Source organism: Podarcis muralis, chromosome Z (assembly GCF_964188315.1).
Source record: "Podarcis muralis chromosome Z, rPodMur119.hap1.1, whole genome shotgun sequence".
NCBI classification, from domain to species: Eukaryota; Metazoa; Chordata; class Lepidosauria; order Squamata; family Lacertidae; genus Podarcis; species Podarcis muralis.
In genome coordinates this window covers 38,805,489-39,093,846 of record NC_135673.1, presented here as the reverse complement: position 1 = coordinate 39,093,846, position 288,358 = coordinate 38,805,489, and the positions used below count along the sequence as shown (strand labels likewise).

The following is a 288,358-nucleotide window of genomic DNA, read 5'->3' as shown; positions in this document are numbered from 1 at the left end:
TTTATCAGCCACCTAGAGAATAGGTTGATGACCCTCCTTTCCCTAAGCAATACAAGATCCCCCTGCAAATCCTTCCCTGCTTTAGAAGATGCTCAGGCATTGTTATGCCTTCCTTCCTCCCCAGTCCCTGTTCCATGGAGCTGAGCTGGATTTGCAATAATACACGGAGAGCATCAAAGGAAAAATCAAACTCATTTGTCAATTGGTAGTTACCCCAGAGAGAAAGAAGCTAGCCACCTTATCTGTGTGGGTGTTCTTGGTTTTTCCGTAATGCCTTCAAAAAAGGAAAAGGAAAAGAAAAGAAAAAGATTTCCCACACAATAGGACTCAAGCATCAGCCTGCCAAAATCAGCACCCTGAGTTGTCTTGGCAGAGAGATACAGTGGAAAATTTCAACCTGACATTTAGAAGACAGCAGAAACAATTTAGATTACATTTACAAATTAGTGAAGCCTCCCCTCCCTCTCTTCATAGATCTTTCCCTCATTCTAACAGAATCTGCTGAGATTCTATGAGGCATGTGCTATGCCTCTCTGTGGAGTGGCACAGCACCTAAGCAAATCAGTAATGTATATATGCTATACAGATGTACTCAGATCATTCAGTTTGTTGAGGTAAGATATTTGCTAAGGAGGAGGTAGAGGAACATCCATTTAACCTTTGCAAATTGTTAAGGTCTAGTCAGAAATGGCATAATCTGCAGCCCAAGGCAAGAAATATAAGCAGCCAACAGCTATCTTCTTCTTTTGTTTGCAAAACAGAACTATGAGGAGGCAATTTGCAAGCCAGAAGCGACTGAGCAGGTGTTTAACCCTTCTCTGCATGTAATTATTCTGTTGCGTCTACTCCCCAAACTACTCCCCGTTCTGTTTTCCTGGAGCATTTCAGTTGCTGACACAGGGGTAAAACCTCAGAAAAGGAAAGAGTGGAAGGAGAAAGAGACACAGTTGCTGTAGTATAGCAGCAAGCAGGGAAGAATTAAAACTCATTCCTCCAACCTGCTGCTTCTCTGCTGCAGACCTCCCATGCCTAATGCAGCATTGCAGCATCAGAGTCCAAGCCTAACAAGACTCCAGGAGGATCTCATGAGTGGAATTCTGAGACCTTCAGTGCACCCAGGGATCCTGAAGATCTTGCTGTCATAGTCAATCAGCCTGGGTTAACCAGCCCCAAAGACACCTTGCCTGGGCTCCCAAGTACCCCACAAACCATACCTGGATTCCCAACCTCGACTCCAGCACCTGCCCTTGAAGCAGATGCAAGGGATTGAGAAGAAATTCAGTTTCTACTCAATTCTACATTTCCTTAAGCAATACATAGGCAAAAACACAGCACTCTGCCCAAATTCACAGTTCTTCAAATTTTGTAATGCAATCCTCCAACCAATAATTTGTAGAAAAATGCACCTATTCGTGGACAGAGAGTGTGTCAAGTCAAGAGCTGGTGGAGGAGGACGGCTTGCCTGGTGACTAGAGGGCTTCATTACAAGGGAACTGGTTCGGAAGATGGAAAAGCCAGAGAAGTACGGTTAATTTAAAGCAATTTTTACTCTGCTCCAATTTTTATTTTTTTAAAAAAGGGCCTTATGTATGATTAAGAAAAACAAGACTGTCACTGCTCACAGGCTTACACAAAACAGACATGGCACATGAAAAAGAGCAAGGAGGAGGGAAGAGGAAAAACAAGTATGCTCAGACATTTTAGTGGCATGAACCATAAAATAAACTTGCATACCCTGAATAATCTCAATAGGCTGGTTTCTGTGATGAGTTCAGCACCTCCCAATTCATACAGTAGTTTTGCAGCAATTTTTTTTTAAAGTTTTGATTTTTCTCTCTCTTTAAAACGAGATATGGAACAATTAAAAAAATACAGGATGGATAACTGAAGCAAAGCGATAGTGAGAAAGGCAAAACTGACTGCTGAACCAGTATGTGCTTTGCTTGCATGTGCGTACACCAATGTTTCATGAAATAAAGAGAGGAGGGAGGCAGTACATAAAACCGAGAGACTTGCTGTGGTTAATCAAGGGTGTTTGTGGGGTGTGGGGGAGAGAAATAATGTTTCTTGATAGAGTAGTTAGTTTGATGACAAAAGATTATAAATCTGGAGGAGATGACTGAAGGAGAGGACTAGACTGAGAGAGAAGGGAAACACCTGAGAGACTTCAGCCTGTATCCCTGCAGGTATTTATGGGAGCCACTGCCCAGAAGCATGAGCTGAAGGGCAAGAGGCTATCAGCTATGGCTCTCAGTCATTGTTAAGATATCAGTCGGGCAATCCCTGTTGGCCCTAAACTGTGATGTGTTCTGAATCTGGTTGTCTGTTTTAGCATACTTGGTGAAATAGATTGTGAACTGTACATTTTAAGGTTTTTGGGTTTTACTGTATTGTTTATATTTGTTGTTCCCCACCTCTTATATAGGTGGAATAAAATTTTCTGATAACCTGCTGGCGGAACACACTCCTTAAAACCCACATCCCTCATTTAGAAGTGCCCCTCTTTCGATGGGGGAAGGCAGTTGCTAAAGTGGGAAGCACATGTCAGATCTGGATTTATGATGGGCTTTTCTTCCTAACTTCAAGTATATGTGCTTTTATCTCTAATCAGATAAAATAAGATATTACAACAGCCTCATGCACAGCCTGCTCTGTGTCCTCTTTTAACAGTAGATCTATCTTCACCCCAAGACTAATGCAACAGCGGCACATTCACCCACATTCTTGTCAGCTTGATCTGCTAAGGTGCTCACAGCCAGTTAGCCGAGCAAATTCTGCCGAACTGTGTAAATAAGCAAACACTGTTAAGCACAATATAAAGCAAATTGTTTTGCTGAAGGATACAGTGTAGGGGCACACGAGGAGTAAATTACATGTGGTCCTAATCCTTCAGAGAAAGTGGCCTGCCTGAGCTCAGTCCACAGCTGCCTTTCCCCTGCTTTCTTTTCTTCCTTCAACTTTGATTGATGCTGCCCAGAAATCATGCCATGAAACAAGATGTTTTCATTAGCTGATCTTTGGCTCAAAGAGGACAGGAATCTATTCTCAATTCTAATGTCTCTGGGCTCTTGTCTGGACTAGTGCTCATAAAAGCAAAAGGAAAAGAAAAACCCTGAATGAAGCATCCGGGGCAAAGTAAGAAACAATAAACAGATTTGTTGGCTGGTTGAACCTAACGCTGAAATAGACCTACAAGGGGGATTGCTGGGTAAATTAGATTTGAGGTTGTAATGGATAGGGCAGTGTGAAGACAAATGCAATTTGTGGCAGAGCATCACAGAAGCCCTGTGACACAGTGAGAAGGTGCTGGTCCTCTAGGTAGAGACCCTTTAATCCTAGGTGCTCTGTAACCCAAAGGCAGAGTGATTAATTTTCAGGGATGCAGACATCTAGTGTTTGGAAACTCTTAGGTAAGCTCTTAGGCTTTGAATCAGCCACCATTTATTCCAGGACCTTTGAATGTCTATAGCAGCAGCTTTTAGAAACAAGATTGCAGGCACCAACCAAGAGCCCAGTTCCAATTTTCTCCATCCCTCATCTTCCGTTCGAACAACACCCAGCTTCTCACAACACAGAGCAGGGAATGTGCCGCCCCACCTGGGAAGCTGAAGAAGTGATGCCCCCACAAGTGCCCTGCCCACCCTGCCAGCATTGGAGAAGCAGCACTGGCAGCAGCACCAGTATCTGACAAGATTTCACTGGACACTGGCACCGCTGTTGGCACTGCTTCTCTGGTAGAGGAAAAGGTGGCAGGGTACCTGCCTCTTTGGTTTCACCACCTGAGGCAGCTGCTTTGCCTCACCTTGTGGGGCAATTACAAGAAAGTAATTGCAACTTCCTTTCACTGGAACTACATTATTTTCATTTTGCAAATCGCACAGGGGTCAGAAGAGTACCAGCCCCACTCTACCTGTTGTGTCAGCTCCCATAGCGGAGCCTTCACTGAGCTTTGTTAGCTTGGGATGTTGGGAGGAGACTGAGAGGAGGTACGATAGCCATCTTCAAATATCTCAAGGGCTGCCACATGGAAGAGAGAACAAGCTTGTTTTCTCCTGCTTTGGAGGGTAGGATTTGAACCAATGACTTCAAGTTACAAGAAAGGAGATTCCGCCTAAACATCATGAAAAACTTTCTGACTTTAAGAGCTGTTTGACAGCGGAATGGTGTCCCTTGGAAGATTGTGGAGGTTTTTCATTGGAGGTTTTTAACCAGAGGTTGGATGGCCATCTGTCATGGATACTTTAGCTGAGATTCCTGCATTGCAAAGGGTTGGACTACATGACTTTTGGGGTCCCTTCCACCTCTACAATTCTATGAGTTGCATCCAACAAAGTCTGGAGACCACAATGTCATTGAACACTACTCTGATGTGAAGCAAACTTTGAAGAAAAGATATCTAGCTTCCTCTAGAGAAGAATCCATGGTTAGTCAATCAATCTTTATTTACAGTTTTCAGCAATTAAGTCTAATTGTCATGCTCCGGGGGATGCCCTCAGGGACTGGGGTGCCAGTTACAGAAGACATAAGCCTTCACCATCAACGAGGGAATGGTTTCAAATACAGCACAGAGCATCAGCCTACAGTTGCAATTGAAATTATTCAAACCCCACTGCAAATCAGGTTGCATTTTCAGCTGAATTTGGGGGAGCCACTTGAAGCATCTGTTGTGTTATTTCAATTGCTTTTGTTTTATTTGCTCATTGCAAACAGCTGAAAGTTTGTAAATTTTGATAATAAACTTGATTTGCAATAGGGGTTGAATAATTGCAACTGTAGGTCAAAACATAACCCAGATGCAAGGTCAGGAAACAATCCAAGGTCACAATCACAGGAAGTTCAAGAAAAGTATAGGGAGACAAGAACTAAAAGTCATAAAAATGCATTTCCCCCCAGCAACTGAGCTTCCCCTACATATCACCAAGCACACTAAAGTGTTAAGAAATAGAGTTCAGTCAGAGAACCTTTTTCTGTGGAGGGGGGTATTTGGAGCTTTTTCTGTATCTAACAGCCCTTTTTTTAAAAAGGCCAAATATTATCCAACATTATTTTTTCATGGCTGAAATTTTCCCCACCCACCTATTCTCCAAAATGGGACATTGTGGAAGATGCAAAATGACAATAAATCTGTTTTCCTTGGGGAGGAGAAAATGCCACTGCCATTCATAATGGTGAGCCCCATCCCTGAAAAACTCTTGGAGAATTTCTCCTCCCCTGGAGAAATTCATTGAAATGGCCCTGTTAAGAAGCAGGCAATGAAAAATGATTATAGAGCCAAAGTTTTACCTTATCCAAGAAATAATTCTCTGGATACTTCATAATTTAACATTCTGAAAATGAGAAAACAGAGTAGCCTTCTCACCCTAAATCACCTTTATGATAATGGAAGTTTTGGTTGTTGATTTTTTTTATTAAATTTCTTCACAAGATAAATTCTCAGCTCTACAGAGGTCAATGATTCCATTCTTTGCACCATTTCTATGATTTAGGTGCCCTGCACAATTCTTCATCTATATATGTATATATTTTACAGTTAGAAAAAAAAACTTGGTTCATCATCACATCTGTAGAGATATCCGTCTCTTTTTTTTCTTTGCAAAATATTCCCATTTCCAACCAAGCTCTTGAGATACAATTGGAGGAGAATGTATTAATCTCTCAGTCCCTGTGGGAAAGGATTTGGAACACAGAAGAAAACTAGCAACCCATGAAAGGAATAATTTGGATTGTTTGTTTTTTACTATGGCAAAGAGAGAGGGATGAACTGAGATGTAAAGAATAAATTATGTATTTGGAGAAGTACCCTTGCTTATTGATGAGCAACTTTAAGATTTACGCTTTCCAACTAGAGATTCATAAAATACCTGTTAAAACAGAAAAGCTGTAATCCGTGATAGCATTATCTTTCTGTCAGCACTGTGTTAAGAATAAAGAAGCCCCCATCTATATATATATTTATATGAGTGATTTAAGATTAGTGTCAGCAGAAGGGTTCTCAATACTGTTCTCAGTAAGGTAGTGGTGGGCGGTGATTTTTTTCATAGGGGAACAGTTAGGGCCAGAGGTGCTAGCTTACAAGGGCAATTGTGTGGGGGGGGGGTGACACCACATGCATGATGTCTTGACATCATGCATGTGTGCATCACACGTCCCCTCCAAGCTGGGCAGAAGCTTCTCAGGCTTTGGGAAGGAGATGCCAGGGGAACATTTAGGGGACTAGCCTAGTCCCTCTAGTCCACTGACTGCACACCACTGCAGTAAGAGGTGTTTCAGTAATGGTGGTCTGGAGCCAAAAAGGGGCAGTCAGGTGAGGCTAGGCAGTCCAACACTAACTCAGCAATGCCTTGGAGAAAAAGAATAGTGCTGTTGTGCTCATGTTTTGCTTATGTGCTTCCCACAGGCATCTGGTTGGCCACTGTGGGAGCAGGAAGTTAAGAGTGACCACCACCATGATCCAGTAGGCTCTTCTTAAGCCAGGAATTTTATAGGAAGAGGTAGATCCTTACTTGCCCCCTGTGTCACATGACCCTTGCATGTACAAGGACATAAGAAGAGCCCTGCTGAATCAAGCCATTGGCAGGCGGATTTAGGGCAGCATGACTGATTCCCTCCCCCTCCCCCCAGGGTGCCGAGCTGAGGGGTCAACTTCCCGTCTCCTTCTCAAAGCCTAGTTAGCACTTGCCCAGCTTTGAGGAGGTGGGAGGTCTCTAGGGCCCTGTCACAGCCTTGTACCTCCTTCCCAAATCCGACACCTCACTTAACCAGCTTTGGGAAGACAATGCAAGAGCTGGGGAGGGGCATCAAATTTTTATCTCACACAGGGCACCATATTACCAAGGCCTGTCCCTGCCATTGGTCCCCCCAGTCCAATACAACTAGTTCCAGATTTCTGGGGGCCCTTGGGCACAGGACATCAATGGGTCCTTGTCTGTTTGCTTTCCTTCTCAAACCACACTCCTCCTCCTCCCTCTTGGCCTGGTCAAACAAATCTTGATCAATATGGCAATCCTCTATCATCAAATAACAAAAATATTAAATGTTGAGCTTATTTCCTCATCGTTGAATGGATACACCACTTCTACACATCAACAATTACCCCTTAAGTCTCTCTACTATAATCTCACCCTTTTCTGGAGATAAAATCATAACCTTTTCAAAGGCAAAGCAAATAAATAAACAACATTTGGTATTATAGCAACTCCCATATGAACATCAAAAGAACCCTGGGGGATAGATGAATGAATGGCCAAAGGCTGGCCACTTACTGTTCTCATAGTGGTCAACCAGATAAGTGAGCCTTGACGGGTCTCCCACCCCTAATTTAGGCCTCCGAAGTTTAAAACTAGTACTTTGAATTGGGATGGACTCTGATGGACTGGCCCATGAGAAAAGCCATTGCCCAACCATACATGGAGGGCTACAAATTCCTATCTCTGATTTAGGGCCTTAAAGGTCAACGCCAGCACTTTAAACTGGGCCCTGCAGCAATATGGGTAATTCTCCTGCACATGGCACTGAGCCGAGGGAGCACAAAACAATGACACAGTAGCTCTGAGAGCATGCACAGAGTGGAAGGACACCAAAGTTTGTCCTTGCCCAGGGTGCCATATTACCCCCCCCCCTAACTTTCACCAGATGCTTTTCTCTCAATCAGACTCCCTCTCAGTATTGAAACCCAGCTGGCAGGAATGTGATATCAGAAAAGAAGCTGCAAGGAAGTAAGCCAAAATTGAAGGAAAGGGTTTAGCCACCTCCAGTCATGCTTCTACTTCCATATACCTGTCTGGGGCAGACCTTGACTGAATAATAATTTTTTAAAAGCCCTGCTAGTTCAACCCTAAATTCTACTGAGGCCAGTATCCTGTTTACCACAGTGCCCAGCGAGATGCTTCTAGGAAGCTGACAAGCAGTGCCCTTGCTCGGCAGGAACTAATATTCAGAAGCATTTTGTTTCTGGAGCTGTCTACATTGTCTTCATGACTCACATGTTTTCAGTCCTACCATCTGCCAGCTGAGGCTCTGAGTGAAACATCACAATCCTGCTACCACGGACTGGGACATAGCACAGGAAGCTTACCTTATACCAAATCAGACCACTGGCCCATCTTGCTCAGTACTGTCCACACTGACAGGCAGAAACTCAAGTTGGAGATGTTGAGGATTGGACCTGGGCTCTTTCACATGCATGTACTACTTAGCAACTGACCCATCTGCACAAACCAGACTTTTGAATAAGGAAAAGCCACTTCAATCTCCTACAACAATCTCCTGTGGGTGTATCAGTGTAATCAAAGCATTAAAAAATTCTCTTTTCATACATTGATCTTCCTTCCTGGCTCAGGGTCTTGTTTGTTTGTTTGTTTGTTTGTTTGTTTGTTTGTTTGTTTCTAAAATGTATTTTATTAAAGATTTCTTGGTTTACAAAAGTATATGCAGTGTCTCTTTTTTCAAGTTACATTTTCTACAGATCAGTTTCATTTGTTGAGACATTAGTGTTACATTAAGAAAAAAAAGGGGGGAAGAGGTGAAGGGGGAATGGTGAATGGTGAATGGTGAATGGAGGTGGGGTCAGGTGGCCATGTTTCTATTTTATTTAATGTATGTGCAGGGTTTTGTGTCTGCATCGCTTGTGCAGGTTCTCTTTGCTATTCGCTTGTGTTCCTTTGGTGTTGAGAGAGGTTGGGGGTTGGCCTAGGTTGTGGCTGTTCGTTTGTGATTGACTGTGGTGAACTTTGTTTTCATGTGTGAGTGGGGTGGGTGGGTGTTTTTGAATCAGGTTAGCCATATTGATTTGTATGCTGTTGGTGGGTTCTTGTCGTTGTCTTGTTGGGCTATGTATGTGATAAAGGGGAGCCATACCGGGGTGAAGGCATCTTCTTCTATTTGTCCCCATGTCAGTTTCAGTTTATTGGTTAATTTTTCTAATAAGGCTGTTTTGGGGCCTCTGTCTTGTTGATAGTCTTAGGGTTTATGACCGGGGTCAGCAAGCTTTTTAAGTCCCCAGGCACACTTAGACTTTTGAGTGAGTGCCATGAGTGCAACCCCCTCTAGGCACTTCTCTCCCTGTCCCCCAGATCACCCCCTCCAACAAAAGAGGAGGGAGAGGGAGGGAGAGAGAATTTACACATGTTGTTTTTCCAAGAGATCTGGGAGGAGGTTGCACATAGAAGAATTGGTATGAGCTTCAAAAAGCACACAGAGCTGGAAGGGGTCGCAGGAAACAGCACTGCTGTTGAAACTTTCACCTTGAGTTCTATGCACTTTTCAAGGAGAACAGGCTAACCACCCTCACAACCTCACAGCTATGGAGGCAGCGAGTTAAGGGAAGCTCAGAGGTTTCATAGGTGCTAGGGTAAGACCTTGAGGGTGCCTTCGGGCCCCAGGCACCATGTTAGCAACCTCTGCCTTATGGAGAAGCCCGTATTACATATCAGTCATGATAAGCTTTCACATTTGCATAATCAGACCACTGATGAAGCACAGTGCCAAGTGTGATATGCAGCTAACAGCAGAGATGACTAGCAAACCAGGCACAGCGAAGATTAGGACTTCATGTTCAGAGACATCATCTGGTACAGCCTTTCCTGGAACAGACTACTTTAAACCACAAGTAGGCTTCGGCATGTTTGAATGCTTCTTCACTCCCTAGATGTAGAAAATCAGCCTCCAAAGAATGCTACTGAAGTGCTCGCTTTCCACTGACATCTCTCCCTGAATATATATGAGCCCATATACAGAACTATGTAGCATAACTCAGTATATATCTCTCTGTGTGTATGTATCAATTAGTGTCTTTAAAATATGCATGTATCTTGCTTGAAGGGAGTTACTGAAAAGAAAGTGTACTTATATGAGTGCAGCTGGGAAGCTGATGAATTTGGTAGCTAGCCAACACAAAGGAAGTGGGGGATTTCAAGCATAATGGGTGATTTGGAAGAAGGGACTAAGATTTGAGTTGGAGGAGGATTTCAGATGGTGTTTTAAGAGGCGTTCATAAAAGAGAAACAGACAGGCAATCAGAAAGGAAGCAACAGGAAATGAGGATTTAAATGTTAAATATTTTAAGCATAATCTCTGTGGGCAGCACTGCCTAAGCTCCCTGCATAACAGACATAAAATGAAAGACGGCTAACAGGCCCCCAAGAAAGAAAACTTTTACTGAATAAAAATAAACTGGAGCGGTATACACTGTAGCTAATGTTTTTATCTGAGCTTCTGGCATTTGTAACTTGAATATTTTATTTTTAAAAAACTGTATTTCTTGAAAGAGTAGATACTTCAACCGATGACGAAAGCTGTGGCACTTGGATAGAGCAGATGCTGTTTGCACACAGAGAGTCCCAGGTTCAGTCCCTCAAATTTCTGAAGACTCAGCCTGGAGAGCTGCTGGCAGTCAGTGTAGACAGGTGCAGAGAACCTTTGACCTTCCAGATGCTGCTGAACTACAACTCCCATCATCCCTCGGTCATCAGCCATGCTTAGTGGGGCTGATGGGAGTTGTAGTTCAGCAACAACTGGAGGGCCACAGGCTTGCCATGCCTGAGGAAGTGGGAAGAAACTGTGGTTCTCCAGATGTTATTGGGCTTTGGTTCCCATCTGCCTCAGCAGCAAGGCCAATATTTAGAGAGGGTGGTAGTCTAATGAAATGTGGAAGGCTAGTTTCCCCCATCCTAGTGGAGGCAGTATTGCAGCTGACTTGTAATGCAGTACAGTGGTACCTCAGGTTACATACGCTTCAGGTTACATACGCTTCAGGTTACAGACTCCGCTAACCCAGAAATATTACCTCGGGTTAAGAACTTTGCTTCAGGATGAGAACAGAAATCATGCTCCAGTGGCGCGGCAGTAGCAGGAGGCCTCATTACCTAAAGTGGTGCTTCAGGTTAAGAACAGTTTCAGATTAAGAACGGACCTCCGGAACGAATTAAGTACTTAACCTGAGGTACCACTGTATAATATCCTGCCTACTCATCAATCTGCGTCTTGATCAGCAAAAATGTGCTAGACACCTAAGCTTTTCACTGCGTGGCAAGAAGCATTTTCAGCTAGTAATGTCTGCACATTGACCAACTGTTAAAGAAATAGGACCAGAGCCCAGTTTTAAAAGTTGATAACCATGGAAAGGATAGATAGTAGAGCACACTGGTTTCATTATTTGGGTAGGTTGTAAGGAATGCCTACTGTTACTCTCAGACCCATTACTCATTATTCTTTTTTAGAATGCTAACTAATATGAATATATTTACCATCAGTACATCATCATATAAAACCTCCATTTCTGTAGTAATATACTAGTAATATGTTTGAAATAAATAAAATTAACAGTTCATGTATATGTGGCTGGAGGAGAGAGTACAGTAAATGATTATAGATAATATATATCTGACTGAATTCTCCCCCACACCAGCCACACACATATTCAGTTATTAAAAAAAAATATTAAACATATTGCTGGTATGTAGTGCACACCTTGTGTAAAACACAAACAATATCCAATGTAACAATAACAATCAGAATAAATGTTCCATAAGTATCATAAGCCCTGCACACTGGCTGCTCAGAATGTAGAAGGCTGAATGCCCTGTTCTAGGCTGCATGTACACCATACATCTAAGTACCATTTAAAGCACACTGCTACCACCAAAGAAGCTTAGGAGCAGTTGTGTACACTTCATAGCACTACAATTCCCAGCACCCTAAACTACAGCTCCCCAGGATTCTTGGGGAGGGGCATGCATGCAGCAGGAAAAATAGAAGTAGAAGAGCACAACCCTCAGAAGGCCTTGGAAGTACTTCGCTTTAAAAGTATGTTCCCTTCAAGGCTAAGGTCCTGCCCTGGCAATCATAGCTCTTGAAACAGTCTTTCTTTATTTTTATTTGCTTATTTTTTGCTAAGGTAGGTTTCTGTCAAGGGGCCAGATAGCACATAGTTTATTCCCTTATGTTTCCTGCCTGATCCTCTGAGATTCTTCCTTGAGGGGGGTCTAATAAACACATTGCCGAACAGGTGGCAATATATATGAATGTTGTAATATCTCTTAGAACCATTTTGATTGTGTTAGCTCCTAGCTTGTTACCAGTTGGGGACGGGAGTAGTAATTTTCCATGCAGAAGGTCCTAGGTCCAATCTGCACCATTTCCAGGTAGGGCTGGAAAAATCCCCCATCTGAAACCTTGGAGAGGTGCCGCCAGTCAGTATCAGCATAAAAAAACCTGTCTTATAGTGAGCCAGACCACTGGTCCATCTGACTCAGGATTGTCTACACTGACCTACAGCAGCTCTCCAGGGTTTCAGGCAGAGTTCTCTCCCAGTCCTACCTGTAGATGCTGAGGGTATGTAAAGTGCATGTAAAGTGCATCTTCTGCATGTAAAGTGAATGCTCTATCTCTGAGCTACAGCCCTTCCAGCACTAGACGAGCTTGGATTAAGCAGCCCCTTGTGTTCCTATGGAAAGATGCTCCATGAACAATGTGTGGACCCTGGAGTCTTCCTCTCTGATCCCCTCTGCGCATTGACTACCTCATTTCCCCTCCATCTGCACAGCATTGGAATCTTGTAACAGAAGGGTCTTCATTGACAGACAAATTCCATATCACAGGGCCTCAAACCTGCTCTATGGGAGAATTCAAGGCTGGCAGACTCAGCACATTTCCTGTGCAGCGTTTGTCCCTTCCACTCTTTTTCACATCACGAGGCAGCTTCACCCCTCCCCCTACTCTCTAAACAGAATTCTAAAATATCTCCCTGGGCATTTTTTGTTTACAAAGAGGATATATTCTATTATATTGCTGCACCCCCACCACCACTTTTTCTCCGAAGGGAGTGACCTCCGAACGTGACATCTTTTTGTACAGACAGAGCTGCGAGGAGGGTGGTTCCTCCCCCCCCCCCCGTGTCTATTGCTGCTCGAAATAATGGAATGGCTTTAAATAGAGAGGTTAAAGGTCTGTTCTGCGAGGGCAGCTTCATACATATTTATTTGTATTTGATGGCAGGGAAAGAGAAACCAAGACACACAACAGGATTGCTGAATGATAAAACAATGTGCTTACTTTATTTGTGTGCTAATCTAACAGAGATTGATCCACACACTCCACACACAACACACACACACCCCACCCCACCAAGGGCTATATCTGATTGTCTTAAATGCACAACATCTTGTTCTGCAGCCCCTAGCCCTTTCTAGGGCAAAGGTATGGCAACATTCTCCACCCAAGGGCCATATTCCTTTCTGGGCAACTTACTGGAGGCCGCATTCCAGTGGTGGGTGGAGCCAGAAAAAGTGGGAGGAACGGGTGTGTGTGATGAATTTTACTTTTGTACAGTAGGCTGATTTATACTCACACTCATCCAGGCAATCAAGATACATTGATCACAGTTCCAAGACTTCCAGTCAGGCAAAAGCACTCAGGGTAATTCTCAAGGGGTGTGGCTTAGGGAGGGAGAGGGTGCCTCTGGGTAGAGTTCTGAGGACCATATAGAAAGGCCTGGGGGCCTCATTTAGGTACCTAGGCCTGAAGTTCCCCACTGCTGTTCTTTGGAGTGAATTCATTGCAATCCTGCATTGCAGGGGTTGAACTAAATGACCTTCAACTTGACAGTTGCTGACCTGGTTAGAGACTATAATTCAGAACCTTTCTGCTCACTGGGGAAATCCAAGGTTCATTCCCCAGTATAGGTGGACAACAGTATTTTTATTTTATTTTTTATTATTCATTAAATTTGTATAGCACCCTTCATCCAAGATCACAGGGTGGTTTACAATATAAAAACACAGAAAAGCAAGCTAAACCAATAACCCCTCAACAGTTTAAAAGGTCATATATTAGCCAAAGGCCTGGGAGAAGAAGAATGCTTTTGCCTGGTACCTATAAACATGGAACAAAGGTACCAGGCGAGTCTCCCTGGGGAGAGCATTCTAAAAATGGGGAGCCACCACAGAAAAGGCCCATTTTTTCTGTTGCCACCCTCTAGACCTCTCATGCAGGAGGCACATGAAGAAGGGCTTCAGAAGATGAGTTCAGGGTCTGATATTGAGAAAGGCAGTTATTGAGTTTTTAGAATGATGCAAAGTGGAGGATCATATTCAGAAAAGGCTGGGAATGTGTCTTATCTGAAGTTGCTGTATAACTTTCATTGTTCTTGGTCCATACACCTGCCAGGAAGCTCCTTGCATCAGAGGACCAGCCTATCATAATGTCCCTTACTTACACATGCATCAATGAATTAGACAAAATCAAAAAGGACTAAGACTATCAATGGCAACTAGCCATAATGGCTACAAGAACATAAGAGGAGCTTGCTGGATCAGACCAATGACCCTTCAAATCTCACATTAGACAATCAGATGCCTGTAGGAAACCAGGGAGCAGAACATGAGCACAAGAGCACTCCATGAATTTGTCCAGTCCTCCTTTAAAGCCATCCAAGTTGGTGACCATCACTGCCTCCTGGGGGAGTGAGTTTCATAGTTTGACTACATCCTGCTGTGTTCTGTCTCCAGTGTCAGAGGAAGTATGCCTCTGAATACCAGTTGCTGGGATCTACAAGTGAAGAGATCACTGTTGTACTCAGGTTCTGCTTGTGAGCTTCCCATGGGCATCTGGTTGGCCACTGAGAGAACAGAATGCTAAACAAAATGGGTCTTTGGCCTGATCCAGCAGGGCTCTTCTTAAACCTGTCAAAAGTGTATATACAACACTCCATGCTGCACCCACCATACATTTAAAAAATAATAATTCTAGCCAATTGGAGCAATCCTTTACGAGTACTCCCTTCATATATTTTTCCAGTTGCCCCCTAGAGCTGTCTTACATAGTTGTTGATGTGTGTGCTGGATCCAACCGCATGGGTGGAGAGAACCCTATGAGCCTTTTGCATTAAATGGCCTCCTCACTATGAAGGAGAATCCTGATTTGGGTTGAATAATGTTCCACACTTGGAACTTGTGGAACACTAAGACCAGCCAGCCAGTAATTCCAGCAACATCTGCAGGGCCAATCCTTAATCTACACTAGGGATACCAAACCACATCCAGACAACTTTAGCTAGCCCTCAGGACACTTCTCAGGTCATATGCTCTTCCTAGCTGCAACTGCTCGGGCTCATCACTCATGGACCCTTCATTTGACTGTTTTTGCTTGACCATAATATGTCACAACTCTGATAAGGACTCATGTTTGCCTGGATGTTATATAGATCCTGGTGTGTGATAAGAACATAAGATGAACCCTTTGAATCAGGCCAATGGCTCATCTTATCCAACATGCCATTCCCACAATGGCCAACCAGATGACTGTGAGAAGCCTGCCAAGCTGGACATAAGATGGTGGAGACAGAACATAACCATCATGGCTAGTACCCACTGATAGCTTTGTCCTCCATGAATTGTCTAACCCTTTTTTAAAAAAAGCCATCCATGTTGCTGGGTATCACTGCCTCCTGTGTGGGTGAGCTCCATATTGAACTATGGACAACATGAAGAATTACCGGTACTTTATTTTATCTCTAAGACCCTAAACATGTTGGTGTGCTTAGAAACCAGCCTAATGTACAGAGGTAAAATTGACACTCATTGCTCCACCCACTTTTACTTATGGCCTTACTCAGCACTAGCATGTGGCTCCTGGAAAGTTGCTTGGAAGGGAATGTGGTCCTCAGACTGAAAAAGGCTCCCCACCCATGAACAGCCCTTCACATGTGGTTGCATTATTCATGCACATAAACCACAGCCGTGTGAGAAGGTGCTATAGGGGAACAGCTGCCACATGAGCAAATGAATGCAAGAAAGAGGCCTCAAGAGAATGCTGAAGGAACTTAAATACAATAGGAGGAAATGAAAAGGCGCTGCAACGGAGGCCCTTGCTAAATTATCTTAAATCTCTTTTGTAATCTCATCAGCATTACAAGTCTGGTCAGGTGCAGTTCAATCATGTTGCCTCTGTATTTGAGCTAGATATATATACTGTACATGGTATTTTTTTAATTAGTTGCCTGCGATTTATGGATTAAACTAAGAGAGACACAGAGCATCTTAAATCAATTCAGAGCTTTGTGTTAAATTACCTGGTGCTGAAGTATATTCTGGATGGCAGAATTCTTAATTGCACTGGTTAAAATGTATTTTAGTAGTACGTGCTGGGGGGGGTGGCTTTGTGCAGGACTTAACTCCTAGACATGTATAATGCATTCAAAAGACACCTAGCCAGCCCAGATCCTATGGTACAAGAATGTACCAGACTGATCCATCCTAGTCATATGTTTTCAAATATTCTGTCAGAAAGTTATAGCTATCCAGCACTGACACTACACCTGAGGAGAGTGGGTCTGGCAAAGGGACCTCTGCTGACCCCTCCAATATCGTTGCACCCCAAAAATAGTTTACCTGGTGGTGGTAGCAGCAACACTTTAATCTGTGTCAAGTGATTGCAAACAGTGAATTGACAAACATCTGGTGGAAGGCCAGGAGAGACTCTGAAGCATTTTTTTTTTTTAAGAATATAGAGGCCAAGCCAAAGAATCCATTTGCATCTGTTCAAAGGGTTGGGCTTGTACTAGTTGCTGGCACAAGTCAGTTTTAACTAAGGTTCAGCAGCAGCTCTCCTTCTTCGCTGCAGGAGTCCTTTATTAAGAATTGACCACTTTGGGTGTACACAGTGCAATCCTATACTTGCCTACTACCCAGAAGTGAGCCGCTTTGAGTTCAGTGGGTCTTAAATGTGCAAAGGGCTCCAGTCTTCCTAAGTGCCAAGGGTCAGAAAATCAGAATTGGTAGAATCTACATGCAGTCTACATGTGGGAGTGGATTTCAGTGCAAGCTTTCAAATGAAAATCGTAGGATACCTTAGCTAAAATGTATAAAATAAGTAATAAATGCTGGAAATGTAAAGAAAAAGAAGGATCTTTTTATCACATGTGGTGGGAATGTAAGAAAGTGAAAAGCTTCTGGGAAATGATATATAATGAGATGGAAAAAAATGTTGAAATATACATTTATAAAAAAATCCAGAAGCATTTTTACTTGGCATTGTAGGGGAGAATATTAACAGACAGGATAGCAAATTGTTTTTATATGCAACAATGGCAGCAAGAGTATTATTGACACAGAAATGGAAACAAGAAGAACTACCGACGAAAGAAGAATGGCAGACAAAATTAACTGACTATGCAGAATTAGACAAGATGACAGGAAGCATTCGAAACCTGCAGGACCAGAGCTTCTCAGAGGACTGGAGTAAATATTTGAAATATTTGAAAAGCAATTATAATAAACAGATTACACTAGTAGGATTGCAAGAAGTTTTGAAAGGAGGACTATGCGAAATATTGCAGAGAAAATTATGAAGAGAATTATTAGTGAAGGATTATTAAAAGTAATAATGAAATTAATGAAATGTAGACTAAGTGATAAAGACTGAAAAATCCTCAGATGTGGCTGATGGAAGTCCAAAACATTGTATAAGACAAGAAAATAAGTTATATGATTTTTGGAAATTATATGTAAAAATCAATAAAAATATATAATAAAAAAAGAAAGAAAATCGTAAGATACCTACAAAATTTATGTTATCCAATGCCATGTAGCAGGAATTGGGGAACCTGTTGCCCTCCAGCTCCTATAAGCCCAAACCAACAGGTGTTTTTTGCAGCTGCTTCTGTCCATGCCTATTTAATCACTTTAAATCAGCTAACAGCTTTTGACATTTTAAACAGGGGCTTAAATATTTTTGACAAATAAATTGGGGAGTAGTTTCGATGAGAACAAATTTGGAAGCATTTCTGCAAAAAATAAAATAAAAAAGAATAAAATCCAAACATTCGATGAAGCTGCAACTGCCATGTTCATTATCTCAACCAACCTGTAACAGCCTTTGTAGATTTGCAGCTGCTGTCCAGAGCTCTGCCCATTTTAACCTCCATCAGACGGAATAGGCTAAAATAAAAAATGAAATAAAATGCCCCCTTTTCATTTACTGAACTAGTAAACACAGAGTCAGCTCTACTCCAGTTTCTATTAGACTTGGTGAAATGCATTTTGTGTTGTGTTTGGCAGCCTGAGCCGATTTTTTGAAAAGTAATGAATTTTTTAGTGTTATTCAGTGTTTTATATTTTCAAAGACAGTAAAAACATGAGAAGAGCCTGCTAAATCAGGCCAAGGGTTCCTCTAGTCCAGCATCCTGTTCTCACAGAGGCGGGCCAGATGTGCGCAGGAAACCTTCAAGCAGGACCCAAGCACAAGACCATCATCCCCACTCCATGGTTTCCAGCATCAATTATCCAGAAGCATTACTGCCTCTGACTATGGAGCCAGAGCACAGCCATCATGGCTAGTAGACATTTGATAGCCTTTGCCTCCATGATATATAAATGCTTTACCACTTAATAAGAAGAACTCTAGTAGATTTGAATAAAAAGAGCAATAAAAAGACTTTTAAAAACACAGGCATGATATAAATATCCAAATATAGACAAAATCATCAGATTTTAGAAATATGCACATCCCTAATAAAATGGCACAGCTGGGTAGGTTTATCTAACCAAAAAGGTTTTTTAGCAGGCATCAAAAACAGCACAATGAAGCTGCTAGCCTAATATCAGTAACACTGCATATTAGGCAGGGCATTCCAGAAAATTGGTGCTTCCATATTAAAAGATTATTTTATTGCAAGTGAAGAATGGACATTTATGTGCCACTAGCTAACGTGCCAGTTCCAAATACTGAAGTGGTCAAGTGGACACATATGGGATAAGTCTAGTCTCAAGCTACTGAGGGCTTTACATGCTAATAAGAGCACCTTGAATTTGGTCATTGGTAGCAATGTGGGACGCGGGTGGCGCTGTGGGTTAAACCACAGAGCCTAGGACTTGCCGATCAGAAGGTTGGCGGTTTGAATCCCCGTGACGGGGTGAGCTTCCATTGCTCAGTCCCTGCTCCTGCCAACCTAGCAGTTCGAAAGCACGTCAAAGTGCGAGTAGATAAATAGGTACCACTTCGGCGGGAAGGTAAATGGCATTTCCGTGCGCTGCTCTGGTTCACCAGAAGTGGCTTGGTCATGCTGGCCACATGACCTGGAAGCTGTATGCCAGCTCCCTCGGCCAATAAAGCGAGATGAGCGCCGCAACCCCAGAGTCGGCCACGACTGGACCTAATGGTCAGGGGTCCCTTTACCTAGCAATGTGGCAGCCAGCCAGTTAAGATCTTTGAGGCTGGAGTTAAACAAAGGTGTCCAGTCATGTCAGCATGCAACAGCAGCCACACCCCAATAACTAGGGTTGCCATATTTCAAAAGGGGGGGGGGAGACAGGACACCACCTCATGATTTTCTGATTGATCCAGGACAAAGTGCCCCCTGGACACCAATTCTGCCTATGAAATCTTGCCCTACAAGAACAGCTTTGACTGGCCAACTAAACCAGATAGCCAATAGGTCTCAAACCATTGGTGAGTTAGGGACTTCCCCTGCATGAAAAGACAGTCTCCAAACATACCTAAACTCAATCCCACAGATAATTCCTTTTCCTTTGAACATTTTTAAGGATTGTATGAAATGTTTGTTTGTATGTTTGTATATTCGCAATATGTGTGTATTAATGCTGAATTATTTTAACAATAAAAACTTTTTTAAAAAAAGAAAAGAAAAAAGAAAAGACAGTCTCCAGTGGACTGAGTGGATGAAGCCTATAGTTGGTCCAACAGTCAAGAAGATGGTTTCTGCACGTGCTGTAGAGAGTGGCAGAGAGGGGCTTGTCAACCTGCGAAGGTAGTCCATCTAGGAGAAGCAAAACTCTGATCCTAAACTTCTGCTGCCTTGTGGAATATCATCATCATCATCATCATCATCATTTTTATTTGTATGCCGCCTTTCCACAGTTAAAAACAATGCTCAAGGCGGCTCACAACATGACAAAATTTACATAACTACAAAAGTTATAAACAGTAAATAAACCACATCAAAAAAATACACAACCAAATGGAAAACAATTTCCACATAAATCAAAATCTAAAACTAAGAATACAGCATTAATATCACAGTTTAAAATGACATAGGTAAAAAATAACAGCAATTTAAACAAAAACCAAAAAGAAAAGAAAGCAGAGCCCTCTCTACCCAGCAGAGGCAGTGGCAGCAGCAGCAGTCCTTTACAGAGCCCATCAGGTCCGCCCTGGGCCAGGTGGCAGGACTGGGGCCCTCAGGCACTGAGCAGGGGAGTCCTCCTATCTTTGGGAGAAGAAAAAGCTAAGGAGTAAACCCTACACAAATCCAAAAATCATTATTTTCCCCAATATTCCTAAACGGAGCAGCACTGCTGGCCTCACCTCTGGCACCGAGCATCTCACTGAGCACCCCTAGGTGTCAATCTGCATGTCAACCAAGACATCTGCAGCAAGGAAGCCTGCAGACAACCAGCTGCTCAAATGCAGTCACATTATTGATAACCCTGTGTATCCTTATTTTAGAACTTACTATGATTGTGGAAATTGTTCAGATTGGTTGTGTACTTTTTGATGTGTTTTGTTTATTGATTATTATTATTATTGTTATATTATATATATATATATATTTATATTATAATTTTTTTATGCTGTAAGCCGCCTTGAGCATGGGTTTAACTATGGAAAGGCGGCATACAAATAAAATGATGAATGAATGAATGAATGACCCGGATCATGCTGGTGCCTACATGCAAGCAGGTGCTCATGCATAATGATCCCCAAAAGCAGGTGTCTGAACCAATATTCAGAAGCCCAGGGTCAGCAATACAGTCTTAGGAATGTAGGAAGCTGCCTTATATTGAATCAAAGCATTTGTCCATCTAGCTCAGAGTTGTCTACACTGACTGGCAGAGACTCTCTGGGGTTTCAGACCATGGGCATTCCTACTGGGACCTTCTGTGTGCAAAGCAGATCCTCTACCACGAAACTACAGCCATTCGACTTGTTTCCTGGTAACTGCATGGAGCTTTGAAGGGGAAATATGTATCAGGCCCTTCCACTTCCCAGACTCATGGAGATCTATCAGATGTTTATTGCATAGAAGGATGAGGTGAAACATTAAACTTCTTGCCTATATCTCCCCCCCACCTTTTCTTTTCCTTCTTCCAGTTGACAAAATCCTTCTACTCACAAAAATATCTAGGAAGGTTTCACTCAGCTGAAAACCTATGCATAAATATTATATGAGCTCTACTGACCAAAATAAATATATACAGCTTCTCTTCTAATGGGCATTTTGAAGAGTCAGGAAGAGTTTTGATGACATGGGACATTATCCCAGCACTTGGCTCTCTCTCAGCGCTGACACAAGGTTCTGGGGGAGGAGAAAACAGCAAACCTGGATGCAGTCGTGTCCCCCCAGCACACCAGTTCTCTGAACTTTTCTTTAGGTTACAGCATTGTGGAGAGAGCATTCATCCTATAGTTTCAGGGCATGGCACAGGAATTGTCCACATGGTTCTGGCTGGCACTGATCCTGTTCAATTTTTCCACAGCTTCCAATATTGTTTGTCATGGTGGGCCCATTATCAAGATTCTTCTGGAGTCATTCTTGCACTTGTTCTTAGCAGTGAGTCAACTAAAGCTGCTGTAAGGCAAATATTTCTCATCGCTGTTCCACAAGAAAGCCCTGCAGGACAGGACCAAAGGTCAATGTAACACAGCATCCTCTTTCCCACAGTGGCCAATCAGATGCCAGCCAGAGCAGCTGTGCTCAGGTTCTGCTTACAGACTTCCCATTGGGGGATCTAGATAGCCACTGTGAGAAGAGAACGCTGCACTAGATGGACCTTTGGCCTGATCCAACAAGCCTCCCATCGGGTTCTTATGCCTCTCTTCCTCTTATGCCCCAAAGTATGGAACAAAGTAAGTTAAATCAACCTCCAAGAATGTGTGTTATCAATCTAAACCAATAGCCATCAGCACATTTCCTGGCAGTGAATTTCATCAATTCTGATGGTTGCAAGAAAAAAAAAATAGGTGTATAGAAGAAAGAAAAATTCCTTGGACGCAAAGATGCAGGTTTGGGGCAATTACTCTTTGGTGAGAGAGCCCAGCAGAGATTTAAAATTACAAAATATGCAGCAGAGTAAAGCATGGAAATATATGTTGTTAGGCCTTTAAAACACGCCCTTGTGAGTTCCAAAACTTCCCTCTTCCCCCAGCATAGGAAAAGACCACACATTTGGTAAGTTAAAAAATGATTTACATACAAACTGTTAGAAGTTCAGATTTGTATGCTTTTCCATACATCAGAAAAGTTGTACAGGCAGTTAAACTTGGCTTAGTTACAGTGCTGAAAGTTCCTAAATTATTGGTATAGGAACTCAAGAGTGTCTTGTGAGAGCCATGCAATCTGAGCTGCAGCAACCAGCTTACACCTCCTCACACACTGAGCTTCTCTGGTAGACTGAAAGGAAACAAAGGCTTGATTATCAAGTCCCTCCAAATGTGAGTTAAGCCTAGCAGGACAGCTTACTCTATGGTCTTAACCACTTCATGCATTAATTAGACTTATGCATGTTGGTTATATGAGGCTGGTTATTCCCACAAATTACTCATCCATTGCATGATCCATTGCCACCCCTGTCTGCAATCAGCTGCCAACCCATTTTACTGGGTGACTCAAAGTTCTACTGTCAGAAAAAACTTTCTGAGAATAAGAGCTATTCACCAGTGGAATTCACCACTAGTTCAGGAGGTTGTGGACTCTCCTTCAGTGGAGGTTTTTAAGCAGAGGTTGGATGACCAACTGTTATGGATGCTTTAGCTGAGATTCCTGCATTGCAGCGGGTTAGACTAGATGACCCTTGGGTCCTTTCCAACTCTATGATTCTATGAGAGGGGGAAAGTGAAAGAGATCTAACCATGTCATATATAATTTTATCAACCTATGTCATGTCCCTCGCTAGTTCTCCCCTACCACCACCAGCTCACAAGTGCCTATTCTAGTTGGGATTATGCAGAGCTCTGGAGTTCAATGAACCCGTTAAAGATGTGATGACTGGATGAAATGTAGCCACACATTGTAATTCATGATTAAAACCTTCATAACATGGATGAGTTAGAAGGTGAAAAACATAGGAAGCTGCATTAAACCAAGTCAGACAATTAGTCCATGTAGCTCAGTATGGTCTATGCAGAATAGAAGCAGCTCTCTATGATTTCAAATTGGGAACATTCCTGGAGATCCACAGATTGAACCTGGAATGTGTTACATCTAAAGAAAAATATAATTAGTGATTCTTTCTGGTGTATTACCTCAACTCACTTACTTAGGGGAATAGCTGCCCCACATGCTTGGCCAGGGTTGATGGAAGTTGGTTCAACAACATATGAAGGGTTACAGGTTCCCATTCCACAGCGTTTGTATGCCTTGGGTTTCTGGGATTCAGAAGATTTAGAAGCAGTGCCTTTTTAGTGGTGACCTCTTTACTGTGGAACTCCCTAAGTTCTTTCTCTCTCTTCCATACTCATGGCTTTTTGGAGACCAACTGGAACATTCATTTTGTGAAGTCTCGTGAAGGAGGAATGGTGTGAACCAGGCAACTTGCACCTAGTCCAGGCACCTAGGAATCTAAATACTTCTAGGTGGGTTAAGAATTATTAGAGTTATACAGTAACTGAAAATACTTCAACACTAGATCATCCTTGATTTTGTTGTTGCTTTTGTTTTGTTTCTTATCTCTTTTTGACTGCAATCTATTCAATATGGAACTACTTTAGCTGGTGATACAGATTCATCACTGCAATAATGCCTATTGAGCTTGTGAGCTTAGAGGCAAGTTAAAAGCAAGTGCCATAAAAACACAACGTGAAACATTTGCCAGGTCTCAGAGTGGTTGATTAGACTGTTGTAATGCACCTGTAATTTTCCCACAGCCATGTTGCAACGGGGAAATAGTCCCAAGGGGAGATATTATGGTTTCTAATTTTGTTTGTCTCTCACTCTGTCCATTTGTAGAGTGCTGAATCCTTACCAATGCAGCTCCTACACAGGAGCGGCCAGTGGGGAGCAGCAGTGCTGTGGGCCTGCCCTCCTAGAACTGGCATCACTGAACTTGCCTGTACAATATGGTGGAAAGGTTGTGGTGGTGCAGGTGCACTGGCAGGAGCACAATAGGAGACTTCACTGCCATTCCTGCACTGCCCTGGTCCTACCACTGCACTGTCCTAGCACATGGCAACACTGCTGTTACTGGGATGCAAGGTCTGCAGTTCTACCCCTCCCCTCTCCCCTCTTGGTTCTGCACCATTAACAATCTAGAACCTCCAGTCAATGCACACTTAGTCCTGGTGAGGTTGTCAGATAGGTGTCCATAAGAACATAAGAGCAGCCCTGGCTTACTAGTTCAGCATTCTGTTCCATACAGTTGCCAGCATTTAGGAAGCCCAGTAGGAGGAATTGGGAGTAATAGCCTTTTCCACTTGCAATTCCCAGTGATTGGTATTCAGAGGCACCTGGAATATATTTGGTCCTGGAGGTAGTATATTCATTCATAAAACCAGAAGAGCATTTCGTAACATGGGGCATGCTTTCAAAAGTATTGTTTAATGCAGAAGTAGCCAATGGGATATTCTTCGGGTATTTTGGGCTACAGTCCCCATCAGCCTCATTCGGCATGGCTGATGGTCAGGGAAGATGGGAGTTGTAGTCAACAACATCTAGAGGGCACTACATTGGCTACTCCTGGTTTGAAGAAGGGTATGCTACCAAAGTTCCTTTACCTTACCTTATGTGAAGGCCAGTGCAGCCAAATCACAGCTGAACTGAAGGGTGCTCATAAACATAATAGAGTTTGCAAAAGGAGAACAGAGATGGATTGAGTCAATTTTTTCCTTAGGTGAACTCTTAAAAAACTCAACAAACTAGTGACAGATACCCCCCCAAAAGCGACAAAATACTAAAAAAACAACAAAAAACAACAAAAAAGCTACAGTGTTTGTGAAGGATGGTAGTGTTCCCCCACACCACCACCAATGACATCCAGCATTGAAGATTTGAGTGTCTTTCTCTTCCATCAGTTTTCCTCCAAATGTGAAGAATCTGGATTACCAGTCTTTCTTCAAATGTACCGTATCTTAGTTCTTTATCCCTAAAAAAAAACCCTCGACTGCCACCATAGAATTTATAATAAAACCTCTTATCCACGGGTAGGCAAACTAATGCCTGGGGCCGGATCCGGTCCAATTGCCTTCTAAATCCAGCCTGCGGACGGTCCGGGAATCAGCATGTTTTTACATGAGTAGAATGTGTCCTTTTATTTAAAATGCATCTCTGGGTTATTTGTGGGGCATAGGAATTCGTTCATTTGTGTGTGGGGGGGGGTCACAATATAGTCCGCCGCCCCCCCAAGGTCTGAGGTGAGGTTACCAAACTTCCCCGTTTCCCGGGGACAGTCCCAGATTTACTAATCAGCCCCAATACAAAAATCCATTGAAGTTTAAAAGTGTCCCCGGATTCATTGAAAAAAATCTGGTGACCTTAGTCTGAGGGACAGTGGACCGGCCCCCTTCTGAAAAAGTTTGCTGACCCCTGCTCTTACCCCTTAATATGTCAGCAACATTACAGCAGCAGAATATTTTAAAATAGCTTCACAGTGTGAAACAGGAAATGACCTATCCAGACGATGTGATCATTTTCTTGCATCTTTTACTCTCTATGTGTCTTTTCCTTCCTTCCTTTTCCACTTCATTCCATTTCCTCCTCACACAGGTTTGTTGTTGAATCATCAACAGTCCAGGCCACTGCGTTTTTCTAAACCCTGTTTGTTCTTTTGTAAACCCGAAGGATCCTCCTGATTCTGCTGAATCCTTTCTCTTAAGCATAGATGCTGCTGTTTGGGCTACATAATGGCAGACACTTTCCCCCAGAAACAGAATATAAGAAGACATTGCTACTTGATTACTGACTGAGGAGCATAGCTATCCTGGCTGGACTTTTGGGTGCTCAAGCCAGTTCCTGCCCAAATAAGTAACTGGCTAAGCAATCCAATAGTCCCACTAACCCCCCCTCCTAAGACTGGTTACAGGAGAACTATAGGGTTGTGTTATAAACTGCAAAACATAACCAAAGTATGCCAGAGTGTTTTCACTGGTTTTATTGGCACTCGCAGAACAGGTGTGGGGTATCTGGCTCTCCAGATGTTGCTGAAATTCAACTTCTATCATCTCCAGCAAACTAGAGATGATGAACATTGTAGTTTGGCAACATCTGGAAGGCCAAAGGCTCTCCATTCCTGCCTTAGGAACTTGCTCTGCTCGTAGCCTAACAGCCCTTTCCATGTTTACTCAGAAGTAAATCCCATTATGTCTAATGGGGCTTATTCCCAGATGAGGGTGCATAGGATTGCATTGTTAGTCTACCTGAAAGTATTCCAGTAAAATGAAAAACACCTATCAGTGGAACGACCGCTAATGGAAATCTAACCTAGCCAGAACGTAATTAATTTCCTCTGAATCTCAACTACTCAAAATATAAGCATTTAATTGGCCTGGTTTGTACTTTAATAGAATGTGTTCACTTTATGTCCTTTAACAAGCTATGCCAAGTTATATAAAAATTGGGCATCCAATTGAAACCTCTTTCATTTACAGATACCTCCCAAATGAAAAGTTAATACACCAGTTGTAAAGAGAAATTACTACAAAATTATTTGAAAGCATGGAGAATTACTTATACCTAAAGGGCACAAACTCACAAAGGAAAGAGGAACAAAGTATACATTACTTATTAAAAAAAAAAAAAAAGTGCTGTGACCTGGCCTCAGCATTGCTCTTGAATGGAGAATTCTCTGGCAGAGATCTCATATTAGAATAACTTGCCAAGCACATGGATAGGGGAATCCAACATGATGATCTGTTTTCATACTTAGCCATACTTGGCTGGGGATGTGGTCCAACAACATCTGAAGAACCACAGGTTCTCCATCCTTGCTTTAAGGACCCTTTGTCCATCTACCCTCTGGAAGTCTCCACTCCCTGGTATCTGTGTCCTTCACCATATAGGACAAGAATGAGGAAAGTGTGGCCTTAGAGATGATGTTAGACTACAACTCCCATCATCCATGACCATCAACCAAGCTGGCTGGAGACAATGGGTGCTGAAGTTCAATAACTCAAAGGCTAAAATCTCCATGCCTGACCAAACAGGTTTTTCACAGATCCTGAATTTGCCCAAAATAAAAGTGACACTCTAAAAAAGTGTGGAAAATATAGGAATATAAGCAAAAACCCACTGGAGCTTCCTGTGGGAATATCTAGTCCAACGCTCTATTCCCTGAATAGTCAACCAGATGTCTATGGGAAGCCCATAGGCAGGACATGAGCACAGTAGCTCATGTTCCATTGCAATTGGTATTTAGAGACACAGTACTTCTGATACGAGAGGTAATATGTAGCAGTTACGACTAGTAGATAGCCTAAATTTGGAAGGTTCTTTATTGGCATAAGGGCTCTCAAAGCATAGGGCCCACTCTCAAAGGGCTGCCAGTGTGGTTGGGTGAGGCTAGTGAGGGGCTCAACCAGGGCCTTACCTGGCCCACCATTGGAGCTGGCCCTGCTTACCTTTCTACAGAAGGCTGAAAAAGTGTCTCTACCCTGCAGAAAGAATCCAGAAAAAACCTTGATAATACATTACTGGATAAATCGAACAAAAACAGAACATAATATAAAGAGAAATAAATACAGAGATCTGTCTTTCTTAATTTGGGCCTCACAGCAGGAAGACTTACAACTGCACATACAGGGAGAACTCCCACAGAGCCACACAGCCAATTAGAGGAGGAGTTACCTTGGCAAAGATCATGCGGCTCTGACGGGTTGCTAGGCAATACCTCCACTGTCACAATTCTTGGTTGGCTAATTAACTGTAAACTGTAAATGGAATTAACCCCTAGGTTACTAAGTGAATGATTCCAACAGGTCAGTGGCCTCTCCCTCACTGTTCTTCTTTAAGCAAAGTTTTGACAACCAACTCTTGGAGATGCTGTACCTCTGGATCTACTGCATTGTCCATACGATTGAACTCAATGCCCCTACAACATGGGTAGGCAAACTAAGGCCCAGGGGCCGGATCCAGCCCAATCGCCTTCTAAATCCGGCCCGCGGATGGTCCGGAAATCAGTGTGTTTTTACATAAGTAGTATGTGCCCTTTTATTTAAAATGCATCTCTGGGTTATTTGTGGGGCATAGGAATTTGTTCAATTTTCCCCCCAAAATATAGTCCGGCCCCCCACAAGGTCTGAGGGTCAGTGGACTGGCCCCCTGCTGAAAAGATTTGCTGACCCCTGCCCTACAAGGACCCTTCCAACTCTATGATTCTTCTTCACCTTTGAAAAAAGCCACTGTGGCCAAATACTAGTGGCACAGTATTTCAAAGCAGAAAACAAGTTTGGGACAGGTGCTATATAACCCACAGTTAATATTGTGAACATCTTTAGAAGGAATGACCTACGAGACGTTTCCGACATTCTGCTCTCAATAGTGATTATGATCATCATCATATTTCACTAGTAAACCAAAGAAGCCACAGTGAGCCTGTTGGTGATGCAATTTTCAGTGGTATGAGCGGTGAGCACTGGGGACGACAGCAGTGGGGAAAATTAGAGAAGATCTGCCAAGCTGGTTCAAGCATTTTAGAGATTCCAGCTGTGCACATTGTACTGGCTCCATGAAAGATTCAGCAGTGCTGCAAGAGAAAAATGCCTGGAGAAAAAAGTATCTATAATGAAGTTGTTTAAATCTGAGTTTATGGAGATTTGACGCATGAAGGATTTCCCAAGTTATTAAGCAGCAAGATTAATAGCTTCTTAAGTTTCAACAGTGGCAGACAAACAGAAAAGTCACACACTTCTTTTCTTCTTTCTCTTTCTTTCTGCAAACAGCAAACTTTATCTCTCTAGCTGCAAACAAAGTAAGTTGGTAGAACATGGGTCTCCTTGATGGTCTTACCAAACGTTAGTGACTTGTAACCCATCAACATCAACCGAATGGTGGAGACAAGCTCAGCAGCAGTAGAAAATTGAAGCTGATTAATTTTGCTGTAGCCTGATGATTATCAGCTTGTGGTAGCATGGAGGTAGGCTTTTTCACTGGTGTGGAATGCCCTCTCTGCTGAAACTTCCTGATTTAATTGTTTTAATTGCTCTTTTAAACTTTTTTTTAATTGTTACACTTTTTAATAGGCTTATTTTTTATTGTATATTTTAATTATGGAAGTTTCTCATGTTTTCATGAAATTGTTCCATGACATTCTGATCATGGGGACTGTTCAAGTTCCACAGTCCTTCATGTTCAGCCCCTTCCTCTGGCTGTTAAAGTCCTCCCCCTCCCTGATGATCCTTTGTGCTCTTTAATAATAATAATAATTTATTATTTGTACCCCGCCCATCTGGCTGGGTTTCCCCAACCATTCTGGGCATCTTCCAACAAAGATTAAAAATACATTAAAATGTCACACATTAAAAACTTCCCTGAACTTCTCCCTCTTTGTCATCTAGAGTCACAAGGGCACCTCTTCTCCATCTGTGGGTGCCAGCCTTACAGCCCCTGGCCTCTCCTCATCCTCTTCCCTTCTCCTCATAATCTGTCTAGGGCTGCCAAACCATCCCAAACCTGAATGGAGCTGAAGGGCACAGGACAACTTCATTGCATTTTGGAATGCAGTACCCATTTGAAGAGGTTCCACAAATGCCATCACCGGCTCACATTTCAAGTTTCCTCCTATAATGCCAAGAGTATAGGACAGGGGTCAACAACCTTTTTCAGCCGTGGGCTGGTCCACCGTCCCTCAGACCATGTGGTGGGCCATACTAGTTTTTTTTTTGGGGGGGGGGGAATGAATGAATTCCTATGCCACACAAATAACCCAGAGATGCATTTTAAATAAAAGCACACATTCTACTCATGTAAAAACATGCTGATTCCCGCACTGTCCGCGGGCTGGATTTAGAAGGCAATTGGGCTGCATTTGACCCCCAGGCCTTAGGTTGCCTGCACCTGGTATAGGAGCTCAACCTATGGACTGTAATGAAATGCATGAAATGAAAGAATCACATTTCAAATGCCACACACCACCAGCACAACAACTGTAGCTGCCATTAAGACAGCCAAGGTCTCTCAGAGATGCACCACTCCTTCACCTTACATGGCTTGGCAAAAGAAAGGGAAGGATAGAAGACATAAGAAAAACATCACATAGAGCAAAAAGCCCAACATTGCTATGAAAACAAGTATAGGGCTAAAGTAATAAATGGATTCCAGTTCAATATTTTTTTTTTTAGGAAAGAAAGAATCAAGGCACATTCCAGCAAAAGGTTAGGTTTCCTTAAGCCTAATTGCTTTCAGTGGGATTTAAGTGTATGTAAGGGTTGTGGCCATTCACCATGACTGTCACGTTCCCAATTTGCCAATAAAATCAAGCTCAAACAAACATGCCATGCATCGCTTCATGGAAGATGGAAATGATTGTTTGCCTTCCTCCTGGGAAAAGGTATCTCATATCACAAGAATTCCAAACCATCCAACAAAATAAATTGGCAATATGTCTGGGACAGTGATAAGGAGTCTCATTACAGGAGACACATTTATGGAATTAACTGTAAAATGTGGGGATGAGCACTGGCTTTCAAGTAGGATTTGCTAAATCCATTGTGGAGGATAGGTATGTCGGTATCATGACCCCATAGTCCAGCAGTATTCACAATACAGAATTGGAGGCTAGAAAGTTCCCAGTTGAGGAGCTGGACCAGGTTTGGGTTTGGGGAATGCTGCTGGAGATCAAGAGACCTCTGCAAGACAGGAGTTTATAGAATAACCTCCCATAGTACCAGAATCTGTACAGCTAGAGCCAAGACCATCACAGGAACCTTTCCCTCCCAGGGTACCATACCAATTCAGAGGCACAGGGAGTATACAGAGCTCTGGAACAGGGAAGGAGTACCCATCTTCAGCCATCGCATGGGCTCTTTCAAAATCTAATTTACTGAGAAGTGGTGAAACTTTAGAGAGGTAGTCTGGGGGCAAAGGCTTTAAAACAGAGGCAAGGAAATTTTGGCCATTCATATGTTACTAGACTTCAACTCCCACCAATCTCAGTCAATGGGGCCAATTGTCTGAGATAATGGGAGTTCAGCAACATCCTGGAGGAGGGCTCTAAGGTTCTCCTGGAGAAATCTGAATTTTCCTTTTAACCTTTTTGGAGAAAGTTGCTCAGTCAGAGCTCTCCATGGTCCTAAACACCTAACCTGTCTAGCATCACCCCACCAGCTCTGGCACAATACCTGGCCAGGACAATAGCAATAAATTGCTATTAGGCTTCATAGCTTAATGGAACCTCCACCTTCAATACATTATTGAATACCAGTTGCTTGGGTGACCAACAGCTTGTAGTTAACTAAGCTGCATAAACTCTACCTTCTTCATTGTACAGTAGAAAATGCAACATATTGATTTTTAGCAATATAAACATTGAGCAAGACATTGCATTATTTGATTATTGTATTATTTGGTTTTTAAAAAATAAATAAATGATATATAGATAATAAATAGATGGCTAGACAGACAGACAGACAGACATTGTCTTTATGTCCTGTCCATGGACTTCCCACAATAATGTGACTGGCAGCTATAGATAACAGCATGATGGACTATATTAGGGATATGGAACTTTTGGCCTTCCAGATATTGTTGGACTACAGTTCTGGTTGATCCCAATCAACATGGCCAATGGTCAAGGATGATGGGAGTTGTAGTTCAACAACATCTGGAGCTCTACATGGACCTCTGGTCTGACCCACTAGGGCTTTTGTTGTTCTATGAAGCATAAAATTCACCTGTTGACCATGGGTAAGTCTCTACCTCTAAACTAAATCTATTTCATTGGTTGTTGTGATGATAAAACAGGGGTGTCAGTGTACACAGAGCATGGTTATTTTTTTTTTAATTGGTGGTTAATAAATATTTTTATTAAATGAATAAAAAATAAACAGAGCTCTGTAGATGAAAACTTGGCAATAAAAGTGATAAGACCATGTCATTATATGCGGGCTGGTTTACACATCAATATCCATCACTTGATAGCTACAGCATCAAGCGATGTCCTGTGTGCATAATAAAGCCATCACAAATCCTACATCACAGACAGAACTTGCGTCAGATCACTGGAATCTCTAAGTCTGATGCCTTCTCAATAAGCATTTTGAAAGCATTTGCTGCCTGGAAGCATGTGTTGCATTTTGAAATACGAAAAAGAAAAAGCCTGTTTTCATGGGAAAGATTTGATTCCATTAAACACTCTGCAGAATAACAATTGCTGAGAGCTGAAGAAATATTACATAATGGTTTCTAGAGTCATAGCTTATGCAAGATGTCATTATGTCGTCATTTAGATGGTTAATGGCTTTTATTGGGAGATGACATTGTAAAACACAATTGCCTAGAGAGGAATGGATGTACTTTGGTCCAAAGCTATGTAATAACAATGGTTTAGCAAAGGTAAGATTATTTTTTCCCTTCCATGACTGAGAACAATTTGCTGTATACTGCATCTCCTCAAGTGCTTTCAGTTGCGTTTATTCAGGAATCAGGAACCTGTAACCTTCCAAATGTTGCTGGACCAGAATTCACATGCCCCCAACGCTTGGCTATGCTGGGGAGAACTGATGAGAGGTGGAGTCCAGCAACATCTAGAGGGCCACAGGTTAACCACCCCTTAGTTCAAGCATTCAGTAGTTGGTCCTCAATTGTTTAGTGACAGGAAACTGCATGATCTATATGGATGTGTCAAGTGTCTGTCATCTTCAAAGGTAAGCAGTCATTGATAAGAAACAAAGAAGGAATTCAGCTAAAGGTTTATCTATGGGTCCCAGTATATGGTCTGAAGATTATGAGGCTGCCACCTTGCTGGAGCATGGGTCTGGTCAGTGCCAAGATAGATGACTTCCTGGGCACTACATGTACACTGTCTTTCGTTCTATGATGTAAGAAAATGGACTATAAGATAAATAAATAAACAACACTGTGTTTCTCCCAGAGCAACTGAATTTTAGAAGCATACCTCTTATAAATATGTCTTTTCTACTTCACTCTCATGGTAGCCAAGAACTGTTGCCAGACCTATTCTTTTTCAATAATTTGTCTATTTTCCTTTTGGAAGTCACATTAGACCATCACTGCAACTTTTAGGTAGTAAATTCTATAAGGTAAAGGAATCCATACCCAGCAGAAACATACACAAATCATTTATGGCAGGAGATGCTTCACTAGCTCATTTTCTGTCTGAAACCTTTTACCCCAAATCATTTTCATTGGCTGACACACATGTAAAATTCAATCAATTTTCTTCCATTTTATTTTGGGGGTTTTGGTCCCAGGCACTTCTTAATGTACAGAAAGAAAACTGTATGAAGTAAGCAGATAATATGTAAGAACACTGTTACTTCTGTGCAGGTGCTAATGTCCTAGAAGGACTTCGATCTAATTCTGAAATGTAAAGTAGAGCAGGGGTATAACTGCAACCCTAAATGTCTGGGCTAGGGGGCTCCTAATTTCAAAAACAGAAACAGCAGTATCAACATAACTTAAGATTTGCATAACTTCAATAGAGCAAGGAAGAATGAGCACTCCTTTATTACCTAGCTGTGGACAAATATACACCAGAAAGTCCTTCCTACTGAGGCCAGTGTGATTTACAGTGTCAACCTGAATAACAGGCATTAGCAATCTAAACAATGACGTAATTACATATTTCATATGCTTTGGTGCTGGAAGACACTATGCCCTATCTCATCAGAAAGGTAGAATTCTATTTCAACAGAGTATTCTTTAATGGATTCAAACCTTTCAGATGAAACGTGCATTTCTGTAAAATACAGCACATACTTTTGTGCAGCAAATGCTTTCAACATGCTGATTGAGAAGTCATTAACCTCAGGGACATCAGTGATCCGACACTAAGTGACTATTTCATGCAAAATCTCAATGTCTTTCAAGTTCATCCTTCTCCCAGATCAGATTGCCTTCTTATCATGCTACTTTGTCGTCGTCCCTCTACCACCAACATAGTGCTGCTTTGGGCAGCTAACTGCTGCTGTCTAAATCTGCCAAAATGTCCTTATTTAACCTGGGATTAAATTCTATTGAAATCCACAGAATTTACTTCCAATAAGTAAGTGCACATAAGGCTAGGCTGCACCTCCTTTGTTTCCAACAATTATCTGCTATATATTTTGGAAAGTTGTTTCTCTGTTGATATCAAAATCAAATTTTCCCTTATGATTCCTGAGATCAGTGAGCAGGTTTTCATCTATGCATATGACTGGGTGTCGTTCTGAAGCAAGATGGCAGACAGAACCTTTCAAAACTGCAGATGATGATGATGATGATGATGATGATTTGCTTTCTTCGAATTCCTGAGCAATGGCAAATTCAAGACAGCTAATATTAAAGATAATTAACCATATACATATTCTTTGTTTGTTGGTTGTGAAGAATGAGGGACGTGGGTGGCGCTGTGGGTAAAACCTCAGCGCCTAGGGCTTGCCGATCGTATGGTCGGTGGTTCGAATCCCTGTGGCGGGGTGAGCTCCCATCTTTCGGTCCCAGCTCCTGCCCACCTAGCAGTTCGAAAGCACCCCTAAGTGCAAGTAGATAAATAGGGACCGCTTACTAGCGGGAAGGTAAACAGCGTTTCCGTGTGCTGCGCTGGTGCTGGCTCGCCAGAGCAGCTTCGTCACGCTGGCCACATGACCCGGAAGTGTCTCCGGACAGTGCTGGCCCTCGGCCTCTTAAGTGAGATGGGCGCACAACCCTAGAGTCGGACACGTCTGGCCCATACGGGCAGGGGTACCTTTACCTTTACCTTTATATTCTTTGTTGGTTGTGAAGAATGAGTCCTCAAGGTGGCTTATAACAGACTGTTATAATACACTGTTTGAAACAAAATAAATTCTCCTGTATGTAAATTCACATACAACCCCCTGACTCTTATGCCTCTGGCTAATGATGTAGCCAGAACATGCTTCTCCCCTTTTGCAGCCTGAGAGCAACTGGCATTTAAAGCAGACTGTCCTTTTAAGCACAGAAAAGGTCTAGGTTAGGTGTGGGCTGACGCTTCTTCCACTGTGGGGTTCTTCCTGGGAGGCAGAGAGTCCAGTCTAACAGTAACTCTTACTCCAGAGGAAGGAATATTTTTTCAGACTGAAAGCTACATTCTCGTTTGGACAATCTTCCAGGGTCTACATTCCGGAATAGGGTGAGGTCAAGTCAAAAGTGAGCAGAGCAATGAATGTAAACACACTTTCACACCTGTCCTCCATCCAGGGAGGCAAGAAGCACTGTCATAGTTCAAGGACACATTCCAATCATCTAAGAACACTCAAGGGCCAGTGGGGTTATGTGGGGCTAGTTTTAGCCTTTTGGTATAAGAAATCCAAGATGCTTAAACTGAATTTTGCCTTAAACTGGATTTTTTCTGGTATGACTTCCTGTTCCTCCACTTAAAATAAAACCCACCAACATCATCAAACACAAAAAAAATATTATAAAAGGTTTAAAAAAATAACATTTACTTACTCAGAATAGGTTTTGAAGAGTAACAGGTGCAGTAGAATGATGCAGGCAGGCTTAAATAGGTAATTAAGTCACTAAGGCATAGGAAGTCTAGTTTAAAAATGTAGCCAGAGATGCAGGTGCTGTCATGTTGCAGACATGGTGGAAAAGAATGGAAAGAGAGTATGTCCAGACAGGGAGCAGCATATATAGCTACACCTTCTTCCTGTCAGGACACAAAAGGGAAATGACGTGTGTCTGTATCTCACAGGGTTCTCTCTAGCAAGTTCACAGAAAAGCTCTGTGAGCCTCAGCCCCTTCACGAGCCTATCTGGCAAAACATGAATCATTGGTCTGACTGCATTAAATACCCCACAAATCCTACACACTGGAACTAGGATCCACTTTAATGAATGGGGCGGACTTCTGTGTAGAAAGGCACCGAACCACACTGTAAACCAATGTGCTTCTGCAACTGTTTTGCTGAGATAATAACTTATTTGTTCATCTCTTAACACAAGCGTGAGGAGTAGGAGACGAAAATGTTTTTACTCACATAGAAAACAAAAAATTATTAAGCGTGCTAATCCTTGCATGCCAGGCCTGATTAGGCTACAAACACCCTTGGAAGATTTTAGTTCTGCAGGTCTGTAACACCACATTATTTTGACTGAAGCCACGTTTGCCAGGATAGCAAGAAAACATTTGTCCTTAATAACAAGAAGTGTGTCTTCTTCATGCTGTGGACAATCAATTTTCAAACCAAGGGTTGAAATATGTATATGTATCTTACCTATTTTGAGTATATATTTCATTAACTCATTTGGTTGAACAGAGGGAAAAAGCAAGATTTTTTTGTTGTGGGGGAAAGCATCGCTTTCCTCTAAATGACCTTTCCCTCAACAAATATACCATTTAATTGAAACAAGAAACAAACGTTTCCCTGCTGTATATTTACTCAGAAACTTTTATAAAGGTCAAGCAGAAACAATTGTAAATGTGGCATTTAGCCTTTAGTATTTTGGAAAGTATTAATTGAATCTCCACATACACAAAGGGTACATTGCCTTTGTTTAGTCAGGAAACTTTGGAATAAAGAACAGTTCCCCCACCCAATAGAAATAATAATTCTGTTTCCCTGCTCTTTTTAAAATGTTTTTATTGCTTTCTGATCTAAACAAACTGCAGCAGATTTCTTTTAAAACAAGTAAATATATTTTAAAACCCGATCTTGGAGTGGTGTCTTCATGCTCACAATCACCTTATGTTACCCAGCAGTACGGAGTCACCTATTTCTTTGTGAAAGCATGATGCCAGATTGCTTGCTTTTATCCTTATAGTGTTTGAATAATTAGTCTTTGAAAGCAAGGTGCAGGCATTATCAAGCAAATGCTCAGGCCCGCACTCCTACAGTGGGGTTGCTTTTGCTCCCTGGAGCTTCCCCGTCCTGCTGCTTCTACCTCTTTACTGTCACTGTCTATTCACCTCCCTCTCTGGATAAAAAAGCTGTGCCCAAGCTTCAACATCATTCATTTGCCTTGGCCTCTCACTCTAGGGAACGGGTACCCTAAACAGCAATGAGGAGATGGTGGCAACTCTTAAGGAGGCAGAAACACAGAGGACACCTTTGCCCACAGGCCCCCTTGAACTTGAAACTGGCAAATGAATTTGGGAGGCATATATATGCTAAACATTTCTATAGGAAATAATAATAATAATAATATTTTGAAAATGCATCTTGTATAAAGGGTTGCTTTTTCTTTCACAGTAATTATGAGTGATGACAGCTAGGTATAGACTGCCATATCCTGACCACATTTGGATTCTTCTTAGGGGCATCATGCCACTTCCTGGTTGGTTGGTTGGTTGGTTGGTTGGTTGGTTGGCTGTTTGATGTATGTTGGCTCCCAATGTGTGTCCAGGTGCAATTCAAAGGACTACTCATTACCTTTTGTTGGTGGCACCACAAGGGCTGCCCTTAAAGCTGCAGTCAGAGGTCTTGCTTCATGATCCACTGCAATCAGAAATCTATTTGTAACAGTACGCATCTGTCTAAGCAGTAGCAGTTTCTGAAGTGGCATAATGGCACATCCATGACTTCTTTTGGAAGAGGAGGCAAACATTAGCAGGGCATTGGGAAACTGTTTACAGTGGGAGTTGCATTCTTTTCTGGACAACTTTCCAAGATTCATATGTCAGTGGTGGTATAAGGGCAAAATATAAATTTTACCTTGTACAGCTGCCTACTTTCTACAAATACATGCACCTCTCTATCCTTCAACCAAAATCACTTCAGGATGGTGTGAAGCAGGGCTGTGGATTGAAGAGACAGTGTGTGGATTGGAGAGAGTTCCAAGGACCAGGCAGAAATGCCTGGAGGACCACAATTGGCCCATCTGCCTGAGACTTTCTACCTCTCCACTTAGCATGGTTATATATTTAACAACATGCCTTTTCTGATTCAGACATACACTCTCTGGATATGGTCTGAAGTAAAATGAGGCTACAACTTTGTGGAAGCTAAGTAGGTCTGAGACTGCTCAGTGGCTGGGGACATGACCACCTGGGAACCACATGTGCACTGCTACCTTAGGTTTTATGGTGGAAAAAAGGCAGAGTATAATGTAAGGTTTTTTTTAAAAAAAGTATTTGGCAAGTGTGCACAGGGCTCAAAATTACTGTTTGTTATTTGTTCCTAAAAACTCATTTGCCAGTGCCGTAGAAACAATAATTCAGCAAATAGACCCCATTTCAAGAGCAGCCAGCAAAGAAAGGATTTACAAAAATCCAATAAAAAGCTTACGTTTTTGTCACCATGTGATAACATTTCAAAGTAGTATGAGGAAGGGGTGAGGGAAAGGGAGAGAGAGGGAGAATGTGCTTAATAGAATTAGCCAGGGAATTGGATGCTCGAATATTTCAGTCAGATTAATGTTAATCTTAGCATGATTTACAACATAAAGGGAGCTTAGAGAATAAACACAGCAGACTTAATTCATCCCTGGAGTAACTTCATTAACTCCAGTGATGCTACTCTAGGCATAAATCTGGCCTGAGCCTCTAGGAGCAAGTTGGTGAAGTTCCTATTCTAGCTAAACTCTTTTTGAAGGAACATGTTTTAGGAAGGACTATGTGCAAACATTGGTCAGAAGTCAAGAATTGCTAAAGAAAAAGGCAAAAGCATGCCCTCCAAAGGCATCAAAGTGAACATCTGCACCCAGAGGTTCCATTGCTATCATTACAATCAAGAGGAATTATGGGGAACAAACAAAGGTCTTCATCCTCTGGACTGTAGCTCAGTGGTAAGGCACCTGCTTTGCATGCAGACGGTCCCAGGCACTGCTGTCTGAAACCTGGAGAGCTACTGCCAGTCAGTGTACACTATACTGAGCTAGATGGACCAATGGTCTGACTTAGTATAAGGCAACTTCCTTTGCTCTCTGCCTCAATCAACTGACGGGCACTGAAAGTGAGCCCCCTTGAACTCTGATTGTACATGTGATTTGTATCCACACTGTGCCTGTAGCTGGACTTCAGAGGAGTTGCTCTCAGCAGTGATCAGCTGATTAGCACTGAGAGTAGTCAGTACCTGACATTATGATATCACAAGAGGCATTCCCTCCTCTAAGTATGAAAGAAGGGAGAATACTTCTTTCAAAATGGTTTTCCATAGCAGACATCATTCAGAAGATGCATTCCCTTCAACACAAGAGAAGGACCATAGCTCAGTTGTAGAGCATCTGCTTTGCTTGGAGAACATTCCAGGTTCAGTCCCTGACATCTGCAGGTAGGGCAGGGTACAGGTAGGGCTAAGAGTGTCCCCAGTCTGAAATCCTGGAGAGTTGTTGCCAGTCAGTTTAGACAGTACTGAGATAGGTGGACCAAGGGTCTGACTCAGTATAAGGCAGCATTCTTTGCATCTATGTTATTTTAGGAGCAGGATGATAGTTCAGTAGTAGAGCATCTGTTTCGTAGAAGGTCCCAGGTTCAATTCTCAGCATGTCCAGGTAGGACTAGCAGTGATCCTTACCTGAAATCCTGGAGAGCTGCTGTCAGACAGTGCAGACAATACTGAGCTAGAAGGACCAATGGAAAATTCTGATGTCCATTGAGACCAGTATTCGCTGACAATAATGCTTTACAGTCTCAGACATGTTTTTCCCTGTCTTACTACGTAGTATTTTTAACTGCATTCTGCTCCTGGGCATGACATGTGTTGGAGATAAGCAAACATGTTTCCTTCTCTTGAGTTTTTGGTTAATGCATGTGCTATTTTATTTATTGCTTATGACTACTTTTGTTATGTTTGTAAATTTGTGTTTTTTTCATGTTATATGCCACCTTGAGCATAGTTTTGGCTATTGAAAGACAGCATACAAATAAAACAATGTATGTATGTGTATATGTTACTTTAAACCACCAAAGGGTACTTTGTAGTTTTTCTAGGAATCCAGTCAGCACTTGCTTGTAGTCTTTGCTGTGTCCACCCCTAAAAGCCGAGTCATTTTGCTTGTTGTTCTATCCAGACAAGATGTGCCCTATTTTTATATCCTCTCCACTCATACTGTAAATAATTCCTGCATGAATAGAGTCTTTGAACTCCAGACTGCAAGTTATTATTCCAATCTAATTCACTCAAGCTGCAGGGTCTGTTAACAGGGTTACCCTCCCATGATGTAGACAACAGTGAAGAAGATGAACCAATGGTCTGACTAAATATGAGGCCGCTTCCCCTGTTTCTGGGTTATCTTCAGATGTTGGTCATTACTTTAATTCATATTGAAAACTGAGTACCTCAATGATAACAACATCATATTTGTCTCTGTCCCTGTGGGGCAATTAATTACTGCAGAAATCCATCCATTAGAATATTGGGTATATGAGTGTGAGTGATCTGAAAACAATAGCAAATGGCTTGGCAATTTAGGAAAATGAAACCCATCAATTCATGGGGCTAGATAAATTGAATCATGAATTTGAACAGCCACACATTCCATTGCTTTAGAGGAGGGGAGGGGGAGACTTGCCACTCAGAGTAGATACCTTTCCCGAGCCAATTATTCTGGATTAACCCTACTGCCTTCAGCATTTTGATGTACCTGTCTAGTTAACTCTTCACATAACTGTCTTGTTCCAGCTTTAATTCCAAGGAAATGGTCATGTGCTGCAATTAGTGGACTAGGATTGGGATACACACAGCATAATCTGTATCAAAAGATAAATTTGTTTGTTTGTTTGTTTGATTGATTGATTGATTGATTGATTGATTGATTTCTACCCCATCATTCATGCAACAGACTGCAGGTAGGTTTGGAATATCAATCCACCAATTGCAGCGCCTAATAAAATGCAGTTTAAAATTAACAACAATCTGCAAAAAGGTATGATGATTACCTTTGCTCATTCCAGCCACACAAAAGTCAAATGAATTGCTCAGCCTAAGGAAGTTCTCCTGGCCCCAGACAACTGGGGATTGTATCCAGTTTTAGAGCAGACCCCCCTGAAATTAATGGACACAACTATTTAAGGTCTAATAATCTTAACGGTTCTGCTCTGAATATGAGTAACTTTTTATACATGCAGTTGTTTTAAGTATATTTTTATTCTCTTGTGAAATTGCTTTCAGATCTTCTTAGGAAGCAATTCATAAATGGAAACTACAATGTACTGTAGTCAGACCCAACACTAAGAACTGCAATTCTATATCTAGTTTCCCTAAGCCCCACTGAGCAAGACTTGGTTTTAAGTGGACATTAATAGAATTGTGCTGTTAGGCTGAAGTCCTGTGCCCACTAACATGGGCATGAGTCCCATTGAACTGAGTGGGGCTTGTTTCTGAGTGCTGTTGTTTAGTCGTTTAGTCGTGTCCAACTCTTCGTGACCCCATGGACCAGAGCACACCAGGCACTCCTGTCTTCCACTGCCTCCTGCAGTTTGGTCAAATTGGAGGAATTTAGTTACAGCTTCATGGCGGCATAGCTGATGTCAGCAAATTCTGCCAGAAACAGAAGCAAGAGCAGAATTTGCTGCAATTCACATGTTTCTCCAAGGTTAGAAATGGAAGTCATGCAAGTGAACATGAGTGGCATTTGTTATTATTGGTTTTTTAGTTAGGAAATGTTATGTAAATAATTACATTATTTTCTGCAAGTTTTTGACAGTTCTCTTCCACTGAAATGAATTATGTAAATGAATTATGTAATTAATTAGGTTAGTTTCGGCCATAGCATATAGCAAGATGAACATAGGTTTTAGTAGATGATCTATAGTAGAACAAAACAGCGCTGATTGTGATGAACTTAGGATGGGATAGAAATCACTGCCTCTTTACATCCCTAGCCGAGAGATCTTAATTAGGGCAATGGAGCAGTTTGGAAAGCAGTAGATCCATAGCTTGTTCTGTCCCCATTCACATCTTGACCATGCACTTACTACCACTGGCAAGAACACCACTAGTGGTGCCTTTCTGCCTGCTCAGCTCTCCACACATAAAGCAGAGAGCCCCCTTACACACACACACACACACACACACACACACACACACACAGTGGCAAAGGGGCAAATGGAGGGCAAATGGAGACTGTTGCCCTTCATTTATTGTCTGACTACAATTCCATTCCTGCTCATTGGCTATGCTGTCTGAGGATGGTGGGAGTTTGTGTCCAAGAACATGTGGAGGACCAAAGGTCTCCATCTGTGTACCAATCCCCTTTAGCAAGCAACATCAGAGGGTTAGAGCTGCTTGCTTAATTTTGTTTTGTGTGATCTATCATCTATCTATCATCTATCTATCTGTCTGTCTATCTATCTATCTATCTATCTATCTATCATCTATCTATCTATCTATCTATCATCTATCTATCTATCATTTATCTATCTATCTATCTATCATCTATCTATCTATCATCTATCATCTATCTATGATCTATCATCTATCTATGAATATGAGAGAAAATAAATGAAGAAATAAAAAAAGGAATGTATGTAGCTGCATACCCGTGAGATATACCTTAGTATGCCATTTCTGGAAATATATAAAAGAAAATGAAATGTGAGCAGGATGGATGCAAGAGGTAGCAATCTTACCTCTTTTCACAGGCAAGTGAAAGATATTTGATCTTTCCCTCGCTTTGATTACCTGGCATAGTATTCCCTTAAGGTTATTTTTGCTAGTGAAGAACATGAGACCTCGTAGTTGCCACAATGTGAAATAGATATAAAGTTCCCTTGCAAATGTAGATGATTGTAGGAGCACAACACAATTATTCTCTCTTTAGATATGTCATTGGATTCACATACTTCACTTTCGAGTCCTCAAACTCATCTTTCCAATTATTATTTTTACAGTGTTGCCACTAAAAATGCAGTCTTGGATGTGATGTGAAGGGTGGGAGGGTTCAAGGAAGGGAAAAGCCAGCAATACAAAGAGGCACTTTTATAGTAATATGCTTTAAGCTGGGCTCTGTCTTATTAGGTGCTATTTGGGCAGAATTGCAGTGGTTAACATGAGGTGGGAAAGATCAGCCACCATGAGTCCACAGGGCAATTTGCCTGGCATAATTATACTTACATGAATCCAATTAGCTGACTGCACCAGCACATCAGAGTTATTCTGACTGTAACAGCAAACTCCAATTATGTTTAGCAGGTTAGGACTGTTTGTCCATTTCCCCCATTCACAGCTCTTTAAGGGAGCTGTTGCTTCAGCAGTGAAGCCACTCAGATCTGGAGCAGGAATGAGGAACCTTGTTTAGCTTGAGAGCTTAGTGGGCAACTTTTCAGGAATCACATGCTAGTGGTGGGTGAGGCATTGGACATGACTCTTGGCTTTGAAAAGGAGTCTACAGTCCAACCATGCAAAATCCAAGGTTTCTACATGCACATGTCTCCATCCAGGTGTAAGCAAGAGGCATCACTGTAGTTCAAGGACACATTCTGGAGGGTCATTGAAGGGTATGGTCTGAAGAGCAAACACCTTCCATCCAAAACATTCCCAGTTCAATGCTTGGCATCTTCAGGAAAATATGGGTAAAGAACACCTGTCTGAAACCTTGGAAAGCAACTACCAGTCAGTGTACACCTGGTGCCCTCCACATGTTTTGGATCAACTCACACCAGGCAGAGATGTTGGGGGTTGTAGTTCAAATGAGCTAGGTGGACTATTGATTTGACTTGCTGTAAGACAGCTTCCAGTATAAGGCAGCTGGTAAATATTGCCACATTTATGGCAATTCCCAAAATATACCTCTCTGCTCCAGCAGCAAAATATACCTATATATATTCAAGGTATGCAATCTGTGATCAGTTTTTACTGTAAACCCAAGGGATTTGAGGGTGAAATATAGCAATGCATGCGGATTCTGCAGAGGCTGATTTGCATATGAATAAATTGCCATGTACAAAAAAAGGCTAGGAGAGGCAAATCCATATACTAACCATACTAGAAAGTTCATGTCAATCCTGTATCATCATGGGTACTCAAAATGCATCCCTCACCCTTCAGAGGTGTACATTAATATTTGAACAAAAAGAATTCTGAAAGCACATGTGTGCGTGCGCGCACGCTTGTACGTGAAAAAGAGGGGGGAACTATCCCCACAATCCTATGAGTGTTCATTCAGAAGTTAGTGATACTGTGTGTGAGAGAGAGAGGGGGGGTCGGGGGGGATAGAGAGCAAGAACAGCTGTTATATCTTCAAAGGCAATGAACCAACGCCCCAATCAAGCTGTTGATGCAGTAGCCTCCCTCCAGAAAAGAACCTGTCCATGGTGCTGAAGCCTTTGTCTACTGAAAGCAGAACAGAGAGTGCAATGCAAAGGAATCAGAAGTTAGTGATACTGTCTGTGTGTGTGTGTGTGTGTGTGTGTGTGTGTGTGTGTGAGAGAGAGAGAGAGAGAGAGAGAGAGAGAGAGAGAGAGAGAAGAGAGAGATGGGGAGGGAGGAAGTTGTTAAAAATAACACTTCAGGCTGCTGGATGCTATTTAGTTGAATATTATTGGGTGGGGAGAAACAAGGACCCAGTTGAACCAGTCCTATAGATCTATACTATCTGCCCCTTCCTCCTCTCTGGTGGTCTCCACCACTCTTCTTCATCTGCCCAGACCCTGTCACTTAGGGCTGGCAGAAACCCTGGAAAGGCACAGTTAGAATAAACAATACTGACCCAGGTGAATCCAATGACATATCTAAAGCAGTGTCCTATGTTCAAGGCCTGAGTAGAAATCATAATTTTAAATGTTCTGAAATTCTGCCAGACTTAAGAAGAAGGGACACTAAGGGCCTTGATTATCATCACAAGTTTTATGTGAACTGTAGAACTCTCAAAAGACTGCCATGTGTACAGAGAAGTTTCGTCGGCCGAGGGGTTGGGGTGGATTTCTTACATGTGGAAGAGCTGTGTGGTTTTGTGGTTGTAAGAAAATGACATCTTTCAAACATGGCAGAAGCTCATTACCATAAACTTTGTAGATGATTAATGTAGCACAGACTTCTGCTCATTCTCTGTCCAAATCCTGACAGCCGGACAGGCTTAAACAAATGTGTGAAAACACACCAATGGTGGGCAGGAGATCTAGGATCATTTGTATGACATTCATCTGCCTTACTTTAAATATTTATTATTCCCCAGTGCTTTTGTAAAAATGAAAATGAAAATGAATGCAATCCAAAAGAGAAGAAAGTTTACAAGGCCCGGAGACAATAAGAACAGAATTATTATTTTAGTCACGTTGCACGGAAGTCATGCAGTATTTATACTCACCTGTTGCTTTGCTTCTTCAGCTGCTCCAGGCTCTCAACTTACTTTTGATTAAGGTGTTGGGTGACATCCTGATGATAGGCTGGCAGTGAATCCTCCAGGCAATTTCAACAAAAAACTGAAAGGGGTGTGTGAAATATAGTCATTGAACAGTAAGCAGAAGTATGTGATACAAAGCACACCTTTGGATGAATGGCACATCAGTTCTGGGATCTAACCCTATAGCAGGAGTGGGGAATCTCAGGCCCAGAAGTCTGCTGCCCTCCAGGCCACTCCATCTGGACTCTTTCCAGTCCACACCCCAACCTCAGCCACTTCCCACACTGGCCCTGTTTTACCTAAGTGTTTTTGGAAGGCCGGGACCGTTGAACTCTGATAATGATTTTTACTAGCCTGGATGGAGAATAGAGAGGGGTGTGTGGGTATAGAAAGTAGCGTACTGAAGAAAGATTAAATTTATATCCATAACTCCACCTATTTTGGCTCTGGCCCCACCCACCCACCCTGACATGTGGCCCTGGCAGGTTTCCCAGAAGGAAAGGCAACCCTAGGGGTGAAAGGTGTTCCCTACTCATGCAATATACCAAATGCATCTTTCTTTTCAAAATTCACACTTCTCTGAATTTTGTAGGGCAGTTCTCCAACCAAATTATGTGTACACAAATGTGTGTATTAGGGGAAAGTATGCATGGAAATGCATATATTAATCAAAATAACATTACATCAGAGGAAATTGCTTTGTAAACATGCAAGCAGAACTGCACACAAGAGATTTGTATACCAAAAATGCTGACAAATTGTCCAAAAATGATTGGACAAATTCATGGAGGATAAGGCGACCAGTGGCTACTAGCCACAATGGCTGCACCAACCTCCACAGCTGGAAACCACAGGAGGTTTACCTTAAAGTAAAGGTAAAGGGACCCCTGACCATTAGGTCCGGTTACGGCCGACTCTGGGGTTGCGGCACTCATCTCGCTTTACTGGCTGAGGGAGCCAACATTTATCCGCAAATAGTTTTTGTGGTTAATGTGGCCAGCATGACTAAGCCACTTCTGGCGAACCAGAGCAGCACACACAAGCACCGTTTACCTTCCTGCCAGAGCGGTATCTATTTATCTACTTGCACTTTGACGTGCTTTCAAACTGCTGGGTTGGCAGGAGCTGTGACCGAGCAACGGGAGCTCACCCCATCGCGGGGATTCAAACCGCCGACCTTCTGATCAGCAAGCCCTAGGCTCTGTGGTTTAACCCACAGTGCCACCCGTGTCCCTGCAGTACTCCTTAGGTTCTGCTTTAAGGCTTCCCACAGGGATCCTGTTGGCCACCATGAGAATAGAAAATAGAAAAGCTATTGGCCTGATCCAGCAGGTTTAGTGCTGTTCTGGCAATCTTCTCTCTTCTCTCACCCCTCTGTGGGATATCCTGTCTTCAGGATCTTTCAATCCAGTACTACCTTAGGCATCATAGTTGTTGCATTGGGATCCAGATGGCTCTTCTTCCTTCTTCCAAAAGGAAGCCATGGGGTCCTAATATTTATTTTATCTTGTGCATTTCCAGGACAGAGTCCTCTCTCCAAGATGCTGCTCTGAGCAGTATAGCTTCTAAGCAGGGGTAAGGCTGAATACTTTATAGCAGAGCTACCAGAACCACATGTTAAAGTTTCTAGACAATGAGGATATAGCCTAAATACTGCTAATGTTTCCTGTTACGCTGTAGGATAACATGGTTGGGATAGGAAGTAAGCATCTTTCAAGTTCTATTGACATCAGGAAATCCTCAAGGGGATATAGCTACTATGCTACATTGTCTGAGACTGATGCATCCCTTTTTCAACTTAAGGTCTATGATAAATTTAGTGCTGTCATCCTTCTTAAAAACTATGAAGATAATAGAATAGAGGGCCTGAAAGCACAGGAGGCCACCACCACGCTGACATGAAGCAGGTCTCAGTCTAGCCACTGCCTGAATGGGAGACCATCTGGGAACCCTTGCATATGCTGCCTCAAGTTCCATGATGAAATATATGAAATATAAATATTAGGTGAACTAGCCTTATCACTCTGAATTTATGAAGATATTGTTCATTCACCTGGACCATTAAGATGTGTTTTCATCAGCAGCAATGAGCAGCCAGTGTCACGCTGGATGATAGCATGTCTCCAACTCCCATCATCACTAATAAAAGAACATGGTGACTAGGGCTGATGGAAGTTGTATCCAACAACATCTGGAGATATACCCATAGGCCTAAAAGCATCCCACTGCCCATTTTTTGCAATGGAATATTGGTGGATCTTTGCCAGTCCAGCCAGTGTTCTTTAAATTACTAGTTCTCAGCAGGTGGGTTGTGAGCCACAATGGGTCACACCTTGAACTAAATTGGGGTCATATGTGTCATCCTTTACACTGGAGTCATCTGCATTTCCTTTCTTTGAGGGGCTTAGCTTACTATTTTTTTAAGAGGGAGAGATGAGGAATCTGTGGCCCTTCAGATGTTGTTGGACTACAACTCTCATCATTCTTGCCCATTGACCATGCTGGTTGAAGTCTAACAACATCTGTAGGGTCACAGGTTCCTCACCTCTGCTAAAGGCTGCTTCAGCATCAGAGGGCTTAGAAACAATTTCCTTGGAGTGCTCAAATTCCAGAGAAGAGTGCATGCAAATGGCTTAGTGGACGCACTTGGTCTGGTTCTGAAGCTCGCCAGACACTGCAGTAAACCTGCAGTCTCCCTCCCACTGCATCTGGCAATACAGAGAACTTTCTAATTCTGCATCTCTTTGGATTTTCAACACTTGGCAAGTACAAGAGCAGTATCAGAACAAGCATTATTTCTCCTTACTTTTACCTGAAACTGCATTCCAGGAATAGAGGAGTTAGGCCTTTTTAAGGACTGTAGAGTTTAATTCCATACTGTTCTTGACTTTATTCCTCCCATCTGCCAAAGAAACAGTGGACTCCCCACCTGCTCCAGAGAACAATGGAAATGTGCACTTGCTAATCGGGAAATTCTACAATAGTGCTTTTTTAATATTTTAAAACCTTACAACAGCACTCCTAAATTTACAGCACCAAAGAGTCCCATCTAGCGATGCCATTAGATTAATCTGCTCTCTCCTTCAGTCGCATGATTATGCTTGGAACAAAGATAGTGTTGGTGTATTCTTTGTTCAATTTAATAGGTCCAGGCACTTTCCTAAAGCACTGCAGTGGATCAATTGGAGTTAATTATTATACAAGATTAAACAGCAAATAACTACAGTACATCAAAGTAATGCAGGGAAGAATTGCCTGAACAACACAAAAGGAAAGAATTTCAAAGTTAAGCTGGGCAGTATCCTTAATTTACCCCATTGCACCTAAATGGCCAACACAGCATCAATGGCTGACTGTCCAATGCAGTTCTGGTACAGGTGAGATGGTGTTTAGTATCCAGAAAGAGTTGGTCTCTGATTTCAAAGTTAGGAAGGAAGCCTGGTGCAGTAGCCTTTGTAAGTGTCAAAATGTAACAGCTGAGCCTCTGTGGTCCTGTAAGGACAGTTCTGATGTGGCTGATTTCCGCCCCTTGCAATTCCCTACTTTGGCCAGAGCTAAGTAGAGGTGTAGGGGGGGGCAGGGGGAGGAACCAGCTAAGGGGACAAGATCCACCAGGATGAGAAGCTTAGGATGCAGAAGATGCCCAGCTGACTGATTTCCATATCTGCCAGGTTCAGCTAGTGTTAAGTCCCTAACTCCTTGTGGCGTTTGCCTCCTAGGTGGGTCATAAGGAAAGGGTTAAATGAGTGTGACGTGATTGGCCAGTGGAAACAGATGGGAGGAGTTAGGGTGAGAGTTGGAGTTGTGTGAAAGTCAGTTGAGAGTTGGGAGTTGGGAAGCTGGGAAGGAAGAAGGAGGATATAAGTCTGTGGGTTGGTCGAGTTGTGTGGTGAGAGAGTGAGAAGAACTGTTAGGTGGAGTCAGATAGATAGATAGTTGGGATAATCAGTTTGAAGTTGTTAGGAACGAATAGGACAGTTAAGAACTAAGATTAAGAAACTGCCAAGAAAAATTAACTGAAACCATAAGCCTGTTAATGCCTATAAAATAAACTTGATTATTAGTTAATGTTAACAACTGTCTGGACTCTGTGTGTACCTGTGGGAAAACGGGTTGGTGGCAGCGAAGAAAGCAATCACAGTGGTGGCACAGGGTCAATAGACCGTCAAATGTCCGGGGGCCCTGTGTGATCGCCACACTCCTGTTGAGCTGGGGAAAAAAATGCCCTGTATCACATTCCAGCTCATCCAGATGAGCTGAAGCCAGGTAAACCAAGGCTTGTGTGAATCCCCCAAAAGGGGCATTCTGGAGGCATGGTGTGCCTGAACCAGAGAAGAAGGGCTTAGGCTGGATCCTAACTCTGTTCAGCTTGGTCATGTGCAACCCGGCATAGAACGGTGTTTCAAAGCCTTGTTTTCTCTCTGCAGACTTAGGCAGAGCAGCAGCCGCCATGCTGCAGAATGAGCTTTGCATCTGGTATAACTTTATGGGGGCTTAACGTACACTGACTTGCTCTACACCAGCTTATTGTGTATAGGATTGCTTCCTAAATATCCCTCATGTCACCAGCTAGACTTCACTGTAAATGCATATATCTCCAGCATAGGTTTTCCATAATTTTTTGAACTGGGAAAATTTCCAGTATTTTTCTTGATTTTTTCCAGATTTGCTATTCCCACCTGCTCCAAAAAATTATCCAATCCCCTGATCTGATCAAAGCTTCTTTTTTCCCAGTAGCTAAAATTTTGAATGAAAATAGGTGATTTAGAGAAACATACAATGTAAGGTAGTTTAAATGTTGTATTCAGAGTCAAAGCTTTGCTTGGAATTTGTTTTTATTGAAATACTTGCCAATATTTTAAGATACAACAGTTCAATATCATGCATGTCCCTTAAGGTTTAAAGGCTGTATATCATAAGCGTGCGTGCTTCATAGGGGTTGTCAGCTGAAAGATGTTAATTATGACTTTGAAACTGTCCAGCCTGATTTTGTATGCATTGTGCTATTCATTAATTCTAATTTTAAGAATTTATTGGAAATGAACATATTTATGTGAAAAAGCCTGTTGCTGGTCTGAAAAAATCTAGCATAAATGAGCACAACTTATGGGGCTTCCACGGCACATCAAAAATATAATGCTTATGAAAAGTATCAGTTCATATAATAAACAGCAAGTCGTCAGCTAAAGCTTTCCTGGAGATAACCTGTTAAGTGATGTAGACATTTGTTCAAAGTCCCTCAGTGGAAATGAATTAAATAGCATTCCAGATTTTGCCTAAACAGATTGTTGGAATAAAGTAAAGATGTTTGAGGAATTCAATCTTTATAAATTTTGATATGAATTAATCCAATAAACACCTCCCCAACTATTAGGCTGATCAGAACATAGTTATCCACTGACTTTCCCAATTCCCAACATTTCCAAAAAAAATTAAAAAGTCAGTGTAGGACAGAGCTGGATGGACCAATGGTCTGTTGAAAGGGACCCCAAAGGTCATCTAGTTCAACCCCCTGTAATGCAAGAACGTCAGCTAAAGCATCCATGACAGGTGGCCATCCAACCTCTGCTTAAAAACCTCCCAACGAAGGAGAGTCCGCAACCTCCCAAGGGAGACCGTTCAACTGCGGAACAGCTCTTACTGTCAGAAAGTTCTCCCGATGTTTAGTTGGAATCTCCTTTCTTGTAACTTGAAGCCAATGGTTCGAGTCCTACCCTCCAGAGCTCTTACCGGCACTGCGTGGCTGCCCACTTCTGGGTCGGAGGAGCACCAATAATAGCTTGTGCACATGTGCAAGTGTTATTTGCGCATGTGCAAGCATTATTTGTGCATGCGCAAGCATTATTTCCGGTGCACATCTGGGTTGGAGGAGGCCCGTGCACATGCGCACAAGCTATTTCCGGTGCTCCTCCAACCTGAAGTGCACCAGAAATAGCGTGTGCGCACGAGTATGGGCACGCGCTCCCCTGCCTTCCGGCCCGCCGCGCGATCAGTGCTGGAGACACCGGCCCGAGATGTGGTAAGTTTGCTGACCCCTGGGTTAGATGGTTGATCATCTTTGTTGCCCTCCTCTGCACACATTCCAGCTTGTCAACATCCTTCTTAATTTGTGGTGCCCAGAATTGGTGTGGTCTGACCAAGACAGAATAGAGTAATACTATTATTTCTCTTGATCGGGACACTATACCTCTGTTGATGCAGCCTAGAATAGTGTTAGCTATTCTGTTTACTCATGTTAAGCTTGTGGTCCACCAAGACCCCTAGATCTTTTTCACATGTACTGCTAGTAAGCCAGTTTCAATCCTTGACATCTCCAGGTAGGTCTAGGAAAGCTCTCTCTCTGAAACCTTGTAGAGCTACTGTCAATTACTGTAAACAATAGTGGGCTAAGATGGACCATTGGTCTGACTCAGTATTAGACACCTTCTTATCCTCCTATGTTCATCTGAAGCACATTCTAAAAGTCAGGTCCTGGACATAAGATGGTAAAGTGTAAAATGTTCCTGGAGATGACCTGTTCTTACCTGCCCTTGTGCAAGAAGTTGAACATGCAGAACTACCTCTTGGGATTTAGTTTCACTTTCCTCATATAACACTCAGATGCAGAAATTAAAACAGCCCTTGTGTTGAAGGGGAAAGCACCTCTAAATTCAGTCCACATCTTTGTTTCCACAAAGCAACTGATGTATTCATTCAAAAGATTGCGTTTTCCTATTGACTTGCATGTTAAAAGTGATAGAAAGGGACACCATCTTCTTTTAGAAAAATAAATATAACAAGTTTTCAAATTAGTCTCCATAAAATGCCAATTACATGAGAGACAGGTTAAAATTAATACCACAGTTAATTAGATAATATATTTGACTATAGCAGCTCTAATTAAAATCCTAATTGGCTTTTCACCACTTATCCTATTGTTGGCACTTTAAAACAATTTAACTCAAACATTTCTAGTTAATTTAACTGGTGCACTTTTCATGCTTGGACTACCCCAAACCCCAAACCCCAAAACTTCCAACCCACCCACCTGCATTCAACCTACTCTATAAATGATGAACTATGTGGTAGTTTCCCAGATACAATGTCACACAGCTGTTAAGCCTGCAGCCAAATATAGATGTGTGAGTTTTCTGAGTTTTCTGATTCTACTGCTTAATTTCTCCTTCTCCTGGCCAATCAGGGACCGTATGAGGAAAAGGATAACATCATGATACAGTCAGATTAGGACATACAGACAGGATTTCAAGGGTGACAGTGGAACCTGTGTGTATGTGCAGTGGCGTAGCGTGGGGGGTGCAGGGGGTGCCAGCCGCACCGGGCGCAACATCTGGGGTTAGGGCAAATCCACGGATTAGGGGGCGCAAATCCACAGGTTAGGGGGCGCAAATTACTTGCCTTGCCCCGGGTGCTGACAACCCACGCCACGCCGCTGTGTATGTGTTAGAAGCTGACAGGGCTAAAATGAGGAACCTCCAAATTTATGTGCTTTGGACTTATTTAGTAAGCCACAAAGACTTAGGAATGGATGGATCAGTCCCTCATATTACACATCAGACAGGTACTGATTCTATTCTCTTTGTGGCTCCCACTGACAACTTTCCTCTTTCAACAATTGGAGATGTTCTTGTTCTATCTATTGATATGTATACTGGATTTTAAAATTGTGTTTATATATGTAATTGTTTTAACTGTCTTTGTATATGTAATTGTTTTTATGCCTGCAATCATTTTAATTGCTTTTATATTTTTCTTGTATGAAATCACTTCAAGAGGCTTCACAAGAAGTGATTAATTCATTAAATTATTATTATTATTATTATTATTATTATTATTATTATTATTATTATTATTTCCTGATGTGTCAATTTGGCATGTGTTCATACATAGGCTTCCTCTAATCCATTTCTGCATTGGTCTGCATTTCTAAAAGAAGTATGAGAGTTTTATTCAAATATGTATTTTATCACAAACTGTATTTTTAAATACATATTTTTTCACACTATGCATTTCTAAATGTGTGTACATTGAGCTAAAAGACACATTAATATACTTATTTTTACATGTCTAGCTACGTTTTCCCATCTGGGAACAGCATCACAACATTCAGTGAATGAAACAATGTGTCTACTTGTCCATCTCCCACAAAAGAGGAAGAGCACCACCACAAAGAGAGGGTACAGGTTAGCATAAAATTTGCATATGCTAATATATGTGCATGCATGCAAATTGGCAAGTTATCCCTAGAATTTAACAGAAACGCATTGCAACTCACCATAGTGTGTCTGACTGTGACCAGGTGACATGTGCATCTGCTCAGTCTGCTGTTCATGTGCTAACTCTTGAGGGGCAAATTTGAAATCCCTGCTCTCCCTTTTTTATGTTATTTATCTTTCAGCTGCACTTGAACCATGCAGCCCTTCTAACAGAGGATTTATTCAAATAGAGGACTGTCTTCTGTAAGGCAGGACACATAGCATCCTAGTACCGAGTGCTACAATTGCACCCGTAGATTAACACTCTCTTCTTCTTTGGACAATTTGCTCCCTCTTTAATTCCCTTTCATCTCTGTTATTATCAGTGCTACTATCACACAATCTGCAAAAATAACCTGGTCTCCTTTGGAATTAATCAGGTTGTAGCTAATCAAACCACAGGCATTAGCATAAAGTTCAGTTAATTGTCTCTCCTCTGCTTTATGGGGAAATAACCATAGAGAAGCGACATATTTCTGATTAGATGAAAGGCTCTTTGGTTAGTACTTTTAAAAAAGAAAAGAAAAAGAAAAAATAAGCTGGAAGATACAATAGAATCAGCCTTCCTTGCTAGCAATAGATAGTTTTAAGAGAATCAAAAGGAAAGGGATGGTCATTGTCTTACTCAGAAACCTCTCATACAATTAAAAAATAGAAATGGGAAAACTGTATGTGTCTGTATATATACCAGAATTTTCAGCCCCCTACTCCCCACTTTCTATGAGCCTTTGCCCCTACTGCTCATTGTCTCACACACAAAGCTTCATGTGTGTTACTCCATTTCATTCTTGAGGATCACAAAAGAATGTTTTAGCAGACTTGAAGCCACTTTGCCTTTCGAGGGAGAATGCATTCAACATTTCTTCACCTCCCCATAATTTCTGCAGTTGAAGGTAGTTGTTAAGGCAGTGTGAAGCTCCCTCCTTTCTCCATTCTCCTATATACACAGAGTATGGTACTGGACTGGTCCTATTCTGTTCTAATCCCAATGAGTAACCGCAACCCCAGAGTCATCCGCAACTGGACTTAACAGTCAGGGGTACCTTTACCTTTACCTTTTAATCGGGGACACGGGTGGCACTGTGGTCTAAACCACAGAGCCTAGGGCTTGCCGATCAGAAGGTCAGCGGTTTGAATCCCTGCAATGGAGTGAACTCCCATTGTTCAGTCCCAGCTCCTGCCCACCTAGCAGTTTGAAAAGCACATCAAGTGCAAGCAGATAAATAGGTACCACTCCAGCGGGAAGGTAAACAGTGTTTCTGTGCGCTGCTCTGGTTCGCCAGAAGGGGCTTAGTCATGCTGGCCACATGACCCAGAAGCTGTCTGCGGACAAACGCTGACTCCCTTGGCCTATAGAGCGAGATGAGTGCACAACCCCAGAGTCTTCCATGACTGGACCTAACAGACAGGGGTAACTTACCTTTGCCCACCAGGCATGGTGGAGCAAGTAAAGTCAGTTGCTGCAGCACCAAGGACAGCTCCCAGTGAGCACCTTGATCTGAAAGGGGTTGGAAGTGAACTGGAACCTTTTGAGCCTGTAGCTCCACTCCGCCTGTCATATGCCCTCCCAACACCCCCTTTGTTGGAAAACTGCAGCCTCTTGGTGTAGTGGTTAAGAGCGGTAGTCACGTAATCTGGGGAACCGGGTTCGTGTCTCCGCTCCTCCACATGCAGCTGCTGGGTGACCTTGGGCCAGTCACACTTCTTTGAAGTCTCTCAGCCCCACTCACCTCACAGAGTGTTTGTTGTGGGGGAGGAAGGGAAAGGAGATTGTTAGCCGCTTTGAGACTCCTGAAGGGGAGTGAAAGGAGGGATATCAAATCCAAACTCTTCTCTTCTTCTTCTCTTAAAGGACCATCCCTCTGGCCCAACAATATGCCTTTCTCCTTTGTTCATGGCCTCTCACCTATGCACTCCCTGCATTGTTGAAATGGCAAAGTAGTGTGGGAGGCACTCAGTTCATCAAGGCCTGTGAACATCCCAGCTCTGGTTCTACAAGCCAGAATCGTGCCTGTCTGTCTCAGGTTCAGTGTAGCCCTAATCACCAGCATTAGGCTAAGACTGCCAAGAACCTGGTCCAGCTCCTCTAACTCACTGCTGGGTTCCAACTAAAGAACAGCTCTGGGGCTGAAGGTGCTCTCAGCATAGTGCTTTCCTCTGGACAGTTCTGGCTTTCTCAAAAACAATAGCAGTACAGGCAGGAACCAGCAACATGCAGTTGGGTACAGATGCCCTGTGCCCTAGATGCCATGCTAAATTCTCATGGTCCTTCATCTTTACACCAAACTTGGGCCAGATAGCACTTCAAATAATGGACACCTTGAAACAGAGGATGGCCACCCTGGCAGCCCTTCAAACAGGGGGACTGTCTGCTGCAAAGCAGGACACATGGATAACCTATTTCCATCGGTGAAATTCTGGATGGTATGGAAATATGGTCATCAAAGGCAGAGTTTTCCTACAGGCAAGCAGTAGCTTTCAATTATAGTCAATGGCAACAGTAGCCATGTGTGGGAGGGAGACAAAACAAGGAAAGAGAGGGAGGCCATGTGCAAAAAATTCCTCCCTTTGAACATCTTCCCTGATACATAATTACATTTGCTGTGTGATGAAGCTCTGGGAAAGGTTCCCTGTGGCAGTCCAGAAACATACCCCATTTAGCTGTAGAAGCTGCCATATCACCTGCAGCAAAATAAAATAAATAAATAAATAAATAAATAAATAAAGTCTTCAACTTGTACCCAAATTCCACCTAACATGAAATTTCTAGGTGAATATGGGGGTTACTGTTCAGACAAACCTCTTAGGAAATGTTGAGAAAAGCTCAGTATTTCTAAAGCATTTCCTCAGGTTTAAGTGTTTGATTTGTCAGAAAACATGGGTTATGCTAGGAATGGGTAACTCATGGCCCTCCAGCCATTGTTGTACCACAAATATCATCCCTGACCTTGGTGGCTGGGGCTGATGGGTGTTTAAATCCAGCTACAGCAGGAGAGTTACAGGCGTACCATCCATGGCTTACATGACTCAAATTATTGTGTTGATTGGTTATCCCAAGGATCCCATGGTCCACTTTAATATTTTTTCACTTCCTATTAGCTTTCCTGTTTGTTTATGGACTGTAAGGCATCTGATGCCTCAAAGAACCTGCACACAACAGGCAAAAAAGAATAACTGAGATATGAGAGCATTGGAAAAAAGGAATTAAAGCAGATATTGGGGAAATGCATTAAACTAGATTATTGATATATATATGTTCAGTGAGTTTGTTTTTAATGGTACTTACTAGTCCAGGAGACCATCACCTCTTTTTTTGCTACCCACAATAGCTATCGTATGGCACTTTTATCAAGAGATGAGTACTAGCATCTCTCTCTCCCTTTTTAAACCAAAAAAAATCCCCCTCTGCCTACATTTGCCTATCCTTCTCTCCTAATTGCACTAAATAATGATCTCAGGGCCAGTTGCAAGAAATAGCAAGCAGGGAGTAGGAAGGAATGAGATAGGTTTTAGGTTATGTTATGCCTTTAATAGGTTATGTTATATTCTGGATTATGTTATGTTTTTATAGATTATATCTGAATAGGATGAGAGTGTTGGAGATACGTGCAAATGTGTATGTGAACCCGGTCTTTGGGTGGGTGTTTGATTTTCGTTGTTGTGTATACTGTGTATATACGGACAATGACAATAAAAAAAATTTATCTAATCTGGGGGCCAGGGACTTCTTGCATTACTTTCACCACCCTACAGGGTTCACTTTGAGAAGTTGTGATATTTAAATGGATATAAAACCATGTCATAGCATGATTCTTACTATGCCTGCCCTGAAGAAAATCCCATTGCTTTCGCTGAGGCTTACTATCATACAAGCATGTACAGGCTGGTGTACTAAATTTGCAATGTGCATCTGTCTACTGGTTAGAAGCAAACCAAATTCTACAAGCTAGCTCTGCACTGAAGAGTTGAAATGTAGCTCACCTGCCATGGTGACATGTCCCACCTGTAAAATCAAGAGATTGAGGAAAAAAGGATAGATCCCATAAGCAGGCTGAAAGAAAGGCCTGACACATAGGTGCTGCTTCTGCCTCTTCTCAGAGACTATTAGGTGCTGAAGAAGGTAACATGGATCATATAATTGGTGAAAAAAGACTGACATGCAACATAGATTAAAAGATGTTGGGAAAGAAAATTGGGAGTTAAAAGATGGATGGTTTACTTTGGGAATATTCTGAGCAAGCAAAGCTTGAGGCCCTATTGCTCTAACTCCTAGAGCCACACTTCTGTTGAATGAACTTGTAAACATGATTCTTTCACTTCTCAACAAAGAGAGAAAGGAAAAAGGAAAGCACCTCAAAAGCTAGGCATGGTCTGCATATATAGCAGAATGGGTTGGTAAAGTATAGAATTGTAGAGTTGGAAGGGACCGCTAAGATCCTCTAGTCCAACCCCCTGAATGTAGGAATCTTTTGCCCAATGTGGGGCTTGATCCCATGGCCCTAATATTAAGAGTCTCATGCTCTGTTAAGTTGTGGGTGAACATATCAGACGACACAGCGATTCTTCAAACAGCTCTTCTTTATTCAGAGGCCAGAACAGAACAGAACTGAAGAGCTCAGTCAGCCTGCTTATATAGAGCTCCAGAACAATGTAACTGTAGCGACTTTCTAAAACTATCCAATCACTGAACATCACTTTTGATCCTTCATTTGCATACAAACTATCCAATCACTGAACGTCACTTTCGATCCTTCATTTGCATAACTATCTACAGTATCCCCCTGCTGGCCCAGGGTGAGAACTTCAGTACATAACATGCTCTACCAACTCAGCTATCCCATATTTGATGCATGTTAAAAACACTTTTCTACAGCACCACCAAACTGTCTTTGGTTAGCCTCTCAGCCACATTTTATCTGTCACTGTTGTTTTAGTCTGTCTCAAACTTCAGTTTATGGATTGATTATCTTCTTTGGGTTAAGATTTTGTGAGACACCATTCTGAATCTTTATATGTTCAGCAGCCTAAAAGGACTATAAAATAAAAGGAATAGTATTATGGACTGAGTATGTAGCAGAGAATTTGAAAGTGGTATCTCCCACAGAGAGAGAGGGAGAGGGAGGGAGGGAGGGAGGGAGGGAAAGAGAAACTACAGACATACATTAAAGAGCCAGTGTGGTGTAGTGGTTAAGAGCAGTGGACTCGTAATCTGGTGAACAGGGTTCATGTCTCCACTTCTCCACATGCAGCTGCTGGGTGACCTTGGGCTAGTCACACTTCTTTGAAGTCTCTCAGCCCCACTCACCTCACAGAGTGTTTGTTGTGGGGGAGGAAGCGAAAGGAGAATGTTAGCCGCTTTGAGACTCATTCAGGTAGTGATAAAGTGGGATATCAAATCCAAACTACTCCTCCTCCTCCTCCTCTTCTTCTTAAAAGCACATCCTCTCCCCCCCCCATAAAAATAATCCTAGGTTCTGTAGTTCATTAAGCTGGCTGGGAATTGCAGCTCTGTGAAGGGTAAAATAGAGTTCTCTGAATTATTTTGGGAAAGTTGTGTGCTTTATATATGCTTTAACCACATACAGTGTCCAAAGCCAAAAATCTGGACTGGTATAATCTATTCTACTACATTTTTCACACTTTGTTTGGATGCATACATAGACCCAGCAGCAGAGAATGCTGGAAGGAATATTTGCTGCTAGTAATAGAACATACTTGCAGGGCACTAAAATGGGAACAGCTGCATTTAGGAAAGAGCAGTGGCAGAACACACACTTTGCAGAAGATCCCAGGTCCAGTCTTTGCATTTCCAAATAAAAAAATCAGGTAGTGGATGATGATAAGGACAGACCTGTTTGAGGCTCCGGAGAGCCATTGCCAGTCATAGTAGGCAATATTGTGCAAGATAACTGAATGACCTAACAGGGTATGAAAGGCAGCTTCCTACATTTCTATAAGAATTTATTTTTATTTTGCATTTGTTCAGGAACCAAAGAGATTACTTGAGAGGTCTGTTCGTCTGTCCCCCTTTTTTTTAAGGAATCTCATGCAGAGCTGAGAAAAGAAGAGAGCAGCAAAATCTATAGACAGATAAACATGAAACAAATGCAGCATCTTTAACCCAGCAGGACTGTGCTTGGCCGTAGTTATGGAGAAATAAGAAGTGATGGCTTTCAGGAAGGCCAGAATCCTGTATTATAATAGGGTTGCCTAGTCCTGCTTTTCTGCCTTGAGCTACAGTTCACTTTGCAGAAATCAGCAGGTGAAGCATTGCAACATGCATAAGGTAAGTCTGATTGCCTGCTAATACTTGATTTTATGGCTTTAACTCATTTTTAGTTTCATTGTATTAAGTCTTCTGCACAGTGTTTAGAGACAACTTTGGTTAAGTGAGAAACAAATTGGCAAAATACATAAATAAATGATGGTGGGTCAAACTCCTGTTAAAATGCATGCAAGCAGAACTCACTAAAAAAAAAGTTGGCAACCCTACTTTTCATTGGGAAATGTACCTGCACAGCTCATTCTCACTGGAGTCCAGAATGCTGCAGCGAATAGTCTTAGACCAGGGTGATCTGAGCCTGAAGTGCTGTTCTTCCACAAAGCCCATTGCATGGTGCTAGGTCAGTCTTCTCATTCCCTTTTCATTCCCAGATCCAGTTTGGCATCCTCCACATGCATTTGCGTACACACACAGGCTGGGAGCCTCAATGGCGTCCCTCTGGAGGCTTCACCCGGGGGAGGGGGACCCAGCTAGCTCCCCCCCCCTGTAGCTACAGTTCTGCCAGATCCTTCACTCCCTGATTGCCATTTTCAGCCATAGCTCTTCTTATTTTCTGATGCCTCCACTCTCATGCACCTTTATCTTCAGTTATCCCATCCTGCATTTCCAGAGTTAGCCCAAGTACACATTCTTGGGATGACACGATATTATTCAGGGCAATAACAACATGGCATGAAGCCTGGAAGATGGTACCCAGGAAGGAACTCTGTGGGTACCACTCTCAAACTGTACACAACTTAGATATGGAAGAGGTCATCAATTTGGATGGCTTTCAAATGGGATTAGACAAATTCATGGAGGCTAAGGTTTTCAAGGGGACGCAAGTAGCGCTGTGGGTTAAACCACAGAGCCTAGGACTTGCCAATCAGAAGGTCGGCAGTTCAAATCCCCGCAACGGGGTGAGTTCCCGATGCTCGGGCCCTGCTCCTGCTAACCTAGCAGTTCGAAAGCATGTCAAAGTGCAAGTAGATAAATAGGTACCACTCCGGCGGGAAGGTAAACGGCATTTCCGTGTGCTGCTCTGGTTCGCCAGAAGTGGCTTAGTCATGCTGGCCACATGACCCGGAAGCTGTACACCGGCTCCCTTGGCCAATAAAGTGAGATGAGCGCCGCAACCCCAGAGTTGGTCACGACTGGACCTAATGGTCAGGGGTCCCTTTACCTTTACGAAGGTTTTCAATGCCTGCTAGTCATGATATATACCGGGGTGGTTGGAAAGTATAGATAAGGATTTACTGATGGATCTTTTCAATGAGAAAGGTGGCAATCCCTGGCATCTCCAGGCAAGAAACTCTGGGGAGCTGCTGGCGGTCAGCATCATAGATAGCAATAGTAGGCAACTGGTCTGACTCAGCATCAGGCAGTTTCCTCTTGCAAACAAATGCTACTAGAGTATTCAACTAGGACCCGGGAGACCAAGCTTCACACCTCGATTCAGCCATGAAGCTCAGCTGGTGATCTTGGCCCAGTCAGCATCTTTCAGTCTAACCTACTGCACAGAGTTGTTTTGCGAATAAATAAAGGGATTAAGTATGTAAAGCCACCTTGGAGAACAAGTGGGATAGAAAGGTAGTGAATAACCTAAAATAAAATAACTTGCATCTTTCAGATAACATGATGCAGCACCACTGGTGGTTGCACAATGGTTTAAGCTGTAATGCTAAACAAACTTCACTGAGGAATAAACCCCATTAGAAGCAGTGCAGCTTACTTCTGAGTAAACATGCATAGGAGAACACTGTCAAGCCAGCTCTGCAAAGAGCTTTTATGCTTCATTTTCTTCAAAGCCTTTACATTCCTTGCCCTAAAGTCTCCCTTTTTTATTATTCTGTTTCCAGAAGCTCCATTGGATATGTCTCTAGCTGTTCCTGTGCGTATTTATGTCCTTTCACCATTTAGGCAGAGGGTGGGGGAGGGAGGAGAAGAAGAAGAAGAAGAAGAAGAAGAAGAAGAAGAAGAAGAAGAAGAAGAAGAAGAAGAATAGTAGTAGTAGTAGTAGTTTGGATTTGATATCCCGCTTTATCACTACATTCCCCTTTCCCTTCCTCCCCCACAACAAACACTCTGTGAGGTGAGTGGGGCTGAGAGACTTCAAAGAAGTGTGACTGGCCCAAGGTCACCCAGCAGCTGCATGTGGAGGAGCGGGGAAGCAAACCCTGTTCACCAGATCACGAGTCCACCGCTCTTAACCACTACACCACACTGATCCAGCTTTGTAGATCTTAACTCCTTCTTGTGCCTTTCTGAGATTGTGCAGAAGAAAGGTTAGCTGTCCAGCAGAGACATCAGTTTGTTTTGCAGGGCTGGGAAAATACTGACATCCCTATTGAAATCCTCTCTTTGGAAGAGCATTCCCTGCCCAAGCCTAGAAGTACATCTCACTACCTTCACTCAACTCTCTCCATGGCGGACTACAGCCTGAGAGCCCAGTTCCTATGCATGTCTACCAGAAAGAAGCTCCACTGTATCTAAGAGGAGCTTATTTTGATATAAGCATACTTGCAGAGTGGCGACCGGATCCTATGCAGCAGATGGGGGTGGGGACCTTTGGCCCTCCAGATGCTGCTGAACTACAACTCCCATCATCCCTGGCCATTGTCTATGCTTGCTGAGACTAATGTAATACCTAGAAGCCAAAGGTTCCCCACCCTTGCTATGCAGGATAAGAAGGGAGGAGTCAATTGTTGATTAATAGGGATTACTCCCAAGGAAACATGTGTATAGAGATTGCAGTTCATCCTATGCAGCTTCCATCAGAAAGATAAAAACCTAAGAAGAGCCTGTCTAGATCAGGCCAATGGCCCATATAGTCCAGCTTCCTATTATCACAGTGGCCAACCAGATACCTGTGGGAAGGTGACAGGGAAGATTCAAGCCTAAGAACACTCTTCCTCCCACTTGGTCGCAGGTACTAGACTCCATCTCCCATCTCCCTGGTCATTGGCTAGGCTGGCTGTAGGAGAGCTGGACTAGCTGGATGGCACCCTGTTGGCTGCCCTGGTGACTTTGGTGTTCCTTAGGCTGTACTCCTTAGTCCAGGTGTATGAACAGGGGAACAGCCTTGAGGCATAGGTGCCTTGCTCCTGGGGAGAGCAGGGAGAGCCTTAGCTTGGTGATAGAGCACCTGCTTTGCATGCTGAAGGCCCAGAGGTTCAATCCCTGGCATCTCCAGGGAGGGCAGGGGAAATGTCCTCTGCCTGAAACCTTGGAGAGCCACTGCCACTCAGTGCAGACAATGCTGAGCTAGATGGACTAAATGAATATGTTTCCTAACACCCCTCACCCCCACCTTTCCGTGTGCTTGCCTTCCTCTCCCGCAATCCCTCTCTTCCCCCCACCTTTCTCATCGCCCTGTCTCTTGGCTATACCTCCCTCTTTTCTTTCTCTCCCTCTCTTCCTTCCTTCCTTCCTTCCTTTCTCCCCCTCCTCCTCCCAGAGATGGAATGCGAGAAAGAGTCAATGCAGCTTTAAAGGGGCCAGCTTTAAAGGAAGGTCCACGTGAGCCTCGGTGTGTTGCCATTGATCGCATCTCCCGGCGTTGCAGCAGCAGCCCGCCTGCCTCTTTCTCTCTCAGTCACTCACTTGCCGGTGAAACTGACACACATCGAGACGCCGCGTTTTGCGGGGCTCTTGCGGCAGTTCGTGCCGGGAGCCTGAAAGGGGGACGACCCGCGCTCAAGCGGCAGCAGATGAAGTTTGAGCTGTGAGCCCCCGCGTGGCCCGATCGGGGGCGGCTCGCTCTTTGGGTGGGGGAAAGGCAGGCAGGCTAGCGAGGTGGGGGCGATCGTTTGCTTGGCTCGCCCCACCATCTTTGCGTAGGGGAAGAGGGGGAGAGGCAAGCGTAGTCCCAGCTCGGCTGCGCTGCAAGCTCCTCCAAGCCAATGAGCCTTTTCAGGCTGGAGTGAAGAAGGGAGGAACGAGGGAGAAAAGGAGGGCGAAGAACGGTAGGGAGTGAGGGAAGGAAGGAAGAAAGGAAGGGGGTCTTACTTCTGAGGCTCCCCACATTTGCGCCGATGCCCATCTGGTCAGTTTCGTCGTAGGGACTGAACTGCAGGGGCCGAAGAAGAACCGAGCGAAACGAAAACTAGACGAACAGAAGAAGAAAAAAAAAATCATATTAATATGGGTCAGCCGGTGCCTCCAACTATTTTCCTCATGCTGGTGGGGCTTCTGGGGGAGTCGCTCGGAGGTTTTCCAAACACCATCAGTATAGGTAAGAAGCTTGTATCACTTTCCAAAGCGCCTAATTTTTTATTATTATTATTATTATTATTATTATTATTATTATTATTATTATTATTATTATCGCTTCAAGGTTATACTGAAAGAAGATTGAAAGAAGTCGATGATAGTAGTGGCGATGTGTGTGGGGGGGGGTCGACCTTTTCATCTCAAACTCGTATACCCCACTGCCTTTCCTCTTTCCACTCCCCCACCCCACCGCCACTCCCGCAAGGATCCCCCAAGACAGGCACTCGCTAAAAGAAATTGTCATTTGCTTTAAAATTAAAATGCAGCGCTGCATACCTTTGGACAGATTAATAATGGGTCGAGGGTGGGCAGCGCTGGGACGGAAGCCTGGATTGCGGTACCATTATTAACAGTACTATGAGACTTGCAGTCTCATTTGAAATCGTGATTTATTTATGTTAAAGACCCCACCTCTTGATTTGATCGTCGATTGGGGTGCTATTCTCGTTAAAGAATTGTCTGTAAGCGCTCACCCAATGGAAAAGCAAAACTTTCACTCATCTCCCCCCTTCCCCCAAAAAGGGGGCTAGAGAGGCTCCGTGTCTTATCACTCTATTTCCCCCCGTAATCCACCTGAATCCAAAACTTCCTCTCCCCCTCTCTTTCCCTCCCCACTCAACAAGATTCACGAGGCACGTAACTCTGCCGTTTAATGGAGTACGCTTTTGTGACTCGCAGCTCTTCTAAAACCTCTAAACATTGTCTTGTTTGAAGACTCGGGGGACGTGGGGGAGGGGGAACGGGACGGTGTGTGAGTCTAGCTGATGGACCCAAATGTGCCAAGACTAATGGGACCAAGCTATCGGAAATGGCACAACCATCCATCGGGTGTCTCGTGTGTGTGTTGGGCTGGCATGGAGCGAGGTGGGGGGGGGGAGTGGGGGCGGTTGGAGCGGACAAACGGAGGGGAGCGTGCAGGCAGATGGCTAAAATAATCAATTCCTTGTCTGCCTGCATATGTCATCAAACGAGCGTTGCATCCAATGTATTTGGGGGGGGGGGGCTGTTCCGCGAGTGGGAGTGCAAAGTTCCCTCCCACTGGGGTTCTGGGGCATTGAGAAATGCCAAGCCGTGTTTAAAAATAGCGTTGTATTCATTTAGCGTAAAGGCGCCGTTTTACCTCGGTTAGGGTTCCTCCCGCCCCCCTTCCGTTTGCGGCTGTAGCCTTCCCTACACGGCTGCAGAAGGAACAGGCAAGGGTGGTAGCGAGACATAGGAAGCTCCTTTGGAATGCATCCCATGGATGCGCTGGAAGTCAGGCCATTGGTCCATCTGACTCACTGCCGTCTTCTACACTGGCTGGCAGTGGCTCTCGAGGGTCTTTATTCCAGCCCTACCCGGAGATGGGGCTGGGGGATTAAACCTTGGACCATCTTGCGGCTGAGGCAGGTGGTCTTTTTGTTTCTTCATCTCTGGGGGAAGGGGGATTGCCTCCCCCCCCCCGCACAATAAAAATAACAAAAATAAGTTCGGTTTGAAGGGTCCAGCCCAATGCCTTCTCCTTCACTGCTTCCAAGGCGAGATCTGTGCCAGTCTTTGTTGGGAAGACCTCTGTGCGCATTGCTGTTCAAAACTTTGTCCGTGCATAACGTGTGTCTGCAATGTGTTGCTCCGGGACCAAAGCAGAACGCTTTTGAACCCTTACCTGGAGCCAAGACATATCAAGCAGATTAACCCTAAAACCCTTGCAGAAGCCCGATAGCCCCCAAGGTCCACGGAGCCTTATGCAATGCATATCTGATCTTTATCTGTGTTTACTCAGAAGTAAGTCCCACTAAATTCGGTGCATGTGTGTGTGTTCTTGGGTATATCTACCCCATAGTTTAAGCCCGTAATCACACTGCAGTCCTGTGCCCTCTTATCTGGGAATAAGCTCCATTGAACTCAGGATGATTTACTTCTAAGTAGGCATGCACAGGATGGCAGGGTTAAAGGTCCTTTCCTATGCATGCCTGCTTGGAAGTAAGAACCAGTTGGAACTCCTTCCAAGTAAGGCTGCAGTCAGGTTTCTGCATCATTACCAGGGAACAAGCCCCACTGAATGTGCATTTAAGTAAGCATACGTAGGAATGGGCTGCGCATGTTTAGGATTGTTTTTTGGGGGGGAGGGAGCCATAGTGATATTGGTAGAATTTGTTTCAGCTTGCTTGTTTAAAGTATTTGTTTGCTCTGAACAAAAAGCCCTAAAATGATACCTTAAGGTTCTGTTGTGAGACACCAACATATATGAGGCATATAGACTGCAGGCAGCAATTGTATGCATACCTGTGGGTTAGGAATAAGCCCCACTACACTCAGTGAGATTTGCTCTGGAGTAAGCATAGATGGTATTGGGCTACAGAAGCCCAATCCTATCCCTGTTTTCTTGGAAGTCGGTGGGGCTTACTTCTAGGTAAACATGCACAAGATTCCAACCTTGCAAGTGAGATAGAGATTGTGTGTACATGTTTCACATAAACCCTAGTTGTAAGCTGCATTATATGTTTGAACACATTGCTGAAGATCTGGAATATAGTATTTTTGCTGTGTGGTGTTTGGTGATAAGCATCAGCTGCATAGCATATTCCCAACACAGTTGAAAATATGCAGGGTTTTTTACCTAAGCAAATAAACAAATGCTGTTTCTTCTGCCTTACAGGGGGACTTTTCATGAGAAACACAGTCCAGGAGCATAGCGCATTCCGATTTGCTGTACAGTTATACAACACAAACCAGAATTTTACAGAAAAACCTTTTCACTTGAACTACCATGTTGACCATCTGGATTCCTCCAACAGTTTTTCAGTAACAAATGCATGTAAGTAGCTAGCTGGGTTTTTCATATTATAGCCGCTGCCTGTTTATAGACCGATGCCCCAACTCCACCGTCCAAACACATTATCTCCCTCTTGACCTGAAAAGCTATCTAGAACTGCATTTCATGTTTGGTAAAAACTAGATTGCAGCAAGACATCATTAATTGCTCTTGCAGCATTTTTAATGCATGCTACTGTTGGGATCATGAATATGGTTCCCCCCCCCCTTCACAAGCACCCCCCCCAATAAATCTGATGGAAGCAATTCCAAGTAAGAGACATTTTCATGTGCCTCTGTTGCTTTGATGCGGAGATTATAAGCAGCATTTAGCAATAGCATGGATAGGAGTGTGAGCAAGTAGGTGGGGATTATTTCACAAATAATGTCTCTCAGGAACAAAATGTGGAGGAAGCTTTTTGAAGTGACCTTGAGGGTGGCAGAGGGAAATAGGCTTACTGGCCTGCTTCTGCCTTAAAAATAGCATTTCTTCTTGCTGAGAATGCCTTGATAAAAACCAGTGTGACTGTGCAAACTGATGGATGCCCTAGGAACCGAAGGGTGGGAGGAGAATTGGTGGAGAAAGCTTGACAGTCTGGAAAAATTAGCACTGCAAATGCATGTGTGTTTTTCATAGCTCTTGATGTTTCACAAGAGAAAAAGAGTGACTAGAGAGGGAGAGACTGAGGCAATCAGACAAGGAATGAATGTAGTGTGGTCAAGGAAAGCAAGTGAATTCTGCATTCTGCACTGCAGCCTGTTAGAAGGCCTATCTTAATATTTGGGCATCTGTTTTTGTTTGGAAGAGGGATGACGTTTACAGCAACAAGAGCATCTCTGGCTGTATGCCAGCCTCTAATCTTAAATCCAAGGAAGCTGTTTAGGGAGCAGACAAAAGGAGGGCTTTTTAGTTCCAGTGACCTTCCACACTGAAAGCTTAGTTGGTGTCTGATTTCAGACTTGGATTATTTGAACACCAGACAATTGGGTACACTTGGGCCAAGGGTACATTTCACAGACTGGATGGTGGACCGCACAATTCCAATTGTGGAGTGTTGGTTTTAAAATGTAAGGGATTCATATCCTGCCCCTTCCTCCCAGAGGTTCAGGGTGACACAAACCTGGGTCTCCCTGGTTCTAGTCTAGGGATCTTATAGCCCCGGGGTGAGCCAATGTAGTATCTTCCAGGTGTTTTTACACTGTCAGCTCCCAACAGTGCAAGACAGCATGGCCAATGGTTAGGGATGATAGGAGTCTGAGTTCAAGAACATCTGGAAGCCACCACTACACCATGACAGCTCTCATGCCCTGCTGCCAAAAACCACTCTGTATGATGGCGCTTCACCTCTTTTTATAAAAGCTTTGGTGGGCAGCAAGGAGGCTGGAAGAAAGAAAGAAAGAAAGAAAGAAAGAAAGAAAGAAAGAAAGGAAGGAAGGAAGGAAGGAAGGAAGGAAGGAAGGAAGGAAGGAAGGAAGGAAGGAAGGAATCCTTACTCTTCAGCAAATAATTCAATTTGTTATCATGGTAGCATTTGTGTAAAATGTTTCCCCTGGACCTTCCAGTTGAACTGGTGATGGTGGTGTGTGGGAGAATAACATGATCCAATTGCAAGATGTCCCAGAGACATGAAAATTATTGGGCAAGGAGCTTTGAGAATGTGTGAGCTTAGTTTTAAGAAAGCCTTTTTCTGCTGCACAGACCCTTGTAGGGAGGCTCCTAGTTGTGCAATTCCATCCTATTGGTTTATGTTTTGTTTTGTGTAGGATTTACAGTTCAAGCTCTTTGGAAGTTTAAATGAAAATTCCAATAGTCATGTTTATAATGAAGGTTCTCAGTTTTTTAAACCAGCCATTGAAACTGTGACAATAACAGCAACATATGTGTGAACCTTAGCAGGATTTTTTTTAATGCTATGAAAAGCTACATCTGCTGGTTTCTGCAATGTTAAAGGTACAAGAATGGGACACATTTGTTTCTCTGGTCAGTTGGCAAGTACCCCCACCCCCAGTAAAACCCTATGTCTAGATTTGGAGTTTTATTTTAATAATCCTGTCCTTCCCGAACAGCTCTCTTAACACATATCTGAGTAGTAATCCTTAATGAATGTAATCCCTTCAAGAGGCCCTATCTCAAACATAGTTTCCTTTAAAATATCAATTATATGGATTTAAACTAAAGGCACTGTACTTTTATGATAATTGGCTATTAACTACTTTCTTTTTTTAAAAAAAAACCATAAAACTGCTGCTTGGGTCCTATGAAGGGTGCCTCAAGGTGTCCTTTTAATGGCACAGATTATTATTATTTGTGTTCATGATGCTATTGGAACAGTCCTGAGTGATCCCACATCCAATACTGTTTGTACCTACAAACATTTTGGAGCAGTCTCACTGCTTCATTTACAACCAGCACATGTTCTGTAACTTCCTGCTGAAACCTGTAACATTCTATACACCAAATGTTTGTTTCTGTCCACTCTTGTTGCTCTATAAGCCCTCAGGTCAGCAATAATGTGGCAGCATTTGGGAAGCATCACAGAAAAACCAATAGAGCAGAATAAATACACCACTGGTGCATTTATATTGTGGCGAAAGCATGCCAGCCCAATGTATTTTGGCACCTGAATCAAACCACAAAATGGTGCCCACCCCTCTCGGGGAAGAAGGGGTGAGTGAAGATTGTCATCAGGAAAAAGGGGGAAATAAAGATCTACAAGAGGAACATGGGGGGGGGGTGGGCCAGCAGCACTTCCTATTAACCGAGACTGCTGTACAGGTGACTTGGGGTTGGGGCAGCTAAGGAGGAGCATACCACAGTCATTGCTGCTACCACAGCAGCGAGTGATGTATTCATTGGAGGCTGGATCTACTGCCCCTGTGTATCCTACCACCTGAAGCAGTCACCTCAGCTTGCCTTATGCAGCTTGCCTTTCAGCCAGCACTGAAAACAAGTTGCAGAATAAACCTTCAATAAAACTCCAGAATCACTTGCAATGCTGGTTTAAAACACTTGTCGATCTGAGATGGAAAATAAACACCATTCCTTCTTCTTTCAGTTAAACAAACACACACACCTAATGATGAAATAATTGGCCCCTTGCTGCTCTTCTGTGGCATCCAAAGTAATCATTCTGCCTTATAATTACCCTCATTTTAAGAATATAAGAGCCCTTTCAGCCAAACCCCAAAGTCATCCAGTGCAGCAGCATTATATAAACTAATAGTGATATCTGGTTACAATGGGTATGTAAGCAAAATGAGGTTACTGAAAAAAATAGGAAGAGGTACTGCCACGTTGGCATCTTTCTCAAGAGACAATAGAGTGTAGCTCTGGGAGTGAAGTCAAACTACTGCAGTAGAAGTACTGAAGTGACGTCCCTGGGGAGCAAGCCTGGGCAGTGCATATAGAGGTATTGCGCTGCCCAGACAACACGACACCCTCCCTCGACCTTGCTGATGTGGTCCAAAGGAAAGCAGAGCAATGCGCTTGGCACCAGCAGGGCTGTAAGAGCTGCTGGAAGGAGGCTACAAGGCACCATCCAAGGAGCATGGTACTGCCATGTTTAGGAGGGGAGACTTTAAGACAGTGCAGTGCCCTTTCTCATCAGCTCAGTAAGGGCTGAGAATGCTCCATGGCCACAGGATGTTAAGCATCAGTTGACAGAGGAATAGAAAACTGGGGAGAGATGGCAAATGGAATGGGCAATCTTGAGAGGCGGCATGGCTGGCTGGAACGGAGCAGACCACAAGTGCAGGAGCTCTCAACTTAGCAATATCTTATTGCAGATCCCACTTTAGAAGCTTCAGGAAAGAGGGTACCAGTCATGTGCTCCTGAGCATAAAAGCAATAGCCCACCCTCACTGCTATTCAGTGGCATGCTGCCTCTGAACCTGGAGGTTTTATATATCTATCTCAGTGCACAATCCTCATTTGTCTCACCCCCTTTAAAGCTATTCTCGATATTTGCCATGGAACTCCATGCATTAATTGTGCCTGGAGAGAAGCAGTTCTTTATCTTCACTCTTCTGAATGCTACCAATCAGACTGGAATTGAACAGTTTATTAAATGCTCAGGAGCATATATCATGCATTATATTACTTGTTGCAGCAGCACTTGATCTTCCTGAATGCATCCCTAATCCAATTAGAAAATAACATGGTAATGCCAAGGTGTATTTCTCCTCCACAACTGCACATTTTAACATCACTGGAGCTGCAATTCTTTTCACTAGGACTAAGTCCCACCAGGTGCATTTAATTTTGAGTAAACATAGAGTTGCACTGTTGGTTGCTTGTTGCTGCCCTTATTTGCCCATACATGTGGTTAGTGTGATTATAGGGTACATTTGATGCTTGCTTATGGCAATCTAGTCTGATTTAGCAATTAAGCATTTGGAAAGGAAACCAAAGCATGCTTATTTTTCCTCAAGTTGCACCCTATATTGGACCATGAGTTCCATCCAGGCCAGAGATGAGAAGCTACAGACTTCCAAATACAGCTGAATTCCAATTCCCATAACCCCAGCCAGCATAGTCAATGGTCAGGGCTGATGGGAGTTGTGGTCTAGCAAAAGCATGTGCCACAAATTCCCCATCACTAATCCTAGTCCAGGGATGTGGGTGGTGCTGTGGGTTAAACCACAGAGCCTAGGACTTGCCGATCAGAAGGTCAGCGGTTCAAATCCCCGCAACGGGGTGAGCTCCTGTTGTTCGGTCCCTGCTCCTGCCAACCTAGCAGTTCGAAAGCACGTCAGAGTGCAAGTAGATAAATAGGTACCACTCCGCGGGAAGGTAAACGGTGTTTCCGTGTGCTGCTCTGGTCCACCAGAAGCGGCTTAGTCATGCTGGCCACATGACCCGGAAGCTGTATGCTGACTCCCTCGGCCAATAAAGCGAGATGAGCGTCGCAACCCCAGAGTCGGTCACAACTGGACCTAATGCTCAGGGGTCCCTTTACCTTTACCTAATCCTAGTCCAATGTCCTGCTTTAAAGAGTGGCCAGCAGCATCCTTCTGGGAACTTAAGATCAAAACACAAAGTAGCCTGTCCCTGTTTGTTTCAAGCATCTGATATTCAGTGGCAAACTCCCTCAGATCATGGGTGTCTCCACAGCTTAAAGTTGCTGTTGGATGCTTTAACTTGTCTCTTGAATTCAGGAGGAATGACTGTGACTTGGTGGAAGAGCATGCACTTTGAATGCAGAAGATCCCAAGTATAATTCATGGCACCTTCAGATAGAGCTGGGGAAGATCACAAACCTTGGGAAATCACTGCTAAGCAGTGTAGGCCATGCTGAGCTAGATGGATCAATGGTTTGACATGGTATAAGGAAACTGTCTAAGCCATTGCCATATCTTCTGTCAATGGAATTCCATACATGCCTTTTGAAAAGAAGTTACATTTCTTTATTTGGCAGTAGACTTGCAACAGACTATTCAATGCAAGTGGCCCGGTAAATCTGTATCTGATATGATATGTGAAGGTAAACATTTTCTCCCTCCCCCCCCCCCCCCGCATCCTATTCTCCTGGAGCATCTGTGGCTAAGTACGCAGAAGAAAGGGTAGGGAAAAGTGACCTTGTCTGGAATAAAAAGCTCAGTTGACGATGTATTACAGTGGGTGGAAATACATTATTTGCAGTCCTGCCCACTGAACACTGAAGTCTTTGCAGCTACAAATAAATATCCAGAAAGGCCACTACTATTCTCAGATCTGAAAGTAATTTGTCTCTGTAAAGTCATAATGCTCATGCATACAAATATGCCCTAGTTCCCCAAAGTGTATACAAATTAGCCACTGCCAATCCCTTATCCTTATTAATGAGCTAATGCTTTTTTTATGTTTTGGATACATTTTCCTACAATTGTGTGGCTTCTCTTGGATAGTCACCTACCCTCAAGGGCTACCATGTGATATTTGCCTTTGATATTTGCAACTGAAAATGAAAAAGTTGCAGTGACTCTACCGTGATTTGGGGTTTATCTGCACTGCAGATTCAACAGACTGTTTAGTCCAGTGTTTCCCAACCGGTGTTCCGCGGCACACTAGTGTGCCGCGAGACGTTGCCTGGTGTGCCGTGGGAGGGAGGCGGGCGAGGCGGGCGGCGAGAGGCGGGGCGGCGACGGCGAGGATCCGCGTCGAGCCGGGGGCGGCTCCGCGGTGGTGGTGCCGAGGTTTCTCTCTCCATTCTCCCCTCACACACACACACAGGAAATAACACAGGATCAGCTGACAGGACCCGGCCAATGGAGCGGCGGTGGGGCAGCGTGCGCAAAAGGGAGGAGCGCGGGACAGCGGACGAGGAGGAGGCCGGCATGTCCGGGCAGTAGCAGCAACAACAGCAGCAGCAACTCCCGGCGACGGCTCCTCAAGCCCCGGGCAACCCTACTCCCTCACCGGCCTCGGCCGCCCTCCTGCTCCACCCGCCGCCGCCTCCCCCGCCGCCGCCGGCCACCTCGGCCCCGCCGCCCCCTCCTCCGCCCGCTATCGCCGCCACCACCACAACAGCCGCCGCCACCTCAGCTGGGCCCATGCCTGCCGGGAGCGGCGGCGGCAGTAGCAGCAGCAGCGCCCCGGCGCCCTTCCCTCACGGCGGCGACCCGGCCCTGAACGAGAAGGAGAAGGAGCTCGTGCGTCCCTCCCGGCGTGACGCTGCGCGCTGACGTCACGGGGCTGTAATGGTGGTGTGCCTCGATATTTTTTTCATCAAACAAGTGTGCCTTTGCCCAAAAAAGGTTGGGAAACACTGGTTTAGTCCATCCTTTCCCAACCTTGTGCCATTCAGGTGTTTCGGACAAATCCCATCAGCTTTAGCTAGTATAGCCATGTTCCCTTCAGCACCAGCTTCATGCACCCCATGCCCATGGGGGTTGTACTCTCAAAGATCTGGAGACCACCAGGTTAGGGAAAGTTGGTAGTTGCATTCCCTTCCTTCAGGGACTCTGGGAAATATAATTCTGCGAAGAGTGGTTGGGGGACAAAGTCAGTGCTTTACCAAATTACCTTCCTTGGGTGCAATTAGAGTGATAGGTATAAAACCAATATAAGTTTATACTATAAATAGAGCCCCATCATAATGAATACTGCAAGGGACAAGGTGGTCAGATTACTATTATTCTTTTATCGCTGAATTCTATAATATGTTTTAAATTGGGATGGTGCTAAATGTTCAGGTCCTTGGTTCCTATTTTGTTTTAACCACCCCTTTCTTTTTCAGCTGGGGCACTTGTAAAGGTATCAAGTGGTATATTGTTCTTCCTAAAGACATTTGAAGGTGTTTTCACCCTAATAGTTTCACTATTTGATCCTAGGGTAAAATCATCCCAGGTTGTTGTGTGTGTTGTGTTGTGTTGTGTTGTGTTGTGTTGTGTGTGTGTGTGTGTGTGTGTGTGTGTGTAAATTTGATTCCCACTGGGTTGTTAAAATGCCTATAAAAGTATTTTGCATTCCAAAGATAGCCGGATAATTATTGCTGTTTTTATTTGTTATTTTGCTTTTTAAAAATAATGCCACCTTGTTTTCAATGTTTGCTTCTATCAGTATTTTTAAATGGATATTTAAATGACATGTATTTTTCCCTATGGAGTGAGCAATATATAAATTAAGTAAATAAATTTATTATTATTATTATTATTATTAGCCACCCAGAAGTGGCTCTCCAGGGTGTCAAACCAGGAGTCATTCCTAGCAGTATCTGGAGATGCCAGGGATTGAACTGGGGATCTTCTTCATGCAAGGCAGATGCTCTGTCACTGAGCTATGGCCCTTCCTCCCCGAGGAATCCAGGTGCAGTGCTCTGCTCAGTGAAGGATCAGTCAGGGATGCAATGGTCATATGTTTCATCCACAGCAACCCTGGCAGATGTCTAGCCTCCTGCTTAAATACCTCCAGCAAATGATAGCGCCCCCCCCCCCACCCTGCCCCACAAGGCAGTCTGGTCTGCTATTGACCAGTTGTTAGTGTTAGAAAGTTTCTTGTTTGACTGAAATTTCCTTCCATACAACCTTCACTCTGCCTTCTGGTGTAACCAAGGGCACTTTCAGGGTGCCCAGAGCTCTGGCACTTAACAGGGCGTGTCTTAAGGGCTGGTCAGCTTGTAGTGTCATAAAACTATAAATGGAGATCTAATCTAGATTTGCGAGTGTGGAGGCAGAATGATAAGGAAACGTTGTCCTACGGTTTGAAATTATGATCTCTTGAAACCATTTTCTAATTTGATCAAGGAGGAAGAAAACTCGTTTCTTATGCCGTATCCAGTTTACTGCAACCTGGTCACATCTGAGGTAGCATAGACTTACCTGGGGAAACATGGAAGGGAAAATGGGCTATTCGCTAAAAGGTATCATCTATTTTCAGAGGCAGAACTACTCTGATCTCATGAGATTTTGTGTGTGTGTGTGTGTGTGTGTGTGTGTGTGTGTGTGTGTGTGTGTAAGCACTCCCCCCTTTTCCAGTTAACTTGCTACATAAACCTGTAGTATTTTGTCTTGGCATACCATGTTTCTTATCTTGGTGTTAACACCTATCTGGGGATACAGAGGAGAGATGCTGTACTGAGCTGTAGCTCAGTGGTGGAGCATCTGCTTTGCCCAGATCCAACCCCCAGAATCTCCAGGTAGGGCTGGGAAAGGCTCCTTATCTGAAACCTTGGAGAGCCACTGCCAGTCAGTGTAGGCAACAGCAATCAGATGGGCAAATGCTCCGTTAGCAATAGTGTGACCATTCTACAGCTTTGGGTTCTCTCTCTTCCTTGGGGGGCAGGAAATGCCAAATGAAGCTGCTAACTTGCTTTGCAAGTCTGATGAGTGCATAAGTCAATGTAAGCAGGTGGATACAGAGGCATTGCAGGGTTCAGCTCACATTTGAAGTGAGACATCTTTGTTGGAGTATATTGAGACAGAGCAGCTTAAATGCATAATTCCATCCCTAGCAATTACTACGTGTGTGTGTGTGTGTGTGTGTGTGTGTGTGTGTAAATAAATTCCCTCTCTCTGAGTTTAATTCAAAACCTCCAACGGTGTCTTTTACTGTTAGGTTTTCAATTATGTTTAACGTTCTGTTGCTCCTATTCCCTCAAAATAAAGCACTGCTGGTGTCTTTTTCTGTTCTGCTCTTGTAGTGCACTACACTACATTGCTCCAGCCACTGCAGTGTCAGCTCATTAGCACTCAGATCGCATATTCTCTCTCTCTCTCTCTCTCTGCACTGTCATCGCAAAAAAAAAAAAAAGAGGGCTGTTGTACACCTTTATGGTCAACAAATGTGGTCTTCGATTACGCACCATTTGTAGGGGATATTTAGAAACCCAAGCCTTGGGTTACTTCACCCACCCCGCTCTGGAATTTTCCAAGGGAAAAGGGTTAGCTTTAATACTTAAAACCCTGCAAGAAAATTGGTTGATCTTAGTGAAGGTGGGGCCTATTTTTAAAAGCTGTAGTTGTTCGATGCAGATGATCTCTCATCAACAGCTAGCCACCTTGACCAATCTGCAGGCCACCCTCTATTCTCATTCCTCTTATTAAATTTCCTTGTAGGTATCTGTTCAAAATCTTCAGTTAGCCCACAAAGAGAGATAACAAATGTTGATCTGTCTGCATCCTAGATGCAGATGCCATGGCATTTCCTCCTTTGCCAACCAAAGGGAAAAAGAGCATAATTACCTAATTATCCTTGTTTGCCGAGATCCATTTAGATGTTTGTTTGGGTGCTTCTCATCAAATGGGGGGTTTTGTAGCTTTTCTTCACTATTTCTCCTCAGTGGTGTGGTGTGTTTTCTCCCCTCTTCGATTCGTTTTCAAGCATTCAGAGGGATCGGGTTTTACAAAACAAAAACTTGGCATGTTTTGATGTGGTGAATAGTATTACAGGACATGATATGACCCACAATTTGGAGAGATCATTTAAATAAGAAAAAAAATGCCTTTACTCCCTGCTATGTGCAACACTTTTCTTGTCTGTTGCTGTTCCTCATTTTCTGTTTCCACTGGACAAACAACTTGCTTTCCTTGCCTCTGGGTGTGTTCTCTCTCTCTCTCTCTCTCTCTCTCTCTCTCTCTCTCTCTCTCTCTCTTTTAAGCCAGCTGGTAAAGCAATGATGATGCAAACTGGTCATTTCACTGCTGCCCAAGATGCCTCTGTTTTAAGGGAATTAACAGAGGAAGGGGAGTAGAGAGAGAGGACAGGGCTAGCAGTTGAACGTGCAAATCACTCTTAGGTACCTCAAAGGATGGCCCTCCCCACTGAGACACTCTAAATGTGGGTTATGTTTTGAGAAGCTCGGTTTATATAGGGCTCCTGTGTTGTTCCAGACATCCAGACACCGGCCAGATTGGGGGCTTCTGCTTAGCTTTAAGTGATAATGGCATCAATTAACCCAGCCTTTACGTTAGTGCAGGTGTGGTGAACATGTGGTCCTCCAGCTGTTGCTGAGCTATGCCTCCCAGCATCCCTGGCCATTGGCTATGCTTGCTGTAGCTGATGGAAATTGTCCATAAGCATCTGGAGGACCAAAGGTTCCCTGCACCTGTTTTAGTTAGTGCCCTTCTCCTCCCTTACCCTCCTGTACTGCTGCAGTTACAATTAGCATGATGCTCCATGATTACTTCTCCTCCTGCTATCTGGATCTCATTAAGTTTCTGACCAATCTCTGGCCTCGCTAAAGATGAATTCATAGCAACAAGAAGAAGTGGTGACAGGTGCAAAGGCTTTGATACAGAAGAAGCCACCCTTAAAGTCAGTGGTTCATAAATCTGTCTGTCCATGGACACACTTGACTGTAGCTACCCACCTGTAAAATACAAACAAGGACTGCTGGTGTGTTGATGACCTGTGAATGACTAGAGACATATTTTCAGCATTTATATACTGTACGTGGTCCCCAAGACTAAATTCTCCCAGGTTACACTCACATCATAAATTAAAGCAGTGCTATGCCACTTTAATGGGGATGCAGGTGGCGCTGTGGGTTAAACCACAGAGCCTAGGACTTGCTGGTTTGAATCCCCGCAACAGGATGAGCTTCCGTTGCTCGGTCCCTGCTCCTGCCAACCTAGCAGTTTGAAAGCACATCAAAGTGCAAGTAGATAAATAGGTACTGCTCTGGTGGGAAGGTAAATGGCGTTGCTGTGCGCTGCTCTGGTTCACCAGAAGCGGCTTAGTCATGCTGTTGCTGGCCACATGACCCGGAAGCTGTATGCCGGCTCCCTCGTCCGATAAAGCGAGATGAGCATCGCAACCCCAGAGTTGGTCACGACTGGACCTAATGGTCAGCGGTCCCTTTACCTTTACTAGGTAGAGGTGGGGGGGGCAGGGGGAGGAACCAGCTAAGGGGACAAGATCCACCAGGATGAGAAGCTTAGGATGCAGAAGATGCCCAGCTGACTGATGGTGAGCTGTACACTGGCTCCCTTGGCCAATAAAGTGAGATGAGCGCCGCAACCCCAGAGTCAGCCACGACTGGACCGAATGGTCAGCGGTCCCTTTACCTCTACCTTATGCCACTTTAACAGCCAGGGCATTCCCCACCCTAAAAAATTCCTGGGAGCTGTAGTCTGTTAAGAGTGCTGCAAATTGTTAGGACTTGTACAGCTTACACAGCTAAAATTACCAACACCCTTAACAAGCTACAGTTTCCATGATTCTTTTGGGGAAGCCATGACAGTTAAAGTGGTGTAAAAGTACATTAAATAAATTCTGAAGGTGTGCCCCCAGTGTTTTGCAGAGACCTGGGCATCTGCTTGTCTTATTATTGAACGTCTGCATCTGAGAACCTTTTCACTATGTTTGATGCAAAATGTGAACTGCATTTCTCTAAGATGAGGATGGCCAGTAGTGATTGTAGCTTTACTTCTTATGTTTGGAGTATTCTTCACTGGAGCAGAAAGAGCCTGACTTCTTACTTAAACAAGAAGCCAGGGGACTTTCATCCTCTGAGGTCTTTGAGAGTTTTATTTCCCATTGACTTCAGGAGGAACAAGACCCAAGCCCACTGGGAATATTCACATGAGAGGGCTGCAACAGCAAGCCAAATCTTTGACAAATTTGATACAGAAGACAGCAGTTCAGATCCAAGGGAGCATAGAGATGCATGGCAAGCAAGGGGAAAACAGAGCACTCAACATAAATGGTTATTTTAAACTGAAGGTTTAGAGTAGGGAGAGAGAATCTCCCATTTGAATAAATAGCAGGAACCTGCATTGTGACTTTCCTTTTGCAATGGTACGTAAAGCTGGTCTGGAGAACATTTGGCTTTCTTGATATTGCTAAAATATCCCAGCAGGTATGGCATGATGGGAGTTACTGCTTAGTAATACATGGAGAGACAACTGTTCCCCACAACTGTCGCAAAGTGTTTAATTTTTTTGTATTTTTTAATGCATGCACAATGACTGATCAAACTAAGCTTACAATTTGAAATTAAAGAGTTTTGAGGGACCTTGGAAGTCATCTAGTCTAACACATTTTGGCACATAATGGTATAATAAATAATATAAACAACGACCCCTACACAATGCAGGATCGAAACTGCACAGTGCAGCCACAGCATCCCAGAAAGATGACTGCCCAGACTTTACTTATATATCTCCAGCAAAGGACAGCCCACCATGTCCTGAGACTAATGTTCAACAAATCTTACTGCTATAAATTTCTCCTAAAGCTTATCTGAAATCTTTCCTTGCAAGCCTGCTCCATCTACCTTATGACAACCCTGTATGACAGCCCTATATTTAAACACAGCTGTAATATTTCCTCTTAATCGTCCCTTCTCCTGCCTAAACCTACCCAGCTCCACCAACCCAACACCATAGGACTTAGTTTCCAGACGTCCTCGCTATTCTGGTTGCCCTCTGCTGGACACGCTCCAATTAGGACAACGATAGGGAACTTGTTATCTAACAATATCTGGGATGCTAACATCTCCCATCATCCCTGACCACTGGCAGGGCTGCCTGGTGCTGAAATAGTTGGCATGAAACATGTTTATCTACCCTGAGTTAAGGGATGGGTCAAGATTCAATGGCAGAGCTTATGCTTTGCATGCAAAAGGCTGAAGGTTGAATCCCTAGCTTCTCCAGCTAGGGCTGGTAGAGATTCCTCTCTGAAACTCCGAAGAGCCTTTGCCAGTCTGTGCAGAAAATATTGAACTGGATGAACCAGTAATATAATTCAGCATCCTGTGTTTGTCAACAACTAACCTTTTGACTGTTACAAATCCCCCGCTTCGGTTGGGACCACACAGGAAAATAAGATTGCCCTAGGTAGGACCCACTAGTTACGACAAGTAGATGTATTGGCTTGATTTGGATCCAGTGAATATAGTACCAAATAATTACTAAACTTTTTGAAGATGACATTACCACTCATTTTTTTTCTTCTTAAAACACCAACACTAATGCACTTCACATGTTTTGCCTATTGGGTCACTGTGTAATATGACCTTCACCTGAATACTCCCAAATTGAGTGGCTGATTTGAAATAAACAAAAGGCCAGAAAACTGGAACAAAAGGGAATTGCAGTCACATGGGGAGAGGGACCAGGTAGGTGACCACAGCTTCTCCTCTGCTGCTTCTCAGTTTTGCTATATTGATTGCATTTGTTTTGAAGCTGCCAAACTTCTCGTTGTCTAATTAACTTTGCTTAATGTCAAAAGAGCAGCCCTGTCATCAACCTCTTTCACACATCTGAAATATCAGGCAATGCTAACTCTGGCTTCAAGGTTGACATTTTCATTGCAATTCAGATTAGGTCACCCTTGGAGAAACTTTAGATGAATATAATTAGCAGATTGAGGAAGTCTCCTGCATCGAGCCACCATGGGATATTTGCTTTTCTCAGCATGCATATAATTTAATGCTTACCAAAAGGGGAGAGGGAAAACGCCAAAAATGTCACATCACAAGTCAGCATCCTTCCATTCTTCCTGTTACTTCTGGGAATGTAGATACATTAGCTCTCCTTCTACCTGCTAAAATATAGGTCCTGAGCAGAAGATTTCCTTTTTAAACACTGTGCCAAATGCATGAAAAAAAATACAGTGGATGTCCTGTGCAGCTGGTCTCAGGGTTCACAGAGTAGCTGGACTGGAACACTGTTGCCATATATTGGCAGGGCAGCTTAGTCCCCATGCTGGGAACCTCATTTTGTTAAAGGTGCTGAGAATTATTGTTAGGAGACCCTGATTCTCCTCAGAGAGCTTATTGAAAAGAGGGATTGATTGTTCAACCACTCTGGAAACTGTAGCTCTCAGTGAGGGAAAGGGGTCTCCTGGCAACTCTCAGTACCCTTAACGAACTAGTCTTCATGATTTTTTGAGGGAAACCATGACTATTTAAAGTGATAGGATGCTGCTTTAAATGTGCAGTGCAGATAAGGCTTTAGCGATTTGGTAAATAAGGGCTGGCTTAGACAAGGCATGTGCAGTCAGAACCTTGGACAGATCACTGTGTGATAGCTGGCTGAAATGTTCTTATCCAAGGCGACGAGCTGCTGATTCAGCAAAATGGATGTACAGGCCTTCAGAGGAACTGTGTGTGTCCTTCAGGGGCTACTACCTTATTCTACATTCATTGGAATGTTGGAGGCTGCCTTGGGAGTGAGTTTTCTAAAACAATATCCACTGGCTTGGAAGGATGGAGAGTGTGATAGCAACCCGGCAAATGGCATGTCGTCCACAATTGGCATCCTCCTCTGTGCTGAGTACAGTTAGAGGGTGACAGTAATTCGTATTATGGATTTGTATATCTAGTACAAGATAAGGCAAGTTGAAGGGTCATTTTTGGAAGGTCATCATTAAACTATTTAAAGAAATCTGTCTCCTTTCCTCAAACATTAGTAGAAGTATCCATCTAGAATGGCATCCTGCAGGTGGTATGGAATGTGGCATGACATTGCCTTGGACAGCCCTGGCACCAGTTTTGGCGGAGACTGGCAAAGCAATATGCAGGCTTATCTACAGACAGCCACCAGCAGTAGTGCTGCATTCTACACTGGCGTGTGTAACCCACCTACCATTGTAAATACACACAATGCCCCCAATTCACTCCAGCAGTATGAATGAAATAGCCTACAGATGGCTCTCAGGATCAGCATTGCGTGGTGGCGGTCCCCACCACTTTTAATTTCATTGTTTGCAGATATAGCGAAAAGAAAGAAGGGATGTCAGCTGACATCAATAAGAATCAACCCTGATATATATATAAAGGTAAAGGTACCCCTGCCCGTATGGGCCAGTCTTGCCAGACTCTAGGGTTGTGCGCCCATCTCACTCAAGAGGCCGGGGGCCAGCGCTGTCCGGAGACACTTCCGGGTCACGTGGCCAGCGTGACAAAGCTGCATCTGGCGAGCCAGCGCAGCACACGGAACGCCGTTTACCTTCCCGCTGATAAGCGGTCCCTATTTATCTACTTGCACCCGGGGGTGCTTTCGAACTGCTAGGTTGGCAGGCGCTGGGACCGAGCGACGGGAGCGCACCCCGCCGTGGGGATTCGAACCGCCGACCTTTCGATCCGCAAGTCCTAGTTGCTGAGGCTTTAACCCACAGCGCCACCCGCGTCCCTGATATATACAGATGTTGTCTATATGTCCAAATAGATATACAAATGAGATAGATACCTCCAAATATTTTTTTTAAAAAAATGCAGTAAAATCTTCAGACCATTGAGTAAAGTATGGTGGGTGTTTAGCCTTCAAACCTTGAAGTAGAAGTCTATTTCTAACCGCAAGGACTCGCTTTTGTTAGTGAGTCCCCAGACCCACTATTGTATGATGAGCAACTTTTTAGCTATTTAAATCCAAGAATGAGGCTTCTTGTTGAAATATGCTGGTGTCTATGGCATCAGTAACAACTAAAATGAAGTCCAGAGCACACACCCCAAAATTTACTAAAGGGCAAAGCCAATTGGTGCAGGACAAGTGCTCCTTATGAAATTAGTTTTTAAGATCTACCAGATGTTAGCAAAGAGAAAAAGAGTGGAAGGAGCTGCTTTTATATCTGCTGTACCGTGGTCTCCTGAGAGACAATGCAGACATTTGAAACTTACCTGGAATTTGATACCTTAACTCTTTGTCTTGCATCAGGATGGCTCTGACCCTTTTTTGTTGCTTTTCCATGGGAGAAGTTGGCCCTTTGAGATGACTGTATCGTATAGCTGGAGTCCTAAATCAGAGGAAGTGAGCCAAGACCCCACAAATTATTTGCTTATTTATCAGGAACTCTTTATAATCTGCCCTTCACTCAAAGGTACTACTGTGGAACAATGAACTTAAACAAAAAGTATATGCAGTGCCACCTTGTTCCTCCCAAAGGTAGCTGAGGGTCAGCTGTGGACATCACTGGTGGACCAACATTAACTATGCTTCTTTCCAGGTGTCAAAAAGACTATGAACATCTGAATGCCATCCATCCAGATTCACTACAATGGCAGGATCCAACATGCCAACCCGCATTCAGAACCTACATTCTTAGATACTTTCTCCCAAATATTCTAGTTTTGTTTGGTTTTCTGATGTTTTCACAGGAGATTGGAACAGAGCTCAGTTTCCAGACCAAGGCTGCAGTCATAAAAGGCAGGTTTATACTGGCTGGTTGTATAGTTCCGGCTGATAGTGAAAGCTAGTTTGCATTCTTTTGTTGGTGAATTACTGGTGTTGATGGTGACAACAGATTTCCAGCTGCTGTGGCATTTTCTACAGAGATGCCTCTGCATCTTCTTTTATGTTTCTTAATTCTTCAACACACTGAGGACTTGCTTCTAGAACTTGTTGAGATTGACTGCTGAGAAAAGATGCATATAGTCGCAATACAAAATGTACTTTACTCTTTGCCGTACTGGTGAGGGTCTTGAAAATCGTAATTATGATGATGATCTCAATGCAAATCAGCTAGGTATCGTTTGCCAGTGAGATTCTTCCAGGCCCACTGCTTGACACAATAAATAAACAACAAATAAATTCCATTATCCTTGGTCAGTGGGCATTTTGGCTAGGGCTGTTGGGAGTTAGAATCCAATGACATATGGAGTCAATAATAATAATAATAATAATAATAATAATAATAATAATAATAATAATAATAATTTATTATTTATACCCTGCCCATCTGGCTGGGCCTCCCCAGCCACTCTGGGCGGCTTTCAACAAAATATTAAAATACAATAATGCATCAAACATTAAAAGATTCCCTAAACAGGGCTGCCTTCAGATGTCTTCTAAAAGTCTGGTAGTTGTTTTTCTCTTTGACATCTGGTGGGAGGGCATTCCACAGGGTGGGTGCCACTACCGAGAAGGCCCTCTGCCTAGTTCCATGTAACTTGGCTTCTCGCAGGGAGGGAACTGCCAGAAGGCCCTTGGCACTGGACCTCAGTGCCCGGGTAGAGTGGCGGGGGGACACATGCTCCTTCAGATATACTGGACCAAGGCCGTTTAGGTTTCCTATGAGAGAAGTTTATAAAATTATGCATGGCATGGAGACAGTGGATACAGAAATGGTTTTCTCCCCCTCTCATAATGCTAGAATTCATGGGCACTCAATGAAGCTGAATGCTGGAAGATTCAGGACAGACAAAAGAAAGTACTTCTTCATGCAACACATAATTAAACTATGGAACTCACTCCCACAAGAGGCAATGGTGGCCATCAACTAGCATGGTTTTAAAAGAGGATTAGACAAATTCATGAAGGCTATCAACAATTACAAGCTGGGATCGCTATGTTCTGCCTCCACTGTTGAGGCATAATGCCTCTGAATACCAATTGCTGGGAATCACAGTTGGGGTGTATGCCATTGCACTCGTGTCCAGTTTGCAGGCTTCCTACAGGCATCTGATCAGCCACTGTGAGACAAGAATGCTGGACTGGATGGGTCATTGGCCTGATTGAGCAGGCTCATATTATGTTCTTAATTTGTGGTTTGTGACTGGTTAACTTTTAATCAACCTCACAGTGATGGAACATCATGATAAGCAATGTGTGCCGTGTGGTGCATGAATTCATTTTGTATACACTGACTGTTGTGTATGCAAAGGGTATGCAAAAGTCTATGAGGGTTGGTACAGACTAGGAATGAAGCAAACCAAAGCAAGACCCTGATATGCTTGTGCCAGGAATCAAAGTCCGACAGCTCGGGAGATTCCCAAAGATTTAATGGTTTCCTGCAAATGTAGCTGCTTTACATATATATCTTTAAAAAGTAAAATAAAATAAAAAAAGCTTTCTTTTTAGAACAGATTCAGCCTTGTCAGCTGGTAAGAAAAGCTTTACAGTGCAAGCTGTGATCTATCTGTGTCCCTGGAGCCACAGGGGGCAGAACCACAAAGAAATGGGTGAGCCTCTAACATTCACACTGAAAAGAAGGGCCTATTTTATACTCCAAGGCCTAATTATGAACAGTTTAAGAGCTAACATTCTTTTTATCCCTTTCACTATTGATTAGCATTGGCACAGAATGCAAGCTGGCACGATTGGAAGCTGTGATCAAGGGCAGCAGTGCTCATGTGATGATTCTGCAGTGTGAGGGCACTGGTTGCCTGGAAATCATCTCGGGATTCTGGCTTGTGCTGATTTCGGACATCTGATTCTTATAGGGCATGCATAAGCCATGATGCCAGACAGGCAGAAATATATTGTGTAAGCTGCTTCAGTTATTCTACAGACCGCTCCTGAAGAAGGAACCTTGTGTTCCAAAGCACACTGAACTGTAATAAATCTTCTGAGAACAAATTTCTCCTTCCTGCACACTTTCTTTCCTTTTTTGCTGCGTAGAAATGCTTCTCAAGTTGTCACCAGCCCTCCTTGCCTGAGGAACATGTCATTTCCAAGGAAGCTGAATGCTGGAAAATTCAGGTGAACTAAAGAAACTACTTCTTCAAACAGTGCATATTTAAACTATTCCCATAAGAGATACCAACCTCAGATGAATTCATGGAAAAGGCTATCAGTGGGCACAAGTCATGAAGCAGTGTGTCTTTGCATACCAGTCATTGGGAATCACAAATAGAGAGAGTGGTGTTGCATTCAGGTCTTGCTTGTGAGTTTCTCATGGCCATCTGGTTGGCCACTGTGAGGACAAGATGCTGGACTAGATGGTCCATTGGCCTGATCTAGCAGAGCTTTACTTATGTTCTTATGGTATGCTTCTTAAGACTTCCAACCATGTTCTTGTTAACCCTGAGCCTATTTTCCATCCTAGCTGTTCCTTGCCTCCTTGCAACCTCAACCTACCTTAGTCCCTTTGGCTGTGTCCTGCTCCTTACTACCCTTGCCCTAGGGCAGATCTTCAGCCAACCCTTTCCGCTCTCCCTTGCCACCATTTCTTGCCAGCTTCAGGCAAATCCCAGTGACTGAATCTCCGTTCATCGGGGATTCAACACATATGGCATAGGCTCGTTTATTGAACTTTCCCCATGCTAGCTATCTCTCTATCTTGAGTTGGTGATTTATTAATTATCTGAAGTCTTGATCCTGTGGCCACATCTATCTAGGGCTATGGACCGGGTCTCCTATGACCCAGTGAGTGTTGGATGTGTGCACTATTATGAAGAAAAAACTGCCAAAAATGGGTGTTGAAAACTTAATGGTGCCTGAGTACCACCCATTAAGTATTCTTGATGCACACTTGTACTTGTGCAGTGTTTCCAGCACTGCTTGGATGATCTTTAAGATTTGCCAGTTGTTGAGTCAGTGCTTAGTCTGTTTGGTTTCATCCAGCGGAAGCTCCAGTGATCAAGATACACCCCTTGTACTCATTGTACATTCAGAATATGCTGATCTTTTAGTTCCGATCTCCAGCTCACATGAAGCTTAGTAAATTCACATTTACACATATATATACCATCACCTGTGTTCCCCTGCTTTCAACAATCTAGATCATAAAGCTCCTTGGGGCAGCAATCCCCCCTCCCGGCTTATTGGCTTATTTTGACCTCCAAAGCAACATTGATGACAACAATGGATAATAATATAAATATACAAAAATGATGACTACGGTGCACTCATCTTGCAATTAAGCTCAGCCATTCGGGTTTTGAGTTTTGGACAGGCCAACAAAATGCAGCGAAACTGCTGATTGTTTTGACAACTTTGCCACTTCTTTGAAAGAACTTTGCACTGATTTATATTTACAGAGCTATTCATTTTGCCCTGGCAGTTACACAATGCAGCTATTATGAGGATATGAAATGATGCCCTGAGTTATACCTTCCTTGCATGCCGAAAATAACAAGCTTTCTTCTTATGACTCTTTTTAGTGGCGGATGAATTTGAGAGCCATTCATCACTCGAGAGTACTTTAGGATGCTTAAAAGGAAAGGATAATAGGGTATTTCTGCTTTAAGAATCAAAAGATTACTATTATGCTTTCAAAAACAGGCAGAGTTAAGAAAAGGAGTAATTTTGCACTGATAAAGAACAAACTCAAAAAGCAGTGGCTTGCTGGCATGGACAAACGTCTGCTGCATAGACCAAGAGGCAAAAAAAAAAAAAAATCCACTTTATTAAAAATTAAATACCCATAGTCTTTCTCCAGGGGTGGCTAAAAACTAACACAACTGGTGGGACCGTAGGCAGAGCAGCTAATGGGGGGCAGAGCCAGTCATCTGACTCTGATTACCCACCCACCCCCATCCTTTTCCCTTGCAAAAATGCAATGGACAGCTAAGTTATTCTCAGACACAAGCATCAGATATTTGAGACACAGCTACTGAAGAGAAACGTTGGACACTCTAGAATTTTTACAGCTCCAGGAGTTGTCATCAGATACCTAGATATGCTTGTGTTTCCCACACCCACCCCAAGTTCTTGTTATAATAAGAGAGATGAAAAGAAAAGACACCAGGACCATGGGGAATTTATAAATATGGTTCTATGAGTTACAGGGCTGCTGTGCTCTTTCTTTGGAACTTAGGGTTCAGGAAAAACAGCAGCAGCAGCAGCAGCAGCAGCAACAACAACAACAACAACAACAACAACAACAACAACAACAACAACAACAGGGCTCTATAGATCAGTTTCTGCTGTGCTTTCCTTCTATGTCTTAGACATCATTTATTAGGTTCCAGCAGTATTCAATGGTCTTCTGTTATAGCCTGCCAATCTTAGGGCCACCCTTAACCCTAAACTACAACACAGTGCTACTTCCTCCCCCCCCCATCATATGTTACCATCTTGTTCATTGTTTTCTCTGTCTTTTTTATTATCAATATTTTATTAAAAGAATTTCAGTTATGGTGATGAAAGAGAAGGAAAGGGGGGAAGTGAAAAAACCTACATTAATAAAGAAAGATATAGTAAAGGATCCTTGGACGGTTAAGTCCAACTGAATTTGAATATGGGGTACAGCACTCATCTCCGCACTCATCTCAGGATGAGGGAGCCGGCGTTTGTCCACAGACAGTTTTCCGGCCAACATGACTAAACCACTTCTGGTGCAATGGGACACCGTAACGATTTACCTTCCCACTGCAGCGGTACCTATTTATCTACTTGCACTGCTGTGCTTCCGAACTGCTAGGTTGGCAGGAGCTGGGACAGATGGCAGATGGCAGGTTTAGATTAGCAGCTATTGCAGAAGTTGAGACAGAAGATTGTGTAAGTAATGCATTATGGATTTTTTTTCTTTTTTTTCATTTCCTCCAAACCTCTTCAGCTATATTAGGCGACTCTGGTTCTAGTACACTTGAGTTTTATGAAATCCCTCTAATAATCTTTGTAAGTCTCTGTTGTGTTTTCCCCCACCACCTTTTTCATATATGAAAAAGCCAACAAATGCTTTGGCCTTTTCTAATGGATCAAGGGCCCCAACAGCAAAAGTAAAGAATATAGGGAGCTGCCTTACATGGAGTCAGGCCAACATTCCATTAAACTCAGTTTGGCCAATACATTGGCAGTGGCTCTCCAGAGAACACTCACAGTCCTGCCTGGAGTTGCCAGGGGATGCACATTCTGCATGCAGAGCAAATGTCTTACCACTGAGTTATGGCCTTTGCCTTAGACTTAGGGCTTCAAAAGTGCTCCAAACGTGGCATAATCCCGGTTTCCCTTTCTGGTTCTAAGATAAGAAGTGAAAAAGACAGTGATGCCTTTCCTTGAGAATCTGCTATACTTCAGCATCCTCAGTAACCATTATTGTTGCCTTTCTGAAATCTGATGGGGAAGAGGGGGGGGGGGGGACAACTCTGGCAATCTTTTTATTTTTTATTTTGTTAAAGCTAACCCTAAAAAGGTTGCTATTCCTCATGCTGTCACTTAGCTAATGGTGTGTATATTCGCTTCCAATGCTCTTCAGTCACCTACTTCTCTTAGTGTTGAATTCTCCAGAGAGATGCTCAGCAGATGGCTGTTGGGCTGCTGTTTCTCTGTTCTTATCATCTGCAATCTGTTGCTCTCAATCAGAATCTTCAAGCAAAATATATGTGTCACTCCCCCTAATAGCAAACCAGGGTGGTGAGTGCCAATAGAAGTTGAGGGGAAATGGGGCCACGGAATAAAAAGAGGGAAGTAAAGGCATGCTTGAGGGAACCCTGAAATATGAAAAAAGTGCAAACTTTATTTTTAAAAAATGCCTAAGGAGTCACCCCAAAAACCCCACAGCATAATTAGGAATGTGCATGATTAGCAATCATAAAATGCTGGGTGTCATTTGGGGGAAATGAAAAACTGAATGAGGGGGAGGTATCTTCTGCTTCAGCTCCCTGTTGTATCTTGAAGCATGTCACAGCTAGCTTTCAGAACTTACTCATGATAGGCAGGGCCAGCCCAAGACATCTTAGCACCTGAAGCGAACCACAAAATGGCACCCTTGCATCAGGGAGGAAGGGGTGAGTGAATATCTTCATCAGGAACAAAGGAGAAATAAAGAGGAATGGGGTGGGGTGGGAGAAGGAAACCAGCAGCATTTCCTATTCACCAAGAGGTAGCTTGGGGTCAGGGCCGGATTTAGGTTTGATGAGGCCCTAAGCTACTGAAGGTAATGGGGCCCTTTATATGTCCAGCTGACCTTTGTTAACAACAAATTGTCGCTGTTTTTTGTGTATGGTAATTTATCGACTTAATACGCCATTTTATTTGTTTTTTATCTTCTATTTTGGAAATGTACATCCACTTTTTTTGTCCTTTAAGAAGAAGAAGAAGAAGAGTTTGGATTTGATATCCCGCTTTATCACAGAGAAGTGTGACTAGCCCAAGGTCACCAAGCAGCTGCATGTGGAGAAGCGGGGAAGCGAACCCGGTTCACCAGATTACGAGTCCACTCCTCTTAACCACTACACAACACTCTCTCTCTTTAAATTTTTTGGAGGCCCCCAAGAGAGTGGGGCCCTAAGCTATAGCTTGTTTAGCTTATATGTAAATCTGGCACTGCTTGGGGTGCAGGCAGCAGATTCAACCTCCAAGGAGCACACCACAGCCATTGCTGTTATTGCAGCAGCAGTATCAGTGGGCAATGCATTCCTTGGAAGCCAGATCTGCTGCCCCTGTGAATTCTGCCACCAGAGACAATCACCTCACAGGTGGGCTAACCCTCCTGATAGCAGGTGAGGACATGGGAGCCAGCTCCTAGGGGCCGAGGGATCTTCGCCCCCCAATAAAATATTTGAGGGGATGCCACCCCCAAGTTGATGGGCATTGCCATTCAAATGGTGTCCATGTGCCACATCATGTGATTAATTATTCAGGGCAGGGCAGGGCTTACTTGGCCACCCCCAAGTTTGCACCCCAGGGTGAGGATAAGCTGCAGCATTTTCTCATTTGTTCCTTTCCTGCCATGTTAGAAGTAACTTGAGGAAGTGGCCGAAAATGGGTTCTCGTGTTCCAGTTCTTAATTTCCCTGGCTAAAGCTGAATCCAGAATTATGAAATAGATCACAGCAAGGCAGGGACCAGACTTGGACCTCCACCCCGCACAGAGAGGCTTTGAAAGATATGGAATTGTTAGTCAAAAACACAATTGTAGGAGTGATTGGATAATTATAGAACTGCTTGATCTAAACAAGATTCAAATATTCTCGCCTGCAGTCTTGTACATTAGGTAATGATTGCAGAGCAATCTATGGATGAAAGGTCCATTCGTATGCCTCTGCTCCTGGAGGCCCGGTCATCCTTTTCTTTCTGATGAGAAATGGGGGAATTAATTTGAGCATTGGCCATGTCTGTGCATTCTTCTTCCTAATGTTCTATTAATATTTTTCTAAGCACTGCTTAATGCCAGGATTGGCTTCTAAATGGTTTACAAGTATCACAATGGATGGCATACACATTAAAATAAGCATCTATAATTAAAGTACACAATAAAATAATCCCATTAAAATATAAACATCCATAATTAAAATATGCAATGGAGTGATCCCATCAAAACAATGATGTAATTAAAACTGCATACTTGGGTCAAGAGATCAAGGGAATGCCTGTGTACATAGATGCATCTTCTAAAACAAGTGGAATACCAATGAAAAATAGGGGGCTGTCTTAATTAAGCAGGGAATGAATTCCATAATTCTGGCACCACCAGTGAAAAAGCCTAATGGGTCCATGCACCTCTCTACTGTGGGTGTTATTGCCAACATCACTACTTTTTGTTGTTGTTGTTTAGTCATTTAGTCGTGTCCGACTCTTCGTGACCCCATGGACCAGAGCACGCCAGGCACCTCTGTCCTCCACTACCTCCCGCAGTTTGGTCAAACTCATGCTGGTAACCTCGAAAACACTATCCAACCATCTCGTCCTCTGTCGCCCCCTTCTCCTTGTGCCCTCCATCTTTCCCAGCATCAGTGTCTTCTCCAGGGAGTCTTCTCTTCTCATGAGGTGGCCAAAGTACTGGAGCCTCAGCTTCATGATCTGTCCTTCCAGTGAGCAACATCACTACTACTACTATTATATATGGTATTGGAGGATACCTCCAATACCATGTTGCTCCTTTAGTCTTCATAAAGTTCTGTCAACTGGTTCAGAAATAGAGCTGGGGATGGGGAATTCAGTTCAGTTTGTCTGATAGGCAAACTTACATTTTCTGCAACAATATGCTAACTGAATTCACACTTCTTCAGATTTTACATCTCAGTACTCCAGCCAAGTAATCTGTACAAAAATGCAATTATTAGTGAAAGCAGCAAACAAAATGTGCTATATTAGAGGAAATTGCTTTACAAAAATATGTATATTAGGCAAAAGTGCATGCTAAGGGGGGGGGGGAATCACACTAAAATGCTGATTGATTTCCATGAGAACTTTTTGTAAAAAAAAAAAAATCCAAACTAATGTGGGAATGTGGAGAACATTAAACCAGAAAAGTCAGAAACTAAAATCAGCAGATTTGCCCATCCCTACCCAAAGGTTTACTTTAGTAAATACAACTGGGATTTATGTGTTTGTGTCTATTGGTAACTGTACCTTCCAAATACAATAATGAGAGGAAGAGAGAAAACTGAAATAAATAAAACCGATACATTGGTCAATTCCACACATTTTGCAGGAAGGAGCTGTTTTATGCCAGTGCTTTTTCCATGTACCTGATCAGGCTATGATTTCTAAATGCATGCACATGAAACACTACCAGTATAAAACACCTGTATTTACTGCAGCAATCATAATTTTCAGAGCTACACTAATCTCTTATCATTTCTGCAGGAGACCAAGGCTTCCATTGCATTAACAACAACCACCCTTGCCTATGAATCCTGCAGGAAAGAAAATGTGTTCTTATACACAGCAGGATGGGAAAGATCGACCGGGCGCTATAATAATTGCCAAATGTCAGTGAATCTTGTGATTGTCTCTGCTTAATCATTGCCAGGGTTTTATCTGACCAGACTTACGCAGTATTAATACACAATTAGAATATCTACACACATTAATACACAAACATTAACATACACATTAATACACAAACAAAATACGTATCTGTGAGAAATATGAACTCCTACTGTTCATGAAATGGATGGCTTTAGAACGCAAAACAGTAGGTGTTCAGCCTCTCTTGAATTAAAACAACATGCAATTTTTCCTGTTCCACTATACTGTCATATTATTCCAGAAGCTAACCTACACTATAAAGCAACAGATATTATTTTGTCATAGTAAATACCAATGACTCATTTCATTGTTATTATTTATGTTTGCTGCAAAGGAAGCTAGAAAGGCAGATCACATCAAGGGACTACAAACTTTAAAAAGCGTGGCTACTGGAATTGTTTGTTTGTTTGTTTAATTAGAAAATGAATTTTTAGGAATTTCCTGGCAACCTAGGAAGTGAAATTACTCTTTCAGAGTTTGTGCCTTTATGGCAAATTTTCCACCCGGGAAATGAATGCTGAGTAGGGATATAAGGAGGCAGCAATTTCCAACCCATCCTGTCTTTGCTGCAATAGGCTCTATTTCCATTCTTCCATTCCAGTTCTATACAGTTCCATACAGTCTGACATGCTAAAGTCTCTTTTTATTAACTGCTATGGCCAAAACTAACATAATTAATTGTGTGATCAATTTTAATGGAAGGGAAGCATTTACAATTATGCAGATAATAATGTCATTATTTACATAACATTTGCAGGCTAAAATAATGATAGCTAATACTGCTCCTATTCACTTCCATGATTTCTGTTTCTGTATGACGAGCTTGCAAATTGAAGCAATTTCCACTCCTATTCCTGTTTCTGAAAGAATTCCCCGACACCCCTAATTTCTAGTAAACATGTTTAGAGGCTGGGTTACAGAAACCAAGAATGGTTTTCTACATGTTCACCACTACAGTCTATTTGATTTCTTCTCCTGCCTTTTGATCCAGAAAGATCTTCAAGGTGGCTTACATAAAAAAAAACACGATTTGATGCAATAACATGAGAGATCCTTGTATCCTCCGCAGCAAATGTCAGCTAGAAAGGTTATGTAAACTGACTCCACTCAAAATATTCTATGCAAGGTTAGAGTGAAGTTCTGTGCCTGGTGCTCGCATCCATGGAAGTTTATTTACACATGCCAAGGCATCACTTGTTGGTGCTATCATCTTGTGCACCACTTGTGTCTCTGAACCAGTCCTTGCTGGGAGGAAGCTGAATCTGTTAACTGACTCTGTTGAAAAGCATTGTCTTTTATATGGCAAAATGAAAAGTCTGATTGTGGCATTAGATCTGCAGGGTACCATTCACATCATGATAACTTGATTGATGCTGTCACCATAAATATGCATTGTTCCTTGGCTCTGGTTGAGTTGCTTCTGATGTTAACTATACTTGGAGTTTAATTATTGAAATTGAAAGACATGACTAACTTAAGCATATTAATTCCAATGAGTCTACTCTGACTAGGATTTAGTTGACTACAACCAAACCTATTTTTCCTCCATGAATGGGATTAACTATGGTGGGGGTGAAGTAACAATTAATTTCTCTGTAGCTTCTTGGAGTTATCTGGAACTGTATTTTCTCTATAAATTACCCCTTTGTTACTCCTTTATCTCTCTTTTTGAGCCTCACGAGACTTTGAGCCTCACGAGAGCCAGTGTGGTGTAGCGGTTAAGAGCAGTAGACTCCTAATCTGGGGAACCGGGTTCGCGTCTCCACTCCTCCACATGCAGCTGCTGGGTGACCTTGGGCCAGTCACACTTCTCTGAAGTCTCTCAGCCCCACTCACCTCACAGAGTGTTTGTTGTGGGGGAGGAAGGGAAAGGAGGATGTTAGCCGCTTTGAGACTCCTTAAAGGGAGTGAAAGGCGGGATATCAAATCCAAACTCTTCTTCTTCTTCTTCTTTCACAGCCCAAAGATAGCGACAGCTGCCAGCTACTGCTTAGCAGTCATATTTCCGTGACTTGATCACAGGAAAAAGACAGGGCAAAGATGGATAGTGAGATAGATTTGCCCTCTTATTTGAACTTACAAAAACATTAGGCACTGTTCTTATTTACCTTTTTCACAGGATTCCCTATTGTGCAAGAAAATGTCAGGTTCGCCCCCCCTTTCCCCCCCTTAAACGCTTTTGATCCATCCTTAATGGTAACTTTTCCTGATGCAATTTCATTTCTGCTAGTCAAAACTACGCAGAGTGGCAGATTGACTTCATTCTCAATTTTCCTAAGCCATAGACATAGAAAAAAAACTTCAGAAAAGATTTATAACTTTCCTCCTCCATCAAGCTCATTTTGATGCAATAACAAGAAAAGAAGCTGAGAGATGAGAAACATGGCGCTACAGTATAATAAAAAGGGATGGAGAAAGTATAAGGAGAGCCGCCCTGCTGGATCAGGCCTTGGGCCTATTTGGGTGCATTCAGATGTACAGACCAATGCACTAGTTTTCCTGGTTATATTGCTGGCACTGCTGCCCTGGCTTATAACATACATTTCACTCTGCATTAGCTGCCATGTTATGGAACCATGGCTTTTTGATTAATATGCCAACATGTCAAGCTACATTTCGTTCAAACCAATGGGTGCGGTGTGATAAAACAGCAGACATCGCAAAACATGTCACCCCCCAGCCAACACATTACGTATGCTCATATATGCTTCTCTCCCCTCCCCCCCCACCTTGATAAAGGTGCTGGGAAATAATTATATATGATTATCTGGGATAATGGGATTGCAAATGATTTTTTTTTCCTGGGAGCAATTAACATGGAAATGAGTGCTAAATTCCACTACATTCTCCTAGATTTTCAGAAGGTGTTTTGTTTTGTCTTTTTACATCGTAGGAAAGATTACATGACTATTCAGGTAAGAAAATATCAGGAAGATGGAATGCAGCCCTATCAGCAGTCCGTGCTCACTGTAGCCAACCAGATGCTAGTCACAACAAGCCCCAAAGCAGGACAGAATGCAAGAGCAGTCTCCCTATTTGTGATTTCCAGCAGCTGGTCTTAAGAGGTGTACAACCTTGGACAGTGGAGGACCAGCATAGGCATTGTGGCTACTGGACACCGATAGCCTTCTGCTCCATGAGTTTGTCTAACTCTCTTTAAAATCTGCTCAGGTTGGTGGTGGCCATGCTCAAACATGAAGCTGGGATGCAGTCAAAGGCTGCTTCCAGACCATCAAACTTTGGTGCAGATATTTTTCACATTTGGGTACAGGCCAGGGTAGGTTCTTTCGCACCAATTAGTTGCTGATTAGTGAATTTGCTCCAAAGAAGTGCCACCTTTAGGCTGAGGTAGGAGGACATTGGGCAGCGTACTATATTTGGGTCCCATCACCCACTTGCTGAGCCCAATTTCTATTGCCACTTAGAGGAGACAAGGCAAGAGAATGGAACAGGCTGAAACTGCTGCTTCCCCTTTGCACAGGTGCTCTCCCTCTACCAATAGGTGAGGTAGCAGCAGGACCAGAGGTCCATTCTGGTCAGCTGTGGGCACCCTGCTGATGCTTTGGCATTGGCAGCTGCCCAACAACAATGGGATCATGTGCTGTGCCTGGTCCAAAGGCTATTTTTAACCCCCCACCAAACACAGCCTCATTGCAGATTCTTTTTAAAAGGCTTCCATTCCTCTAGAAGCAACATGAAGCTGATATGAAGCTAGCTAAAATTGCTACTCAGGAGTTCCACCATGGTAGAAATATGAGTTTCATAGGCACCCTTTAGGAGACAGGTGTAGCAGTGATTGTGAATATTTCTATTGGTGAATCTATTCCTAGTGAACTCTCAATAGTTTTATATGGTTTGCAGTTGATGCTAGTCCTACTCAGAGTAGGGCATGGCAGGGGTGTACCAAGTGGGGGGCGGAGGGGGTGGTCTGCCCCGTGTGCCACTTAGGGGGTGACAAGATGGCACCTGCCTCCCCCCAGCTGTAGAGCAACTGAGGGCATGTGCAGTCCATATAGGTGCCACTCACGTGGCGTCCGTATGGGCTGCCTCTCGCACAGCAACCATACGGGCTGCAGCGCATGCGCACTTCGTACGGGATGTCGCACATGCGCACTCTGTACGGACTGCCCCGCCCCGGGTGCTGGAGAGGGTTCCTCTGCCACTGGGGCATGGCTAACTCTGATTCTTTAATCTCAGTGGGTCTTCTGTGAGTATGACTCAGTTGTATACAGCCTTTGCATATCACTTTGTCAGGTGCGACTCTACCTTCGATGTCCATACCCGTGTAGGACATAATGATGTTAGTGTTTCATTCCATGTGTGCGTGCGTGTGCATGCGCGCGCACACACACACACACACACACACACACACTGCATTACTGGCCCTGTGGGCTTTTGAAATAGCTTGGAGTTTAGACCCAATGGAAGATGAGCACCACATATAAAAGATGTGAGCAGAACCTTCAGTAAAGCAGAATAATCTGAGCAAAGGGGGTGCTCAGGTATCTCTGGTTGGCCTAGAACCTCAAATATTGGCCTAGAACATCTCATTATTTTAGTCTGTAACATGTTGAAGGTGCAGTGGTGCCATCAGACCAACACTTTGGGACAGAGATCCAAGGTTTCACCCTCTAGAATGGGTAGGAGGGCTGTCAAATACAGCCATGCTGGCTTCCGGCAATTTGAAACAAGTGAAGTAATATGCATTGCCATCTAAAGCATTTTAAGGAGAGAGTCATTGAAAGAATGCACCCACCCCAGGGATGAAGCACAACTTTGGGACAGTTGACAGCAGTAGAGTTGAAAAAGTGAAAGTTCATGGGGCAGAGACGGTGACCTAATTTGTTTTTCCTAAAAAATTTTTTTTAAAAAAATCACATTTCCAGACACGTGCAAAGTGCTAGTGGGGGGGGGGGGAATCTAGGATGAGGCAGATGTCGTGAAGGTGGGCGAGAGACAGAATTTGGCCTAAATAAATAATACGCTGCTGTGCATGTGAGCACATTCAGTACCTTTTAGCATTTCTAAGTAAAGAGACAGATGTCACTAGGAATGCAAGGGAGGAAGAACAGATGTTTGCCATGGACCCATAAAAGCATTTTTCTCTTTGGTCTCTTTCTCTTTGAGTTTTGCGCAAATTTTGCTAATCTTATCATGTCGTATGGGTGGAAGTGTCCTCCATGCTATACTACCACACCCACAATATATTATTTAAGATAACAGAAATCTAATATGTGGGAGAAATTCAAGTCATGGCACATTTTAAGGCAAATCTGTCTGACCTGCACTTTCTGAAACAGTACAGAAGCCAACACGCAACCACCCTCTGAAATTTGCTGTCCTCTCAATTTTGCAATGCTGTTCTTCAGGCAAGTAATGTGTACAGGAATCAGCATACTACAGTAAAATGTGGATGAAAATGCATATATTAGTGAGAAAAGCATGCAAAAGTCCATTACATTAGGGTACACTGCTTTGCAGAAATGTGTGTATCGAGCAAAATTACGTACAAAATGGGTACATTAGAAGAAATTTCTGTTGAAATGCGGATGAATTGCCGTGTGGACATACTTGTGTGGAAATGTTGAGAACGGGATTTAAGGCTGGAAAAACAGCAAACTCCAGTGAACTTTCAAACATTTTAAATAATGTTAATGTGCCCTTCATTGTCAAGGAGACAATCCCAGGGCAGGGTACATTTAAAGTGAAACAACAGCTTCGGGCATCTGGCAAGGAAAGCTAAAATATACACCTTTGCCATCATCTTCCATCAAGCAATCAAATCAGGTCCAGGCACTAATAGCTAGAAAAAAAGCTGGACAAATAACTTCAGCTGGCACAGAAAGCTCATAGGAATTGGTGCAACCCATATCTCAGAAAGGTGGAGATTCGAGGGCTGGGGTGCCACCACTGAAAGTGCCCTGCATAAATGTTTAGCACAAGGGTGGGAACCTTCCCAGCCCTTTCCAGGCCACAGTCCTCCCCAGCCTTGCTTCTCACCTCCTGTGAGTGCTTTTTGCTTTGCTGGAATGTATCCTCTAATAATGTCTTTTGACTGCCTATATGCAGAATAAGGAGGCAGGGAGGAAATTAGCCTACTGTACAGGAGTAACAATAACATTTGTTCTGCCCACATTTGACTCTGGCCCCACCCGCCACTGGCATGTGGCCCCTGGAGGGTTGCCCAGATGGAAATGTGTCCCTTGGACTGAAAAATATAATATTACCCTGGTTTAGAAGGTAGTATTAGCAGCAGCATGCTAACTGCACCAAACTTCTGTTTGTGATCTGTGCTCTGTACAGATTGTGATTCTCTTCACTTCAATTATGTCACCTTAAACCTGTTGCTAACTAAACAGAAAGTTTAGAAGGGCAAAATGATCTTGCCACATCTAAGCAAAACAAGGCCTGGGCTAATTTCATAGCTTGGTGGCAGTGTATGCATGTGTGTGCGCACACACACACTGGATGAACTGCATTATAGAGCTACAAAGGCTTCTTGCAATATTGGCTTGATTACATTCTTGAGAGAACTGATTGCCTTCTGATTGCATTCTTCCTGATTGCTTTCCTTGCTGTTAATAATCAGGGACATCCTTTCGCCTCCTATTCAAAGGAATCAGTGGGAAACCTGTGACCGTGCAGATTTTCTTTACTCCCCCCAACTTCACTGACTACTGGAAATGCTGGGAGCTGAAATCCAGCAGCATCTAAGGTGCCACAAGGAGTGCCTACTTTGCCTTGCAATTCTAGGTGTCCGGGGCTGTGGATGCCATGCAGCATGCATGGCCCTAGCAGACCTATGCCAGAGTGCCAGTCTTGTTCTGGAGCCTTTTGTTCAATGATGTAGGCAGCACAATCTTTTAAAATAAAATAAAATAAAATAAAATAAAATGAATATTATAAATATTTATCTTGCCCTCCTCCTCTGAATTCCACTCCTGGAAATTCCAGTCCAGTCCTGGGAAAAGGCTACTTCTGGAACAACCAGTATATAATTAGAGATTATATTTCACTTGTCCCTCATCAGTACTGTATAGAAGTTATTCAGGCTGTGTTTAACTCACCTCCCCCAACTGAGGCTGGCTACTTATTGTGGAGCAAGTGTGGAAGGAAATGGCTTGGGGATATTTGCAGAAGTCGTGTCTATGTATGTGAAGTATTCAGTCCTTCATCTATTCTCCACCCCCATCCCCACACCCTATACTGCCCACCCACTTGCTGTCTCAGCAAACATAATTTTGGGAGGGCTCTTATGTTGTGGGAGCTGTAGTCTTAAATCCTGCTCAAGTTCTGTCTGTCTGCTCCAGTTTTCCCAGGTCTGATCCTACTGGCCAGTACTTACTGTGCAATACCAGTCCAACAATGTCCAAATATAAGTTTTGCAATATCCAGTGTCTCTTCCTTGCTGTTGATGGGACCTAAGGAGGCTAGAATATAACTGAATCTATCATTCCTTACAATCAGAATGAATTCAATTCAGTCTCTTTCACAATCGCTTTTTAAAAATGATGCTCAGTTGTGTTCGTTGTTTCCAATGCCATTGTTGTCCAAGGTAAGGTTTGTACTGAGTGATAACAACACTGACTGTGGAAGCATGGATTTGTTCATGGAGATGAAAAAGTTGACAATAGCTGTAACAAAACCCACTCTCTTTCTGTTCTTTGAACTGCTACTTCTTGGGAAATGAGGTCTCTTGTCACTCCTCATTTTTGAAGAGTCACTTTACTTAATCTGTTGAATCCGCCTGTGAAACTGTATTATCCTACTTTGCCAAGCATGGGTACTTGAAGAATGCCAAGGATGCATCAATAATAAAACTGTCCAACCAGCTTGTAATTCTGTTTGGGGCAAAATAACCTCTATATATTTGTCAAGTTCAAAGAGGTAAAGGTAAGCTCGAATTTGTCATTTGGGCCATCTGCATGGAATACCTTTTTGCACTAAAAGGAAGACTGGTTTTATTGCAGTATTATTTTTCATGTACTTATCAACACTTCTGCTCTGAAAAGTAAGTCATCCACCTATCCCAAATACAAGGTCACTCCCTTTAGTAGCAAAGTCCATTGTGAAGGGCCAATAAAATTACATACAAAGTGGAGCCACCCAAAAACAAAGAGGAAATATCAGCATATTTCGAACAGCATAAAAATGTTTTTTTTTTTGGCAGGGGTGGGGAACAGATACAGAACTGACTCTATGGAGGGCAGAGCCTCTCACCTATCAATCACAAGACATCCTATGATGTCAGGTGTCAGAATTCAAAAGAAGAATTGGGAGTATACGCAACACATTCCTGATTCCGCCTTTGCTGCCCTGGACTGAATTCAGGCTACAGCTGACAATATTCCTGCTGAAAGCAGGTCTTGCTTTCAGCAAATTCAGCTCTGATTGCAAGCCTTGGCTCCACCCTTTCTGGGAGCTCTGATCAGGAACTCCCAAGCGGATGTGATGCAAGTGGGTTTTGCAATCTGTGCTGAATTTAAATCAATCCTAATCCTTGCACCACGTGTTCCCCTCCTGTGCCCTAGATCGTGAAGCCCACTTGAAAGCAGAAGGCCCAGAAAACTCTTTCCAGTTGATCTTTCCAGAAGTTCCCCAAGGGTGTTGCCACACCATGCTAAGCTCTATCCTTCCATCCTGTAACTCAAGTTGGTGTACTTAGAGTTTTCCCAATGTCCTGTGAAGTAACATAGGGTGATAGAGAATGACTGAATGAACAGAGATATGAACTGTAGTCCAAGACCAACTATCTACTGACTACATTATAGTTGCTTGCATACCTCTCTGATCACAGTAGCAATTTGGGTTCAGTGAGGCAGAGAGAGAGAGAGAGAGACTTTCCTAAGGCCAACCACTGAACATCTTGTCTGAACTGGGATTTGAATCCTGCTCTGCGCATGTCCGCCCAAGCCATCAGATTTTGACCTCTGCCTCTTTTGAAAATGCAAAATGCATTTTGAAAGCAGCAATGACTCCTTCTCTGTGCAATCAAATACTCATTGTTCAGTTTCCCTCCCTGTTTCTGGTGTGCGCATTACTCAGCAGTGCACCAGACATCTCTTTTGTTATGTGTCAATTAACTGAGCTCGATAAATACTGATTATGCATAATTTACATTGAGAAATCTTTTTCTTTTCCTGTGAATGTGTTTGGTTTTTGGTTTTTTGGTTTTGAATTGTCCTGTGTTATTATGTTGAAGAAGAAGAAGGGCCCTTTTGAGGGCTAAAATTGATACAGCATCTGGATCATCCCCCTGCACCTTTGGAAGGACTCATGGGTCAATTCCCACAAAAGACTGAACCTTTGTCCTCCACTAGGGATAGACATGCAATCACAAATATTGCTTCTTGTGTCTTCCCCCCCCCCCTTTTTTTTTTTTTTTTTTTGCTTTCTGGTCTTTTCTGGACTAAATGTGTGAGGGGGTTATTTTTGATATACATTGTTAGAGCCTGCAGATTTGACAGATTTCTTCTGATTCTAGTGCAGAGCTGGGGAACCCGTTGCCCTCTTGATGTTGCTGGACTACAGGTCCCTTCACCCCTGATTGTTAGTCGTGCTGGCTGTGGGCGATGGGAGCTGAGAGTCCAAGGTTACATCAAACACCATACATGTGCACATTTAGGTAAAGGTAAAGGTACCCCTGCCCGTACGGGCCAGTCTTGACAGACTCTAGGGTTGTGCGCCCATCTCACTCTATAGGCCGGGGGCCAGCGCTCTCCGGAAACACTTCCGGGTCACGTGGCCAGCATGACAAGCTGCATCTGGCAAGCCAGCGCAACACACGGAACGCCGTTTACCTTCCCGCTAGTAAGCGGTCCCTATTTATCTACTTGCACCCGGGGGTGCTTTCGAACTGCTAGGTTGGCAGGCGCTGGGACCGAGCAGCGGGAGCGCACCCCGCCGCGGGGATTCGAACCGCCGACCTTTCGATCGGCAAGCCCTAGGCGCTGAGGCTTTTACCCACAGCGCCACCCGCGTTCCTTGTGCACATTTATACCACAGTTATTGTTTTCCCTCAAAGAATCCTGAGGACTGTAGTTTAGCCCTTCACAGAACTATAATTCTCAGCATCCATAATATCCCAGGATTCTTTGGGGACCCAACAGCATCAGAAAAGCCACAGGTTCTCTCCTCCCACCCTGCTCTCATAGATGCTTAGTGTGGAAGAACAATATTACAAAATTATTATTGCTGGCGGTATCTGTTGGAAAAATAACCAGGGATTGTAAGAGCTGGTCAGCTGACCAACAGAAATTAATTGCCCTAAGTTAACCATGTCAATTGATTTCAGTGGGTCTACTCTGGGTAGGACTAGCTTTGACTACAACTCCTAGATTACTGGTCCTTCTCCTTGTTCAATGACTTCATGATGAAATAACACACTTTTTTTCTTTCATAAAGAGGTCTTAATTTCTGTTCATCAGCAAAGAAGCCATTAAGCAAGGTTGCATTTCATAAACTAGAGCCCAACAGCTGCTTTGGAGCTGTGAAGTTAAATGATAGCTCCCTCTGGAAATGGCCCCTTGCAATAGATATTCCAGAATTGATCCATGAATGCGACACACAGCATTCTTCTAAGTATTCTTTTAATGGATATAAGCCTACAGTTGTATATTAGTCTAGCAGGTGCCTTACACTGCCAATTGATTTTATTTTCTTTCTCATTTTTTCCTTCCCTTATGCTATAAAATTCTTGTTTAACTGTTTGCTTATTATTTAAAGTATTGATCCAGCATATGGTGTACAATGCAGTTGGGGCAACAACAAAAAGAGGGAGGGAAACAAGCAATAGGCAGCATTTGACCTGTCAGAAATTTTGTCTGGCCTAGTGGAACAAAACTAGGAGAATTTCAGCTCCCCCCCCCCCTTTTTCCATTTGAGAAAAACAAACAAACGAATGAATAGTATAAAACTCTCAGAACACTTTTTTCTGAGATAATTTCTGTGACTTCCCTTTTACGCACTCATACACACACACACACCCAGAAAAAGAAAGGTGCTTTGTACAACTGTCCCTGAGGCCTTTTCTTAAATATACATTTAAAACAGTTAAATGTTTCCCAGCTCTACTTGAAGATGTTGGGGATTGAACCTTGGACCCTCTGCATGCAAGGCAGATTCTCTGCCATTGGGCTATGGCCCTTCCCCCATACCCACCACAATATCCACCCAATGGTGACCAGACACTGAAATTTGCTGCTGCCAGGCTCCAGTTTTGGCTGACACTGGTCTTCAACATATTGAGCTAGCTTTGTGTGTTGGGGAAGACATTAATCTGCATACTGTCCTCTCTCCTTAAAAAACAAAACATTTTTTTAAAAAAACACACACCAATTGCCCGGTTGTCCTCCTTTTTAAGACCTTGGGAATTAATGAAACCTGCTTGCTGGCTTGACAGCAAGGAAGTTTTACTTGAACGGAATGGAAAATTAGGTGTAGCTGTGCAACTCCTGGCTCCAGCTTTTTGCCACAATCTGGCCTAGCTGCAACGGAGCTATTAAAACCCTAATCAGCTTGCCTGCTTACCTGAAATTTGGCCGAGTTCCTAATTGCAAGCCCTTCTAATTACCACAATACCCAGCAAAATAACAAGGATAATTCTCAGTGGTTAGCATTTAAGCATAAATTCCTGAGATAAAATCTTTAGTTCGTGTTGCAACATCCCACAAAAAACTACTATTAATAGCATGGTGGGTTCTTGTATCTTCTGTTGCTTTTTAATCCACCCTGATCCTTAAACCTCCATTTTAGATTTTGGCAAAACTCCCACGGGCAGTAGAGGCCAGTTTATTAGGTTGTAGCTCAAGGTCCAGGTTCAAGCCCCATCATCTCCAGGTAGGGCTGGGAATGCCCCTCCTCTGAAATTCTGGAGAGACACTGCCAATCACTGTAGACAACACTGAGCTAGATGGAGCAATGGTCTGATTCAGGATAAGACAGCATCTTTTGTTCTAACACAACCTCACCTGCTCTGCTTTTTTACTTACAGACAGTCAAGAGGGTCACATTGCCTGTCAGCTTCCTCTTTCTCAGTCTCAGTGTCAGCCTTGTAAAATTCACCATGGAGAAGGATGGAGACAAATGTAGAATGAGTTGCCCCTACCTGTCATGGCTTCTGGCACCACCTACTGGTGGCGTCTTTGCCTTTCACCCAATGGGCACTAGCCGCTGCTAGACACAAATTGCCCTCATATCCAGTGAAGACAATTTGTTAAATGTTCCTTTGACAAGGAATGTCCTGCAAGTCAAGTACTTCATTACGGTCATAGACCAGCATAGACAAAACATATACATAAATAGCATAACAGTATGAATCCAGGCGAATAATTATTAAATAAATAGGAGCTAGAACCAAACGTAGATTTAAACATATACATAGAATACTTAATTAAGGATAGATAATGGGGGAGTAAAAATTTATAAGAAAGATTAAAAAATCAGTTAACACAGCTATATGGGGTGGGCTTCAGAAGTGCGGATCTAATAATATGGGCCTTCAGTTTGGGATTGAATTGTAGCATGGGATTGAATGTCCTGCTAAAATGCTGAACTCTGCATGGTTGTGGTTTTTTTTAAAGAATAGAATAAGTAAGGTTTTGTTTTGTTTTTTGAAAAAACCAAAGAGAATAGGTTTGTGAGCTCAAGGCAAAAATGATGCTTCCCTTATTTTTATATTAAATCTGACAGTAAGCTAGAGCAAAGGTGATATTCTGCATGTTTTCACATATTGAAAATAACACTCTGCAAATAGAAAACTTAGCATGTTAAGGGAAAGGATTCTCTCTCCCGCCCCACCCCCCTCAGCATGTCCATTTTGCATTTACAGGTTAATATGGGGAAATAATCCGACATATGGTAGGTACCTCACCTTGGTCTGGGCTATAAACTTGACAATGCTGTGCATGTCTACTCAGAAGTAAGCCCCTTTGTGTTCAGTGGAGTTGCTTTCACATAAATGTATTGGTGCTTCCATATCAGGTTTAGTTTAAGAACACAATAAAAAATCTCTTGTTCTCACCATGGCTAACCTGATGCTTATGAGAAGCAAACAAGTAGGATGTGAGTACAAGAACACTCTCCCCACTTGTGATTCTCGCAGCTGGAGGTAAAATATGGCTACTGAAGCTAATAGCCTCCTTGAACAGGTAATTGCAAATAAGTCATTGAGATATTGCAGGTACATTGTTGACCACAGAGGTTTGTCTGTTTGTTTGTGTACTTACATTCTCCAGAGGAAAGATAAATCCAGACTAAATAGAGAAAGGAATATGGGCAGGCATTCTGATTCCAATGAAGTTGTATGGATGCTGCAAAAAAACCCCACCAACTATCATCAAAAAAGCTTCCCCAATAAACACTCGCCTGGCAGTGTCCTATAGAGGATTGCTGCTTTCATGCTCGTTTTTCAGTTGCTATGAATGATCTAAGGCAGTGGTCCTATCCCCACATATATGGGAGTAAGCCCCATTGTTCTTGTTTGTGAAACCTGATTGAGCACAGTGATACTTATCTCTGACTAAACATGCAAGGAAATGCTCTGCATCGATGCATGTGTGATGTTCAAAGGTGTGGGCCAGAGTATTAAAAATCCAGGCATGACTCTACAGACAATTAAAATATATTGAGGAGTTCTGCCTGTGACCTGTCTTGAACTGGCAGGGAATCGCTTGATGTCATGGTATGAGTTCAAGAAAATGCAGCTTCTCACTCTCAGAACGACCAACCAATTAGCAAAGAGTGACCAAAGAGTCCTTTTCTATCCCAGCTGGTCATTAGAACAACTTGAAACTAACAGTTTGAACCTGAGTTTGCTTATTTCCTCCCTTACCTCCCACCCAAAGCATCTCCCTTTTGTGTCATGTATTTTTGAAATTGTAAGTGCTCTCACACACACGCCCTCTCACTCTCTCTCTTTAGTGATTTGGGATCTGCTCTGGGAACGTTTCCTGTCTGAAGTGTGGGATAATTTATTGTTTTAATGAATACTTTTTCTGTTTTCAACCTCTGTTTCATGAATGTCTAGCCATGTTGTTGTTGGTTCATCTATGCAGCTTTTAATTTCCGGAAGGAGAGATGCCGAAATGATCTGCCTGGAAACTTTATCAGTAAAAAAAACCCCACCACTCTCTTCCAATCCCTCATATCTGTGACTTTATACTTGCCTGGGTCCATCTAGGTCAGCGGTAGGCAACCTAAGGCCTGTGGACTGGTTGCAGCCCAATTGCCTTCTCAATCCAGCCCGTGGATGGTCCGGGAATCAGCGTGTTTTTACATGAGTAGAATGTGTCCTTTTATTTAAAATGCATCTCTGGGTTATTTGTGGGGCATAGGAATTCATTCATTTTTATTTTTTCCCAAAATATAGTCTGGCCCACCACATGGTCTGAGAGATGGTGGACCAGCCCACGATTGAAAAAGGTTGCTGACCCCTGATCTAGGTCAATATTGTCTGCACTTTTTAGCAGCAGCTCTCCAGGGTCATGGGGGATGTCTCCAGCCCTACTAGGAGATGCTTGGGTTTGAACCCAGGACCTGCAAGTCAGACTAGTGTTCTAGCACTGAGCCAAAGTCCTTTGAAGCTGTTGAAGCTTCGTCTTGTCTGTTCTCTATGTGTTTCAGCATTAAGATCTGACAACGGGCTGAAGCTTCTGAGCCCTAGCCTAAATTAAGACCTGCAGTACTTTCTGCTCAAGCAGAAGGAGCTGTCCAAGGTGCTAGAGGTCTTTTTTAAAAAAAATAATAATATTGTTTTAGCTGGAGATGCCAAAGACTGAACAGGGAGCTTCTACATGCAAAGCATGCACTCTACCCCTGAGCAATGTTCCTTGACCATCAATTATCAGGCTGCATTCAAGCTAAAACAATGGACAAGCTATCAGACCTTAAGGAATGTTATTAAATGGCTGTAGCGTTTATATAGAAACTCCAACACTGCCTGTTCTGAGGTTATTTTAAAATGTTGCAACCTTTCCATTTTGATGATGCCCAAACATCTATTAATACTACAGTTAATTATATAATTAATTATAGTTAAATTATTTCCCGGATTTTAAGGGGGGGGGTGCCCCAAGTACCTGGAATATCCTAAGTCAGTGGATCCCATCAAAAAATTCCCTATGAAATGCTTGAAAATTGCTGAGGGTGTTCACAAAGTGCTTAATGATTTTGCTCCCTGTTGTTTCAGAATTGCAGTGGTCTTTTTAAGCTCTCCTCCCCCCCCCTTTCTTACTGCTTCCTCCATTCCCATGTATTGAATCTCCACTCCTTTCAAGTGCCTTGACAGCCTCTTTTAGCAGCTTGGGACTTCTGTCCTCTGAGGATAAGAAGGCAGAGCCTCTTCTCACCCTCCACTACCTCCACAGACCACCTGAAGCTCACCGGTGGTCTATAGGCCCACACTTTGGGAACCCCTGACTTAAGTGAGCAAAATGAAGATACTGCTTTTAAAATGAGTGAGGTGTCCCTGAGTTATTTAAACCAGAGAGGATCTAGCAGAGGGAGGGAGTTTGGAGGGCTTTTGTTCAAATCTGGCAGGTTGCAGACTAAAGTGCCAATTTCATGCTTGAGTTTCTCTCCCCCCCCCCCGCCCCAAAATAAAAAAAACCAACCCTTCTGCATAATGTTTAGCTTCCCAGGCAATCTGCTCAAATAAAGGCTGCATCATGGCTCAACGTCTACACAAATTTTGGCTTTGTGAACTGAGCTCAGAAATGAAGCAGCGAACAAATACTGGGTCGCAAATGTAAGCACGTCTCTTTTTGTCCTGCACTTTATTGAAAATAGCTCTTGCTATTCTGTCGCAATGCCCACCCCCCGAGGCAGCTTAGAATGAGGATTTCAAAAGCATCTCCCCCTCCAAAGAACCCAGACAAATGGAACAGCAATGTGTGGAGTCTTCTCAATTATGCAGCTATTAATATTACAGGGAGGGGGAACCTGATGCCTTGTTGGACTTCAGCTCCCATCATCCTTGACCATTGGCCATGCTGGCTAGGGCTGCTGGGAGTTGGAGTCCCATAACATCTGGTGGGCTGTAGGTTTCCCACCCATGTCATTTTGCCTCCTTCTGTCTTACATAATGCCATTTCTAGGAATGGCGGAGTTGCCAACATACTGAAAAAAGTCTTCCCTGAATCCACATTTGATGCTCCATTGCTCTGCCACCCTTTTCTTAACCTTTCAGTTTTGAATAAGAAGGATGCTCGTAAAATGCCCCCCCCCTCCTAGAGAAGAAAACAAGAACAAAAACAGAACTGCAGCAACAGCAGCAGCATACTCTTGCACCCAACAGAGGCTAGTCCATTAGGATGGGGCACTGACCAACCATACTCAACTTGTTCTCAACCATTTCCCTGCTTTCTTTCTGACAAGTTCAAGGACTGTCAGCTTTCCACCTCCTTAGTCTCAGTGTCGTCACTACAGAACTCATAAGGGAGGAGGATGGAGATGAAAAATTAGTCAGCTCAGCCTGCCAATGGCTCTACGTCCACCATTACATCCACCACTGTTTCCATCTGATGTCCAAAGAGCAAACAAATGGTAGCAGCAAATGAATCTCTCTCTCTCTCTCTCTCTCTCTCTCTCTCTCTCTCTCTCTCTGGTATTCCACAGATAATGTTCTATCTCTGGTCATCACATACCTAAGCTCTTCAGGCTCTTGCACACTGGTAGAACACATAGCTTGCCATGGGGCATGATGCAGTCATAATTGCTGATCACTTACAATAGGTCGGTGGGATTCATTCCTGCATAAATGTATACAGGAGTGGAGACTTGCTGTGTCTTCCATGTTGAGGTGTAGACTGTAAGTCCCTCAGGACAGGGAGCTGCTATCTTTTGTTGCTTTATTTTAATAGCACAATAAATGTATTGGTGGTGGTGGTTGAGTAAATGCACTGTCATACTTATTATAATTATTTATTATTAGCATGTTAACAACCGCTTTGGCCACACATTCATGACCTTTTTGCCCTGCTGCCACATAGCCACTACCCCTTTAGATCCAAAGATCACTGCTTTGCATTCAGAAGGTGCTAGGTTCAATCCCTGGTTTCTGAGGTTAAAAGGAGCAGATAATGATAGGTTTAGTGCTCCTTGAGGGTTCTGCATTGCGGTGTAGAATTCAGTTCCATCTACTTTGCAAGTCCATTTCTGCAAATGGCTAACCACAGCATAGAAACGAGGGGCTGAAAAATATCCATGTTAGATAACCAGCATGCAGATCATTAGAGAGTCGCTCTGTGTTTTGCTTCATGCAAGTGGAACTAAAGCATGCAAAATCAATGGGATCTGCAGGTACACTAGGGTTAAACAGTGGGATCAAATGCTGCCATGGTTATCCTACCCTAAAAATAGCCTTGTAAATGTGATGTCTTCAGTTTGTGCTGGGATGTTTTTAGAATTCCACCAGATTCAGACAGAGAGAGAAGCCCACAAAGCCCATTGTTATAGTGCAGTTCTCCAGCCAAGCAATTTGTACCCCAAAAATGCCTATACTAGGGTAAAGCATGCATGAAAATGCATATGAATTAGGGAAACCTGCTTTGCAAAAAAAGAGTATATTAGGCAAAAGTGTTGCAAAAATATATATATTAGGAGAGATTCATATTGACATGCTGATAAATTTTCATAAGGATTTCAGAAACTGATGTTAAAATATGAAAACCTAAATTTAAAACTTGAGAAGCTGAGTGAAGTCAAAATTGACAGATTCACACGTTCCTAGGCTCAGCATACCTGGACCTATTCCTACTTCTTCCCATGTCATCCTTAGCAAATATTCCTCTCTGTTCCAGTACAAGCAACTGCAGCACAGAGGAGAGAGATCTTCTGTGCATTCTAAATAATGTACTGTCCTTCACTGCACTGTCAAAAGGACAATCCACTCTGCTGAGAAATTCCCTGTACTGGAAAGACTAAAATAAAATAAAAATGATTAGTGTCCTTAAAAAAAATAATCCTCTGAAATAAATATTGCAGTGTTAAGTGAATAAAAATGGAAAGCATTTCTAAGGAGCAATAATTATTAAGGAGATGAGCCTGTTGAGGCCAGAATTTATTTAAAGAATATTTTATTGCTGTTTGCTCCATCACGACTTACCAAAACTGCTTATTTAATAACCTGTTTATGAGCTTCCCGTTCTGACCACATGTCAAATGGAGATGAAAAATGCATTGATGCTGTTGGGCAGCGGGGAGAGGGGAGAGGGGAGGGAGGGTTTTACCTGAATTACATGGAAGCAGTAGGGAAGGGCAGCAGACAGAGAGTTGCTCCGCATTTTTCTACATGCAAACAGCACTAAAGCATATGTAGAATTGATGGGAATTTTGTGTACAGTGCAAGGGAGAGATCAAATACCACAATGGTTATTCTGCCTTAAGAATAGCCTTGTAAATATGCCGTCTTTAGTACCTGCTGGCTTTTCCCCATGTTCTTCACATTCTAAACTTAAAAGTCCATTTGCTTTTTATTTGCATGCATGCATTCTGATCAGCATCTAAGTAAGCCAGATGTGTTCCCTGCAGCAATCACAGTCTTCTATTTATACAGTATATTATAAAACAACCATCTGAGAGAATCCTCTTCCTTACAGTTTGGTATGTATGTGTGGTAGATGAGGCCCAAATATTGTTGCCAGATCTAAAGAGGTTTGCAGTGCAATCCCATGCAGGTCTACTTAGAGGTAATTCCTGTTGAGTTAAAAGGGACGTATCCCTAGGTAGGTAAGGTTGTCTGGCTAGTTGAAGTTGGCAGTTCCAAACATTTGAAGGCCACCAGATTCAGGAAGGCTATTGTGTAAGACTGCACCTTAAGGAGAGAAAGGGGCAAGGAACAGGGTAGGCAACTCAAGCAGAAGAACCACTCACCCACAGTGCCTCCATGATTCAAGCTCAGCTTGCTTTTGCTCAGATCCATGGAGCTACCCAAGAGCTTCTTCCTACTTGGGTCCATTGTTAGAAGCAAGACTTTTACTCTGCTGTGCGCATTCAGAAACACCCCTTGTTGTAGAATTATAAGACCATCAACCATTTCTACAAATAATTTTTGAGTGCTTCAACTGTAAATTCTCAGGACCAAGCCTGGACTCTTGGGTATACATAACATGCATTCTTACCATTGAACTATTGCCATTGGGTGACAAAGAGCCATGGGTTGCAATAGTTGCAGATGATAGTGCTTACTCGCCTCCAACACATGAACACTTAAACGTTTTCCCCCCATTCTATTTGCCCATGTTTATTTGTTTACAATGTTGAAAAATCCTCTTTCTTTCATATATACTTTTAGCAAAAGATCTAACAGTTCTCTTCAATCTTGGGGAAGAACCAAATGTAGTATTCTATGTGCTTTTATATCTTCATTTCAGCTACTGAGGCTGCTCTTAACATTTTTATCTTCATTTAAAGTGTGTTCTTTATTTCTTCAGTGTCTGGTGGTGATCGACTCTTTATCCAAATGCACCTGCCCTTTTCTTAATATCCACATGCCCTTTTTCCTTTGTACTCATTCACAGTGTGTAACCACTCCAGAATAAAACCTCTTCTTACCAGTTTTATATTTTTGCATCTGTGTTTCATGAGGATGAGAAAAGATGTGTTTTAGTTTCTCTTTCCTAAGGTATTCTTTTGATTCTATGTCAATGAGCTATTGTGGATAATCTTTTTTCCCTTCTAAAATTATTTTAGCAGACTTCAGAGATTCTAAATATTATGATTTGTGGAAATAATGAATGCTCTGGGATCTGGTACTTGGGAATGCAGCATCGTATATTTACTGCAAAGGTTGTAGTCTCTATCCCTTGCAATTATTCCTCCATGAATCTTGGGCAGTTAAATATATCATTACTAGGAAATGGTTGGTTTCCAAGTACAATGAAGATTATAGCTGTAAAGGGTGTTTCAGATGGCACAAAACAGATTTTCAAAACCAGATGCATAGAATTAGGTCTTCATAGATATCAAATGCTAAGGGCTCATAAGTTCCAGTTGTCTGTTTTGAAACATAAAATTGTGTTGTTGTTGTTTTTTTGCTTTTTTAAATGTAAAATTAGCAATAGAAGAATTCTAGTGACCCAAGTTTATGAGTCACTCCATTCTAAATCTGGATTTTCTCCTTGGCCTGAAAGCAAAGCAAACAGAAATCATCTTTGCAACTTGCCTTGTTAGTGAAGATGATTGTGACTTGCTTGCTATATAAGCATCACTGAAACTTCTTCATGTTTCTCATGCACTGTCATCCATCCTTGCCCATCCCTGATTTGTAACAGCTTTGTTCTTTTGTCTCTTAGTCTGTTCGCAGTTTTCCAGGGGAGTGTATGCCATCTTTGGATTCTACGACCAGATGTCGATGAACACGCTGACGTCTTTCTGTGGGGCGCTGCACACATCTTTCATCACTCCCAGTTTCCCAACTGATGCTGATGTGCAATTTGTCATTCAAATGCGCCCAGCTCTGAAGGGAGCCATCTTGAGCCTCCTGACTTACTACAACTGGGAGAAGTTCGTGTACCTCTATGACACAGAAAGAGGTAAGACAATCCCTTTGAACTCCCTGCACTTTCCTCTTTCTGCTCCTACACACAAGGTATTTTATCTAACAGAATTTGTACACTGCTTAATCATCATGATAGCTAAGCAGTTTGTTTCCTGGATCAGAGCTAGCGTGGTATTATGTTGTACTAGGATTCATATCCAGGGTTTAAATTCCCACTTGGCCATGAAGCTCACTGGGCAACCTTGGGACAATCATTGGCTCTCAGTCTAACCTACCTCACAGATTTGGGTGTGGATTAAATTAGCCAGGGGAGAACACCATATGCACCAAGCTGAGCTCCCTGTAGAGAAAGGTAAAAGGTAAAGGTACCCCTGCCCGTATGGGCCAGTCTTGCCAGACTCTAGGGTTGTGCGCTCATCTCACTCTATAGGCCGGGGGGCAGCGCTGTCCGCAGACACTTCTGGGTCACGTGGCCAGCGTGACATCGCTGCTCTGGCAGGCCAGCGCAGCACACGGAACACCGTTTACCTTCCCGCTAGTAAGCGGTCCCTATTTATCTACTTGCACCCGAAGGTGCTTTCGAACTGCTAGGTTGGCAGGCGCTGGGACCGAACGACAGGAGCGCACCCCGCCGTGGGGATTCGAACCGCCGACCTTTCGATCGGCAAGTCCTAGGTGCTGAGGCTTTAACCCACAGCGCCACCTGCGTCCCTTACCTGTAGAGAAAAGTGGGGTATAAATGTGATAAAGAATGCAAAGAATAAATAAATAACAGGTATGTGTTGATAACAGGCAGCTCCCTAGCCAGATCTGGCCTAGGTTGCATCAGCATGCCAAAGGTTCTAAAGCTAACTCTCAGCTGTCAAAATAAGCCACCTTTGGGGCTGAGTATTCTTAGTCCTCTTCCTTAGTTCTCATTGCGGCTCTGTGATATGGGGAGGTGAAACCTAGATGTTAGTACAGTGGTGCCTCGCAAGACGAAATTAATTCGTTCCGCGAGTTTTGTCGCCTTGTGATTTTTTTCGTCTTGCGAAGCACGGTGTCGGGAAAGTTTTGGAAAAGCTTCAAAAATCACCAAAGTCTTCAAAAACCTCAAAAAAGGCTACCACACCGCGTTCTATGAATTGCTCCTCGAAGTCAAGTCGCAACTGTATTAACGGTGTTAAGAAAAAGGAAACAAACTTGCAAGACGTTTCCGTCTTGTGAAGCAAGCCCATAGGGAAAATCGTCTTGCGAAGCAGCTCAAAAAACAAAAAACCCTTTCGTCTTGCGAGTTTTTTGTCTTGCGAGGCATTCGTCTTGCGAGGTACCACTGTACTTAAGATGCTAAATACAAGAAGCAGTGTAAATTAATTTTTACTAAGCAAATATTAGCGAGGTCCAATAATAATAGCATTTTTAAAAAGCAGTGTGATTGAGCCATGATTGCAACCCATCACAATGTTATGCTAAGCCTGGTTCTCACAAATAGTAAATGAGGTAGTGACACTGTGTCTGGATTATACCACTTCAGGCTGCATAGCGAAGGGGCAGCTCATTTAACCGAATAATCCCAATTACCAAAAGAGAAAAAGAAATAATCACAGAGAAACCTGTGCAAAGAACCTGGGATGTCAAGAGGGAGAGATGCTAGCTTCCCCTTCTTAGAAATCCAGCTGGAGTTTATATCTCTATGCTCTTCCTTATCACAAACTAATTGCTTTCTGCACACAAAGGATGGGCAGAGCAGTACATTTTGGGCCAGAGTCCGTATTACAGGTGCCCATTCAAAAGCCCATTCCGTCCCATTTCTGCATTATTCAAAGAGGTGGAATTGCTCCCCTATGAGGAAAGGTTACAGTTAGGGTTTTTTAGTTTAGAGAAAGGACAGGTAAGAGGCGACTTGATGGAGGTGTATAGAATTATGCATATCACGAAGAAAGTGGATAGAGACAGGAAATTATTCCTCTCTCGTAACGCTACAACTCGTGGGTGAGCAGTGAAGCTGAATGTTGGAAGATTTAGGAGAGGCAGAAGAAAGTACTTCTTCACACTGCTATCACACAAGAGTCAGTGGTGGTCACCAACTTGGATGCCTTTAAAAGAGAATTAGATAAATTCATGGAGCACAAGGTTACCAATGGTTCCTGGTCACAATGTCTATTTTCCACTTCCACTGTTGGCAGCAGTGGGGAGAGTGCTGTGATGCTCAGGTTTTTTCTGGCAGGCTTCCCATGAGCATCTGATTGGCCACTGTAAGAATCTGATGCTGGTCCAGATGAGGCTGTGGTCTGATCCAGCAGGGCTCTTCTCATGTTTTCTTTATGTAATGTATTTGTATGCATGTGGATACACACATAAACACACATATATATACACACATACATACGTACAGTTTGTGTACTGTGTGTGTGTGTGTGCGCGCGCAGAAGCGCACATGTGTGCATGTGTCTCCATGTGAAAATCCATACTTAAATACATGTTTGAATCCATATGAAATTTCATATTTAAATACATGTTTCCATATGCATTACACATTTCTAAGCATACCTTATCCTAAAATATTCATTTTATATTCAAGTTTATTTTTATATCTAAAAATGTGATTGTTGTATTGTGTGTCTTAACTGCGGGTGCTTATATTCCCATGTATGTGTAACTTGTTTTTATACCTGTAAGCTGTTTAGAAGTCTATTTTGGCTTTCAGTGGTATACACAGTGCTTTTTCCCCCCTTAGGAAAATGTTTCGAGGGTACTCTCACTTTCCTACTCATATTGAAATACTTCCCCTCAATGAGGTCAAACTTAGATTCACAAAATGTTTAGGGGTATGTGTACCCCTACATACCCCCAGAATAAAAGGCACTGGGTATACATAAAATAATAAAAAAAATTAAATAAATAATTCTTACACACTTTGGCACAATTTGATTAGGCGAAAATCGTTTCACAAAATTTGGAGAAAACCTGAGTGATTTTCTGATCTATTTATTAGTCCAGGAGCTTGGTTTACTGAAAAGCATGGACCAAACAAAAACAAAAGCTACCCTCTATTCCTACTCTATACTGATTTAGAGTTCTGCTGCGTCTTTATATAAGGCCAAAGTGACAATTTGGGTACCACCATCAAGAAGCAAAGAGTTGAGTTTCGATAGAGTGAAATTTTTCAGCTTTGGGGTTTCTTGTGGGCTGATAAAGTCTGTGCAAAGCTGATTAAAAAAAGCCTTTGGGTGGGGGCTAAAATGACCTGCACATCACTCTTTTATCTTGGGGTGTGTGTGTGTGCTGTATTCTATTCTGCACAGCAGTTTTATCATCCACAAGTCAGTGGTGGTAGGCGTGGCCAGAGGCAAAAGTTGTTGGAGCAATAACAGTAAATTTTACTTTTGCAGAGTAGGCTAGTTTCTACCTGCAGCCACATGCCCCTCTATATCCACCATCCAGGCAAACAAGAGTCAATATCAGAATTTAATGACATATTCCATCCAGGCAAAAACATTTGAGGAGAATGCAAAGCAGGGCTGGTGAGAGGTGTGTGTCCTGAGGAGAGTCACAAGACCACATTTTGCTCCGAGGCCTGAGATTTCCCACCCATGGTATATGGTAGGGAGCAGGGAGGAATAATCCTATCACTTGCTTTGTATGCACTTTTAGTACAGTTTATGTTAAATTTTGGGACGCGGGTGGCGCTGTGGGTTAAACCGCAGAGCCTAGGACTTGCTGATCAGAAGGTCGTGATTCGAATCCCCACGACGGGATGAGCTCCCGTTGCTCGGTCCCTGCTCCTGCCAACCTAGCAGTTCGAAAGCATGTCAAAGTGCAAGTAGATAAATAGGTACCGCTCCAGCAGGAAGGTAAACGGCATTTCCGTGTGCTGCTTTGGTTCGACAGAAGCAGCTTAGTCATGCTGGCCACATGACCCGGAAGCTGTACGCCGGCTCCTTCGGCCAATAAAGCAAGATGAGTGCCGCAGCCCCAGAGTCGGTCATGACTGGACCTAATGGTCAGGGGTCCCTTTACCTTTATGTTAAATTTAGCAGAGCTCTTGAGGAACTAAAAGACATCTCAAAGCCAGGTTCTCTAAAACAAATTGCTGAGATATACACTCATACAAATATAAAGTTCACTGCAGTGCTTTTTCCCAACCTTTTGCTAAAAATGAGGTGCTAGTACTCATATCTTGATAACAATGATTGAGAGAAAGACAAGGATACAGTATACCACTGGGCACCACCGCACACACAAAAACACTGCTCTTATCTATTCCAAGACAGTATGGCGAGCTCCAAAATGAGTTGCTGCTTGGAAACCGCAGGCTAGGTATTCAAATAGCTTTGACTACCCACAGATTTCAGATAGGGGGAAAACTGGCTTGGAGCTCCTCCGCTTTTTCTTTTAGCTGGGGAAGAGAACTTGGTCTGATTTTGTAAATATCTATAAAAATATAATTGCCTTACAGTTTCTCCAAAAAAGCAAAGACAGTTTGTGTTTTGGGCAGATACAACCGCAGTCAGAACATCTGTTTCATCTTTTTTGTGCTGTTAATGCCCTGTGAGGATATCTTTCCCAGACTAAGAAATTAAAGAAGTGTTGTAATTACTGCCCGAGGTCTTTAAATCCATAAAATGTAATAGAGATGCTTAGGCCCCAATACACACACACACACACACACACACACACACACACATTTCATATGCACAGCTCAGTTGCTAGCAGTTGTTTGGGAAGCGTGCCCTGATTCACTTTGTAATATAGGCCTATCAGCACATCCTCATGCACAGGTGGATGGCGGTGGACGTGGCTCACAGGTAATGCACATGCTTTCTATGCAAGTGGTTCCAGGTTCAATCTCCAGGAAAACATCTATTAAAAGATTTAGGTGGTAGGTGATGGAAAAAGCCTCTGCCTTAGACTCAGAAGAATCACTGTCACAGTACACAAAACTGGACTAGATATGATATAAGACAACTTCCTATTTTCCTAGTGGTGTGTATTTTAATTGACCTGTAGCTGTAGACCTGTAGACTGGCTACAGCAGAGAGTGTGCTGTCATCTAAAACTGTACTATCTCAGTCAAGGAAAGCAGAAATCTTGCTCCACCTAAACTTTACTCTGCTACTAGGGTATGCCAGTGGCAGAACAGAGGGAGCTATGTACATTCTTGCTCCATGGTTGATGAATGACCAAAGGATGCCACAATGGACCCCCCAACCCATGCAAACCTCTTTGTCTCTACCATGTCCCACCTTGAAAATGCCCTTGCACAGTGTAACTTTTGCAGAAGGTCTATAGCTCAGTGGCAGAGCACATGTTCTGCATGCAGAAAGTCCCAGTTGTGACCACTGGTATCTAGGGTTGCCACCTTTGGTCGGGCAAAAAAGGGAAAGATCAGGCAAAATAAAGGACAGGTTAGGGGGGGACTGGGGGGAGGGGCACACACATTCTCATGACACCCAATTCCTGCCTCCCGGCTTCCTCACCACCCTGGTCCCGCTCTTCCCCTCGACTCATGTAGACAGACAGGGTCCAAGGGTAGATAGCCAGCTCCGATAGGCAACTTGAGCTGCAGCTCCTAACTCTCTCCTTTGCTGGCATTGGAAGATACTCGAGTGGGAAGGAGGAGGAGGGATGAGGGAGGAGAAGTCAGGTCAGGGTAGTGGAGGGGGCCAAGCAGTGGCAGACCCACACCATGCTAGACCAATGGGCAGCAGCTGGCTGAGGAGGATAACCAGTGAGAGGGAAGGAAGGGGGAGGGAGGGAGGGAGGGAGGGGGAGGAGGTCACTCCTTACCCATTCTCTCTTCTGCTGGACCAGGCTCAGCTGCACCAACAGCGATGCAACTGCCATTTTGGGCCAGCCAAGCTCAAATATAGGGGGGAAAGACACCCCATTTTAAGTCCAAATGGGACAGGGGACACTTTTGTTAAAAAGCATGGTGATCCCATTTTTCTAGGGACAAGGTGGCAACCCTACTGGTATCCCCAGTTACAAGGTTCAGGTAATGGGCAATGTCTCTGCCAGAGACTCCAGCATGGTATGGTAAGTCAAGAATAGATGGTGCTAAGTTAAATGGAGATATAGTTTGTACTGGTATAAAGGCTTCTGTGTTCCACACATTCAAATGTGCATTGCAGCATAGATGTATCTCTGGTTCTGGTACCTAGGTCCTTCTGCTAGTGATGCCTAGGATAATGTCTCCATGAAATCTCAAAGCCTGTAGAATCCGCCAGGCATGGTATGAGAGGGGTGTCAGCTCAGGTCTTTCCGATGAGCAATCTAAACTGGCCCACCCAGAACTCTTGTCTCCCCATGAGAGATTTGAGAACACAGAGGGCGCAATCTAAGGCTGCTCAAGTCCTGGAACTGAAGAACACCAGCTTGGTGGATGTTTGTTCTAAGACCATGTGGAAGTCAGTAGAATTTCCAAGGGTTTTTTGTTTTGGTTTGTTTTGGGGTTGTTGTTGTTGTTCTTACTTTCCATCTACTTTTATTGTTTCTGGGGGAAACCAGAGCAAGCTGGAGTTGCAGGACAAGTGCATTACCTTTTGGAGCTGGAGACCCTAAATCCCATCTTCTTGAGAGTTGTAATTGTATTTGACAGCATCTGAAACATTTGGCAGTTTGGGTAGCCTGCCTAATCTATTGTGATGGGTCTTCAAATAAGGGAGCATCGCAAGAGCCTCCCCAGTAATTGTGGTGAGTGATTCCTTGTATCAGATGGTTCAGTCAAAGACCTCATATACGTCACTGCCAAAATCCCACTGAAAATTGGGGAGGGCGGGCAAGGAGAGGAATCTGGAACTGTCATACTTTTTAATAATTTGTTCTGTCAAATCTTTGCTTGCTCGGGGCACTACTGGGAGACGGTACTGAGCAATTTTCTGTCGGTTCTTGAAATACATTATCATTTAAATACAATCTCTCTCTCTCAGTGTGTAAACATTATTAGCTTACTAGGCTGTTGTTAGAATGGGGTGATCGGTGAGAAATCGCAGGCTGTTGAGCTGTTTCCTCCTTGGTTTGACTATTGAGTTGCTGGGAAAGACAGATAGAAAGCATTAAACTCTGGATTTACCAGTGGAATGGCAAGTAGCATATTACAGGTGTTTGCAAAATAAGAATGTCTTTTTGTAGAGGGGTATATTATATTGTAAGCTCCTTGGAAGGCAGGGACTTGTTTTGCTCATGTTCTGTAAAGAGCTCCAGCACTGTAATCTATGTCCTTAACACTGTGTCACACTTTGGGGTGATCAAAATTCGAAACACAGGATGCAAACTTGATTTCAGCATGGCTAGGATCACTAAGGATGAAGAGCAAGCTTAAATAGTCTGCTGTAACTGAGTCCACAGGATATACCCAGGTTTAGTTGTACCTAGAGTGGATCCACTGGAGATACTGCTACTTAAAACTGAGTTATGGTTTCAGTGGGTCTACTCTAAGCATTATAAGGTCTCTCACTACAACCCTTTATTTTCTCCCTTTAATGAATATTGACTCATATATTTATATAATGGGTGGGGAGGGAAACATAGTGTTGCCTTAAGAAGACAAAAAGATATCTGCTTGGGCAATAGCCTTCCCCTGCATTTGCTCTGTATCTGCTGCCCTGCAGGACATCTTCGAAATAAGATAAGGTTAAGGAGTAAGTCCTATACAAATCTTGAATAGAATCCCTAAGATGGTTGGAGGCACCTTGTATGCCTCCTTCTACCAACTCCTGCTGCCCAGCTGATGTAAAACATTTTGCTCTGCTTTCCTTTGGACCACATCAGCAGGTCCAACGTGTCAGCAAGGGTCTTATTGTCTGGGCAACCCAGGGCCTCCATGCACACTGCCCAAGCTTGCACCCCAGGGAGGTCACTTCAGTGCTATTAACACAGCATCTGCTCTCTAGCAACAGGTATTCAATGGAATATTTCAGGTACTGGGAATGTGACACTCCAGCCTCTATATCTGGTCCTGCCTGGAAAGGAATGCAGTCCTCAGACTGAAAAAGGGTTACCTGCTTCAGGTATATCAGCATCGAAGATGGAGGTTCCACTTGATCATGATGACTAAATGCTGTTGTATGCAGAAGGCTCCAGGTTTCCACCTAAAGTAGCAGCAAGTGATAAGAAAGGCTTCTGCCTAAGACCCTAAGGAGTTCTTGCTACTGAGAGTGAGAGTCCTTCATTTGAAGGGTTGTTCAGTCCTACTCCAGTTTAAAGTTAAAGAGCCCTAAGAAGGGTGAATAAGTGCCTTGAACTTATGCGTCAGCAATTAACACCTGGGCAATAGCCTAAGCTGGCAGACAGGATGCTTGGCTATAGTGGGAAAGACTGTCACATTCTGTTTAAGCTCTTTCTGTAATGGCACCAAGACATTCAGCATGGAATTCAATGTAGCACTAAGGAGATAGTTCCCACAGAGAAAGTATTTTCTCTCTCTGATCTGGGAAATCCCCAAACACTGCAGAGCAAATCTGGGGGATGTGTGGGGAAAACCCCACTGTACCAATGAGAGTCCTTTCACTGGTTTCTGCAAGCGGAATAAGGTAGTTTAATCTGGTCCATAAATTAGCGCGCGCACACACACACACACAGAGAGAGAGAGAGAGAGAGAGAGAGAGAGAGAGAGAGAGAGAGAAATGAAAATATGGCTCCTTTTTTCTGGCAATGATTTGGGACCACCTACATATTAGAGTAGATAATTCTGGTCTAGATGGGCAGATACTCTCTTCTAAGACAGCTTCTCATATGTGAAGAGCAAGCTGTGAAGAACTACATGCAAAAACCCATGCTTCAGTATAGTATCTGATTTGCATGCAGAAGGTCTTAGGTTCAATTCCCAGTATCTCAGGTAGGACTGGGAAAGTCCTCTGTCTGAAGTTCTGGAGAACCACCACCAGTCAGTGCCATAGCTGTCAGCATTTCTCTTTTTTTAAGGGAAATTCCCTTATTCCAAATAGGATTCCTCGCAAGAAAAGGGAAAAGTTGACAGCTATGGTCAGTGCACATAATACTGAGATAGATGGGTCAAAACTCAGACTTAGTATAAGATAGCTACCAATTCAAATGAGAGTAACAGTCAGCTGAGAACAAATAAAGATGCAATAATATTATCCATACTATCTTTACATATTCTCATCTAAACAGGTAGAGAATCAGACCTTAAAGGCCTAATCTTGACTCTACAAGCTAAGAGGGTGGGAGGAATTTAAGTCAGCAATTATTGTTTTCTTACTTCATTGCTAAGTAGACCACAGGGTAAAACACCATGGTGGGAAATCTATTAATTTGATGTACAGAGCAGCTATGTTGAGAGTCATGTTTAAATGCAATAACAAAATGAATGGTTTTTTTCATGGTTCTTGGGGGGCTGCTAAGTTGGTATTTACCCTAAACAGTGATGGGGAGTTTGTGCTGCTTTCATAATCATACCTCTTTCACAAATAAGAGGCAAAACTTCCTAGACTTATAGCCAAATAATTTATTACCATCATGCAATGGAACACCATCCACGGAGGCAAGGAGATGTCATACGTTGAAAAAATAATTCCTGAAGATCTAAAGCAGGTATTTCACCACCACTTTTAACAAGTGTTTAGTTTTGGTCAGTTTTAGTAATATGCATGCATTTATTTATTTTTCATTATAAAATAAACATCACAATAAACATCACAACAAATAAATAAAATAAAAATACAACAAATAAAAACCAGATAAAACAGTTCTCAAAAGAACTCAACCATCTAGGGGAGCCTATAAGCCACTGAGCAGAAAGTGTGGTCCTACTTTGCTAGTCATGGATTCCCCCAAAGGATCCTGGGAACTGTAGTTTGTTAAGAGTGCTGAGAGTTCAGAAAAGACTCCTATTCCACTCTCAGAGGTGCAATTTCCATAGTGGTTTAACAATCAATCCCTCTACCCAAGGAACGCTGGGAATTTAGCTCTGTAAGGGAAATAGGGGCATCCTAACAAATAGCAGGTGGGACGAGGGTGGCGCTGTGGGTTAAACCACAGTTCCTAGGACTTGCCGATCAGAAGGTCGGCGGTTCGAATCTCCACGACGGGGTGAGCTCCCGTTGCTCGGTCCCTGCTCCTGCCAACCTAGCAGTTCGAAAGCACATCAAAGTGCAAGTAGATAAATAGGTACCGCTCCAGCGGGAAGGTAAACGGCGTTTCCGTGCGCTGCTCTGGTTTGCCAGAAGCGGCTTTGTCATGCTGGCCACATGGCCCGGAAGCTGTATGCCGGCTCCATTGGCCAATAAAGCGAGATGAGCGCCGCAACCCCAGAGTCGGTCACGACTGGACCTAATGGTCAGGGGTCCCTTTACCTTATCTAACAAATAGCAGAACCCTTAACAAACTCAAGTTCCTAGGATTCTTTGGGAGGAGTCATGACTCTTTAAAGTGGTATAATGTTACTGCCTTAACTGTGTAGTGCAGATAGGACCTTCATCTGGTGGTTCACAGACTCTGGAGGCCTCGCCTACTTCATCCTTCTAAGACCTCCCAAGCACATTTTGAGCATGAGACAAGCATTGTGTGTTATGAGATAGGAGATAGGTGCAGAGCTCTTCAGCTTAGCACAGAAAAATGGGGATGGGCTATGAACAAAAGATAAAATTTAGAAACAATATCTAAAATTCTCCAAAGCTTCTTATGCATTGATCAATATCACCAAGATTAATAAGGAAAGCAAACAGAATTATTTAGGGCATAAAGAGAGGCAGCACTGAATGCAAGATCTGCATGGAAGGCAATTCCAATGCGCGGCCATTAGAGAGTTGCAGACATGCCATGTGTATAAGCAGGCGCTTGTTTTAATACATCCTATTTAAATATTAACCAGATCATAAATATGCATGCTTGAGCTACTCTCACAGAACAGGATAAAGCATGTTTAATTTTCATGGTATGTGTAGATATGTAAATAATTTAAGGGAAAGATACTTTGTTCACTGAATTTTTGGAATGCATCTGTGGACCAATTCTAGCAACAAGCATGTATGCAGATGAAATGATGGTTCCCCTCACCCTCCTCTACTTGGTTCCACCCCTGACCTCAACCTCCACCATCAGCACTATTTAGGGATATTTGTTATGTCCCTATAGTAAATATATAACCCCTTTTCTCTCCATTTCTCTCCTTGATTTATTTTATCACCAACTCTCAAGTGTGTGTGTGTGTAATATATTCTCATTCTGACTTTCTTGTGGACAATGTAATTCATATATATATTCACTATGTCAAATATACAGTGGTACCTCTGGTTGCGAATGGGATCCATTCCGGAGCCCCGTTCACAACCTGAAAAGAATGCAACCTGAGTCTGCGCACAGGCGGGTCACGATTCGCCACGTCTGCGCATGCGCGCGATGTCATTTTGCGTGTCTGCACATGTGCGAGTGGCAAAACCCGGAAGTAACCCTTTCCGGTACTTCCAGGTCACCGTGGGACGCAACCTGAAAACGTGCAACCTGAAGCAAATGTAACATGAGGAATGACTGTATATAAATGAGAAATAAGACACAAAACCATACAATAAATAAATTAAATAGAAATGTTAAAGACAAACATCAATTAACCATTGTTGAAGGATATGTTCTTAAGTGGCCTGGTGAAACAGAAATGTTTTCGGCAAGCATTTAAAAGTTGGCCCCAAAGGCACCTGCTGAATCTCTATTGGCAGAGTATTCCATGGGATGGGGCCAATGAAACTGAAGAGTTGGTTTCTTGTTTGGTCTCTGAGCACAGTAACTTGGTTAATGACTGACAATGCTCCTGCAGATGATGGCGCTGTGGGTTAAACCACAGAATCTAGGACTTGCCAATCAGAAGGTTGGCCGTTCAAATCCCCGTGACAGGGTGAGCTCCCATTGCTCGGTCCCTGCTCCTGCCAACCTAACAGTTTGAAAGCACGTCAAAGTGCAAGTAGATAAATAGGTACCGCTCTGGCGGGAAGGTAAATGGCGTTTCCGTGTGCTGCTCTGGTCCACCAGAAGCGGCTTAGTCATGCTGGCCACATGACCCGGAAGCTGTATGCCGGCTCCCTTGGCCAATAGAGCGAGATGAGCACCGCAACCCCAGAGTCGGTCACAACTGGACCTAATGGTCAGGGGTCCCTTTACCTTTACACACACACACACACACACACACACACACACACACACACAGTCTAATAGATATAAACGGCAGAACTTACCTTTCACATGATCTGACTCCTCTCCCACAATACCCGTTTTTGTTTTCTTCCATGTTGCCATCTGCAAAAGACATGTTTATGTCAATTCATTTATTTCACTTTATGGGCATGTTTATGTTATTGTTTTCTTACATTATCTGTACATAGTCAGTACTTAATTGAAAACATCAGCAAACAAAAAAATACACACACACACAAACATAAAACACAAAATCATCAAAATTGGAAACATAACAGGTTCACATGGGGGATAGCACCCAAATAAGGCTCTTGCCTCCAGCAGTGATTGGTCAGTTCTATACAGGAAGGTGAGCAAAATGAAGGCCACCTCCCCTTGTTTTTCTTCCATTAGTGGATGTTCCACTGATTATCCCAGAACATGGAGGTCCTGTTTATTGACTACTGCACTATGGTCATTGGCCATTGCTGGACCTACCATTGATTGGGTTGTCACAAGGATGGTCACACACTGGGTGAGTGAGTCAAACTACAAATGCACAAAACATTGAGGAGTTGATGGAGCTGAGGGGGAAGGAGTGAATTAATAATCTAGAACATGCCTTTTCTGTAAGACACAGGTATTCAGGCCAAGCTGCAGGCTGCATGTGATTGGGTACACAGGAGAATCGGTAGGTTTGTGCAACAAAGGGGTGGATGCCACACATTAAAGGGGAACCTGAAATTTATGAGAAGACCAGAAGAGGGGTAAGGAACACTTTTCAGCTCAAGGGTCTTTCTGAGCAGCTTTCTGAGGGCCATATGTCAGTGGGGGGTGGGGGCAGGTATGAAAATGGGAAACACAACAAATACAAAAATCACCGTTGTCACAGAACTCTCCATTTGGCTCACTCAGTCATCTTCCCCCAACCATGCCTACCTGCCCACCTGTTCTCATAAGTGATGTCAGGTAGACAGAACTGGAAATTGCATCTGGAAAATCAGGTTTGAACTCTCCACATATCAGCGGATGGGCAGAGAAGTTCATTCCTGCTTGGTTAGGGTTCACAAGTTTCTTCCCCACAGGGAACCTGCTGGTACACCTGAATCCTGCAGAAACCAGGATCAAACTCCCTGTATGTCAGCTGATATGTGGTCACTATTTTCCCCTATCTCCACAGGCCAATTTTAACAAGTGGGCAGGACCACTCACCTCGTGTCATTATGATTTCAGATGATTGGCTGGTGGTCCCACCTACCTGTCCATTTTGGCCCACATGTTGGGGAGATAAATGTCTGTCCCACTGGGCCAAAAATGTTTCCACACCTGACTATACAGAAGTATGCGCGCCCCTCTCTCCCTCTCTCTCCAGACACACAAAAGGCATCCGCTGAGTTCAAGGGCAAATTCTAAGCAGGCAAAAACACTCACGCAAGGCCAGTGAGGGAGATGATCTGAAAAAAGTTCCAAGGAGTAGATAGAGAAGCTCGGGGGGGGCCCTCATTTGTCCCCTAGGCCCCCTACCACTTCAGAAGACTCGCTCCCCCGAGTTTGAAAAATTCTGGAACACCACTGAGCTCCACTCCACTTCTCATTCGCTGCTGAGGCCTCAGGGAAGACATATTTCAAGGCCTCTGTGCGACTGCCATTCATAACTGCTTTAAAATAGGCCGAGGTCCCCATGAAACTGTTCTCAAGTTCCTCCTATTCTTCCCCCATTAAAAAAATAACAGTGCGGAGATGAATTCTTAGGGCTGCTGTGTATAAACATTTCCGCAGCTTCTCCTTTTCATATATCAAGGTGAAGGAAGAGCAGATAAAACTGCAGGTGCTTCATTTAGTATTGCCAAGTGTAAGACTTGCCATAGTAAAGATGGAACAGACAGGGGCTGATTAATTCTGCCATTCTTTCTATTATTTAGATGCCTAGAGCAATATATTGCATCCGAAATGCACATCTGACATTAATCATGGTGAAAGCCCCAGTTGACTTCCGTAGAGCTACTCATCTGCTTAAATTTTAAGAGAAGGATTGATCCCCTTTACCACACTCTTCAATGAAATATTTGGTGTTGCAGCATTAGACAAATTCCCGTATTTTTTGCTCTATAAGACTCACTTTTTCCCTCCTAAAAAGTAAGGGGAAATGTGTGTGCGTCTTATGGAGCGAATGCAGGCTGCGCAGCTATCCCAGAAGCCAGAATAGCAAGAGGGATCGCTGCTTTCGCTGTGCAGTGATCCCTCTTGCTGTTCTGGCTTCTGGGATTCAGAATATTTTTTTTCTTGTTTTCCTTCTCCAAAAACTGGGTGCGTCTTATGGTCTGGTGCGTCTTATAGAGCAAAAAATACGGTCTAATCCAACTTGCCAGTAGTGTGCTGGCCATTTCCTACCTCCTGCTCTCAAAATCCCAGGCACTTAAATTATAGAAGTGGGGTCCTGCAACAAAATGTTGCTGACTTTTAGTCCATCAAGCTCAGTACTGTCTACACTGGCTGGCAGTGTGTCTCTAGGGTTTCAGACAGGGGACATTCCTGACCCAACCTGGATATTCCAGGAATTGAACTTGGGACCTTCTGCATGCTAGGCAGATGCTGTACCACTGGGCTATATAGCCTCCCTGGCTTCTGTTGAGAGTTCAAATCATTCCATTCTCTTACCAGCACCTAAACCTTCACTCAGCATTCTGTGCTCACTGTGGCTGCTCAGTCCTCATTTTGGTTCCCCCTCCCTGTCTCTGTGTGCACACAAATGTAAATTCTTGGATTTCATTTATTTTTATGGGCAACTCCCATTTATTTACTGAATTTCTATTCTACCCCTTCCTCCAAATTCTGCAAAGCAATGCAAACATTGTGGTCTTCTTCTTTTTTAAGCATTTTAAAGCATCAAATAAATGTGTTAATTGTACAGCCATCATAGGACGCTGGCAAGGAGATACATAAAACATGAAAGGAGCCTGGTGTATTTGGTCTCTTCAGAAGACAGTAGCAGCTACTGTTACACATTTAGGGCTCACATTAGTGTTTACAGCGCTCAACAACTTGTTGTTGTTGTTGTTGTTTAGTCGTTTAGTCGTGTCCGACTCTTCGTGACCCCATGGACCAGAGCACGCCAGGCACCTCTGTCCTCCACTACTTCCCGCAGTTTGGTCAGACTCATGCTGGTAACCTCGAAAACACTATCCAACCATCTCGTCCTCTGTCGCCCCCTTCTCCTTGTGCCCTCCATCTTTCCCAGCATCAGTGTCTTCTCCAGGGAGTCTTCTCTTCTCATGAGGTGGCCAAAGTACTGGAGCCTCAGCTTCACGATCTGTCCTTCCAGTGAGCACTCAGGGCTGATTTCCTTAAGAATGGATGCATTTGATCTTCTTGCAGTCCATGGGACTCTCAAGAGTCTTCTCCAGCACCATAATTCAAAAGCATCAATTCTTCGGCGATCAGCCTTCTTGATGGTCCAGCTCTCACTTCCATACATCACTACTGGGAAAACCATGGCTTTAACTATACGGACCTTTGTTGGCAAGGTGACGTCTCTACTTCTCAAGATGCTGTCTAGGCCTGTCATTGCCCTTCTCCCAAGAAGGAGGCGTCTTTTAATTTCGTGGCTGCTGTCACCATCTGCAGTGATCATGGAGCCCAAGAAAGTAAAATCTCTCACTGCCTCCATTTCTTCCCCTTCTATTTGCCAGGAGGTGATGGGACCAGTGGCCATGATCTTCGTTTTTTTGATGTTGAGCTTCAGACCATATTTTGCGCTCTCCTCTTTCACCCTCATTAAAAGGTTCTTTAAATCCTCCTCACTTTCTGCCATCAAGGTTGTGTCATCTGCATATCTGAGGTTGTTGATATTTCTTCCGGCAATCTTAATTCCAGCTTGGGATTCATCCAGCCCAGCCTTTCGCATGATGTATTCTGCATATAAATTAAATAAGCAGGGAGACAAAATACAGCCTTGTCGTACTCCTTTCCCAATTTTGAACCAATCAGTTGTTCCATATCCAGTTCTAACTGTAGCTCAACAACTTACGTCCCCCTATATCTGAGATTGTCTCCATCCTTACCAACTGGCTTGGGTGTTAAGATCTATAGACTCGTGGTACTTCCTCCATCCTCAAAAGTGTGGGGTTTGGTGGCCCAGGAGATGGCATTCTCTGGGGCAGCCCCTACATTGTGGAACTCCCTGCCCACAGAGGTGTGTTTAGCATCTTCCACTAATAAAAGTTTTTGCTCTATGCTGCAGATACACTTCTTTACCTTGGCCCTTGGCAATTAAGGTATTTTGTTTTGCAAGTCCAACCTTATTTGCTGAATTTATATTGTTTTGTCCCACATGGAATGGTTTTATGTGTTTTCTAATTGTTATGATTTTAGCTGTTTTTATAACTGCATTTTCTGTGAGAGGGGTGAGTGAGAAAACTTATAAATAAATAGTAAGCCCAACCAAATTGCATACTAATTATAATTAGCTGTATATACACAATTTGTTAAAAAAATTTGCACATTGACTGTTAAAGCTTTTTTAAAAAAAGAAGCAACAACGCCATATTTTTTTTCAGTGCAGAAAACACACGTTCCTTCCCTAAGGACATTTAGCCACAGCTTCTCTTTTTTTTTATAAGATATTTATTAAGATTTTCAAAGTATTACAAAAAGAAAAAAGAAAAATAGAAAATAAAAATAGTTAAAAACAATTCCATCTTTCCATTACTTATCTTTTATTTGCTTGTTTCCCGGACCTCCTCACACCTCCCTTTTTTGTATTCCAATTCAATTTGTTAGTTCAGCAAATCCTTTCCCTCTTTGTTTATCCTAGTCTTTAATTTTAAAATATTGTAACATTAAATTTTTACCTGTTAATAATCCATTTTTTCATATTCCTTATAGCATTTTAGCTAAAAACCACTTAACTTCTTATCCAACATCATTCTAACATTCATTAATTTTACAATATTTCTGTAGATAGTCTTTAAATTTCTTCCAATCTTCTTCCACCAACTCTTCTCCCTGGTCACAGCTTCTCAGTGTGAACCAGGAAATTGTTCATCTAGGCAATGAGAAGGGTTCTCCTCGTGTTTTCTACAACTGTTTGTCTTCCTTCATCTTCCTTTTCCAGTTACTGCATTCCTTTCCTCCCTCCCCAGTATTTTGCTTTTCAGTCAGTCTACAGGTGGCAACTGAGCATTTATTGGGCTGTTTGGGGGGGTTTTCCCTCTCCTTTCTGAAGACTTCTGCAAACCTTGTGGGTTATTCTGAGTCTGCTAATATCTCCCTCTTGCCCATGGGGGAAGCCATTTTTGCTTCGTTTGTACAAGCACAAAAAGACGTGAAACAGAAACAGAGTCAAGGATGACAGCTGATAGCCGGTTTGTATATAGAAGCAAACAGCTACAGGCCCCTTCCTATAGAATGACGAGGGATACAGTCCCTTCATGCAAACTCTACCTCTTTGGCACTAAAATGTGTGTCTTCACTCAACGAGGCTGATAATTCCTTGTACTAAGCCAAAGCATGTAGTATTTATTATTATTATTATTATTATTATTATTATTATTATTATTATTATTAAGTTTACTCCTCAAAATTCACACAATGGAATCAAGTGTTTTCTCTTACCTGTTTAATTATCCATGTCATGTTTTCTGGGAAAGCATTAATTCCCTTAGTGGAGCAGAATGATGACTCAGATGTTTTATAGGGTGGGGGGAGGAACACAAACATGACAAACTTTGTGCATCTGGAGGATGAAATGATCTCGTTTTGAATTAATTTTAAAGCAATTTGTAAAGTGTTTCCCTCTTACAAAGATGGATTTTGTTTGGCATTCCAATGAGATGTTTAAAATCGTAGTCATCCCTCCTCCCTCATATATCCTTGCTTCTAGTGAGTCACAGCTTAATTTCCTAGCAAATGTGGTAAACAGACGATATTGTATTCTTGGGGTGATTTTCCTTGTAAAGTGAATATGGATTGGTTCAATACCATCCAGAGAATCAGATAAATCTGTGAATAACAGTTGATGGGGTAGTGGGGTGGGAGGTGGAAGAGCTGAAGCCCTCATACCATGGAATGGACTCCAACTCTCCTTCATTGGAGGTTTTTTAAACATATGTTGGAAAGCCATCCCAATCAGAGATTCTTTCAATGCAATTCCTGCATTGTAGGGGTTGTACTAGATGACCCTTGAAGTCCATTCGATTATTTATTTATTTATTCAGACATACATACATGCCCCACCCATCTGGCTGGGTTTCCCGGGCCACTCTGGGCAGCTCCCAACAGAATATTAAAAGCACGATAAAACATCAAACATTAAAAACTTCCCTAAAGAGGGCTGCCTTCTAAATGTCAGATAGTTGTTTATTTCTTTGACACCTGGTGGGACGGTGTTCCACAGGGCAGGCGCCACTACCGAGAAGGCCCTCTGCCTGGTTCCCTGTAACCTCACTTCTCGCAGTGAGGGAACTGCCAGAAGGCCCTCAGAGCTGGACCTCAATGTCCGGGTTGAACAATGGGGATGGAGACGCTCCTTACAGGGCCGAGGCCATTTAGGGCTTTAAAGGTCAGCACCAAGACTTTGAATTGTGCTCAGAAACTCAACAATTCCAACTCAACACGTCTATGATTCTGTGCCCTGCTTGTGAACTTCCTTGAGACATTTGGTTTGCCTGTGTGAGTAACAGAAAACTGGGCTAGATGGGCCATTGGCCTAAAACAGGAGGGCTCTTCTGGATTGTACTAATAGGCAATCCATTATTTACATGAATGAAATGCACTATTCTGTTCCAGCTTGACCTGAACAGGAGCGCTCCACTTTTTTTTTTTACTTTTTTTTGCTAGTACCACAAAATAGGATCTTAGCTTGAGGATTTTGTTACTAAAAGTCAGCATGTTCCCAGGAACCAGCTCCTAGTCAAGGCTTGATGTCGTTAACAATGTCTACATGCTGTTGACGCTGACAGCAATACACAGTTAGACAGAGAAAGATTGTGGAAAGAGCTGGATTTGGATTGTATTATCAATTAATTAATTAATTAATTATATTATTAAATCTGCGGACAGATTTAATAATATAGTTAATTACATTATTGTTATATGATTGCGCATCATTAATTTAAATGGGGCACACCATCAATAATATGTTGTTTGTGTAGTGGGGGGAAATAATAGCGAATTGCAGACTGTGGAAGAAAATGAGGGCAGCAAATATTGACTGCATTTGCCTGCATGATTACCATTCCTACTTGCAGATGGACACACAAACTCACCCAGTCCCTAGCACCATTCTTCATTTCCATGGAATTCTCTGACATACCCAGGAAGATCTCAAGCTAGCCTTTCTCATGGACAGAAAAAAATGGAGGAGGGAACCATTTTGATGAACATTTTCTCAGGGAATTATTATTTTTTCTGAGCCACTTCCACTCAGCTCTAGTCTGAATTTTCCAAATGTGCTACAAGAAATCAGCCCTGGGTCCCCCAAAAGCACTGATTGGCTAATGGGAACTTGTAGCAAACATCTCTGTCTGCCTCAGAGCATAGTGCAGCCCAGGAGCCAGACTTGTAACTAATGAAAACATAAACCCCAGCTCTGTTTCCTTAGCCCCATAGGGAGCATATTTTATTAGAATCATAAATTTGAGTTTAGCTACTGGGGCTGCCGCTACGGCAAGGCATGGCACTCAGATAAAAGGGAGATCCTCCTGGGAAGGTTAAAGGAGTCCCAAGCACCAGTTGTTAAGGATTCTGCAGGAGTCTTGCAACTGTATGTCACAAAAGCTTTAACATGTCTTTTGCCTTTGAGATAGTTCTGTCAATGCCACACGCGGCACCTGATGGTATCGCTAGTCTAGTATACGTGCGCCTATCTACATGAATGTTACTGAGACTGGAGATGTGTTTGCTGAGAGTATTTAATTCAGTGGGTTTATAGAGATGGCTCTGCCTTTCAGTTGCCATGTTGGTCTTATTTGCTTTCTTCCTCTTTCTGCTGCCGAGATGGCAATTGGCAACAGGCCTCTTTGAGTCTTTTTACTGTCTAATGAAGGGATTAGACCTGGGTCACCCCTGGATTGAGTCTGCCCCCCCCCAAAAAAAAAAAAACATTTTAGCCCAGGGCATTTCATTCTGAGCAATCTTCTGGGGGCTACGTGACTGTGGTGAGTGGGGCCAAAGTGAGGTAAGTTGTACATGTCATCATCTGAGACCCTTCTTTGGGTGGCTCCTCCATGAGAGATCTGGAAGGTGGCAATGCAAGAACAAGCCCTCTCTGCAGTAGCAGGCAAAATCATTCTACTTCTCCCAGGCCTTCGGCTAATCAAACAATCTATGAGCTTTTAAGTTATGAGGGGGCATGGTTTTGGTTGTTGGTATGTTATGTGTTTTTGTGTTTTTAATTGTAAACAGCCCTGTGACTCTTGGATTAAGGGCAGTACAGTGGTACCTCGGGTTAAGTACTTAATTCGTTCTGGAGGTCCATACTTAACCTGAAACTGTTCTTAACCTGAAGCACCACTTTAGCTAATGGGCCTCCTGCTACTGCTGCGCCACCGGAGCACGATTTCTGTTCTCATCCTGAAGCAAAGTTTGTAACCTGAAGTACTATTTCTGGGTTAGCAGCATCTGTAACCTGAAGCCTATGTAACCTGAAGCGTATGTAACCCTAGGTACCACTGTATTTGTTGTTGTTGTTGTTGTTGTTTAGTCGTGTCCGACTCTCCATGACCCCATGGACCAGAGCACGCCAGGCACTTCTGTCCTCCACTGCCTCCTGCAGTTTGATCAAACTCATGCTAGAAGCTTCAAGAACACCATCCAACCATCTCATCCTCTGTCGTCCCCTTCTCCTTGTGCCCTCCATCTTTCCCAACATCAGGGTCTTTTCCAGGGAGTCTTCTCTTCTCATGAGGTGGCCAAAGTATTGGAGCCTCAGCTTCATGATCTGTCCTTCCAGTGAGCACTCAGGGGTGATTTCCTTCTGAATGGAGAGGTTTGATCTTCTTGCAGTCCATGGGACTCTCAAGAGTCTCCTCCAGCACCATAATTCAAAAGCATCAATTCTTCGGCGATCAGCCTTCTTTATGGTCCAGCTCTCACTTCCATACATCACTACTATACCACTGTATAGAAATGCAATTAATAAAATAGTAGTAGTAGTAGTAGTAGTAGTAGTAGTAGTAGTAAAATACCTTCCATCCTTCTTCCTCTGCCCCAGCCTCCTCTCCTGCTTAAGTCCTCTCTTCATCCTAATCAGCAGCAGACATTTTGGATTTCCAGACCTGACAAGGAGGAAGCCAGCCAGGCAGGGGCCCCAAGGCTGGCAGGTAGATGTCTCCATTAAACTAGGGGGCTGCTGCAGTCTGTTCAAGCCATCTGTCTGTGGCTTGCAGGAGCTGCCTATCTAGCTCCTCTGGTCACACAGCAGTTAGCAGCGCCATCTGTTGGCAGCCATACAAACTATGGCATGACAACAGCCTTACACAAATATAGATATAGAAATATCACACACTTGTGTCCAAAATGAAATTGCTCAAAATGACTACTGAGATATGGACAGACAGACACACATTAAACTTCATCATTAAAACAATTATCAGAAACAGCCACAATAAAAGTCGGATGGTGGTTTTTTTACTTGTCCAATGTCTATAGGATACCTTCATTTTGGAAAGATGCAGTCACAAAATATCACCAAAGAGGATGGAGTAGGAGAGAAATCCATATAACAACCATAAAATGAAACTTGCACAAACACAACATACAATAATAATAATAGACAATAATACGGTTTCATCTTTGATCTTCCAAAACTCTCACAAAATGAATTGCCACTTCTTCTTTCAATATCCACTCACTTGTTATACGCTCTGGGTAGTTATCTACATTCCAGCCATTTATGCTAAGCATGAATCCCTGAGATGCGGACACATCCACGCATTCCCCTAATGTAATGCGGGTAATTTCTTTTGTAATGCCATTATTTTTAAATAGCAGTGCATGAAACTCAGACTGTCACTGTGTACATTACAGCTGCCTTGAGGCAGCTATTGCTTATGTATCATTCGGCTTCTCCCCCTTCCTTTTCCTTTGCTTTTCTCCCTTGCCTCTCAAATTCTCTCCTTTTCTCAGAAATAATATCAAGCATCATTCCGTCTCCTGCCCGCCCACCCCCACTCCCATTCCTACTCTGCATCCCTTCAGGGTAGCCATTTGAATGCCTGTGACACATGAGGAGGAAATAGGTTAAGAAACTGAAGAAAATGGTACATAGATTAGAAACTCTTTTTATGGGGGGGGCTCTGTATAAAAACTGTTCTTCCTTCAAGACAGGCTGTCATTATTGTATGTTGAGTACGGAGGCTGAGATGGGCATTAGGCTTTTAATTTCTTTAATAAGAGCTTCACCTAAATGTGGGTGGATGATTGTGGGTGCAGGCAAACGTGCAAGGCTGATTGATAATGTGTATTGCTTAGCTATTTTCTGTCAGGTGATATGAAGGTGAAGATGTTGCCTTGTTGCAGGAAGGGGAAGGTGGTCAGAACACTGGTTGACAGGAGAGTCAGTACAACTAACTACTACACCACACAGGGTGCAGTCAACTAATGCTGCAAGATCTGGTGAGAGCCACTCACCTAGACACATTTAGAGGAAGGGCCACAGTGGAGCAACTGCTCTGCACAAAAGAAGTCCCAGGTTTGATCCACAACCTATCCAGGCAGGGCTTGAAGAGAACTTTGCCTCAAATCCTGTTGCAAGTCAGTGTAGATAATACCGAAACAGGGTTGGTCTTAGGCAGTATGGTGCCCTGTGCAAGGACAAAATCCCCTCTCCCCCCCCCCACATGATGGCAGAGCAAACCCAGCTACCCTACCAGGTTGTGACTAAACATCTGCTAGATCCCTTGCAAGGACTAGTTTCTTAATACAGTTAGATATGTTGGGCTCATCTCTGATAGATGAATCCTATATTGAGCAGTTCTCCTGATTTGTCTGTGTGGAGGTTAAGACACTGTAGTTGAGGGGCTGTTCCGCCCCCCTCCACACACACACACTATAGTTTTCTATCGCTTTCCTTACAGCAAAAGGACCCCCCCCACCTTGACAGAGCAAATTCATTGGACAAGAGTGTTTACTTTGTGTGTCTTCGATGAAGGTGCTTTCACACACACACCACCCTACTTCCTGGCAAACAAGAACCATTATCCTAGTTCAAGGACACTGTGCAAAAGGACCAGGCAGAAGTGCCCAAGGAAAGGATGGCCTGGAAGGGTTCCCCATCCCTGAGCTAGATAATCTGATTTGCTTTAAGGCAGCTTGCAACTTTCCTGACTGGCAAGGCCAATTCTGGCTGAATTTCACCGTGTTTAAATATTTACTTTCCCCAATAATTGTTAACATCCTTTAATTTCTTCGTGTTCTGGGCACATTTATTCCAAACTTTGGCTCAGAATGTCTTTACAGCAGTTGGCACTTGCTGGAGAACAGTTCCCCAAAGGATACTTTGTGCCATCTCCCCCCCCCCCCCCCAGACTCTCCAAAGAAAAGAAAATGAAATATTTTTCAGTTACTTACATAGAGCCATCAGTGTGCAAGGCTACAAGAGGGCTGCCAGAGATCTCCAACTCCAAGGAGCTAACATTTGTTAGCAGAAACAACAAAAGAAGGGGAGATAAGGAGACAGGGAAGCATCTCCATGTAGAGAATATCCTCCCACAGAGGAAATCTGCAGATGGAATGCACAAAGGCTGAGTGGGGTGGCAGAACTTAGAACCTTGTAGATCACAAGGTTCTAGGGCTCCATTTGCACTATTGCATTTTAAACTGTATCATAACACCTTAAGCAGCCATGACTTCCCCCAAAGAATCCTGGGAACTGTAGTTTGTTAAGGGTGCTGAGCGTTGTTAGGAGAGCCATATTGCCCTTAGGGGGCTACAATTCCCAGGAATAATCAATGCTTCAACACTGGTGAGCTTTGCTTATTCCAGTGCACTGGCATTATGTCTTCCCAAGCGATGTGTAAATTTTTTTGGAGACACCATTGATGGAATCTTTCAAGGAGTTGGAGATGGTATTTATAAGTGGTCCATGTTTCACAAGCATACAGTAAGGTTGGTAGTACAACAGCTTTGTAAACTCTCCTGCCTGGAAACCTATGTCCCCACTGTGGAAGGACGTGTGGATCCAGAATTGACCTCCACCGTCACTTACAGACTCACTGTTAAGACCTTGTTCATGGAAGACAATGTTACTCAGCTATGAGTGATCGCCCAAGACTAAGAAGATAATTCCCAGAGTGGTTTAGCAAACAATTCCTCTTCCCTGAGAACTTTGGGAATTATAAATCTCTGAGGAGAATAGGGATCTCCTAAGGATTCTGAGCATGCTTAACAATATATGGGGGGTGGGATCCATAACTGTTTAAAGTGGCATGATACTGCTTTAAATATATAGTGTATATGGGGCCCAGGGTGGAAAGGTGACATAACTACTGCACCTGCTACTGTAACCATCAGTTTTTGCAAAGGGCTGTCAGGTGTTTGTGGGGAGCCATGGTGCTCTGTGGTGCAAAGCAAGGATAGCTAACCTGGTTCCCTTCAGGCATTGTCCAGATAGTACTACAACTCCCATCACAAACACCCCGCCAGCATGGCCAATGAGGAGAAAAGGTGGGATTTGTAGTTAGGGGTGGGTGAGAAATTTTATTCACTTCTTACTTACAAGGTTATCCTACCCAAATTGTTCTTTCTGAAACAATACACGAATGGAAAAAAATAGCCATCCTCCAAAATTCACACTTCTTCCCATTTTGTACTGGTATTCTCCAACAAATGTGCGTAGAAACACATATACTAGGGTATGACGTGCACAGAAGTGCATGTATTCTTGAAAATGACACATGAAAATGCATTCCATTTGGGGAAATTGCTTTGCAAATATTAGGTAAAATATGCTGGAGGAGACTCTTGACTGGAAGAAGATCAAACGTATCCATTCTTAAGGAAATCAGCCCTGAGTGCTCACTGGAAGGACAGATCGTGAAGCTGAGGCTCCAATACTTTGGCCACCTCATGAGAAGAGAAGACTCCCTGGAAAAGACCCTGATGTTGGGAAAGATGGAGGGCACAAGGAGAAGGGGACGACAGAGGACGAGATGGTTGGACAGTGTTCTCGAAGCTACAAACATGAGTCTGACCAAACTGCGGGAGGCAGTGGAAGACAGAAGTGCCTGGCGTGCTCTGGTCCATGGGGTCACGAAGAGTCGGACACGACTAAAGGACTAAACAACAACAACAATGCGTTTATTAGGAGAAATTTGTACTAAAATGCCGATTTGCTTTCATGAGGGCTTTTTAAAAGACAGGCGTACCCGTGCATGCACACACACACACAAATTTGGAGAACTGAACTTAAGACTGGGAAAAATAAGAAACTGGGAGAAATCAAAACTAACAGATTTTCCTATCCCTACTTGTCCAACAACATATTGAGGACACCACACTGGCTCCCACTGGTCTAAAGTTACTACCTTCAGTGAAGCCAAAGCACCCACATTTAAAGGGGGCGGTTTGATGTTCACTGAAGGTGACTTCAGTGGGGTTTCTTCACATCCTACAGACACATGGAGACTTTACTCTTCTTTGTATTTAAGTCATGCTTAAAATTGTCGCTCCAGCAGCAACAAAATTGTTCTTGAGTATCCATTGTTAAGAGCTGTATAGTTTTGCCTAGCAACCACATTTACTTAAAGAAGAATCACTTGCATTTTCATGCATATAATTGCTTTGAGTGTCAGTGGCCTTACTCTATAAATAGTGCCGGCATCTTTCCAAAGTGTTTTTTCAATGAGTTTGCTGGGCTTTCTGATCTCTGCAAAAGACACATGCAAATCAAACTATACACCAGAATGGAACATGGGCCAGATTATGTTGTGAAAAATCCAGCAGTACCTGGGATAAACTACACTTAAAGCAACAACCTTGCTTGCTGGTTGGTAACAATGTAGTGTTTAGACAAGAGTGAATCTCTATCTCCCCTCTTAAAACTTAGTTCAGTGTTTCCCAACCGGTGTTCCGCGGCACACTAGTGTGCCGCGAGACGTTGCCTGGTGTGCCGTGGGAGGGAGGCGGGCGAGTCGGGCGGCGAGAGGCGGGGCAGCGGCAGCATCTCCTGCTGGATGCAAATCCAAACATGGTGGGCGCCTCCCTCGCTCCTTTGTAGGAGGACCATCGAGAGAGAAAGAAAAGGAGGCGAAAGAGCGAGAGAAGGCGCCTGCGCGGAAAGAGGAGCGAGCAGTGCGCCTGCGCGCCGCGGCGCCCGAGTGCAGTGAAATTCCGTGAAGAGGGGAGGGGGGCTGGAAAAGAGAGAAAGGAAAGATTTTTCATTTTTTTAAATAAAAAAAAAAAGGAAGAGGGAAAGAAGAGAAAAAGCGGCAGAAGCTGAGGGGAAGGTTTCCGTGAGGGAGAGAGAGAGAGAGAGAAACGCGGGGCTGGCGGGACCCCTCCTCTTCCGCCACGCGTCACCCGCCACCGCCTCAGAATCTCCTCAGGAGCGGCGGCGGCTGCTCCCCCTCGCCCCCTTCCTCCCCCCCAGCCCCCTCCCAACCCCCGGACGAGGGACGCGAGGCGGCGCCGCTGAGAGGACGGGAAGGCCCCCGGCGGCGGGGTCGGCTCGAGCAAGGAGGGGCGAGCGCTAGCCGGCTGGCTCTAGCCCGGCAAGAGGAGGAGGAGGAGCACGCCGTCGCTTCCACAGCGGCCGCCCCACACTCCCCTCCCCGGGCACCGGCAGGGAGAATGACGGAGCTCCAGTCCGCGCTGCTACTGCGGAGACAGCTGCCAGGTCGGTCCATCCGTCGGTCGGGGCAAAACACACCACAGCGCAGGCAGAGGCAGGCAGGCCCGTCTCTCCCTGCCCCCCCCTCGGACCTGGCCGGCCTGGGGTTTGCACCCCAAACATTCATGTCCACCCCAGCTACACAAGCCACACCTTGCTCTCAGTTCGATCTGTCAAATAACTCACCTATCATTCACATAAAGAACCTAGTCTATCCTCAAACATCAGAATGTACCTCCTCTCTAACTTCCCCCACTTCATCTAGGCACTTTCAGCCCTTACTTAACCCACCCCAGCCTGCTTACTCTTCCTTCATTTGCTATAAAAACTAAATACAGAGAGAGACTGAGAGCTGTTGACGAAGAGCCACGTGTGTGTCTTTCTTCGATTCCAGCCAGAATATCAGCTTTGTGTTCAGCCAAACAGGCCCAGGTTGCGCACTGAATAAAGTATTTTATAATTTTTCATATTTCTGTTTACTTACTATTTCATAATAAAGTAATTATAAAATACTTTCTTTGTGTTTATTTGATTCCTATTAAAGAGAGTTACTTTATATATAGTCAATATAGGCACAGAGTTAATTTTTTAAACATTTTCTAATGGTGGTGTGCCTCGAGATTTTTTTCATGAAACAAGTGTGCCTTTGCCCAAAAAAGGTTGGGAAACACTGACTTAGTTGTAAGGTGGAAGTTGAATGAGTAGTGTTTCCTCTGGATCCAACTTGCCTTGTTAACCAGCGCAGTACTAGAGTTGGTGCAATTTGACCTGATTGGACTCCTGTAGTTTTATTCTAGTTCTAACTGTGTGAATAGTGGCGTTCTAGCTTCCTGACTGACGTGTCCTCTATGCCTTCCATGACACATAAAACATGTTGAAAATAATGCAAAAAATGTTGAGCTTCCTTTCACATCGAGGGAGAAAGACTGCTTAGATCTCCAAGCTGTTTACATCGGCATAAATATATTTTTAAAATGCACATACAATATGATATTTTTTGGAGGGGGTTTAAAAAAATCAAAACAATATGTATTTTAATCAATATATTATCATTGTAATCAAACAGTTAATACTCACATCAATTCACTTGATTTCTGACATTCTGATACTGAATCTAAAGTAAATTTATTCCATTCTTCCAATGAGTCACCTTTTTCTTATATTTGATAGATAAACACTAGGATATGAAGAGGGAAAGTGATTGTTAGCAGGGAGGTCTGGTGAAAATGAAGTACAAAAATTAGAGATTATGATAATTATGTTAAAGTAGGTTTGACTCTGGGGACGCGGGTGGCACTGTGGATTAAACCACAGAGCCTAGGGCTTGCCGATCAGAAGGTCAGTGGTTCGAATCCCCGTGACGGGGTGAGCTCCCGTTGCTCGGTCCCTGCTCCTGCCCACCTAGCAGTTTGAAAGCACATCAAAGTGCAAGTAGATAAATAGTTACCGCTCCAGTGGAAAGGTTAACGGCGTTTCCGTGCGCTGTTCTGGTTCGCCAGAAGTGTCTTAGTCATGTTGGCCACATGACCCGGAAGCTGTACGCCGGCTCCCTCGGCCAATAAAGCGAGATGAGCGCCACAACCCCAGAGTCGGCCACGACTGGACCTAATGGTCAAGGGTCCCTTTACCTTTAGGTTTGACTCTGCAAGTTGTTTGACTGCACTTCCCATCATCCCTGACAATCGGTCAAGAACAATTGAAAAGTCATGTGTTTCTCACCCTCAAACAACAACAAAGCTCTAAGATATTAGAACAAGTCTTGTGTGTCCCTAGACCGCATGTGCACCATACATTTTAAAGCAATACCATACCACTATAAACAGCCATGACTTCTTTCTTGAAATGCTGAGAACTGTAGGCTGTTAAGGGTGCTGAAAATGGTCAGGCAATCTTTATTCCCCTCAGAGAGCTACAATTCCCAGAGTCCCCCACAAAAATGAATTGATTGTAAAAACCACTTTGCAAATTGTAGCTCTGTGGGGGAAATATGGGTCTACTCAGATCTCTGAGCACCTTTAACAAACTACATCTCCTAGGATTCTTTGGAGGGGAATTATGACTATTTATAGTGGCATGATACTCCTTTAAATGTATGCTGCAGATGGGTCCTAAGAAAATTATTTGGTTCTTGGACATAGGTAGAATGTCAAGGTGGTAAAATGACTCAACAAAGTATGCAAAATAATGTATTCATGTATATATTCATTTATTAAAATGTTATTTATTTATTATTTATTTATTTAGGAAGTATTTCTAATCTAAGTATTACTAGGTGATGACGCAAGTAAAACTTTCCTCTTGTATTAAAATTTTAATGCTTTTTTTGTAAATTGCTTAGAGCGTCTACTTGTAATCAGTGCTACATAAATTTTGTTAGATAGATGAATAATTTATTTGAATTAAGCAGCCAAGTTTTTGCCTGCAGGCCACAAGCCAGACAATCAAAGTACAATTCCAGTAGCTGCCTAACATTGCAGTCCTAAGCCACTGTCCTTGGAAGAACAGGCTGTCAAATCCAGTGGAAGCTTGTATCTGACTAAACCTGCTTAGGATCAGTCTATCAGAGAGTTAAATTAATGGGCATGGCGGGGAAACTAACCTCTCCTTTCCCAGACTGACTGCCAGGCATATTCTCAAAAGGAAATATTTGAATTTGATGCATCAGGGTTGTGTGTTTGTTTCCTTTTTAATGGTGCCTTGGAGCAACTAGAAACACATAATCCTTTTCCTTTCTTAATTGGATTTGGGCATTCCGCTATTGTGAATTGCTTTGCAAAACGCATATCGGAGCCTCTTGCCGCAGGAGTTCAATTAGAGTATGTCCGTCTCTTCTTAGCATTCCTGCAGGACAATTTCTAAACCTTAGCTCAGGTTTTGTTGTTGATCAGACAGCAAATGAGAAGCTTACAGAAGCTGGACTTTTCAGTGACGTCCATCAGCACAGGATCCATTAATTTCTGTTCCAAGAGATGGCTTCAGCTGTGGAGATTCTGTCCTAAGCTTGGAGTGGGTTCAGATCAGTAGCTCTGATTCCATCAAGCACAGCAAGGTGAGTCAACATATGGCAGATTTAGCTTCGGGAAAGGCCAAGGTTCAGGATTTGAATAGCGGCATACAAATAGCTCCATGTGGAAGTCAAGCTGGAGACTCATCCAGCCAGAACTCAGTTCTGCCACCTCTCACATGGACACCATTGCCATTATAAGATTAAGAGCTCATCCCCACCTCCATTTTCTCTGCTGCATTCCCCTGGGAAATCCCACTGCTTACCACTGAGTCAGAGCAAACTTCAAATGGGTTTTCCATGGCTTGATGTTTGTTCCAATTCAGTGGTAAATAATGTTGCTGTTTTTCCAGGGGAAACCATGGGGCAAATGTAAAACCACTCAGACTTATGCCTAGAAAGCATGGGGCAAGCGGAAAACCTTTTGGACCCACACCCACAGAGAAGTATGGATGAGCCCTAAGCCTTAAACGGCAGCTGCAACTCCACCTGGGTAGGAGTCTTCACATTTAAAAGGGACTGGCTGGCTTTGACAGTCATCAGCTCCAATGAGTCAGTTGAGAGTGTGATTTCATTAGGGCTTCTGAACTGGACCTAAGAAGTGAAGCTTTTAATATTTGATGCTGTATTGTTTTTAACACTTGATTGGGAGCCGCCCAGAGTGGCTGGGGAGGCTCAGCCAGATGGGCAGGGTATTAATAATAATAATAATAATAATAATAATAATAATAATAATAATAAATATTAATATTATAATATCTGGGGCTGGCTCTGAAACAATGGCCATTCTGCACCCCAGGCTCAACACCTGAAGTTGAGGAGTCCAAGCAGAGTATTAATGAAAGTCTGGCTCTTTAAATTAGGTTTGTTTGTTTGCTTCTGAGTTTCCTCTCGTCCATATACTGGTTGCTATGGAGATCAGGCCTAGCTGGGAATAACTGGATTTTCAACCCTCAATAGTAGCTTGGCTTTCTTATTCTTCTTCCACACCCAACACCCAACATTCTTGTGACAGTGCGCATATATATATATATATATATAGAGAGAGAGAGAGAGAGAATATATGGGAGGAGATTGTTCTCCATTCTAGGATGCATGGATGAGGAGTCCTCTACACAGTGGAACATGCTTATTATTGCTGTTCTTATTAAAAGAAGAGGAGTGGATTAAGTATTTGGATCTTAATTGAAATAATATTGTGTTACTCTATTATTTGTTTCAAGATTTCTACCCCTCCCTAATCCAAAACAACTCCCAAAGTAGCTTACTTAAAATCAATAAAAATAGCACATTCCCTGTCCATTCCATAAGCTTATAATGTGAAGGGCATGGCAGAAAAAGAAAAGGGGATGAGGAGGGAAGAAGAAAACAAGAAAATTCAGGAACTAATTCTGAACATTCTACAGTAGTTCTTAGAATGACCAGCTGGAACGGAAACAGATTAGGGAGTGGGGAAATCCAACAGATGTGGTAACTCATCAGAGCCAAGTGAACCTGCTTCAAAAACTCTCAGTGCAGAGGCTCCACAGAATTATGGCATCCAGAGAAGGCTCCCCATTATGGAAGGGGGGCAATAGGTAGTGCACACTGTGCCTGCAGATGGTCCCAGTTTCAACTTCCTGTGTTTCCTGTCTGAAGTCCAAGAAAGCCACTGCAAGTGAATACTGAGCTAAGTGTACCAATGGTTTCCTAGTTCAGTCAGAGGTAGGTTCCCATGTTCATTAGCAGCACCCATCTCTCAGTGGTGGAGCACATGTTTTCACTGCAAAATGTCCCAGTTTCCAAACCTGTCATTTCCAGTCTGCTGCCTAAATGAACCCATGCATTGTAAGCTAAATGGGGTAGTGATCTGTCTCAGTCTAAAGCAATTTCCTATGCCCACTGGAGTCCAGAGGCATTCATATATATCAATCACATGAAATTTATTTTATTTTATTTTATTAGAGTGCCAAGTCCTAAATAAAGGGTTTTTTAAAGGATTCTTTTTTTAAAAAAAAAAAAGGAAAGCGAGTCCGGTGTCAGCAGCAATGGACCCTTAAGGCATGGGACCAGGGGAGTACGAAGTGGGGGACAGAGGGGGGGTGTTACCCCGGGTACCACTCTGGGGGGTGGGTGACAAGATGGCCCCTGCATCCCACCAGCTGTAGAGTGGCCGAGGGTGTGTGCAGTCCGTATGGGTGCTGCTCGCACAGCGTTCATACGGGCTGCCTCTCGCACGGCGACCGTACGGGCTGCCGCTCTTATGTGCCATTCATACGGGCATCCATATGGGCTGCCTCTCGCGCAGCAGCCCGTGTGGATGCCATGCAAGTGGCAGCCCGTTCAGAGTGTGAATGTGTGGCATCCCGTATGGACTGCTCATGTGCGACATCACATACAGAGTGCGCACGAGCAGCATCCCATATGGTTGCCATGCGTGCGCACTCCGTATGGGATGCCGCACATGTGCAGTCCATACAGACATCACACATGCATCACCGAGCAGTTCACCCCGCCCCTCGGCATCCCACCCCGGGTGCCAGAGAGGTTTCTTCCGCCACTACATGGGGCCCCTGACATTTGTCCTACCACACCAGGTGCTGACCCCAGACCTGCTTGCTGTAAATCTTGCCCTCCACTAATGAAATCCCTTTCCCTCTACTGATATCTGAAAGGGCACTGCTGTGTTGAGATTATATTACACAACGTCCTCTGCAGTGAAGCACAGAGAGAATGCGCATGCTTTGCTTGGCTCTTCAAACCAATGAAGTCGAGAACAAGTTTCTGAGAGCAATGGAGGTGCAAATTGAAAATTGATGAAGATCAATAACCTAAATGAGGGTGGTTCTGATTATTTAAACTGAAGATTGAAGTCACTAAACGGTCTTGATTTGCACCCCACTCAAATCAATTCTTGCACTTGCACTCAATCTTGATTTCAATCCATCCATCCCAAAGGGTACAATTCAAGTCTTTATGCAAAAACCTTGAGCATTAAAGAATGAAAAATACCATCATGTTCCAGTGGTGGTGTTTGCTACTAGAGAGAACAACTGCTTTCAAAACATCTGCTACGCTACCACTTTCAGTTGCAGCTTGCCCTCCACCCCAGTGCTGGTGTTTTTTATAAGGAAAAGACCTCCTCTGAGCCAATTTCCTAGTTAGCCCTGCTAATTAAAGAACACATGTTGCAAAGTTCCTTTCTGCCTGCACTAGTAGCCACTAGTAGTAGTAGTAGTAGTAGTAGTAGTAATAAATTTTATTTATACCCTGCCCGCCCCAGCCAAGGCTGGGCTCTGGGCGGCTAACACCGAATATATAATGCATTAAAAACACAAAATCAAACAATTGATTAAAACATAGCTCAAAATCACAGTAAAATCAAAATAAAATGAAGTGGCCAACCCACGAATCACAGCCATGAAGGTAGGAATATTAAATATTCGCCAGGCCCAGTCACCTGCGCTGGTTTCCATATGGGCCAATAGAAATGGCCAAGGGGCCACTTACATACAGGGTTACATGGAAAGAAGGGGGGTCACACTGGGCCCGGACCAAAGGCCTGGCGGAACAGCTCCGTCTTGCAGGCCCTGCAGAAAGATGTCAAATCCCGCAGGGCCCTGGTCTCTTGTGACAGAGCGTTCCACCAGGCTGGGGCCATGGCCGAGAAGGCCCTGGCGCTGGTCGAGGCCAGTCTAACCTCCTTGAGGCCTGGGACCTCCAAAGTATTATTATTTGCGGACCATAAGGTCCTCTGAGGGGCATACCAGGAGAGGCAGTCCCGTAGGTATGAGGGTCCTAGGCCATATAGGGCAGGCATAGGCAAACTCAGCCCTCCAGATGTTTTGGGACTACAATTCCCATCATCCCTGACCACTGGTCCTGTTAGCTAGGGATGGTGGGACTTGTAGTCTCAAAACTTCTGGAGGGCCAAGTTTGCCTATGCCTGCTATAGGGCTTTAAAGGAAGAACATTACTAGAACAAAGTAACGTGCTTTCTTCTTTGAAGAGCAACATATTTAACATTTTGTAGATGAAAACTGAAATACTTGCATTATTGAAGGGATGTGGAGCCTTTTTCAGCCCAAAGGCCACATTTCCTCATTGGCAACTTCCAGGGGTCATGTGTTCCAGTGATGGTTGGGGCCAGAGGCAAAGTAAGTGGAGCAATTAGTGCAACTTTGGCCAGCAGGGTGCATTCCATCCATCCCAAACTCATAGGTTTCTACACATATGATTCCATCCAGCCAAGTAAGAGGTGCTGGAGTGATGGGGTGAAACCCAGAGGTCCACCTGCCTTTTTTTCCCCTTTTCTGCTGCATCCTGTATTCATTTTCCCAACAATGGCCTATCATGCAATGGCTTTTGAAACTCAGAAAGTTTTAGCATAAGGAATGAGAACCTTTGGCTCTCCATATGTTGCTGAACTACACCCCTCATCAGTCTTGGCCATTGGCCATGCTTACTGGGGCTGATGAGAATTGTAGTTTTGCCCTCAGTCTATGGAGGTGTCTGGCTCACCCTTCAAGGACTCACGTTCTGGGTCAGAGATAGGCATGGCACTCAGCCCTCTCTGTTGCATTACCTTTAGTCAGCTTCCAGCCCTCTGTGAGCTTGAGTGTGGCTTTGTGAAGTGGGGAATCTCCTCCATTCATGGAAACTTCCAACACATTTCAGGGTCTAAAGTAAGGTTACCAGATGTCCCTGTTTCCTGGGGACAGTCCCCAGATTTACAAATCAGTTCCCTGACAAAATCCATTCATTCCTACTGAAGCTGAAAGGTGTCCCCAGATTCATTGAAAAAAATCTGGTAACCTTAGTCTAAAGCACAACTGTATAAGTAAACACATCATCCTGTTTTCTGTTGTGGAAGGTGGGTGATTGAAGGGTGTACAACCAACAGAACAGAACCATCAGAAATACAGAACAGGATATTAACAGTAATCCTTGCTGTGACTATAGGGACAGCACATGGCTTCTTCCACACACCCCAAAGGATTCTGGGAGCTGTAGTTTGTAAGGGTACTGGAGATTGTAGGTTTGTGAGAGGTGCCCTTGATTCTTTGGGGATTGTCATGTGCTTTAAATGTACATTGGAATGTGTTTGAAATACATTTTTTCCTCTGGAATCCCCTCATTTTTTCCTCTGGAATCAGAGAACGGATATTGGACTCCAGCCCCCATCATCCTCAGCCAGCATGGCCAATGGACAGGGATGGCGGGAATTGTAGTCCAACAACATCTGGAGGACCACAGGTCCCCCAACTTTGCCTTAGAGGGAATAAAGGTAAAGGTACCCCTGCCCGTACGGGCCAGTCTTGCCAGACTCTAGGGTTGTGCGCTCATCTCACTCTATAGGCCGGGAGCCAGCGCTGTCCGCAGACACTTCCGGGTCACGTGGCCAGCGTGACAAGCTGCATCTGGCGAGCCAGCGCAGCACACGGAATGCCGTTTACCTTCCCGCTGGTAAGCGGTCCCTATTTATCTACTTGCACCCGGAGGTGCTTTCGAACTGCTAGGTTGGCAGGCGCTGGGACCGAACGACAGGAGCGTACCCCGCCACGGGGATTCGAACCGCCGACCATGGGATCGGCAAGTCCTAGGCGCTGAGGTTTTACCCACAGCGCCACCCGCGTCCCCTTAGAGGGAATACTACTTCCATATGATTCTAGCCTTAATAAATCTCAACAGAAGGGTTACGATTAAATGGATGGCAAAAGGTAGCCAGAGAATTTGGTGAAGTCCCTGGAGTTGTTCCAAGCCTGTAATATCTGCAAGCGAATAATTGGCCATTTTACATGTGTCCCCCCCCCCCTCCTCCTCCTTTGAGGCAACTGTACTGTGGCTCACGGGCAAGACTGACCTGGTTTTTATCTTTCCCTTCCTCTTTTTGCACAGATATAAATATCATAGTGAGGCAATATTAAATAAACATCTTTTCTGCTTTGTATGTGAAATAAACAAGTAAAGAGAAGCATCCAATTTGCAGGGTGAGGTGGGGAACTGAGAACACTAATTCACTTCCCACTCAATATGCATTGCACCTTATCTGCTTAACACCTTCTTGGTTTGAATGCTCCAGTTAAATATGTTGGGAATAATCTACTGCTGTAATAATGTCCAGTGCAACACCCACAAAGTCTTAATGCTGGAGCCCACATAATGCTTTATTTCATATTCCTTGTTAATTCTAAAACTGTTTATGGGGGCTGAGCTATGGTCACAATCCCTCTCAAACTGCACATGGTGGGAAGGGTTCTAATGGACTCTTCACAGTATGTCACTATTGTCATCCCTCTCCCACCATGCTGTCCCTGTGCTGAAGCTATGCTAAGCTGCTTATTTCAAAGCTAAGACCAAAATGTTCTTCGAAGCATCCAGCAGTCTGCTTCCCACCCGAGGGAGGTCTAGTTCTTGCAGGACCGCAATGATCACACAGCATTCCAGAAGAGGAATGCAGCTAAGGATCTACCTCCAAGCAAATGGGAGTGTTGTAGACTGTTTCATGGATTTTGGGACCAGATATGTTCCTGGGTAAAAGCCTCAGCGCCTAGGGCTTGCCGATCGAAAGGTCGGCGGTTCGAATCCCCGCGGCGGGGTGCGCTCCCGTCGCTCGGTCCCAGCGCCTGCCAACCTAGCAGTTCGAAAGCACTCCCGGGTGCAAGTAGATAAATAGGGACTGCTTACTAGCGGGAAGGTAAACGCCGTTTCTGTGTGCTGCGCTGGCTCGCCAGATGCGGCTTTGTCACGCTGGCCACGTGACCCGGAAGTGTCTCCGGACAGCGCTGGCCCTTAGCCTCTTGAGTGAGATGGGCGCACAACCCTAGAGTCTGTCAAGACTGGCCCGTACAGGCAGGGGTACCTTTACCTTTACCTTATGTTCCTCTACTAAGGAACCATTTCTAGTGCTGTGCCAAAAATTCTCCAGTAGTTGTTGTTTTAGCCATTGCCCATCAATAAATGTGAAAATATATTGCATTTCAAAGTTATCCAAGGGGAGAGAACATTTCCATGAAATTCTCATGGGAGTGGTACAGTGTTTGTGTCATGCTTGCCTACCTTTTGAGGGGGACACGGGGTGTTTATGAGCACCCTTTATTTCATTATGCCAAGCATCTCATCTTGCAGCTTTCCTAGATGCCCATGTTCTGATAAAAGGGAAACCAAGGGGAAACCCATGGGGTACCGTAATTCTTTCCATGGGGTGGTTTAGGGATTTATTTATTTATTGAGATCAGGAAGCAGGGGTAGCCAGGGAGACTGCAGAGTGCTGAAAAAATTATTTACTGGGAACGAAAAGAAAAACACATGCCACTTTCAACTATGAAGAACATAGTTATTGCACTGATTTGCATACAGTATGCCAAGTGATCCATGGATTATTATTAATGCCATTGTAAACAGCGTACGTAAATTTCAGAGTACCTTAATTATTTTTTGATGACCAGTTCTTTAAAACAAAATTCAACTTCACGTAAATGTGCAGGCACAGAATTCCTCTTACAAAGTTGATTAGTGAAGGATGACATGTTCCCTGACAGAATAGGTAGATTTTTCCTTTGGGGTACTTGTTTTATTTCTGGTTTAAAATTATTAGCATATTCTAACGACAATATCAGGGTGGCTTCAGAAATATATATTAAAGTTTATCAAGAGGAGGTACATATTTATTCACTCTTGATGACTGGAGGTTAGGCATCAAGAATCTTTTGACGAAATAGGAAGACAATTCAACCAGCCAAATATTTGACTTTTCTAGGACATTTATCTAAGACTTGCTAAGCTAACATACTCTTATAAATGTTGAATATGAATTTCCATTCGTGGCTTGATTAACATAATCTCCTGCGATTGTTTCTTCAAACGAATATTATTTATCATTATTTAAACTCAGCAGTTTCTGGACTTTTGTTCTCTCTTTTTAAGCGTTATTCAGCATTATTCAGGCTTGCGTAATGAAAACTTGATTTGCTTTATCAGTAAGATTACTGCATGCATTTGAAATTAAATTTATTACATTTTTATCATGCCCTTCCACCAAGGAGCTCAGGGTAGCACTTGCTCCTCACAAGAATCCTGTATGGCAAGAAAACGTGGCAAGTCAGGTGAGGCAGGTGACCCTAGTCCCTAGATCTGGTGGGTTCCAGATGGCAGATATGGGGCTGTATTCTTCAAGGTAATAGGTCTGGAGCCATGTTGTGATGGCGAGCAAGGGGCAGAGAGAGAGAGCCAGAAGGGCAAGCCACTTGTCACCAACCGCCTCTCTCTCCCTGCTCAGCAGGCTGTGAGGAGAGGGCTAGATTGTTCCTGCCAGAGATCTTGAACCAATTGCTCGCACATTGCTCCCTCCCACATTAATTGCTCCATCCCTTTTGGCTTGTTTCCACGTTTTCCCACTCCTGACCTCCTTTTCTCCTGCAAAACGTCACCCCAAAGGCACACAAAATTAGGCTAAGGGGTGCATCAGCTGCTGCTCCTGTCAGCTGCCATTTGTTGTCTTTTCCCAGAATGCTTCACCCTGGCTACCATCACTCCCCACCCCAGGCAATGCTCCAGAATTATCTTGCATTGCAGAATTGGGGGGGGGAGGGGGAGACACCAAAAGGCAGCTTCTAGAAATGGCTACAGATGTCTCCTCTGTTGCTGCAACCAAAAGCAAAAAAAATGGGGTTGGGGCTGGGGTTTTGTTTCTTTTTTTAAAAAAATAATCCTGCAAATAAAAGTGGGTGTCACAACAAAACAAATGCAGATGAATAAGGTATGAAATGAACTAGACCAGCAGAAATGACTGGAATCCCAGTGCAGTGTGTGTGTGTGTGTGTGTGTGTGTGTGTGTGTGTGTGTGTGTGTATACTCTTGCATACCCCTTCAGAGGGGGAGCAGGCTTTTGTCAACGGCAGAATGCCCTTCACAGCTGAGAGGGCCAATCTGGCTTGAGAGTCAAATAAATTAATTAATCTCGTTGCAATTTTCTTGGAAATTCTTCCATAAGCCAAACGTACCTTTTGAAGGTGTTGAATGTGCTTCTGGCAATTGTAAAGCCGCCAGCAGCAGCAGCAGCAGCATCTCACCTCCAGCTGAGAGCCACCTGATTATAGGTTTGGGTATCCCTGCATCCAGGCACTCAACCCTCCTGGAACACAGATCAACCATCTCACCCAGTGCATGAGGTTATCCGCTAACCTGCTAATTACTAACTGCAGGATTCCTAATTAGATCCCCTTTCCTTAAATAAATACATAAACATAGGCAGACGTGTTCATCTGCATCTTCAGTTAGGCACCAGCAGCTACAGAGAGTGGGGAATTTTTTTTACACACACACACACACAGAGAGAGAGAGAGAGAGAGAGAGAGAGAGAGAGAGAGAGAGATGCTTTTGATTTTGTGCATTCCACATTGATGGGCATGTTTTACAAACCTGGGGGATATATTCAGTTCAATTCACATTTATAGATAAACCTACCTAACTCACACTTTCTGAAATGATGTACGAACCAAAACACAGGCACCCTTCGAAATTCACACGCCTTAAAGTTTTGCACTGCATTTCTCCAGGCAAGTAATGTTTACAAAAATGCATATACTAAGGGAAAGCATTGTATTTGTGAAAATAACATTTTAAAACAATCATTATATCTCTTTGCAAAAAATGTGTATATTAGGCATAATTTCCCGCACATCCAGTGGGCTGGAGAAGAAGGGCAGCTAGCTACAGAAGACGGATTTAAATTACTGGTGCCTTCTTGCACTAATGTGCTTGATGGCTGTCCTAAAGATTTTCATGCTTCCAAAGATATGCGCTAATATGGTCCACTGGATGCAAGCCCTTATCGGATCTATCATTTCTTCAGTGATGGTTTACGGTGCTATCTGATCAAGCATAACTATATAAAAAATTCGGTCAGTCCTGCTAGACATGGAATTTTATCTAACTGAACGAGCTCTTCAGTGGAAAAAGTATTCTTCCCTCTTCCTGCTCAGCTTGCTTTTGAAAAGAGAGATTCTCACACGCTTTTAGAGTGCTATTAAACTGGGCAAATAGGCCTCTTTTGTCTGTGTAGTGGTATTATCAGAGCAACAGTATCTGTCTAAAATTGTAGGCAAAATGTGTTTATTTTTTCCCCCTTTGGCAGCTATATATCAGTTTTGTTTGCATTTGGTGTGTGGCTCAGGGATAGATAGAGGCATTGCACTTACAGTTCTATGATTCCATGAGCAGGAGGTTTAGACCACACTTACAACTGCATTAAGGTGGTAAGAAAATAGTTCCTGGTACAGAATCTATGACAGCCCTCCTGCATGACCAGAGCAGTCCTATACAGAGGTACTTCTAGTTATGAACTTAATTCGTTCTGGAGGTCCGTTCTTAACCTGAAACTGTTCTTAACTAGAGGCCTGCATTCGCTAATGGGGCCTCTTGCTGCCGCTGTGCCACCGGCACATGATTTCCGTTCTCATCCTGGGGCAGAGTTCTCAATTCGAGGTAACTCTTCCAGGTTAGCGGCGTTTGTAACCTGAAGCGTTTGTAACCCGAGGCGTTTGCAACTCGAGGTACCACTCTACTTGCTTATTCAGAAGTGAGTTCCACTGAGTCCCATTGACAATAAACCTGTGAGTCTTTAAAATTCCACAAGAAGACTCCTGTTTTTGCAGCAACAGTGTAGCGCAGCTGTCACAGAATCATACAGTTGGAAGGGTACCGGGGGGGGGGGGTATTTATCTAGTCCAACCCGTGGTGTGCCACAGTGGTCAAAGTGTTAGACTAGGAGAAGAAGACCTGGGGTCAAATCCCCACTCCCAACACAAAGGGTGTGGGGTGTGCTTGTGCCAATCACTGACTCTCAATCTAATCTATCTCACACGGTTGTTACATGGACAGGGTGGAACAGACTAGAGCCCTGATCTCACTTGGGAAAAGTCAGTAATAGGGATGTAATATATTTTTTAAAAATGGTCATCCAGTATCTCTCTCTATCTCTCTCCTTCACTAGAGATATTTAAGCAATCTCCTTGTGAGGCACTCTGTCCCATAGGCAAATAACTCTTGCTGTTAATGCATTTCATCCACTGTTTAGCTGGTAATGCTTGCATCCACACTACACATTGAAAGTACATTGAAAATACACGGCTTCACCCAAAGAATCCTGGGAACATTAGTTTGTCCCGGATAGAGTTACAACTCTAATAAACTAGTTCTCGGGGGGGGGGGAGTCATGTGCTTTCAATGTGTCTTCAATGTGTGGCATGGATGTTGCCACTGATTACTCCGGTTTACATTGGTTCTCCACCAGATTTGTCAGATCTTTGTACAGAAGCTGTCAGCAACTGAATCTGGACCTTATGTACACAAAGGGTATTTTTTACCCCATGGGTCACCAACATGGGCACACATCCTTGATGTCCTCAGGGTCCCATCTCCACAAAGAATTCTTTGGCCAAAATAAGGCTTTTTTATCTCCTGGGAGGGGGAGATTTGTGGCTAAGGCTGGGGAGAAATGTATATTTAAAGTCAAATCTATCAAATCTGCACTTTTTTGAAACTGAGACATAGCTATATCCTTGTAAAAAAATTGTGATGAAGCTCTCAAAAAACACATCTGTCAGGAGAATATGTACGCAAAAATGAAGATAATAGTGAAAATAACACCAAAATTAATTGTATTCAGGCAAATTGCTTTCAAAAAATGTGTGCATTAGTCAAAACTGCATATAAAAATATATCTGTTTGGAGAAATTCACACTAAAATGCTGGTGGTTCATGTGCATTTAAAAATAAATCTGCAAATTGCTGCAATGTGTGAGGAACTGAATTTAAGACTGGTAAAATGAGAAAGCTGAGAGGATCTAAACAGACAGATCCTTCCATCCCTGCTTCTGACATGCATGTTTCTCCAGTTAGCAAACATGCCCTTTGCCCCCAAAGGCTGGTGACCTTGCTTTAACCACTGACCTATGCCTCCCCAAGAATCTTGTCTCTGAAATTTTGGAAAGTATGAGTGCATACAACAGCTGTGTGGCAGTGAAGCAAGACTCCAGGTATATTGGCAGGTTCCCTTAGGGACATGATGTACAATATTAAACACTCCTTAAGCAAAAGCAATAAAAGGCCAATTTTTCCCCCACTTAGCTTAAAAAACCGGCATAAATTTCCCTTTAATTGCACTTGGAGTTTTCAATTATCAAAATGTCTCATTTGTAAGCTGTCTGCTAACCCAAGCCTTGTACCTGCTCGTTCTATAGCATGTAGCAGAATCGTAATGCTGCCTCAGACATCACAGCCATCTTTGTAAAATATGATGTTAAGGAAGGCTGAGTTCATTGTACCATACATATGTAAATGCCTCTCTTTCAGTGGTCTCGGGGGAGAGGGGAAGCCAGACCGTATTCCCAAGCACAGCATGTATTAATTGTACGGCAATAAAGTGCACACGTACGAACTCAAGAACGTTCAAGAAGCATTAAGCAACCAAAGTCAGGACATCATTAAGGGAACCAGAAAGCCCTCCTCAGAAGTTATATTTAAAAGATGCTGCATTGGGAACTGCCTGGACTGAAGCTCTTTTACAAAGGGCAGACAACCCAACCTGTAAACCAGGTAATGTAAAGAGTAATTTTCAGCCCAGGGCCTACGTTTCCTTCTGGGTGACCTTTTGAGGACCACTGGCCAGAAGCAGAAGTGGACAGAGCAACAAATATATGTTACCTTTGTATAGTAAGCTGGCTTCTACACAGTGATGTGAGCCCAACTGGTGTGTGGCTTGGGGAAGAGTTTCACAGGCTAGACAGAGAAGCATTGTTGGCATCCATCTGTCTCAAGAGACAATGGAGTGCACCTCTAGAGGTTAAGTCAAACTGTTGGAGAATCATAGTGCCTGCTGTGGATGCAGAAACCGGTTACTCAGAACTGCTGCCTCCCATGTTGTTTTTGCTGTGATAGCAGCACCAAAGTGACCTTCCACAGTGTGCAAGTCTGGGCAGTGTGTATGGAGGTCCTGGGCTGCCCAGATAACAAAAAACCCCTCTTAGCCTCACTGATGTGGCCCAGAGCAATGAGTTTTGCACCAGTTTGGTTGCAGAAGTTGCTGGAAGGAGGCATACATGACACCATCCAACCATTTGAGAGCCAGTGTGGTGTAGTGGTTAAGAGCGGTAGTCTTGTAATCTGGTGAACCGGGTTCGCGTCTCCGCTCCTCCACATGCAGCTGCTGGGTGACCTTGGGCCAGTCACACTTCTCTGAAGTCTCTCGGCCCCACTCAGCTCACAGAGTGTTTGTTGTGGGGGAGGAAGGGAAAGGAGAATGTTAGCCGCTTGGAGACTCCTTCGGGTAGTGATAAAGCAGGATATCAAATCCAAACTCTTCTTCTTCTTCATTTTAGGAACTCCACTCCAGATTTGTTTAGGGTTTACTCCTTCACCTTTTCTTCTTCCAAAGATATCCTGCAAGGCAGCAGAGGTTTATGATCAGAGTTTTATTTCTCTTAGTTGGGTTCCCTTCCCAGGCTGACGAGCCAATCTGCCCCTCACTTACCTCCACAGCACATGCAGAAACTGCCGTCTTAACCATTGGACCCACTATGGGTCTCATCCGCTCAATCCACCAGAGCCTGTCTTCACATGCAGGGGAAGTCACTAACTCACTGAGAGTTTGAGACCCATCAGCCACCCTCATCTGGTTTAGCCAACCAGTCAGAGCCCATAGAGAGCAGCATCATACCACTTCAGATTCACATGGCTTCCCAAAAAGAAACTTGGGGAATGTAGTTTGTTAAAGGTGTTGAGAGTTGTGAGGAAGCATTCCCCCATTCCCCTAACAGAGCTACAATTCCCTGTGTTCCATGAAAAGAGAGTCTGAGTGTTACACTACTCTGAAAACTATAGTGGAATGGGGTCTCCTGAACAACTCTCAGTACTCTTAAGAACCTACAGTTCCCAGGATTCTTTGGGGGAAGCTATGACTGTTTAAAATGGTATGGCACTGCTTGCAGAATAAAGTGCAGATGAGGCCTGTTAAATCCACCCACAGCCCTGGACTGAATCCCTATCATTAGTAAATAATGGCTTCTTAAATGAAGTCAGGGGACATTGCCCTCCTGCTATAAGAGACCATAGCAAGATTGCAGCCCACCCCCCTAAAAAAAAAAAGCTTCCATGCAGATAGCCTTCAAGAATGAGATTATTCTCCCCAGCTGTTCCACAATTAGCTCTCAGCAGTTTGCTTAAATTCAGTCTACGTCCCAGCCACAGTTGTTCACAAGGAATGAATGGTCCACTTGCAAGCGTAAATTTCCCACTGTGCTGCTCTTTGTTCGTTTTATGCTGCCTCCCTGCTCTGCTGAAGCTGTTAAATGAGTCGATATTACCTTAATATGAGCTTTAAAGGTGTTATTTAATGCCATTACATTCTCTATTAAAAAAAGAAAGAAATGCACTACATGAACGGGGGGCGGGGGGGGAACACACCTCTGAATACCAGTAAAACCACATGTCTACATTACTTGCCTTGAGATAATTGCCACAATATTTTAATTGCCATTTTCTCCTTATGCAGAGCTCAGTCTGGGCTAGTTATGGGCCAGACTGCACCTCCCAATCAATTCCAGTACTGCTCCGTGCCACCTTGGAAATATGATAATGTCAAACAGAAGCTACTTCATGTAATATAAGGCTCCACCTGCACTATACATTCAAAGCAGTATCATACCTCTTGAAACAGTCATGGTCTCCCCCAAAGAATCCTGGGAGCTGTAGTTTGTTACACCTTCCATTGAACATACAAAGATCAATGCTGGGGTGGAAAAAATGATCTTCACAGTTTCAGTGAGCATATTTTAAAGGTGTGAACAGGACTTTTCAAGTTGTCCTTTGGGCTGCTGATTAAGCCAGGGATGGGGAGACTCAAATGTGCCCCCCCCCCGTCTATCTGGCCCTTGGAAGCCTTCCCCAGGCTATGCCTTCTCCCTAGCCACATTCCCTCTCTCTAGGTCTCAGCCCTTACCAGCCCTGCTTTGTACCCTCCAGTTTTTCCCAGCCTGGAAGGTGCCCTTGAATTTGACTGGATGGAGGCTAAAGAGGGGTGTACATGTATCTGTAGTGCACTAAAGTAACATTAACCTTTACTGCTCTGCCCACCTTTCCATCTCTGGCATGTGATTCCTGGAAGGTTGCGCAGAAGGGAATGTGGTCCACGGTCTGGAATAGATTTCCTCCGCAGCATCAAGCTGATTGCACATGAGGTCATCTAAAGGAAGTTACACAGTTTCGTTGGTGTGTGGGTGTGGGTCTGTGGGTGTGGGTGTACTTACCTGGTCTATGGCAGCAGGATGAATGGACTTGAAAATTGTCAAGGCACGTGTTAAATGTTTCATGGACAATCTCTATGTCTTGGCAACTCTGCTAAATCCAGAGGGTTACTACAAGCAGGAGGGAAATTACAACTGGATTTCTATTGTTCACAGAATGCTCGCAGGTCATTAATTTTACTGGGTTATAAACACTGCAGCTGTTTCCAGAAGAAGCAGGAGCTTTCTTTCCTTCTTTGTTTTTAAATCAACTTGTCCCCACTTTCTGTTTTTAAGTCTTCTTTCCCCTTTTCTTTCCCCAGGATTTTCCATTCTTCAGGCAATTATGGAAGCCGCCGTGCAAAATAATTGGCAAGTGACTGCCCGATCCGTGGGAAGCATAAAAGATGTTCAGGAGTTCAAGGCAATCATTGAGGAAATGGACAAGCGGCAGGAGAAAAGATACTTGATCGACTGCGAGGTTGAAAGAATAAACACCATTTTGGAACAGGTAGGTTCCCTTTTCGTAATGGGCATATCATTGTGCAACAGTTTTATACATAATGCACATTGCACTCCACCTTACCGGATGTGTGAATTGAAGGACTGGGCTGCCTGCTGTTGTTACCAAGCATTGTGAGCCATCCTGCATTGGGCCTGCAGCACCACTGTTGCCCATTCAGAAGAAATTTATGTTGGGGGGAGAGATCTGGGAGAGATTCTACTCTCCAAAAGCAGAGTTAAGCACAATGGTGATTGTTCCAAGCACATTAAAACTTTGTTAGATTTATATTGGCTCTTATCCACCTTTAAACAAGCATTCCCCACAAAAATACCTAGGCCAGAATAAATCACAGAAACTTAGCTTTGCAGGAAAGTGGCTGTTTTACTCATAGAGTTTCCAGAAGTTGCATCAAACAAGTCTCTGGTGGCAGCAAAATAAATATGAAAAAGATTCCAGATGACTTTAAAATAAATGTACTTGGTTTTCTTACAAAAAGGATCATACACTATTTGGGTTAGCAAACATACAGGGTTTTACAGAGATTCAATTCATTTACATGCAACATTTGCTGAGTTCGGAGAACAAACAAAAAGGGGGGGAAACAAGGAGGCAAAAGCTGCTGGAAGCAAGCCAAGCCGTACTCGCTGGCAACATGAGCTCATGGCTCACTTTAACCCTTTTTTACATGCAAAGGTGAGTCAGTAACAATTTACTGCGCCAATCACTTTTTGTTCATTCATTATTTAAAGCATCTTTACCTTGATCTTCAGCCAAAAAGCCCTATTCCTTTTTGCGGGCAATGGCGTTTATAGCCTGGCATGATGGTGGAGGGATGTAGTGCTGGCATTCTGGCCTTGGGGGTGATTCCTATCCCATATAGCTGTTCTGACAGCTGGGGAAAACTCGTGAGACCCAGGAGCTAATTAGCACCCAATATGGGCTCTCAGGGGCAGGCCTCCCCTGAAGACCTGAGTGAAGACTTCACTCCCATGGGAAGCTGCTTTATTCTTAGACCATAAATCCATCTGGTTCAATGTTGTCTACAATGAGTGGCAGCTGCTCTCCAGGATTTCAGGGAAACCTTACCTTGAGATACTGGGGAATGAAGATACAAGGCATGTTCTACCACTGAGCTACGGTCCTTTCCCAGTTGTGCCCTGTTGTGACAAGACAGCTCTCATAACTCTGCATTTGAGATCATTATTTCTAAATAGGGTTGTTAGAGAGGGCTGTTATGTTTGTTTGTTTGTTTGTTTGTTTGTTTGTTTGTTTGTTTGTTTGTTTTAAGGTTGGGGGAGGGCTAGCAGAATATGCACTGGACTGTTTTTAAAGCTTGATCTGTGGCAATTTGGAATAAAATCATTCGATTAAAAGTGCACCATATGATAGATTATGAACCACCAGGGTTGTCCCCTTGCAATTTGTGTGAAATGTCATCAGTGCTCATGGGGCTATCTAAATAATATATGAAGAATTCAATTTACTGAATCTAGTATTTGACTTTACAGCTTGGAATTTAATGGAAAGTCACAACTGCAGCCCAACTGTAAATTTGTTTACTAGGAAATCAGTCTCCCTAAGTTCAGCAGGGCTTTCATTCCTGGGAAGCATGCTTAGGCTTGTTGCCTAAAATTTCAGAGAGCATTAGCATATTTTCCTGAGCAAATTTTCCATTATTGACTGATGGCAAACTAGCCTCCCCGCTATAAGCAATTCAGGAGAAGCGCTGAAGATGTGAATTGGTTCCGACAGCATTCAGCTCCAATCAAGCTGTGTGTTGAATCTGCATGGGTAACTGGGGTGCTTGGGTCATATCCTGCTGCTTTTGAACTTAGCAGGAACATTGCAAGAGAGCCATGATGTTGAATTGCATTACAAAAAGCTGGCTTTTTGGTGATAGTTGGGAATTACCCATAAACATCCTTGGTTGTATTTTTCTTCTGATTTACACTGAAGATCCTATAGGTTTATCTTCTGATCCTTTCATACAGATGTAGCGGAACTGCGGGTTTCTCAACCTGAAAGACCTGAAATAGGATCCTTTCCAAACAATGGTACTGATTCCTGGTATTACTGGGGATCTGAACTAACAGTTATGAATTTAGCTCACACCTGCTACATAGAACCCCAAAAGGGTTTGGTGGTCAGCACAAGTTTGATAGTAGGGATGGGGGATAAATATGATTTAGTTCATATTTAAAGACTAACCTACTTAAATCTCACTTTCCGAAAAAATACACAAACAGAAACACAGCCATCTTTTAAAATTCATACTCCTCTGAAAGTTGGGATGCAGTTCTTTAATCAAGTAAAGTGTACAAAAAGAAAATTGGAAATTGGGACAGAAGTGCTATCATTTTGATTCATAAAACTAATGCAATAAATCACATGCCTGAATGCACCCAGGAAAAACTAAAATTATATTGAGAAGAGGGAACAGACTTGCAGGATCAGAAGCAGTAGGAAAAAGACCTTGGGGACATATAGGATGGCTCCATGAAGATGTCAACCCTGTGAATGGCAGCTGTGAAAAATGGATGGCAGCTGTTGGAACAAGTGCATTCTAGGGATCATTAGGAAAGGGGTTGAAGTATTGTAAGCCTGCACTTGGAATACTTGGGGAGGCTGAACAAGGAGAAGTCTGTGATAATACTAAACTGTGATAACTCCAATGAAACTGAATGTTGGAAGATTCAAGACAGAACAAATGAAAATACTGTGGAACCTAGGTTTTCAAATGTAACCCATTCCGGAAGACTGTTTGAGTTCCGAAACATTCGAAAACCAAGAACTCAATACGGAAGCCTAAAAACGGAAAAATTAATACAAAAAACTCAATACGGAAGCGTTCAAAAACGGAAGCATTTAGGGCGTTTGAGTTCTGAATCGTTCGTCAACGGAGACATTCGGAAACCAAGGTTCCACTGTACTTATCCAGAGAGTGTATAGTTAAACTATGGAACTCATTGCCATAACAGTGATGGCAACCAACTTGGGATGGTTTTTTTAAAAGGATTAGAAAAATTAATGAAGGATAAGGCTAGCAATGTCTACTAGCCATGATAGCTATGTTCTACCTCCACTATTGGGGGCAGTGTGCACATGAATCCCAGTTGCTGGGAATCACAAGTGGGGAGAATGCTGTTGCACTTATTGTGGGCTTCCTGTAGATATCTGGTTGACCACTGTGAGAATAGGAGGCTGGATGAGATGGAACTTTGATCTAACCTAGCAGGCTCTTCTTAAGTTCTTATGAATGGTTTCTTATTACATCTGAATTGGGCCTCTAGCACCCATGAGGAGTAGAGTATAACTATGGAACTGACTGTCACAGAATATAGTCGTGACCATGAGTTTAGATAGGTTTTTTGTTTTTTTGTATTTGTTTTTAAGGGGATTTGATAAATCCATGGTGGAAACAGCTACCAATGGCATGATGGCTATATGCTACTTCCAGGATCAGAGACACCATGCTATTGCTTCACTGTCAAAGGCAGTATGTGCCTGAATGCCAATTGTTGGGAAGGGTGCTGTTTCACTCAGGCACTGATTGCAAGCTTCCTAGAGGCATCACTCCCTCTAATAGCAAACTCGTGATGAGTACCAAAAGGACTGGCCTCAAAGCATGGCTAAGAGGAGACAAGAGCTGTCTCCAATGAGGTGCCATCAAGATATTTAGAACTACAGTGGTACCTCTGGTTGCGAACAGGATCCATTCCAGAGGCCCGTTCGCAACATGAAAAGAACGCAACCCACGTCTGCGCATGCGTGAGTTGTGATTCGCCACTTCTGCACATGCGTGTGACGTCATTTTGCGATTCTGCGCATGTGCGAGTGGTGAAACCCGGAAGTAACCCTTTCTGGTACTTCCAGGTCACTGCAGGACGTATCCTGAAAGAACATAACATGAAGCAGACATACTGGTAATATGAAGTATGACTGTATTAAATTCCCTCCCACAAAAACTAGCAATGGCCACCAACATGGATGGTTTTAAAGGCTCATTAGACAAATTCATGATGGACAAGACTGTCAGTGGTTTCTAGCCATTGAGGCTGTGCTCGGTCTCCACTGTCAGAAGCAGTATGTCTCTGAACACCAGTTGCAGGGAAACACACTCAGGACCTGCTTGCAAGCTTCCCAGTTGCATGTGATTGGCCACAGTGAGAATAGGACGCTGGTCTATGTGGGATTTTAGCCTTGTCCAGAAGGGCTCTGTCCTTAATAGCCAGGATGCTGCTGCTACTGGCAGCATGCTGCCAGTACGTTTCCAAGCACAATTCAAAGTGTTGGTGCTGACCTTTCGAGCCCTAAACGGCCTCAGCCCAGTATACCTGAAGGAGCACCTCCATCCCCATCATTCAGCCCAGACACTGAGGTCCAGCACTGAGGACCTTCTGGTGGCTCCCTTCCTGAGAGAAGTGAGGTTACGGGCAACCAGGCAGAGGGCCTTCTCAGTGGTGGTGCCCACCCTGTGGAACACCCTCCCTTCAGATGTCAAAGAAATAAACAACTATCTGACATTCAGAAGACATCTGAAGGCAGCCCTGTTTAGGGAAGTTTTTAATGACTGGTGTTTTAATGTATTTTTAATCTTTTATCGGAAACCGCCCGGAGAGGCTGGAGAAACCTAGCCAGATGGGCAGGGTATAAATAAATTATTATTATTATTATTATTATTATTATTATTATTATTATTATTATCACCATCATCATCATCATCATCATCATTACCAGTATATCTTCCACCTGAGGTGCTCAACTCATTCTGCCTAGTGGTAGCAATCTGCCCTAAGAGCCATGGCTTGCTTTCCCAGTCAGGATTGATCTACCCCTGGGTTTACTGCTATGTGATTTACATTTTCTTTCTTTGAAAGTGTTTGCTTCCTTATTTCCAGCTCAACTCCTTATCACCACACAAGGTAAATAAATAAATAAGGCAATCTCAGGGAAATTTTAAACACTTCTTAGATCTCTGCAGTAGGGATAGTCAAGGGGAAAGGAGAGGTCCTTTCTTCTTGGCAACTGTGTTTGGCTGATAATGCAGCACTGTGGGGTGGGATAACTCTGGATTTGCATATTTTGGATTGTCTTTTTCCATTAAGCTTAGAAGAGAATTTACCCAGCCAAAGGAAAGGAAAGCAAGCAAAAAAATTGAAATGAATTATATATGCTGTTGGTGCATTTCGCTTCCTCTGGAGAATGAGTTTAGCATGTGCTTTCACACATTCTTGATCACTGTGGCACCATTTCTCAGACATTTAAAATGGGAGGTTCATTTCACTCTTATGTCTTGAAGATTTTATTTATTTATTTAAAAAGCTAGAATGAGCCATTCTGTGAATCAAGCCTTATTTGGATGCAGACCAAGGTAGGTCCCAAATCAATGCAAGACAATGTCCAGCATGGCTAACTTGAATTCCTCTGGTTTCAGCCCACTAACACCTGCAGAGGTATAATGGGAGAAGTCTTCTCTGGGAGTGGTTCATTTTGCATGGTGTGGAAACAGTGGGCAGGGAGAGGTTTCTCCTCCCTATCTTGTTAGCACTAGAACTTGGATTCACCCATTGAAAAACTAATTGGTGATTGAGTCAGGACAAACAAAGGGAGTCACTTCACCCAGTGCCTAACTCGTTTATGAGATGTGTTGCCGCAAAAAGAGATGGTGACAATCACTTGGATTCGAAGGCTTTAAAGGAGGACGTGACACACTCCTTCCTACTTTTAAAACAGTGAAGGGGGGGGACAGTAAAGGACATTTTCTAATGAATGTAGTAGATGGAGTATAACAATATGTCATGGGGCCCTGAGTAACAACAGTTAGTATGTGAATTTGGATAGAATGAAGGAGCACATTCCTGTCTTATACTGAGTCAGATACTTGGTCCTTCACCCTCAGTACTGTCCACATTGAGTGGGAGAAGCTCTCCAGGATTTCAGCCTGGAACCTCTCTTGGTTCTGCCTGGAGTTTTCAGGAACTGAACCTGGCATCTTCTGCTTACAAAGCTTACTGAGCTATGGCCCTTCCCACTCACGTCCCGCATCTCCTCCAAAAGAAAATATAGAAACTGTGATTTAACAGGTACAGGCAGGTGCCAGAAAAAATAGAGGCAGGCCCTGGTAGATATGGACAGCTGAGATACAGGACTGCAAACGAGAATGCTCCTGTGAAATATATGCAGTGTTGTTTGCATTTACATCAGTTGTAGTCTGGAGGGCTACCCCCAGTCTGCACATATGGGACTTGTGCAGCCCTACATGGAGATGATGGGGAATAAAACTGAAACTGTCTGCATGAAAAGATGTTACTCTAGCACTGAGCTTCAACCCGTCCCCTGCTTCACAGACACACGGCTGTTTTCACCTGTGAAACATTGGACGGCAATGGCAGACTCCTGGCTTTAAAATTTCAGAGCTGCCCTGTGCAGTGCCTCCTCTCACCTTCTGTTGTTCAACATTGTTGCAGTACCCAATGCAAGCAAACTGGGCACAAAAATGCTGCAACATGGAAGAACAGCAGAAAAAAACATACCCAAAATTGTGTGGGTATGTGCTTCCCTCATCAGCCACCCCATCAGCTAAAAATGGGTTCCTACATCAGCTACTACTGTGCTTGCTCACAGAGAGAAGCTCTTACTGTCTCCCCTCCCTTCAGAATGGAAGGGAGGGTCATTGTCCAATCCTAGCTTCCAATAAAACATTGGCATTTTTTAGGGGAAGGAAAGACACCGAGCCAGGGCAAACAATGGCCAAGCAGGAAAAGCAAACTGTTTCCTGTGCATTGTGGGCTTTTGAAGGGATATGTACTGAGGTAGTGGTGGGCACACTGGCACAGATGCTACATTGGGCACCCCTGCTGTAAGCCTAAAAAAACCTCAGTGTTGCCATGCAAGCAAATGCTGTGCTCCAGTCCTAACATTTACATCTTTGTTCAGCTTAAAATGAAAGATCATACATGTTGTTATTTTTTAAGGCATTACCTTAATTTCTGCATCTGTCTCTCAACTCAAGCATTGGGGTGGAAACTTCACTCGCAAGCAGAGTCACTCCTTAATTAGTTTCCAAGGCAACCTCTGGGGGGGAGAGGAACTTGGTTAAACTGAGTAGGAGAAAGCAGAAGAAAACATGGCAATGTCAAATGATAAGATAATGCCTTAAGAATTGACTTTTTTCCAAGTAGCTTGGTAGATAGAGCATTTGCTCCATGTGCAAAAGATCCCAAGTTCAACCCCCAGCCTCTCCAAGAATGATTTCAGAAGATCCCTGATTGAAAATCAGAAGAGCCTCTACCAGTCAGTGTAGACAGTACTAAGCTAGCTGAACCAATGATCTGACTCAGTAGAAAGCAGCTATCTATTCTGCAACAGCTCTTCCTTCCAATGAATGTGTCCAGAACAAAGGGGTGAAAATCTCCTCCTGGTTCTTTGTCCCACTTGGTTCTTGTGTTACACTTCATATAATTCTAGGTTCTCCTATGTAGAAAAAGTGAGACATGAATTTCATGTGAGCAAAGGCAAAGCTGCCACCAGCACCACCCAACTGCTTCCTTGCAAGTAAATCTGCCAGTGGGTAAAAACCCCAACCACTACATATTATGGTTCAGGTTTTTCCAAGGAGCAATCTTCCATTTACTTTATCTATTAAATGTATTTGTATTCCACTCACAGTTTGTTCCAGTGCCTCTGGGTAACTTACATAGCCTGCTTTCCTTATATTGTCACATCAACTTTGTGAGGTAGATTAGGATGAGAGTGAGTGAGTTGCTCAAGGGCTCCCAGTGAAAGATGCCAACTACATAAATTAACTCTGCCCCCTTAACAGCAGATGGGCATATAAAAATTAAAATTAAGTAGACAGGGATTTTTCCTGATGCTGAGGAAGAGAAATAGGGAAAGTTCCCCAGGAACTATCCAAAGTTTTCTGAACTGTCCCCCTTTCCAAGTAAGATGCAATCACATATCAGCAAAATCAGGTTGCATAATTTTAGTTGATTGGGAAGTTTTATACAACAAGCCTGCTTCCTCCATTGAGATTTTTAAGCTAAAGAATGGGAGAAATGCGCTGAAAAATGTGGGATATCACTCAGTGTCATCTAACATGTCTGCAAACAAATCAGAAGGAATGTTTACGAAATAGCTGGCAATGTCTAATCTCCTGCACAAACAAATCAGGATGAATGCTCAATAAATGGGTCATCGGGAAATGCCCTGACATGAAAGCTCTCTTTCATTTTACACCCTACTTGCTGCTCCTGGAGAAGTTGTAAGTTAGGTTTCCTCAAACCACAGCTGGGCAGAATGCTATTATCTCAGAAATAACATTTTTTGAAACAGTGCTGCCTTAGATGAATCCCATTCTTGATCAATTCCCCAGGGTTATATTAAGTTTGCCCAGCTGATCTCATCCTCTGTTATAGCCTTTACCACCCTGGTTCACCCCTAGGGTTGTGGACTACAGCTCACATCAACCCCAACCAGCATGACCAATTGTTGGGGATGATGGGAGCCCTGTCCAAATCATTGGGCAAGAACCAGATTGGAGAAGTCTACTCTAATTGTCTCAAAAACAACAACACAGGAGTGCCTAGAAAGCCTAACATGCAGAAAAATCTTCTTTAAATGCCTTAATTTCAATGTGAATGTTACATGCACATTTTGGCTGTTTGCTAAATGCCACCTTTAGCACTGCAGTCATAAAGTAAGAGCAGCCTATTCGTTTTTTAAAATAAAATAATGAACTAAGACAAAAAATGGTAGACAACACAGAAGATTCTAGTGAAAACAAAGAAAGAAAGAAAGAAAAAAGACTGTGCTTATCTGGGTGCATCTTATAACCATTTTCAGTAACCCGTAAAAACTGCTGTCTGTCCATTGGAAAAGTACCTCATTGTACGGTGCTTCTGCAGAATGAGAAAAATGCATTGGAGCAGGTCGATCTCTCACTGCCACCCCTGCTTAAGAGGCATATTTCTATGAGTTGTCACTTACTGCAAAACCCACGAAAATCTTTAGCAATGCCGTGTGTCATCTTCGATATTTTATCTGGTGGAAAAATATAATGGGCTCAGGAATATCTGAAATGTCACCTTTGGAAGCGGCAAATAGAGAAAAGAAAACACTGCAGCAAATGGTTTAACCCTCGTTTTAAAAGATAAGCATGGATCATTAGGCATTGATAGATCTGGGGAGCTGAAAGCAATGCATTCACAGTCTCTATCCTATATCCTTCAATAAAGCTATTGTTGACACAGTTCCAGGGCTGGCACTAGGCCAGAGTGGGCCCTCAGAACAGGAGGGGCCTCCATGCCCCACTTTCACTGGCCTACCCCATCATATCTGCTTTTCTTCCTTTCTCTTCTAGAAGATTGTGTAAATGATACAGTTCTCTGCAGTCCTGGTGTTTCCCATACCACTTAACAGCAACAGACACACTTCCATCATCTCGGAGGCCCATCTTTGTCCCAGGAATTCCCAGTGTGTTGAGGGAAAGCAAAGATGGTGGCTAGAAAGCTTCTGAGATGAGAGTTCAGTGTCTGGTACTGAGCATCAACAAGGGAAGGGAGGATGAAAAGCCACAAGGGCTGCAGAGCGATTGGACTCTACACCACCAAGTTTCTATAACTCGGTGATAAAAAAACTCTTTCTTTCCTCTGAAAAAAACCCCCATAAACCAGAGAGGAAGATCTGGGTTCCACTGGGCTCCATGGGGCACACTAACCCATTGCTGGCACCAGCATTGTACAGTTCTATAACACACCCACAAGTTGGAAATTATGAAAATCATCCATGGGCAAGGAAGTGAGCAGATCATTTGTGTTTACCACTAGCTTTCTTATAAAGTACAGTGGTACCTTGGTTTATGAACTTAATCCGTTCCGGAAGTCTGTTCTTAAACCAAAGCATTCTTAAACCAAGGTGTGCTTTCCCATAGCAGCGGGGGATTCAATTTACAAATGGAACACACTCAACAGGAAGCGAAACATGTTCTTATTCCAAGGCAAAGTTCACAACCTACTTCCAGGTTTGCAGCGTTCTTAATCCAAGTTGTTCATAAACTAAGCTGTTCTTAAACCAAAGTACCACTGTACTTAATTTCTTAAGGGTTAAAGCTAAAGAAAGAGGCTTATGTTGCTGTTTACCTGCCTGTCTTGCACAATCAAAATAAATAAGCTGGCTAAACTCAGGAGCTGAACAAAGATTCTCCTCTCATTGTAACAATTCTGTCAGTTTTCCCTCTAGGTTGCTAGACTCAAAAAATGTATACACAGTTGACAAGATTTATATGTTCTGCTTCTGTATTTCTGCTTTGTGGAAAGGCATTATCAAATTCATTTGCTCCTGTAGGGCCAACGTCAATGTGGCTGATTGGTTCTGATAAGCTTGCCTCTCTTTCCATTCAGATTGCTGCAATGTTTTCTCAGGCTTACATGCCGTTAGCTCTAGGCTAGGAAGATGTGCTGAATTCTAAAAGTACTATTAGGGCCTAATTAAGTCATTTTCCCTCTAACGAGCTTCGATTTCACCACATATATAAAACAAAACCTGATAAGTTTCTTCTGGAAATGCTGCTATTTTCTCAAGCAGGGATTTGGCCGCTGCTGCACAGTGATCTTAGAACCACATGATGCTTTCAGACTCTCTGCAGGAAATCTATTAGATTTCACAGAAGCTATACAGAGTGTCAGGTGCCCTGTGCCACGGACACAGCAAGGAAGGGCTGGGCAGGGCAATATCAGAGCAATGAACTGAACAGACGTAGTAGAATAAGGATGAAGTTTTCAGGGTGCAATTTCAGGGTGCCAGGAGTGCCAACTTGAATGAAATATTGTGGGGACCCAGGTGAGAACAAGCCCTGCACAATCAATCACAAGTTGCAGCACACACAAACCATTTGAATGTCAGTGTCCATCAATTGGGGGGGGCTGAAATATTTTATTGGGGGGCTGAAGCAATCTCAGCCCCAAGAGGTTGGCTCCTGTGCTACCTCTAATGTATGGTGAGGCACCCAGATTGCCTGGTCTCTTCTACAGTACCTCCTCTATACCTTAGTTCCTCATTTTTTTGGAGTGCCTTTTAAGTCAATCTACCCTTTTTAAAAAGAAAAAAGGATTCTGATCTCTGCAAGTTGTTATTGGTTTGGTTGACACCAACCATCTTTTGTTCTATCTTATCACTTTGCTTCACTGACTTTGAAACTTGCAGGGTGTGTATGCTAAGGTTGCCATATTTCAAACAGTGAAAGTTGTTGACCTTTTTTTGGCAAAGTTGTTGGGCTTTGGGGGCAAAAATGCAAAAAAAAAAAATTCCACTTTTAAAGCTATTTTTAATGGGAAGCTGACAAAACAGCCCTGCCAGCATGGGCTGCCATACGTATGGATTTTCCAGGACATTTTCCCCTTATTTGCACCCAGACACTGCTGCAGTATGGTTATGTCCAGGAAATCCCGGTCATATGGCACCCCTAGTGTATACGTGCACATGCAATTGTTAACATATTCCTGGTATTCTTATTGTGCAGCTGAGCACATCATTTAAAAAAACAAACAAACCTCAGATATGCCATCACCGAGCAGAGTCCTGCCTTAGTTTCAAAACAGCTTTGCCAAATAGAGGGTAATTAATGAACTGTTTGCCGTTTGCACATAGAAATGACTGGATTTGGCTGTGTGGGTAGCAGACATTCAAAGAGCAGCTGCAAAAGATTGTTCCCACTTAATCCTGGCAAGACAAAGACAAACTAAATGTAATAACATGACATTTTCTATGTAGAAGCAGAGGGAAAGGTAGTGAGGGTTCTGAGGTTTTTTTCAATAGAATTATCTGTCTCTGAAATCTAAATGAGCACTACTTCATTCTGATGGTTAACTTTGCCTTCCAGTATATATTTTGAAAAGTTGTTCATCCATCTGTTATGCATTTGAACACCTCTTAAGATCATGCCACCAAAATCTGCACATATCAGAGATTAGGAATTTGTGAACTTCCAGATCTTCTTGGACCTCAGGTCCCATCAATTCTGACTGAGGCTAATGGCTGTTAGAGTTCGACAACATCTGGAGGGCCCCAGGTTTCCCATCCCTTGTCTGTATAAAAATGTAAAAGTATATTATTTGGGGACAGATCATTGGTCCATCTAGCTAGTACTGACTGCTCTGATTGGCAAAGGATGCCCAATGTCTCAGGACTAACAGCCTTTGTAACTTGAAGTTGCCAGGGATTGAACCTGAATCCTTCTGCATGCAACATCTACTGTTGAGCCACGGGTTTACAATTTTGTCTAACTTCACAGTTACAGAACACATAAGGTAAAGGTAAAGGGACCCCTGACCATTAGGTCCAGTCGTGACCGACTCTGGGGTTGCGGTGCTCATCTCGCTTTATTGGCCAAGGGAACCGGTGTACAGCTTCCGGGTCATGTGGCCAGCATGACTAAGCCACTTCTGGCAAACCAGAGCAGCGCACGGAAACGCCGTTTACCTTCTCGCCGGAGCGGTACCTATTTATCTACTTGCACTTTGACGTGCTTTCGAACTGCTAGGTTGGCAGGAGCTGGGACCAAACAATGGGAGCTCACCCCATTGTGGGGATTCGAACCGCCGACCTTCTGATCAGCAAGCCCTAGGCTCTGTGGTTTAACCCACAGCACCACCCACGTCCCTACGGAACACATAAGTTTAGTCAATTCTGCATTACACATGCATGTGTATAAATATATACTACATGCAAGATTCAAAAGAAAGAGATAACATTACGGAGCAGACTCTCCTGTTTCCTACACATATTTCTGGTGTGGTCTCCAGGTATCACATTTGGACTGCAGGCTGGATGTTGGTCATCCATTATGCTTGAACCTGTGAGTGTGGCACTGGCTTTGGCCCTCTGTGCTGACCAATAAGACACAGGGACAGTGCTGCAGAGGCAAAATCTCTGGAAAGGATGAACAGCTTTGTTTAAAGTACTTAACAACACATGCCTCATTCCTTAACAACTCAGGGAGATTTCTCCATGGAAACCTAACCGCATATCTTGAGTCATTGTGTTGTTCTGTGCCAAGAACTTCCAAGGTTCCCAGGAGTACTGTGGCTCAAGGAGATATGGAAGCCTTGTCTGTGGTCTTTTGCCTGTTCTGTAGATACAAGTCAACACTTAGATGCCACTGTCACCAAGCAATGGATGTTCATTTGTGAAGGTGCCCTAAGTATGGGTTGCCAAGAGAGCTTGTTGAGTTTCCATCTTGGTGAGGAAAGTGAGAAGTGTACTTGGACAAAAGTTGGGGAGCGGCCATTGTTCAGTGGTAGAGCATCTGCTCTGCATGCAGAAGGTCACAAGTTCAATCCTATCATCTCTAGTTAAGGCTAGGAGATAACTCTTTCTGAACCATTGGAGAGCTACTACTAGTCATTGTGGATAATACGGCTGCGGATAGACCAGTGGTTTGATTCAGTATGTTCCTATGATGCATTCCATGCAGGATTCACATTAAGGTGTTCCTTCCACCAACACCACCCCAAAAATCTGTAGACTCCATGTTTCTTTCGCAGTCAGCAGTTCCAAGCAGAGATCTATGCAAGACTAGACAAGAGATTAATATGTTGCTTACATGAACAATGTGTTCTTCTACCCAGTCAAGGAATCCTCACCATTCTCAGTATCTGTGCAAGGCTAACATGACCTAGGGAATAGGCACACATGATCACAAAGCAGAAAATCTACCATCAGATGCATTCCAGCACAAGGTTCCATTCATTTCAAAAATGGAATTTGCATGGGAGAAGTCCTTTGTTGTGAGTTTTTGTGCAACACTTCCCTGTGTGGAAGGCAATGTGAATAGCAGGGGTCACCACAGAAATCCTTGCACGTGTGCCTCAAAGTCAACATCACCTTATGCTTGCCTTTTTATTCATGTGGAATTACCTGCAGCTCAATAATGTGTCTTTTTTTCCCTTTCTTTATCCCTTATACAGGTTGCAACCCTTAGTAAACATTCCAGAAGTTATCACTACATGCTTGCTAATCTGGTAAGACCTTCTGTCTCTCTCTCCCTCCCTCTCTCTCTATCTATTTATTTATCAATGTAGGAGATTTAGCATGACTGCGGGAAATAACATACTGACCTTTAAGTCATGCCATTCCTAATTGCCCAAGCAAACTGAAGGATGGTCACTAGAATCTGATGAACTGTGTGCAGCTAGTTCCATATGCCCAGGATTAATGTTTCAAACCACCTCACTCTTTACCGTCTCGCTCCCAATAAAAGCAAGAGTGGTACACGAGTCAGGAAGCTAGCTTAGCAGCCCTTCCCAATCCAGTGAGCTGCATCCTATCCAGATCATAAGAAGCAATCCTTACACTCAACCCTAAGCAATTCAGGCTGTATCTGGAGCCCTCTGTCCAGTTCAAAAGACGCTGACAAACTGGAATAAGTCTAGAGGTGGGTGACTAGGGCCTCGTCTGCACTATACATTAAAAGCGTCACTATACCACTTTAAAGAGTCATGCTTCCTCCAAAGAATCCTAGGAACATTACGTTGTTAGGGGGGTGAGAGTTGTTTGGAGGCCCCTTTTCCCCTCACACAGCTACAATTTCCAGAGTTCCCCACGAAGAGGGATTGACAAACCACTATGAAAATTGAAGTACTTTTTTACATAGCATGTACAATAGTTAACTATGGAATTCACCTTTTTGCCTGAGGCAGTGATGGTCACCAACTTGGAGGACTTTTAAATATATATATTTTTAAATGACCAAATTCATGGCAACTAAGGCCCTCAATGGCTACTGGCCATGATGTCTAAACTCTCTCCCCACAGTCAGAAGAAGTGTGCTTCTGAATACCAGTTGCTGGAAACCACAGGAGAGGAGGTTGTTGCATTCTGGTCCTCCTTGCAGGTTTCATACAGCCATCTGGTTGGCTGCTGTGAGCACAGGATGTTGGACTAGATGGGCTATTGGCCTCATCCAGCCAGGATCTTGTTATCCTCTCTTAAATTGAGCCCAGAAGGGAATAGGAAGTCAGTGAAGACTGAAATCTTGGCAAATTTCTTTTGTATTTAAGGGACATTTCAAAAAGGTTCTATTGAGCATGTGCAAAGCTCAAGGCATTTCTAAAGCACCTATTTGAATCCTGGCCAGAATGTATTTCCCAGCCCTTGATGTGTGGCTTTGGAACAATGCTAGAACTGGGATGTCATAATAATTTGTTCTCAGTGACTGCCTCTTGGCTTTTTACTGAAGCTTCCCTGCCCTAATAATCTGAAACTAATTCATAATTTGTATTTCATCTCAAATTATGCCACTGAGAATCCAGATCTCCTTTATAATGCTTCAACCTCACTGCTAAGAAGTACGACATTGTGCTTGGTTATTTTACAGTTGTTATGAAGACTCAAAGTTAATCCATAATTCTATCTTGCCAAGTTGTCAAGCTGCTTAACAATTCATTTGTCCAATTCCAGGCAGTACATCTAAAGCTTATTGTGGAGAGAGTAAGATATAACTTGTTTCATATATTAAATAACTAGATATGATGTGCCCTGTGTCTGTCTATTTTTAAGAGGGCCAGCCCAAGACATTTTGGCACCTGAAGTGAACCACAGGGAGCAAACCACAGGGAGCAAGGGGAAAGTGAAGATAGACACCAGGAACAAGCAGGGATTAAGGTTCTACATCAGGAACAGGGGTTGGGTGGGGGGCATCAAATCAACCTTTGATGGTTGAAGTGTTAATCAAAGGCTGTTGCTTGAGGGAAAGGGGAGCCACTCTAAATCATGGATAGGTGTAGACCCCAGGAGACCTCACAAAGCAACCCCTACCATTTCCTCTTTAATGGGGGGGAGCCAGCAGGCTGCTGTAGATGTGGCATGCGAGGAGCCCTGCTGAGGTGTGCTGGAATTGGTCCTGCCACCACGGTGGTGGTCGTGGTGGATGCATTCCCTGAAGGCCAGTTCTATTGCCCTTGTGAATCCTGCCGCCCAAGGCGGTTGCCTCACTTTGCCTCATGAATGGGCCGGCCCTGATTTTTAACATATACTTTATAACAGGTTTTCCCCAAGGGTTTCTTCTTATGGCATGAGAGACAGACAGAGAGAGAGAGAGAGAGAGTTTTGAAAGTCTTCTCTCCACTTCCCATGTGTTGCACGCCACCCCAATCTCCGAGCGGTGCGAGATTCCAGGGGTTCCAGGCATTTACCCAGGGTTCGTGTTTCCTTGGGGTATGAGGCACAACAGACTGTGGTGTCTTTGTGATACATGGTTTATTTTCACATATATGCAACCTGAGCCTGCAATGGAGGTGTTCGCAGCATCAATACCCCAAAAGGGTCTTGCTCCTCCCATAGACGCAGCCTTGTTAGGGCCAGCCTGCAAGCATATGCTGTTTGCTGAGACCCTTACAAAAGATGCTGGACCGTAGAAGTTGGCTAAATACAGCAATGCATGTTCTTAAGTGTATATGTGGGATTACTGAATCTGGATCAAATAAATTCTTCCCACTCACCATTCACAAAAAGGGCCTGGTTAGTGTAAAATAAAAAATATAAACATGAAAGAGCATAATCAAGGTTATAAAGCATAGGAGAGGTAAAAAGGTAGGATTTTCCTAATAAATAGAGAGCATATAATGTAGAAAAATAAAAGCAACAAAACACATAATGAAAGCAAAAAGTTGTGATTTGGTGGGGGAAGAGAGTTTTGTATATTTGAATTCGACACGTAAGAAATGAAATCCCACCAAACAGAATAGAAATGTTCTCTACAATAGACAGAGTCCACATAGCATAGAAATGTTCTCTACAACAGCCAGAGTCCACATAGCACAGAAAAGTTCTCTACAATAGCCAGAGTTCACATAGCCTTATACTACGACAAGAGGTTTAAGTTCTGTAGTGTCTTCCATTTCTGGGCCAAAGAGGTTTGTCTTGCAGCCAGCATCCATGTTAAGAAGAAGTTCCATAGATTGGGAAGATGTGGTTTGATCATCCCACAAGTTTGAAAGGGTGAGTTGCAGGGAGGCTTGGAGGGGACATTTTTTTAAAAAAAATTGATACTTCTTCAAATATGTCAATCTAAAATTTGGATGCCAGAGGGCATTCCTACCATAAGTGGAAAAGTGTCCCCCTGCTACTGCAACCACCCCAACAGTCTCGAGGATATTTGATGTCATATGAGAAAACTGCACTTGTGGTGCCACCTATACAGAATTTTTAGACAACAGTCCCTTAAATAAGGTGATGCTTATTTATAAGGCTTAGACACATAATTGCATCCCACTTAGGATCATCTGTTTTCAATTGTAGGTCCTTCTGCTAGCTACAATGTCTATGTTCTATTTCTCTGTCACAGGCAATATGCCTCTGAGCACCAGTTGCTGGAAATCGCAGGTGGACAGAGTGCTCCTGTGGTCAGCTCCTGCTTGCAGGCTTCCAGTAGACATCTGGTTGGATACTATGAGAAGAGGGTGTTGGGCGAGATGGGTCATTGGCTTGGTCCAACAGGCTCTTCTTATGTTTTTATGCATCTATACTGCATTTCTGAATTTGAAAACAGTTATTTTTTTTGTATTCCAAAAAAATAAATGAATGTATTTCTAATTCTCTCTCTTCCAACTTGAAAGTCAGCAACAGTTTATACACCCAGCAGAATAAAGTGGTTAAGCTGTTCCTGGCATGTGTCGCTTTAGGATGGAGACTGCAAGATTGATTCCAGGTCAAAACAAAAAAACTATTTTGTCTTTCTAGGGTTTTACAGATATTTCACTGGAAAGAGTGGTACAAGGAGGTGCCAATGTAACTGGATTTCAGATTATTAATAATGACAATCCAATGGTCCAGCAGTTTATGCAGCGCTGGGTGAGACTTGATGAAAGAGAATTCCCCGAAGCAAAAAATTCTCCGCTAAAGGTAAGTGTTGTGGAGCAGTGACAGAATGGATAAGAAATATGGGTCTATAGCTTTTTCAAGGTAGATACTGGATCTGAAAAAGTTGGAGGCTACTATGCTAAAACACATGAACTCTGAAGGCCGAAATGAAAAGTTATGGATATTGGGTGACCACTTTTCAAACCATGACCATTGTGGCAATTCCTCTTCTTTCCCTCACCACTAATTTGTACCACTGACTTTGCTCTCTGAGATCTCAGGTAGGAGTCCTTTCCCAGCTCTATTGGAGATGCAGCTTCTTGGAACTCAATATCTGTTGACTGATGCCAATTGATATCTGCTGACTGAACACTGTGTTTGACAGACCATGTACATAGTAGGTAAAATGTCATACGAAAATGTGTGTAGTGGGGAAAATTTCCACAAAATGCTAAAGACTTTTACAATAGCTTTTTTCAAACTCGTGGAAATGTGGATATAGTCAAACTTTGGTTGTCGAACTTAATCCGTTCGGGAAGACCGTTCGACTTCTGAAACATTTGACAACCAAGGCATGGCTTCCAATTGGTTGCAGGAGCTTCTTGCACTCAAGTGGAAGCCGTGTCGGACGTTCAAGTTCCAAAAAACATTTGAAAACCAGAGCATTTGCTTCTGGGTTTTTGGCATTCGGGAGCCAAAATAATGGAGGTGTTTGGGAACAGAGGTTTGACTGGACTGAATTTAAGACTGGTAAACTGAGAGAAACCAAAACTGACATATTCACCCATTCCTACTTGGAAGCAGGACAGTGCTATCTTGTCCAATCCAGTACAAAGATCATTGCAGTGTGTCCTGTATCAGAGCTCTGTAGTGTAATTTACTATAGTTTAGGCCTAAAAATAACTGATTTGATGGGCAGGGGCAAAAAAAGTACTCCTCTGGCTTTTAAAAAATACTCTTATTGTTGGGTATCACTCAGGAACTAAACTAATATTTGCACATCTGAGGAAGTGTGCATCCACATGAAAGCTAATACCCAGAACAAACGTAGTTGGTCTCTAAGGTGCTACTGGACAATTTTTTATTTTTTATTTTTATTTTGACTGTGTCAGACCAACACGGCTACCTACCTGAATCTAATATTTGCACAGATTTACTCCTGATTTGTTAAATTTGTACAGTATTTATGAAAGAGACAGCCACTCCCCTTTAGAAAACCATCCTGACAAATAAATGTACAATGTCTGGGACTAAGAAATGTAACTGGCTAGAGACTAATGCCCTGGTGTGTTGATTTATTCAGTATTTCATCTACTCTTCCTCCTTCCCTCGCTGGCTTTCCTTTGCATGCTCATGCATTTGTTAGTAGAATACAAATAAAATAGAAAATTTGATTTGTCTCTTGGCATGATTCCAAGGAGGCTGCATTTGGGTTTCTGATCATTAAAGCAGGCCTGGCCTGAGGGAGAACATACCACTGTGTGAGCTTTATGTAGTAATAGATTGGACAGCTCTTACAAAACCCTTTTCTTGTCTATGTAAGAGCAAAAGTCGACTCTAATGCTCAGTTGTACAGTGGAGCTGTTCTGTGATATTTGCTAGTTTTTGACTTTTTAAAAGAAGCTCTAACAAAAAACAAACAAACATGTGAAACAGAAGAAGCATTAGTTAGTTAGTTAGCTATCTAGTTAGTTAGCTCCTCCCAGATATATTTGGGCTACCAACTATCATGCTAGGGAGATGGGTTGCAATTTAAAACTCAGGAGCCTGATTCCCTCAGATATTGCCTATTTGTCTTAGAAATACACAGTTCTTCAGAGAGGATGTATTTATTTCTTTATGGGCTTCTAAGCAAAGGCAGTCTTTTTTAGGTCAAAATAATGTTATAGGGTTTGTGTAGCTGCTGGGAGCGTAGATCAAGTGCCTCCTCAACTTGGGCCACATCCACACCATACATTTAAAGCACTTTATACAGCCACAGCGTCCCCCAAAGAATTATGGGAGCTGTAGTTTGTTAAGGGTGCTGAGAGTTGTTAGAAGACTCCCATTCTCCTCCCAGAGCTAAAGTTCCCAGAGTGGTTTAGCAGTTCTTCTTCCCAGGGTATCTTTAGGAAGGGAATAGGGGGTCTACTAAGAACTCTCAGCACCCTTAGGAAACTGCAGCTCCCAGGATCCTTTTGGGGAAGCCATCACTATTTAAAGTGCTTTAAATGTATGGTTTGGCTGTGGCTTTGAAGACAACATTCCACCATTTAGTTTAGTAGAAGTGAAAGAGGAGATAAAGGGAATGTTTTGAGAGGTTGCCACCCAGTGTCCATAGGGTTGTATCCTATAGTATGGGATGGGGTTGGGGGAAGGAGGGTTAGTGATTTGTGGGTTTTTTGTTATTGTTTTTAGTATTTTTTGTGTTTTTATCTTGTATTTTTATGCTGTCAAATGCCCTGAGATCTAAGACTGAAGGGTGGTATACAAATTAAATAAATAATAGTTCTATGCATAGTAGACCCACTGAAGTTAATAGACATGGCTAACTTAGGCCCATTAATTCCTATGGGTCTACTCTGAGTAGTACTTGGTTTGCTACGACCCACTACTTTTCATATTAGCCTTTAACTCAGAGTTGGTATGTTGTAGCACAGTAGTCGTCAACTTTTTCAGAACCCACCTTCAACCTTAGCTGTAGCCATACTATTAAAATCATACACATGCTTCTTTCTCTGTGTGTTCCTGCTTCTCCCTCTTCTCTGGTTCATACATAATGCTAAGCCATGGTTTGTTTAGCCAAACTATGGTTATTCTGAATGTGTAAACCCAGCCCAGCAGACTGTTGTTTATTGTCTACCAACAAACATAAAGCAAAGCCATAGGTTGTTGATGGCTCACAAACCATTAGTTATTTTAACTATGATACGATATGGTGTCTGAATCCAACAGCCTTGTTTAATCATGGTTTGTTAGGTCACCCACCATAGACGTTGGTCAGGCAAGACTAGCTGGATATAAGCCATGGCTGGTTCATTCATCCGTGAAATGACTCATGGTTTGTTGAATAAATCATGGTTCAAACCAAGCATGGTTCAAACCAAACGTGACTTGTTGCACAAATTAAGCCTCGGTCTCTCCCCACACTCACATGTAACATTCCTGGTTCAAACCATAGTTTTGAGGTGCAGGAATGAGCCTAAGCTCAAGTACTTTCTCTCTTTGTCTTCCCTTCCCTCCTTGGCTACAGAGGAAAACGTTTGTTAAAGCACAACTTGCTGTAATGTCTGAGCTTTCATGGGCTTCATGGGTTTCAAAGCCATGTCTTTGGATAAACGTGAATAGCATTTCTCCATCTACACAATCAGTAATCCCCACTCTAACACTTGGACTCAGAGTCAGTAAATTCTGAACAGACAAAGAAAACACAGCATTCAGGTGCCTACAGTCTAGATATCAGCATTAAGCCTGTGGGGGACTTGGTCCTATGGCACCCTGTGTGAGGCCAAATCTTGGCACCCCCTCCTGTCCCCAGACTACCTTCCCAAAGGCAGTTAAGGAGGTGCCCACCTTTGAGAAGGAGGCATGAGGATTTGGCTGGGTCCCAGAGCCCTCCTACCTCCTTCCCCAAACTGGGAAAGTGGTAACTTGGCTTTGGGGAAGAGACAGGGAACTGCAGGACCCTGTCAGAGCCTCATGCCTCCTTCCCAAAGCCCAGTGCCTTGCTTACCTGGCTTTGAGATTGTGCCCCCATTAATTAATTAATTAATGGAATTTGCTGTCACAAGGTCTGGTGGCAGCCACTGGCATCTCCCGAAAAGAAGACTATATGAGCCCTATTCGGACTCCCCCACCATCCCCATTTTTCCAGCAGAAAGCATGTTTCTGAGTGGAGAGACGTTCTGGAGAGAATCCACTTCCCATGTGGGGTGGAGTTGCTACACTAGCCTTCCAGAAGGAGGGTCAGTGTTACTTACTGGGAGGAAGAGGGCTGAGGCAGTCAGGAGACTGGTGCAGTGACTTTGCACCATGCCACCCTCCCCTGCCTCGCTTCTGTCCCTGCCAGCAAGCAACAGCAACCCACCAGCTGGGAACCTAGCCCAGTGGCTCTTCCCCAGCTGCTGAGAAGCTACTGCGGTAGCCACAGAGGTTCTCTGCACGATTTAGAATCCTGCATAATCAGGGTTCTAAATCACATGGGGAGTCTCCAGCTAATTTTGTCAACTCTGAATATTCAGCTACAAAGAAATAGAATGCCGACCACAGAAAGCAATATATTCAGAATATAGGCAAATCTCTAATTTTGAAGAGTTGGGTTTTCTTTTCTTTTTTAAGTCTTTCTCTGAAATAAATTCAATTCACTGGCAAAAAAAATAATAATAATCATTTAGAGATCTTACCCTTCCTACAAACAGGAATGTTTATCAGATTTATAACCTCAATAAGAACGGTAATTCTGAACCGTATGAGAAAGCAGTGAAAGTGGTGTGTTTTCGTTGTTTTCCTAAGAAGAAGAAGAAAAACAGATTTATTGCTGGCTACATATTTGAGTTAATAGAAAATACAGTCCAGAGAGATGTAATTCATGGTCGCTGTGCTTTTAACACCAGACAGCCTATATTGGCTAGCTCATTGTTTAACAAAGAAAAAGAAGAAAACTGCAAGCAAAAAGAGGACAGAAAGAGATGTTATATAGAATATATTTGGTTTATAGCCAGAAAGATGTCATGAATAGACCCTGCACCTAATGAGGCCTTGAATTTTGTTTTACGGGAGTGGTTTCCAACTTTACTTGGCGAATCTGTGCCACACATCAAGTTAAAAAGTTAAAACAAACCTATGACCCAGGAAAAAGGGATAAGAGTATAAGAAGCTATCTTACACCCAGTGCTTTTTCCCCCTAAACATTTTTTGAATCTTTGTATTTTTGTCCATTTACTATATTTATTTTTCCCAATTTGAACTATAAAATGGTGGTTTTCTTGAGTCAAAATGAAAGTACCTCTAAACATTTTTTAGGGGGGGGGAAGCATTGCTTACACCAAGTCAGACCATTGGCCCAACTAGGCTAGTATTGTCTATGCTGAATAGCAGTAGCTCTCCAGCATCTCACTAATGGGCCATTCCCAGCCCCATCTGGAGATGCTGGGGATTGAACCTGGGACCTTCTGCATGCAAAACAAGTGCTCTACCCCTGAGAAAGAGCAGGGCAAAGCAGCCAGGCATGCAGCCTAGGTCCATTGCCAGGTGAGTGGGCTCTTTGCCTTCTGTCCAGGTATGTCACACATCAGAACTGGATCCTCCAATCTGTGCTGACCCTTCTGGTAGCTGCTCTACGGCAGGTACCAGAAGTCATGTTACCTTCTCTCTCATGCTCACCTGCCCACTCTCTTGCTCTGGAGCTGCTGAGAGTTCCTGCCCCAAATATCTGGAAGGCAACAGGTTGGGGAAGGCTGGCATAGATGCAACATGGTTGTGGGCAACACCTCCCATCACTCCTAACCATTGGACATGTTGGCTGGACCATGGGAGTTGGATCCAAAACAACTGGAGGGCAGCAGGTTCAATGCCCTGATGTAGATGGATGCTGAGCTATATGGATGAGTATAAGGCAGCTCCCTATAACATTGCAACAGATGGTAATACCTCACAAAAACCACTGCATATTGAAAGGTGAAAGATGTGGTAAAATAAACAAACACTATAGAAGGAAGGGAAGGAAAAGTGCTAGTAGACACAATTTCCAAAAGCACCAAAAATAATTTTGGGAGGAATTGGTGAAGAATGACAGAGAGGAAGGGATCATTTGGGTCTCCCAAATAGGGGCTACAGGAGGAAGACATCTCCTTTAGATCGGCATAGTTCAGGGGTCTGCAACCTTTAAGACAAAAAGAGTCACTTGGACCCGTTTCCAAAGAAAAAACAACAACTGGGAGCCGCAAAACCATTGCGACATTTAAAACAAATATATCTCCGGAGCCACGATCTGACAGCGGGCGGGAAGGTGACGTCGGGACGGTGCGTGACTAACGCACGCACCGCCCCCATGCGACGTCACAGCCAGTACAGCGCCCGCCACAGTGAGGAGTGTTGGGGCGCACAATGCGTCTCCTCCCCTCGCTAGTATCCGCCCCGGAGCCGTGGCAAAGATGTAAAAGAGCCACATGCGGCTCCGGAGCCGCGGCTTGCAGACCCCTGGCATAGTTAATATGGAATAAGATGACCCAGCAGATCTACATACGCAGATGACACTTTATTGTTGCTGTTGTTGGTTTTATTTTGTTGTGGACTAGTCTCTTGTTAAGCCTCCATGAATATTGCTCATCATCGAAAGACAATATAAAGGTAAATGTGAATGTAAAGGAAAGCAAATCTTTATTGTTACAGTCAATGACCAGCATGAATATGAAGGAAAACGTAAACCCCTTCTTCCACCTGTGTCAACAATTATGTAATTACAAAATGAAGTTTGACATCTCCAGGGATGTGAGCTAGTTAGGGTGACTACTCCAGGCTGAAAAATAAATGAACACAGGGAGCAAAACTGGGTCTGAAGCTGTTACTAAAATGCAGTTTGTCAAACTGTCTCCTTTGCATCTTCTTCAGTACACATCTGCACTGACCCACGATGCCATACTAGTCATAGCAGAAGCTTTCCGGTACCTCCGAAGGCAGCGTGTTGATGTCTCCCGGAGAGGTAGTGCTGGAGATTGCCTAGCAAACCCTGCTGTGCCTTGGAGCCAAGGGATTGATATAGAAAGAGCACTGAAAATGGTAAGGACAAAAGCAATGACGACACCAACCTAAATCCTAATGTATTTGGCTACAGAGGTTATCATTAGGGGATCCGGGAAATGTGTTTGACTGTGCATGCAACTGTAAACTACACAACCTGGCTTTGCCATGCAAAATGTATTGCCTTTATTTTACCTGATACCTTACAATGTCATGTAAACAGGTTGTCTGTATTCAGACCAGAGGTGCCAACTTGAATAAAATATCAAGGGGGCCCAAGTATGTTCCACCCCGCATAATCAATCACATGACGCTGTGCATGGAAACCATTTTAATGGCGATACCCATCAACTTTGGCACTCCCAGTCCCTTCAAAAATATTAGGGAGGGCACGAAGGGACCACTACCCCTAGGAGCTGGCTCCTATGATTCAGGCTGCGTTGGACACAATTCCCTGGAAAATCTACACTACCATCTTTGTTGACATTTTGTATGTATAATGTAGGTATTTATTTAAATACAAGAAGACAGGTCCCTGCCTCGAAGAACATACAAGCTAAAATTCAGCATGGGGAAAACAATGGAAGAAAGGAAGAAGGAATAGATTGGGGGAAGATTATTTCAGTTGCATGTACTTAGGCTTAGCTGCAAATGAGCATGAGAACTAGGGAGTTGTGCCAAATGAGCGTGAGAATCAGGGAGTTGAAAGAAGCAAGAGAGGTTGTACCTTTGTTGTAGAAAATGGTCACAGCTTGAAGTACGGTACCTACTTTGCACTCAAAAGGCCCTGACAATAGCTGACCAGGTGCCTATGTGAAACCTGCAAGCAGAATATTAGGACAACTGTACTCTCCCACTCATGTTTCCCCAGCAACTGAGAACCACTGCCCATTGGTTGCTGTAGAGAATAATGAGCTAGATGGACCAATTGGTCTGATTCAGCAGAAGGCAACATCCTATGTCAGCATTGCTTAAGTCAAGGGTAGCCAATGTGGAGTCCTCCACATATTGCAGGAGTACAACCCTCATCACCCCTGACCATTAGCCATACCATCTAGGACTGATAGGGGTTGAATTACAACAACATATGGAAGGCACCACATCAGCTTCCCCTAATGTAGATGCTCTGGATGGCAGTTCCAAGTAGACAAGTCTGCAAGAGAGACAGGAAGTTATTATTGTTTACTATTCACAGCGCACGGGACGCGGATGGTGCTGTGGTGTAAACCACTGAGCCTAGGGCTTGCCAATCAGAAGGCAGCGGTTTGAATCCCCGCAACGGGGTCAGCTCCCGTTGCTCGGTCCCAGCTCCTGCCAACCTAGCAGTTCGAAAGCACATCAAAGTGCAAGTAGATAAATAGGCACCACTCTGGTGGGAAGGTAAACAGCATTTCCGTGCACTGCTCTGGTTTGCCAGCAGCGGCTTAGTCATGCAGGCCACATGACCTGGAAGCTGTACGCCGGCTCCCTCGGCCAGCAAAGCTAGATGAGCACCACAACCCCAGAGTCATCCACGACTGGACTTAACTGTCAGGGGTCCTTTACCTTTACCTTTTTATTCACAGAGCAAACGTTGGTTATGTGAGACTATATCTGTGTGCATCTGTGCCCATTCATTTTGATGGAATTGTTGGGGGGTGTTAAGTTCCCAGGGAACTGTGGCCATTGAAGGGGCAAATGTGTTGTGGTTGTACCACCCCAGAAGCAATAAATTCCTCTTCGGAAGATTGGCTGCTGGGGTGAAAGCATGTTCAGTAGATTGCAAATATTTCAGATCTGTGGGCATCTTATTCCTTTCAATGACAGTATGTTGTGATTTATCATTGCTAAGGTTCAAGTGCAAGGAATGACAGGAAATATCCAATTTGACACCTACGGACGTAGAACTAATTATACAATTGATGTTTATGAAATGAGACCTGGAGGACCACGGAAGGTAAGCCACACATGGGTAAATGTGTATTTACTCTCCCAGCTCATCCCTGCTTCTACCATGAGTTTAACATAGAAGAAAAGATCAGCTGAAAAACAGAAATATTTTAATAGAGCCATTGGGGACAAGCAGACTTCAGACTTGTGGGGGCTTCCTTTTTATTTTGTTAATATTTTTTTAAAAACCTGTTTTCCTTTATAAATTTACCAATCTTACAACAATATATAATATGCATAAAACCATTAAAAGCAATAAATAGCATATAAGAACATAAGAAGAGCCTCAGGTGCCTATAGGAAGTCCCAATGCAGGATCTGAGAGCAACAGTGCTCTCTGCACTTATGGCTGCATTGGAGAGGGGGTTGGACTAGATGACCCTTGGGACCCCTTCCAACTCTACATTACTATGGTTCTATGATTCCTAGCAACTGGTATTCAGGGCTATACTGCCTCTGACAACAATGTGGGATCAGTTACCTCGCCTTTCCTTGGTGTCTGGCCTCCTCAGATGGGATATGACTGAGAGTGCCCTTGAGGTGCACTTACCGGTACTTTATACTGGATTCCAGGATTTTAGGGTTGAATCTCTAGCCGCCTGGAATCAGTTGCTAGCTGAATTTAGACAAGTACCCAGTGTTGTGGTGCTTAGGTGCCTACTGAAGCTGTTTTTGTTTGAGAAGGCTTTCCTTGAAGTGTGACCCTGTTATTTATGAAATAATCAATTGTTTTATTGCTTTTGTGGTTTATAGGAATGGTTTTAACTGTATTCGGAAATGTGTTTGGTTTTGTATTTTATGTTAGTTTAATCTTGTTCTACACTGCTTTGATGGCCTAGGCTAGAATGCAGTTTATAAATTTGTGAAATAAAATAAATGCCTCACCTGTAGGTCTCTGCAATCCTTTAAGGTAAACAGGTGGTGAAAGCCATGTGCCACTTAATACTGGTCTGGTATGGATCAGGACCCTGCTGGATCAGGACCCTGCTGGATCAGGACCCATCACAGCGGCCAACAAAATGCCCATGGGAAACCCACAAGCAAGACCTGAACACAACAACACTCTCCCCTCCTGTGATTTCCAGCAAGGGTTATAACAAATGGGGGGGGCAGGGCATCAGACTAAGGGCTTGTCCACACTTGCCTTTTCTCCACTTCGGAGCAAACAGCAATCCCCCCCCAAAAAAAAAAAAACCCAAATTGCCACATGTTTCACTTGTTGTTTGCTCCAACTGAGCTTTAAAGAGTGGGTTTTCATGGGGAAAGCTCCAGGGCAAAAAAAGAAGAGCACTCAGACATGGAGCTTTAAAGCAAGGATCTGTGCCTGGAAAGAGCAGAGCAAAAAGAAAAGTGTAGATAAGCCCTAGATCTAAAAAGCTTAAGTTACAGGAAAGGAGGTTTTGGTTGATTGTTAGGAGTCATGCCTTCAAGGTAAGAGGGGTTCATCAATGGGACCAATTAGCTAGAGGGCTGGCGGGTTCTGCCTCACTGCAGCTCTTGAAGCAGAGGCTGTATAGCCATGTGTTGCACTGCCCTCTAGGTTCCCTACATCAAGCAGTGGATTGGAGTACAACACACACACACACACACACACACACACCAATCTATTATGAATGAATGAATGGAGGAAGTACATATTAAATAAGAATGGATATCTGCAAATGTTCTCTTGATGCATAACCCTTATTGCAAGACATATCAAAAAGAGAGGGAAAGCACTCCTAAAAAAAGAAATACTGCACCTTTTACAAAAACCCTTTGAATGTTTTTTTGCATGTGTGTCTTGTGCTAATTTATGTAAAGCACCAGGAGTGCCAATCAGCAGGGCTGTCATTATCCCCACAGTGGCCCAATGGATTGCATGGAGTGGCTGGTGAAATATTAACACAGTTGAAATGCAACGTGCTAATTTGGCTGTGTTCTCTTCAATTACAGGCTGGTTACTGGAATGAATATGAGAGGTTTGTGCCAGCAGTAGACCCCACAGTCTCCAACGACACTTCCTCTGTCGAGAACAGGACTATCGTGGTCACAACCATCCTTGTAAGTTCCAGAGCAGCTGGTTTGTAACTAGCAAATAGAAGTCTTAGAAAAGGATCATCCTTGCCAAAAGTGTATAAATCAGTCGTGCTTCTCCTTTAGTTATCTCCTTTCTAACCACAAGAAGCCCCAAACACTTTACCATTGCCTTGTACGGTATAAGGTAAAGGTAAAGGTACCCCTGCCCGTACGGGCCAGTCTTGACAGACTCTAGGGTTGTGCGCCCATCTCACTTAAGAGGCCGGGGGCCAGCGCTGTCCGCAGACACTTCCTGGTCACGTGGACAGCGTGACAAGCTGCATCTGGCGAGCCAGCGCAGCACACGGAAATGCTGTTTACCTTCCCGCTAGAAAGCGGTCCCTATTTATCTACTTGCACCCGGGGGTGCTTTCGAACTGCTAGGTTGGCAGGCGCTGGGACCGAGCGACGGGAGCGCATCCCGCCACGGGGATTCGAACCGCCAACCTTTTGATCGGCAAGCCCTAGGCGCTGAGGCTTTTACCCACAGCGCCACCCACGTCCCCCATACTTGTACGGTATGGGAGGTGCCAAAAAGACCCATAGCTCGGCATTGGGAGAGTCTTTCCCGCCCCCTCTAAGGAATAAACCCTACACAAATCCAGAGTAGAGTCTCTAAGACAGTTGGTTGGCGCCTTGTACGCCTCCTTCCAGCAACTCCTGCGGCCAAGGTGGTGCTTTCTTTGGGACAACATCAGCAAGGCCAAGAGCTGGGTCTTGTCATCTGGGCAACCCAGGTCCTCCATACATTCTGCCCAGGCTTGCACCCCAGGGAGGTCACTTAGGTGCTGCTAATGCAACAGTTTGATTTCACCCCCTAGAGGCACACTCCACTGTCTCTAGAGGCAGATGGCGGCCAACAATGGCAAGGGGTTTTCTTCAAGGTAAAAGCTAATCCAAACATGGCCCACTATGCTCCCATCTCAGCTTACTTCCAGCATTTCTGAGATAGTGCTGCATATGAAGATGGACACCTGCAAACTAGGGAGAGGAGAAAAATTTGGTTCAGTTCACATTTAAAGGCAGACCTCCCCTATTTGCATTTGGAGAACAATGCAGTTCTCCAGCCAAGTAATGTGTACACAACTGCATGCTTGGTAAAGCATGCATTGAGACGCATACATTAGTGGAAACAATACAAAAAAATACATTTGGAAAAATAAAACAATGTATGTTTTAGATAAAATTGCATACGAATGTGTATGCACTTAGAAGAAATTCACCCTAATTTCATGAGGACTTTAAAAACTGGAATTTGCAAACTGGTGTAGGAATATGGGGAGCTGAACTTAAGATTGAAAAAATGAGAAACAGAGAAAACAAAATTTGCAGGTTTTCCCGTCTCTGCTGCACACACACACACCCTGCAGACTCTGGGCACATTTTTAATAGAAGATGTACGGTATATTAAAACTGCAGGGGGGGGAGGACTTTGGTTTTTGTTTTCACCCCCTGTCATTTTACAGGAAGCACCCTACGTGATGCGCAAGCAATCTCCTGACCAAAAGGGAGGAAATGAAAAATACGAAGGCTATTGTGTTGATCTAGCTTATGAAATAGCAAAGCACGTTGGGATAAAATATGAATTATCCATTGTTCCCGATGGGAAATACGGAGCAAGGGATCCTGACACTAAAATGTGGAATGGCATGGTGGGTGAGCTGGTCTATGGGGTAAGTTGCCATTGAACTTTTGTGCATATATTGTGGTATTGCTTATGATTGAATGGACAACAAAGCCAAGCAGGGCCCAATTTCTATCACCTATATTGGCAAAGCTCCGTAGATGTGTATGCAGGTACATAAATGTGCAAAGAAAGTAAGAAATATCACTTTGGGATATACAGTATTGTGGTGAATGTCCAAAACATGGGAATGATGTGTCTCTTTGTCTGTCACCTATTGACCATTCTCAGTTACGTGACTTCATCATTTCAAGCATTCACTCAAATTTTCTTTAGGACAGCTACAAATTTGGTGAACCTGAAAAAATTAGTATTATGGCGGTATAGCTGTCACGGCTACTCCTTTTCTAAGAATTCCACCATCCTGCATAGGATTCCATGACGGTTAAACCAAGTAACATCTATAATGTAGAGATATTTGTATTTGTTGTATGCAAAACTGCTTCCATTGTCTGCCTCCTTCCACCAAAAACTACATTATTCCTCCCAACATCCAGTATGACAATATGGATGTTATCTTGTCTTTGCATTGCAATGAATGGGGTGGAATAATGGAAAGCAAATATTGAGGGGGGGGCGGTGTTTAATCAATTACATATTGCTTACAGACTGAAAGCATGAACAGCAGCAAATGCCAATTGTATTCACTGGAATGATTTATGTTATGGCCATCAGACAAACAAGTGAACATTGCTCCTGTTTCTGTTTTCATGGGAATTCTCTGACATCCTTATGTAGAGGTGACCTTAGCAGGTTTAAAGGGATCTTAGACAGAAGAAGAGAGTAAGCATTTTGCCTTATTGACTGAAAACAGGACAAGAAGTGATTGTTTCAAATTATAGAGAGGTAGGATTAGGTTAACCAAGAGGGAGAGCTTCCCGGATATAAAAGCTCTTGAGCAATTAAAGAAATGGAGTGGAAGCCAAGACCACCCTGTTCTGTTCTGGCTCTGCGGTTGACTTGCTGAGTGATGTTTGACCATGTAGTTAACCTCAAGGAGCCTGACATTTTACCCGCGGTAAAATGTGGATGAATGATACAAGCTCAGTCTCACCCAGCAAGCATTTTGTAAAACACCTGGAGACTTCATGATGAAAATGTTCTTGCCCGGTGTGAAAAGCTATTCCTCTCCACTCAAATTGGAGCCATCCCTGCTTCTGTGAGCACATCAGCAACCCTCATCTGGGTTGGCGATTGTTCAATCATCTCAGCTGCCAGGAGGAGAAAGTAGACTTAACGGTGTTATGTTATACATGTTGTTTACTCCAAAGTAAGCCCCACTTTCTTCAGCAGGACATAAATATGTGTGAAATAGCCTTAGTCATTTTAGTGCTGAGGCAGATAATATGCCCTTTGGTCAGCAGCATCTGATGTGTTATTTGCAGATTATACATTAAGTAGAATTACATGGTAAAGTGTTTCTCGGAGTGGTTATCACTCTGGGCTGCAGGTAAATATATATACTATATATATATATATATGAGAGAATGCCTGCTGGATGAGGCAAATGTCCCATCTAGTCCAGCATCCTGTTCTCACAGTGGCCAGAAAAGAAATTTGTAAGGATTAGGGGATTTTTATGCTTTAGCAAGGTTTGTATCTGACAATGGAGCACAGCAACTCTTCTCTGTAGGTTTTACCCCTATAAGGCAGTTGCAGTGGCTGAAGATCCCCACCTTCCCACAGCTGCCCAGATATCCTCCTTCCCCATGTCTTCCCCAGCAATCTGAGACTTTGCCAATGTGCCTGTCTCTTCTCCTCCCTCTTCATACATCTTCTGGTTCTGGGAGAAGAGGGCAAGAGGGGAGCTCACCACAGCAGGAGGGAGAGACACCCTGGCTAATCTCTGCCTCTTCACCCACTTCTTCTCCAGCTTCTGCTTCTCCCTCTGATTCTGGACTGCCACAGCCTCTCCCAGCTCACTAAGCCCTGTTACGCCTTCAGCTTCCGACAACTCCTCTCCCCAGTCTTCTCCCTCTGACCCCAACACCACTCTCCAGGCTCAGAGCTATCTTCCCTTGCGGGTCCCCCAGCTGGTGCCTCCTACCATTCCTGTGTCCATTCAGTCCATGACATCAGACACACACACACACACACACACACCTCTATCCTCCATCTAGGGAAGCAAGAAGCATTATCAGAATTCTATGCAGGCAAAACAAAACAAAAACCCAAGGAGGGTGTGGCCTGTGGAAGAAAGGCCTGGAGAGCTGTGGGCATGAGGCTCCCATTCCCTGAACTAGGGGTCCTCCCCCTTCATTGGGCCCTGACAGACATGTGAATATTGTCCAACACAGTGGCGTAGCGTGGGGGGTGCAGGGGGGGCCGGCCGCACTGGGCGCAACATCTGGGGTTAGGGCAAATCCACGGGTTAGGGGGCGCAAATCACTTGTCTTGCCCCGGGTGCTGACAACCCACGCTACGCCACTGGTCCAACACAAAGTGATTTCCCCAGAACTGCTCAGTTAGCACCAGCTCTAAGTTTTGGCCAAGATATTCTCAACAGGCCCATTTTCTCTTTGGCATTGCAACCCTTCCTTCACTTGCCAGTCTGCCAAACTGTCCTAAGGGAGAGCAGAAGACAGGTAGATGTGATGCTTCTGCATCTCCTAACATACTGCCTGCTCAGAAAAGGCAGGTGAGTAGGTAGCAGCAATGAAGAGGAGAGGAGGCTGAGCCCGGGAGCTCTAAAGGCTGACAGAGGGGTAGCCTGCATGGGTGCGGACCTTAGCAGCAACATGACAACGCTGAACCCTGGTGCTCCGTGCAATTCGGTATCCATAACTCTTGGATTCTCCCCACCTGCAAGCCACATCTAACCTACTTTTCTCATGACCACACTGGCAATATCATTTCAGTTTGGGATCTGCTTACATGTCGCCCTACAGCAGATGCATCCAGTGAATGATAAAAGAGTTTGCAAACAATGAAATCTCCGTGCAAAAGCCAGCCTTCTGTAGGGTAGTTCGTCTCAGTTCAGAAATCTCCCTTGATCTTCTGGGATTAGTACAACTCAGAAGGCTGTTGTTCTGATGTGTTGCAGAGAGCCTCGGGTGTGTTACGTGAACATGATTGCACTTCTCAACCTCTCTCCACAGGGAGCACAATAGCTCTGAGTGTAAGGCTGGCAATGATACTGTGGTTTTTTTAACAAAACAGGAAGGCAGACTTCTCTGCCTGAGCAGATCTGGACTTTCACATTGCTGATGAACAAAGGTGGATTGATCATGTTTTCATTCATATGTCAGATCCATTCTACTTTTGCATCAATCTGTTTTTTTATCATAAAAAATGTGTTTAAATAAGTACTTTACACATGTATTTTATCACAACCTTTTTTCTCCAAAAAAAAAAAAATTAAATTTGGTTATCTCAGTATGGACATTTCTTAAAGTACTGTTTCCTCAAATATGTTTCTTTCTCTTCTTTGCACATTTTGGTGTGCAGCTGAGAGCTGTATTGAAAAATTTGGAGAAATGTGAAATCCAAAGGGAAATTACGTTCCAAACCGTGTAGTTTATGTTTGTGTGACTGGTTTTGAATTTATTTATTTTTTTATTAAACATATATCTTGCCCTTCTTTCCAAAGGAGCCCAGGCACCCAGCAAACCTTCCTCTGGTAACAAAAAGCAATTTAAAAGATAATTTAAACATTTAAAAACTTTTATGTTTTGACGACTGCTTATAAGCCTGCTTGGCAAGGAAACCCATTGTGCCAAAGAGCCCTCCAGAGCCTGAATCTGGCATTACTTCTGCTTCTCTTTTTCCTTGCCAGCCAGTTGCTCCAGCTACTTTTCCCCAGCACTCAAATACAGGGCCAGCCCACCCTTGAGGCGAGGCAAGGCGACTGCCTCAGGCTGCAAGATCTACAGGGACAGCAGGTCCAGATGTAGATCTTTCTTCCCTCCTTGCTCCTGATGTAGATCTGCACTCACCCCTTCTTCCCTGGCAGGGACGGAGGCACCATTTTGTGGTTTGCATCAGGTGCCAGATTGTCTTGAGCTAGCCCTGAAGCACAGCTCCTTTAGCTCTTATTTATTATACAGTTATAGGGGCCATGAATTGGCCAAAATATGGGGAGAGCCTAGGGTAGGGCTTGTGAATTTAATTAAGGAAGACCCCTGGCCCTGGTACCTTTTCCCATATAATTCAGCGCTGTTGTTCTGGCCTCAAAGTGAGGTTCCAGATGCATTTTTACTGCATGGGGAAACAGATGCTGGGGGAGGTTGCAAGGGAAACATAATAGTTGGGAGGATTAAGCTCCCTCCTTTCTGTTACTCTTTTTACTGCAAATCATGCCCTTTCCCCCGATTTGCAGTTTTTTCTGCTGCCAAATATGTAATTTGCTCCTAATATGCTTGATCATCCCATGGTCTGCAGCACTTAAGTACAGTGGTACCTCGGGTTACATACGCTTCAGGTTACATACGCTTCAGGTTACAGACTCCGCTAACCCAGAAATAGTACCTCGTGTGGCAGCAGCGGGAGGCCCCATTAGCTAAAGTGGTGCTTCAGGTTAAGTACAGTTTCAGGTTAAGAACGGACCTCCGGAATGAATTAAGTACTTAACCCGAGGTACCACTGTAGCCCCAAGTTGGGTGCATTTGCTTAGACAAAATTTTTCCTTGACAAGAAGGAAAGGAAGGAAGGAAGGAAGGAAATACATCAGGAAATAAATCAGGAAATTGGTAAGCAAATACTAGGGAACCTGCCACATTCTGCAATCCGGAAAGGTGACTCCTTTAACCTTGATATGAATTATGCAAATAGGCACATTTTTCCTTTTGCTTGCTTTGCATAATGCATTCTCTTACTCCTTGTCCTTGAGAGGGCGAAGGGATGGGTTGATGGAACCTAGAGCTCATCTCTGATTATTCAGCTACTCTCCTGGATTTAAGCAGACACTTTGCCGTACATTTCCAAGCTTATCTCCACACCCATAAGGACTAGAACCTTTGCTTTCTGTATTTAAATGAAAGCTGAACTTTGCCCCTCGTGGCCTTAAGGATTAGAGTTTTAAAAAAAAATTAAGACAGCCGTCACTCAATCTACTATGACTTGCACCAGAGCCAGGGGAAGGGAGTGTGCAGTTTGGTTCCTTCCACACTCCCTTTTTCATACCATTATTCTTCACAGAATAATGAAATTCACACTCATTTTCCCCCCACCGCCAGCAATGGAGAGGCAGAAACATATGGCAGTTCATAGGGGCAGGGGGCTTAATAATAAAATGCCCACAAGGCCATTTGAAGATGAGCTCCCCTATAAAACAGTTCATTATGGCAAATACATTTTCATTCAAAAGATGGCTTTACTTTCTCTCAGGAGCTTAGGAGCCTGTCAGAAAAGTCAAGGGCAAAGAGTTTTTGCATTTCTCCATTGCCCCTGTGTGTCTTGTCTGGAAAAATGATTGTCTTATTTTGTATGCACGGTATTAATTTTGGATAACTATGCTACTAGCAACAGCAGCAGCAGCAAGGAATGGGATCTGAAGGAAGCCTGGTCTGTTGTGAAGTCAGTTCCTGCAACAGCCATGCTGAGCGGTTGCATAATTCATTATTTTGGCTTGTGTTTGTCCACTGTGTGCTTAAACTGTCACAGCAGACAAGTGGCTCCCTCGAAGCTGGCCAGGCAGTCTAGCTGATGCTTATCCACATTGCGGCTTCTTCTGATGCTGCCTTAGTGGCGTGAGCACTGCAGCAGTGTGCGTCCCTCACAGAGCAAAGCTGGAAATTTGTGTCTCTTTCCCCAGAAGTTGCTCTTGCATACGTCTGAAACAACCTAAAGGCGCAAATATGTCCTTCCCTGATGGTACAATGGAATGGCCAGACAGTCCATAATTTGCCAGATGAGCCCTAATTAAGAACATAAGAGTCCATTGCCTTGTTTCCCACAGTGGCCAATGGGAAGCCTTCAAGCATAGCCTGCAGACAACAGCCTTCTCTCCCTGCTGTTGCTCCCTAGCAAGAGCCATTCAGTGGTATACTGCATTTAAACATGGAAGCTCCATCTAGGCATCATGATGAACAGCTATGTGTTTCCCTTTAAATCCCTGTAACTTTGTTCAAAATCTACCTTTTGCATAAAGCACCCCCCCCCCATTAATTTTATTACCTTTTATTTATTTTATACCTTTCCTTTCTTCAGTCATGGAACCCAAGGCACCGCTTAGTGTCAGCAATGGGGTGGCCTCACTTTCCTTCAGACCATTATCCCCAGCCAGCAGGGCCTCAAGGACAATAGGAGTTGTAGTCCAAAATCATCAGGAGGTCACCAGGTTGAGGAAGGCTGTGTTTGCACATTTATTAAGTGTATAGAGCACAGGCTAAACTGAGCCTGGACTCAGTTTCTGAAATGAAACTTCCCAGCATCCTCCTGCCACCCCCACCCCTGGCACTGTTCATAGCATTAAAAATGTAGGTTCATGTCTTCGTGCAAAGACCTGGCTATCTTGATTACCTTGGCAGAAAGCATTCATCCTTTTTTTATAAGCTATTTCAATTTGGGGACAGATCCTCTTCCCTAGTGAGTTCTCACCTCCTTTGACATCTTTTGAACAATTGTTTCAATATCAAATCTGTGTCAGAGTCATGCATAACCTCATTTTTACCCTATTTTTGAGACTTTGCCTCTTGGGGTCAGTTTCTGCTTTCGCTTGAAAGCATTGGACCATTTTGCCTATAGGTCTTCACTACATTGTGGGCCCTCTCCCAAACATTACTGGGTTGGCATGTGTGTGTGCTTTAGGGGGGGCTGGGGTGGAGCAGAATGCCAGAACTTGACTTGGTGTCAAACACCTTAAATAGCAACTGAACGGGATGGTGTTCTCCCCCACCAAAACTAAGAAAGGGAAAAAGGCAGTAGGCTGCATACATTCTGCAAAAGTGCAGAACGATAACAGGAGATAGCATTAACCACAGAACACAAACTTCCTGATTCTTTTTTTATTTCTAGCCTTTGTGCTCCAAAGATTGGCTTGAAGATGTTTGAGCAATGACTGGGGGATTCCTAGATGCTAGAAGAGTGGCGGCAGGATAAGCTTTCCACACTTTCAAAACATATGGGCACTTAAGTATTATTATAGCTCTGTTTTGGGGATCACTGAAGTACTGTATGTGAAGCAATGTAAGGAATCATGAGGGGTATAAATTACCTAAGAACTACTGAGATACAATATGTGTGAGGTGTTGGCGTGGGTGGCTTTTAAAGAGGATTGGACAAATTCATGGGAGATAAAGCTCTCGCTGGCCACAGGCCACAATGGCTATGTTCTACCTACATAGTTAGGAAGCAAGTGGGGAGAGAACTATTGTGCTCAGGTGCTGCTTCCAGAGTAAGAACAGCATGCGGGAATAGATGGGCTCTTATGACATGAGTGCAACAGCACCCTCCCCTCTTGCAATTTCCAAGAACTGGTATTCAGATACACACTGCCTCCAATACTGCTGAAGGTGCATAGCAATTGTAGCCATTAACCACTGCTGGCTTTATCCTCCACGAGTGTATCTAATCCTCATTTAATGCCATCCAGCCTTTGCCTCCATGGTGCCCTCCATAGGTTTTGGCTGAGGGTGACAGGAATTGGAGGTCGCCAAGTTAGCAGAAAGGCTGATCTATATAAATGCCTTTTGTTTTTATGCAAAGATGGCAGGGATACCTGGCTGTAATTCTCTCTTCTCTTTTCTGTGTGTTGTCTTTTCAGAGAGCAGACATTGCAGTTGCCCCGCTGACTATAACTTTGGTCCGAGAAGAAGTCATAGACTTTTCCAAGCCATTTATGAGCCTGGGCATTTCCATCATGATCAAGAAGCCCCAAAAGTCTAAACCAGGGGTCTTCTCCTTCCTGGATCCTTTGGCCTATGAAATTTGGATGTGTATAGTCTTTGCTTACATTGGAGTCAGCGTGGTTCTGTTCCTAGTCAGCAGATTCAGCCCTTACGAGTGGCATTTGGAGGACAACCAGGAAGAACCACGAGACCCTCAGAACCCTCCTGACCCTCCAAATGAGTTTGGAATATTTAACAGCCTTTGGTTTTCCCTGGGTGCCTTTATGCAGCAAGGATGCGATATTTCTCCAAGGTTTGTTTTTTTTCCACCCCATATCACACTCCCATCACCTTTTTGCATTTTATGGTCGTTGGCTGATGCCATGGTGCATATATGCTTCTTTCTCAAACATGCTTTCCAAATTTTTATTTTGACATTCCATCCAATGCTAAGCTTCCTCCATCAAGCCACAATTGCTTGCCGGCGTTCGCCCTTGAAAAGAAACGTTTGTGACGGGCATTGCTTTTCAATGCCTCTCATCCGTGCATCACTGCCAGAACTTATATACACCATGTTGAGACTGTAAAATGCATCGGGTTTTTACATCTTTCAGCAATACTTGGAGGGTTACCGTGTTTTTGCTGCATCTCTCATTTTACGGTCATCTGCTTGGTGCATATAACACTTTGATTTCTGCTTTGCAAAACAAGAGCCAATGCCTTTGCAAAGCCACACATGCAACAGCATTTTAAAAATAAAAATAGAAACCCTCTATGCTGCTCACCATTATTCACACTAGCTTTTTAAGTTTTCGTCATGCCTTCATCTTCTTGTCTTTTTTCCCTCTCATCCATGACTTACGTTGTTATCTGATTTTCATTCCTTCATACACATCCTCCAGAACTGTTATGTCTTGCCTTGTGTACATGTTGTTCTGAAAAACAAATTTGCTCGGATCTCCCAGTCTTTTAAACATAGGTCAGAGCCTTGACTGACAACGTTACGTTGGGACACGTCAGGGAAACTAGATAAATGCAGATTGAATGTAAGTTGGTGTGGAACAGCAAAACAAAACAAAAAATTCAAATAGCCAGCTTACATTAAAAAAATGTATCATTTCCAATCTCTAGAAGTACAAGGGTTAAAGCTTTTGAAATAATGCAAATAAGAGGCCTCTTTGTGAGGCCTGCTCCTCACCACTCATTATGGCTACAGCCCCAATCCCTATTGTCTTTGCAACAAAGGCTGCCATGTTCCAGATCCTCTTTTTCATTTAAAATAATAATAAATCTTATTTGTATTAGCTCTTGGTATGGCATATCTCAGCAATCCTACGGAAAGAGGCAATGCTTTTGAATTTTAAAGACACTTTTAAAAAGCCTTTTAGTAACAGTTTTACAAAACTGGAGATCTACCTTCAGGCAATGTCCACATTAGTGTGTCCTGTGCCAAGAAAAGTACAGTGGTACCTCGGGTTATGAACTTAATTCATTTCAGAGGTCCGTTCTTAACTCAAAACCATTCTTAACCAGAGGTGTCCATTTCACTAATGGGGCTTCCTGCCACCGCCACGCGATTTCCGTTCTCATCCTGGAGCAAAGTTCTCAAACTGAGGTACTACTTCCAGGTTAGCAGAGTTTGTAACCCAAAGTGTTAGTAACCCAAAGCTTTTGTAACCTGAGTTACCACTGTACTCAATTAACTGAAGTTCTGCTCCCTCCTAGCAGAAGGCAGCCCCCCCCCCATGATTTCTGAACTTAAGGGGGCAATCTCCTAAAAAGAAGCTCAACAAATTCGGCTGCTCCCCCTAACAAAAATCCTATTACTGGCTACTCCCATGATCCGAAAGATTTTCTGCCTGTCCAATGCTTTCTAGACACAGGTCTGAACAGTTTTCAGTTGCTCCCCCTGCCCCCACTTTCCCTGGGAAAACCCACTCTTTACTGCTGAATGGAGCAAACGTCAATACCTGGAAAACCCAACAGATGTTTGCTTCTATTCCGCAGCAAAGAGCAGGATTCCCCTGGGGGAAGCAGTGGGACAGCAGAAGGGCTTACCCACACTTAGCTTTTGCCCAGCTCTTTCTAGGCACTGGCCCAAGCTTAAAAGCTCCATATCCAAGCATATATATATACTGCCCGCAAACATCAATTCAGGTTTTCTGTGGGTTGCTGTTTGCTCCAATTGAGCTTAAAAAAGCAGGTTTTCACAGGGAAAGCTCCTGAGCAAAAAAATAAAAGGGGGGGGACTCATAAACAGAGCCTTAAAGCCTGGAATGAGCAGGGAAAAGGCAAGTGTGGATGAGCGCTAAGTCTGAATGAGCCCTTATTCATTGAGACTGAACTGGGCAAACAAAAAAGCTTTTTAACATAAGCGTGTTGCAATGTATTGATGAAATCTGAGAAGGGAGCATAGACATAGCCAGGATTTTGGGGGTGGGGGTGGGCAGGCCTTTTGCTGGGGGGGCAGAACCTCAGTTAGCTATGTATTTTTATTGATTGGGAGGGCAGCTGCCCCTCCCTGCCTCCCCCTTGGCTATACCCATGGAAGGGAGATCTATGTTGTTTCTCTGATGAAATTGCCCCCCCGCTCTATTGAAAGCTACTTTCTGTCAGGCCAGGCTATGTAGACCACAGTTCTCCACTCTCAGTGGCAGCTGGAGGAGGATGCTCAATTAGGGCAAATGGGGCACTGCCCCACCAATTTCAGTCTTCTTTCAGCAATCTCCACCTGTCTGCCTTCTTATTTGCAACTATTCCAGAGAAATAGCACTGCCCATCAATTTCTCCACCATAAGTCTTGCCCTTGTAGGATTTAACAAGTAGGAGGATGGAAGCAAAAGGAGAATTAGTTGGTTCTGCCCGCCATTTGTTATGACTCTGCCTATCATTATCTCTGGCTCCACCTACTGCTGGTCTCTCTACCTTGCACCCTCCCAGTCCCATTGAGTACCAGCCACCAGTAGCTCTCCAGAATCCCATCACCTGGTGCCTGAACCTTCCAGCTGAAGATGCCTGGGATTCATGTAGAGCAGGGGTCAGCAAACTTTTTCAGCAGGCGGCCAGTCCGCTGTCTCTCAGACCTTGTGGGGGGCCGGGCTATATTTTGGGGGTAAAAATAAACGAATTCCTATGCCCCACAAATAACCCAGAGATGCATTTAAAATGAAAGCACACATTCTACTCATGTAAAAACACGCTGATTCCTGGACCATCCATGGGCCGGATTGAGAAGGTGATTGAGTTTGCCTACCCATGAGGTAGAGACCTGCATGCAGATGGTGAAACAGAGTTGCCATGAGTCCTACTTTGCATGAGTCCTACTATTTGAAGTGCTTCTCCTTTTCCCGTGCCTAGAAAGTATGGCCCCGAGTGGCTTTCCACTTGTGCTGGGCTTTCTAGACACGGGTCTCAGTGGTTTTGCCTTTGCCCTGCTGCTTCCCCCTGGAAAACCCACTCTTTAGCACCAAATTGGAACAAAAGGCAATATGCAGAAACCCCGGTTGCTATTTGTTCTGATTCAACACTAAACCATGGGTTTCTCCAGTGGAACAAGATGGGGATGAACCCCAGATTGGGTTTAAAGGTAAAGAGCCATTGGAAGGGAGATCTAGGACCTTGAAGTTACACATCAACAGTTAGCACCTAGGTAGCAGGTTCAACATGCAAACAAGTCACCTGTTCACTGTCTTCCCCAGTATGGGAAGTTACATGATATTTCAAATTCAATGCTATATCCTATTTTCTCCCCTTTTTTGGCCATACCTATGTGGCTACCCTAGCACATGTGCTGTCAGTCAGCGCTTTTTTCCTGGGGGTATTCAAGGGTATGCAGTGCCAGCACCTCTTTTTTAAAAAAGAAAAGAAAAGCACTAGTTCAAAGTGTGGTTCTTACTGTAACGACTTCATGGTGAGTACCAGCACCATTTTTCCAGAAGAAAAGCACTGCTGTCAGCCTGTAATGATCTCTCCCTTTCATTGCTATTAGTTGCAGAATGGGAGTCAGGTGCCCTCTTGCACCTATTTCCCCATCTTCAAGGACTAACGATAGCTTCAGGGATGGGTTTTTTAGGAGACCGATAGAATATTTGCAAGACCGAAAGATCAAGACTGTGGATCTAGATGACAAAGAGTATTGATGAAATTAAATGGGACTGGACCAGAATTCACACAAAGTCGTGACTGCATGTTTGTTATAGTCACGTTAAGATCCAAACCTTATGATCTGTCCAGCTGTCCATGTGCAATGCCTCTATAAGGATTTGTTGATGGCCAAACAAATTTCTGTCATAATACCCTTCTGTATATGAGTAGCTTATAGCCTCCTTCATGTGCCCGTGTGCTTTGTAGTTTAATCCTGAAACCTGCAATGAGACCCTGCCTCTCTGCTTGCTGTTAAGATAGTGTGTAGTGATAGCATTTAAATTGCTGTTGACCATGTGTTCACCCATTAAAGGACCGGGAAAATAAGCATGAGGCATCACATGGAAAGCTGCAGGCTTTATGTTTATTTCCACTAGACCTGTTTTTCAGCTGTAAATAGAATCCCATAGGGTTTCTGTTAGGCTCTTTAGATGACTCTTAACATGTTCAGCAATCTCTGTTTTGCATAATGAATGGGACATTTTCTCTCCTTATCAGCGTCCCAATTTTGGATGCTTCAAGAAGGCCTATGAAAGATCAAAGTTGCTGTAATATACATATCAGTCTATGAGTAGCTAATGTTATTAAAGTTCCCAACCCACTCTCGGCTGCTCCCCATGCCTGGAGATTAGTGGGGGGCGGGGCCCAGTTCAAGAAAGCCCAACATTTTGTCAGTAATTAGCACTGTGTTGTGGCCAAACCACACAACGAAACATCAGAAGATTTACCCACAATTCAATACAAGTAATTAATATTTTATTTGTGCAGAAGAACATTTCTGCCTCTGCCTTTCAGCTCAGAGGGGTCCCCAAGGCCATTCATAATAATAAAATATAAATAAATGTACAATATGACAATAAAAATTGTAGATACATTTTTTAAAATAACAAATGCCAGAGAGCATTAAAGGAGAAGTGAATGAAACAGAATATGTAGTGGGATTTAAAACACATAGTAAACCAACTTGTAGAAATAAGGGGGGGGGGGGAGGCTTGTCTGCCTGTCCAAAAGCAATAAGAAAGGGGACAGCCCAGGCCTCTCTAAGGAAGCAATTCCACAGTCTAGGTGCTGCAACTGAGAAGGCCCTGTCCTATATCAGAAAACAAACCAGAATGCTTTCTTAGCATTACATGTAAACCAATGCTAATGGTTTGTTTCTCTCTATACATACCACAGGAATGCTCCATATTATATTCTTCTTGTGGTTTGAAGAAGAGAAACAATGAGCATCGGTTAGCACATAATGGCTTGTTTCAGTATGGCATAGCAAAGGGAGGCAGGTTGGCATGATTTGAGTAGCATGCATGCACCAGCATGCTTGCTCATTCCTGGTAAGCCATAGTTTTTAAACATTGGTTCACCATTATGTGCAAACCAGACCAATGATTCTTATTGCTAAAGAGACAATCCACTTTTGAAGCAGAACAGACGCATGTTCCTTCAGCAGTGGGAACTGCTCAGGGGTGGAGGACAATGAGCCAAACCTCGGCTACACATACTTCCCACCCACCCACCCACAACTGCATACCCTTCCTGTGGATCCCAGCCACTGCTCTGTAAATGTGAAGAAGCTGAACAAGGTTTTCATTTCTTCAGAAGATACTGAGCCTATAGTCCGTTTTTTAATATCACTAGTTAAAGGAGTTTAAGCCCTCCGGTATGAGTTTTGTTGGAGTACATTTATGGAATGAAAGCATGCAGAGCTGTTAGACAGACAAGAATTCTGGGAGAGACTTCACTGTTGGACTTCCTGACCTAGACTCTTTCAAGTTGCCTTTGTGTGAAACAGCCAGAACACCTAATGCCTAGTTAGACCTATAATAGGTGAGTATTTGGTGTGGAAATTCCTGAGGGTATGCCCTTACTTAATTTTGGATTTTTAGCTGGAATGAGCTACTCACTGCATTGGATTCTTCATGAGAATTAGCATTTGTCCAGGAAATTGAGTTCTGTTAGATGATAATGATTATCATTCATTCACTCATTCATTCGTTTTATATTCCACCCTTCCTCCCAAAGGAGCATAGGACAGCAAACATATCAATAATAATAAAAATCTAAAATAGTATAAAACATTCTAAAAACAGATAAAATAACGCCACATTTCTGTGGGATGCTTCACACAGTACATTTTTTTAGGTGCACATCTAGGATTTTCTCACTGGGCACCTAAAACGTAGAACATCAGTGTGATGAATGCATGCATCCTTCCCAAGGAACACTATTCTCTGCAATTGATTATTCAAAGCCCCAGATTTCAGAGGACCCCTGGACTAAACTCGCTCCTTGGAGTCCCTTCCCTCAATGAGTCTACCTCCTTGTTGCAGCAGCTCTAGGGGAATCTTGTCCAGCAGCCTCCTGCCTGGATGTGGGCTGTTGCCAGATGTCTGACTGTTGATGCCAGCCCGGGTTGTACACCGAAGGCTTTCTTCTGTTCACTATGTGAAATGGCCTTAAGACCCATTCAGGAATTTTCCTAATCTTTTTAGAAAGTTGGTAGATACTTTAAAATGCTTAAAGAACATAAACAAGCAAACAGGAATCTCAGTGGGATGGTAAATCTCCATGGCTACCGATATGAGAAAAGCAAAGACAGCCAGCATTTTCCCCTTGCACCTAAAAATCTCTTTACACAGCACTTTAGATCCCAGCCTGCATCTCTAGATCTTTGTCCTTTCCAAAAAAAAAAGCCAGCTACAGGAATACTTTGTGGTCATCAAGAATCATGCCAATTGACTTCAACAGAAGTAAGTGGGATTAAAAGTGCTCCAGATTAGAGTGCCTAATGACAATTTGTCTAAGACAGAGAGATGCATAATTTGTAGTCAAGAGTATAGTTAAACATTCACGATGTTCCCATTAAAGACTGAGTAAATGTTCTGTAAATATAATGTAACTGTTGCATAAAAATGCATCTGTTTTGTCCTTGTTGTTAACATGCTATTATTTTAACAACATGCATCCACTCAAATTTTCCTCTCAAGGTATGCTATTTACTTTGATTTCATGATAACAGCTAAAGTTCATTTGTTGAGGAAGGCGCTCTTAACTGCAATTGATTCTGTGCTTATTTTCATGTATCTGACCACTCTGTGTACTTTGCATAAATACTATCGAGAGGACAAGTGCAATTTAGAGGGAGAGGGGAAACCACTGACTTTTATAATCCTAAAGTTTGTTTTTGGGACCAGGGATTTGGGGTTCAGAAGAATATTGGTACTCCTTGCAGATGGTATCATTATAGATTGATAGCTCAGTTGGTTAGAGCATGGTGCTGATAACGCCAAGGTTGCAGATTCAATCTGCTGCATATTCCTGCATTGCAGGGGGTTGGACTAGATGATCCTCGGGGTCCACTCCAATTCAATGTTTCTATGTTCTGTGTCATTAATTTGAAATCTGTTGTGCATGCAGTTCATTTTGTGCTAAACTCACACACAAATCAAAGTTGCAGAGATAATGGGTTTCATCTAATTTCTACTTAGAGTAGACCCATTAAAACTAAGGAACCTAAATTAGTCATGCCTATTAGCTTCCACTGGTCTACTCTGAGTCAGACTAGCATTGAATACAGCCCAATATACTTGAGAGCCCATGAGTATCCTACTGGGGAAAGCTCTGGGCTTTATAGTCTTCTCAAAGACCAAGAGAATACAACCCCAATATAATTTGGACAAGTCATTATTGTAGGTCACACAATAATGGGTTTGGTATTCTATTCTGGCCTAGATTCCAGTGTTCTGAAAGTGAAGGAGGGAGATTTGCTTCTTTTATCATAGTCAGGCCATTACTCGCTGTAGGTTTTCTGATTACAGGTTTTCCATACATCTACCAGGGTGGAAGTCCAGTTAAGTTGATTCACCCTTGGAAATTTACTGGCCCAATTGGTTTCCAGAGTGCTCTCTTTTGTCCCTGTTACTAATAGCTCTTGGGTGGGTGGTTGCTGTGGGGAAGGGGCAGCTATAAGGGGTATCTACTCTTGTGGTTTAATCAAATTTAAGTAAGTCTCTCCCTGATTTACTGGGCTGGGGTCTGCACCAAACGATAACTAGAACACTGAGGGAGGGAAAGTCTCACAACATGAAGCATTTAAGAAAGTAAAGCTCACATGCTGAATTAATGAGTGACTATGAAGAGGGACGCAGGTGGCGCTGTGGCTTAAACCACAGAGCCTAGGACTTGCTGATCAGAAGGCCAGCGGTTCGAATCCCCGTGACGGGGTGAGCTCCCGTTGCTCGGTCCCTGCTCCTGCCAACCTAGCAGTTCGAAAGCACGTCAAAGTGCAAGTAGATAAATAGGTACTGCTCCGGCGGGAAGGTAAACGGCGTTTCCGTGCGCTGCTCTGGTTCGCCAGAAGCGGCTTAGTCATGCTGGCCACATGACCTGTACGCCGGCTCCCTCGACCAGTAAAGCAAGATGAGCACCGCAACCCCAGAGTCGGTCACGACTGGACCTAATGGTCAGGGGTCCCTTTACCTTTACCTTTATGAAATGGGGCCATGCACATCACCCATATGTTGATGCAAACATCAGTAAAGGGGGAATCATTGGTTGAACAGGGTTCCATATTGTGTAGAATCCTTCATGAGTCCAGCTGTACACAGTGAAGGATATTCCTTTTCAGCCACCTGTGTCAAAGCGCACACATTTCGCATGACTTCAGGGATGGGTCTAGCCAGCACAGTTCCAACCCCTGCATATGTGTTGATTTGATGCATGAGTATTACTTCCTGAATTGTGTATTAACCATACACTAGTGGCTGATGCAGGGACACGGGTGGCACTGTGGGTAAAAGCCTCAGCACCTAGGGCTTGCCGATCGAAAGGTCGGCGGTTCGAATCCCCGTGGCGGGGTGCGCTCCCGTTGCTCGGTCCCAGCGCCTGCCAACCTAGCAGTTCGAAAGCACCGCCAGGTGCAAGTAGATAAATAGGGACCGCTTACTGGCGGGAAGGTAAACGGCGTTTCCGTGTGCTGCGCTGGCTCGCCAGATGCAGCTTGTCACGCTGGCCACGTGACCCAGAAGTGTCTCCAGACAGCGCTGACCCCCAGCCTCTTAAGTGAGATGGGCGCACAACCCTAGAGTCTGTCAAGACTGGCCCGTATGGGAAGGGGTACCTTTACCTTTTAGTGGCTGATGCAAAGAATGTGGTGTGTTTTTTCCCCTTCAGCACCCGGTGAACTAATGCAAAATCATATCTCTAGATTTCTGGTGATGAAAAAGTTTTCTTACAATGACTTGGCTTATTATAAATTCCTTCTGCATTTTTATAAATTTTCTAGGGAGAATGAAGTGACTAAATATTTGCAGTCCTCTTCCGGGACAATGCTGGCTAAAATGGAAATCTGCCAGAGACTCAATTGCTAAAGCAGAATATGCATGCTTTGGAACATTGGGTTTTAGACATGCAAATTCCAATTAACATAAAATACACCAGAACATCTCCTCATGTCTCTCTGTGTTAGACTTAGATACTCAAAGTCCCAGTAGGATCCGATCAAGAAAGCTTGCTGATACATATTTTTTCCAAAATAATTACATATTTCCATTCACTGAATATTTTACATTTATGTTTGCTTAATCTGGCAATATAGAACAGTTATTTCATTTCTTAAATTGCACAAGTGCTCCTGCTAAGCAGAATAAAATGACCAAAAGAAATAGTAATTGGGGAAGGTCCATAGTGAGTCACATTTTGAAACATTTTCTTCAAAAAAGAACTAAAAGGAATAGAAATAGGAAACTGCCTTACGCCAAATCAGACCATTGGCCCATTTATCATAGTATTGTCTACACTGACTGGGGTGGCTGTCTAGGGTTTCCCAGAAATGCCAGAGGTTGAACCTGAGACCTTCTGCATGCAAAGCAGATGCTCTGCCACGGATGCTCAGAGTTCCCTCCTCCCCACCAGTGATCTAGTAGTGGTTAATTTTGAGGTAGGAGTTCATCACAACAGCCTCTATATCCCATCCCTCTTCCCATAAATGCAAGCCTAAAATTATAACATAGCACCCAACAGGATCCAATAATACCCATATAAGTAAGATCAACATGGCTACAATCTTCTGCACAGTTTCTTGGGAGAAGGTTCAGTGGGCTTACTTCTTACATCATTGGTTCAACCCATAAAACACATTGAGCTTTAACTAAATATATTCAGCAAGCTGAAATACAACCTTTAGCTTTTATTTAGAACTGCATTTAATCTTGTAACAATGAGTGTTACAATTTAAACTGCTGGACTGAAGGAGGAACCCCTGCTCTGAAGGAGGTTCCACCCCCATCGTTCAACCCGGACATTGAGGTCCAGCACTAAGGGCCTTCTGGCGGTTCCCTCACTGCGAGAAGCCAAGTTACAGGGAACCAGGCAGAGGGCCTTCTCGGTAGTGGCGCCCTCCATGTGGAATGCCCTCCCACCAGATGTCAAAGAGAACAACAACTACCAGACTTTTAGAAGACATCTGAAGGCAGCCCTGTTTAGGGAGGCTTTTAATGTTTGATGTAGTACAGTATTTTAATATATTTTTTGGAAGCCGCCCAGAGTGGCTACTATTATTATTATTATTATTATTATTATTATTATTATTATTATTATTATCATCATCATCATCATCAAAGAAAAGAAGTGCCTAGCCTCTGTTTAGTTCTTTTCATCATTCTCTGACATCCGCTTTGCTAATCTGTTCTCACAGACAAACTCGAAATCCTCATTCACTTGTCAAAGCAAGGAGTGTCAGTGATTCTGGTGGTTTGATGAATGTCATTGCCACTAATGTATAGGTGCTGCACTTCCCTGCATCCACCCCATACTGCACCACTGTTCCCTCCCCAGTTTTTTCCTCATTTTGACAGATATTATTATTATTATTATTATTATTATTATTATTATTATTATTATCTGCCCATCTGACTGGGTGGCCCCTGGCACTCTGAGTGGCCCCCAACAAAATATTTAAAACACAATAAAACATCAACCTTTAAAAACCTCCCTGACCAGGGCTGCCTTCAGGTGTCTTCTTTAAAGTCAGATAGTTGTTTATCTGTTTGACATCTGATGAGAGGGCATTCTACAGGGCAGGTGCCACTATGAAAAAGGCCCTCTGCCTGGTTCCCTGTAGCTTCACATCTCACAGTGAGGGAACCAGCAGAAGGCCCTTGGAGCTAGACCTTGGTGTCTGGGCTAAGTGATGGGTGGAGACACTCTTTCAGGTATACTGGGCCGAGGCTGTTTAGGGCTTTAAAGGTCTGCACCAACACTTTGAATTGTGCTTGGAAATGTACTGGGATATGGCTACTATATCCTTTTCCATCCTCCTCTCCCCTCCCAAAAAAATTATTTAAAGGATGACCATCAACCTTTTCAGATACCATACATAAACAATTGATGCTGCCACATACTGTGTCAAACTATTGATGCATTTAGCCTATTATTGTCTTCTCCAGTTGGCAGGGCTTGGCAGACGCCATGTCTTACAGTCAGTGTGGGTGATATTAAGGCAGCTTCCTATGTTCCTATCAGCATACATACAATGCATGGAGGGAAGGAGGCCGCACATTTCCCACTGGGCCTGCCCCCTCATACTCTTTATAAAACCTACACACGCACAAGTGGAACAAGCAATCTGTACACTAAAAATATGCAAGGAACAGATTGTGCAGGCAGAGCCTACACACATGCAGTTTTTATATATATATACAGTAAACGTAGGCATTGTCCAGACAGCCTGATCAACCTAGCTAGCAAGTAAAGTTCCAGAATTAGAAACAGCGTTGATGTCAGAGGTGGCGAAGGTAGGGAGGCTGAGGGAAGTCAAGGAAGAAAGTACTCTGTGGGTAGGAAGGGAGGTGAGAGTTAAAGAGGAGGAGGAGGAGGAGGATACGAGTCCTCCTTTCCGTTGACATTCCCAGGGAAGGACTGTTGGAAGCAAGTTCATTTTGACTCTGATGTATGTGAATGTTGCATGTATTGGGGATATTGTGGGGGTGGGGGGGAGCGAGAGAGAGAATGGCCATTTACATTCAACAAGTGTAAGGCAAATAGTTGAGCTGTGCACCCTGAATGTTTCATATGTGACTTTCAACAAATGTGCAGTCTGCATACCTGTGTGTATGCAATAGTTGAGTTGTGCAAATCTAGTACACTTGTTCACACAAACGTATGTACAGATGTAGAGGCAACTTGTGCAGGTGCTTAGTGTAGCATATGAATAACGAGAGAGAGAGAGAGAGAGAGGGAGAGGGAGAGGGAGGGAGAGGGAGGTGGAGTGGAAGAGGTATTTACACACACACACACACACACACACACACACAGCCATACTTTATTTAGAGTTCAATGCATGCTAACAACACACACATGTTCTATAGTTACAGTGAATGGAAGCAAAAGCAAACAGAGGGTGGATGAGGTGCTCCACCATAGCATGGGGGGCATATTTTGGAATCAGTTCTCACCTCTCTAACCCTAACCCTAACCCTAACCCTCTCATGATTGGGTGCCTGTAGACTTGCTGGAGTAGAGCACTTCAGTCAAGGGCCAGGTGAGTTGAAGTAGCAGACACAGCACATGAGTTGTTAATTTGGCTATAGATATAATGTGGAAAGATGCTCAGGTGTTCCACCCTTGCATTGATTAAAGACAGCCAGAGCTCTGCTCAGAAGAGGATAGTAGCCATGGTGAGATCTAATACTCTCTTGACTCTACCCACTCTGTGAATGGATTGTCAGCCCATTAGGTGCAGCATAATAGGGGTTTTGGCACTGGTGGTTTTCATGCCATGATTATTGATAATGTTGGGGCCTCTTTTAATGCCAATATGGGTGTCTAGCTCTCTCTCTCTCTCCCTCTCTTTCTCTTTCTCTTTCTCTTTCTCTCTCCCTCTCTCTCTCTCTCTCTCTTACACACACATATCTTCTCTTCTCAAAGAAGACCAAAGACTTGTTTTTATAACCGATATAACCTCATCTCCTCTTTCTTAGATCTCTCTCAGGGCGAATTGTTGGCGGCGTCTGGTGGTTCTTCACCCTCATCATTATCTCTTCCTACACTGCCAACCTTGCTGCCTTCCTTACGGTGGAAAGGATGGTGTCTCCCATAGAAAGTGCTGAAGACTTGGCTAAGCAGACTGAAATAGCCTATGGAACTCTGGATTCAGGCTCAACCAAAGAATTTTTTAGAGTAAGTTTCCTGGTTTTTGTTACAATGGCTAAACTATTTCATTATTAGTAGTAGTAGTATTTTTAAAAAAGAAGAAGCACAATCACCCTTTGTTCACTCAGCATGTTTGTGTATGTGGAGAAGGATTGCAGCTACTGGAGCTGCTCCATCTTCAGCCTAACACATGAATGTAATCTATGTGCACAAAACCTATATGCATGTAGGCACTGTGTGTGCAATTAAAAGCTCTGCAAAAGTTTCATGGAGAGAAGCAATGGATGTAAGGGAGAAGGTCCTAGCTCAATAGCAGAGCAGCTCAGTCAGTAAGTATGAGACTGCTAATCTCAGGGTCTTGGGTTTGAGACCTACATTGGGCAAAAATGTTCCTGAACTTCAGGGGGTTGGACTAAATGGCTCTCCAACTCTGATTCCATGAGTCTATGATTCTACATACCTTGCTTGAAGAAGGTCCCAGGCTCAAATCTGGCATCCCCAGTAAAAAAGAAAAGACTTCTAACTGAAATGCTGGAAAGCAGCTGCCAGTCAGCACAGACAACATAGGTAGAAATGGTGCTGACCTCCAGACAATGCTGGGCTCAAATCAATGCCATCTCGCATGGCCAGTTGTCAAGGATGAGCGGAGTTGTAGATGGACCATACCACTTGGTACAAGGCAGCTTCCTGTGTTCCTGTAGATGTGTAAGCCCTGTTCAGGGTGGAGGGAAGATCCAGCAGGTACATTTCTCCTCCCCTTTTAATGTGATTACTTATATGCTAATAAGTCTCAAAATAATCTTTGTATATGTAAGTACGCTTAACATTCCTGGTATGGTACACTGTAATTTTGTTTTAGAGGGAGCCTTTTCATAATTAAGTGACCTCATTAACATGCCATGGCAAACCATAGTTAATGGATTGCCTTTCTGGCTTGTTTCACTCCTTCCTGTTCATGTGGAGAGGAAACAAACCATATTCCCTGGCATAGCATTAGGTCTGAACCAGAGACCATGGCTTATTTTGCTCTCAATATGCATGGTTTGTTCTTGGCTTACTGACTATGGTTTGCTGGAGCAAAGCAAAACAAGAGCACTGATTTGAACATAGCACAAAGCCAGAGATTGTAATTCATTAGTTGGCAGTACAAGCAGGAAGGAGTGAACCAGCCCTCTTAGGCCCCATCTGCACTATACATTTAAGGCAGTATCAAACTACCTTTGGCTTTCCACAAAGAATCCCAGGAACTGTAATTTGTAAAAAGTGCTCAGAATTGTTGGGAGGCTATTCTCCTCAGAGAGCTACCCCGCATTAACTGCAGCTTGTCATACTGTCCAAACATAACAAGCTGTGGAGAGCCGCAATTATGGCTTGTTTGAAACAAGCCACTTGAGAGACATGGCAGCTGGATTGTTTTGGCAAACCATAGTTCAGATTAACCACAATTTAGGGCTTGGACACAACACTAAACTGTGGTTAATCAAAGCAAAAAGGAAATGCTTGCAGTCAATGCACAGTTGCACGAGAAGAGAAGATGGGTATATGAGCTCATATCTCATTAATATTGCATTATACCACGCAAAATGGTGTTCTCCATATGTTGTCAGACTCCAACTCCCATCAGCCCCAGCCAGCATAACTAATGCTTAGGTATGATGAGAGTTGAAGTCCAACAATATCAGGAGGATACCCCTGCATTAAACCATAGTTCACTGTAATGCCCATTTATTGTGAACATTACAATAAACTATGGTTTAATGCAGGGGTGTCATCCATGTGTTATTGGACTACAGCTGCAGTGAGTGACTAGCAGAAAACCTCCCCCCCCCCCATCTCTACAGTTCTTCATGCATCCTAGATCTAGGAGTCTGTGCAACAAAGTCTCACCGCAAACACTCAAGGATACTTTCTTAATGCTTTTGGCAACTGTCTATTTTCATCTGCTATCTCCATCTCCAGAGAGTTGGATGCTATGGCCCTTCTGTTGTCTTCAAACTGTGATTCAAGGGATAGGTGGTGTGTGTGTGTGTGTGTGTGTGTGTGTGTGTGTGTGTGTGTTTAAAAAAGATCAATTGCTGGCAGAGAGGAAAAGATGGGGGTGCATGCACCCCCTCTTCTTTTATCTAAAAAGAAATCCTTTCTTTCAAGTAATGAAAGGCAAGTGTTGTTACAAGGTGTAAAAAAAGGAAATCATTAAATATCTGAATGCTGCAATGTACAATTAAAAGAACTGGGTGCTTTATTGCTATGTCTCTTGGAGGAAGATGCATCTGGAATTCTAAATAATATGTAAAGGGAAATCTAGTGCAATCAAGAGAGGTGGTTGGTGGGAGAGATGAAATTGACTGTGGCAGCATAACTTGGAACTTCTCTGACAGCTAAAATAAGGACTTATGTACCTTATAACTTGGGGTCATAGTCAGGCTAAGACCTTGGGTGTTTGGATTCCAAAGGGAACATTTTCAGATAAAGAGTCCACTGAGGGCTGAAGAGTTGGGTTGGGTCTGGGCCCAGGGTTACGGCTTAAGCAGGAGCTAAAGCAAGGGTGGGGATGCTGTGGAACTGCAACGTCCATTGCCCCTAGCCATTGGCCATGTTGGGTGAGGTTGAAGGGTGCTGAAGCCCAACAACCTCTCAAGAGCCATTGGTTCTTAATCCCTGAGCATAAGCTGAGGAAACAGGCTGATGCTGAAATGCATTGGACAGGAGGTCTTGCTCTGTTGACTAGGTATGGGAGAATGTGACACTCTATTTCTTGATTACTCGTTCATTGATTACTGCCCCTTTACCCTTGAGACCTTATCAGGGAAAAACACAGGATGATGATGATGGTAATGATGATGACGATGATAAGGTGCGCCTTGCACTACCTGGGGATTTGTTGAAATATTGTGATCCCTGGTAAAGGTAAAGGGACCCCTGACCATTAGGTCCAGTCATGACCAACTCTGGGATTGCGGCGCTCATCTCGATTTATTGGCCGAGGGAGCCAACGTACAGCTTCCGGGTCATGACTAAGCTGCTTCTGGCAAACCAGAGCAGCGCACGGAAATGCTGTTTACCTTCCCGCTGGAGTGGTACCTATTTATCTATTTGCATTTCGATGTGCTTTTGAACTGCTAGGTTGGCAGGAGCTGGGACCGAGCAATGGGAGCTCACCCCGTTGCGGGGATTCAAACCGCCGACTTTCTGATCAGCAAGTCCTAGACTCTGTGATTTAACCCACAGCGCCACACAAAGACTTAGTAAGGTTTTCTAATTTATATTTAGACACACACACACACACACACACACGAGATCTGCTTTTGAAAGTTCCATTGCCCCCCAAATAATAATAACAATAATAATAATCCAGTTTCTCCTCTGGCATAAGGGGTTGCTCCTGGAGGACCAAACTAGATGCTTTGGTTAAAGATGCAGCAAAAGATGCAACTATGTATCTTTGGCTGTGATCATACCACATGTTTAAAGTTTATTTAAAGGCACACGGGGGTCGCACCCATACTACACATTTAAAGAAGTGTTGTACCCCTTTAAGCAATCCTGGCTTCCCTCAAAGAAGCATGAGAATTCATCCTTCACAGTTCCTAGAACCCTTAGCAAACTACCGTTCCTAGGATTCAATGGGGGAAGTCTCATGTGTATTGTATTTGCTTTGATTGCATAGCATGGGCTGCTGGAGAGATGCCTTCTGCACAGCACAGTTCTGCACCTCTCACATTTAAAGTGCAGGGCTTCCCCCTAGGAGAATCCTTGGAACTTTACCTCTACAATTCCCAGCCCCCTTAAAAACTACAGTTCCCAGGATCTATTGGGGGAACTGTGAATTTGACAGTAATTCATTACAGGTGTGTGGGGTGGAGGATCCCTACTGGGAAGGCAGCACTTGGGAAGGGGAGACTGTTCTCTCCACTTGTCTCTTCAGATGGGATCCATTCAGCATGCAGTGAGTTTTGTTTCTATGTATTGTTTTGCTTCTAGTTTTTTATGGTTTTAAATTTATTTATTTATACTCAGTTATTGGAATGGGAGTGCTGCAACTCTCAGGTCCTGTTTGCAGGCCTCCAAGGGTCCAGAATCCTGTCTGCAAACTGGACCCGAGAGCAGCAGCAAATGGTGGGTGCAAATGCTTTAGAACATGGGAAGAGCCTGCTGGATTGGGCCAATGGCCCATCTAGTCCAGCATCCATCTTTCACAGTGTCCAACCAGATGCCAATAGAAGGTCTGTAAGCAGGACCTGGGCTCTGTGGTTTAGACCACAGCGCCACCCGCATCCCTGTGATCCCTGGTATGATTCAGTAAAGGTCCATAGTGTCCAGCATCCTGTAGATGCCTCCTGGAAGCCTATGACCAGAACATGAAGGCAATTGTGCCTCACATAGTCTTGCTTTCCAGCAATTGATACTGAGTCAGATACTGCCTTTGAACCTGTAGGTTCTCTACAGTCACTATGGGTGATAGCTGTTAACAGACTGCTCATTTTAATCCCTGAATTTGTCTAATCCTTTTTTAAAGTCATTTGGGTGGGTGGCCATCACCACATCTTGTGGCATTGCACTCCACAGATTAATTACATATTCTGTTGGGGTTTACTTCCTTGTGTTTCACTGGATCACCCACATCCAGGTTCTAAAGTCCTGAAATGAGGGGCCTCTTTTGCCTTAACCCCTTGTTCTCAACCTGCATCTTGTTATACACCACCTTTGTTCCAAGCTAAAAAGCAATGAACACTTCAGCCTTTCCTCATATGACACATGCTCCAGTCCTTTGGTTGTTTGGATTGTGCCTTTCTGCTCATTGTCAGTCCTCTTCCTCTTTCTTTCTGTGCTGAGAGGAGTATTCTGGTGCCTGAGCACAGATATTATTATTATTATTATTATTATTATTATTATTATTATTATTTAATACATTTGATGTTAGCCACTCTGAGCCCGGCTTCGGCTGGGGAGGACGGGATATAAATAAAAATTATTATTATTATTATTATTAGTCACTCAGCAAGGTCTTGGAACATGAAGTTCTTGGTTCATGTCCCAGAATATCTGGCACTTAGCCATGTGCAGGTGAGAGGTGCCTAGGTTAGTCCAATCTTTGGCCTCATTAGCAAAGCCACAAAGTACTAGTCACTAATGTTGTGGTGTTGTTTTTAATGAAATGGGAAACACTTACTATTTGAAAGTGGAATCACACCAGCAATTCATTTTATGTGAGCAGATGGTAATGAATTTCATCTGCTTCAGAACTGGGCAGCATCCAGCCAGCAACCTGTTTTATACAACTGACTGTTTCCCTAGCCGTCATAATGGTTTGGTGGCTGGCAGGACTCAAACTTTATAGGTCAAACATTCCCAATCTTAAAAAATAAAAATGCACCCTGAGTTCTCATGATATGGTGTTCTCATTTGTGTATGTGACGTTTTCACAGCAGAACATACTTTATACTCCAAATAGCTCCTGAGCTCCTGCAGCTTCCCAACTAACAAGTTATTTGGCAACCAAAGGATTCCACTTAGTCATGCTGGCCACATGACCTGGAAAAACTGTCTGTTGACAAACGCCAGCTCCCTCAGCCTGTAAAGCAAGATGAGCACCGCAACCCCAGAGTTGTCTGCGACTGGACTTAACTGCCAGGGGTCCTTTACCTTTTTTTCTTCTTATTTCTAGTTAGCAACACTAGGCCCTTTTGCAACAATGCAACACTTACAAGGGCGGTGCTATAAATGGCAGTCAATGGGTTTTGTGCACTTTTATCCACATTCTGGAATGCTTTTATCCCAATGGGATAGACATTGGGAATGTTTTAGCATTTTTAGTGTAATCCTTGATTCTAAAAACAATAAAAATTCATTTTATTTCAAAATGATCTTCTACCTCTGCTGTCCAATGCAGTATACCTCTGTATGTATGTTGCTAGGAGTTGCAAGTGATGAGAGTGCCATTGCTGTCAGGTTCTGTTTGTGGTCTTCCCACAGACACCAAGTTGGCTACTGTGAGAACAGGATGCTGGACTAGATGGGGCCATTGGCTTGATCTAGCAGGCTCCTGTGGTGCCATGGTTAGAGTGTTGGATTAGGACCTGGGAGACCAGGGTTCAAATCGCCACTCAACCATGAAGCTCCCTGGCTGACCTCGGGCTAGTGACTGTATCCCTTAGCCTAACCTACCTCACAGGGTTATTGTGAGGATAAATGGGGAGAGCTATGTATGTCACCTTTATCTCCTTGGAGTACAAAGTTGTTGTTTTGACAGGACATTGCATGACTAAAAACTGAATGCATTGCAATTGGGTTTAGGATAATGTAATGTATTGTGTTAAAGTTGCATAATGAATCTGATTCTTTCTGTACATCAGAATTAACAAGAGGATGATGGAATCCATAATTAGAAAAAATATATATAGCATGGTGTCGCCATTTGTTTTTGATAATTCCAGTAGATCCAAGTGACCCTTGTACCCAGTTAGTACTCTGGGGAGTGGGGGACCTTTTTCAGTTACACTCTCTTTCAGACAACCATTCAGGGGATACATACCAGTGGTGGGCAAGACATAAAGCAAAAGTGGGTAAAGCAATTAAAGTAGGCTAGTTACCTCTCTAAGTAAAGATAAAGGGACCCCAGCCGTGGCCGACTCTGGGGTTGCGGCGCTCATCTCGCTTTATTGGCCGAGGGAGTCGGCGTACAGCTTCTGGGTCATGTGGCCAGCATGACTAAGCCTCTTCTGGCGAACCAGAGCAGCGCACGGAAACGCCGTTTACCTTCCCGCCGGAGCGGTACCTATTTATCTACTTGCACTTTGACGTGCTTTCGAACTGCTAGGTTGGCAGGAGCTGGGACAGAGCAACGGGAGCTCACCCCATCTCAGGGATTCAAACTGCCGACCTTCTGATCGGCAAGTCCTAGGCTCTGTGGTTTAACCCACAGTGCCACCTGCGTCCCCAGTTACCTCTCTACCCTCCCTCTAAACAAGCAAGAACGATTATTGAATTTCAGTGGCACATTCTAGTCAGGCAAAAACACTCAAAGAGTGTGCACATCAGGCCAAGGGGAAAAGAATGTAGCCAGGGAACGGGAGTGATCTGTGGAAAATACCAAGTACCAGACAGAGGGGTCTAGAGGCCTGCATTCAGTCCCCGGGGTTGAAGTTCCCTACTCACAGAATTTAGTGGCAAATTCAGACGTGCAGAGTAACTTCATTATAGTCTCAGCCACACACTCTTCTAAGATTATACAATCTTCTAATATTATACAGAAATAATCATTACAGATCCATTGTACTGACCAGTGCAGATCTCCATATGTTGCCTTTCAGCTAGATCTACTTTTCCGTGCATATGCACATGGGCAAATGATTTGGAGTGTTCCAATATTTTCTTTTGGAGTGACGTGGTTTTCCTGAAGTTCCATTGTATGTGGCAGAACTTGCACACCGTTTTCTTGAAACTGAAGCATCTTGTGTTTTCAATATTGCCAAGAGCTTAACTTTGGAGCATACAGGAAAAACCACTACAGTATTTGGTGTTCTTTACACACAGCTCCTTTCACTCTGGCTTCAGTTAGTGCAAAGAGTGAGAATATTCCTTTTCAGTGGCTACAAATTTCCTCTTTCATGTTGATTGGGCATCTCTAGGTTGCTGGAGACGGGGATCCTACTAGGGCCCTGCTGCAGAAATAGTAACAGGGCCTCGACCTCCTGTGATACCAGACTACTGCACTTCTGCCCACGTCTGGTCCTAAAGTGAAATCTTTTATATCTTCATAGCAAAATTTGGCATGGCTGATAAATGGTCCCCTTTGACTTGCATCCTGCAAATCTTCCCTCCACTCCATTTAACCTCTAATTGCGATTTGCAACACACACATGAGCAAATTTCACTCACTATCTCATGAATATTTGCTTGCAGAAGATACTAACTGTGAGACCTGAGACTTTGTGCAGGTCAGAGAGCAAAGCATGAATTGCAAAGTTGTTGAAGTGAAACTGCAGCAGAGCTTCAGCTAACGGGTTAACTTGGTAGCTAGGAGAACGTATCACTGGAGCAAAGCAGCCAGAGCCCCAGGGAAATGCAATCACTCCCTGTTTCCGTGTTCTACTTTTGGGAGAACAACTACGCGATAATGATAGTGACATTGCCTGAGATAGCTAAGGCTCCATATTCTTCCCCCCACCCCCTAACTTACTGTACCACTTTATATAACTGCTGTGTCACATGAATAGGTGCTTGTTAGAAGAAAATATATAGCTTCTCTGTAGGGACGCAAGTGTGCAGGTGATGAATTGGTTAGATTATTAATTGACGAAAGACCTTCTGAGCGATTGAAGAGGTGTCCTAAATGAATAATAGGTATTTTTACAATTTTTTTTATAAAAAAAAGCTTACAAACATCACGAATGGTAGATCCTTTCACAGAAGAGATGTCCAGCTCTGTACATCCCTCATTTAGGATGGCAAAGAATCCTTCAGAACTTTAAAAACTACCATTGATTATTATGGCATAAGCTTGAAGTGTTTTCCTGAATGCATCTGGAGTAGAATGCAATCTATGAAAGCTTGTATCAGGGGAGGGGAGCCTTTTTGGGCCTGGGGGCTGCATTGCCTTCTGGGCAGCCTTTTGGGGGCCACATGTCAGTGGTGGTGAGAGGCCAGAAACCTCTTGAAGTTTGATTGGCTGGAATGCAGCCAACCATACACCTACCCACTTTTGCCTCTGGGCCTGCTCATCACCAGCATGCAGCCCCCAGGAGGTGGTTCAGGAGGCGGGGCATAGGCAGTGGCACTCAATAGGCTAAGGCAGCAGTGAGGTTGTGGTTGTTCCCTGGCACCACCATTGCTCAGAGCAGTGGTTCTCTGAGCCACAATTTCAGAATAAAGATTTGCTAGCACCAGACCAAATTCTTTCTTGATAGGAAATACATTGGAAAACAAAAAGAAACAACTCCTGGCAGTGCTTGATTTTGTAGTACAGAACACAACTATTTCATAATATGATCGTGGGACATCTAGAAAATTATTTTTTTAAAAAAACTCAGCTACATAAGAACACAAATCATTCCCAAAATATAATTATAAACGAGACTCTTACATATGTACCTTAAGTATGTATACAAACTCAGTGAGAGGTGTGAGCTTGCCTGGTAATGTCATTTATATCAGGTTCAATTTAAGACAAACTCTCATCTCCTCATCAACACAAAGAATCCTTTCTCTTTTCTAATTTTTCATATTTGTCAGAGTTTAAAACCCCTCTTTGTGGAGAACTGTAGAACAATACCCAATGCTCCTGGAGAGAGGGATGGATACTGTTTCTGGTTAGAAACATATAACTGTAGAGTTGGAAGGGATCCTGAGGATCATCTAGTCCAGGGGTCAGCAACCCACGGCTCCGGAGCCGCATGTGGCTCTTTTACACCTTTGCCGCGGCTCCGGGGCTGATACTAGTGAGGGGTGGAGGCGCATTGTGCGCCCCGACACTCCCCACTGTGGCAGGCGCTGTACTGGCTGTGACGTCGCATGGGGGCGGTGCGTGCATTAGTCATGCACTGTCCCGACGTCACCTTCCCGCCCGCTGTCAGATTGGAGGGCAGCAGCATGCATGCTTTAAATGTCGCAATGGTTTTGCGGCTCCCAGGTTTTTTTCTTCGGAAATGGGTCCAAGTGGCTCTTTTTGTCTTAAAGGTTGCAGACCCCTGATCTAGCCCAACCCCCTGCAAGGCATGAATCTCAGCTAAAGCATCCATGACAGATGGCCATCCAACCTCTGTCTAAAGACCTCCAAGGAAGGAGAGTCCACTACCTCTTGTGGAAGTCCACTGCTGAACAGCTCTTACTGTCAGAAAGTTTTTCCTGATGTTTAGCTGGAATCTCCTTTCTTGTAGAATCCATTGGTTTGAGTCCTACTGTCCAGAGCAGGAGAAGACAAACTTACTCCATCCTTCCTGTGACAGCCCTTTAGATATTCGAGGATGGCTGTCAGATAGTCCTCTGTATCAAAATAGGATAGCTGCCTTTGACAGCCTTTTCCTCCAGATGGGAACCATTTACATATATCCAAATGTAATGAATATGCCACTGCTGTGATACTGTGGGATACCTGGGAGAGGAGGAAAGAAACAATCCAGAAGTGAAGTTGTCTTAAGTCTACAGCTGTGGCAGCTTATCTGCATGGTAAATCTTTAAATTACATTCAGCATCTAATGACTCGCATTTGTACAAGTAGATATGTAAGCTCTGCTGCTGCATAACTTGATGCCACAGTTGTAAGGACATGGGGAAATAAGAAGAGCATGCTATCTCTCCCCCCACCTCCAATGTTTTTGTATTATGCTATGCTACACTGAGGGGGATGTGGGTGGAACTGTGGGTTAAACCACAGAGCCTAGGACTTGCCGATCAGAAGGTCGGCGGTTCGAATCCCCGCGATGGGGTGAGCTCCCATTGCTCAGTCCCTGCTCCTGCCAACCTAGCAGTTTGAAAGCACGTCAAAGTGCAAGTAGATAAATAGGTACCTCTCCAGCGGGATGGTAAACGGCGTTTTCGTGCGCTGCTCTGGTTCACCACAAGCAGCTTAGTCATGCTGGCCACATGACCCAGAAGCTGTACGCCGGCTCCCTTAGCCAATAAAGCCAGATGAATGCCGCAACCCCAGAGTCGGTCACGACTGGACCTAATGGTCAGGGGTCCTTTTACCCTTTACCTTTATCCTACACTGAAATGCTTAAATGCTTCTTTGAATCTTCCTGCCACACTTGCCATCCTCTCCTGCCACACCAATGTGGTGCATCCCCAACTCACAAGCCACTCCATACTCACAAGCCGCCAAAGCTGCTCTTGGGCACTTTCTGTGTCATCCTAATCAACGCTGAAGGTAGTTGTGCAAATGAAAAGGGAGGGACAAAGTGCAATAAGCAGTTAACATATAAAGACATCCATAAGGTTGGATGCCCATTTGGCCAAAGCACCAGGTTCTGAGCTTAGCTTAAGTCACACATATACTGTGCAGGATGAAATGATGTTTGTTATTTTCCTGCCTTAAATGACTGCTCTATCTTTGGGGACAGGAGCTTCATTGGAGAAAGGATTCTTTGCTTGTATCCTCTGGGCATCTCGCTTAGCCTCTGAGCTCTTAGCGTTGTACACTGCACTAGGTTTCCAGAGCAATCTTGAAATGCTCCCAGGGCCTAATAATTTCTTCCCTGCAGGCAAAGCAAGAAAATATAGGAAGTGATAGCAGTCCCAGCACACAAAAGGATCTCTCTTATTCTTAACTATTGCTTACCAAGAACAAACCTTGGTCACAGCTAGGGAAGGGGGAAGAATTCAATTTAGTTCACATTTAATGACAAACCTACTTAATTCATGCTTTCCAAAACATGGGAACCAAAATACCTGCCATCCTTCAAAATTCACACTCTGTCACATTTTTGTAAAATAAAAAATCAAGATTCCCTGTGCTCTGCTCCACTCCCTCTTTTTTCCTGCCCAGGGTAGCCCTATCTTCTGCCTGCACCTCAGAGCTGGGGCAGCAGCCTCTCCTCCTTGCTTGATCTCCAGCAACCACTACAAGCTGCCCAAGGGAAGAGGGTGGTGGCGATGGCCAGGGAGAGGTCAGGGAGAAGCCAGAGAGAGGCAACAGAATGGTCTCTTGCAGCTGCAGTTGCCGCCGCCGCCACCACCACCTAGGACAAGCACCAGCTCAACCTCCTTCCCAAGCTTGGCGATGGTAGCACTGGTGGAGCTGACCTTCTGATCAGCAAGTCCTAGGCTCTGTGGTTTAACCCACAGCGCCATGCAAAGACTTAGTAAGGTTTTCTAATTTACCGTATATTTAGACACACACACACACACACACACACACACACTTACCATCTTCTTTTGAAAGTTCCATTGCCCCCCAAATAATAATAACAATAATAATCCAGTTTCTCCTGTGGCATAAGGGGTTGCTCCTGGAGGACCAAACTAGATGCTTTGGTTACAGATGCAGCAAAAGATGCAACTATGTATCTTTGGCTGTGTTCATACCACATTTTTAAAGTTTATTTAAAGGCACACGGGGGTCGCACCCATACTACACATTTAAAGAAGTGTTGTACCCCTTTAAGCAATCCTGGCTTCCCTCAAAGAATCATGATAATTCATCCTTCACAGTTCCTAGAACCCTTAGCAAACTACAGTCCCTAGGATTCAATGGGGGAAATCTCATGTGTATTGAATTTGCTTTGATTGCATAGCATGGGCTGCTGGAGAGATGTCTTCTGCACAGCACAGTTCTGCACCTCTCACATTTAAAGCGCAGTGCTTCCCCCTAGGTGAATCCTTGGAACTTTAGTTTACCCCTACAATTCCCAGCCCCCTTAAAAACTACAGTTCCCAGGATCTATTGGGGGATTGTAATTCATTACAGGTGTGTGGGGTGGAGGATCCCTACTGGGAAGGCAGCACTTGGGAAGGGGAGACTGTTCTCTCCACTTGTCTCTTCAGATGGGATCCATTCAGCATGCAGTGAGTTTTGTTTCTATGTATTGTTTTGGTTCTAGTTTTTTATGGTTTTAAATTTATTTATTTATATTCAGTTATTGGAATGGGAGTGCTGCAACTCTCAGGTCCTGTTTGCAGGCCTCCAAGGGTCCAGAATCCTGTCTGCAAACTGGACCCGAGAGCAGCAGCAAATGGTGGGTGCAAATGCTTTAGAACATGGGAAGAGCCTGCTGGATTGGGCCAATGGCCCATCTAGTCCAGCACCCGTCTTTCACAGTGGCCAACCAGATGCCAATAGAAGGTCTGTAAGCAGGACCTGGGCAAAACTCTTTCCCCCCCCACAGTTCCCAACAACTGGCTTTCAGAAGCATAGTGATTCCAACCTAGAAACTGATGGTCTGACCCTGAAGGAATTTTCCTAATCCTTTTAGAAAGTTGGTAGATACTTTAAAATGCACTGGTGGAGGAAATAGGGACAGTCCAGGCTCAAATGAGAACCTGGCTGGCTTTTCTAATTTTGGGACTGTCCCTGGTTAATAGGGACACTTGGAGAGTGCGTTGTTCTGACTGAGTGCTAAAGAATGGGTTTTCTTGGGGAAAGAGAAAACTGCTCAGACCCATGGCTAGAAAGCACAGGACAAGAGGAAAACTGCTCAGACCTGCCCTTTCTATGCATGGGACAAATGGAAATGTGGATGAGCTCTAGCTCTAGTCAAGAGGACTTTAGACAGTCCTACTTAGAGATGCTGGAGATTTTATTTGAGGATTTAATGGATTTAATGGGTTGAATCCAACTAAGTTTTTACCCACAGTTTCCCCACTGAAATTAATGGACCTATATTAGCCACATTCTACTTTGAGTAGAACCAACAATGAATACATGCAAAGCTCTATTACTGATCCAACACCCTTCCCAGTGATTACAAAATAGTAGCTCAAGGCAGCTATCTGTTTTCTGTAGTGAAAGTAGTGTGGTAGTCTTCTTAGTTATTTCTGAGAGTTTCCAAAGGAGCATCAGGAGTTGCTGATAATGTCTATTTATAATCTACAATAAACATCTGGTTGTAGAAGGTAGTTTTAATCTCTCTGAAGGCCTACATGAAAGACTTAGAAATATGTTTGCATTTGAACTGTCCCTAAAAACACGCATGCAAAACAACCCCCCAGAAAGCTATCATCATTATCTCTTGAAGTTGTAAGAAATATTTGCCTCTGGTCTTCTAAAGAGCAGTATCCAAAAAAAGGAAAATGGATTTTGCAGAGTACATAAGAGAAATCACTTCCATTTGTGGGCTTCAAGACTTGGCTTCTCTCCATGTGTTTGTGATGAGGGCAAGCCGAATGTAGGAAGCTGGATTGGAAGGAAGTCTTTTATGTACCACTGCATTTTCACCAGGATACGATAATTACATCAGGCCACTGAACCCACTTGAGTTGAGATCAGAGTAATAGGGAAAGGACTGTGGCACTGTACAAAGCACATGCTTTTGCATGCAAAACGGCACATATGATAATGGTGATGATTTCAGTCGCTTGACATATAAGGAGTCACCAAGGAACTTGCAGGATCTTAAAGCATGACATAAAGATATCAGAAAAAAGAACAGTGCATTGTAATAAAAGCAAAACAGCAAGCCCCATTTTGTTCATTTGCCAGCGTGATTTGGATTCCAGTGGGCATTTGTTCCTCTGCAAACCAGCAAAACTCACTGCAATGCCAGCCTGGGAAAACACCCATTTCCAGGTGTGGTTTGAATATAAACAATGCCTGCAAATAGCCAGTTTCAAAGGGGCTTGCTGTCAAAGCCCATCAGCTGATCAGTGATGTCAGTGAGCTGTGCTTGCAAAGAAACAATCAGGGCACGCTTGAAGTTCCCCAATGTTCCATTGCAGCTTCATTTTATATGACATCTGGTGTACGGCCAGTGGGTGTGGTTTAAAGAAAATGGGCCAGACAAGGAACCCTACCATGCCTGCTTAAGCCCATGGGCCAGAGGTTGCTCACAGCATACTAAAAGTTTGAAATAGAGAGTTATATGGTCTTGGGAGGCTCACTGATTTCCTGCAAAAGGTTCGAACAATGTGCACTGCTAAAACCGTTGCTTACTATTTAATACAGTGTTTTAGTATGTCCCCCCTGCTGTGTGTATCATCAGCCAAACTGAACTCCTGTGGTCTCAGGGCTGCATTTGAATCTACCCAATGGAATGTGAAATCCCATTTTCTTTTTCTTTTTCCCCCCTGTCATTGGGATTCCATGATGGGGCAGGATGGAATTTTAACTGCTGGTTTCTCCTTGCTGGGCCAGCAATTCAGAGAAGAAGAGCGCTACCGGAAGAAAAATTGGCAACCCTACCTGGGGCTAACAAATTCGAGCTATGTTTTCCATACTTGTTCCCCATCAGCTCTTATCAGCCACTCACCCTTTGTTTATGTAAAAAGGCAGAGACACACAACCCAGTTCACCCATAATAACAGAGATGCAGGGAGAATAAATATTTGTGATAGCCCTATTTGTGATCTCCTGTGACCTTGACTATCAGGTTCAGGTTCCACACAGGTGTTTGCAACGAGGCCAGCACCATTTATCTTAGACCAAAGATGGGAAACCTGTGGTTCTCTGGTTATTGTTGGACTCCAGCTCAGCTCCAGCCAAGGATGTTGATAGCAACTTCTGGAGGGCCACAGTCTGTCCTCTGGGAGGAAGAGAAGGAGGCAGACTAGGTTATTCTTAAGGGGAGAATGCATAGCTAGCTCACTCCCAGTGCATCTAGGTTGGCCCTCGCCCAGCAGTGTAGCTAGCCACTCGGGTGCCCAGTGTGGTGCATGCGTCCTGCAGCTGGGGGCGGGGCAAACTGCCCATGGGGACAGGGCGAGCCAAGGCAGGGTGCACTGTGTGGAGCCTCTCTGCAGCCTCCCCCTCAGCTGTAGGGTGGCTGAGGTGGTGGGCAGACACAAGCCCCACGCTGCTCGAAAAAGCAGCGCAGAGCTTGCAGGCAGTTCGCCCGCCACCTCCCCCTCAGGAGAGACGCATGGCTCAGGCACACTGCAGGCCCCGCAGTGTGGCACCCAGTGCCTCGTGCCTCACACCTCACCTATCTACCAGTGGGAAAGGAAGAGGGGTGCGTTAGGGGCAGGAGTTATTTTTTCCAAAAGTAAGTGAGCCCAATTTTTATTTATTTATTTTAAAAACACATATTTTTGCCATTTTGCCACCCTCCTCAGTGATGACATCCAGAGTGCCGCGCACCCGCCGCACCCGCCGCACCCGCCGCACCCCCTTCCTACACCACTGCCCTCGCCACATCATATGGTCTGGTGGGTCTGGTTAGCTCCTATAATAAATGGATTTTTGCATGTTAATTCTGCAAATTCAGTGGGTTTCATGATGTTTTGGTATTGTAAGATGATTTATTGTATTTAATGTTTCCGCTTCATTTGCATAGCAGCCAACCTCTAGGGGCTGAGGTCCCTTCAGCCCCCCAATAAAATATTTGAGGGCTCCAGAGCCCCCAAAGTTGATGAGCGTTGCCATTCAAATGGTGTGTGCCCCATGTCATGTGATCACTTATGCAGGATGGGGCTTACCTATTCCCCTCCCCTTCTTCAATATTTTACTTTATTGAAGTTGGGATCCCTGTTCCCTTGTCTAGATTTTGTCTTTTATATGGTACTGCTTAATTTTGCTGGATTTGGGGAGACATTGGAAGCTGCCTTATACGGAGTCAAACCACTAGCTCACCAAGCACAGTATTGTTTAATTTATTTATTCTCATATATATATATATAATTAATATCTCATTATTTCATTTTTAAAATATCAAAGTGGTTTACAACAAAAATGCATAAAGCCATACAGTAGATAGATAGATAGATAGATAGATAGATAGATAGATAAATTTATTGTCATTGTCCGTATATACACAGTATACACAACAACGAAAATCAAACACCCACCCAAAGACCGGGTTCACATACACATTTGCACGTATCTCCATCACTCTCATCCTATTCAGACATAATCTATAAAAACATAACATAATCCAGAATATAACATAACCTATTAAAGGCATAACATAACCTAAAACCTATCTCATTGCTTCCTACTCCCTGCTTGCTATTCCTTGCAGCTGGCCCTGAGATCATTATTTAGTGCAATCAGAGCTCTTGGATAGAAACTATTCAGAAGGCGTGTGGTTCGTGTTTTCATTGTCCTATATCTTCTGCCCGAAGGCAACAGTTAGAAGTCTACACTGACTTTCAGACAGTCTCTCCCAGCCTTACCAAGAGATGCCAGGGATTGAACCTGGGACCTTCTGCAAGCAAAGCAGGTGTTCTACCTCTCACCTAGGGCTCTTCCCAACAACATAAATCTCTTTCTGATCTCTTTCTTGATGAAAAGTGGTACAAAAATATTTGTATGAATGAATTAAACATTTGAACAAAATATATTAGAAGTAGGGGGAAATGGCCTATGCTAGTGGTTCCCAAACTATTTCCCCTATGGACCTCTTGGAAATTTCCAAGAAATTTGGCAGACCACTTAATGATTTTTCTGCTTGTTTTAGCGATTACAATGAAGTGTTCTAGATGCTCTATGGGGTTTTTTAATTGTATTTTTATTTCTTCCTTTATTTCTTTTTACTTTATTAGACCTTGAATTCCATAGAATTCAAACTGTAATGCAATATAAGAAATAAAAGAAGCAACAAAAGAAGTGTGAAGTCTGAAGAAGTGTGCATGCACAAAAAGGCTTATATCCAGAACAAACTTAGTTGGTCTCTAAGGCGCTACTGGACTATTTTTTTTGGTTTTTTATTTATTTCAACAAAAATACAGTTAAATATAATCATGAGTATTCATTTCAGACATGCCACGGACCAGCTGAAGGAAGCTCAATGGTCCACAGGCCACAGTTTGGGAGCCCCTGGACCCTGCTAAAAATTTTGTAAAGTGAGAAATTGCATGTTAACCTTTCCTTCTTCCTCCACCCCAACTTCCTGTCTTCTACAGAGATCCAAAATAGCTGTCTATGAGAAAATGTGGTCGTACATGAAGTCGGCAGAGCCATCTGTATTTGCCAAAACAACAGCGGACGGGGTAGCCCGCGTGAGGAAATCTAAGGGGAAGTTTGCCTTCCTGCTCGAATCGACCATGAATGAGTACATTGAACAACGGAAGCCTTGTGACACAATGAAAGTTGGTGGGAACCTGGATTCCAAAGGCTATGGTGTAGCAACTCCCAAAGGCTCAGCATTAAGGTGGGTGGAATAATATAACAATATCCATGTTGTTATAGTATTCCACCTACCCTGATGTATTGTGTTGTCTTTTTCTTTCTTGTGGATTTGAGGTAAACTTAAAAAAGTTTTAAAAAAAAAAAAATCAGTATTCCATGAAGTTAAATAAGACGGTAAATTATGGTTTCATTGACTTTAATGCATCCATTTTTTTTTCTAAATGTTCTCTCCGTGTTGTCCTTTCCGATTGTTTGTTGCTGTTTTTAATTTTACAGTCCAGTGGCTTTTTTCAATTTAAATGGTAAAAGCCCAAGTTAAAAACCGCCATACGTGACGGGTGTTAATTGCATGACGTGGTGTTCTCGTCGCCTCTTTTTTTAAAATCCCCTCCTCCTCCTCCTCCTCCTCCCCCTCCTTATTTTTTCTCAAAAGACAATTTCCCCATCCCGCACACTTCCGTTTTTTAAGCAAATGTTTAGATCCTCCATGCCACCTTTCCAATATTTAAACCCTGTTATTTGCTGTAACAAACACGTTCTCTATATAGCTCCACCTCCCTGTGAAAAACCAAAAAGAAAAAAAAAGTGAAAGAGAGAGAGAGAGAGAGAAAAGAGGAAACAAAAATTACCGGCCAATTTGTCCTCCTTCTGCTCCTTTCTTTATACGTTTTTTAACGACTTTAACCGAGCATCTGTGCATTATTCTTACGAGTTATGTTTTATCGTTTCAAGAAATGCTGTTAACCTGGCAGTATTAAAACTGAATGAGCAAGGCCTCTTGGACAAATTGAAAAACAAATGGTGGTACGACAAAGGAGAGTGCGGCAGCGGGGGAGGTGACTCCAAGGTCAGCCTCAATGTCACCACAATCGGGTACCTTAGTCAAGAGTAATCGGCAAGGCTGTTATTTTATGCATCAGGGAAAAAAGAGCCTGGAAGATGAGAAACCATATTGAAACGATTATGTTCAAGTCACTTGCTTGTCCAGTAGCTTGCAAGGCTCAGGGAGGGGGGATTTTTTTTTCTTCTTCCCCCCTTCCTTTGCACTGCTACCGTTGCAATCAATCCTGGGTCCTTATTTAACTAACAGAGAGAAAGAGAGGAGAAACCAGACTGAGGGTTTCATCCAATGCTTGTCATACTCAAAGTTGGCCCACTGAAATTAGTGGGCATGGTTAACTGAGGTCTGTTAATGGCATTGGGTCTGCTCTGAGTATTACTTCGCTGGATGCAATCCAAGGAATCCTCTCTTGTTGCATTCGTTGAGTCGGATGTGGTTATATGATGGGTTATGGATTGAGTGGGATGGGTTATATGAGTCTCTGCTTATACACCAGCAGTTTTTACTGGGCCAGTCTGTCCCCGTTTGTATGTGGCCTCTGGTAGGTGCGGCAGGCAGATATGTTTCAAGGATTTGCTCTTCAGATCCCAGCCAGGGTTGCCAAATGTTAGCCTTGTGTCTCGGTTGCATATCTAGCACAGGGCACTGAGTATTTCCAAAAAAATCAGAGTTCAGATATGTAAATAAGCTTGTTTGAAAATAAGTTTTTTTTGTGTGTGTGTGTGTGTGTGTGTGTGCACGCGCGTGTGCGTGCGTGCATGTGTTCGAATGTGTTAGATTGCCAAGACCTTTGCTGAAAATGAATTACTAATTTTCTCAAGTTATATATTAAACACTAAGAAAATGAGGAGGGGGAGTATTTAAGTTTAGAAAGATACATTTGAAAAATCATATTGTTTCTGAATTTGCTGGCTCTTTAAGCTGATAATTTTTCATTGCTAATTTTTAATACATATTGTTGTATATAGCTCAGGTTAATGGATACTAGGATAGTTAAATAACCAGATGCTCAGTTTGTGATTTGTCAGAAAGAAAGAAACAATATCCATGTTGAATTTTTAAAATAGGGTTTCTACTTCCTTCCCTGCCTTCGAGATTTGCAAGTGTCCCTGTTTGCCAGGAGCAGTCCCTGATTTACTGAAGCCGTCCCAGTTTCTGATTTGATCCCAGAATGTCCCACTTTTCTTTAGGACATCCTTATTTTCACTGGAGAATGTTGGACAGTATGGTATTATGTGACCGAAGGAGATAAGCAACTACACAACCTTTAGAAGACACCTGAAGGCAGCCCTGTACAGTGGTACCTCGGGATGAGACCAGGATCTGTTCCAGAGCCCCGTTTGCATCCCGAACAGAACGTAAGACGCAATAGCGCGTCTGCGTGTGCGCGGGTTGCGTTTCGCCGCTTCCACACATGCACGTGATGTCATTTTGACCATCTGCACATGCATGCGCGGCGAAACCCGGAAGTAACGCACTCCGTTACTTCCAGGTCGCCGCAGAGTGCAACCCGTAAGCGCTCAATCTGAAGCGTATTTATCCCAAGGTATGACTGTATAGGAAAGTAGGGCATCCCTCTTCTCATTGGAGATGTGTTGAATGCTATGGATTTGACTAAAAGGTGCATATAAGTTTTCCCCACCAGCAGGTATTGTGATGATGCTACGCAGTTAGGCATTGGGGTGTGCATTGTTTGAGGGTGCATAAACCCATGGCTTGTTCCTGCAATACAATGCATGTTTCAGTTTCACAGCCCTTTGTCAAATCTAATAACCCAGCTAGGAAAGGGATATTTCATTAAATTAATCCCATTAATTGAAAAGTAATACCCTGAAGAATTCCATTAAATTCTCTTGGCTGCTGTTCCTCTCCCCCCTCCATGCAATCTACTCTTTTAAAAAAAAAGAGCCAACAATAATTTGTAATTACTTTCTGTAGTTAACCAACCCACTTGCAGGAAGATTATTGATGGGGAAACGTGCAGGCAGTTAATACAGCTCCCCCCTGAATTTCTTCATAAATGATGCTTCTATCAGCAGAGCAAGTGCAATAATCATTTACTTTAATCATATTGGATAGCAGCAAAAGCTGTATATGATTAAAACAAAGGAAGTTTTATGCCATTTTCTTCACTTCTCTAGTCATTACCACTGGGAATAAAAGCTAGGGTTGGGGAAATATCCAAGTATACATTTGAGCTCAAAGGCTTATTCCGTAGCCCAACCTTTACTATAGTGTAACCGATGTTTCTGAAATACTTAAATCCCCTCTTGTTCATAGTCGTATTAGGTAAGGTGTCCAGAAGGAGTAGAATTTGAAGCAGATCACAACCTTCTTTTGAGAGTCTAGGTAAAAAGATATCTTACTGCCTCTGAATAATATGATGTGGCTGGTTGGTTGTTTGGTTTTACATTTATATCCTCTCATTCCTCCAAGGAGCACAGAGTGGGGGAGGGGCATACACAGTTCTCCCCTTCCCTCATTTTATCCTTACAGAACAAACATGTGAGGTAAGTTAGACTGAGGTAAGTTACCTCACAAACATGTGAGGTAAGTAGTAGTAGTAGTAGTAGTAGTAGTAGTAATAATAATAATAATAATAATAATAATAATAATAATAACAACAACAACAATAATAATTTATTTATTTATACCCCACCCTCCCCGGCCAAGACCGGGCTCAGGGCGGCTAACACTGAATAGAAATACAGTAAAAACATTTTAAAAAAACAACAACAACAACCAGTTGATTAAAATGTAAGTTAGAATACAGTTTAAAATGCAGCTTAAAATGCTGCCTCGTTTTAGTGGTAGCCTATAGATCAAAGCCATAAGGGGAGAAAACGTCAAATATTCACGGGGCCAATTATACATGCTGGTCCTACATGGGTCAGCAAAAAGAGCCAAGGGAAAATTTATATACAAATCCCATATAAGGGGTTCCATTAAAAAAAGAGGGGGGGTTTGACTGAGTGGGGGTTTGAACTCTGGTCTCCTAGGGCCTAGTCTGTTGCTCTAACCACTACACTATATTGGCTCTCAGTGGATAGTATTCACGATGACCATATAGTGCCTCCGTAATCAAAGGCACTATGCCTCTGAATACCAGTCACTGAGGAAAAATGGTGGGAGCAAGCTATTGCTTTATTTTCCAGCTTGTGGGCACCCTAGATGCATCCAACTGGTCACTCTCAGAGCCAGGGTACTGCATTGGACAGGATCTTGACCTAGCAGGACTGCTTTTTCCTAATAAGTCAGATTCTGTTCATTCATGCCAAGCAGAGGAGAATGCTGGCCCTACTTGTCATCTGGTTTGGTCACTGTGAGAACAGGGTGCTGGACTGATCAAGCTGCAGGTCTTTTCTTATGCTTAAAAAAACCAAATATAGGCTTCAGTTATAACATGGAGATACAGCTGAAAGTCCAGGATCCAAATTCAGCCACCAAAACATTCCATTTGGCTTCCAGCAAAGCTCTGCATGACTCAAAGGCACTCACACAATGTGAAAGCTTTGTACCTCACCCTTGCTTGCAAAGATAAAATAAGCATTGGCTTATCAAACCTGGGATGTGGGTGGCACTGTGGTTAAACCACAGAGCCTAGGACTTGCCAATCAGAAGGTCGGCGGTTCGAATCCCCGTGACGGGGTGAGCTCCCGTTGCTCGGTCCCAGCTCCTGCCAACCTAGCAGTTTGAAAGCACATCAAAGTGCAAGTAGATAAATAGGTGGGAAGGTAAACGGAGTTTCCGTGCAATGCTCTAGTTCGCCAGAAGCGGCTTAGACATGCTGGCCACATGACCCGGAAGCTGTACACTGGCTCCCTCGGCCAATAAAGCGAGCTGAGCGCCGCAACCCCAGTGTCGGCCACGACTGGACCTAATGGTCAGGGGTCCCTTTACCTTTACCTGTCAAACCTAAGAATGTGACGTAACCAACATACAAAACAAGGGTCCATATAGCAAGCAAAACTGTATCCACAGCAAAAACATCCACAGCAAGGAAAACAAAATCTAGACACTATGCCTGGACAGAAAAGAAAGTGTTAGTCTCTGTGTCCTAAACACACACACCACCACCACCACCCATAATGTTAGGGAAAATGTTCCACAATCAGGGCATTATTTTGGAAAAGTCCATCCATGGTTGCCATCTGTTCTTTCTATGTCAGGTTTGGGGAACCTGTTGTTAGGGATTTGGGTGAGATTTGATTCAGTCAGTTCAGTTCACAGTACAAAGTGAACCCATCTAATTCGTATTTTCCAATGCAAGGTGCAAACCAAAACACAGCCCTTCTTTGAAATTTGCACTTCTCCTAGTTTTGTAGTGCGGTTGTCCAGCCAAGTAATACAAGACAGCTCACATCTTTTGCAGGGGTCACATTCCAGGAATGGCAATTATATGCAAAAGTACAAGTCACCCCCTTGAAACTGTCCCCTCATGAAAAGCCTCACCAAGAGCCAGAAAACCAGACAGGTCTTACCTACTCCCTCCAAGCAATGTATAGGGTTTTAAAGCTCTCAGACTTGGTTAGCAGACTCTGAGTATGCGCCAGGCTCTCAATATCTTGCAGGGCTGTCCAAGTTCCTATGAGATCTCTCCCATCCAGAATCCATGCAAGAGCTTCCCAGAGCCTGGTAAACTAGTTTCAGAGATTAAAAGTTATTTCCATGCCAGGAAGACCCTGTGCAAAAAGAGCTTTTTAGCTCTCCACCTTCCATGCATCTAATTTGTGTGATTTCAGCCAGCAGCATTTAACCACATAAAATTAAAATTGCACATGTTAAGCAAGCAGGAGTTGAGAGTTAGCTGTATGTACAAAAATTCATATACAATAGTGGGGCAAATTTTGGATTAAAATGCACGTACTTGTGAAAATGCATGTACTTGGCATGCTTTGGTCCATGTGGGTCATGAAGAGTCAGACACAACTAAACGACAACAACAACTTGCGTGCTGAGGTCCCCCAAAACACCCCTACCCCAATAACTCACACATCACTCATAAATTTTTGTTTAAGGTTTTTGGCATAATTTTGGCCACAACTTTATTAAACATACAAATTGTGAGTGGTTGCTTAGGCATTGGTTATGACTATCTGCCCGTCCCCCCCCCCCCCCGCCTTGGGGAACAGCACTGACTCCCGGATTCCAGCGAGAGCCAGTGTGGAGGAACAAGATCAGGGATAACTGGAGCTGCGGCACAGACCCTCACCTTCTCCCCGCATGCTCCCAGGGGCTTACGCGGCCCGCACCCGATTCCAGGGGTTTGGATGAAAGAATGGTAAGCCCCTGAATTCCTTTAACCGAATTCCCGGGCAGCAGCAGCATTGGAGGGGCAGGCACAGCCAATCCATACCCCTCCACCAACCAATTTAAACCAATGCCTAACCGCCAACCTTACAAGTTGTGACGATTTGCTACGCTGCAGGCAAAAACCAAATGGCACACACTAATCAGCCAAATGGAAAAATTCCTACCAGGCCCCCGCACCAAGGCGGACGACCCTATGACAGGTATAGCAAGGTCAAAGCACAAGCCCAAAAGGGAGGGCGGGCGGGTGATCCGGTTCCCACATCGAAAGAGAAAGCAGCTTGCTGTGAACCTTGTTTAAATAACCTCTGTTCCCACCCCCAAATTGGCAACATCAATTTTACCCCAGCAACACAAACAGCCAATCCTTGCCAGGCCCCTCTATCTTATCCTGCCTGGCAACCACGGGGTGTCTTGCTAGGCCCCATCCGCAACACGTGCTCTCCTTTAGTGAGAGCACGCTTTGTGAAAATGACATATAAAAATAGATTATATTAGGGGAAATTGCATTGCAAAAATGTGTTAGGCAAAGTTGCATACAAACATTAGGTAAAGGTAAAGGGACCCCTGACCATTAGGTCCAGTCGTGACCGACTCTGGGGTTGCAGCGCTCATCTCGCTTTATTGGCCATGGCGCCACCGTACAGCTTCCGGGTCATGTGGCCAGCATGACTAAGCCACTTCTGGTGAACCAGAGCAGTGCACGGAAATGCCGTTTACCTTCCCGCCGGAGCGGTACCTATTTATCTACTTGCACTTTGACGTGCTTTCGAACTGCTAGGTGAGCAGGAGCAGGGACTGAGCAACGGGAGCTCACCCCATTGCAGGGATTCAAACCACCGACCTTCTGATCGGCAAGTCCTAGGCTCTGTGGTTTAACCCACAGCACCACCTGCATCCCTCATACAAATATTATATTGTGCTAAAATGCTGAGGAATTTTTATGAGGGCTTTTAAAAAAGAATTGCAAATTGATGAGGAAATGCGGAAAACTGAGCTTATGACTGGAAGAATGAGAAACAGAGGAAACTGCAGTTGACAGATTTGCCAGTCCCTATCTGTGCCTCTCTAAGGGACGTGTGTGGCACTGTGGGTTAAACCACAGAGCCTAGGACTTGCTGATCAGAAGGTCAGTAGTTCGAATCCCTGCGATGGGGTGAGTCCCGTTGCTCGGTCCCTGCTCCTGCCAACCTAGCAGTTCAAAAGCACGTCAAAGTGCAAGTAGATAAATAGGTACCACTCCGGCGGGAAGGTAAACGGCATTTCCGTGTGCTGCTCTGGATCGCCAGAAGCAGCTTAGTCATGCTGGCCACATGACCCGGAAGCTGTACGCCGGCTCCCTCGGCCAGTAAAGCGAGATGAGCGCTGCAACCCCAGAGTCGGTCATGACTGGACCTAATGGTCAGGGGTCCCTTTACCTTTACCTATCTGTGCCTCTCTAGATGTTGCTGGACTCTAACTCCCCTCAGACCCAACCAGCAGGGTCAATGGGCAGGGGTGATATGAGTGGTAGTACAGCAACATCTGGAGGGTCACAGCTTCCCTCCCTCCTCCTTATAGGTCCTTACCCTCCCTGAATGTGCCATGGCCTTTTCTAGAGCCATTTAAGCTTCTGAGACCATCACCATTTCTTGTGGCAATAAATTAAGTGAATTAATTATGCAGGAACTTCTGTTAAGCAGGGGAAGCGAACAAACAAACAAAACACTGGAAATGCCCGAGTGTTTGGGTGCTTCGGAGGAGCTCTTTGTATTTGACCATCTGTGCTGGCCAAATGCTCTCAGCATTAAGCTGGTGCTTGTTTACCCTTTATATAAAATGGAAATGGAAATAAGAACCTATATTTCCCTGTTCTGAACCAGCAAATTGCTCCCTTGCTTGCTTGCTTGCTTGCTTGCTTGCTTGCTTGCTTGCTTGCTTGCTTGCTTGCATTATTGTGTGTTTGTTTTTGAGCACAAAAGCTGCTCCTAAGAACCATCAGTCATCAGCTCTAAACCTCCATCATCCAGGCCAAGTCACCTGGGAATATAATATGGGTCAAGCCAGTTGTTGGTGCCAGATGTATACACATTTTCATCAAAGAATTAACAGTGCCCTTTAAAACTGCTTAAAGGCTGGCATGTTGTTGCTTTTTGATATAAAAAGAAACAGAAATAGGCCTCCCCCAATTTTCTTATTTTCTTTTTTCTTTGTTTTGTCCCTCTTGGGCAAATGTTTTGGAGACATCTTTTGGCACTGCCCATAGCTTCTGCTCAAAATAGCTTCTTTTTCTAAAGTGACAGTTTATAAACATTTAATATTGCAGACAGTAATGTCTTTGTGTAAAACACTTTAAAAGCATTTATTCCCTACTGTAAATACGACAGTTCAGCCGCAATTGTTCAAGCAATATCCCCCTCCCCCATCTCCAAGATTACACATTCTTCAAGGAAATGCTCCAGAGTTGGCTTCTGGATTTTGCAAGACACGGGGCAAGCAGATCAAGAATTCTCTTGCTCTCCTTTCAACCTTCCCAGGTGACTAGTCCTTTTGAAGTGGTGGGTCCTTGGCTGGTCTTGGCAGCCCAGCAAATGTTGAATGGTACTACCATCCTCTGGAGTTGCCCATTAATATCCTCAGTGTCTAAGCTATATAGGGGAGGGCTGTAGCTCAGTGACAGAATCCATGCTTTGCATGCAGAATGTCCTGGGTTCAATCCCTAGTGTCTCCATGTCAGGCTGGTAGGAATTTTTTTTCTGAAACCCAGGAGAGCCACTAATAGTCAGTGTAGACAAAACTGAACTAGGTGTGTCAATAGTCTGACTTTTCATAAAACAGCTTCCTATGTTCCTTTCATAATTCACACTTACCGGATTCATTCTTAAACCAGTTGCCCCAGGATTTTCATGGTAATTCCAGAACAACTTAAATTTCTTCTTTTAAATTATTTGACTTTCATTTGCGTAGCGCCTTTCTATATTACTGCACACAAGGCGGTTTACAAGCTGAAGAAACAACAAAATAGACAATAAAGATCATATACCTAATAACAATCTGATCCAATACAAAAAAGTCATAATAAAAACATAACTTTAAAATAAACAACATATAAAATAAAGCAATATTCAATAATCCATTAGAATATAAAAGTAAACAGTAAAATTAAATGTCAGCAAATAGTAATTAAACAGTTAACAATTACAATAAAGAGTTAATAAATTATAATCAATAAAAATAATGGCAAGTCACAATTCATAAAATACCACAAAACATACAAAACCATGTAAAAGGATCAAATTGAGAAACAAGGACAGTTTCTAGGAATCTGGCCCAAGATTTTCCACCGCCTGAGGATGATGATTCAAAAAATAAGAAGATCAGCACTGCATACCTTATGAAAAAGTATCCTGTCCACCTTGCATACAAAAGGTGCTTGGTTTAACTCCTGGCATCTCCTGACAGGGATGGAAACAATTCCTGCCTGCAGCCTTGGAAAGCTGCTGCCAAAACATGAGCTTTTTGGGCCAGTGGAATGACTCTGTGTAAGACAGCTTCCTGTGCTTAATGTGATCTATTTATTTATTGCAAATATTTCTATCCTGCTGTCCTGTTCAAAAAACAAACAAACAAAACAAAAAACCAACTTGAGGCACTCTGCAACAAATGTGGGAAATGATAACACCACAGAAAAGAGAGAAGCAATCAAAAAGTTTTAAGTAAGGAGCACAGGAGCTAAAAAACAGCATTCCACGTTCTCATTCCCAAACCTAGACATATTGGGTAGTTTCCCAGTGTTGCTCCTATCCCGAGTAGGTCCACTGAAAATAATGGGCATGCATGACTCACTTAGGTTATTTCATTTTAACTGAAAAGTTACAGGCAACCCTATTGGTCCTATACAGAAGAGGTCCATGCAAATCCCTGGTATTTTATGGCCTTGGCTTTTCCAGTTCGGTCCTCTTCCTGCTGTCACGTAGACACCATTACCCATATTTAAATCCCCTCCTCTAAAGCATAGAAACAAATGATCTCATGATAACAAAGAACTTTTGAATTGCATAAATACATGAAACATCCCAGCGTACACAAACACCTTCCTGCATTCATGTCAGAGCCCTTGCTGGATAACTACCATGATATTCTGTTAAATCAGCAGGACCTGTTTCCACATAATGGGCTTAAAATAGGGGCAAATGCATGCTTAATGACAGGTCTGTTTTTCTGACTTTTCCTCATGGGAGGCCCCCTACCTTCTCTGCTCCAAGGCTTCCTCCGCCTTTACATCTCTGGTTTGGCACTTCGTAATTTTGCACCTACCTACACTAATCTTTCATACCAAGTTCTTATTATGAACTTAAATAAGTATTTATTAACCCACACATTTCCTCCCACTCTGTGCTTCTCATGCTTGTGATGTATTGATAATAATAAAGTGACAGTCTGGTTAAATTTGATGCTCAGGGAATCTAATGTGGAAGGATCTCAGAGATTCTACTGAACACCTCTGTGAAACAGCAGAATGTGCACATGTCGGCAGCCTGCATGCAGTTGGCTCAAGTCAGTGTGAAAAGGTTGCTGGGCCTTAGGCCAAGCCAGACTCCTGTCCTTCCTTTGGAGGTGAATAATTTAATGCAATGATGGGGAACTGGATTTGGTCACTAGACCAGTCCTTCTCTTCCCCACCCCCTGCTGGCTAAGTTTGGCAGGGCTGCCCAACTCTCAGTCACCTGACAATCCCAATGACATCAGTTGACCATTTTCACCCACGTGGCTTGGAATTAAGCTGTGTGGGTGCAAACCCCAATGGTTAGCTACATTTGGGAGCTTGCAAACCCCATTTTGGCCCCATGATGTCTACTGCTGACCACACCTGCTATGTTATCAGGTGTAGGACAGGAGGACATTTGTCCAAAATGACTTTCTGGGCAAAATGAGGATTGGTGGACCATAAAGCACATGGACCAGATATTTGTAGAGCAGGAGGTCCTAGGTTCAGTTCTTGCTGTCTCTAGTAAAAAGATCAGGTAGTAGATATTTATAGTCTCGGGCAACATGGAAGGCTTAAAAAGAGGATTAGATAAATTCATGAAGAATAAGACCTATCAGGCAACATTTGACCTCCAGTCTGCAGGGACCCAACCTGTTCTCCAGGAATTCTCAAATATTATAGACAAAGGCCCTGAGATTAAAGCTGCAGGCTCCCTTAGTAACCTTAGGTGCTGCTCATCAGGCCCTGTAGATCTGAATTCATTTAAAGTAACTAGGTGTTCTCTTACCACCTCTTTTCCTATCTTGGGTTTCTGTTCCCTCCTTCCTTTGTTTATTCTGTTATCACTAAGTTGGACACAGCTTTCCTTTTGGGTCAGAGGCAGAATGGGTGTTGAGCAGTTCCACCTTCTTTCTGTCACCCAACAATATTTCTCTATCTTCTACATGCAGACGACCCACTACTTGCTTATTCTTCCTCTTGCTTCAAACATCACAAAAGAACCCTTTTAAAATTATTTTTACCCTTCTTGCAGGTGTGAGCTGATTCTGTGCTTTTGCTCATATGACCTTCTCCCTGCAACTGTTGGCTCTTCATGTATACTCTTCCTTCATTTGTGTATAACACTGGGTAACAATTTTTTACTTTTTGAATGTTGTCTAATTTTTACAACTGGTTTAGGGTATTTTTGCACTGCTGAATCAGGACATGGCATCCGTTTCTCTCCATCAGGTCAGGTTTACTGTAAACTGAATGGTGGGCATTGATAAAGGTAAGTACACATAAATTGCATGTTGCTTCACCATTTTTCAAACTTCAGGGCTTGAACTTCCATTTCTTGGAACTCCTGGAATGCTCAGCGGCAGGGAGGTCTCTCTTCAGAGTCCAACAGTAGTCAGCCATCATGACTGCATCCCAGCGACCCTGATACCTGGTCTCCATCTCTTTCATGTCCTGATGGAATCTCTCCCCCTGCTCGTCACTCATTGAACCCAGGTTCTCAGGAAACCGGTCCATATGTGAAAATAGGTAGTGCATCTTGATGCTCATGTTGCAGCCCAGGTTTCTGAAAGCAGTCAGCATGTTGTTGACAAGTTCTGCGTAGTTTCTGGCCTTATTGTTGCCAAGAAAGTTCTTCACTACCAGAACAAATGCCTTCCATGCTTCCAGTTCCACTTCGTTCATTGAGTTTCCGGACTCTGGATCTCTGATGGGCTGACGGATCTGAGGACCATCAAAGATGCCAGCTTTCAACTTCTCCATGGTCAATCCTGGAAAAGCCTGGCACAAGTAAGTGAAGCAGTCACCATCCTTGTCCAGAGCCTTGGTGAACTGCTTGATTAAGCCGAGCTTGATGTGCAGTGGTAGGAAGAGTATTCTGTCTCTGTCCACCAGAGGGTCGTTGATGATGTTCCTTTTTTTGCAAGGCACCAATTCCTCCCGCACAGGCCAGTCCTTCATGTAATGCTCAGCACGGTCCCTACTATCCCACATGCACAGAAAACATGGGTACTTGGTGAAGCCAGACTGTTGTCGCAACAAAAAGTTCACCATCTTCAGGTCAACACAAATAAACCACTTATGCTGATCATAACCAATTTTCTCCAGCACATACTTTCACCGCTTCATAGTTCTCCTTCAGTGTACTCGAGTGAGCCAGGGGTATAGAGGCAAACTGGTTGCCGTTGTGTAGTAGAACACATTTCAATGATAGCTTGCTGCTGTCAATGAACAGTCTCCAATCTTTGGGTTCGTACTGTGGCACTCCAAGCTTGAGCAGAAGCTGCACAATATCTGCACAGTACACCAAGTCCTTCTCTTCCGAGAAAAAACGGAGGTACTCTTGATGCCTGTTGTGGAAGAAGCTGGTGCGAGCACTGTCAAAGAGGAGGTTTTTTTCCTTCAATCTGGATGCCAACAGTTCGGCAGAGTCCTTTGACAAGCTGAGGTCGCGAACTAGATCATTCAACTCCTTTTGGGAAAATGGATGTGGAGCATCATCTTCAAGAACCACTTCTTCTTCTTCATGTCCTTCAACACTGGAGGCATCTTTGTCACTAATGTCAGGAAGTTCTCCGAAGATAGGTACTGGAATTTCATCACAATGAGCTACAGGACGACGTGCTGATTGAAGATCAGGATACTTGAGACTGCTCCGGTTCTTTCTGTTGATCCCAGCCGCACCAATTTATGGAAGATTTTGAGGTTTTATGACTTCAAACTGATCCCTTTTCGACATAAACACCCAAAATTATCGGACCTGAATACTTCTTGTCATTAAAATAATCATTTCCAATCAAAACAATTATTCGACATGGCATTTTACCCCCACCAACTGCTTCTAAGATGCTCCACACAAGTGTACATGTGAACAAAAACGTAAAAAACCGACATGTGGCCATAGCTCAAAAACTTGACCTGATTGAGCAAAACCAATGTGATTTTTGGATTCAGCACATCAGATTCGTCCTAAATCATCTGAAAAAACGCAGACAACAAATTTGTTGTTGACCAGTGATAATCTTTCCCTTTTCTTCCCTTTCTTATACATGTCATTCTTAGATCTTAGCTCATTTGTAAGCTCCTTATGCAGCCACACCAGTCTCTTTAAATGCTTCCCACTTCTCTCTCCTGTTGCAATTGTCTGCATTTGTGCCTTCAATTTTCCACCTTTAAGAAACTATCATCTATCTTGGACTCACTTCTTTTGAGTATTTCTGACCATGGGATCTCAACCCAGTAGTTCCTTCGGCTTATTGAAATCGGCCTTCTTAAAGTCCAGAATGCATGTCCAACTACACTCAGCTTCCCGCCTTTCCCTTGTCTCTGTATCATGAAACCCAAAAGGACATGAATACTTCCTCCCAAGGTTCCCTTCGTCAATCAGTTCTTCCCTTTTGGTGAGGACCAGGCCCAAGATAGATGATGTTAGTGCATGAGCACCAACACTTAGGGGTTCCTTTTCTCTGTCTCAGCAAAGCTCCTCAGAAAGTCTTCCTGCATTTTCACAGCAGCAGCATTCCAGCCCTCTCTTGGTGAATGTCTGTGACAGGAATAACCACATCACCCATCCAGTTCTTCTCTAAGGTCTTTATTATTTACATTACAAGTTGCATAATACTACCGGTCTAAATATAAAATAAGAAACAGAACTATATACTCTGCTCCCTTCAGCCATTCAGCCAGAGAGAAAGGCTCACAGACTTTCACATATTCTGGCGGCCACACTGACCAACACTGACTGCCTCACACTTAACTACATTTCTCCAGAATGCCCTAAGACACCTGTTGCTGGGGAGAATTCTTGTTGCTAAGCAGATGTTTTAAGGGTGCCTCAGGGAGGTGCTTCAAGACTTGTTTCAAGTTTATTTTGGCAATGCACCAACCGATGATTCCCTTGTTGCTTCTTCCACCTTTTGGGAAATTGCCAGCGAGGCAATTCAGGAATTTTCTGGAGCTTACATTATTGACAGAGTGAGTTCGAATTCCTGCAGATATAGGGTAGTTGAAGTCCTCCATGGCTATTAGGTCTCTCCCTTTGGAATGCTTGGTAACCTGCCCTAGGAAGGCATCATCCAAGTCTTCAGTCTGGCTTGGAAGTCTATAGTAGACATTCACAGTAGGGTCATTTCCCCCACCTATGTTTTTTTTTTAATCCATTTACCCATTGGCCCGCTCCAGCTGGCTCTTCCTGTGTCCCTATGTATATTGAACTGATGCTTCCTCAAGAATGAATTCCAATATACAGTTTGTATATTGACAATCTCAAGCAAATTGTGTAAATATCCTAAAACTCAAGAGATGCAAAGTGAATGTTGAAGCTCAGCTAAATCATTATTGTAGTGAATGCCCCCAGAGTGTGTGTGTTTTGAGGGGTGGGGATATATCTATTATTGGACATTCCCAAAATTCATCTGGGATTGTCAGTATTCACAGGTGAGGACCAATGCTCATTGTACATGGCTATCAAGGCTTTAGTAGAAGATTGCATTCTCTCTTGATTCACAGTCTTAACCAAAGGCCCTAGAGAAGTCAGTGATATCTGTGAACTCTTGAATCACAGATTACCTTATTCCTGTGGATGAAAAGTTAACATGTAAACATTCTCTTAGAATAGTGAAGAAATACGGTAAGTAGCATTGCATGCCAAATGCCATACTTCACTTCTCTAGATACCAGGGTTCTGATTTTCAGCTTTGTTCCGTTCTGTTCAACGTGGTTTGGCATTCATGTTAGGATAATTATCCCTGCTACAAAAGGTGTTTGATTTGCATTACTTTTTAATTTGAAATAAGGATGTGCTTAGAAGCTTCAGTCCTTAGCAAACTTATATTAATAAGTCCCATTAAACTCAGTGGGGTGCATTTCTGAGTAGACATGCCTGGGATGGCATGCCATGTATCTTATTGTTTAATGATACAGTGAGATGAAGCACATTTTATTTTCCTTTATGAGATTATTTTTCAGAGGAAGGATTTTTGCTTAGTTTGTTTGGGGACTGAATGCAGGCAACAATTTCACCAAGTGGTAGTTAGCTACAGTGAGACCAAACTGTGCTTCAGTTGCCTGCAGTGGTTGGCCTCTGCAGCTGCTAGGGAAAGATCACAGCTCACCACTAGAGTATCTGTTTTGCATGTAAAGTGGTACCTCCAGTTAAGAACTTAATTCGTTCTGGAGGTCCGTTCTTAACCTGAAACTGTTCTTAACCTGAAGCAACACTTTCTGTTCTCATCCTGAAGCAAAGTTCTTAACCTGAGGTACTATTTCTGGGTTAGCGGAGTCTGTAACCTGAAGCTTCTGTAACCTGAAGCATCTGTAACCCGAGGTACCACTGTAGAAGCTCCCACGGTCAGTCCTCAACACCTGCAGATAAGGCTGAGAGATACCTCTATGTGAAACCCTAGAAAGCTACTGCCAATCAGGGTAGACAATGCAGTGCAGACCAGTGGCGTAGCGTGGGTTGTCAGCACCCGGGGCAAGGCAACTAATTTGCGTCCCCTAACCCGTGCATTTGCGTCCCCTAACCCGTGGATTTGCGCCCCCTAACCTATGGATTTGCCCTAACCCCAGATGTTGCGCCCGGTGCGGCCGGGCCCCCCTGCACCCCCCACGCTACGCCACTGGTGCAGACAATGGTTTGAATCAGTATAAGGCCACTTCCTGTGCTCCCAAAAACAATGCAACTAGCTGATTTTTCCAACCCAGTATTGAAAAAATAAATGCTGTATCAGAGAGAAGTGTATGGCACTCTGATAGATCATCTGCTATTATTGATGCAGGTTGCATAGGCACAATGCTTGGTGGACTGATTGTGGTTTAGACAGTGCTACAGAATTGTGTATGTGCATAGGAGAGACCTGTGTGCACTCCCATATGTGCCTTTGTCATTTCTGCTGTAGCCCCAGTGGCATCTAAACAGACCAGTGAAAACCTACCTTGACATCTTAGAATTTCCAGCGGACATGGGGGAAAGAAAGAGAAGTCCTTACAAGTTATTAATGTGATTTGCCAACATACCTTGACAGACCTTGAACTATTTGACAGTATTCTGACAATATCTGAGTACTAGGTCTTATAAAAAGAAAAAGAAAAAGCAAGATTCGAGCACTTTCCCAGATAATTATTTGCTCAGATAAAACAAGCACACTTCTTTTTTAACAAATGACTTGATGTCGATCATTTGCCCAATTATCTCTCTCCAAGAGCCAAACAGAGGCAGACAATAAAGGGCCGGGAAATAAAAGACATGTGATGGAAGACACAGAACAATTTCGCTAGCAAATCGAGTCCAAGTGACGGGCATGAAGTTCAAGCACAAAGATCAGACTTGAACAGGTGATTTTCCTCCAACTTTTAAGAAGGGATGCAAGATGGAGTTACCCCTTATTTTTGACATTCCTTTCTTCTTCTTTATGAGATTATCATAGGTGACATTTTTAAGAAATACCTGTAAACATTAGTGAAGCGTTAGTCAATAAACAAATAAAGGTAATGCATTGATGGAACAAGCGTGTATTGAGAAATAGGTGCATTAATCCAATAGATTGGTGAATGCATTAAGCAGGTGGATCAGCAAGGTAAAGTAAGTGCTGTTGAATTCAAGTCCTGCTTTTGGGCTTCCTATAAGCATCTGGTTGCCACTGTAAGAGCAGAATGCTGGACAAAATGGGATGATCTTATGTGAACTCATGAGAGACCTGGGATTGGTTGCAGTTCCCTGGCAGAAATTAATTCATCAAAACTGCATGCAATTTAAAAATGGAAAGGGGTGGAGTACAGTTGCAGCATTCACGAGATATTCACATGTCAAAATTCTGAGGATCAACATGAAAACTTCTGTGTGTGCCAGGACAGATGTCAAGGACCATTGGGCCTACCAAGGGCCAGCGGTGATCACCAGAGCAGCCTGGGCCCTGTTGCTGCTGCTCTTGCCATTTTCACCTGCTTTGAGGAAGAGGATCAGCCAGCGACTGGAGTGAGCCAAAGTAGCAGCAGCTTCCATTGACTCCTTACTCCTCTAATTTTTATCTCTCATCAGTGGTAGAGATTGGACAAAATACCAAGTGACAATTGCAAGAAGAAGGACCCATTGAGAGCATTTTGCAACCTGGAACCAACATTATGGTGCCTTCTGGTTCACTCCCCCTCCTGGAAAACTTGCTGCTGAAAATTTAAGGAACTGCATACCGAAGAGGAAACCAAGGGTGTCCAACTGTTGTGTCTGGAAGTACTTGGGCTCAATCTAAGCCATATTCCCAACTGGCTTCATACACATCCTGGAACACAGAGCTGAATATTGATAGGGCTACAAGGAGAAAAGGGAACACCTAGCTTAATAGGCAAACAACCACCATTTTAATTCACTGATCCCTGAAGACAAGTTGAGTGAAGCTCATGCGCTCAACCTATTTGCATTTCTATCATGAGATTGGTCTGGTTTTGTTGCAAGAATCTCCCATGTATTTCATGAAGATCTTGGACCACTGCTCATCTATCCCAGAATGGATTGAGCTTCTGTGTAGGAGAAGATGTCAAGTGTGAAGAAGTCCTTGGACAACCCAAGACTCAGAAACTCATGGGGAAGGCTTCAAGAGATTGATTAGGATGTTTATCACAGTGTAAGTAAACTAAATCCCATAAGTGTTTTCACTTTACTTTACTTAGACCTTACTCCCTGGATCTCAGAGCAGCTTTCATGTGGCTTCCCAAGACAGCATACAAATCCAAAGCTGCTTCAGCTTTGAAGAACTTTATCAAGTATCTCCAGACCATCTCTAAGCAAACCATTCAAGAGGGGAAAGTTAGAGACAGATTGTGGAACTCACTGGAGAAAATTGTTTTTTTCCCCCTTCAGAAAGTGTATTTAAAAGAATGGGACAGCTGATGATAATTTTTTTCCAAGAAATCTCATGAATTTAGGAAGCAGTCACAACCGCCCACGTAGCCCAGAGGGTCTTTTACAGAGAGTGGCAGCCAGAGTGGAAGGTGAAGGACAGACTTATTGATGCTCTGACCTGGAGCTGGCACAGCCATAGGTCCAAAGCCAAGACATGATGGCAGCAGCACTGGCTTGGGATCCAATGGATCCCAGACTAGCTCAACCCCAACTTACCCTTGGAACATCCTCTTTTCAGGCTTTCTACTGCCTGCTGCCTGGTGAATCTCTGCCAGCACATCTGCGGGCAGAAGGGGAATCTCTGCACCTTTTGAACAATGCTGGCATCACTCCACAGGTGACAGGAGGATGTCAGAGGTCAGCGTTGCTGCTAGATGGACAACACCGCTGCCCAAAGACCCAGCCCAGAGCAAAATAAATTTGGATTTCTCTGCCAGTATTGATATCTCCACCACCATTGAAAAACTCATTTGATGTGCTGTGCAATCACTGAGTACAACCCATAGTTAAGCACTTCTCAGTCCCTTTGATTTCATTCTCCAATTAAGACAACTAAGTTCTAAGTATTTGCCTGGATCATGTCCAGTAGCATGAAGATGCCTGGCAGCAGGGTTAATTTCCTAATCAGACAACTTGTGCATTGTTGCATTAGCACCTATGATATTGTTAGTGTAGAATTTAATATGTGTGGGCTACATTTATAAAAGATATAATATCTAAAGAAGCACCTGTCAAGCCAGATGCTGCCACTGGACACAGATAGTAATATTTTCACAGAGGTGAATGCAAAGATCTGCAAAATAACTTCTGACTTCATCAAATTGTACACACACATTGCTGTTTTCCTTATTATGTATTTTAATTGAGCAGAATGCACCATCTCATGTAGGGGGCGGGAGGTAAATTCCACTGAAAAAGGCAGAAAAACTGCATTAAATTCCATCAAGGGAACAGCAGGGATCAAAGGCTAAATGTGCACACTTGAAAGCAACTAAATAAGAAGTGTTTTCAATTGCTCAGAAGGAAACTAATTACAGAAACAAAATAATATATTAATGGAAAGTGGAAGAGAATGCTGTGATATGATGCTGTGATGCTACAGTTCCTAACTCATCAATGAGATTTAACACTTCAGCTAATTTTCATAGGTTATGAAAGAGGCAACTGCAAATTGCTCCCAACTCCTGATAGGGGGAAAAAAGTGTGCTTTTAGATTGGGATTACAACTCAGCTGACTGTCAGAGGAGTGTTATTTAAGAGACTGAATACTGATGAATGTCTGCACTTAACTTGCATCTCTGAAAAACAGGCTTCAGGAAATGGACATGAATATGCTACTCTTGGCCAACATCTGCATGGATTGGGCCTATTGTCAGTATGAATTGCAGCATAAAGAAATATCTGTTCTATAAATCCACAAAGCCGGCTCGTGCCATCTAACATCAGCCTACACATTTTCAGCAAGGAGTGGAGATACACGCTCAGATAATCTCTCCAGAATGAAGTGAAGCCTGATCCATAGGGATGAATGAGGCACCACCATCCTCAGCCTGCCCTCAGCCAGCTTCCACCTGCTGACTTCCTTACTTAAAACCTGCCCAGGAGCTGGCAGTGACTGCCATCCTCATTCTCTTCAATCTCAGTGTTGTCTTTGCAGAGCTCAGCAGGGAGGAGGATGGGAACAGAAGCAGCAGTAACTGGTTCTGCGTAATACTGGCTGTAGCCTTCCTGCCTTTTGCCCTACCAGTCCCAAAGCACACCAGTTTCCATTGTCAAAATGTATGCGAATTGCTGCTGCTTTCAAACCAGCATACTTAAACAGCAGTAGTGGACAACATGTGGGGCGGCAGTGATTGCTTGACCTCCAGTTGGTGTAACCCTGCTGAAAGGGAGGAAGGCCTGAGGTTGGTGCAGTGCAAGCATACTAGCGGGAGCTCCAGATTGGCTCTGCCAGCACATTTGCAAGCTGCCAACCTCACCGCCATCTCACCCCTTCCCTCTCTACATAATAATAATAATAATAATAATAATAATAATAATAATAATTTATTATTTATACCCCACCCATCTGGCTGAGTTTCCCCAGCCACTCTGGGCGGCTCCCAATCAAGTGTTAAAAACAGTACAGCGTTAAATATTAAAAACTTCCCTGAACAGGGCTGCCTTCAGATGTCTTTTAAAGAGAAGATAGCTGCTTATTTCCTTCACGTCTGAAGGGAGGGTGCTCCACAGGGCGGGCACCACTACTGAGAAGGCCCTCTGTCTGGTTCCCTATAACCTCGCAATGAGGGAACCGCCAGAAGGCCCTCGGTGCTGGATCTCAGTGTCCGGACTGAACGATGGGGGTGGAGATGCTCCTTCAGGTATACAGGACCGAGGCCATTTAGGGCTTTAAAGGTCAGCACCAACAGTTTGAATTGTGCTTGGAAACATACTGGGAGCCAATGCAGATCTTTCAGGACAGGTGTTGTCCCGGCAGCCACTCCCAGTCACCAATCTAGCTGCCGCATTCTGAATTAATTGCAGTTTCTGGGTCACCTTCAAAGGTAGCCCCATGTAGAACGCATTGCAGTTGTCCAAGCGGGAGATAACTAGAGCATGCACCACTCTGGCGAGACAGTCTGCAGGCAGGTAGGGTCTCAGCCTGTGTACCAGATGGAGCTGGTGTACCAGATGCGCACCTGGTCCTTCAGGGGCACAGTTACCCCATTCAGGACCAAGGAATCCCCCACAACCGCCCGCCCCCTGTCCCTCCAAGACAGTACTTCTGTCTTGTCAGGATTCAACCTCAGTCTGTTACATCGTGGTAAGCAGCAGTGACACAGCCAACCAGAAGCGAGGTGAGCACAGCCACCCAACCATGCCATCTTCTGCAATTCAATAGTGATGCTTGACAGTCCACTGAGGACCTCTCTCTTTTTGTTGCTTTTCTGAGACTGCAAAATAAAGGAGGGCTTTACAGGGCAGGTCTGGCTGAATGCATTTGGCTTGGTGGGACATATATTCTGCAAAGGAATATCTTAAAACATTCGTTTAGCTTCAGCAGGCATCAACATCCTGAGAGATGAATGGGAGAATCATTGCTTTAATTTTCATACACTTCTGTAGATTTGAAACTGCACTTCATCAGAGATGAAAATGTTTGCCCATTGTACAAGAGTCCTCAATGCCTTAATGAGAGAAAGAATATCTAAATGCACTGTTTGGAAACATGTTATTCAGGAGCACTTAACACCAAGGATACAGCCTCTCCCCAATTAAATCTCACTGCTATGGCAAATGGAATTGCACAGATGTGTCACTATGTACAGTTTGTACTTCATGTGTCTGTCTTGGCACTTTAGATATTTTAAATGTATTTTAATAAGTCTGTCTGTTCCACAAAACTCCAGGGAGAAGCACCTTCCATACAAACTTCCTTTTAATTTCCTAACTCAAGCTGGGACCCCAGCTGGCCATTGTTTCTCTAGCCCAGATTTGGTCAGTAATTTATTTCTTAGTCTGAAAAGTAAGGCAAGAGTTGACCCAACAATGTTTTTATTTGCTTTTGATCTTGACCCACCCCAGCACTTTGCCTCAGAACTCTGTTTACCTAGCTCAGTTTTGTCCACTCTGACTGGCAATGACTCTCCTTCCTTGTAAGTTTTTAAGCAGAGGTTTGGATGGCCATGGATGCGTTAGCTGAAATTCCTGCATTGCAGGGGGTTGGACTAGATGACCCCTCGGTGTCCCTTCCAACCCTACAAATCTATGTTTCTATTACTCTTTTTAGGATCTCAAATGAAGGTTTTCCCCATCATCTGCTATCTGATCCTTTTAGCTATACTGTAGATGCCAAAGATTGAACCTGAGACCTTTTGTTTATTGAACTTTTTGTTTATTGAACTTTCAAAGCTAACAGAAGGAAAAATAAGGGGGGGGGGGGGAGAAAAAAATCATCATGCAGGATCAGTGCAGACATGGAACATAAATCTTAGCAATATTTTGCTGACTTAACAAGTACTTGCACATATTTGAAAAAGAAAATCCTACAGTATTTAGCAATATGCTGAACTCAAGAGGTGGCTCAAGCAAAGATGCTAATCTTAATTTGCTTGCTTTCTTACGTCTGCACCACATGAACAGAAATATAAGAGAAAAATATAATGAAAATATAAAAAATTAATAGAGCTCTAATAAGAGTAAGGGGGAAATCAAATAGCATGAGTCTGTTAAATCTTGTTGGTTGTAATTTCATGTAACCCATACTTTAGCATAGACTGTATATTCATAGACAAAATGAAATCAGACAGCATTGTCATTTTTACTACACAGCCTTAAAAAAAATTCTGCAGTCATTAGCAATACTTTTGAACTCAAAAATAACCAAACAAAAATATTAATTTACTTTCTTTCTTATGTGTGCACCATTTTCTTTCTTATGTGTGCACCATTGATTAGAAATAATAAGAATAAGAAAAAATATTATTAAATAGCATAAGTGCTAAATTTTGTCAATTGTATTTTCATGTAACCATACTTAAGCATAGGCTTGAAGAACCTTATTCATAAATAATATGAAATCAAACAAAAAGTCTAGCTTATTACAAAAAGCCTACCTTTTTTACTAGAACCCCTAGAGACTTGCAGTTTATGGGGATATTTTTTTTTTCTTGCCAGACGCTTGAGGACCAATGGTCCAAACTGCCTAACTCAATATTTTTCTAAACGTAAGGTACATTATTGCTGCCATCGAAAGGTGAGGGGTGAGTTCCTTGTTTTTAAGGTATTTAAGGCACCAGATGCAGAGATGAGACAAGAGTTTTATCTGCTGTTAGAGAAATCTCCTTAAACATCATGTCCCATTATTCTGCAACATTAAGGAATCCCCACTACATTTGCTCCCAGGTATCCCCTGTTGGCAGCCCATCCAGCGAGCTTCTCAGATGCATAAGTGAAAGCTGGTATCATCACAGCAGGTGCAAAGGACATCTGCCTGTGGCCAAGTGCTTAGTACTGAGCTAGACATATTAAATATATTTACATTTCAAATAGATTTTTTAATATATCTACTGTTTTAAATCTATTACTTCTATTTTGGTCCAGAAAAAAAACAACCAAAAAAGCAAGATAGAAATGAGCCTAACGATACTGATTATAACTTAGGTTTCTCTCTGCCAGGAGTGAAACGAATTCCATTTCCTGGTCTTGGCTTCTGCTTCTAACTTCTTTAATACTTGCTGGAACATCAGGTGGTTGGAGAACCAAGCTGCTTCAAGACCTTGTCCAACCACTGCAAGGGGCCATTCAGATGGATCTCAATCCAGCAGGGAACACTCGCGAGCGTCTGCCGCTTGTGTTCAAGTCCCCAGGGCTTGACGAAGCTCATTCGGATGATGCACATCTTCATCAGCTGGTAGACCGCTTCAAAGCCCCGGGTTGCAGCCTTGGACAAACTTTCACCAAATACGTCCTTACGGAAAATTTTCAAGTTGCATTCTTTTGGAATCTTGATAACAGTGTTCGGAAGCACTCCATAGCGCTGGTTACACATGAGAGACTGGACAAAAACGGGAGTCTTGCTAAGGCACTCCAGAGACACGTCCCCGTCTTCATAGCAGAGTCTCACTCCTTCCCTGATGTACATTCTGGCTTGCTCCACCTCAGAATCACGGTGGATATTGGTCTGCTGGCCTAAGCAGAAACGTTCAGCATTGATAGGGTCGGTACCGCCATCTACAATCACAGAGTGCTGGTAAGCATGGAAGCTCTCCCCAACCCGTTGGCCGAGCTCGTAGTAGGTGATGGAACACCAAAAGGCTGGTTCAGAGTACGGGACGGGCTTGATGTTCACATTACTGGGTCCAGGGATCACCAGAGCTTCAGGTGTTTCCTGCTGGCTACTACTACTAGTGCTGGCTGCTGAACTCTCAGGACGACAATGAAGCACAGTGGATGGTGTTTCTTCAAAGGTGCTGCTTTTACGGACAGAGGTGCTGCTTTTAGAGGTGCTCTTTTTAGGGACAGAGGTTCTCTTTTTAGGGACAGAGGTGCTGCTTCCAGGGTCAGAGGTGCTGCTTCCAGGGACAGAGGTGCTGCTTCTTCCAGAGACAGAGGTGCTGCTTCTTCCAGAGACAGAGGTGCTGCTTCTTCCAGAGACAGAGGTGCTGCTTCCAGGGACAGGGACAAAGGTGCTGCTTCTTCCAGGGACAGAGGTGCTGCTTCCAGGGACAGGGACAAAGGTGCTGCTTCTTCCAGGGACAGAGGTGCTGCTTCCAGGGACAGGGACAAAGGTGCTGCTTCTTCCAGGGACAGAGGTGCTGCTTCCAGGGACAGAAAGGCTGCTTCCAGCAGGGACAAAGGTGCTGCTTCTTCCAGGGACAGAGGTGCTGCTTCCAGGGACAGGGACAAAGGTGCTGCTTCCAGGGACAGAGGTGGTGCTTCCAGCAGGGATAAAGGTGCTGCTTCTTCCAGGGACAGAGGTGATGCTTCCAGGGACAGGGACAAAGGTGCTGCTTCCAGCAGGGACAAAGGTGCTGCTTCCAGGGACAGGGACAAAGGTGCTGCTTCCAGCAGGGACAAAGGTGCTGCTTCCAGGGACAGGGACAAAGGTGCTGCTTCTTCCAGGGACAGAGGTGATGCTTCCAGGGACAGGGACAAAGGTGCTGCTTCCAGGGACAGGGACAAAGGTGCTGCTTCCAGGGACAGGGACAAAGGTGCTGCTTCCAGCAGGGACAAAGGTGCTGCTTCTTCCAGGGACAGAGGTGATACTTCCAGGGACAGGGACAAAGGTGCTGCTTCCAGGGACAGGGACAAAGGTGCTGCTTCCAGGGTAAAAGGTGCTGCTTCCAGGGACATGGGTGCTGCTTCCAGGGACAGGGACAAAGGTGCTGCTTCTTCCAGGGACAGAGGTGCTGCTTCCAGGGACAGAAAGGCTGCTTCCAGCAGGGACAAAGGTGCTGCTTCTTCCAGGGACAGAGGTGCTGCTTCCAGGGACAGGGACAAAGGTGCTGCTTCCAGGGACAGGGACAAAGGTGCTGCTTCCAGGGACATGGGTGCTGCTTCCAGGGACAGAGGTGCTGCTTTCAGGGACAAAGGTGCTGCTTTCAGGGGGAAAGGTGCTGCTTTCAAGGGAAAAGGTGCTGCTTTCAGGGGAAAAGGTGCTGAAATCAGGGAAAATGAGGCTGATATCAGGAAAAAAGTTGCTGCTTTCAGAGCCAGAGGTGATGCTTTCAGGGCCAGAGGTGCTGCTTTCAGGGAAAAAGGTACTGAAATCAGGGAAAATGAGGCTATCAGGGAAAAAGTTGCTGCTTTCAGGGCCAGAGGTGATGCTTTCAGGGCCAGAGGTGATGTTTTCAGGGCCAGAGGTGCTGCTTTCAGGGCCAGAGGTGCTGCTTCCAGGGGAAAAGGTGCTGCTTCCAGGGGAAAATGTGCTGAAATCAGGGAAAATGAGGCTGATATCAGGGAAAAAGTTGCTGCTTTCAGGGACTGAGGTGTTGGTTCCAGGGCCAGAGGTGCTGCTTTCAAGGCCAGATGCGCTGCTTCCAGGACCAGAGGTGCTGCTTCCAGGGGGAAAGGTGCTGCTTCCAGGGGAAAAGGTGCTGAAATCAGGGAAAATGAGGCTGATATCAGGGGAAAAGTTGCTGCTTTCAGGGCCAGAGGTGCTACTTTCAGGGCCAGAGGTGTTGCTTTCAGGGCCAGAGGTGTTGCTTCCAGGGCCAGAGGTGCTGTTTCCAGGGCCAGAGGTGCTGCTTCCAGGGCCAGAGGTGCTGCTTCCAGGGCCAGAGGTGCTGCTTTCAGGGCCAGAGGTGCTGCTTCCAGGGACATAGGTGCTGATTTCAGGGACAAAGGTGCTACTTCCAGGGAGAAAGGTGCTGCTTTCAGGGCCAGAGGTGCTGCTTCCAGGGCCATAGGTGCTGCTTTCAGGGACAGAGGTGCTGCTTCCAGGGACAGAGGTGCTGCTGCTTCCAGGGACAAAGCTTGCCTGGAGGTTAGAGTTTCCTGGAGCATGGTAGCTGTGATCCTCCAAGGAAGGATATGAAGCTGGAGCTTCTGGCTGTATTGGCGGGTCCACTGGAGCACTGGAGCTCTGGAGCAATGTGAATACTGGCTCGCTGATGCACTTTTCCACTTTCTCAAAGTGATACGGATTCACACAGACTTTAGACTTTTGTTTTTTATAGGCGTTTGCACACGTCTCCATGCTACGCAAATCATCGTGGCTTTGCACCTCTGGCCATCGCCACAGCCGGCAGAAGAGAGTGTGTGGGAAGTTATTTCCGCAGGATGCATACATCTGTTCAAACAGAGGTCTGGTGATAGTGATGCACTTGGTGCCAGGATTCTGAGTGGAGATAGCCTTCTCCAGCTCCCCCAGCTGCTTACTGAGGTGGGTCTTCCTCACCAAGGTCTTGACAGCATTCTCGTACACCTTGCCCTCCTGCTCGTTGAAAGTAAGCATCTTCCAGGCCAGCAGGCGTTTGACGGTGGCGGCAGCGAAGAACGGGGTGGACATGGCTGCCTCGGACCCACAAGCAAATGGGGAGACTTGTCAAGCAGCAAAGGGAAAACGAGAGGAAACAGGAGGGGTGACTTGCCTGCTTCTCTTATTCCAGAGGCACCCGGATAGCAGTGAAGACCAGTCGCGGCTAGGAGATGGGACAGTGCCGAGAGGGGCGAGGGCGCTGCAGCTGCAGCTACAACACCTGTCTCACGCCTCAAACTTTCTCCCGACTTCTCTCACTCCTCTGTGAAGGCGCCTCTGTCGGCAGAGCCAAAAGCTGCTACTAAAACCTCTGCCGGACCCTCCCCCTCATGACCTGGTATCCTATCAGCATCCCTTGGATGCTGCCCTGCAAAGGATCCTGGGAAGTGTAGTTCCTTAAAGATTCTTCCCAAAGAATCCTGTGAGAGTAAATTACAGTTCTCAATATTCTTTTTGGGGGTTGCTTTGAATGTATGGTGTGTACACAATGTTAAGTTCTGCTTGTGGCAGATGAGTTGGACTTAATAGACCTAAGCTAAGCCTGTCCAATAACTTCCGTGGGTCTACTCTTGAGTATGACTAACTTTGGATGCAACACCTAGTGGTTAACACTTTCCACACCCACCAGTTCTCCCCTACAAACGCTCCCTTGAAAGTTTTGAAATTGTTTCCCCCTCAGATGTACACAGAAATGGATCTCAGGGTGATAGAAATCTGTCAGGCTGAATGTCCTTGTATGAGCAAATGGGCGAATGTGGGAAGATTCAAGAACCCCCCTCATCTCCTGCTGATACTCTCTCCGGTAAACACTTACAGCCTCTGCATTCACATTGGCTGGCAGACATGTTGAAAACGCAAGTTTGCTGGTATAATGTTTAGAATTTGTCCAAAGATCCTGTGGTGCCATTTCCCCATCCTTTGCATGTACAGACAGCACGTTGGAGCATTGTGGGGAATAAGAGGTCTGCTTGCACCTCTCATGCCCCTGCCCAATAGAATTGTCCATCCTCAGCCTAATGACAGTGTTGGTGGAGGAGTGTGTGTGTTCATCCAGGACCATAGAGTGAGAATAATTCAATCCTCACAGCCACCACCATCCAGTCATAGAATCATAGAAGGGACCCAATGGGTCATCTAGTCCACCCCCTGCAATACAGGACTCTCAACTAAAGCATCCATGACAGATGGCCATCCAACCTCTGCTTAAAAACCTCCAAGGAAGGAGAGTCCACCCACCTCCCAAGGGAGACCATTCCACTGTGGAACAGCTCTTACTGTCAGAACGTTTTTTCTGAATGTTTAGTTGGGATCTCCTTTCTTGTAACTTGAAGCCATTGGTTTGAATCCTACCCTCCAGTTCTGCCCTCCGTGTGCTGCTCTTGTTCACCAGAAGCGGCTTAGACATGCTGGCCACATAACCCAGAAGCTGTACGCTGGCTCCCTCGGCCAATAAAGTGAGATGAGCGCCGCAACCCCAGAGTTGGCCATGACTGGACCTAATGGTCAGGGGTCCCTTTACCTTTATCATATCTCTTCTCGGTCTCCTCTTTTCCAGGCTAAACATACCCAGCTCCTTCAAGCGCTCCTAGTAAGGCTCAGTTTCCAGACCATTGATCATCTTGGTCACCCTCCTCTGCATACATTCCAGCTTGTCAATATCCGTCTTAAATTGTGGTGCCCAGAATTGGACACAGTATTCCAGGTGTGGTCTGACCAAGGCAGAATAGAGTGGTACAATTACTTCCCTTGATTTGGACACAATAATTCTGTTGATGCAGCCTGCATTATCCTTTTTTTGCTGCTGCATGACACTGTTGACTCACATTAACCTTGTGGTCCACCAAGACCCCTAGATATTTTTCACATTTACTGCCAGTAACCCAGGTGTCCCCCATCCTATTTTTGTGCATCTGGTTCTTCCTACCTAAATGCAAGGGACAGCGGGTGGCGCTGTGGGTAAAAGTTGTTCGGTCCCAGCGCCTGCCAACCTAGCAGTTCGAAAGCACTCCCGGGTGCAAGTAGATAAATAGGGACCGCTTACTAGCGGGAAGGTAAACGGCGTTTCCGTGTGCGGCTCTGACTCGCCAGAGCAGCGATGTCACGCTGGCCACGTGACCCGGAAGTGTCTCCGGACAGCACTGGCCCCCGGCCTCTTGAGTGAGATGGGCGCACAACCCTAGAGTCTGTCAAGACTGGCCCGTACGGGCAGGGGTACCTTTACCTTTACCTTTACCTAAATGCAGAACCTTACATTTATACCTATTGAAATTCATTTTCACCCAGTGAAGTTCAATTCACCCAGTTCTGCAATCTGTTAAAGTCATTTTGAATTCTGATTCTGTCTTCTGTGGCATTAGCTACCCATCCTAGTTTGCTGTCATCTGCAAATTTGAAGAGCATTCTCTCAATTCCTTCATCCAAGTCATTTATAAAGACGGTGAACAACAATGGGCCCAGGACAGAACCCTACAGCATCCTGCTTGTCACTTCTTTCCAGGATGAGGGGCCATTAATGAGTACTCTTTGGGTTCAGGCAGTCAACTAGCCACAAATCCAAATCAAAGGTCTTACTGAAACCAAGATAAACTATGTCCACAGCAGTTCACTTATTCACCTAGTTTGTAATTCCATCCAAAAAAAGAAATCTGATTGGTCTGGCATGACTTATTTTTGAGAAACCCGTGCTGGGTCTTAGTAATCACAACATCCATTTCTAAATGCTCAGAAGCTGACTGTTGAATAATCTGTTCTAGGACCTTTATTGATGTCAAACTCACCAGTCAGTAGTTAACCCTTTCCCCCTTTTTGAAGATGGGGACAACATTTGCCTGCCTCCAGTCTGTAGGGACCTCACCTGTTCTCCAAGAATTCTCTTCTCAATTCTCAGCTCATCTGTAAGCTCCTTAATGCAGCCACACTGATTTCCTTAGATGCCTCCCCCTTTTATTTCTTGTTGGTATTGCCTGCTTTGGGGCTTTCAATATTTCTCCTTTTAGAAACTCCAATCCTTCTTAGACTCCCTTCTCTTTGATATTTCTGACCATGGGATCACACCCAGTAGCTCATTAAGCTTCTTGAAATCACTGTTGCCCTAAACTTGCCCTTTGGGGTGGAGGGTAGTAGAATGGGTATACTTCATTGCTTTACACAAAATTAACAACGCCTGTAGTTTGCCCCTTAAAAATAGACTTTGGTCAGGATGGTGAAAATGTCCTTGCTGTGCTGTAGTAAATTAGCCTCTGTAAAAGGCAGTGGTGGCCACCAACCTGGATGGCTTTAAAAGAGGATTAGGGCAGTTTATAACAATTAAAATACAATATTGATATTAAAACACAATGTTATATTATATTAAAAACTGTTTCCAACAACTTAACATTTCAAAAATAAGTTGGACCCTAAAAATACATTTAAACCTTAGAAATCCTGATTGGAGAGAATGGGAGATTACACAGAAACACACACACACACACACACACACACACACACACGACCAATGCAAACAGCAGGAATTGGGACTGAAGTGGGGCAAAGTGTTAAAGCCAACTATCTACATCAGGACCCCAGTCCACATCAGGACTCCTGCTCCTGCAATTCTGCAACATGCTTTGGAAAAGTGAGCTGCTAGGCTTGTTGCCTAACAACGCACTAGGCTAGTTGTTGTGGTTGTGAGATTTTGTGGGAGTCTGCTTTCATCTGGCTGCATATCAAGGCCCCATGACCACCTTGTTCCCTAAGGTGAGAATAACTAGACAACACATGACATATTGGTTTTGGGGATCAAGTGAGACTTTATTGGTTACAGATGTGAGGCTTGACCAAAGGCATTGTGGTAAACAATGGCTCATGTCACTCCTGCTCGTCCACTGGCTGGTGGGTGGAGGGGGGGATCGCTCTATGACCTACGTCAAATCAGGGTGTCCACCAAGCAGTCACCATTGGAGGAGTAGTATGGCCCTAGCCCCCATCTGGGCATTGGGCAGGAGCCACTCCTCCCAGGTCCTTTTAACAGGATACCCTTAGCCAAGGAGGGGCAGGCGGATGCTACAACCTCCCTTCCAACCAAGACTAGGCATACCCAATGCATACCCACCTCTCAAAGTTGTGGCGATCCTACTGTAGCTCAGTCTGTTAGAGGCTGCATCCAATCTTAGTCCTATTCTGAGTAGATTCTTTGAAATTAATGGACAATACTTAATTTAAGCTCATTAATTACAGGGGGTCTACTCTGAGTAGAACTTGGTTGGAAGCAACTCTAGGATTTATATCCTGCTTTTGTTGTGGTTGATCATAAGACTACAGAGCATGTGTAATCCAATCCATCCATTATTTCTCGAACATGTGGTCCCACACTGTTCCCATAACTGCAACAAGAAACTGTCTCAACATTCAGTGGCCCACATCATGGCTCCCTTTTTACAGACCTTGCCAGAGAGTGGTTTGTGTCCAGAATTTAGGGGAACTCACACTTCCTTAGTAAGGTATGTATTGGGTCAACATCTCTCATAAATAGCTTGGGACTTTCTAGCTTGTTTGAATTTCTCTCCTTTTTTCTTTTGTTTCTTTCCTTCTTTTGAATATAAGACAAGGGAAACAAGCCGAAGTATTTTCAAAGTGCACGTATCATGTGGCCAGTAGATACTTGAAGATGGCTATCATATCTCTTCTCAGCATAGCTGTCAACTTTTCCATTTTTTAAGGGAAATTCCCTTATTCCGAATAAGATTCCTTGCAAGAAAAGGGAAAAGTTGACAGCTATGCCTCTCAGTCTCCTCTTTCCCAGGCTACACATATGCAGCTCCTTCAACCATTCCTCATAAGGCTTAATTCCCACACCCCTAATCATCTTGATCGCCTTTCTCTGCACACGTTCCAGCTTGACAATATTATTCTTAAATTGTGGCACCCAGAACTGGACACAGTGCTCCAGGTGTGATCTCACCAAGCCCACATGAGGTTCTGTTTATGCTAGTCGTAAGAAGGAAAGCCATTTTATATATCTATAGAGCTTTCCCGTGCCACCAGATCAGAGATAAAAGTGACTGTAGATAATTTCTACATGCAACAGTGCAGAAAACTGCATTGTGATCTCTTTTGACACACCACTGTACAAAGGGATTACCTGTGTATCACAACTACCTTGCTAGAAATTCTCTGCAAATATACTGGATAATCCAATCTTATTCATCAGCTGGATGCATAGGTGAAGTGGAATGGGAGTGGATGAGCAGAAAAACATTCATCTGCACTGGCTGAAACAGAGGCATTCTTTCTGTTAGTTCAATAAGCAACCTTTGAGTGCAATCTTTCTCCTCCACCTTAAATCTATTGCAAAGCTACTGCAAGCTGACTAAAGGTACTCACCAGAAAAAAAGAAAAAGAAAAAGAAAGAAAAAAAAGGGGTGGAAAAAAATGGGGAGAATTGAACCACTTTGTTTCCATGGAGTTTATTTAACAGTGTGTGCCGATTACTCAAAGCGATATGGGCAGGACCTGGTGATCTAGCGATGCTCTAGAATTTTAACTTTTAAGGGGTTTACGATTCCAGTTTGCCTGCAGTACGAGATAATTTCTTTTGACATTTGTGGCCAGGAACCCTGCTTTATCGCTTTGTATAGTTTTAAAGTAGTTTAAAGCTTGAATAACATAAAATAACATAATATAATGTTATTTATGTTATTTCCCACGTGAAGAACTCCTGTAAACCTTGCAGTATTGAAACTCAGTGAACAAGGCATCTTAGACAAGCTGAAAAACAAATGGTGGTACGATAAGGGTGAATGTGGCGCCAAGGACTCGGGAAGTAAGGTCAGTCGCTGAAGGTCTTTTTGTACTGATTAGCAATCACATATATATTTATATATATATATTTTTGACCCGCTGTTTTATTTTATACCAAAGTTATTCTCCAAAGTTAACTATTTACATTCTAAAGCATTGAGGAAAACACACCCCATCCCCGTCAAAAAAAAAAAGGGCAGGGATTTTTATTTATTTTTTATTTTTAAGAGAACTCTATTTTTTAAAAAAACTCAGTAAAAATGACAGCCTTTTTCTTTTGCAGTATCAAAGGCGCTAGTTGTAAGTACATTTTTTTATATATATACTCAGGTTGACCCCTCCCTCAAAAAAAAAAATCTCAAACTGGTATCTCTACTTTAATATATACCTACAGAAGTTCCGTTTGAGTCCATGTATGATTTTTTTAGCCTCTAGTTTGCCTTTATTTTCCATAAATTTTCAAAGCTCATCGATTTTATTATGAAATTTCGTAACTCCTTTCCATGCAAAATGATGGTTTTTGAACAACAAATGCATGAGTGTTAAGGATGGATATTTTTCAGAGGACTTCACATTAATAAGCATGACATATCCTTTTTTTTTTAAAGAAAGAAAGAAAGTCTGGAGGGGTTTATTTTTTAAATATATATATAATAGCGCACTATTTTATTGCTGGTTCATTCCATAAATCTTAGCCATTCAAATTTTTTTTTATGATTATTCATCAAACCATTTTGCTACTGTATTACTTACATTCCATACCAGAAACTTTTGCCACTGCGTACTTTGATTTCCCTTTTATGGTATGGCTTTCAGCTTGTCACAAGCTTCACACACAAATTATGTTGCTGGGGCGGTGGGTGTGGACCATCCCAGTGGGGACTTCTCCAGTGGAACTTCCATAAGTTTGAAATGGATACTCCAGATGTAGAAGTGACCAAGGGGGTTTCCATCCATAAACGCTTTTCCTTCTTGATTTGGGAGAAAACATTATGCTTACCTGCTGTGATGAAACATGGAGATGTATATATAATGGGACAATTTCAAAAGGAAAAATGAATTGAAATACCCAACCAGTATTAAATACTGATTTGGATGCATTTCTAAGGCTCCAAACAACAGCCTGGTGTCCAGTTCCCATTGCAAACAGATGAGAATTGAACACCTGCCTTTCGTTTGTGCCTTTGAAAAATTACTGTGATAATGACCATAATAAGAATTACTAGAAGTTTTTTTTAGAGGGCTCCATTTTCTGGTCCTGCTGAAGTCAACTCATGAGTATTGATTCCAGCAGGGCTTGGAGGTGGCTTCTTGTTAAGGTGAACTTTGGGCCGATGGATGTTTGAATGCACCATTGCAGGATCAGCCTCTTTGTAACTCAAACCTAAAACCAAAAAATCAGAAAGGATTCAAAATTTATTAAGTCAGCCAAGCCCAGTCTTCTAAAATGTGTTTGTTTTCCCCTGGCTGGAAGGAACTGATCTATTTTGGGGTCTGGTTTTCATTGTTTGGTTTTGGGACATTTGGGGGGGGGGTCCAAATTCGAAAGACATTTTGCAACTGCTTAAAGATTTTTGGTAAGCTGAGGCTTAACCTGCAACTTTTTAAAGAGTCAGTTTCAAATTTCTGCCGTAAATTGGTCTGGAATCCAGATTGACATCAATTACTCAGGCCTTGCCTACATGAGAGAGCTGTGTTGGTTTTAGATGAAATTAGCTGTCAGACTGGAGCAAGCCCCTGTGTGTGGACTGCTTTTTTGTTAATTAGAATGGCTTGTTGCCACTTTCTGCTTGCTGAGTTACATTTTGCAATTCTCATAACCGTGGAGGCTCATTTAGTCCTGCAACGTTAACAGCTGCTGATAGCTTAGTCACCGGTTGCAATGTGAGTCTTGGCTGGGAGGGGAACCCAGTCTCGCAAGCCCAAAAGCAGTCTGTCCACATTGAGACTTTAACCAGTTTGACTCAATCGGTTTGAATTCATATTCCAACACACACCTGCACAGCCTTCTCATGTTGACAAGCCTTCTGATTTTCTTTGTGTCACAGCTCAAACCATAAGTATTCAAACAATTGAGAAACCATGTAGCAGGTAATCCAATTCAGCAGCAAAATGGTTATGATGGTGTCTCAAAACAGACAGAGAAATCATTAATATTATTTTTTCAAACAAAAGGCTTCCCCCATTGCCTTGATGGTACACCTTAGACAGTATAGATTGATTAATATTTTAAGCTGGGAGTTTTGTTTGTTTGTTCAACCCCAGAAACTCAAGTGAGAGCGTAGGGTTATTTAGCTCAGCCTGAAAGTAACTGACCAGCTTCATCAAACATAGCAACTGTTGCTACCAGATGTTAAAACAGCAAAAAAAGTGATTCTTTTCCTCTACATTCTCCAATATCAACAGAATTAAAGGCCTTCCTTTAATTTTTTTAAAATGAAAAAGCAGTTTTTTTCTGAATTCACCGTGCTATGTTCTGCCCTGCTCCAGAGGGGGAAAATGTTTAAAAGATCAATAGAAAGGCTCAGGTTAGCCCAGTGATATTCACCATGAAGCTGTGTGTAGTCAGCTACAAAGTGAATACCACTGGTTTAGGGAACTATCCATATTGTTACCAGATACTGTATAGTTAGTATCAAGTAGGGGGAGATAAAACATTATTTCCTGGGTGTTCCTGCCTTAAGCCCTTTCATGTCATGGGACATTATTTGTGAGATGAATCTGGCAAGAGTGTTTTGGTTCAGCTGGTTACCTCTGAAATTGATGTAAAGATTTGGGTACAAAGAGTTCTAAGCTGCAAAATAATGAGAGTGAGTTGTCTAAATGCACATTTAGGCCTTCAAAGCTAGACACCTCTAGAAAGATGTTGTCCTTCTGTCTCTTTCCTTCCCACTGCAAAACTAACCAACTGGTTCGTTTTTCTTAGGACAAGACAAGCGCTCTGAGCCTGAGCAATGTTGCTGGGGTTTTCTATATTCTTGTCGGAGGTCTCGGCCTTGCCATGACGGTGGCCTTGATAGAGTTCTGTTACAAGTCACGGGCCGAGTCCAAACGAATGAAACTCACAAAGAACACACAAAACTTTAAGCCTGCTCCTGCACCCAATACCCAGAATTATGCTACGTACAGAGAAGGCTACAACGTGTATGGAACAGAAAGTGTTAAGATCTAGTGGTACGGCTAAAGGTCCAGTAAGCAAATCAACTGGTTTATGTTTTTGGTGTTCCCTGTGGTGATGTGTTGTTGGTGTTGTGTTCCCCAACGTGGAGTAACATCTCAGGATTATGCACATCAGAAATGGGACACAACACAGTTGGTGCCTTTCCAACATGTGTTCTAGCAATGCCATGGGAAAGGCAGTAGTAGTTGATTGGCAGAGCACCTGATTCACATGCAGGAAGTCCTAGGTTTGTCTCGGGCCCTCTGGCTGGGAGAGAACCATGTCTGAAATCCTGAGAGGCCACTGAGAGTCATACCCAGTGAGATTGGTCAACATTCCGACTCAGTATAAGGCAGCTTCCCCACCTTTAATTCCCAAACAATTATTGGATTAATTCTTAAACCATTTGCCACCCTGGATTTTCACTATGATGCCAGGACACTTTGAATGGCAGCTTCTAGGGCTCACCCAAGACTTGCCACCACTTGAGAGAGATCATCTAAATAAAAACAGCACACACACCAGCGCATACTCAATGAAAAAATATCCCAAATTTATTAGCTGCCATGAATGGATGCATTAACATTGCAGCCTCCAGCAATCACCTTAGTGCACCAAAAATTAATTTTACAAATCACACACACACACACACACACACACACACACACACACACAAATATGAAACACACACAAATATAAAACAAGATCACATGTCATTAAAAAATCATAATAAACAATAAATTGCATTTGTTTGCCCTTAAGAGGGGCCCTTAAATTTGTCTCCTGAAGCATTTATCCTCACTGGAAGGTCAGCCCTGAAAACTTTGGCACTGGGCATCACAGGTCTTGCCAGGATATCATCATGCCCTCCAGCCTTACACATAGAGATGGACATCATTGATTATTCTTTCCTGACTTTCTTATGATCTTTTCCCCCTTTCATTTATTAAAGGGAACTGTGGTGACTTCAGGTAAGTGCATTCTTGAGGTGTCTCCCCTGCTGCCAAAGCTGTGGGGGTGGGGTGGGGGTGGGGGGATAACACACTGACTTTTTACAATTATGTGATTTGTATAAGCAGCAAGGGTGAATGACAGGTGTGTATGTACATGGAAGTAGGAGTAGGGGAATCTCCTGGTGAAGACAAGGGCAGAATTCCCATTTATTGCTTTCTAACCATGATTAGACGTGGGACGCGGGTGGCGCTGTGGGTAAAACCTCAGTGCCTAGGACTTGCCGATCGTATGGTCGGCGGTTCGAATCCCCGCGGCAGGGTGAGCTCCCATCTTTCGGTCCCAGCTCCTGCCCACCTAGCAGTTCGAAAGCACCCCTAAGTGCAAGTAGATAAATAGGGACCGCTATAAAGGTACCGCTTTATAGCAGGAAGGTAAACGCCGTTTCCGTGTACTGCGCTGGTGCTGGCTCGTCAGAGCAGCTTCATCACGCTGGCCACGTGACCCGGAAGTGTCTTCGGACGGTGACGGCTCCCGGCCTCTTAAGTGAGATGAGCGCACAACCCTAGAGTCGGACACGACTGGCCCGTACGGGCAGGGGTACCTTTACCTTTACCTTTAACCATGATTAAGGGCTTACCCACACTAACCCTTCTTTCATGGTTTCCTGGCACAGTCCAACACTTTAAAGCTCTTCATGGTTTCCTGGCACAGTCCAACACTTTAAAGCTCTGTGTTCGAGCACCCTTCTTTCTTTCTTTCTTTTTGGCTCCAGAGCTTTGCTCCCTGTAAAAACACACTTTCAAAAGCTGAATCAGAGCAAACGACAATCTGCAGAAAACCATTTGTGGACCGTTGCCTGGAATGAGTGGGGCAAAAAGTGGATAAGCCCTAACTCCTATCTCTACTGCATTTGAAAGGTCACAGTAATGTTCTATAGCATTAGCAATAATCATTTCTCTAGCTATAAGTCATAGCATAGATAAAATGGCATTCAGAATTCAGCTACAAATTCATCTCTCTATTTTCTGCCAGTGCAAGCAAGGAAGAATGCAAGGTGACATAATTTTCCTTGTCTGATAGCAGAAAGCAAACAGGCTCACTTGATGTAACATAAATTCATCCATGGCTAAACTCAGTCCCACCCACCACCCACCCCACCCACCCACCCACAGAGATATTTATATGCAAGGTAATATAATGACAACATCCTCTGTAGCTGTTCCAAAAGTAATTTCTCACAACGGCCATCCGGGAAGGCAAAGGTCATAACATTAATTCTTAATTCAGTAAGGCAATTCTACTTGGAGCTGAGGTTATTACTCCAAATAAGTAGATACAGCCTAGATAATTTCAAAGAAAGGTTAATTAGCATATCAGTAACGCGGGTGGTGCTGTGGGTTAAACCACAGAGCCTAGGACTCGCCAATCAGAAGGTCAGTGGTTCGAATCCCCACGACGGGGTAAGCTCCCGTTCCTCGGTCCCTGCTCCTGCCAACCTAGCAGTTCGAAAGGACATCAAAGTGCAAGTAGATAAATAGGTACCGCTCCGGTGGGAAGGTAAACGGTGTTTCCGTGCGCTGCTCTGGTTCGTCAGAAGCGGCTTAGTCATGCTGGCCACATGATGCGGAAGCTGTACGCCGGCTCCCTTGGCTAATAAAGCAAGATGAGCGCCACAACCCCAGAGTCGGCCACGACTGGACCTAATAGTCAGGGGTCCCTTTACCTTTACCTTCAAATAAGCTTTACTGCACCAAAGAAGCTTTAACAGCAATATGCAGGGTTTCCCAACCTTGGGTCTCCAGCTGTTTTGGACTACAATTCCCATAATCCCTGATTGCTGGTCCTGCTAACTAGGGATGCTGGGATCTGTAGTCTCAAAACAACTGGAGAGCCAAGTTTGGGAAACCCTGATTTAGACATTGACTGGATCTTTGTTGTCTAGCAAGTGCATGCAATGCAACAGCACTCTGCTGAATTGGTATCACTGAGTGAGAGTGATAGGCTATGAGTTATGCTCAGTAGTAGGACATCTGCTTTGCATGCAGAAAGTCCCAAGGTCAATTCTGGCATCTTCAGATAGAACTGGGAGAGGCCCTTGTTTGAAACCCTGGAGAGCTACTGCCTATTAGTATAGGCAATACTAATATAGATGGATTAATGGCCTGATTCAGAGTCAGGCAGCTTCCTATGTTCCTTAAATCCCCTTTGCAAACTCATCTGCAAACTTTGAAGACAGTTACATATATGGGATTCACATGCTACATTCCATGAGTTCATTATTTGTGTACCTGTATACACAATTAGAATCATAGAATTGTACAGTTGGAAGGGATCCTGAGGATCATGTAGTCCAACCCTGTGCAATGCAGGAATTTCAACTCGATCATGCACAACAGATGGCTATCCAACCTTTGCTTAAAAACCTCCAAGGAAGGAGAGTCCACCCCAGGGGGTCTGTTCCACTATTGAGCAGTCCTTGCTGTCAAAGTTCTTCCTGATAATGAGTTGGAATTTCCCTATTTGTTGATTAAAGCCATTGGTTCAGGACCAAGGCTGCAGAACAGGAGAAAACAAGCTTGCTCCATCTCCCATGTAACAGCCTTTTAGATATTTGAAGATGGCTATCATCTCTCCTCTTTTCCAGGCTAAACATACCCAGCTCCTTCAAGCGCTCCTAGTAAGGCTTAATTTCCAGACCCTTGATCATCTTGGCTGCCCTCCTCTGCACACATTCCTGCTTGTCAACATGCTTCTTAAATTGTGGTGCCCAGAATTGGACACAGTATTCCAGGTGTGGTCTGACCAAGGCAGAATAGAGTGGTACTATTACTTCCATTCATCTGGACACTGTACTTCTGTTGCAGCCTAGAATAGCATTAGGTTTTTTTGGCTGCTGCATCACACTGTTGACTCAAGTTAAGCCTGTTGGTAACTCGACTACCTTTACAGTTATTCACCTGTAACATTCAGCAAGTGCACAGTCTGTGTCCCTGTGTGTTCAAGAGTTGAGCTGTACACATCAGCAAGTGTACATTCTTTCACTCGAACACTTGTTCATGTGTAGAGACAGCTTGCACCTGTGTTCAGTGTAATGTGTGAACAAGTCCTCTGTTTAGTTGGATTTTGTGGTGCTATGTATTTTTCAGTATAATGCTCGAGTAGCTAATGTTCAGATCATTTCTTCCCTCATCCCTGGTTTTCACCTATGCCTTCGTAATAACCTCCCTCTCATGGGACACAGCTGAGATAGTTGCATTCTCATTGCAGATCCCGCACTTATGATGGCATGCAAAGGAAGGAGCTACCAAGATCCCAGCAACTTCAGTGATCCTGACCACCTGAGCCAATTTTACTCCCTCCCAGATGTCGGGTCTGACACATTATTGACGATGGTGCAATGAACTCTTCATAGGAATTTTATTTTTTCCTTCAGTGCCTTACAGGAAATTCTTAAGACTCAAAAACAATGCAAACCATCAAAAAATAGTCTTGCTTTGCTTGAAAACAAAACAAAACAACAACTACTACTACTACAAGAAGAACACAGATTGATAAGAAGATGATATTCTCATACATGGAAAGAGAAAGAGAGAAAAGTATTCTTGTAAAAATAATTTTAACAAAAGTTCAACAGAAGCCATTCTTTGATACCACTGCACAGTATATATGGACGTTAATTCTTTTAAAAAGAGACAAAAGGTTTTCAAGTGCCCCCTTTTATCAAAATATTAAGCTGTTCTTAATATTATGCCTCAGAATACCACTGCTTATATTCTTAGGGCAGCCTGTTAACCTAACTCTGTGATTTCCTGTCACAATGTGTTGCTTTGTTCCTTCCTTTGTGATGGTAAGGATCCTCTTTTGCCATTTCCGCTCTAGATCCTGCCTCACATTTTAAGAAAATGCATATATCTGCTCCAACAAGTGAATGTAACATACAAAAAATAAAAATGATGAAAATATGTGGAGGGGGGGAGGAGGTGTGTCAACCAATCGAAATAAAACATCATGGAGGCTCATGCATCAATTTGTCAAGGAAGGACCTGGTGTATCTTACAAAGGAAAGTTTTCAAGAAGGAAAACACAAGAGGACAGGCTAGAAATGCACCCATGTCCTCTATCATCTGCAAGTGCATTCTTATTTTTATTATTAAAACAAAAATAAATAGCATCACTAGTTTTGAGAAGAATCCATTCCATTCCATTTCCTGCCACATTTCACGTTTCTGTGCGATATATCTTTTGGATGTTTATTGCTGGCACTGTTGTCCCTTCTCCATTCAGCATTTAATATCAAATGATTATAAGTGAGAGGACTGAAGAATACAGTTGTCCCCCATAACGCAGTTTCAGAATCTCCACCTTTTCTTTTCTTTTTCCTTTTCCTTTTGTAATAGTTAGGATAATAATAATGATGATGATGATAATGATGATAATAATTTTTTAAAAGAAAAAAAAAACTAGCACTGTGCTCAGACGATGCTTCGTGGATCAGCCTCGCTTTGTAAAAAACTAAAATTAAAAACATAACACAGGATGGTACCTCAAAAGAGACCAGCTGGTCCGACTCGTAACAAAATGCTCTAGCATTACTATTGCTGGTAGTTATTATATTCTCAGCTGCTGCCAATCATAATTTCATGGCTACTTTTTTTCTTTCCTTTCTGAAAGATACTTAGGGTTCATCTTCAGTTTTCCTAACAGATATAACGCATTCCAGTATATACAGCTTAAGATACGGACTGCATTTATTGCCTTACAGCTTTTTCAGATGTAGGATGTGCTCCACCATAGAGTCTAGCAGAAGTCGACAACATTGGAAGAGCTCAGGGGCAGAGCGTGTGGCTGGAGTTAGAGAAGATACCAGGTCCAATTCCTGGAATCTCTAAATGTAAAAGACCTCAGGTAACAGGGTGAAGGAAGACCTCTGAGTCTGGAATCTTGGGGAGGTTTTTGCTCCTTAGAGTAGACATCCTTACCAAGGTGGACCAATGGTCTGACTCATTATGAAGCAGCATCATATGTTCATTAGCTGCATCTTTAAACAAAAACAAAAAAAACCCATTGTCATTTACCAGATAGACAAAATACAAGTTAAAGGAGTCATCTACATACTAATTACCTCTAATTATGACAATATGTGCAACTGGTAGTTCAGCAAGGGTTTCATTTCACTGATAACATACTGGATATTAAACAAAATTTTAAGAAATATTATGAATAATATATTTTTTCTTTAAAATCAAAAAAGGAAAAAATGTTTGAAAGAGGTCACTGAATATATTTGATAGCTCATTAGAACAAGGCATATAAAGGTCACTGATGATATATTTGATAGTTCATTAAATCAAGGGATATACTATAGGACTTGGGGGGGGATACGTTTTCACAAATGTAACATAAAAAAAAATCATCAGAGAAAATTCTCCCATAGAATAAGCTGCTGCTCATGTTTTTACAGAGGTATTAAGCAAAAAGAAGCTGTACTTTTTCATGAAACTGTGATTCTCAATTTCTGAATGCTATAATGTTCCAGCAAAAGGAAATGCAAAGCTGTGCAAAATGTTGTATTTAAGTTTTAAAAAAGGAAAAAAATAGACATTTTCTTAGATGCTGTATAAAAAGAAATGTATGTTTGTCAAATGAAAATAATTTTTCAGAGTGGAGACTTCACACTAGTGAAGGGTTTGGTAAAAGGGTTGTTATTTTTAAAAACATGCATGTTTAAATAATTAAAAAATGTCAATTGCTTAAAAAAAATCCTGCTACTAACTTCAAGCTCTAGAAGTTCAGCAGTAGCCAGTTGAGAATTTTTTATTTTTATTTTTTTCCCTTTTGTCTTTAAAAACAACAACAAATCTTTTTTAGGTTATTTCTTTATTCGGTTGTTAAAATTGCACTTCAGTGAACAGAAGAAGAAGAAAAAACCCTGCCAAGCAAAACTCATGGCTGTCAAAAGTGTAAAACTGCATGTGTGGGCATAAATTCCTAAGCCTCATTTGAATGAGGCATTGTACAAAGAGTTTTAATACATTTTGTAAATAAAATTGTAAAGAAAACAAAATTAAAAAAAACTGATTCTGAACTTTTGCCTAAAGCAAACACTTGGCTCAGTAGCCTGTTTCATGGATATTCCTGGCAACTTACACCCAAGCAACTGCAATAGTTTCCACCATTCTTCTTGTTGTTGCTGTTTAGTCATTTAGTCGTTTAGTCGTGTCCGACTCTTCGTGACCCCATGGACCAGAGCACGCCAGGCACTCCTGTCTTCCACTGCCTCCCGCAGTTTGGTCAAATCCACCATTCTTAAGAACCCTTAAAAAAGAAAGAAAGAACAAGGTTCTAGGCCTCATCTATACAGAAAAACCTGGGGGTGTACTTCGCATTTCCAAAATAAAACCATGGCAGCAATTGCTCACAGGTTCACTAAATACAGTTTTTATCAGAAGGAATTAGTTGTCTTGAAATGACAAAATAACCATCCATACAATCACCTGACAACTGTCGGCAACTATCAGGGCTCATCAGCAAAGATACCTACTCTCAGTCTCCTGTATTAGGTGGCTGGGTCTTTGAGCCACCATTTAAGAAATCCCCACAATTCTCCAGATTGCTACTTCATTAGGGGCATTATGGGAAATTTTACATGGCAACTTCTAGTTAGGGATGAGGGAGACATTTGAATTCAGCTCACATTTGAAGGTGCACTTACCTAATCTGCACTTTCTGAAACAAGATGCCAACCAAAACACAGCTGTCCTTTGAAATCTGCTTTTCTGTGAATTTAGCAATGCGGTTCTCCAACCAAGATGCAGGGAGAAGGTATGCTTATGGGCTGGGATGAGCTGGAATCAGACCTATAGCATCCCATACACTGTTGGTTTCAGATGGCTTCTTAGGCATGACACCGTCAATGGCGCCCCATCCTCAATGTATCTATCTCCTCACTGAAGCAGATCCAAAGGGGTTCTTGTCAGACAGACCACTTCCGGGGTGAAGACCATCTACAGATGCCTGATTATGCTGACCCCCTGTCACCCAGTACCTGGAGCGGCACTCATTCCAGGGGGTGTGGCGCACATCCCAGGGGCATGTCACATGTCACGGGGGTGCGGCTGATGGGGGGGGCGGCATTTTGTCACACACAGCCTTGGAATGGCACCCAGGGTGACCCCCACATCAGAATGCCCCTTCCTGTCACCAGGCTTGGCCACATAAACTATCCCACTTAAAGAAACAGCTCGTTTCTACAACATATTTAACCAGCAGTATGGTCATTTCTACAAGGACTCTAGGGAAGTTTGCCTTGACCCATAGCCCTGCAAAGAGTCTTGCAGTGGGACCAATGGGTGGTGAGCAGAATTGGCAGCAGGTAAGATGTGATGTGGAAAACCCAACAGAGCAAGGGTTAAGGAGAACCTATGGTATACAGAGAGCCCACAGGTTGTACAAAATCCAGGGATCTGGCGCACAGTGCTATTTTTCTAGAAAAAGAGGGGCCAGAACTCATGCTTGTTCAATGTTGCCCACATGAGAGATGCCGGAATTCAGTTCCCATAAATTTCACCTGGGGGGGAAAAAACCTGCTGGCACACAATGGGCTAAGCACAACTACAAGCAAGCACCCAATGTGGGAAGCAGGGAGCTGGGCCTGCCAGCCAATAATATACAAGGAGGAGGAGGAGGAGGAGGAGGACCCATAAATTACATTATATGCAGAATCAAAGCACTTAGCCATGCTAGATTTCCTTTCTTCTTCACCACTAACAATGGTCCTCCCTTTTGGCCAGCTGAACACCACAAAGTTGCTGCCCTTTTGAGAGACATCAAAAACCAGAGGTAGGAAACCTCAGGCCAAAGGCCACATTCTAGCTGGCCTTATAAACTCTAGGCCACACCCCTTGTCCCCAGGCCATGCCCTCCACTGGCCTTGCTTCACATGCTCCTTGAGCATTTTGGGCTGGATGGGATGTGTGTGCCATGACTTTTGCTTGCCTTGGTGGAAACTAGAAAGGGGCAGTAGTGAGCTTTGGACCTTACTGAACGAAAAGAATGTTTGCATTTGTTGCAGCGCCCGCATTTGCCCCTGGCCCCACCTGCCATTGTGATATGGCCCCCAGAAGGTTGGTCAGAAGGAATGCAGCCCTTGGGGTGGGGGGGGGGGAAAGGTTCCACAAATGCCCCAACTCGTATAAAACCGCTTCTCTAGAGTTTCTAGAGAGTGACTTTATCCCCTGTTGTAAACATAGGAGGCTGCCATCTACTGAGTCAGACCATTGGGCCATCTTGCTCAGTACTGTCCACACTCTGTATGGCAGCAGCTCTCTAGGGTTTCAGGCAGGTTATCTTTCCTTACCCCATCTTGACCTGCTGAGGAAGGATTTTGGGGCCTTCTATAAGAAAAGTAGACTGATCTATGGCCCCTCTCAAACATGAGCAGCAGACCACTTCACATGCACATGGCAACCACCAGGTTATATTTGAGTTGCTGGCCATTTATTTTGGGATAATTATTCTTTCCATACTATATCAAGAACGAAGAGCCTTAATGTTTTTAAATCTGTGGAAGACTGGCTTTTGCAGAGTACATAAGCACAGCAGGCAGAGCGAGGCGGGACCACTCTAGGGAAGTCCGAGCGCAGCAACAGAGCACACACTTTGTGTGCATAAGGTTCCAGTTTGAATCTCCAGCATATCCAGAAGGGGGGGGGAAGAACAGAGGTAGCAGTTGATCTGCCTAAGAAGCTGGAGAAGGTTACAGCTCAGTGGTCAGATTATGGATGCGCGTGTGTTGATGTTAAAAAAAAAAGTATTATATGAAAACACCCTAGTTTTCATCTCTGAAAATACAGGTGCTTCTCCCAGGAGATATGCAGAGACTCTTTGGGTGGACAGGTTGACATACTGTACAAAGTTCCCTAAGGTTGTGATCATAAGGAGAAGGTGTGGAAATGAGTGTGGAAGAGCACGCCTGTTTCTTGTTTTGTTTTGTTTTGTTTTTGTTTTTTGCTTCTTCTTCTTCTTTTGCTTTTTTAATTAAAAAAAGCATTTCCCTTCCATTAAGCACAAAGAGAGGAAGAAATACAAGGGAGAGAGCCACTCCAGCTCCTGAGCTGATCTAGAATGGAAGAATGGAATGGCTCAGAGGCCATGATCCCCAACATCCCGTGTAGGGCTGGGAAAGATTTCCCGTCTGAAATCCTGGAGATTCTGCTGCCGTTCAGTGTAAATAACACTGAGCTAGATGTCCATAGGCAGTTTCCTATGCACATCTAAAATTATCCTAGCTTTGGGGATGGGATGGTGGACAGCAAATACACGTGACCCTTCAGATTCAATCCTTCCATGGACACTGGAGAGCCAACATCAGATGGACCGCAACATCACAAAAGTTTCTGCAGCAGTGGAGAAGGAGTGACCCAGTATCAGCCTTGCTGAGGTTGGAGCTCTCTGTCTGAAAAAAACACCAAATCCAATGTAGCCTATAGCCCAGGGGTGGGGAATCTTCTTGACCGGGTGGGCTATATCCCTCCCCGACCACCTTTGACAGGTGTGCAGGACCACGTACCACTCAGTCACCTGATGACTCACTAATGAGGATTGAAATCTCTGCTTATCAGGTGATGAGCAGAGAGTTTAATCCTGCTCCTCCAGGGATCTGAGCTGGATTTAACCTGTTGATAAGCAGGTGATCAAATCATGCTGCTTCAATTGCGCACACCCAAATTCGCTGTCGGGAACAGGCGGGTGCAACCGATGCGGAAGCCCACCCCATGCCCATCAGCTAATCTCACCTGCCCATTAGAGTGATGTTAGCTGATTGAGAGGTGGGCAAGTTTTGGGGGAAAGGGCCTTGTGGGTCAAATTAGACCCCTGGCAGGCCAAGGTTGGCCCCTGAGCCAGAGGTGCCCTGCCACTGCTGCAGGCCATCAGACAGCCCCCCAGGGACCAAAGAATTGCAGCCTTAAAGTAGAGTGTTTGATAAGCCCTGTCGTAAGAGAAGACAAATCCTAGATGCAAGGTTATTTCTGAAATTTGTCACCTAGCTACATTCAGCTCAACGCAGCGAGATGAATCTATTTATGTACTGAACCTCCCACACAATATGCACACACAGAGATGCATGTTAAGTGACAATATTATATTCCTTGTTAGCAACTTCATTTCAGGCTCAAAATTTAATCAGACCCAGGCAGGTGTGTTGTTGTTTCCTCCCACCACCACCACCACCATACCCCCATCCTTCAAAGCAAAACATGCTTGCCTTCCTTTATTTCCAGGCTTGGTGCGAAATATGGTGGAAACTGGCAAGCAGAACCAACCGCATGCTGGTGATTGATATTCTAACCAACGAAGCACATGTCAAAATTACCAGCATGGCACTGAGAACCGGGCTGTTAATTTGTTGGACGTTTCTCACTGTGAGAGTTATAGAAGTGTGAAAGAAACTGTAATGACAGACTAATAATTAAAGCCCTCGCTGTGCAAGCAGCCCTTTGCACAGCTATTCCAGCTGCAAGCTGCTGTGTGCTACAAGAAGCTAGGAAATTGGCGCATTTAAATTGAGCTGCACCAAAGAGGTGCGGGAGCATGGATGCCTCAGGTTGCGCTCATTGCACTTGGGGGTGCTTTCCTAGAGAACTGAGGCTCTAGCATATTAGAAAGAAGCAGCAATTATTACTTAAAGGAGCATACAGTATCTGCACTATAAACTTACAGTGCATTCAGGCATGGGATATTATTGTGTATTAATACGATGCTAGTACTCCTGGGCCATTTTCTAACGTTGTTTTTGCCCTGCCTGTTGTATTATGGAACTGTATTCTTTCTCTGTCATCTCCCACCCCCCACCATGCTACATAGCCCCATGCAAGAGAGGACATAAGTACTACTGCACAGAGTACTGTTCTCTGTTTGAAAGACTGTCAGCCGAGAGCTGTCCGTTCAAAGAAGTCGTCTTGCAGAAGGGCTGCCCAAGTCATGTTCAGAGTTAAACAAGTGTATGAAAAGAGATCAGGGACTTGAAGCTGTCCATCAATGGTCAGCACCTGGGCAGTGAATTCAGCAGGAATTCAACAGGTCACCACGTCTTGATCTTCCTCACTATGTATTTCTGTTTCAATTGCTGTGATTATTCCTAAATGTGCACCTCCTAATTAGTATGTGAAAGATGGATGCAAATCAGTGCCCACCCCCTTGGCAGTGCATATTGGACACTCTGTCTTCTCCCCCCCCCCCCCAGCAAAAAATAAATAAACAACAATATTGGATTTAACATTTCCTCCACTCCCTCTCTCATTTTGACTGCCCTTTCAATCAAGACTAGCAACTTTCTTTAAGAAAGCCAAAAAGGTTCACAGAAGCACAAGCTCAAACGATTTTGGAATCTGCTACTTTGAAAATAAATCAAATGGGATCATAGCTCTCTGGTATGCAAATTGTCTCTTTCATAGCAAAGTGTGATAAGCTTAACTGCTAGAAATGAAAGGCATCAGAATAATAGTTGTTTCTGGGCGTTGTAATGAAATTGCAACATTCCTCAGTGAATCTTGGTTTAAAATCTATGCTCTTTTGCAATCTGTAGAACACAAACAAGTATTGGAAGTAAGCTATTAAGCTTAAAATCTTTTGTTACCGTAGAGGATTTCTTATTCATTGGTGTTATCAAAATACCAAATAAGGTTGTTTCAGATTACAATACTGTTTAAAGTGTGTGTGTGTGTGTGTGTGTGTGTGTGTGTGTGTGTGTGTGTGTGTAGGAGTAGTAGTAGTAGTGGGGCTTTAAGAAAAAACCACAGAGATAGCCCACTGATGTTTGGGAGTTTTATTTAGTTATTCATTAAAAGAAAATTCCAACCAATGTTGTAAGATCTCTAAGTGTTATACAAAAGCAGGGGCATATGAAGTGAGGGCAGAGGGGGCGGGCCACCCCGGTTGCCACTCTGGGAGTGACAAGATGGCCTCTGCCCAGTGGCGTAGCGTGGGTTGTCAGCACCCAGGGCAAGGCAAGTAATTTGCGCCCCCTAACCCGTGGATTTGCGCCCCCTAACTCGTGGATTTGCGCCCCCTAACCCTAACCCCCAGATGTTGCGGCCAGTGCGGCCGGGCCCCCCCTGCACCCCCCACGCTACGCCACTGCCTCTGCCTCCCCCCAGCTGAAGAGTGGCCGAGGGCGCGCGCAGTCAGTATGGGCGGCGTCCATACGGGCTGCCACTCGTGTACACTCCATACAGGATGCCGCACATGCGCACTCCATATGAGATGCCGCACATGCGCAGTCCATACGGGATGCAGCACATGCACACTCCATACGGGATGCCACACATGCGCAGTCCGTACGGGATGCCGCACATGCACACTCCATACGGGATGTCGCACATGCGCAGTCCATACAGGATGCAGCACATGCACACTCCATACGGGGTGCCGCACATGTGCAGTCTGTACGGGAAGCAGCACATGCACACTCCATACGGGATGTCGCACATGCACACTCCATACGGGATGTCGCACATGCACACTCCATACGGGATGTCGCACATGCACACTCCATACGGGATGTCGCACATGCGCAGTCCATACAGGATGCAGCACATGCACACTCCATACAGGATGCCGTACATGCGCAGTCCGTACGGGATGCCGCACATGCACACTCCATACGGGATGTCGCACATGCGCAGTCCATACAGGATGCAGCACATGCACACTCCATATGGGGTGCCGCACATGTGCAGTCTGTACGGGAAGCAGCACATGCACACTCCATACGGGATGTCGCACATGCACACTCCATACGGGATGTCGCACATGCACACTCCATACGGGATGTCGCACATGCACACTCCATACGGGATGTCGCACATGTGCAGTCCATACAGGATGCAGCACATGCACGCTCCATACAGGATGCCGCACGTGCGCAGTCCGTACGGGATGCCGCACATGCACACTCCATACAGGATGCCGCACATGTGTAGTCCGTACGGGATGCAGCACATGCATGCTCCATACGGGATGCCGTACATGCGCAGTCCGTAAGGGATGCAGCACATGCACACTCCATACGGGATGCCGTACATGCGCAGTCTGTACGGGATGCAGCACATGCACATTGCACACAGGTTGCCACACATGCACAGTCTGCACAGTCCATACGGGATGGCGCACATGTGCAGTCCGTACGGGATGCAGCACATGCACACTCCATATGAGATGCCGCACATGCACAGTCCATACAGGAAGCAGCACATGCACACTCCATACGGGATGTCGCACATGCGCAGTCCATACATGATGCAGCACATGCACACTCCATTCGGGATGTCGCACATGCGCAGTCCATACGGGATGCAGCACATGCACACTCCATACAGGATGCCGTACATGCGCAGTCCGTACGGGATGCCGCACATGCACACTCCATACGGGATGTCGCACATGCGCAGTCCATACAGGATGCAGCACATGCACACTCCATATGGGGTGCCGCACATGTGCAGTCTGTACGGGAAGCAGCACATGCACACTCCATATGGGATGTCGCACATGCACACTCCATACGGGATGTCGCACATGCACACTCCATACGGGATGTCGCACATGCACACTCCATACGGGATGTCGCACATGTGCAGTCCATACAGGATGCAGCACATGCACACTCCATACAGGATGCCGCACATGCGCAGTCCATACAGGATGCAGCACATGCACGCTCCATACAGGATGCCGCACGTGCGCAGTCCGTACGGGATGCCGCACATGCACACTCCATACAGGATGCCGCACATGTGTAGTCCGTACGGGATGCAGCACATGCATGCTCCATACGGGATGCCGTACATGCGCAGTCCGTAAGGGATGCAGCACATGCACATTGCACACAGGTTGCCACACATGCACAGTCTGCACAGTCCATACGGGATGGCGCACATGTGCAGTCCGTACGGGATGCAGCACATGCACACTCCATATGAGATGCCGCACATGCACAGTCCATACAGGAAGCAGCACATGCACACTCCATACGGGATGTCGCACATGCGCAGTCCATACATGATGCAGCACATGCACACTCCATACGGGATGCAGCACATGCACACTCCATATGAGATGCAGCACATGCACACTCCATACGGGATGCCGTACATGCGCAGTCTGCACAGTCCATACGGGATGGCGCACATGTGCAGTCCGTACGGGATGCAGCACATGCACACTCCATATGAGATGCCGCACATGCACAGTCCATACGGGATGCCGTACATGCGCAGTCTGCACAGTCCATACGGGATGCCGTACATGCGCAGTCTGCACAGTCCATACGGGATGGCGCACATGCGCAGTCCGTACGGGATGCAGCACATGCACACTCCATACGGGGTGCCGCACATGTGTAGTCCGTACGGGATGCAGCACATGCATGCTCCATACAGGATGCCGCACATGCGCAGTCCGTACGGGATGCAGCACATGCACACTCCACATAGGTTGCCGCACATGCACAGTCTGCACAGTCCATACGGGATGGCGCACATGTGCAGTCCATACGGGATGCAGCACATGCACACTCCATATGAGATGCCGCACATGTGCAGTCTGTACGGGAAGCAGCACATGCACACTCCATACGGGATGTCGCACATGCACAGTCTGTACAGGATGCAGCACATGCACAGTCTGCAGAGTCCATATGGGATGGCGCACATGCACACTCCATACGGGATGCCACACATGTGCAGTCTGTACGGGATGCAACACATGCACAGTCCATACGGGAAGCAGCACATGCACACTCCATACGGGATGTCGCACATGCACAGTCCGTACAGGATGCAGCACATGCACAGTCTGCACAGTCCATATGGGATGGCGCACATGCACACTCCATACGGAATGCCGCACATGCGCAGTCTGTACAGGATGCAGTCTGTATGGGATGCAGCACATCTGTACGGGATGCAGCACATGCACACTCCATAGGGGATGCCACACATGCACAGTCCGTACGGGATGCAGCACATGCACACTCCATATGAGATGCCGCACATGCACAGTCCATACGGGATGCAGCACATGCACACTCCATACGGGATGCCGTACATGCGCAGTCCGTATGGGATGCAGCACATGCGCAGCCCATACAGTCGCCGTGCAAGTGGCAGCCCTTATGGATGCCTGAATGTATGGTGCGCACGAGCGGCAGTCCATATGGATCTCGCGCGTGTGCCACCGGGCGGTTCGCCCCACCCCTCAGCATCCTGCCTCTGGTGCCAGAGAGGGTTCCTCCACCACTGTACAAAAGCACAACATAAAAACAACAAAGCAGCACCATAAAAATGGAGGTACAACATAATAAGGAGTAAAAGAATATGATAAAAACCAATAAAAGATGCTAGGACTAAAGGTTATAAAGAACTGAACGTTGGAGAGATAAAACGATAGAACATTAAAATGAGGGAGGGAGGGAGGGAGGGACTATACAGGCATTTGAAACTGTAGAATGAAAACCCAGAAAGGTGAAAGGTAAGAAGAGTCATTCTGAATCAGCCCAAGTACCTGATCAGGTGAGAGTCATTCTGAAGAGAGTCATTCTGAATCAGCCCAAGTACCTGAATCAGCCCAAGTACGCAGGTGGCGCTGTGGGTTAAAGCCTCAGCGCCTAGGGCTTGCCGATCGAAAGGTTGGCGGTTCGAATCCCTGCGGTGGGGTGCGCTCCCGTCATTGGGTCCCAGCGCCTGCCAACCTAGCAGTTCGAAAGCACTTCAAAGTGCAAGTAGATAAATAGGGACCGCTTACAAGCGGGAAGGTAAACGGCGTTTCCGTGTGCGGCTCTGGCTCGCCAGAGCAGAGATGTCACGCTGGCCACGTGACCCAGAAGTGTCTGCGGACAGCGCTGGCCCCCGGCCTCTTGAGTGAGATGGGCGCACAACCCTAGAGTCTGGCAAGACTGGCCCGTACGGGCAGGGGTACCTTTACCTATCAGGAAGACAAGGGACGCGGGTGGCGCTGTGGGTTAAACCACAGAGCCTAGGACTTGCCGATCAGAAGGTCGGTGGTTCGAATCCCCTCGACGGGGTGAGCTCCCGTTGCTCGGTCCCAGCTCCTGCCAACCTAGAAGTTCAAAAGCACCTACAAGTGCGAGTAGATAAATAGGTATCGCTCCAGTGGGAAGGTAAACGCCGTTTCCGTGCGCTGCTCTGGTTCGCCAGAAGCGGCTTAGTCATGCTGGTCACATGACCCGGAAGCTGTACGCCGGCTCCCTCGGCCAGTAAAGCGAGATGAGCGTGCAACCCCAGAGTCAGTCACGACTGGACCTAATGGTCAGGGGTCCCTTTACCTTTACTTATCAGGAAGACAGCAAAGTCTGCCTTGAAACTATGGGCATTTCAGTCTACTGAGGCAGAGCATAAATGGTCCAGGACCAGGATATCTTTATGAGCCACTTCCTCCCATGAGGGGATGGTTCACAGAACCATCATACAGGATATGATTTGTGTGCACAAGATCCCAGGTTCAAGCCCTGCAATCCCCCAGCTAAAAGGAACCATGTGGAAGATGATCCCTTTTCTGCCTAACCCTATACAATACTGCCTAACAGAGTAGACAATACTAGGAAAGATAGCCAAAGGGTATGACCTTCGTTCCATATAACCCTACCCAGTGCTGAGGTCAACATCAGCGGCACTGCTCCATGTCTCTCTGCCAAGAAACTGATGGTGGGCATAAGGAAGGGTCTTTTCTGTGGTGGCATCACAATTCTGGAATGTGATCCCAAGGAAGGTCTACTAGCTTTCTAAAAAGATCGTTTCAAAAAATGTATTAGGAATGCATGATAGTTGATTCTACAATTATACCATATAACAGCCTACTGAGGCAGCTGCCTGGTTTATTTTGTTTATTTATTTGCAAGTTACAGCTCTTATTTTTTTTTAATTGTCACAGTGTTCCTTTAGATATTGGTTTGATGCCATGGCTATTTCGTCTATTGGTTAGCTGCTTTGATTGATTCTTAACAGGAAAATGGAATAGCCACTGCACCTGGCTTCAATATCAAAGAGAAAAGTCGGGTGATCGGTCCCACCCAGTCAGTTCATTCGTTGCAGTTTAGCTCCCAGTGCCTCGGCCATTATTAATTACCGTAGCAGCTATTCCACCTGGCTGCATCAGAGAGGGAGGTGGGAAGAAGGCTGCTGAACAGGGTCTGGTGAAAGACACGCCCACCCACACTCACCCCTTCTTGAACTGTTTCAATTAACATCCGTCGTTATGAGAATTGCTTTTGTAGTTTTCCTAATTGGCGTGTGAGTGTTCTCCATCCCTTCTTCTCTTGAAAGATTGAAAGCCTTCCAGAATTATTACCGTATAGGCTGAATATAAGCCTCACTTTCTCCCCAAATTCCGGCCGTGAAAAGTTTAAGTGTGGCTTATATTCGCGACCTTACAGTATGCAGCCAGGAGCGGGGCAAAGCAGTGCCCACCCCGCGAGCAGTTTCCCCGTCCTCTCCCCCAAGGCCGGGAAGGGAGGGAAGGAGGGAGGAGAAAGGCCAGGGGCAACACAGCACGCCCCCCCCCCCCATTATGCAGCCAGAAGCTGTGAGGAATAGAGTGGCTTATTTTCGGGGGGGTCTTTTCCCCCCCTCCAATTTTAAAGGTGTTGTTTATATTCAGCTGTGGCTTATATTCGAGCCACTACGATATTATTATTTACTAAATATGTATACCTCCCTATACCTGCAGGTCTCAAGGCGGTTGACAGAAGAGGGCTTTCTGTTTTTGTTTTTAACCTCCAGTACATTTTAGGTGCTTTACAAATGATAAATAAAATAATGAGTTGGAACCAAGCAAGCAAGCAAGAACTATGCTATTACAAGTCAATGCAATATTATAGATACACAGGTTTAAGGAAATCACAGACTTTCAGAATAAAATAAAGGAGCAAAGAAAGCACTAGGTTAAAATCTGGGAGCAAGTTCCGTTAGTTGCAAACTACTCAGTATCAGTCCTTCAAATTTAGAAGCGTTTTAATTTACTAAGCTTTGTGGAAGATGTATTAATTTGGAGCAATACTGACGTTTAGTGGCCAGTTAAGGCTGGTACAAAATACTGGCATTGGAACTGAATGACCAACCAAATAGCAATTCATGATCAGTACAGGTTCTGGCTTGGATTTATAAAGGAAACAACAACAACAAAACCCGAAACACATACAAACCAGTTCTTGCAAATATATCACATGTGCAAAGGAGTCTGAAACCCAGATAGGAAGGAACAGAGGAAGCTGAATTATACACAGTCAGACCAGAGGTGGATTTAGGAGAGTGTGAGTGGTTCACCCACACTGAGCACAGAGCTGAAAGGGCACCACAGGGGGTGCCACAATTCAGAATGCAAGGCAAGAGGTGGTGGGGGGGGGCACCAATTTTTGGCATTGCACAGGGCATCTCTGAAATTTGAAAGCCCGAAGTCTGCAACTGTTGACACTGACTGGCAGCTGCTCTTCAGAGTTTCAGGCAGGTGTCTCTCTCCCAGCACTACCTGAAGAGTCTGAGGATTGAACCTGGTAACTTCTACAGGCAGTGCAGATGCTCTGGCACTGAGCTACGCCTCTTATCCTAAAAAGATTCAGGGCTGATTTGAATAGGTTTAATGGGACCTGTTTAATGGGCTCACATTTTCTCACAAGTCAAACCTGCCGGGCAGGCCAGATCATACTTCTGTTTTGTAGCTGAAAAGACATCCCCTCAGAGCTAATGCTTTCAAGGTTGCACACCCTCCAACATTTCTCTGATGAAAATAGGGACATCCCATTCCATAATGTTAATGCTACTATTTATACCCCACACATCTTACTGGGTTGCCCCAGCCACACCAGGCAGCTTCCAATATATTTAAAAACAGAATAAAACATTAAGCATGTTTTTAAAAAACTTCCCTGCACAGGATTGCCTTCAGATGGCTCAGGAGTCAGATAACTCCATATCCTCCAACATTTCTTTGATGAAAATCAGGACACCCTAAGGAAAAGTGGGACATTCTGGGATCAATTCAGAAACTGGGACTGCTTCTCTAAGTGAGGGACGTCCCTGGAAAATAGGGACACTTGGAGGGTCGGAGGTTGCCAAGAAAAGTATTTTTCAACCATCAAAAGCTTGAGAAGGTTATGTCAACACCAGCTAGGCAGCAGCCAGCAGTGTCACCATAATAAGGTATTTCCTACTCGTTGTAGGGCCTGAGATGCTTGGTGCTGGAAGAGGTGCTCTTTTAAGCATTTTTAAACAGTTTTCAAGCTGTTTAGGGCTTTGGGTTGTTGAATACCACTCCAATCTCGGCAGATGAAGGTAATGGACTACATGGAATTGGCTTTTTTCTTTTTTCTGTAATTATTAAACCTTTAATAAATATCATTTAAAAAAATAAAAAGAATACCACCCCAATCTCCAAGTGGTGTGAGATTCCAGAGGTTCCAGGCAGTCACCCAGGGTTCGGTTTCCTTGGGATGAGGGGCAGTGGAGACTGTAGTGTTTTCATGATATATGGCTTAATTATACATACAGTCATGCCTCGGGTTGAAGTTGCTTCAGGTTGAGCGCTTTTGGGTTGCGCTCCACGGCAACCCAGAGTAACGGAACACATTACTTCCAGGTTTCGCTGCTCATGCATGCGCAGACGTTCAAAATGACGTCACGCGCATGCGCGGAACCGGCAAATCGCGACCCGTGCATACGCATGCACAGGTTGCATTCGCTTATGAATGCGAACGGGGCTCCGGAATGGATCCTGTTCGTATCCAGAGGTACCACTGTATATACAAACTGAACCTATGGTGGAGGGGTTCACAGCATTAACACCCCAAGAGCTTTTTGCTTCTCCCAAAGCCACAGCCCTAGATTCCAACAGAAATCAGGTGTGATTCTGTCTCCCAGCTGCCCAGCTTGCTGTCCACAAACTTCTCATCACTCAGCTCTGCTTTCAATGGTCTAAACTGAGACCACCTTTTAGATCCATCTCAGCCAAAAGAAGGGAACTCGCTTTGAAACTTATTTATGGATGGCACCTAACACCCCCTTCTCTCCCCTCTTATCTCCCCGCCCCCCGTCACACTATCTGTAGAAGTAGTGTCTCAAATTGAATACAGCTGACCTGTAAAATGGATTCTATGAACTGAATTTGGAGGTGCTATTATGGGACACAGGTGGTGCTGTGGGTTCAACCACTGAGCCTAGGACTTGCCGATCAGAAGGTCAGCGGTTCGAGTCCCCGCAACAGGGTGAGCTCCCATTGCTTGGTCCCAGCTCCTGCCAACCTAGCAGTTCGAAAGCACATAAAAGTGCAAGTAGATAAATAGGTACCGCTCCGGTGGGAAGGTAAATGGCGTTTCCGTGCACTGCTCTGGTTTGCCAGAAGCAGCTTAGTCATGCTGGCCACATGACCTGGAAGCTGTACGCCGGCTCCGTCAGCCAATAAAGTGAGATGTGCGTCGCAACCCCAGTCGGTCACAACTGGACCTAATGGTCAGGGGTCCCTTTACCTTATATGTACTTTTTATAACCCTAAAATCTTCCAATAAATAAATAAATAAATAAATAAATAAATAAATAAAATCTGCCTTTGTCTCTCTAACTACCTGCCCTAGGCACCCCAGCCAAGGAGGGCACACATCTGATAGTTGATCCTTTATTGAAAGCACTGACAGCAATGCCCATGGTGCTCTGGGTACACATGCATCCATACTTCTATCCCCTAGGCAGCTGGCCCCAGGTCTCTGGCTTGCAGAGCAGTTGCAGCAGCCGCAATGGGACCACAACCTGCCCTCCAGCTTATGTAGCCTCATCTGATAGGACGTGCACATGTAACATGAGACTTCTCTTACACAGAAGCCATCCCTCTTCAAGTTCCTCCCGGTTCTAGGAGACAGAGAGCAGGGGGTGGCATGGCAGGGAGTCGACTGGCCAGTCCCTCACCTGAACAGTCTCTTCTGCCTCTGACACATCCTCTGCACCTCCATCCATCTCAGTCTGATTAGATCCTTCCTCGGCCCCCCAACCTGGCTCTGGCCTTGCAAACAGCGCCAAACCCCATAAATCACTGGCCCCTTCTCCTGGGTCATTCCCCTGCCCCCCTGCTTCCACCCCACACACTTCAGAACCCTGCCAGTCCCTGACACTACCCGTGAGTAAATGGGAACCCACCTATCTATCGTCTGGCACAGAGCCATTTCCTTTGTTACCTCAATAACCCATGGTTAGTAATAATGATGATGATGATAATACTTTAATAATTTTATTATTTATACCCCACCCATCTGGCTGGGTTTCCTCAGCCACTCTGGGTGGCTCCCAACAGAACACTAAAAACAATAAAACTTCAAACATTAAAAACTTCCTAGCTGCCCTGGACACAGAATTGACCTGCACCTCCATGGACAGCTGCGCACCTGGTCTTTCAGGGGCACAGTTGCCCCATTCAGGACCAGGGAGTCCCCCACATCTGGTCACCACCTGTCCCCCCAAAAACAGTACTTCTGTCTTGTCAGGATTCAACCTCAAGGCCATTACCTCACCAGGAAGCTTGCCTGCCTATTCCAGGAATTTGAATCCTTGCTTAGATTTTAGCACTTTCTGGATCCAAGAATTAGAAGGTTCTTAACATGTAGCCTAATGTGTGTGCGTGCGCACACACACCCAAAAAAACCCCCTCACAACAGTATGCTAGTACTAACACACTGAACTGGGCCTGATAACTAACTGGCAGCCAGGGCAGTACTTTCAGGTCTGGTGGTGGTTAAAGGGACCCCTGACCATTAGGTCCAGTCGCGGACGACTCTGGGGTTGAGGCACTCATCTCACTTTATTGGCCGAGGGAGCCGGCGTACAGCTTCCGGGTCATGTGGCCAGCATGACTAAGCCACTTCTGGCGAACCAGAGCAGCGCACGGAAACGGCGTTTACCTTCCCGCCGGAGCGGTACCTATTTATCTACTTGCACTTTGACGTGCTTTTGAACTACTAGGTTGGCAGGAGCTGGGACCGAGCAACGGGAGCTCACCCGCCGACCCTCTGATTGGCAAGCCCTAGGCTCTGTGGCTTAGACCACAGCGCCACCCATGTCCCAGTTGGTGGTGGTACAAGGTCCCAATGGGCTGCCTCGTTTATCAGCCTAGAAGAAGCAACCTACACTAGTGACAGTCTCCTGGTGGTCTACAAGGGCAGCCCCACATACAGCACATTACAGTAGTCCAGGCAGGAGGTCACCAGAGTATGAACTAATTTGGCCAATCTTTGGAAAATCGTTGACTGTTTTGATTGGGAAGAGAAGCTAACTTTCAAGGATGATATAGGTCATTTGTGAGGCCAGCTCAATAAGGCAGAGTGAGGCAGCCATGGGGCAGGGACGGAGGAAGGATATGTGTGCTACATGCTCTTGCAATGTGCCCCCTAAGCTAGCCTACCCCCTGATTGCCAGTGTTGAAGTCAGGCTCAGTAGTCATCCTGGTCAGCTTTAATACAAGGAGGCTTTAATTATTAGGGGCTAAAGTGATCTTTAGTGCGTAGAAAACACTCTTTCTGCCATTTGGAATGCCACAACCGCCATCTATTAATGTAGGAATTTGAGGAGATGCAGAAGAAGTCAAGAGTAATTCCTCGCTCCCCCGCCCTGTTAAGATTTGGCATTGACTAGAACTTAAGGTAAAGGTAAAGGGACCCCTGACCATTAGGCCCAGTCGTGACCAACTCTGGGGTTGTGGCGCTCATCTCACTTTATTGGCCAAGGGAGCCAGCGTACAGCTTCCGGGTCATGTGGCCAGCATGACTAAGCCGCTTCTGGTGAACCAGAGCAGCACACAGAAACGCTGTTTACCTTCCCGCCGGAGCAGTACCTATTTATCTACTTGCACTTTGACGTGCTTTTGAACTGCTAGGTTGGCAGGAGCAGGGACCAAGCAACGGGAGCTCACCCTGTCGCGGGGATTCGAACTGCCGACCTTCTGATCAGCAAGTCCTAGGCTCTGTGGTTTTACCTGCCTCCCAGACTAGAACTTTGTTTAGTCGTTTAGTCGTGTCCGACTCTTCGTGACCCCATGGACCAGAGCACGCCAGGCACCTCTGTCTTCCACTACCTCCCGCAGTTTGGTCAAACTCATGCTGGTAACCTCGAAAACACTATCCAACCATCTTGTCCTCTGTCGCCCCCTTCTCCTTGTGCCCTCCATCTTTCCCAGCATCAGGGTCTTCTCCAGGGAGTCTTCTCTTCTCATGAGGTGGCCAAAGTACTGGAGCCTCAGCTTCACGATCTGTCCTTCCAGTGAGCACTCAGGGCTGATTTCCTTAAGAATGGATGCGTTTGATCTTCTTGCAGTCCATGGGACTCTCAAGAGTCTTCTCCAGCACCATAATTCAAAAGCATCAATTCTTCGGCGATCAGCCTTCTTTATGGTCCAGCTCTCACTTCCATACATCACTACTGGGAAAACCGTGGCTTTAACTATACGGACCTTTGTTGGCAAGGTGATGTCTCTACTTCTCAAGATGCTGTCTAGGCCTGTCTTCCAGCGTCATAACTTTTATATGCCTG

The 288,358-nt window shown here is 43.8% G+C and overlaps 2 protein-coding genes across 11 annotated transcripts; one reads left to right on the top strand and one right to left on the bottom strand.

Annotated features, from left to right (window-relative positions):
* The first annotated feature begins 63,214 nt into the window (after positions 1 to 63,214).
* GRIA3 (glutamate ionotropic receptor AMPA type subunit 3) lies at positions 63,215 to 270,823 on the top strand. 10 transcript variants are annotated; one of them, XM_028714213.2, is made up of 17 exons: positions 63,218 to 64,090; positions 66,767 to 66,925; positions 112,991 to 113,230; positions 158,716 to 158,903; positions 172,862 to 172,915; positions 176,634 to 176,795; positions 183,342 to 183,509; positions 185,302 to 185,406; positions 187,335 to 187,442; positions 188,924 to 189,130; positions 196,844 to 197,220; positions 210,026 to 210,224; positions 227,688 to 227,935; positions 260,581 to 260,695; positions 263,595 to 263,842; positions 264,781 to 264,799; positions 268,050 to 270,823. In XM_028714213.2, exons 1-15 carry the CDS (start codon positions 64,000 to 64,002, stop codon positions 263,838 to 263,840), a joined length of 2,667 nt encoding a protein of 888 aa, XP_028570046.1. In that variant the 5' UTR covers positions 63,218 to 63,999; the 3' UTR covers positions 263,841 to 263,842; positions 264,781 to 264,799; positions 268,050 to 270,823. The 10 variants fall into 10 exon arrangements, 9 of the variants coding, with proteins under 9 accessions (XP_028570046.1, XP_028570044.1, XP_028570045.1 ...); XM_028714211.2 differs by having other exon boundaries at positions 263,595 to 263,859; positions 268,050 to 270,822; XR_003704514.2 differs by lacking the exons at positions 264,781 to 264,799; positions 268,050 to 270,823 and adding an exon at positions 228,646 to 228,760 and having other exon boundaries at positions 63,215 to 64,090; positions 263,595 to 263,728.
* Positions 251,518 to 254,920, bottom strand: LOC114589390 (uncharacterized). Its single transcript, XM_077922645.1, has 2 exons — positions 253,457 to 254,920; positions 251,518 to 252,418 (listed from the first exon to the last, which is right to left on the bottom strand). The coding sequence occupies exons 1-2, from the start codon at positions 254,918 to 254,920 to the stop codon at positions 251,654 to 251,656; spliced, it is 2,229 nt and encodes a 742-aa protein (XP_077778771.1). The 3' UTR covers positions 251,518 to 251,653.
* Positions 270,824 to 288,358: the final 17,535 nt, after the last annotated feature.

Coding starts and splice junctions, on each gene's coding strand:
- GRIA3 (XM_028714213.2), top strand. CDS start 64,000: ATGGGTCAGCCGGTGCCTCCAACTATTTTCCTCATGCTGGTGGGGCTT. Junction 210,225..227,687: donor CAACCAAAGAATTTTTTAGA/GTAAGTTTCCTG, acceptor TGTCTTCTACAG/AGATCCAAAATAGCTGTCTA. Junction 227,936..260,580: donor CCCAAAGGCTCAGCATTAAG/GTGGGTGGAATA, acceptor TCCCACGTGAAG/AACTCCTGTAAACCTTGCAG.
- LOC114589390 (XM_077922645.1), bottom strand. CDS start 254,920: ATGTCCACCCCGTTCTTCGCTGCCGCCACCGTCAAACGCCTGCTGGCC. Junction 252,419..253,456: donor TCCCTGGAAGCAGCACCCAT/GTCCCTGGAAGC, acceptor GTCCCTAAAAAG/AGCACCTCTAAAAGCAGCAC.